Consider the following 243,793-nt stretch of genomic DNA (forward strand, 5'->3'; position numbering starts at 1 on the left):
TGGCATTGGTGGAAGCTTCCTCTTCCTCATTCTCCTCACACTTACCTAAGATGGCAGCAAACGCCGCAGCTGCAGCATCATCGAGCGTGCGTTCTTCCACGCGACCAGCGACAACCGGTGGCAAGGCTAATAGCGCAACTAACGTTACTACCACTATCATTATCAACAGCGTAACGGGTACGATCGAGTGTACCACCGGCCGTGATGGTGGCCGGTCGCCCGACACGGTAACGATCAGCACCACCGATCTGTCCCTGAACGGGCAGGGCGTACCGGAGGGTTCCGCTGCCGGACGATCGACGGTGGAACCGGTTGTGTACAAAATACTTAGCGCGATGAAATCGAATCCATTACCACCACCACCGCTACAAGGGACGGATAAAGCGAAGGCGGCTGGTGATGCTACCGGCACTGCCATCAAGATCAGGACTGATCTTTCCAATGGTGGATGTAGTAGTAGTAGTAATAGTGGTAGTAATTCGGGTGGCTCTGCTGTCGGTGACCGGGAACTGATTGTTGTAGCACCACCGTGTCCGCCCAGTGCCGGCAAGGGAGGAAGACGCGTGGATAGTGGTGATGGTGGTGAACGGACCAGTAACACTAGTGTAACGCTTTCCCGTAGTAACCTGGGTACCGTAGTTGGTCGTCGTCGGGTTTCTACTTCTTCAAAGATGAGCATCCTTCATGCCGATCCTGGTACTGTTGTTGCTGCTGGTGCTGCTGCTGGCAGCAAAGCGTTGGCTGTATCAACGCCACCGCTATGCCACAATGCAACTGCGGTCAAGATTATTACCGTCCCGGGTGGCCAGTATCGGGATGTGCTGACATCAACCAGCTACAAACCAACCACCAATGCAGCAGAACAGCAACAACAGTATCAGCGTCCTCAGCGGCCACTGCCAAAGCAGCAGCAGCAGCAGCAACATTTGCATACGTCTCCACTGCATCCAACGCCCGCTTCCTTCCCTCAGCCCATCCTAACGAACGGCGACGGAATCGCATCGGTTAGCGGTGCTGCTAGTAGTGAGCCAAGCCGCACGCTCTCCGATGGTAACTGATGACGCGTGACGCAGCGCAACGTGTGGACGCGGACGAACGGGGGGTTTTTCTTACTGTTTTCGTTGTTGAACACGGACACACACTTTAACACCATCCATCCATCCATCCTGTCCATCCTGGTCTGTCTGTCTGTGCTATCAGCTTCCGGCCAATGCTGGCAGGTAATGGAAGGGTGCCCGAAACCACCCGCATCCCTTTAAAAAGACAGCTACAGCTAACTCTATATGTCGCACAAGGTAAGTTCCGTAGGCTACGCTGCAAAGTTTAAGAAGACACACGGGAGAGACACACACACACATACATAGAATAAAGACAAATTATTTCGTCGACAAACTCATCGATTTGTATTGAAAAACGATACTCACATCATTCAGTCGGGTTGATTTTTTTGAATTGCAAATCAAATTCAGCTAGGAAAGGGGTAAAAGGTTTCGGGCAAAACAACATCAGTACAACTCATCAGTTCTAACCCATAAAAGGCATAACTGATAAGCATCTTTACATTTAACAGCAAAAAGAAGCACCGGTTTTTTTAAAATAGAATACAAAAAATCGTTAACAGATTGAGCATTGCAACACAACCAAACAATTAAATAAAACTTTGCACAAACAATACCACGAAAAAAGAAAAACGTATAAGCATCTGATTGAATGCATCTGTTCAAATGACTATTCAGCGGCATGAGAAAGGGGGGAAAAAACATACACTTTCCATCCGTTATTTACCGTTTGTGTGTTATCACTCTGTGTGGAGATCACCTTTCATCTGGTTGTGTGTTTGTTTCGTGTTTTTTTGTGTGGTGAAAGTAATAAGAAAATGGAAAAAATGATTAAAAAAAAATACACACAAAAAAGAGGTTTGATCAATTGTATATACCACACCGGTGCTAGTAGAAACTCATCATTCATTACAACAGAAACACAACAATTGCATATACATAGAACAAATAGTATACTGTGGAGAGAGAGAAAGAGAAAACCCCAAAGAGAAAATAACCATGTAGTGTACATAAAGCTAGAATAATGTAAAAAAAGTAAAAGAAAAAAATTAAAGAGCAAAAATACAATAAACAGAACTAAAACAAAAACAGTTTTTATCCATTTTAGTAGGGTGTAATATTGTTGAAATAATAACAAAATGAGTTGCTCTTGCTCTATTATTATTATTATTACTTCTATTTTCTATCATTGACATCATGGTTCATCATGTTTGGGATTTTAACTTCTTTTTGACAATCAGTTTTACCTCATTTACACTTTTTACCCTTTTTCTTTACCATGTTTTTCCTTCTTCTAAATTCATCTTTTCTAACATATAATAAACAATACAAAAAGAAGAGAAAAAAAAACAGATAAGTTGTATATAAAGAAGCTCACTGAATGAGTATGAAAAGAGAGAGAGAGAGGGAGAAAAACAAAGAAAAAGTGAGATACAAATGATACTAACAGACTAGACTAGGCGGACTCTATACTTACTCACAGTACGAAACCAACAGGAACGTAATGGCAAACTTGATAACAAATGCAACAACAGGATGGTGCGCGAGTGCGAATGAGAGTGGGGCGGCGGGTTACTAGGATGCAAATAGTACGGCTGTGTGATGCATACAGTACATTATCAACGATATAACTATAATCCTGCCATCGTAATGGTGTGCTCACATACATGTGTGCGGAACGCAGAGAGTAAAAACAAGTCCTTTCATTTCCCCTTTTCATTATTTTGCATGATCTGATAAATGTGTTCTTTTTGTTTTCCTTTGTTTTTTTTTGTTCTTCTAAACATTTTATTAAAAAAATCTCATATTTTATCTACCGTTTGTTTTTACCTTGAATCGTCCAATTGTGTTTAGTAATTGATTGTTTGTTGCAACTACAAAGATAGATAGATACTGCTTAGCCGTTGCCAAATTTACTTTAAGAAGCACACCTCGTTAGCACCAGCACACAAGCAAGCCTAGCAAGCAAGCAAGCACACAGCATTTTATTATTACATCGCACTAGCTAGTTATTTGTTTATCTAATCATTCGTTCTGTATCACCGTATATTACGATAGTTAAACACATTTTTTCTACCAAAAACGTTGTGCAGTAATAGTGTGTAATCCGAATTTGGAATATAGATATTGGTATATATTGGTTGCGGTTTTATTTAGCTGAGTGTTTATATAGTTTTAGTGTAACCATTAGTAGTCTTTAGAGTAACAACACTACTACTAGTAAGCGAAACCAGTTATTATTTCTGTGTGTTGCGATATAGTTTTGTAATCAATTTTTTTTTACTTTTCCCCGTTTTGATGTGTTTTGGGTGGTGGTGGTGGTAGTAGTTGTTTGTTGATGATTGTTGTGTTTTATGTTGTTTCATTTAGTTGTTCATTTCATTTCATTTCATTTCAAAAATTTAACATAATCGTGTATGTTTTTTTTTAAATGAAGGTCAAAAAAAAATTTAAACTTTGTTTTTGAGTATTTTACATTTCATTATATTGTTTCGATTTATTTGTTTCCGTTTGCAGTCCCTTTTACTGTTTGATAGTATTTATTTGAGGTTCATTTTAATGTTCTTTTTCTTATTCAAAGTTTTTGTTCGAATAGTTTGAATGGATAGGATGTTTTGTTTCGTTCACACCGTCAATTAAAATCACCCAACTATAAGAAAAAGATTGTCCTATGTTTCTTTGTTATTACGTTTTATAATTTTGCTTGTGTGATTGATGTGAAATAATGCTGCATACCCATTTCCCTCCCAATTGTGTCAACTGCTTTTACTAACTCCCAACAATTCTTCCCTCCCAGATGATGTGGTGATCGGTGACGATGAATCGAGCTGGCACGATCGCGTTAGCTCCGGGTTCGATCGGTTGGTAGCGTTCGCTTCGACCGAGCTGGACAAGACGCGCCGCTCGAACGAGGACGCACCGGCGTCGTCCGCCAGCTGTACCACCTCACCGGACAGTGGCATCAATCAGAGCGACCACAGCCGCACGTTCCTGTCGTCGTCGTCGTCATCGTCGCAGCTGGATGTGCCACCGGGCAGTGCCAGCGTGGGCAGCAGCAGCAGCAGCAGCATCAGTAGTAGCAGCAGCAGCAACAGCAGCACCAGCAGCATCGGTAGCGTCACCGGTGGCCACGGTGGTGGAAGCGGCGGTTCGCACGGTGTCGGAGGCCATGCAGGCGTTCCCGGCGGGCTGATGATGAAGCACATGGTACCGATCATAAAATCGTCCCCGGCCGAACCAGTGGACAGTCCGCCGCTTTCGGACGTCGGGCTACCGCGCACGCCGAGTCCTACGTCGAGCCCACCGCTGCTGTTCGGGCATCCCACCGCAAGCAGTACCGCGATCGCTGGTGGTGCTACCACTTCGGCAGTGTCGACGGTTATGCAGCCGTCCCTGTTGCATCCACCGGTCGTCGGTGGACACGCACCGGTGGCCGGTAGTGGTAATAATAACGGTGTGGTGCCGCCTGCAGCTGGCAGTGCAGCGCCCGTTAACAATTCCAACAGTGGCAACAGCAGCAGCAGCAGCAGCAGTTTGGGCATTCCACTCAAGTACCAGCGCCAGTCAAAGTCGTCCTCGTCGTCGTCGGAGAAGCATTACAAGAAGAAGTTCCGCGAACGCAACTGGGAGGAGTACGAGGAGAGTCTGAGCGGTGGACGTAACAGTGCGATAAGCGGCAGTGGCGATGTACCGATGGACCAGCAGGACTATCATCATACGGTCGCGTCCCTGAACGCTCCGCACAGCGGCAGTATGGACGTTGGCAATGCGTCTGCTCCATCATCATCCACGAGCATGTCCGCTGAGCCAATCGGGTCTGCTGTTGGGGACAAGCGTAATGATGATCACGCTGCTCAGCATCATCACCAGCAACAACAGCAACAACAGCAACAGCAGCAACAACAACACCACCACAAACATAAGTCGGCCAAATTTCGACCAAAGGGCAAGGACTGGAACTGGGACGACGAGCACTTGAATGCGTCGTCCGGTTCGGCGACATCGACGCGTGGGGCCGGCCGATCGGGAACCAACACAGCCTCGACCTGATTGATCGTGCTCGAAAATTGGCAACGGTTTGCGTAGGTTCCATCATCTACCACCACCCCACATCAACCATCTCCCGGGACGAACGCGCTCACAATGCTTAACTGCATGCGTGCGTGCGCATCGATATTAGCGTTTATTTGGCGTTAGCAAAACTACACAACTGTGCATCAATTTTTCGTTATTATCGTGCCCATTTTTACCTTGCAAAGCTGCTTCACATGCAACAATAAGCGTACGAGGATCGAGTTAGGGCCAAGCGACTGAAAGGGTCTATTTTTTACGGTTTTTTTTAATTGTTCGTAAATAGTTGTGTTCAAATTTAAGTTCCTAGTAAAGACAAACAGGGGTTCGTTTAACATTTTCCTTTTTTTCTATGGATGAAATGGGAGAGTTGCTCAACAAAATAATTTTAACCATTTAGACCAATTTCGTCCAGCAACGTTCAACTTTTTGTTTAGCGCAAAACATTTCCGCGATTTAGTATAATATAGTTCAATCGTGAAGGAGATTGTGTAGAATCTCGTTTGTTTTTGTCTCCAGATTTACCATCCTCCTCACGGCCATGTATTTTATACTTTCGTGTAACGGTGCGTTTATGTAACTGCCATTTAGTAGTGATTCATCGCCATGTATCCAGTTCGGGCGTGTGCGTGCGTGTGTGTGTGTGTGTTCACTAAACAACCTGATATACAGCCCGGTTGCTTTGATGACGTTTTTAGAACAATGTTTGGTGATTTTGATTTAATGCTCGTCCTCGTGTATAGAAAGACGATTAGTACCTAGTGTGTTGTTAGCACGCGTGATGCAGTTTGAAATGATCTATTTCGTTAGAACAAAAAAGAAAGTTGTGGAAATTCATCATCCACAGAAAGAGAGAGAGTGATAGAGTAATGATTTATGTATGCGTACGTGTGCGTCTTCTGTTTGGCGAAGATGAAAGACTGAACTTTTTTCACATTTGAACTGCCCAACCTACCTACTACTACTAATTATCGTTTAGACTTAAAAGGAAGTCGCCCTCCTCACGGTGAGGTGGCCACTCCGTTCGCCTAACTTTCGGTCCGATTAGTTTCATTATTACGCTGGTAATGGCTGTGGTTTTGTTGTTGTTTTTTTCTTTTATTTTTAGTACACGATTTGAAGTAGTTTTGCGCCACCGTATGATTGTTCTGTCGAGATGTGTACGCGTCGAATGTAAAACCTAACGACTAACGAATTAATTAATGGGGGAAAAACATTTTTCGATGCATTTTTCTTCTCCCCCTTACCCCGGAAGCAATTTATACAAACACACACACGCGCACAGTTTTACTTTCAAACCGGGGAAACAAAAAGGCTTATCCTGTACTCCTGTTGGGCTTACACTGGAATTAAAACTTCACTAATAATCTACCTTCCACAAACTTCACCAAGCAAAAGAAAACAAGAAGCAAATATTAAACCTCATGCGTGTTAGGATGAAGAGTGAGAGAGAGAGAGAGAGAAAGAGAGAGAGAGAGAGAGAGAGAGAGAGAGAGAGAGAGAGAGAGAGACAGAGAGAAAGACAGGAAGCGATTAGCTGTAGAAAAGGGTAAACAAAGGGGTAGTAGTTTTAAAGACAGTTAGTACACTAGTTGGGCGCAGCGTGTGTACATACAGCAGCACGGCAAAAGGAACGGTCCGCTTCATATGAGCTCCGGGCAAGGCGTAGTGAAATAGGGCGTGGGAAGCAAATGGAGGTATAAAGTAACAATGGAGGAGAGTTGAAACATATGCAATGGACACAGAAAAAGAAGAAGTTATATATTTCTATTATACTGAATATTAAAAACAACATACCGATGAATGCGATAAATGTGCAGAGAAATCAAGAAGAGTCAAACAAGAACTGAACGAAAGAGAGAAAGGGTTGATGGGGAAAATTACACAAACACACACACACACTATGGTGTGTAGTTTGCTAACGATGCGTACAGGCATCGTCTCCAAAACGCAGCCTCAAAGGACACCAACTTGAAAGAGGAGCTTTTGATTTATCTTTTACTTAAGTTATACTTCAGTTTATATTTATTTGTTAAAACGCCCTGTAACGTTTAAGGTTTACGCATTATTATTATTATTATTATTATTATTATTATACTATTGCAGACGTTTATTCTATTCTTTATCTATCTTTTTATCTGTTTTCCGTTGAATTGGTGTTCCGATAACCGTTTGTTTGCTTGTATCTTGAATATTTCTTTTTATTCTTTCCTTTTCTTTTCCTTTTTTTTGGTTGCCCCCATTGCCCCCAAAACAAACCGTGTAAGAGCAACCAGGCAGTGTTAGCGCATTAGCGCATAAGTAGCCAATTATATACGTATGTTTCATTGTTACACGTGCGTGGTTGGGAGCGTACGCAAACGTTTAATTTTAACCGTTCTCTTTTGCGTTGTATGCGTTTTCGTATCATTTTCCTTTGCTTTAAGCGTTAAAAAATACGAATCGTAGAAAGGGTGGGAGCGACAGTAGTGGTAATGTAATGAGTATATAAGATAGGCACAAATGAATGGGATAACGAAGCGGAGGAGGGGGGGGGGGGGAGACTGCACACAATTTTCGGATTATTTTTGAATTCAACCAAACATTACTCAAGCTGGTCCTTGCATAGGATTGGGCATTGGTGGAAACGGTTCCATTTCTTATTTTATACACTCTACATTGGAGTTAAGCTTATGAAAGAAACGGAAAAAAAACAAGTCAGTTTAGCATGGGTGGAGAAAACTATGCCAAAATTATTCTATATGAAAAAAAAAACAAAACGAATTGGAAACCCATATAATGCGACAAAAGGAGGATGAGGTGATTAATACGGAGGGAGAATACATGGAACCATAATTCTTTCCAGCTTTCTTTAGGAAGCTTTTTAAAAAAAACAATAACACAAAAGTAAACGAAAACCATACAAAATAATAATAATAAAAATATAACAAGTAAACACAAATAAACAACAAATTACAGGTAATATCAATACGCAAAAAGTAGCATATAGCAAATGGGAAAACATACACAAACAAACAAACACACACACATACCCAAAAACATACAAAACAAAGAAATGCACTTAGAAAGCGAGAGAAAGTGGGTGAAGGATACAAGCAAACAAGCAAAATAAATCTCAGGACAAAGGAAACATCCTGACTAAAGGAAGGTAAAGGCAGCAACAACAAGTAATAGTAGTTTGTTTCGATCAAAAGTGTTGTGGCATGTGTAATGTGCAAAGGGAAGTAGGAAAAGAAAAAAAACATTAAAAAAACAAACGAAACACAAAATGCAATAGTGAAACACACAAATAAATCTCACCCTATTAGCAAACGTAGTAGAGAAAAAGAGAAAGCCAACCGAATGCACTAATGCAAGAAGCGGTAGTTTGGAGGAATGTGGATAGGGCTTTTTAGCAAGGTTTAAAGAGACATGGATGGATGTGACGTGCGTGTGCGTGTATGTATGTACGTAGGCCTTTGTTTCTTCTGTTATGGAACGTAATGTGTAACAACAATGCAAGAGAGAATAATTCTGTCTCCCCCAGGAACTGTGTTACCCTTAATACCTGTCCCATGTTCTTATTGGAAAAAAAGAATGACGCCGCCACACGCTTCACGTTGAGCCCGCTCAGTATCGCGTTTTTTTCTTCTGTACAAATAGTTCAAATTTTAGTTCATTTCACACGCGTGCATGGCGCGGCTGTAAGCGCGGAGGTGTTTTAAATTGTAATGATAATTGTAAGATTTTTTGTAGAACTTGTTTCTCGCTTTTTACGCTACTTTACATGTGTAAATTAAATTATATATATATAGTATCATAATTGCACGCGCAGAGCACCGTGTTACGGAAGTTGCGCAAATGCTCTTTATCTGCTAATTAGACTTAAATTTGAGATATATTTAATGTAGAGGAGCAATGTGGTATGATGTGTTAAATTTAATTTCGAACACGACTAAAAGCTTCGAAAACGCAAATGGTGTACAAACGAATGCTATTAGAGTTTAAATTTATGATTGTGTACCCAACGATCTCTTTTGTGCACGTGCGCGCGCACATACACACCATATGTTGCACTATTTTAATGCGCAAACTGCTTACACGTGTTCGCAATAGGAGAAAAAAGAGCACTTCTCCCATTTTGTTTTTTTCTATGAACCTTGGTTGCAGGGCAATAGTGAAGAGAATTCTCCACTGCTAGCAGTAGTAGGCATTGAAGAACAGCGCAAAGCATACGAAGAAAGTCCACTTGCTCCGCTAAACAACAAGCGCCACCCGGGGAGAGAGTCGTGTGAGAACAGCTAAAGTAAAGGTAAAGCTATAGTTAAGCGTACAATGGCGGGAACGAACAGTAGTGGCTATATAGTGTGTAGCACAAAAACAAAGAGAGAAAGTGTAGCAGTAGTGGTGAAGTGTAGCGTGTAACAAGAAGATGCGTGTTTAAAAATGGCCGCATTTACAAAATACAAACAAAACAAAACAAAAAAAAACAACAACACAGAAAGCAGAAAGCAAAACCCAATCTAACATGTAAGTAATCTTATTTGGAAGGAAAAAACATAATTAATAATTACAACATTATTGAAAGCCAGACAAAATATAAATATTATACAAAACAAACAAAAAACGGTGGTTCGTTCGGTTGTTTCTTTTGTATTTCTATACTACGCCATTTTGCCATTTTGCCCGAAAGGAGGAGCTACGCGAATACGGTTTGATACCATGGCAACGAGAGCCCGCAAATGAAATATCACAAGTAGAGATGCGAGTGTGCGGTGAGTGTCCAACGATCCATACCAATGACACTGGCTCGCGCGCGTGTTTGTGTGTATGGGTAAGTATACGCAGCATCCTCCTTCGAATCATGCTACCTTGCTACACAAACGGTCAAAACGCTACACGCTAATCAGCTGGTACCGGGGCGGCTGCAGCACCAGGCAGCGAATCGGTACGCTGCTACCTCCTTCGCTGCATGCGCTCCTGTTACAAATCTGTCGTTTTGTCGCTTCGCCGTGCTCGTTGCGCCGATCACGCTCTCCTGTTCTTTGCGCTGTGCGGGCTGCGGGTACCTGTGCGTTCGCATGCTCGCCTGGTAGAATTTTGCGCTGCACAGGCGAGCGCGTTTTTTAACCGACGCGCACCGTTTCACACTCAATCGAAGCGTATTGCGTACACTTGGTACATGGTGAATAATTTGGACATTTTTTCGGATTATAATGTTCAATTTTCTTTAAAAAAAAAAAAAAAATGTAAATGCAGTAAATTAAAAACACACCTTTGTTTAATGCATAAATACAACTCTTTATTGGCTCGCGTCGCACAAATACACAACCACAATTTTGTTTTTCCCTTCGAGTTTGGTGGAATCAATTACACTTCTCAGAAGGAAAAGTTTAATCATTCGCTTCCAATCCTTCCCCCCTCCCTCCCTCTCTCTTGGCACGTTCTTTACACACCGACTCGTGTTAACATACACGATTTGTTTATTTGTTTGTTTGTTGTTGTTACACAAAGTATACTACTTTACAAATGGCATTTTGCGCGTTGCTTTCTTTCCTGTTCGGTTTCTACTTTTCTCTTTCCATTTGTTTGCTTCTTCTTCTTCTTCTCCTATGCGTTCTCACATCAACATCACATCGTTACATCTTACTACAGTGTTAAAACTTGCTACTGTACTACATTACATGTACACTTACAAAAAATAAACATAAAATACAATTTTAGAGTGATCCTCCATTTGTTTTGTTTTACGTCCTCTCGTCTTAGTTCACAACAGTTTTAAGTCTTGCAACTCCAACAGTTTTGCATAACAGTTTGCAATTGTGGCACAATTCTTTTACACAAGTACTCTACTACGATACTTTTATAGATGGAGGACATTCACACACAATTATTATTTAAAAAAAAAAAACAAGGATTACAATCACTCTCGCTTTTAGTAACTGTTCTACCGGATTACACTTTATACACATCGAATTTTGGGGGTGTTCCTTCCCTTTCCTTCCCTTCCCGCCTTATCTTATTATCTTTTTACACGTTTAATTTCTCCTCCTGTTTGTTCAAACGGTTGTTGGCGGTATTGGCGTCCTTGGAAACGGGACCGTTCGCACACGCCATGTTTCAATCATTACAGCACGATTCAGTGAGCTACACAACACACAATTTACACAGTTACACGCTTAAGGGTCGTTGTTGCAAGGGATGCAATCAAAGGGTTTTTAAGCACATTTTGCCTGCTCTCCTTGATAGATACTCCGTCCCGGCACAAAGAAAATTGAGAGCAAATTGACAATTTTCCTTGCCATTACGGTGGAAACTTAATACAATATCCCTACATGTTTTCCAGCTACGACACACACACAATACACACGCTAAATTGCATTATTTGTGTCATTTTCTCTGGTGAGAAAACAAAATAATTGCCTCCCTTACAGGATGAAAATGTACCTCCTCCTGAAGTACAAAAGAGGGGAAAAAATGGGAATAAAAATAACATCACAAATCATTAATCAGACGCTGCTCCCCCCTTGTCTCTTTCCTTCTCTCTATTTCTCTTTGCAGTCTACAGTCACGCCACGCCAGTCCGTTCGAATCGTTCAAGTAAGTAACGGTTTCGTAACGCTAGCGCCACGTAACGCCTCCACCTCGGGGAGCTTTGGTTTGGAAGCTTTCGCACTCGCAGCAGCAGCGGCAGCGGCAGCGGCACCGTTACTGTTGTTGCTACTACTGTTGCCTGGCGCTTTCGCGAAGCTGTACGACACGCTGTTGAGCTTTTTGGCCGGTGCCGACGGATTATGGCAGCTGATGGGTGAGCTGTTGCTGTGGTTGTGGTTGATGCTACAGGGTGAGTTGTTGTTATTGTTGTTGTTGTTGTTGTGGTTGTTGTTGTGGTGGTGGTTATGATGGTTGATCAGGATACCGGCCGGTGGTGAGGCGACCGTTCCGTTCACTTGACTGGCACTGGTCGCCGTTGGCAGTAGTAGTGGCTGCTGCTGAGGATCGGACGCGGGGACACTGTCGGTGGCAAGCAGTGTTGGCCCGTTACGGCTCGCCATGATCGATGCAGGGGATGTCCCCGCGGGAGACATCACTTTCAGTCCGTTCGGTAGCGGGGCGGCGGCGATCGCTTCGGTCCGCTCACCGTTCAGCCAGTAGGTCAGCATCTCGCCCTTGCCCTTCATCGGCACGAGACCCCGTTCGGTCAGGTCGAACGTGCCGAAGGTGTCGAGCAGCAGTTTGGTGGTGTGGCTGACGTGTATCTTCAGCGCCTCGCCGTTCGATTCCATCCGGCTGGCCGTGTTGACCGTGTCGCCGAACAGACAGTACCGTGGCATCTTTAAGCCGACTACACCGGCCACGCATGGTCCTGTTGGGAGTGGGGAGGAGGAAAAGGAGAGAGAGCAATTAGAACAAAATAAAGCAAGCAATTAACGGGCGTTGAAGATATGATTTTGGGAGAGAAAACTCGTCCCGATGCTGCGAGTTGGCAGGATGTGCAATTAAACTTCTGCTTTGCCATGATTTTTTGCTTTTAGACATGATGTTATTAAATGTTTTTATTTAACTTTATTTATTTAACTTAGCTTCTTCAATGTTCACCAGCACTTGCTTATGAATGATCTCTTCCCACACTTGTTAAAGGGTTTTCCAGCAGTTTTCATAGCTGTAGGACACTTTATTGGCTTTTTCCTGCTTGAAAAGAGCTTAATGTAATGGGAATTAGACTCAATAGCACTCTTGTTGGACAAATCTAACAGGATTTTCCAAAGGTGCTATAGAGTCCAATTTCCATCAAATGAAGTTCACTTCTTATAAGAAAAAGCGCCAAGAAAGTGTCCCACAACTATGAGAACCCCTAGAAACCCCTGTAGGAGCTGCTTTTGAGCGTAAACATAATTAAAGACCACCAGCCTAGCAAACAAATAAACAAAAAAAAAAACTTTCCCAACACAAAGATAATCTACCGTCACACATTAGACACGCACAGGGAGAGGACTTCTTTCCGCGCTTGCTTCAAAAGTTCTTCAATCATTTGCTCCTGCCAGGCTTGTCTGCCACCATGCTGTGTGCTGGAAGCTGACATGCCATCTGTTGCGCAGGAAGTTGGTATCCCATCAGCAGCACCACCACCACCGTCACGCCACTGCTTGAGTTGCCAACTTCACACCTACTAACTGTGACGACGGTGGCGGCTGCTGCTGTTAATTTACCATTTTGTGCGTTAAAAATAAAACACACGCCGTCATTTTGATGGTTACTGTCGGTGACAGTAAGGAATGTCCCGTCAGTGCCGGCAGGCCAGCCTGCCTTGCCGATGATTGCTGCTGGCGTGTTTCCAAAACTTCTTATCAACGCGTCACTGCACACGTCCGCGTGCCACCAGTCCGTTGCGTCACGACACCCAAAAGCGGTTAAAAGCTCGCGCGCACTTGAAAGCATGTTACTAATCGGTCTTAAGATCCCATCCACCCTCTGTGTACACTTACCGCTGTGCAGTCCTATCCGCAACCGTAGCTGCTCGTTCGGCCGATGGCGTATGGTGAACTTGTAGACGGCCGCCAGCAGCCGGAGCGCCATGCGGGAGATTTCCCGCGCGTGCAGATTACCGTTCCGCACCGGAAGCCCGGACACGACCATGTAAGCGTCACCGATGGTTTCGACCTGCGGTGGAGAAGAACGGGTGGATGGGAAGAATCAGTGAATGGGTTGTGATGAGCAGCGTTTGTTGCAACTTTATTGTGCTGTGCTATGGAAGCGCAGTGAGGGTGAAAATGAGCGATTTGTCTTGTTTTGTGGGTCTTTACCTTTCGTGGAAGTTCAATCGTGTTGTTGCAAAAATTATGTGTTTTCTATTAATTACCCCACATTCGCAAAGAAAGTAAGCATGATTTTTAAGGGTTAGGCAGCGTAAAAAGCATGTCTAAAAATCACATTGCAATCTTCATTAAAGCAGAAATGTTTTGAATTGCTTCCTTATGCATCTGCTATCTTGCTATACCAATCATTTAAGGATTGCTATCCAACTCAAAAAGCCGCTATATGTCGGGTTTCGTCGGAAGTTTAAGGTAATAGTTATAGATAATTTAACTGATTTTCGTGTAATATGCTTCTGCTGTAACTTATCATCAATAAAATGCTATCATTCATATAGTTAATTGCATACGTATTCGTTATGATAAAAATCAACTTCGACAATGTGATTCATAGGACTTATCCCAGATGATGATGATGAAGATATTCCCAACTTTTCCCTAGCTTAAGTGAACTGAGAAACTGATCCCTAATCTATAACGGTGCTAGAACATATCCTGATTCCATGTTGATCTTAGGACTGATCCTAACCTTAACTTGTACTGGAAATGATTCCGAAACCCATAATGGATCTGAAATTGATCCCGAATCTATGACGGTCCTGAAACTGCACCTGATTCCATCTCGGGTCTGGATTAGGCTTGGGCAATTCGGTTCATTTTCGTTAATGTGAACGTACTAATACATTAATCTAGCTTAATTGAACGTGAATCGCATTTTCATTGGTTCATTTCAGTTGATAAACACATGGTAAATGGTTTCATTTCACTAGAAGAATGTCATTAGTTTATTACATGTTGAAAATTATTTGGCAGAGTAGGACGATCTCTATTTTGACGGGTGGGACGTTCTTTTTGTGAACGCATGACCAGATCGGTTCACGTTTATATTTGTATTGGATGAGATGAATGACCTGATGTACAAGGACGTTCTTTATAGGACACTCGGGCATGAGAACAACTCAGCGGATTATTGTTTATTGTTTATTTATTGTTAAACTTCAACAGACCATATGTGGCCCTTGAAGTAATATTAATTTCTAGTGTTTTAAATTACTACAATCTTGTCAAGTCGATGAAGGACGCACAGAACGACATGTCAGGTTTGTAACGATCACAGATAAGCATTGAATCCACGACACATAACAAGAAAGGGATCGGAGAAGCCAAAAAACGTGAGTCGCTCCTCCACGTAAGGTAACGGTCTAACACGGAGCGATCTTGGCGGAACGTAGAGGTTGAGCCCACAAAATAGTGCCGGTGAGTCGAGTATCCCACCAACAAACAGACGCTGTGCGTTGCAGTTGCGTTGTTTGAGCGTCACTAAGCCCAGTAATGCACAGCGACAGTCGTATTCCCCCCGGAGTCCCCAAAGAAGTCCGCAGAGCAAAGCGGCTAAATTTGCGCTGAATGGACTCCACACGGGCTAAGGGCCGTGCTGTCGAAGCGCACCATACAACAGACGCGTAGCGGAACTTGGGGCAAGTGTGCCACCTTAAGCATTTCAAGTTATAACTCATTAAAACATGTTTTGCAAGAGCCGATTTAAATCTCATAACCATTTTACATCTATTTCCTCACTTATAAATGAGTTTCGCTTGAAAAAAGTGCAAACAAAACAGTTTTTGAAGCGTTTTAAAAAGGGTCAAAAAAGACGTTCTTTTTTGGGCTATGGGGCAAGAGTGCCACTCGTATGGGGCAAGACGGCCACCTGGTTAAAATAACCGTATTTTTTAGATAATTGGAAATTATTACGTTTGTACCACTAGTGTATGTATTCCTACATGTATTTAGTCAACAATGAACCCTTTTTGACCACCAACTGTACCACAATATGGTTTTTTTACTGTTCTGTTTTTCTGGCGTGGAATCCGCTCACAATAGCGCACCATTCCGCAGCACGCTACAACAATGTTTACATTTTTGACAGCTCGCGCCTATGAAAGATGGTGGCACACTTGCCCCAAACAGAGATGGAACACTTGCCCCAAAAGTTGTAACTTTTTTTAAATTGAATTTTTCAGTGACAAAAAGAAAGTTTTTTTCAACTAACCCCACAAAAAATTTCACGCTTTCTCAGCTATACGGTGGTGTAAATATTTTCTCGGTTGATTGTTCGCATGATTTTTGAGAGCTTATTTGGTTGGATTAAAAAATTATAATATTCTGCTCAATTTTGAAACTCAATATAAATCAGTTCAAAACAATGGGGAATATCGATTGGTCTATATGAAATTCGGCTCAGTATACCTAGTCATTGGAAAGGAACCAACTGTATACACAATTGATCATTAAACTAAAGTTTTTAAGGAAAAATGCTAGGTGGCACTCTTGCCCCGTATGGCACACTTGCCCCAAATTCCGCTATAGGATCAGGATCTGATTCAGAATCTATCAAGTTCTTGGTCAGATCCTAGAAAATATCCTTATTGCGTACTGATCTTCAAAAACCTATATATATCGTTCGTAGAACTGATTTTGAACCCATACCGGTCTAGGTAACACGTCAGGAATCTGGAACATATTCTGATCCCGTGGTGATCCTAAAACTTATCTAGAATTTATACCGGTTCTGGAATTGATCCTGAGCCCATACATTTCCTGGAACATCTACAGAACGGTTCTGAAGCTGATACTGGTCTCACTACAGATACTGAATTTATTTCAATTCTAGAACTGCGACTGTCCAGAACCAGTCACGGTCGCTTAACCAATATCTAGTACCTTCTTCTATTTGGCGTAACGTCCTACGCGGACATGCCGGCCTATACAGGCTTTCGAGACTTAATTCATTACTGTAGTGAGCTAACCTGGCCCGGACTCATTCACGGCGGTAACTCACGGATGACAGCAAATGGTCATCCGTCAATGTATGCGTGTGATCGATCCGGGGGTCATCGGTTGCGCGGTCACGGACCTTGACCGCCAAACACCAGCTCGCACTGAAGAACTAGCGGTCAGCAAGGAAGCGTGCTCGGAGCCAACACCAAGTGTAACAAAGAAGTTGAATATACGTTAGTAAATTTATTAGTAACGCGTGAGTTTTATTCGACCACCTCTGCGATCGAAAGAACATAAAAATTACCACGCAGGCGGATAGTCAATCCTTGGTACGGGGGGACGGTCCATTCTAGGCTTGATCCCATGACGGGCATATGATTGAGTCGTTCGAGTTGACGACTGTACCACGGGCCCTAGTACCTAGTTAGTTTAAGTAACAGACTCTATTACTGATGAACAAACCATCAATCACCAACCTCTACCAGTAGCCAAAAAGTAACAAATATCATTGATGGTGATCTATTGCTAACATTCGTTCAAACAATCCTACCGCCGGTGGGTATGCCAACAGCAAAGTTAACACATCTCACACCACACAATGAATTGTTCAAAAGTTTCCAAATTGCCATTAAAAATCCTCTCCAGATGTGTCTCGAGCAGCAGCAGCAGCAGCAACAGCTGAATCATTACTTCCAACGTCAAACCGTTCGCGACCGCGCGCTGGCAGATTTTCCAGCAATAACAACCGGAAAAACCTACACCACCATCAGCATCACCAACTCCAATGCCCCAAAAAAAAAATGCTTTCAAATCTGCATGAATACAGCTGCGATTGCTTTCGAGGGCGGCATCAATCGCGGAGATGAAAGTACGTGTGTGACGCACATGCCATCCCTGCCCTATAGCTACACGCTCAGTTAAAGTCCCCCCCCCTCGCCGTAGACAAGGACATTCGTGTTTACGAAGTGTTTCCGAGGACGTGTTGACGAAATGAAAATTAATTGCCGTTTGGCGACACTTTTCCTACGGCAAGGCCCCCCCATGGGTGGGATATGGCAAGAATGTTTTGATGCGTGCCGGGTGGCAGTAGGATGTTTTCTCTATTTCTGCTCACTTGTAATTCATTCCCTAGAATTGGTACACATTTGTCACGAGCCGTATTCTTAGGGATACGATCCTTCGTGTGTCGGGCGAGGTTTGTCAGTCAGTCGACTGGGGAATCAATCTGACAGGACAAGAGTTGTTGCAAAAAGTGCCCAAATTTGTGGAAAATCTTGCTTGTTTCTTTGCAAGCACATGTTCCTTTAACTAGAATACTGAGTTCAGACGAAACAAGAAAATAAAGTATGTTGTATGTTTAAGGCCTTCGCACCATCTATCGTTGAAATTGTACTCAAAATTGAAGGCTGAATATTGAAACAAGCTTGCCTTCTAGTAGCTACCGATTTGCCCAAATATCAATCGATATTGCTTTTGATTAGCAGTATTGGCAATATCTGTCACCTGTGTGCATTGACTATCAAGTCTGATGCTGCACACGTCACCTGCTCCCACTATGCTTTTCTCGGAAAGCAATGATTATCATGATATATTGATGAACATCAAAAGCGAGCAGGGAAAGCAGACAGAGTCATTTTATCTAGCATTGGAGCTAATCTTCACTGTTTGTAATGCTCTTCATGTACATTGCGCGCCTTTAATGATACGTGCACGGTCCCTGGCTGCAGCCTTTCATCCATGTAGACACCCGATCTCCGAAAGGTTTCGCTTCACCTGATGTCATCGAGTTCGTTGTGCTCCCCTGCGCTTTATGCCGTTCTGGGGGTCGCTGTCGAACACCTGCTTGGTGGGGCATGAGTCCGGCATCTTCATGACATGCCCCAACCATCGTATCCTGTCAGCCTTCGCCACCGTTGAAATATCACTTCATTGGTGAGGGTACTCTTAAGCCATGCTTCGCAGAAAATCAAGCCGATATCTTTAAGAATCTCGAAAAACCAAGCGTTTGAAAAAAAAAACCCAGAATTATATGAGGTCTTCAAAGAGTGGTATAGTTTTTTTCCTTAAAAAATGGCCACATAGTGTTTTTAGATACTGGCCTGTTTTTTTTCATTCGCTTAGCCGAAGAGTATTCTCATCGAAGTGTGAAGATGATATATGAGGTTTAAAGATTTTTTCAGGAATCTTTAAAGTTAGCTCATATCTGGAGCAATGTATAATAATTACAAAGCTTCCGATTTAGGACGACCACCACTGAAGATTTGAGTCAATATCATGAACTGCTTTACTTAGTCGACCACTGATCAGATCTTTACCAGATCTTGGAGATGATGGCTGAATACAGACACGACACACACCATCTCTTCATTGACTTCAAAGCCGCAGATGATAGCATAGCCAGGGTAAAACTGTACGGCGCTATGAGCTCTTTATAAATCCCGGCCAAACTGATTAGACTAGTTAGAATGACTATGATGAACGTCTCTTGCCAGGTGAAGGTGAATGGAAAACTCTCAGGGTCTTTTGCTACCACCAAGGGTCTGCGCTAGGGAGGGTCAAGGCTTGACTCAAGGCAACCACCTTCTATAAGTCAACCCAGATCCTGGCATACGCTAATGATATAGACATCATTGGTCTGCGGCTCTCCTATGTAGAAGACTGCCTACCAAGGAATCGAACAGACGGCAGAGAACCTCGGATTGCAGATAAACGAGGGAAAGACTAAACTGATGATGGCAACATCATCCTGCCAATAAATAATCAGTAGGTACGTGACGTACAGATAGGTGAACGCACCTTTGAAGTCGTCCCAGAATTCACCTATCTCGGGTCAAAGGTCAGCAACGACAATAGCATGCTATCTGAGTTGCGCGCAAGCATGCTGGTCATGTTGTACGCATGGAAATGGACGACCCAGCCCGTAAAATATTTTTAGGCCGTCCACAAGGACAGAGGAGGCGTGGTAGGGCCAAAAATGCCAAATTGAGGTGACAATATGGCGTGGAGGCGTCCGCCATTAAGGCCGGGATAACGGACTGGAAGACGAAGGCATAAGACCGTGAGCGGTTTCGGAAACACACTGAGGCAAACCAAGACCGCAAAGCGGTTGTAGCGCCGGATAAGTAAGTAAGTAAGCGTTGCTTAGTATAATTTTAATTCCATGTTCCCTTATTTCTACATATTAAACGATTCACGGGAAATTATTTGACATGAATAGATTCGGAGAATCAAAACCAAAACATGTAGCTATGATAATGTCTTTCGTGATTTTCGCTGAGGGAAAGCAATGGCCAAGGAGAAGGTACCAATTGACCAAAAATTACAACCAAAAAATTGAAAATAGCGGAAAAATTAACCCTATACCCTTTAGCTTTAGCCTGTACAGGCACATCCTTCCTGCCACCTGTTTTGTTATGTTTTTAATAAGGATAATTTTGGCATAGATTTAAAACTGAACTATTCCATCAAAACGAGTTTGACATCACTGCTCTGAATAATTCCACAAAAGTCACCAAAGTATGGTTTCGTCACAATGTCTGTATGAATATCGCATGATGTCTAAAAGCAATCATTCGAATCGTACTTACCTTGTACACGTCAAAGTTTTCCACGATCGAATCGAAGCAGGTGTAGAGATCGTTCAGCAGATCGACGACCTGCATCGGGGTGCTCTGCGCCGATATCGAGGTGAAGCCGACAATATCGCTAAAATAAATAGTTACTTGATCATACGTTTCCGCTATCACAGATTTGCCCATGATCAGCTGTGCCGCTACGGATCTGTGTGCAAGACAAAAAACATATATTGTAAAATTAAATTGCAATCGCTTACAGCTCCACGTTACCTGCCGCCACCACCAGCACTTACTTGGGCAACAGTTGGTACAACAGTTCCTCGCATTTGCGCTTCTCTTCGAAGTAGTCCTGCGTTCGCTCGTCCACCAGGGCCTCCAGATTGTTCGCATACTGCTCCATGCGTTGCAATAAATTATCTAATATGTTACCAGATTCATTTTCTCTGCAAGAGATGCCAAAGAGAAAGTGGCAACAGGGAAACATTGTAGTAAGAATGTTGTTCGACAAAATAATAACAGAGGCAAAGAGAGAAAAGAACTGCGCATTTGTTCGGCACGTGGTAGTAAAAGTATTGGCAAAAGATGGGAAACAAAAGCGCACATACACTTCGAAGACAATGTGCTATTATGGGTGGAAGGAAGCAAACTCACACAAACACATAACAAATATTGAAAACAGCAAACGCTCCAAAAGGCTGGCAGCGGCGTATGGTTTTAATTCGTGCCCAACCGAAATGGCCAGCAGGGGAAAAAGCTCCGGTTTCGCGGCGAGGGGTTTTTTTCACAGGAAAACAGCGCCAGCCAACCAGTCAGCGAGCCAGCTGCCAACAGGCAAATGGAAAAGTGGAAAATAAGCGAGGTTGTTGATGCTCTGTCGGTTGCTACTGCTGCTGCTACTACTGCTGCTGCTAATTAAACGATTGGATTCGTCGATGATGATGATGATGGTAAAAGTTTTCCTTATTTGTCGGCCGGCCCGTGCCGATTGTGCTTGAAGGAAGTTTGTGACTTTTGTTGTTGGCCTTTTTTTGGCCGCAGTTCCAAATGCAAGGCAGCGAAAATGAAGAATGGAGTTGTTTTTAAAACAATTTCTTCAATTCGTGCACTTGGGAAGGAAGAAGTTGCTCAGTCCCCACGCCATTCATTGAGTCAGTGTAACATTGGTTTGCCTTTCGTTCTGCATGTCGAACTAATAGTTCGACTGTCTGGCCATCGTTTGTGAAACCCTTTTCTCTCTCTCTCTCTGTCTCTCGCCCGGCGCACCGTTCGGTCTATTAACAGCCAATTAAGTACGGTCTTTGCTATTTTGGTCCACTCTCCATTCAGTTGAAGTATTTGATTAGGTAGAACGGTAGCAACTTGTTCCACCCATCCCGTCTGTGACAATCCGCCAATTCCACCCATCGCCTCGCCGCCCCGGGACCGGTTCGTTCCGTTCGCATTCGGACGTAAAACCAGCAGCAGCCGGGTACGTGGTACGGTTGAATAAGTTGCGGTAGGGCATTGGTGTTAATTAAAGTAACAACCCAGCAGAATCCTCGTACGTTCTACGGTTTTCGGCAATGAGAGAAGGAGAGCCATTTCCAATTCCAACTCCATCGGTAGCTCACCATTCACAGTTGCTCACAGAGGAGGCTCGTTGGGTTACTGGTTTTGCGTTGCTTTCAAATTGTAGCTACGGACGTGTTAGAATTCAATATCTAAAACTGGTGGAATTAATGGGCGAAAAGCTTTGAACAATGCTCTGTCAACGGGACGATAATTCCTTTAATTAGGTGCATGCGTAACGGATTTGATCTGGCATAATTAGTTTGTGTGGCTTTGTTTCAAAAGTTGTGCTTGTGCTTGGTTGGTTTTTGAACAGTTACTGAAACAAGGTTTCAAATTGTTTAACTGCGGTGAAACAGATGAAGGTAAAATGTTGCTTTCATACTGTCCGGGTTAACTTTACACTTCCGTTGTTTTAAATTGAACCGGAAGCCATTGAAACTGATACCGATGAATGGGAAAATTAGTTATTGCAGAGAAAAAAAAACTGCATTTTCAAGCATGGCTTGGCAATTCATTGAGATAGTCTTGTCTGTATCACTAGTGAGGTTGGCTTTCAGTGACTTATTGATTACCAATTGCAGGATAGTCAGTCCTACGTATGGAGTAACGGTTGCGAGTTGATGACCGTTCCACGGGACCGACCAATTGCTTTAGAACAAGGGACACTCGAAACTATTCAACACGCAGGTCGCATTGCTTTGCATGTAACGATGTTGAGGGCCATTTTTCCGGTGCTTGTAGCTAATGCGAACGTTTAAATCTCGTTTTTATATAAAAGCCTAACAGAGTAGACAAAATCTTTATAGCTTTGTATTATTGAAGCTTGGTCTACGTCTCAAAAAAGCAACAATTACATTTTCTATAAAAATAGTCACTATAATAAACGATTTATTTCAACTTTTATAAAATCATTGCGGGTCGCATAATAGGCTCTCGAGGGCTGTAGTTTTAGACCCCTGCGTTCAAAGCATTAGTACGTCCATCATACAGCTATAACCTATAAGCATCAAATCTATGTCAAAATCCATGATTTATTATAAGAAAAGTGGCCGTAACTTAGAAAAAAAGCGAGCAAAGCTCCAACCAGTTTCCGTGGTATAGTTTCATCAAAAGTAGTGGTATAAAAGTGACTTCTAGAACTGAATGTCCTGCTTACGGGTAAATCAATTAGTAATAAACATGAAAGCTGACTAGTGGTCAGTGGATTAGACAAGATTAGATCAGATTACGACTGTTACAAGGTAAGGAGCTACCGAGTAGTAGTATTTCGGTCGAAAAAGTTGGTAAACAAGATCAACAGTAAATGATACTTCATCTTACGCGTAAACTCGTTCTACTGAATTACAAAGTACTAATTTGAGCCTTGGGGCTTGTGAAGCAATTGCATGGGTTTGGACAACAACTTCTTATCTATAAAGAGTATGTATGACTCGTCTACCTGTAGCGGGCGTCTCGATCCCTATTTATAAACATAAGACACACACCACTATACTAGCATAAGGTTAGATGCCGAACGACGAAGGAGCACGAAGTAGGAAATAAAATATAGTTAGTAAGATCTCAACCACTAAACCATAAAGAGTTAGAGCATTACCATAATACGATCATCCGAAACCCATCGCGAAAGATTAACCTCCCAAATACCTTTAGGGCCAAAGGACAAATTATACCTGCAGTAAAATTAATCTACTTTCTGTTTGCTACATTACTTTGCATTAATTGCATTAATTGCAATGCACCAATGCAGGGCGACAGTGGGGTACATACATTTAGGCGTAAAATGTTTTAGCCATGTTAATTTTAGCTACTAAACTCAACTGTGTAGGAATGGAAATGGTTGAAAGATAAAATGGTCATTTCCACCCTCGCCTACCAATTTCATATTTAAAATGCTTTTTTGTCGGCTGCAGTAGGGCTGTCTATGTTTAATTTGATCATTTTAGCCATCCGCCCTTTTTCCCAATGTTTTGTCACTTTTTTTAGCACTCTTTGTACATATGTTTATACCGACCCTTAATTTGTAAATACCGTGGAAGCAAATGAATGATTCCAAACTGTTCCAGAGAGAGAGAGAAAGATATGACCGTTAAAGTGTACGGTCATGATTTAAAATATCCTTTCCACCCCGTACGCGGTAACCCACCGTACAAGGGAAAGCTTTTACGGTTAGCTTCTGTCTTCTGTCCCCCGCCCCTTTGCACAGCACTCATTTCCATCGATCACGAATACAACAACGTCTGCTTTCCATCGCTACTTTTATCGCTACAGGCAATCGAATTCACATCCGATCATTCGTCATTGTTGACGCCCGTCGAACGTACACTTCCGTCACACGCGTTTGCGTACCGTTACGTGAAGGCGGTACGGAATGCTGTAACACACACACACATTTGTCCCTTCAACTTCCATCGTTTCCTTAGCATATGCACTTTAAATTCTCCTAAAATGCTTGTGAAAGCGATTGTGTGCTCTTTTTTCCCGCCTTCTCAATCTCTTCTAGCTTCTGGCTACTGGCATTGAAAGAGGTGAAAGAATGGAACGAATTCGCTTTGTTATTTTTACGCAAAATTGATGTTTATAAAGCTGGTTTCGAAAAACGAGCCTGTGCCGGCGGACGGGAAATTGTTTTTCTTGCGTGATTTCCCACCATGATCCGTGTGCCGTGTGTGTGCGGTGTGTGCACAAGCGGCACCGAAACACCTTTGAAAGCTGTTTTGGTTCCCCTTTTTTCAAACTCGTTGCATGAGCGAAAGACCTCTGTGTGTGTGTGTGTGGTTGGTGAAAGCTTGATGTTTATTGCATAGTTTACGCTTTCAAGGTGATGAAATAAGGAAGCAGACGGAAGCGGTGCTCGATCAACGGAATACGCGTCGTATATCGTGTGTGGTGCTGCAGATGGTGCCGGCACTTTTTGATTGAGCTGTTCGATAGAAGGTTAAATGAGTGCAACATTATAACGTTCTTCGAGCAGGTGAGCGAAAGGTGAAAGACTGGAAGGGTTAATCGAACGATAGAAGATAGAAGATTCCACCATCCACAGCGAATGATGGATGTGTAAGAGATGCTGTGGCCAGAAACTCAAAAGTAAATAGGTGTACAACATAATAGATTTATATAAAATATATAAACAAATCTTAAGCAGCATAATCCGCAATTTTTGCAAAAATGCTGTTTCTTGGCCCACCAATTACTAAAGGTCTCGTTTTGCTTGTTATAACAATTTTATGACATTAAATTTTAAATTAGCCGGTCTCGTAGTACAGTCGTCAACTCGTACGACTTAACAACATGCCCGTCATGGGTTCAATCCCCAAATAGACCGTGCCGCCATACGTAGGATTGACTATCCTGCTATGGGGGGAAATCAATTAGTCACTGAAAGCCAAGCTCACGTCACTAGTGGGTACAGGCAGGCCTTGACCGACAACGGTTGTTGTGCCAATGAAGAAGAAGAAGAAGAAACTTTAAATACTCTGTAAGGCAGACTTGTGCAAAAGCTCTTCTGTTCTGTGTGATAGTGTAAGTAAATGAAAGTTTAATCTGCACAATGACTCCTTCCGGCAATCCTCTATTGGCTGGCTTGGCGCACTCGAATGCACTTCGCGTTCAGTTCAGTTTTAATCGCTGTCCCCCTCTGTACGGTGAATATTTATACAAACTAATAGTGAAAGTAAAGCAAACAAAAAACTCTCTCCGTTCACAGTGCTTTTGGAACAAATTCAATTTGTCGTTCCTTTGCTACTCTGGAAGGAGATGGGAACGAGTGATCCGGGCCGGACAGACAGATATGCAGACAGACAGACAGACAAACAGCCAACAGCAGCCGGTGGTAGACAAATTGGCAACGATTTGATACAATTTCCTGCCATCGGCATTTTCTTTTAACGGCTGCCCAAACGACAAGGTACAGGGACACAATGCTGAGGTTGCGCCGAGGGAGGCAGATTCTCGAAGGACGGTAATTGGAGCAAGTGTTAAAATGAAGGAACCAGATTTTTATCATCATTTTGTTGGAACTTCCGCTTAGAGGTTGAGCTGATGAATATAAAGCAAATGGGAAGAAAAAAGAAGAACTGGCACACAAACGCACGCACACACACACACATACACGGACCAATTTTATATAATTCTGTACAAACTAGAGAAAGTTAATCAGCTGCGAAACATGGTTTCAGGAGCAAGTGAAACTCTCAAGTACTAAGTTGTCGGAGTGAAGGGAAGAAAAGCACCAAAAAAGGACAACGTAGAAACCCGCGCCCCAGTGCGGCAAAAGGTGTAAAGGGAAGGATGTCTCGGGTTTTCCTTTCCAGCAGCAAGCAACTTTTCCTTCACAAGTGGCCAAATCTACCATGCGCCTCCATGCACGTTAGGCGAGCTTTTCTTCACCCTGGTGAAGCAGAAAAACGAGCACCAAAGTCTTTCTTTCTATCGCTTTTGCTGATTGGCTTCCTCTATTTCGGTCCGAAAATCACCGGCCCTGCCATGGTTCGATTCGATTCGATTCGCCAGATTGATTATCGTTCGCCGAGCATGTTCCAGCCGTCCATTCTGAATCGCGCTGAATGGTAAGCGTAAAGATGATGCGTGCTGCTCACTTTCATTAGCCGTCCCATTGAGCACTCAATTACCGTCGAGCGAGCATCGGGACTGGGTATTGGCTTGCTGCTCTTGAAGGCAACAGAAGGAAAGGCAAAGCTTTATTTTGGTACACATTTCGATGTGTTTTGATTGATGAGCGCCAGCGCTTTATGAGAAGTTTTGCTTCATATTGGTAGAAATTGTGCCTTTGAACAGGGCAAGTCTAACACGCCCAATATGATGTACTCATTAGTAATAGTATTCAAAAAGTGAATGTGCAGACTAAAGCTTATTGAATTACCAAACAACATGCGGAAACTGGTCACTTACTTGTTAATTTTTCTGATGATGGTTTTGAGCCCACTAAAGTCGGGTCGGTCTGTCGGTTCCTCTGACCAGCATTTGATCATGATGTTGTTTACATCCTCGTACGAAGACTCGTCCACCTTTGGCCGGAAGGGAGCGTCCAATATTCCCGGCCCGTCTCTGACTAGTTTAATAATTTCTGCAATTGACAATTAAAATAGCAAAATATTACCATCACATCTAGAAGGCCTTGATATTTTGGAAACGTAAACGTATACACCATCTGGAACAGTTGTTGTTCGCATCTGCTTATCGATTGTTTATTTTCTGATATGAAGGAGACAAATTTTGTGTGAAAAGCTTCGATTCCAAATTGCAAGACCGAAGTAGATAGTGTTGCCAACGGGAAAATAAAAAATGCCACCGAAAAAACCGGGCAAAAAGGTTACGATTCAATTGCGCCCGTTGCAGCGTGCACGAGGCTCCTCCTTCGAACAGGACCCTGCCGCAGGACCATCGTCTGGCGCACCCGTCAAAGCAGTTCTAAAGAAATCGCGCTACAAAATCTATGAAATACCGCGCAAGTCCGAGTTTTCCGAGTATCTCTTAAAGCTACGGCGCGAACAGGAGCGGCTAGAGCAGGATGATGCAGATCTGCGAGTTGAACCACCGGCGCACGAAGCTGCGGGCCCAAGCCGGCAGGCGGAAGCACGGCCAAAGTTGATAATGTTCGACAATCCCATCAGCCCGGTCAGGCAGGGCAGTGTCGTTGAGTATCGGCCGAAGGAGCGCCACCCGTTCAAGGAGCTCGTTAGTAACTATCTGCGACGAAGCTCGCATCCAAAGCAGCTGCTCGCTCTGTACAAAATACCGGTGGTGAAAAATTGGGAGCAAGTGATCGAAGATTCGCTGCGCAAGATGGCGGCCGAACGATCGACCCGGGGGGAACAGTGGAAGCAGCCGCGGCTGCAGTGGTTAGATGATTTGGAGGAAGCAAATCGCCAGCTACCGGAACCGACCCGCAGGCGGAGGAATATGTTTGATCCTTCCATCTGCTGCTTTCTGGCGTGGTTTGGAGGTCGTCGCCGTCGTCGACGCCGCGGTCAGCGCTGGTCGGATGCTTAAGCTGCACTGCTTACCTTTGGGAGATTTCTCCTCGGTGCCGAGATAGAACGGACCCTGGCGCGATACAATTTCCTGGATGATGATGCCGAACGAGTAGACGTCACCTTTCTGGCTGCCCGCCGGCGGACACTGGGGATCGCGCAGCAGTTCCGGAGCGGTCCACAGCAGCTCTGCAAATAGATTGTGCAACATATCGTGAGGCTTAATATTGATTTTAAGAGCGTTTTCGCAAGCAAAAAACACATACTTTGCCAGTAGGCATAGCTCTCGATGTCGGCATCGTCGGTGCTGCGGCGCAGCTGATGCAGCCCAAAGTCCGTCACCTTTAGCACGAACCTCGAATCCACCACACAGTTGGACGACTTGAGCGAACCGTGCGAGTGCAGATCGGTCGAGTGCAGGAACGCCATCCCCTTGACGATGTCGTGCATCAGCGAGATCTTAAACATCCAGTCCAGCTTGATCGTTTCGTTCTCCAGTATGTCCTGCAGCGAACCCTTCGGGCAGTACTCGGTCAGAATGAACGGTTCCGGGTGCAGATCGAGACAGGCGCCGTAGAACCGCACCAGATGGTCGTGCTGGATGTCCTTCATGCGCTTGAACTCCAGCATCAGCGACCGGGTGAGGCTGAGGTTTTGTACGTTGATCTTCTTGATCGCCACCTTGCAGCCCTTGTAGAAGCCGAAGTGGATGTAGATCTGCCGATCGCCGGGCAGCGAGTTAAGATCCTCGGAGTAGATCGTCTGCAAGGGAGTGGAAGCGACTATCGATTGGTTGTTTCTTTCGATTGCCGGGGTGCTTTCTAACGCGCGCTACTTACGGCTTGGCTGCCCCGCTTCACCATCGAGTGGAAGCTGCCGCGATGGCCGCGGCTCGGATTGCACGACAGCACATCGTTCGGGTTCACCTTCCAGGTCATGGAGTTAATTTCCGCCTCGAGCTTGTAGTGCCGATAGCCCACGATGGACGCGATGCCCATGCAGACGACACAAACCCCAAGCACGAGCGACAGTATGGCATAGCCCGGCAGTGCTGTGTGAGGATGAAGGAAAGCAGAAGGAGGATCGTTAAGTTTGTGTCGAAGAAATCCCCTGGACGGGGGGTGTGGAAGTAATGCTTACAATTATCCGGACACAGGGACCCATCGAAACCGCAGGTCGGTCGGTCTGGCGGTGCCTTTGTGCGATCGCCTGCCCAGTGGATGGCTTTACCCTCGACAAACTGCAACCCACCGCCGTAGTAATAGTTTGCCACGACCTGAAAGGAAGATGCAAGGAATATTGCGGTAAAAAACCTCCTCAACCGGAAAGGAATGACCTCCTCCTCCCGCCGGTTACTCACCTCAAACAGTCCCGTCTCGGGGTTCAGATCGAGCAGGGAATAATTCGATATACGGTCACCGTTCGAGTCTATCGTCACGTTGCCGGTAATGCCCTTAAAGCTTCGGCCCCACATCAGCTGGGCCAGGTGCGTACCGTTGATGGGCTGCCGGAGGGCACGCTCCACCCCGAGCTGCGCAATGCTGTCATTGAGGGCATACGCGTACAGCAGTACCGCATCGTAGAAGGCCGTCACAAACGTTGACACGGGCTCATCCTCGGCGTACGTGTGGTTGTACTTTGTCTTGGTCAGTTCCTTCACCTAAAACAAGACCACGCATGAGTGTGTGTGTGTGTGTGTGAAAGTCAAATAAAAAAAAACCCCAATGCAAAGCAAATCGAATCTGAAACCGCGTCTAATGCGCAGAAAGGGACACATAATCTCATTTAAGCCAAGACAAACCCACTCGGATCGCGCGCGTGGCAAGCATACTGGAACCATACTCTAACAAGAGGACGTGCATCTTCACACCGAGGGGTCAGGGAGGGAGGGCGCAGATTGGGTCTTACAATTCCCGTCACGTACCGCACGAGAGCGATTGGATTGGATATGGAGGGGATTTCCGAATGCGCCCGCCTGCAGCACGCAGACCGAAGGAGCGGAGGCAAAATCGAAGAAAATAGGATTTTAAACTGCTTCATTCCACCGGGATCGGTGGGAGATTTTCTAACCAGCGTGGAAATCGGTTCTACATTTTTGCTTCGTTTTTGCTTTTCCCTTTAATGAAAGCAAACCGGAAAAGTGGTCAAACTGGTGTGCGGTGTGGCGTGCAAATTCTGAGAACTAGTGAAGTGGTGTGAACGGCAGTGCTGCCGACACAGGAACCGACGACACTCGCCCAGTGCACTTCAGCATCAGAGGAGCTTCGGTAAAGCAAAGAGAGCCGCGCCTTTATAATGGGGAAGAGGGTTTTATTTTAACTTTAGTCTTTCTTTTTTCTTCTTTCAGCCGGTGGATTAAAACCCGTAATTGCTTTCGAAGTGGAGCTGCCGAAAGGGACTTTTTGTAAGCCGCAGTGCTAACTAAAGATTAATACGGATGGGACGCGGCTTAGGCGCTGAAGGAACTATTTTGCTGCGTTAGATTATAGCTCGACGGCCCCAAGATTTACTGTGAGAATGTGCGTTTAATAAGTTGAACGGAATATTAGAGAATTTTAAACTTATTCGTAATTTTTGGAGCAGAAAACCATAAAAAAACAATCCCATAAGCCAATACATCCCTCAGAACTGGGAAAAGAAACTCTTCAGCTGCTTCTAGCCAGAGAGTGAGTGTTCCGGGTAAACTTTTATGTATTAAAATTCCCACCGTAAAATCGATTTACGAGTCTTGCAACGCATCTTGAAATAGTTTTACAATTTATTACCAAACCCCCATTGAAAAAACTTTTTACTGGAAACACATTCTTAGTCAAATTCCGACGGGTTCGAAAAGACAACGGCTAGGAGATATCGCCCAATAAGGCAACATTTCCCCGTTCGCTTTGGGAGGGGGCTTCCTTCACTCGACAACTTTTCCTTCCACAGGCAGTTCGTCGTATTAGATGAAGATAGAGAAAGAATGTTATTACTTTCAGTATGACAGCAAAACTGGACCGTCACTGACTCACTGGGGAGGGAGCATGGCGTTTCTCTCTCTGGACGTATGGGATGGGGAAAAATTAAATCAAGTACGTCATGACAATTTCCCCGGGCAACTAAACTTGTTCCTTCACATTTGCTTGACATTTGTCATGGTTGCCCCAAGAGATGAGACACAATTGAAGGAGGGATTTAAAAAGGGTTCAGAGCAAGAGAGAGAAAGAGAGAGAGTTAAAAAGAGAGAGAATTTGACCACCAAACCAGCAGACAAACTGCTGAATGCGGGTTTCTATCACGTTGCGAAGCTCCATCGTAAACTTTTCCTACCAGCCTTAATCCCCGTGCTGCCAGCACAGGGTCAGTTCTCGTTCCCCTGCTCATGGGCGAGTTAAAGGGGTCACTTCCCGGCATACTTTCTGCTACTGCAACTCGTCAACTCTTTTTCCATGCTTCCCCTCCCTGGTGGTTGTTGTAATGCCCAGTGTGATGAGCGGTAATTGAAACAGACTTTGCCCGCCCATTCCCAACATAAACCCACTCCGTCAAAACCTTGACCACTGGGAAGCGGAAAACCACCCGCAGCACCTGCCAGCGAAAACTAGAGCGTGGAGAGAGAGAGGGGGGGAACTTACCTCCTTGGAAAACTGACGATACTCTTCGTCCTCCGGTTCGCGGGCAACCACCTGTAGCAGGGCGGTGAACGCTTCCTTCGCCTTCTGGTTGCGCTCGTCGGTGTCGTTTTTGGCGTACCAGGGTGGCTGTTTCGTGGCCGTCATGCTGTGGGTGTGTACGGTACACGGTGGTAGTGTCGCCGATTGGAAGTTGCAAAAATGAACGAGATATAAAACACGAGCGAAAAAGATGAATGAATTTGAATGCGAAACAAGACCCATCATATCTTCGGTTCGATGAAGGGGATGATGCAGGGTTGGTGGGGGAACAGTGAGAAGCATAAAACAAAACAACAAAAAAGGACAACCAACCCAACCGGGTGGGTGGGTTATTACGAAAATGAAATGGAAATTTCTCGGTCGCTCCGGTTTAACCTAATACACTGTGTCTCTCTAGTGCGGGGTGGGAGCCCGCCTTTGGGACTGTCGATGCGGTGGTTCTTCGTTCGCGAAGGAGGTTTCAAGTGGAACTTGCGAGCAGCATACGAAGAGCATGGTTAGACACAACGGTAGTCCGACTTGGGTCGGATTTAAGGTCCCTCAAGTATGCGCTAGAAGCTAGTAGTTGAGTTGGAACGATGCTGGAAAGATTTTGATAAACCGGCACTGGTTGCAGAATTTGATACGTGTTTGGGGAGGGAGGGGGGGGGGGGTTGGACCGGGATTTGCAGCATGGATGAAGAAAGGCATTGTTTTACGCTCATAGTTCATAGTAGTACGACAAAAAAGTAGTCTAAAGAAGCATGCACTAGCATCGTTTCAATATTTTTTTACATATTTAAATTTCATTTTGAAGGCGAACATTCATAGACAAGGATATAATAGGAAAATGAACCTGAATTGCAAATCCAGAAGTCCAGAAGTGGTCTGGATGAAATTGAGAATATTTTAAAAGCAGCATGAAATTTTTGATTAAATTGAAATGATAATATTTACTGTTGATATAAATTCAGACTGGTGGCGGTAGGTGTGAGATAGATCAATAAAAAAGGAAAAGGATTCAATTTAGGTATTAAGATTGATGGATTGTTGCATTATTTACACATGAAGAAGATACTCGTTTACTTTCCGCGAGAAAATCTAATAAAGCACTACCCGACCGAACACCAAAAGCTCCTTTTCCATTCAATTGAAAGCTCGCCTCCCGCACACATTACGCTAGAATGAGGGGATAATCCTCCCCCTCTACATTGTCAAACAAACAAATGGAAATAGGAAAACCGTGAGATTGATTCCCTCTTCCCCTCACCGTCCCCTCCCTTCGTTCCATAACGTACCTTCCAAAGATTTCAATGTTGAAGAACACGTACTCGCCACTGTTGACCATGTTGAGTTCGGCGGCCGCTAGCATAATTTCCCGTATTGTCGACGGGCTGGCACACATGATGACAACTGCAAGGTAAAAACAAGAGAACAAACAAACAAAAATGAAGAAGATGATAAGACGTTTGCGTAGGGTACGATAAGAAACCGTTAAGTAGCGATGCGCACAAATGGTGAAAGATTCTGGCAAACACCGAAAAGCTAGAGCAAACATGCTGCTCCTCCAACCAATCAAGGGGACCGGCGAGTTCGACGACGATTGATTTTCGCGCAATTGCGCTAAGCGTTGGCTAATGGGGGAAGAGAGGGGGTGGTGGTGGTGAGGGGGAGGGGTTCTTGTGGAATGTGTCGCAGGAGCTTGTGTTCAGGGTGGGCGAGTGGGTCGCGGCTATTTGTAGTTGCTTTAATAGCTGTTTGTAGCCGAAAAGCTTTTTCAGTGGAAGGCAAACATTCGAAAGATGGGGAATTGGGTGATTTGTAAAAGCAAACATAGGAACAAAAAAAAAAAACAAATCCTGTTTCGTAAACGTTGTTTTGCAAACAAGATTTTGCAACAAGAATGCGCCCCTCGTGAGGGAGGAAAAAGCGCGCGTACACTTGCTTCTGCGTAATGGATAATCTGTCACGCTGGTCGCGAATTTTGTCCCATCAATTAAGCTTCATATTTTTCGGACGAAAAAATGCAGCACGTGGGATACACAGACGGCTGTGTGCCCTGCCGGGGTTAAGGAATGTGCCAGTGGGTAATTTCGATGGTAGTGAGCTAACGCTGGTGCTTGAAGTTTTGCACAAAATAAAGTTCTTATTTCTATGAAACTGTGTTATATATATAATTCTCCGAAGGCAGCAAAAACTAAAAGTTTTGCAGAGAATTTCAAATTGTTATGCTTTCAGTATCATAAAATTTGTTACGTATTTTTATTCTATTTAGTACAACGTATGCACGATTTTAAGTTTTGTTGTACTTTTTGTGTGCAATTCGTGGTGCATTTTTGTAAACCTTCCGGTAAAATCCACTTGCATGGCAACAAAGCTTTTAGTTTATTTTTGAACACATAACATATAAAGCATTTTCCTACCAAGAAGGAGAGGGGGGGGGGGGGTTGGGTGAAATGCACTGAGCTTGAACTGCCCATGGAATACAAACAAGAGAAAACAACTTTGCACAACATTGACCATGACACGCTACCGTGCAACTAGACGTTCCGCCAAATGGCGTCGCGCCGTGAAAGGTTTCTTTTACGTTTTACCTCCATCGTTAGAGATCAAAGCTATTTAAAAAAATCTTTACGATGATCTGGTGCGACCAATTATTAAATATGCTAGTATTTGGGCCCTTCACGATTCTAGTCAGCTTTTTGTATGAAGTTTGACAATTGGAGGCTTAAATAATGTAAACACTCCATACAAAACCACACACAAAACTAGCCTGCGATTTTCATTCTAGTTTATTCTAGCCTTAAAGCTAGAATTAGATTCGAGTACCTGCTCGAAAAAATGGCAAAATACGGTGTTGTTTACATGTACCCCAAGGTGCATTAGAGAGATCAGGTGGTGGAATATGGAATCAAAGTATATGTAGTCCAGGTGGTCGCATAGCATGTTTTGTATAACCAAATTTGAACATCATTTTTTGACAGAACGGTTGAAAACTTTTGCTCAAACAAGCTTTCTGGAGGCTTGACGAATACATAAAACACGCTTTAAATCTTCATTCAGAAGCTGAAGCAATAAAAAACAGCCTTCTAAATTCATACACCTTGGGATAAGCCCACCTGTATATTATACTCAATTAGATAGCTGCTCGAAAACTGCTATACAATGCAAACAGCTGACAGACTGAAATTTCCACCTACGCACTTTAAACGGAAAGTGTTCTGTTATTTGAAATCTTTTTGTGCTCTATATTTTATCTTTTTAGTTGTTGGATCGAAGTTAGTTTAGTTTTATTTATTTTAAGAATTAGCTTTAAATATTCGCTATTTGGCCTTCATGACAGATATTAAAATAAAATGAAATTAAAGGAGGAAATGAAAATCGATTACATTCGATGACGTTCGATGGAAATTTGACAAAAAAAAACAATCCGTTTCATGGCGAATATTTTCACACCACATGCGGGCGCGAAAAAAATTTGGCATTTCATCGAACAATCGCAATCGCACCATACAGGGTGACAGTTGTGTACATACATCTAGGCGTGAAATGTTTCAGCCATGTTATTTGGCTATTTTTTCACGATTCACGGCGTGAAATTGCTTCGGTATGTCTGGTTGCACGGTTAGGTGGATTGTTTTGTTTCGTTTTTACTATCATTAATGCCATTAGTGTATTGTTTTTGGCGATGCTACAAAGTTGAAATGCTTTTAAGCTTTCAGGAAATATTATAAAAGAGGACTGTATCAAACTGAAACAGAAGGAGGGAAAGCTATATTTTCCCCCAGGTTTATTGCAAACTATCCTATGCACCTGCAATGCATGTTTTTTCTCGTGGCTGCATGCTTTCATCCCGTAGCTTGTGTCCGTTAGCTGCACCCATTTGTATAATAGTTTTGGGAAAAACCCCCTGCTGTGTATGCGTTAAAGTTTGTTTGGGTTAAACCAGGGGCAATGGTTTAGTCCGGCCAACACTGGTCACTGGACTGGGTGTACTTTTTTGAAACCACAAATGTTTGCTTTCCTGGGAGAAATGAATGCAATTTCCCTCCAAAAAGTCAGGCACAGTAAACTATTTGGATAGTAGGAAAAAAATAACAAAGCACTGGTGTGCTTATGGGAATATTCAGATAAAGCATATTTCGGGCAAGTTGTTTGGTGTAGAGCTGAACCAAGCTACTCATGCTAGCAATCCTTTTGCGGGAAGCAAAGTTGTGTCGTGGAATAAATTAGTAAATTGTTTGGGATGGTCATCTCATGTGTGATAGTGCGTTAAATTTAACATATTTAAAATGTCCAACAGAAATATGTGAACAAAATATAAACGCATTCTACCGGCAACCCGAATCTATCTCGGAGGATTGTAAAATGTACTTTAAATGTGCAATCAGTTCCAGAACTTCCCAACAAAAAGAAACCATTTACCAAAGCTCCCGAAAGTCGACACCCCCTTAAAATAGCTTTAAATTAAAAGCTCCCCGCTCAGTGCTTGGAAAATCTCTCCCTTCCATCGTAAATAATCATTTACCAAATTTATGTTATCCCTTTGTTTACACCCAAGCTTACGAAACTTCTTTACACTCGTTTCTGGTCCATTTTTAACTCCCCCAAACCCGAACACCAACGCAGCAAAAGTCCGGCAGCGCAAAGCTTCTCGGCTGCTAATTCAAGCGCTAAATTAATAAACGTTCAACCCAACGGTCATCACCACCGTCGGGGTGCACGAGAGCTGGTTCACGGGCGGTGGTTCCATTGAAAACCATAAGTTGTGATCAGGCTAACTCGCCCCTTGAAAACCCTTTTCTAGCTTTCCGGAAGGGGTTTTTTTCTGCTGTGTGCTTTGGTTCGTGCCGGTTATCTATTATCTGTGAGGGTGTAATCGTACACCACCGAGCGAAGCGAAATGGGTTCGTCATTCGTCCTTGCCAGGACCATTTCCCGGCTTACATAAGCCACAAAATGACGTGTGCACGTATGGCGGCTACAGGCTACGGGGGTTATGGATGATGTGACTCCGTGTTTTAGTCACAGTTCTGTCTTCTCCAATCACTGAGCGTGCCGGTTCGTGGAAATTTGAACCACCATCACCACCATCCGGTATCCGCTTGGTGAGCTTCGTAGATTATGCCATAATGCAACGAATCAAAGGTATTTCTGGAAGCTGAACTTATGCTGTTGTTTTGCAATCGGAGCTGGGGGAAAGGGATTTTCACACACAATGTGTGCACAAACAAACCGACTGCGTAGACCGCGGGCACAAATGTTTTGTTGGTGTTTGTTTTCGGGGATGGTATTGTTTTCGGTGCCCCCAAAGGAGAAGGAACCCGAGCCATACACACAAAAAAAAACCCAAACGCATAACGTACCAAGGAAAAAGGGACATGAGCAGGGTTAAGTTATGACAAGACCTTGCTTATCATCTGCGAAACAGTGGCAAAAAATACCGCCGGTAAATAGAAAAGCACACATACACACTGAAGGCGTCATAACGGAAATGATTTATGCGACGGTTTCCGAAAATATCTCCTCCTCAAGCGCTGGAAGGGGACTGGAAAGAAATGGACCATGCAGAAAGGAATGGGAGAAAAAACACTAACTCCCAGTGCTGTAAAGCTGTAGCGGGATTGGTGTTAAAATTAATGTTTTTTTTCAACACTACAACTGGGCGCTACTAGAACAAGAGGACCTTATTCTACCAACATGAAATGTGTGTTCTTCGTGTTTGAAATAGTTTCGTTTCAGATTTGCAATATTGCTTGCGCAGAATAAAGGATGTATCTAATTTCCCACAATTTAGAAAACAATTCTCTTTTCCCTTTCTTTAGAAGGGCTTTTTTGTGGTTAGCGCGTTCATTGTACCATCAAAGAGTTGAGAGTGCTTCTTCGTAACACTTCAAAAACACTTAAAAAATATTCCCTGTACCCCGGCCTTACGCCGGAAATAAAATAGAAAACTGATAAAGCTTCCTTTTCGGAGGGGGCGATCATACCATCATCATCATCGTCATCCTTTTCCTGCCCGGGATGTGGCACAGCACAGTAAGCAAAATAAGAAAATTGAACCCAAATCTATCCCAAGACTTTTCAGAAAACAGCGGAAGATCCGTACTTTCTTGGTAAATTTCCTACACGCAAAACTTTGCCGTTTCATTCCTTCGGTAACGAGCTCTTACCTCACAGGAGAGGCAATGACTACAAAATGGATTAAATCTGGGACAACTCAAACATCCAACCCGACCCCCGGGATCGGATGTATCTAGGCAGGATCAAACTGCGCTCTTTTCCAGTCCGTCATCGCACTGGAAGGATTTTCGTTTGTTTCCGGAAAATGATGATACGATGGTAGAAAATGGAGCAACATGGAACACGCGCAACCTGTTTTTTTTTTGCTGTTTCACACGAGAAAGCATCTGTTTTGTAGTTACAGAACGAAGCGTGGTGTATAGTTTAACGTTGCTTACAAATTTAATGATTACAATTCAATTGATTTATAATTTGTAATACTAATGGGTGAACCCATAACTTCACAACACTGTTTGAAGTCCAATTTAAGCAAGCAAACACAAACATCTCAAACAGGTTGTTTTATTCTTGTTTGCTCACGTTGCACCGGTTCCCCTGATTTTGGTTGGCAAGAACTCCTTTTTTTCCGGCATAATTACGTGTCCCATGGAAAAGTAATTTCCTGCTGTCTGTTACCACCCGAGACAGGTGCAACCGGGAAGAGGCCGTTTTTCCCTTATGCTCGGCTGTCGGATCTGATTCGGTGTGTTCCTCTGTATGGTTTTGTCTGCTGTTATGCTACCACCGGAATGCCGGTGGTAGTCTACGCGTTGTTCGCAATATCATCGTGATTTGCCAAATCTATTTCACTTTCATCATCGAACAATTTGCCGTTGGTGGGCTATCGGGCGAGTTCAATATTTATTGTTTCTATTTCTTCGTCGTAGTGGAGAAGAAGCTGGAACCGCGCATCGACGGGAGTACAATTTCAAAGCAGCACAGCAAGGAACGCTATCGGTAGGGGAGGAAAGGTTGATATCTTGGGAGAATGTTGGGATTGAATTTTGACAAACAAATGTGGGTTGTTATAAATTGTTGAACGAGAGCAGCTTATAGAGATGGATCGTACGCTCTGTTTTTCTGCACCTCGTTAGGGAGTGATTTGTTGTTCTGGATTGTTTGTTGTTGATAAAGTGGGTAGATTATGGAATTCAAAATAAGTGAAAGGTTACACACAGACGAATGTCGCCGTAAAGTGGGTTTGTCGCTCAAAATATTTAAAATCATAATAGTACAAAATGCGAATATTTTGAGACTTGCATAGCTGCATGAAAATAAAGATTGCGTAGTGTCTTATATTGCTTTACTGAAGTTTGAAAATTAATGTAAAAATTAAAAAAAAAATTGAGCTAAAAAATCACTCTGTCGTGCTGAGCGCCTGAAAGTATTCTACAAGATGTTTTGAATTACTTTTTTACTCCCCACAATAATATTGAGTCCGTAGGTTACAGCAAGACCATGAGCGGTTTCGGACATAAAATAAATTTGTAAAATTTAACACAAATCTTTATAAAAAAATTATTTAATTAAACTTGTTATCTACTCGTTTAAAAACAAATTAAGTCGTTATGAAGAGGTCAACAAGCACACAATGTAACCATTTTAAATTACACCCTAGAAAACCTTACAAGAACATTAGTATCCCCATCGACGGTTATGCAAAGAAGCAAAACAAAAGTACAAAAAAGTAAAACACCACGAAAGCAGAATGATAAAATTTAATTTTAAACATATTTCAAATATTCAATGACAACAACAAAAAAACAAAACACCGATAAAACAATTTCGGCTGCAGCAGCTCGAAGAAAATAAACATTGCACACTTACCACGGCACGCTTCTCAAGCTCAAACATTTAATTAAAGCCATTACTCCCATAATGGAGCCCGCTGAAGTTTAATCATTGCAGCAGAATTCTTCTCACTCCACGACGATGTGCCATGGTTGGCGGCGGGACGGTGGACCCAAGCCGACATGCCATAGAGCAACGCAAGAAAGTGGTCGAGTTTTTAAGTGCTTTAATATATGCTCGCATGTACGGACACGGCCATGGCACGGCCACTGTGGGTGCAACGGTGTCCTGCACGGAGCGACAGCAGGATGCATCGCCCGTGGGTGAAGTGAGAGCAAATCGTGCTAGAGTGCAAACTATGTTTCGCTTTGAAGCAATGACATGAAAAGTGGCAGCATCTTGTCGTTTCAGCACTGGCCGTGTTTGCCACCCAGCGTATGGGTGCTGTAGTGTGGCAACGGTTTGCTCATAAATGGGCCGTCTACCTGGGTAGGAATAGTGCGGTTCTTGTCGTTCGAATGTACCGAAGCTAAGGTAAGGTGTGCACGATCTTTCGTGTATATAATTTTGCAATGTTTGTACCACAAGACTCCCGACTCTGCAAAAAAGTTTCAAAGACACACAGTCCCAACAGAGTGACAGGTTCGATCGATACGTTGACATGGTTCATTTTGGGAAGTTTTCTTGGGAAGGGAATACGTGTTTGTTTCTGTTGCTTTTATTACACGCGATCGGTACAGCTACACTAGCTGGCGGAAGGTGGCTCGCTCTAGCGCCAAGAAGATGCGTTTATGATGATGAAGAAGATGTGTTTTCTGCGGGCAAATAATTCTGAACAGGCATCTCTATATCCATCCCGGACAGGCCGTTTCCGGATGACGGAAGGCACGTACCGAGGCAGCGGCAAAAAATAGTGTCACCGGTTCGTTGGTCCGTTCGAAATTCCGGAAGCATCCGTGAGCGTACCGTTTGCACTGGTGGCAATAATGAAAAGCTAACAATAGTGAGCGAAAACGCAAAACAAAAGAAAACACGGCTTAATGGATAAAACGAAAAGGTTGGAGGATTGGAGGAGCAAAAAAAAAAAGATCGTTCCATTTTTCTGTTAGTTGTTTTTGTATGGTTTGTTGTTTTTGCATCCGATTTGGTGTACCAGCCGTTCTCGCCGTTTGACCGGTTGTCGCTTTCGCGAAGAAGCATAGACGTGAGGAATGTTTGCCACAGTGTCTTAAAGGTTCACTTCCCCTGGAGGGGTAAATAATAGAGCCCGTCCAAGTCGTATTCATTCCCGCTCTGTCCGCAGTTTTATCGTGGTAGGAAGCATCAGAGTGCTAAAAAAGACTGCAGATTTTTCACAGTAAAGCGAACGAACGACAACCCGGAAGCGTACGTCTAGAAACTATCCCCAAGCAAAGTATGTCCTTCTTACAAAATTCTTCCCATTTGTGCGGCGTTAGTTAGTCCCTTCGACAGCCGCACTAGTTTGTTATTAATTTTCTCCGTCGGAAAAGTTGCTTGCCTAGCGACAGCTGGCGGGTAGGGTAAGGCGAGATGCTGTAAGAAATCTGCCTTTGGGAACATTCCCAAAGCTTCCATAGCTTCAACTTTTCCTCCAAATAGAGACGATAACGGGGACAACGGATAAGCCATGTACTAATCCGTAAAACAGGACGACACAACTTAACACCCAACCGGTAGTGGCAGTGAGCTGGAAGCTTCTGGACAACGAAAGTGATACGGCAAGTTTTCGTCCGGATTATAGAACACAGTATCGGAAAATGTGGAGGGGAAAATGACGACGAGGATACGTAGCTACGAAAAATTATTCCCTAAACTCTCCATGGGCTCCAGGGGTAAAGGGAGTAAGCTGTTGACTGCCCGTTTTTTGCTAAGAAACTTTGCCGGTCGGATTAAATGCCCGTTACCTGGAATCATTTTAAGGCTATCAATTTCAATTTTTCGGTAATTAAAATTTACACTTTTATCGAGCAGCTTCGAGTTGAGCAGATTCAATGGCGCACTGTTTGCAAAGTTCGTTCGCAGGATATTTAATTGAGCTGACAGTAGAGAATGTTACAAGCGACGAGGCATCGTGGAAAGTGTTTGTGTAAAGACAGATCAAAGCGGGTGACGAATCAAAGCGGGTGATTCCACGAGGTGCTTTACACTATCATTGCTCGTCTTAAACAATTACGAATTATTTAACGGGCGGTAAATATTGGTAATTAAGGATCAAAGAAGCATAAATACACATCTCACGCAAATACAATTGTTTGAGCAAGCTGATAAATAACGACATTCAATCAACAACAATCGAGCCGTGGGATGTGCTGTAACGTTCGATCATGCGTAGTGTATGTGTGCTTGAACAATCGGCTGTTTGTAGAGTGTAAGTTTCAAGAATGAGGCACGCACCTACCAAATCCCGACGATACAAATGAACTGCAATGAGAGCGTAAGCGTGGCGAAATGGGAGAAAAGTAGAAAAAAATGACTGAATCAGTGAGCATGTAGATGAGTGATAGATGATGAAGAGATAAAAATGAAAAAAAAACGGTAAAGTAAACAGAGATCAACAGAAGGAACAACAAATATTGAAAAGGGAAACATGATTACGGTTTGATTGGTAAAGTACAACGAAGTTCACTGTACTGGATAGAGATGTTTGTCATTGTTTAAAAGTGTGCCATTTTTATTCCATCCAGTTTATTGACCCATAATCGATCATAATCGAAATGGAACGTGATGAAATGTCACACCCATAAGGCAAGCAACACTTTGTTCGTGCATAAATGCAAAATCGGTGGCTCGTGTTAAGGAGCTTCCTCGCTTTCTCTCCCTCTCTTTCTCTCTCTGATCAGAAAACAATGAACGAACCATTAACAAGCCTACCAGTGCCTATAAACCACAGACAATCCATCGTAAATCCATAAATCACTAAAAGTTCCCGAACTCGAGGCTTTTCGAGCCGAGTGGTGGGGGAAGAGGATAAGTGATATGAAGCGCATGAGCGATTATCCTTTGGTGAAATTCATAATGTGTACACCACGCTCCGAGGGAAAGGAGTTTTCCCATGCGCTGAATTTTTGCCTGTGGTAGGCTTTTCCGCAACCCACTTTGCGTGCTGCTGATGTCAGCTGAAAAAGCCTACAGCTGCCGGTGGCGATGAGGATGAGGATGATGACTTTGCAAATAAAATCATTTTCACCCTTTTCCCGAGGCTTTTGACGACTGAGTGGTGGAAAGGCTCGGATTGTGAGACGACTGTAGGAAGCTCTTTGCCTTCGGACACGTTTTTCGGACCGTCCTAGTTTCTTTGTCGCTCAGCACCGGGGGAACAGCGAACCGATGTACACCGGTTGCAAATAAAACCGATCAAGCCAATCGTCCCCAAAACCCGGGTGGCCACAGAACCCGATCAGACCTTCGCATTCATGATAAATGCAAACCCCATTGACAAGTCATAAAGCGTAAAGAATGGATCTGAAATTGATATGGCACACGTTGGGACGAACGGAAGCACTTATGCGTATTGGAGAAGAGTTTCACCACAAAAAGGGGATTTTAGGAAGCACTTGGACGCTTTTAAGAGCTGGAACGGATTGAGTGATTTTGAAAAGCTTTCCTATGATAGCTATGCGCCTTTTGTACTGTAGGAGATGCCGTAGGAAGTAAGTTATGGCACATACTATGCTCTTTATGTAGCTATTAGCTGCAGTAGGTACACGCTGTACAATCATGCGAGTGTTCATGACAAGCTTGAGAAGAGATGTGACGCAAATGTAAGCGAAGAAAAATAAAACAGGAGAGATGCGGAAGTGAGTTGTCTTTTCCTCATTGAGTTGCGCGTAGACAAATTGCTTTTCAATTTAAATTGATTTTGTCAGTGTTATGCTTTTTAGTTACAGAGAGATTAACTTTGTGGTATATTGGCTATACAGATCGCGACACAAATCGGAACAGTAACAAATAACCAAAATATGTAGAAAAAGGTCTAGTGTAAACAAACAGTACGGTGCCACGCCAGTATCATAACCCAAGACAATGCAAATGCATATCAATGAAATCGCGCATATCAAAGAAAGCACCAATATCCAACAAGTGTAATAAAACGTAACTCTATACGCAGATGGAAATAACCAAAAATACTGCGTATGCGCGATTTAACCCGAAAACACTCACATGGGTTGTTTGTCGCCCGGAAAACCTGGTCTAGAAACCCGGAATGATCAATAAATAATCAACTTCATAGCAACATATTCAATCAAGACATACATAGCAAGAACCGCGTCCGGAGTTTCCTTTGATAATAAGTGTCTTCAATCCTGGGAAGTATTCTGAGATCTCCTGGATGATTATTTACTCTATCAGAAAACCGATAACATCGAAAACAGATCACCGGTAATGCAAAATTAAATTTAATTGAAATTATCCATCAGATAACGTTTGACAACACAAATATAAGTTGAGACTGAATTCCGTATAAACTGAGACAATACGCGAAATTAAATTGCATCAGAAGGATTTGATGGGCTGCATTAACGGCGTGGTAAGGTGCGGCTTGAACGAAAATTAGGCATGTTATACCATTGCTTTTATGTTTGAGTTGCCTGTTATAGTTGTTAATTTAAAGTAATATGACATGTAGATTTGTATAGTACACCACACATTTGTTTTAAAATTATATATGAAAAACTGACAAGAAAATTGGAACTATATTTAATACGATCACATCATAATCAATTAAAAGAGTCACCTGTTATGAGATATGCTCTTATTTCGTGTTTTTTTTTAGAAATATGTGTGACATACAAACTCAATGGGCATTCCGGAACAGTACGTTGAGTGTAGTGCATATGTTTCACAAGCAATTAGTCACGTTTAAATTATGCCGGAGACTTGTTTAGTGCCAGGGTTTTAGTCTATCACGTTGAGTTAACCGAAGCAGGATAATTCGGGGAGGGTGGCGCTGCCGACCAATTGGTTGCCGACTGTGTCATCCAAAACTGTGGCTAACGTTTCCAAATCGATCATCGATGTTTGGCAAGTTTGCACGTTTTTGGCAGCATGGTGCAATGAAATCCACACCCAAGGAATTACCGGAAAGACAGGCAGTGTGGAAAATTGGTACGTATATGTGTGTGTGAGAGGGGTATGCAGTACAAAATTGAGGTAAAAATACTTCTGCGTGGTAGAGTTGGACCAAACCAAACAACTGTATAACCGCAACAGCGGTTCTTCGTTCCCGCATTTAAGTTCCATTTTTAGGAACTGCAGCAGTGAGATTTAGCATTGCACGAGTGGCACGGTTTGATATTCTTGTTTTTCTCCCCAAAAGAAACTGACCCGATTCGCATTGGAACGCTTTCTTGTAGTTTATAACTTGAAAGGACCATTCAAGTTCATTCAAAGAATGCATTCCATCATGAACGTTTAGAGCGATAGAATGTGAACAATTGTCCAAAAGATCAACGATCGAATGGGATCATTTGCTGCCACTTAACGAACCTATATCACAGTTACATTTTTAAAATGCAATTACTGAAAGAGATCGTTGTTTTTTTGCAAATAGAATCAACAATGCCCCATCCAACCGTCCAACAGTGTCTACCCTTGAGACAGCTTAGGGAGCAAGGCTGTAAGAACGATGATGAAAGTGTGATAAGGTCATCTGGTCAGTGGGTGATTAATGCAAACTACAGCTCATCCACGCATAAAGGAACAAACAGCACACAAAAAACAGAACAGAAGAAAACAAAACCGAAAACAAACCAATCAAAACCAGGGCACCGGTGCACTACTACCGCGCACCTGGGCAGCGGATGTACCGAGAGCGTTTACTGCTACACGAACGAAATTGCAATACTTACTTCTTGCCCGCTTCTTGATATTACGCAGCAGTCGAAGGTAATCGGCATACTTGGCCGTCTCCTCGTCGAAGGTCCCGGACGATGTTTCGTTGCCGCCGATCGCCCGGTTGATGGAGGTGATCGCCATCGAGCAGTCGGTGAAGCCGCGCCCGGACTTTTCGTCAAACTCATGGTACAGGTACGCCTGGATCGTCCAGTTGTAGTGCCGGTGAATTTCGCGCATCATCAGCCCGAACGCGTGGTAGTTGCCCATCATGCGCGTCAGCGTCCGGTAGTGGGGCGCTTTGAGCGTGAACGCTTCGGTCAGCCCGCCGGACGTGATTAGCGGAATGCCCCAGACGGAGCTGTAGCGGGCGATCGGTGCAATCACGTAGTCGCAGATCGGACCAAAGAACACATCTGCAGGGTTGTCCGCGGGTGTTTTTCGTTTGGCAAAGCGTAAGAAAGAGCGTAGGAAGGAACAGAGGGGATTGTTGTTGAGATTTGGGAAGAAATGTTGGCTTTGAACGCTGCTGCTGTGACAGAACGGGACGGGAAGTTCTCGGAATCAAATCGATGGTAGCATAAACAACATTACCGCACCACGGTGGGAAAGGACACCTACATTATCAATAGCACCAGCACCCTTCCGCTGCACCCTCTCCCTCTTACATGTCAAGGTTAACTCTGCACACTCGTTACGTATGCAAGCGATCGCAAATTATCCTGCCGAGGTGGAATTTCATGGGCTTTCAGAAAGAGCACGCTGTCCCTCCAGTTTGGCCTAGCAGGGTTGACCCTGAGACGCGCGAGGAATGGGTCGTAAATAGGACAAAAATAGCACGATCGCGTAAATTGTGTGGGTTCACCTTCGATTTTTCATCGCGCGACAAGAATAGATCCGATTCAGTGCTAAGGGACAATTTAAAAAACAGGCCCTTAATTGAGCCGATTATTATAGAAGTTCATGGGGTTTGCTAAGCGATAGCATCACCGCTTAACTGCACAACCCAAAACGGACGAACCAAAGTGGACATGTAAATGGAAGGTCCAGCTGAAGGACACCTCCACCTGCATTTGTCGCTGTTGCCTGGCATCAGACAGTCCCGCGGGATCGTTCGTCCCAATTACCCAAAGCCCAAAGATGGCAGTCGGCAACAGACTGGACTTAAGAGAGTGTGGAATTTATGTGATGACAGCAACTAGGCGCTTAGTTGAGTAACGTAATTTATTTCAACTGCTCCAGAGAATGCTTTTTTTGTTGTGGAACGGTGTCCGTGATAAGTGAAGAGAATGCACCGCCAGTATGCCCGGTAAGGAAGTAAGTGTCTGTATCGGACGTGAAAGTGTGGAGAAAGTACGGACGTTGAGCCGATATCGAAAGCCAGGAACAACGCAATGGCACACACAAAGATGAACTCCAGAGCGTGCAATCGCATATCCTTCTCGCTTCTCGCGATAGTGTGGAAAGTAAGTAGTGTTTCTTTTGTTTTTTTGTTTGTTTGCTTATTTTTGGGAAAGGACACTCATGCGAGCTTTTAATTTACTGCCTCGTTTTCTTTCTCCATCCATTGGGTAACCAAAGGCAAACCAGAGCTAATAGCTGTGTGAAGCTGCACTCGATCTTCACCGAAATGGAGTAAAGCCGAATCGCAATCTACATCTACCACCGTTCGAAAACAGACACGGAAACACGAGCGAACCCCACAAACGATACAGTTGGTTTGGTTCTTTGCCATTACTGTCGTCGTACGAAGGGGCGAAAGGCAGAAAAAGGATCGCCCAATTAATGAACCATGCAAGAGAGTAACCTTTTAAAAAAACGTAAGCAAAGGAGGAGCAAGACGATTCGAATGGAGGAAAGAAAAAACACACACACAAAACGACACAAGTGCCACAAGCATCCTTTCTACAAAGTAACGACTTACACCACACTCAGATTCTTGCTTCTGCTGCCTGCCTGTATACATGTGTACAGTCCGTGAAGCGGTGGCTAAAAGGCCAAGGGAAGTTCACTTTCGCAAGTGGTTTCTTATCTTCTGCTCGTGCGTGTAACTGTGTCGGTGTGTGTCTGTGTGTGGGAAGAAAGTAAAAGTAAGGGCAGTTGACAATTTTTGCTACCGGAAAAAAACGGGCTGCTTGTTAGCGCGATTTGAAGCCGTTCAATTACACTGCCAATTCTGAATCTCTCTCGTGGGTAATTAAGTTGAACTATGGAGCTATTGAAATTAATGGAACCTCAGTGCGGGTTCTTTTTCTCTCTTTTGCATCGATTAAAACTACTATCGCTTCCGTGCCAGAAGATGGAGAGTTTAAGTGTAGAAAAGTAGAAAAGGAAAGATTATTAATGTTATAAAGCGTTGTATACGAAGGGCCCTTCAGAAAAGCTGGACCAAATTCCGCGTCATGGAAATGTCTTCAAATATCAACAGCCGAGCAAATGGATTTGTACGCAAGAGCAAGAAAGAGAGCAAAGGAAAGAAAGCAACAACATACCAAAAGGTTCAGATGCATGCGAGTTGGCCTTTCGTAACTTAACCTTCCGGCCGTCTGTCACCTTTCACTTTCGCCACCCTCGAGACGCAACGCTGGCAGGCAGGCAGTACACGGAGCATGACACCACCGCTAGCGCGCTCGGTGCACGACCTGTTGTGCCCGTTTTAAGAGACGGTGGTTCCTTTAACCTGACCGGTACCAGGTGAGGGGGAGAGGGAAGGGTTTTTTTTCGGTTGGAAATCTGGTTGCCAGTGTGCGGTGTTGGGGCGCATCCAAACCGTTGCGATGTTGTTTGGATGTTGCCGGCGAGGCGAACGAGGGTCACCACCACTCTGCGCAACAGCTGAGCTGTGTTGTGTGCTGTGCGCTGGCCGAGAACAGGGTCTGGCAGGTGTGTGGGTGTGTGTTTTCCGATGGGGTCGCGTGTAGGGAATAAAAATAAAACCTACGAATATCTGGCAAGAAGAGGAAGCTGGTGGAAAAGGGATATTATTATTATGACCGCGTTAACAACATATCGATACACTCCGCGAGAATGTTCAATATACTAAGGTGTCATAAATTAGGCGAACTCGAATGGGAAGTACCTTAAAACTGCGTCCTCTGCTATACGAACCACTTTTGTTAAAGAAGCAAACTAAGTTCATGGACGAGCAAATTCTACCACACTCCAACATTGGCCATAATAAATTGAACAGCCTTGGAGCAGGGAAAACGAAAATCTGCCCCCGAAATGATTGAAGGTCATTTGAGCCGCCCCTCAAGAAACGGCGAAGCTATTTGTCAGAAAGGGATTTTTGGAGGGTTTGCTGACAAATCACCGGCCATGTTGCTGCACGTGCCCCTCCTGGGGCGTGGGGAACTCGTCTGGAGCTCGCCCTTCTCCAAATCTCAAGCCAGGCAGCACCTTACGGGCATGATCCATCAAAGCGCGGTGGAAAGGGGAGAATAAAAAAACCAAACATTCGAAATGATCAGAAACAAGTCGCTGAGATCTGTCAAGCAAAGCCGAACGTTTGATTTATTGCAAATCAATTGTCAAACCGTTTGCCGAGTGAATAATATGCCTAGAAGCGGTGGCTGTCAAGTTTTGCTTCAATTTGTGCTATTTGGACGATAGATTTTTGATGTTGTAGATTAGGAGGCTTACAAGATACTGCCGCACAGAAACCAAAACAACGCGGTTGTAGCGCCGGATAAGGAAACCAAAACAACACAGTGGCAGCGGTGGACACACTGCACGGGCAGGGTCGTTATGTTTTTCGATTGATATGTTAATTTTAGAATAATGTCTGATTTAAATTATGCCGCATTAATCAACGTACAATGGCTTCCCCGTTAACGGTTGTTGACTTATTATTGCTTCTCTAGTGTGTGGCCAAGCCGTTCACAATCGGTTGGTTTGTCATGAGCAGAACACGACGACAGAGTAGGAAGTTGTTTAACAAACGTAATGCCTTTCTCTCGAATAACTCGGGTGTTTCATGTCGTCTATTAGCAGGACACGAGTAGAAATATTTGGTGTGGGCCCTATCGGAGATTTCCGAGCTGAGGTGAGATTACATGCTTAATATACAACCATTCATCTCGAGCTAGATCATTAAATTAATGCTCCAGGATAAAGAGATTACTTGAAAGGTAGAGAGCACCAATTAGACTTCCATTGTTAAGATACGGTAACATTAGAAATCATATTCCGGACGAAATCCCTTAAGGCAATTGGAAGTCATTTTAATTACTCTGAAAGGAAGCTACGATTCATAACCAAGCGTTCATCCCACTCCATTCCCATTCGATTTGATTCCTGAACTTCCGTTGCTATCATCCACGTTCCGTCAAACAATAAAGCGCCACTGGGCGCACGGGTCACAGGAAACCCTTAAAGGGACACACGTTAACATCACCTGGTTTACGCTTGAGAAATATATCGAACGCTCCCAGTGCGCCGTACGTCGACGAACACTGCGTATCCCGGTAGTCGATTTCGATGCGCAAGTTCTGTAGCAAACCACCGGGTGCCGTCACCACGCGCGTGGCCATCTCGATCACCGGCAGCACCGTGGATAGGATGCGTATGTCACGGTTTTTGCTCGGCTTTTTCGGCAGCAGTATGGCAAATTTGACGTAGTTACCCTGCGTATCATCGGCGATCCTGGGGTGTTGATTCACAACGCCAGTATTTGCTCGTACATGATCGCAGCCATCGTCGTACGGAGCCTCGCCGACAGTGTCACGTGATGATCGGTTCACAAAGTGGTTGCCATCCCTTGGTGCTGTCACGGTGACAGCTGCCAATGGTGACGGATCACTCGGGTGACTACTATTACTGCCATTATCACTAGAGAGCAGATGATAGTTGGTGCTATTGCGCGTTGCAAGCTGCGCCGCCACTGTACCGCTGTCGATCGATCCGTACACGAGCGATGTCCGTTCATGCCCCGGTACGGATGAAGCGAGTACGTAGAGCAATAGTGTCACACAACACCGCACCACAGCACGGCCCCAATCATCGTTCGCACGGGCCGACATGCTAGTGGTGAGGATACACACTACACCGCACACTACCGATTTATGCTTTGCACACACACGGTTTCACACGGCTGCACCATCCACACAGCATTGCCGGTAAAATTAACCGCACACCATCATCGTCACGGGGTTCTGGGGTGGTGGCGTAGGAACTGATTACCACCTTTTTTTCTTCTTTGCGCTCAAACACTCACACACACACTTAACCACTTTCTGGTCACACCATCCACCCAGTATCACTTACAAACACACCACAGTGACACATTGCACACACATTTATCAGAACCTCATTATTATTTACATCGATATGACCGCACCATTACGGTTGGTGGGTAAAAACTATTTTCCGCCCTTTATTTTTTTTTTACACCACTCACTGTATCGAACCAATTCGCTGCGCTCGAGAACACGGTACAACACTACCACTGTACACTCCCGGATGTTTTGCACTTGCAAGGGCGAGCTGTTTATACTGTACGCTTCACTGATTCACCACGACCAGACATCTGCTTCACGATCAATTTCAACCCTTTTCGGCGCTTGTCAGCCGGGGGTAAAGGGGGGGAAACTGTTCTGATATCACCAGCCTGTCATTAACATTTGCGTGACGTTTTCACCGCTTCTCCTCCGGTGTGATGCGCTGATGCTCGATATACTCCTATCCTGGGCAGAGAAATAATACGATTATGGAAAAGTGGTTCGCGCCCATGCCGGCGCACCGAAATGGTCTATCGAATTTTACGATCGGTTATGGTTCGGTGATGTTACGGCGGGATGTTTTGGTAGACGTGCCTTTGCTTTTTTTCATTTTAATCGACCTCGTTTTGCCATTCCCAAACTGTTGTACACGCGCGAACGTTGTCGATGAAGCTGTGTTACGCGTGGGGAAGTTGGCCGTCTGAAGCACTTATCAAACGGCACAGCGTGGGTTAGGCGCGAGGGATGTGTGAGAGAGTACCGGTGTTGACACTTTATACTAAGAGGAGGATACATTTGTGGGGGAAAGCTTTCACTTCACCCTAACAACCAACGAGAGACGGCTCTGAGCGATAATGAATATTAAAACGCAGTTGTGTTTAGTTGGAATTTGGCGGTATTTCGAGTGGTTGATTGAACACGAGCCACAAGATAAACGATCGATAAAGCTTTGGTCTTATGAGATAAATAATGACGAGACCTTCTATTGTGGTCAAGATAGGGTAAGGTTCGCTTGAAAAAATGTATTCGAAAATCCCAATTGATTTGTGGTATCATTAACTATTTCAAAACGTCATTTAAAATGCTATTAATTACAACTGAAAATGTCCAATGGTGTTGCATTATTATGCTGCTCATCTGTTTAAAATAGGTCTATTTTTGTGTGCAAATCTAAAATTGTGTACCTTAAAAAAGCCTTGTGAATTGTGTACACAATTGTGTGTACCTTAAAAAAGCCTCCGGACCAGAATAGAGCTGCCAATCGCAACGTAAGGTCTCATCACTAGATCAGCCAGAGACCAGACGCTGAGATGAAACAATCCTTCATTCACAGCGCTGCTCGTCACTTTCCCTCTTGCTTTAAACCAATTTGTGCCAAACTCCTGGCATGAATAGCCAGCCGTCTGCCTCACCATCACAATTTCATGATGAGAGGTGAAAATAATTTCGTAACACTTTGACTGATTGCCCCGCCAGCAACAGGCGATGCGAGGTCACAAAGTACGGTTTTATCATAAACTTGATCCGTTGAAAAATTGAACACACAAAAAATTGAAACCGGCGTGCGAACCACTCATTTGCAAACGACAGTTGCTTAATTGAAACCGTTCGCCAGCCAGCAGCCAGCCAGCCAACCCGCTGTTACGGCGGCTGCTGTGTCCCTTTCGCCGTGGCTAATGCTGATGGCAATTATGTGTGTGCGTGTGTGCTTTTTTATGTTTTGTTTTGAATTTCGGTTCGCTGCCGCTTCTTGTTTTTTAGATTTCACCTGAGTGCAGGTTGGAGGATTTTAAAATTTACTCGATTACTCAACCTGTTAAGTGAGTTGATTTGTATGGGAAACGATGAATATTCACAGCGGGCGGTACTTTGTTAGGAGAATTTAAAATAATGTTGAGGCTATTGTAATGCAAGGAATAATTACTAAAGACGCCAGGAAAACCGTTCCGGAAAGAATTCGATCTTTCTTTTCGAAAACAATTCCATTCCATTAAACCGATCGAAAGTATGTTCGACTATTTTAGGCATTTTTAATTAATGGTTCAAGTAAAGCGACGTCGCAACGAATTAAGTTTAAACGTTCGTCCTATAGCAGTAGCAGCAGCATCAGCAGAGGCCAAAACACGATCCAAGATTTAATCAAGCGAGAGGCTGTCAAAAGAATGTTTCAAACATTTTCATTCGACCTCATTTATCAGAAAATAGTCTTAGCAAAAGTGTTTTTTTCCACTCCATCTTTCTTCACTATTACCTCGCAAATGACCATGGCAGCAAATGGGTACCATTTTTTGCGTTCTTGTTGGAGTGTTTTTGTCATTCAATGAGTTGGTGTGCACTGAATAATGATGTCCATCAATCAGAAACACTCAATCGAATGCTGTTTTTGTGTGCTATGATTCAATCCTTTTACTTCGTAGGAATCCTTTCTTTTCTAAGTTATGGACCCTCGAAATTGCCTAAAAAGTAGTACATTTTTTGTACGACAAAACTGTTTAAAGGCATTGTTTGTGTGCAGAAAACATGCTGATTTACATTTTATTTGCGAATGTCTACTAAATTAAAAACCGAATCTTGGTTAAAAAGCGATCAGTTTTCAATATATTACTACAGCCCGGCTGGTCATATTTTAGCAAAAGTGACCCCGTATTTGGTAGTGCTTTCCGATGTCATCCAATTAAAGAAGCTTTTTGAATAAAATGCATCTCAAACATTGTCTGTTGGCACCGCGCCAACACTGCTGCCAGTAAAAAGCTAAAGGGCACCAAGGAAATTAAACAAATGGCAAATCTGGCCATTCCTATGCTGCTTATTTTTCTTGTTGCATTTTTTGTGTTATTGTTATTTAGACACAGCAACGAAAGCGTCTTTTTTCTGCACACCAAAGCGACACTTTGAAAATTCCACTCTTTATTATAGATTCGGAATGATCCAGCAGTGTGCGACTGTTTTGTGTTTTACGATCTCAAAAAGGTTAAAATGATTCGCAGGCAGCAACACGAGGTTTGTTTTTTGTCTCTGTTGAGAATTTTATATTTATTTAGAGTTTTGTTTTTCATATGCAAAAATGACCTCCAGCTCTTTATGTCTATTGCATTGGGAGAAATACAGTGTGGTTCCTGTATTATTTTTGCGTAGCTTATATTTTAATTTAAAAACAAGTTTCGGGGACAAGTCTGTTGCAGCAAACAATTAGAGTTTAACAGTATTTTTTTTCGCAGCCACAGCCGTTAAGAGGTTTAGTTTTAATCACTTTGGTTGAGGACTTTTGCTTTTTTACCCTTTGCAGTGAATATATTCAAGGAGATGCGTTTTGTTGATTAAATCTATGCTGTCTGCTTTTATTTTGCAGCGTATTCGAGTGGTTCAGCGTACCAGTGTGAATAGTGGTTAAAAGTTGTAATAAAAGTTAAATAATTTAATCTTCAATGATGTCAACTCTGATGCCTGAGCGAATAATACATTTCAGCATTTTGAACCATTTTGTCGAATCATAGCAGATTTATTTATTTTCAATTTCTTCATTAATTTGCATTTGGAGGATAAAACTCTCTTGCATCCCCACTGTTCGTTCGGTTCTTGTCCGACCGGTTCAAACAGGAATATCCTGTTGTGGCGCTATTGTGCAACCGTCTGCCGTGAATGCCGTGTTGGTCCCCGAATGGTAGCAGAGTGAGCGACACGTGCAGCCTTAAAAACCCTATAAAAAAGCACTCACTTATATTCAAACATTCTTCACATAAAAACGAAAGCGTTTGCCCTTTATGGAGCGAATCCATAATTTGACACAGAAATTTGCACAGAACGATCTTGGTTTCACTTTCGGTTGAATGTTATGGGGAAAAAAAGTCATTGAAACTTCGAGGATTCTCTGCTGTCTGTGTTTCGGCCGGGCTGGTAAGGGTGTTAGACAGACGAAATATTTGTTTTCCAAATTAATCATGGTCCAACGCGACGGGCCGAAGAGACAAAGATGACCCATCAGATAACATCGTTCGCACCGGGTCGGCTTTCGGGGGTACGAAGCTCCAAATCACCGGTACGGTTGTGTGTGTGTGTGTGTCTGTGCGACTGATCTTCCACAAAACCATATGATGGTCGTGGCAGCGAGCAAAGACAAAAGTTGTCGCACTGCTTCGCCAACAAAACTTCCACCTTCGGCCGTGCATGTCCATCCGAAAATCAGCATACTAATGACCGCGATAATCTGCGTTCACCTATGTAACGTTTGGCGTCTCTCGTCCCACCGATCGCCTTTGACACCGGTGCACGAGTAGACGTGGACGACCGATCTTATCGGAGTGGTACGAACGGACACCGCAAATGGCACCGAGGAGCCGTTTTCGCTCACCACAAACAAACGAACCACCGCCGATTTGAAGAATTGCATGCTTGGCCATATCGTCACTCTTCCGTGCGTACATGCCGGTTTCTATTGCACGGAACTGGAGCTATAAATTGGCATCTAGAGACACTATTAATAGGGAAAACAAGTTTGCAAAAACCAAAACAAAAAATAGCCCCCGATGATGGAGAGCTGATGAATAACGCATCAGCACAACCAATCCGGGCGAAGGTGTACGCTGTCGGGCGGCCACAGGACCCACACGGATGTCACCCACCCGTGAACCGCTGACATTTATCTGGTGCTTTGTTTTCGATGCTATTGTGGCATAATGGCCAGGTAGGACAAGCTGCGGTTGAAGATTCGCAAAGAAGCTGCGCGGTGGTAGGAAAGTCGCTCGGATCTTCCGGAACGGCGCGAACGGGTCCGAAGGTGAAGTAATAAAGACCATTAGGATAAATTATGTGCTCGATAATTGATTTTTTTGTTTGGCCTTTTAGAGGAAGAGTAAAATGAAGCGATTATGATGTTTAAATTCATTTATAATTTAATTGATTCGTTGAAAGCTTTAGTGGAGCACCAGCACCGACCAAGTGATTTCAACTCATTAAATTCGTTTTGTATTAGTTTTTAATAGGAGTACCTCTCATTAAATAGCAGAAAACCCTCACGGCACACACGATCATTGGTTCGGATTGGTTTTAAAATATGTTTGGCGTATTTTTGGCTATTTTTAGATCCCCTTGTTAAGTGTTGTATTAATTTGCATTGCAAGATAAGATCGTCCGTGGTTTGTGAAACCGCAGATAAAAGCTATTTTGAATAGAAACTTTAGACTTTGGTGGTTTTAAAAATACGCATCCAGTGAGACAATATTTTTAGCACAGCTCCTCACTGTAATTTGCATAAAATTTACACAAATTTGCAAAACTGGCCAAAGATGTATCATCCTGCCGGGACGTTTTGTGGAAGAATAAAGCATCCTAGTCATACCTTCTGTCCATGCAGAATAAAACAAAGACAAGGAAGGTGAAACCAACCCTTCCTCTGTCTACACTGCAACGATCAGGCCCCGCAGGGAGGTGATGATCACGATCGCTAAAAATTGACTAATTAACGCACCAGCCGTAAGTGAGCCGTGGGAAACGTTGTTTGGCTGTGATGTTATTGTATCATTTTTGGCATTTAATCCGCAAAGCCTACGGACGATTCGTTTTGTTCGCTTTCGCATAAAGTGGACAACAATTACCATCGCGAGCGTGTTCCTGGGATGGTGCTCGCGTATTTTCCTAAGCGATTTAATTAACTGTTTGCTGTTGAGTGTGTGCAAGCCGCCGTACGCCCGGCCGTCCGCCCCGTGTGGAATGTGTAAATTTAATAATCATCAGTTGCAGTTGCTTCAATCAACCGTGTCCCACGGTGGATGGGTGGGGGCACGGCCGGGCAGGTTTCATCCACCGTGGTGCATTACAAACCTGCACCCACTCGCCCCCACGTCCGGTCTCACGTGTGCCGGGGCGTTTTCGCGCGGTCCCTTCAGCACGATTGTCGCTTACGGTCTGAAATGAGTGGCACGCGTTTATGTAAATGTCGCACCAGAACATGACTGTGATCCCGCGAAATAGTATTCCGCTTCGGGGCCAGATTCCCTAACGACTCTGGATGGGGCTTTACGTGTGGCACTTTTTTTTTCTTATTTTTATTTTTGTGTGTGTGTGTGAGTGTATCTCTCTGTTAGTTACACTCGTCAGTCTTTACCATCGTCATTTCATTCCGTTCGTTAGCGTCGGCCACAATCTGCACGTTGGCAATTTGTCGGGCGCTGTAAACGCAACACTCTACATTTACAGTGGGCTGTTTGATGCCGAGGACATGAAAACCAAAAATACGGCGAAAAAGATAAGATGTCGGGTCACAAAAAGATCACTGTTTAGAGAGGTCTATAAAATTGCAGAAACGAAGATGTTAAAGATGAATTTCGTGCGTCTCTCACAGGATGAATAAATAATAGGAAAAGTAACATGAAGCACAAAACATTTGTCACAAACAGATAATATAACAACAAAAAATCAAACCACTTTCCCAAAAAGTCGTGGAATAAGTATTTTTAGAAATTGGTTAGATATCTATAAGTATCTCAACATGTGTATTGATCAAAAATGAAAAAAAAAAATTATCGAAGATAATAATCAGTTCATTGCCATCTCGAATAATGACTCATTTAGCACGAAATCTTTGGTTATGTTTCCGATACACTTAATTTAAAGCGAAATCCCTTCAGTGCACCAGACCAATCAATGCTTCGTTGGCGCGTCGTAGTGCTTTAAAATCTTCCCCAAAGTACAGGAGTAAAACAATTCCCCACCTCAACGGGATTTGCTGATGCCGTCTGTTACCGTCCTTAGTGCGCAAAGTCTTTAGTTCGTTTGAGTTGTTCGTTCGGGTGTTTTAGCAGAGCCATCGTCAGGCTGGACAGCGATACCGTCCAAGGAAATTTCCATAAACTTCCCATCGCAGTAAGACCACCTCCGCGCTAGAGACAATGTGTGTAAGCCGGGCCGGGCCGAATCCTGCCAATATGGTTTAAGCTCAGCATGATGTGTTTCGCCACTGATGACAGCCTTTTAGCGAGGGTCATAAAACTTTTGCAACCACCACCACACTACCGAGGGGTGGTAAGCTTCTCAAGGCACTGCGTCTCTTCTGGAGAACAGTTTATGAGGATTTCGTTTTGTGTACTTCTGGTCGCCGCTTGTTGATGTTGCTTCTGCTGCTTCTGATGGCTACATCTCAAAACGTCTTCGAGTGCCTATTTGCAGCGGTGCTTTTGGGTACCGGTCTTCATTCTATGCTCCCCCTGTCCCGTTCTGTGCGTACCGGTCCCGGAACTCGCGCCTTACTTTTCGCCTGCCGCGTACGTTTCCTTGGCAGTGTGCGCGAGAAAATTGAACCGCTTGGAAGCACGTGACGGACAACGTTTAAATACCGCGCACACACTGTTTAGACAGCTGCACTGTGTATACGGGTGGCATGCAAATGCTAAGCAAATGGGCGAAACCCCTTTGTGTATGTGTATGTAAGAGACGTGGGGTTGCGAAGTTTAATGATGAGCGCACATAGTCAACGCGTGAATAGTGAAAGCCCTACCAAAAGCACTCATCATCGCTCAAAATCGTTTCACAAAACCATTTATTCCGCACTTTCTGGATGTTGTCAATTAGCGTTATTCGCGTTATGTGAAGTGTGAAAAGCAGTTAGCGAATAATGAAATAATGAATAATGAATAATTGAAAATAAACGTGAATCAAACCAGTTTTAACATCTTTAATCGCACAATTTTAATGCATCGAAACTGACAACGGGACGAACATTTGTATTACACATTTCAAAACAATGCACGCACGGCGAAATGTGTCAGGCATTTTTCGCTCTGCAATAGGTGTCGTAAAGCAACATAGCTCGGCACATACAATACGTCTCTTCGGCATTATGGGATGGTGGCGAGATGAAATACACCGTCTCCACCAGATGGAACCGTCAGCACAACCAACCGTAATGCATTCCAATGCGCCCGGCGAGACGAGATTGAATGTGAAGCTCGGTGATTCGATTTTTCCGCTACGTTTACTCCGTCCTCCGTTCAAGGAAGATGCATTCCTTGAAACGTTCCGAGTGAAATCTCACCCCTTTGCATGTGCATGTGATGTGGAGAGAACATAACATGGACAGAAAGTCAATGCAAAGATGCCATTGCTCGGCACTGGACAATTGGAAAAGCATATCAATCCACATCCAGCTCAAACTAGCATTTCGATTAAATCCTTTTGAAAATGATTTCACTTTGATGGCGGGGCGTGAAAATTATGCCCAACCGGCTTGAACATCGACAGGATATTAAATAAGTAGAGAAAGGACTTCAGTGCAGCGGACAGGGGTTTGATTGAAATTGCTTTCATCTCACCTCTCGGGATGGAGCAGGGCTGCCTGTGACGGACGGTTCGATGAACTCTCACCTCCCAGTAATCGTCATTAATTATGATGTAAATTAAATAGCTAAAATTACGCCGAGAATTAGGATTGCTGTTTGGTAGGAGCGTGTTTTGCTCGACGGTTCTCAGAAAGATTTCTGCAGAAAAATGAGAAATTATTTGATGGAAGGAAATGGTAGGATTGCAAAAAAAGAAAGAAACGAACAATCTGGACGTTTCTTTTTGCACTGAAAATATAACTCAATCCCAAGGCGACGACCGCCGCTGTGAACTAATTGCACACGCCCGAAGATTCCCGGTATTATTCCTCAACATCAAAAGCGAAGGCACAGTACAACATCGCGGGCGGATCTTCTTTTTAGCAAAACGAAAAGAGTCGACCGTATCTGCGGTAAACCGCACAGCATAGGTCGGGATTTCCGCCAGCTCGGCAACATTATTTCCACTGTAAAACCGGTACCGGGAAAGAAAATTAAGCATTGTGCTAACCACAACACGACATTGCAGGCAGTGCATTAGCAGCTAGCTGTCGGGTCGGTTCGTAATGAAATGTGAGATTTCATCTTGAATTGAAAGGAGACGGTGGATTGAAATATTGCCCCGTAGTGGCATAAATCTTGCAATCTCTATTTGTCGTTGATTTGTCTACACGAACAAGCATTTAGCAGTGAATTCTTTATTCCATGTAATTAAAGTCGTGCGCGAGTTACACCACACCAACTCGCTCCCGGACTAAGTCAGCCCCGATGATGAATGGGGACAATAATCATAACCCCATGCAATCGCACAGTCGATCAAACTCAATGAACATGCATCAATCTGTCAGATGGTTCTCGCCATTTTCTCGCCTGCCTTTTTTGCAGCGCAACAATGTAGCTGGCCACCTCACATGGGCCAGGGCTTAGCTCCCGTAACGTCGATTGTGTTTACCGCAGAAGTATCTGTCAATAAATCACCAGCCGTTTTGCCCGACACGTTCCATGTTCCGGCGCATGCATTGTGGGGTGGCAAAAAAAAGAAGAAGAAACAAATGCAATTTATCGAGTCACATATCGATGCTGTCGAGAGAGAGAGAGAGAGAGAGAGAGAGAGAGGGGAGAAGCGGCTTAATGAAAGCCTTTTGCCCATACCTTTATGTGTCCGGTGAACAATTTAATTTGTTTGCACGTTGAGCATAGGGGAATCGTGACAGTAGGCGGATGAACGCTGAGCAAAAAGAAGCAATATATTGTAACAAATCGTCTATTAGTCGACACACACACACACACACTAGTCGTCGTCGTGCACCCATAGACAATGAGCATCACACATGTGTGTCCGGCATTGTGGCAGGTGCAATGGACCGGAACGAATTTGAACGTGCTGACACGTGGAAAGGGCGCAACGGTTATACGCGCAAATGCAAATGCAATGCGACGGTGTTGCCCTGTGCCTGTGGATACCGTCGGCTGCGCATCTATCTCGATGCTAATCGTGACGATGACGATGATGGTACAATGTTGTTATGGGCCGATGAAGCTTGCGTTAATTATGGACAATTAATTATGCACGATTTATGCTCGCAGATTATGTCCACCTGTCCGGATTGCGTATTGTTTGTGAACTGATTTTAATTAGCACCCATTGACGATAATTGACTGGTAGGCGCGTGAAGTAGCTAGTTAACAGATGGAGTAAGTTAGAAAGGTTGCTTATAAAAATATAAGAATAAGTACAGATAGTACAGTAAAGAATGTTTTAGAAAAGGCACATGTTAAGCGAATTTAATTAGTGAAAATAGCATGAAAACGTGGAGAATAAGGCCAAAGTTGTAATAATGTTAATTTAAATAAAGTAAATTAAAAACCAACATGAAAACGCAGCCAAAAAACGTCAATGATTGAATAAACAACTGAAATCGTCCGAGTACTAATTGATACGTCGATTCGGTCAACCAACCACATTTCCACCCATCCAGACGGGTTTACAAAAAAACCTCTCAAAATAACTCACAAAAACCAACCACCAAACCAGAACGAGACGGTTTTACTCGCAACCATCGGAATCGGTTGGAAATCGTGTGTGTTTATTTATAATCGAGCAATTTTCTCAGCCAAATATCTAATTGCCTGCACTTCATGGCAATGTGTCGATCGTCGCGTACGATCAAATTTCTATGGTCGATATTAGACCGGGAACAGTGAGGGAAGGGGGTAAGCACTAAATTGGAAGACCTGGAAGGCGTGCAGCGGTCAAGTTGAAGGGAAACTGATGTTCACAGTGCTCTATGTTTGTGTAAGCTGCATCATCGCAAGCAACTATTCGTGTGAATGAAAGAAGAAATGGAAGGAAAATCCTTTTTTTTCGCGCACACAGCATCATACATTTTTATAACGTTCCACCAATTTGTCCCACCAGATTGTAATGTTGGTCACATCCTTTCATACGAAAAGTGTAATAAATTAAAGCTCAAAGGACAAACACCACAAAATTGCCACCGGCGGTTACAAACACAAAACGTAGAACGATGAGCCTCGCAAGGAAGAATGATGAAAAATTCATTAGGAACAAATGTTAGAGACCTCGCTTCTTTCTTTTCCCCATCTACTCTCAAGGGTCTGCTTTATCTTAGCGAGCTGCCGCTGGGAAGTGAGCATGGATGGGTGGAATTCCACGGAGAATAATTAGAAGCAACTAGCAAATGGGTCGGTTGAGGGATGATATTTATTTTTGCTGGATTTTGACGTACGGATAATTAATGTATTTGGCGTGTAGGAGGGGCAGCAGAGAAGATGATAGCGAACGCGGTATATTGGACAGCAAAAATATGAATCTATTTGTTGTTACATTATTTGCCAACTTTGCCATAAATAACACAATTATCGGTAAGTTTGTGAAGTGTAACAAAAAAGTAGTCCAACCTCTTTTGACTCATTTATATGTCAGCAATATGTACACTACGCCCTCAAGCAAAAGTATGTGTTATAAAAGCGGCGACGTCTAGGTATCGAGAAAACGGTGAGATTATCTTTTAACGGTTTTGCATTATCTAAATGAACCTATAAAAACTAATAGCCCATACTCAGATGGATGTTTTAATCGGAAGAGCAGCAAACAAGTAGATAAATCAAAACACCAAGAAGTAATTAATATTCCATACTAAGAAATGAATCATACGAACAGTTCCTTGCAACTCTATCACACGCTGCGACTGCATGTTGTAAAAGGTGAGGGAACAATACATTGCTCACACAACCAGTTTCGCAACTGTCTGCCACGTGCAGGAGTGCTTCTAGTATTAGTAGTAGTAGTAGTAGTTCATAATTGATTCTTCCATAGACAGCGATGCATTTCGGTCGATGCATCTTTTCGTACCGCTTACACAGCCATACACAAACACATTAATAACGTTCCACTTCCTCTGTAGATCGAATGAAGCTGTGAAAAGGGCGAACGATCGTTCGGTGTGATGGATGACAGTATTGGATTACGTCGTTAGAGCTTCCTCCCTCCCTGGTGCATCATTTTATGGTTACTACCCTTTTCCCTAGTACTACCGATTACCATCAGAGTGTAAGCAGCGGCTCCGAAACCGCTGAAATGACTTGTCTTGGTAGATGTAGTTTTGGATGCAGAAGTGAAACAGAAAATCGCACTACAAGCTTTCCCTGACCATTCGCGTTCTCTTGGGAAAATGCAGCACCAGGGCACAGCTACCCTTTCACCAGCTTGTTTAATTTTGTTCCATAGTTATTTTGTTCGCTTGCTTTCCATTTCCACCAACTACCATTCGACGCACTGTTGTGGTGTGTGCCCGCCCATGGATGCTTTTAATTAAACCAACAAACCAAACCATCCGCTTCGGTTCTTGCTGGATCAAACATTCGGCCCACTGTCGGATTGCTTTCCACCGAGCGGGGTGTAGGGTGCATTTTACAGCGAATTGGAGCGCACGTGCTTATTTGCCTGGGGAACGGGACAGGCTAGTTGAAAATAACGCCATGAGTCAGGGCTGGCGGTGCAAGATGATGCACCTAACGATGTCGTTCAAGATCAAGGTTACAGCGGCACTAGCGTGCGAGCGTGAAATGATCGGCCACTTTAATATCAATTATCGAGCTGCTGGTATATTGCACGACGCGGAGCCGCGTCTGATGGAGGTTATGATAAATTATCTACCGATCGCGAACAGTATAGACGGGAGGAAAACAGTGGAAAAATAACCAAGTCAAGTAAAAACAAATCTAAAAAGGAAAACAAAATAGACGGCACGATACGGTCACAGAATCAAAACATGTTAAAAATTATCATTTCACCATATGATGCCACTGGGCGTTTAATATCTTTTTTTTGCTGAGCAGCAGCCACACGTTGCACACCTGGTGCGAGGAGAAGGCCAAACAAAACCCGACAAGCAGCTTTGGAGGAGCTCCTATCCTCCTATATAAACGTTTATGGTTAAACCCCTCACAGCGGGGACTTTTCTATTCTTATGCAAATCTGTCCAATTTAAACCGGCAGAAATAAAAGGTGTTGAAAATAGAATTTATAATTTTAGATCTCTGTTTATTGTTTTGGTGTATTGTTGTGCTTTTCTTCATGATCAGAAAATAATATCAATGAATGAACGGAGAAAGAAACCACTCCGTACTGCACTCCTTGTCTGATGGAAGGTTGCAAAACAGTTTATTTTTTTATGGTGCTGGTATAGTTTTTATGTGCCTAATTTGGATAAGATTGAAATGCAAACCCGAATGCCCACCTTCATTCATATTTGAATTGAATTCATTAATATTTTTCGCATGTTTTATGATTAGTGAACCAATGGAGGAAACGATGCGATGCAAAAATGAGGGGAAAAAAACTTGAAGAAAGAGGATTTTTTGCTTGGAAATAGGAGGGTATTTCACCACTTTTGAAATAAGTTTAATTTGAATGGCACTTATGCAATGCAGCCGCGTATGTAAATTTTAAAATAAAGAAATATTATTAAATACCTCACTATATTAAAAAGGATGAAATTTAAAGGATTTTGTTCATTGTGATAAATTGGGTAAAAAATATGTTTTAAATTCTGAACGAATAATTCATCCATTTATAAGAAATAAGAAAAATCCTGTCTATTCACTACTTAAACTGCTAACGATTTAATCAATTGAGCTGAAAAAAACTTCTTTATTCCAAAACACCAGCCAACACAATTCGGTGTGTAGAGCAGCGTCGATGCTACTGTGTGCACTGTAGCCATTATTTACATAACCTTTTCCCGCACACCAGACACCGCAATGCTACACATATTGCAGGCGGTGCTGGTACAAATTGCAGTGTTTTACAAATTTGCAACTGATTTTCTTTCCTCGCAGTACCACCACCACACACGTTCTCTAGGGGGGAGATGATCATCTGGTAGCTGGGGGGAGATCGTGTCAGCTGCATCATTAGTGATGTTCGGGTGTCAAAACTGGCGCGTCAAGGGCTTACTTTGTAAGCTCTGCCGCCGCTTAAGCCAGCCCCACAACCGGATGTTGTGTATTAATGCTGCTTGTCAAAACAAGACATAGAGTGAGGAGGGAATCGGTGGGCAGAGGGTAAAGATGATGGTTTCATTATTTTTACGGCCGATGCAATAGGATGCAAAAATATTCGCTTTCACTCGCTTGGGTTGCTGGTTTATTGGGAATGATAGTTGATAAGTCGCACATGACACATCAATCGGTTTGATGACGAGTAACTTTAGTTAGTGTTATGTTTTGTAAGTTGTATTAAGGTACAGTAGTATAAAATTGAACAGTTGGTCCAGACAAGCTCCATGATTCTTGTTTGTACCACTAGTATAAACTTCATTGAAGCTGAGGCATTACTTTTGCATCGAGCATGTGGTGCAATTCATGCATCTAATTCCAGCTTTTCCCTTGTCCTTGCTATACTCTTCCTACCAGGAAACGGCAGATTGGTTTATTTATGAAGTCTACGCGTGTGTATTTACGGTTCCATCCTCTACACACTGCAACCTGTGCTCGAAATTAATTTTAAGAGGCTTTACTGGTGTTGTACATTTGCACTCGAAGGAGTTTATCGGAAAGACCGACGAGCAGCTTGTTGTACAGTTTCACAAACCGTTTGCCAGACCAAGGGCTCCGATTGGCCCCAACAAAATGGTACACTGCAAACCCCGAGCCAAGCTATGAATGCAAACAAAGAGTGCAAAGCAAATACATCCACATCCACACATAAAAAAAAACACACAGACATACAACCGGAACGATCTAATACAGCTCCGTTTCATTATGATACAGCTGTGCACTTCTGGGCACATTGGCCGGATATTGAGCATCATATTGTTTCTCCTCGGGTGTGTGTGTGTGTGCGGAAAATCCGCAGCGGGACTCGAGATTGAGAAGGGATTTGCCGAGTTGCGAGTACGACAACCATCAGCTGTGTGCACACACGTGCATGCATTTATCACACCCGCTCCGGTCGATACATGGATGCATGCAACAGCAACAACCCTTCACACTCGCTGCTGCCAAACGCGCCAATCATCTCCTTTCTAGGTGTGAATATTGCGTTAAGCTTGCACCGCAGCACGTGCATTACGAGCGTACGAGTGCATCGTACGAACAGCGTTTCAGCTGTACACACGAGCGAAATTGTTTACCCTTCCGTCGGTATGCTTTCCGTGCAGTCTCAACTCCAAGGATATTGATATTGTGTTTTTTTGGAAAACACAACGAAACATTAGAACCATTAAGTTGTTTTGTAAAGGAAAAAATTTGCTACGAAAATTTGCTTGGAAAGAATTAAGCAAAAACCTGTAACATCGATCCTCAAAACCCACAGAACCACAACAACGCAAGCACATTGGTAAGTTTTACTTTCAACGAGCGAGTGAGTGGCATGTTTTGGACTGAAACATTCCCGCGTGCCATTGTTGCATGTTACAGTGGCGTGATGAAGATAATATGAGACATCTTCTTCTTTTGGAAGCGAGTTTTAGGAGCAGGGCAACAGCTAAATGATACCGCACTAATGAAGCAAATTAGCGCTCCTCCCGGTGTGGGTGGGATCCATTTTTCCACCTACTAATGGGAAGTTTTTTTTTCCCCCCTGGGGTGAAAGACTTTTCAAAAGCACGAAGATACTGCAGCAACAGGTTCGCATGCGAATAACCCAACTACGTGTAGAACGACAAGAGTTACTTATGTTCTGAACGTAAAAGTGAGACAGAGAGAGAGAGAGATGCGCTAGAATGGTTTGGTTTAAATGGGTTTTGTTGTGTTTTGATACAGTGACACAGCTTCTTCGCAAACCAAGTACTCGTGTTTTGTTATTGGATAGCTGAGTGTGCTTGCAACAGGTAACAGCTGCGTCTACAGCCCGTATACGGTTACGGATACATAAGATATAATGTTTGTGAGGTGAAAGAGTACAAAACAGATACCATTAATGTTACTCTATACTTAAATAGCTTCCATCACGTCAGATTGCGTCAACTTTTCCAAACGCAGCGTGAAAAAGGGTTTAAATTTTGCAAACAAACTTTTCACCGCCTCCCTTGTTTGCGAAGCTTTTCTCAAGAGTACCGTCAACAGTTTGCGGCGAAGCTCATCTTACAAACCATTAAGCACGGGTGCCTCGTCACGACGTTTCAATAGCTGGCTTGAGTGTGCAGGTTCCTTTCGCGGATGCACTACAAGCACTGTTTGTTGGCGTGCAATATTATCAGTTTTTTTGTGTGTGTTGCTTATACTGTAACACAACCAGCGATTGATAGTGGCAACCACAACGAGCATTTGTGTCATCGTGACAATGTACTCTGGTAAATATGCAACACTCTCGGGATAGCAAGGATACGAATCGATCCATTTTACGCCTCCTGCATCCAATGCTCGTGATCCTCACTCTACCGATTATACCGTGATGATTCCACCGTGGACAACTTGTTCACTCCCTTACAGTCATATCATTCGACTGCTGCTTTTGTAATACCCGACGGTGCCTGACGGTGGTGGAGTTGTAAATCCTTCCCCCGCCGAACATTACCGGTGTGGTCAAAATTTGAATTGGAAAGCATTCGCGGGTCCCGCGAATAAACTCGCCACGTAATGGGCCGTGCACGCACAGTGGAGTGTGGAGTGACTGTACCGTAGTACACAGCACGGCGAGCGTGTTGATTGGTGCGGTGGTGGACTCGTTAGAATACCAAACAACGCGCCTGTAAACGATGCGGCATTCCTTCAAATTAGCAAACCCAATCAGAATCTGTACCATAGGGGCGATGTTAAAACGTATAGTGCCTCGCGCAGAACATTCTTTCGACACGCTTCCTCGGTTGACCCTACGCTTCGGTTGCGGAAACAGCAGACAAGGTAGACAAAACGAGAAGTTTGCTAAAATTATCAACAGCAAAACCCAATGCAAGTATATTTTTAAGTTTCACGGGTTTTTAAAGCACGTGCCATGCCGCTGTACGATAGATTTCGCCCCGAACGACATCCAGACACGATTCCAAGTTATTGATAAAGTTTCACTTTTGTAACTCATTTTAGTTTTTTTAATGTTTTAACAGCAGCGATAGCATAAAGCATGGACCAATTTAAAACAAAATTATTTAAACAGAAAAAAGACCTTTCATTAATTAGTCTTTCATTGCCTTATCAAGCAGTTTGACTTTTAATGGAGGCCAACAACTGTCCAACAAAGTGTCGGAACAGATTCTTTGACGGACGGAAATAGATTCATATGGGCTGTGATAATTTGGGTTGTTATTCGTTATATTGTTGATTATGTCAAAAAGAGATAATTGTAGACTATGATCGTCTCAAAGGCCAATTTAGCGCAGCTAAATAAATATCTAATAGTTTGTTTATAAACAACTTTAAGATGGAACATGTTTCTGCGGAAGTTGAACCAAGGTAGAGGACAAAAAGTAATCAAAGATGTCATAAATTGTTTCACAAAACCTATTTATTTAGATGCGTGATAGGTTTTGTCTGTTATTTTTCATTAAGTGTTATTTAGGAGTCTGCAGGAAAATGCAGGAAAAAACAATACTCGTTCCAGTTCCTTTTGTGCTTGTGAAATACAAAACCATTCGTTCGGACTCTATTCAAATGTATTACACGATGTCAAATTTCTTGTCCTGCAAACAGACTGTCAAGCGCATACCCTAAAAGCATCAAATGATAACATGACCTGGTAGCAGAGACAGCAACGGTAGCTATAAAATCTCGTTACGTTTAATTAAAATCTGAAGAAGTTACTGTCTCTGCTTACAATCAGTAAAGCACGCCGGCAGTACCACTGGCTGACATTTGCATCGCTGACGATAGCGAGGCCAGTTGTTGGACCATTGTCCGCAAGTGTTGTCCAAGAAGAACAGCATGTGCCATGCTAAAAACTGTTCAAAACTGACCATACATCACACACACATTCCCGACGGGTGGAAAGGAAAAGGGTGGTCGGGTGGGGTAAAATATTACACACTGCTGTGACGGCTGTGTTCGTGAAGCGACAGAGCTCGTTTGCATCTACTGCATTTCCGTACCACTTATGAACCTTCCCAACCAATCCAGCCCCACCCACCAACCAGGCCGCACACCCATTGTGTTACTCTAAATCGCCCACGTTTTATTTTTCTTTTGGTGTACGAACACAGCCGATCGGCTATAATTACCCGACTCGCATATGCAAATCCGATCGAAGACGTGTACTTCCAGGGGTGAAGTAAAAATGGATGAGTAAGGGCACAGACACACACACAGTGCGGTACACGGTGACGTTAGTCATCAATCTGTGTCATGTTTCGGGATGACTTCCAGCCGTACCGTTGTCTCCCGGCATGGTGGTAATGAGCGTGACAAAGGGTTGAAGCAAAAGGGCGCATAGGGTTTTATTTTACAAACAACAATAAAGCTTCTTTTTTTGTTCAGAATGAAAGGAACGTCCGTATTGCTAAGAACTTAGCTTTTTATCATAATACTTCGTTTGCCTCTTCTTCATCCAAATATCAAGTCAACTTCAAATCAGAACCTTGATTGAATTTTGAATGAAATACGAGAAAGGGCACCATTCATCAAACCATGATCAACGGGGCTATCCTTTTCCAATCCTATCGAGAAGTGTATTTTATTATCCTCTCAATTTTGGGACCGGGTTTTGCTTCAATGAGCTTTCACTCGAAATGAACTGGATTCGATATCGTCTCGAAGATCAGCACCGAATCTAACCCCTACCGCATCGATACCGGGTACTGATAACGAGAACGTAAGGAACACAATTGAAATACGAGCTCACATAACTACATTTATCAGCCAGCTCGAATTCAAAGAGCGTCTACCGTCCGGGTGCTGGCTGCGGCCGTCGCTGGCAAAATCTGCTTGCAATATATATATAGGTCAAAGGCAAGGGCAATAAATTTACTGCGATAAATCCAGCACCGCCGCGCTCGCGCCCACCGAAAGTGAACGCGGTTCACTTCCATGCGTGAACGGATCGTAAAATTAAATGCCGGGCCGGGGATGCGAATTTTTGCGCCCGATCGTACGATAAATCGTGCATCCAGAACCGGCATGCTGCACACAATGGCGGGATTACGTGTGTGAAGTTAGCTTTGGCGTATTCTGGCTTTAGCGAATTGGGGAAGGTGGTTCTTGAGACACAATGCCGTCTTGTCGCAACAATTGCTTTTAGAGCTTTTTTGCTATCTTTTCTCTATCGGAAAGTCGGTCCCGGCACGCATGGAAACGAAATAGAGCGGTGAGCCGGAATGCTTCCATACTTTGCTGCCGGTCCAAGTGTTTTGCCTTTTCTAGGGCCACTTGTTGGGAGCGACGAGCGTCTTATCTAGTCGCGAGTTTTATGTCATAACCGTGCGTTTCTTCATCGTGATAGTCTGGTCGGCCCTAGAGTGCAATCAACTTTAGCTTATCTAGGGCGCACGCAGTTGGTGTGTTAGTTTAAAAAAAAATGGATTTTGGGCACTTTAGATGTGCATCCTTTTGATTGGGTAGCTTAGTTTTTGGTTTTCATTTATGAGTATGCAATAAAACTATGCAAATAAAAATATGAAAATACAACCAACACGTTTAATTAGGTCTTTCATATCTATCTATTAGAGAACAGCTTTTCTTCAATACTCTAGAAACAGGAGTCTTCAAACTTTTCCATTCGAGGGCCGCATTGGTTGGCAAAACAATTGTTGAAGGCCATTTTAACCGCTACTGTTAGTTAATGGGTGAACAGTGAAATCTCATTTTCATAAGAATAATCTATTATTTGAATTATCAATTGTTTACAGTTTTTCATTATTCATTTTACAGCTTGATTTTTGTGTTTCAAAAGCCAAAATTTAATTTTTGAATTTAGTAGTGAAAATAATAAACTATTTCTTTTAACTTTTACCACATCATCGAGGGCCGCATTATATGCTCTGGAGGGTCGCATGCGGCCCGTGGGCCGTAGTTGGGAGACCCCTTCTCTAGACGATTGAACTGATTTTATGAGCTACTACACTCACTGAAATGGCCACAAGCTGTTTCTGAGTGTAGCACTATAAAAACACTTCAAAATCGATTGATTAAATAATAAAATATTTTGCTATACAGCCTCCGATAGCAGTGAGCTCGAATTAGCTACCGTAGATTACTTTATCAGATACATGTAGAATACTGGAACAGTTACAAACAAGAAAGCAAAAACCAATTTGATGTAACATGTTTGCATTGAAAACAAAACTCGTGAACACAATCAACCACTCACAAAATACCATCAACACAAAACTGGGGTAATTGTTTAGTATTTAGGTTCGAACCAAGCAAAAACTTTCGATCATCACACGTACACACTAGTTTGTTTTCTGTTTTATGCTGTTTAAAGCGTAAGTTATAGTGAATTAATAAAAAACACACAACACTCTCTTTCTTTCACACATCTCCATCCCACTCACTGATGTGATCGAAGAAAAGTGGGACACAGCGAAAATAGTTCACTCAATCATCACTTTAACAAAAGGCACACGAGGTCAAATTGGGCTTCCTGGGCTGGCGGAACACCGGTGGTGCCGATTCGGGGTTTCGCCATTCGCCATCACTTCCACCAAAACGGTCACGACGATCGGTGTTGTGGTGTGAACTTTTGCTGATTAATTGTACAATCGCGGATCGCTCAGCTAGAAACCTTGATTGAATTGGTTTCCCTTTTCATATTGCTGTACTTTATGGACGCACACGCGTTTTTGTTATTCTTGGCCGTATCGCGACGTATTTGATTGCAACATTTGCTCAAAAAAAACACACACACTCACAACACAACACAGGGTCTGCTGGAGGCAAACACACACTCCCCGCCAAGCTCACCGAGGATGATCGGTTCGATCTCACTGCTCACTGCTGGCTCGCCAACTGGCCGCGCAATCGGCACGTGCCAGACACACACCGAGTGTCGGTCTCAGGCCCGCGATGACAAATGCCCGAGGATGTGTTCAACCTCTTGACACGGTGCGGGGTGTATTAAACGCGACGTGTCCGTCTTTGTTATCACATTTGCACAACCGTTAGCGCAGCGAGGAGTCAAGAGCACGGGGTAGCGTTAAAGGGTGGCGGAGAAGTTTGTTTAAAAAAAATCAAACAAAAAACGGGGATAGATGCAGCTACGCTTTTGTTCTACTAGCACAATTGCATTCTGGCCTCTTGCAAAATAACGTTAGCAACTCACAGTATCTGAAATTGGAACGCAACTGTGCCGATCGCTCGCGTCACTGGTATACGTTTTGGGGGTGGTAGCGATTTTGCTGCCAAAATTTCGAACCGTTTCCGTTGCCCTTTCGAACGAAACTGATTGGCTTCGGCCGGCATCTCTCTGCTACTATAGTCACCGGCTAGTGTGGTTCACGCTCGGTGTAAGGGGTGCTCAACCCGAATCAATTGTCAGTGACTTTTAGTTGTTTAAAAAAAATATATTTTTCCCTATCCCGTATTACAATCCGGTCCTGGTAATACAATGGGTCGGTCTAGCTGTCATCAGTTGTCAACTCGTACAACTTAATGACATGCCCGTCATGGGTTCAAGCCCTGAATGGACAGTGCCTCATACGTTGGACTGACTATCCTGTTGTGTGTAATCAGTAAGTCACTGAAAGTCAATTCCACTAGTGGTACAGTCAGGCCTTGACCGACAACGGTTGTTGTTCCAAAGAAGAAAAAGACAAAGTAGTACAATCACCAAGTGTACGACTTAACAACATATATAGCAAGGGTTCAACCATTGCATGGAACGAACTCCTTATTCGCCAGATTAGCAGATTTAAGACAAGCATACTACAACTAAAATTGTTGTCCTGAATAAGAGAAAGAATAAACTGACTGACTGAAAGAACAAACTCTTTCTCTTCAAAATGTTGATTAATTTTGTTGAGATCAGCTACTGCCGTACTCTTAACGACATTGACACCTTACTTTACTGATATTAACAATCTCCAACAAAATTTGATTGTTGCTTACATTTTTAATAAAAACAAAAGCTTTTGTGTAACACAAATATCGATATCAAGTTTAGCTAATCAATAAAAAATTACCGAAGTCTAAAAACATCATCCAAATAGGAATAAGACGTTAGTATGTTGTGCATATGTGTTCAAATTTATAAGCTTGTTGCAATTCTCAATCTACAAAAAAAAATCGAACAACAGATATTTAAAAAAAAACACATACAAATTATTAATAATTAAAAATAACCAAAACCATCAAACACCAAGCAAACTGCACGCTTTTTGTGTTGTAATGAAACGTTAATTATAATCTTTAAACCTCATCCGATTGAGCTTCCCTGGCTTCACGTAACGTGTTCATCGTCCGGAGATCTTCGTGCGTTCACTCGGATGAATACAATCGAATCACTAATCACACCAAGAGCAACAACAAACGCACCAATCATTGACTCTCCGTGAATCTTTGCCTCTCAGCACCGCTGGCTCGATTCATCCTTCCAGAGTTCGCGGTTCGGTTTATGTTTATGCTTTCAAGGCCAACCACGTGCGTGACGGTCGTGCAGAGCTATGGTTTTGGAGGTGGACAGACGGTTTTGTTTTTCTTCTCGTCGTCCAGCCCTCTGTGCTCTCTTCGGCTGTTGGGTTGCAGGCATATATTTTTGTGCTGGATCTCAGCGTCACACGCTGGGTATATCAGCATCGGCTGTGTTTCTTTTCCGTTTAAACTCCTACCACCGCGAGACGAGGATCGTTTTGCCGGGTGCATAACGCATTCGCTACCGTTGGCGCCCCCTACCCGAACTGTATGAGATTTGTCATCTTCGTGGAAGATAAATAGCGATCTGCGGATGTTGTTTTTTGTTAGCGATTTTATAATACCACCATTTCGGGGACGAGGAAAGATGGTTAACCGCAAACCAGGTTGACCCTAGGCGGACGATCCGGACACAATCAGACAGTAGTGGTGCGGTAACACAAGGTATTATAATAAAAATCGAAAGTTTCATCCGACCACCAAAGCCGAGGGCACCCGTCGCCGTTGGGAGGCAACTGGTTCTGGTGTGGCTCTGGTGGCTGGTGGCTTTTATGGCACCGGTTCGCGACGGTCAGATCGAAAAGGTGCTAGCCAGGGAACACCGTTATTCTTCTGCTTTGTCTTGTTAATTGTATGCAGGCGTAACGAAAACGGCGTATGCGTTGTTAGCTTTTCAAGGATCCGCGCGCAAGTACTTTTACTTGTTTCGTTTCGCGTTTCTTCGCGCTGGAAGCTTCTATAATAAGCAACTGGCGATTCCTGGTAAGCCCGTTGTGCCAAGGTAACCGCTGAGCCTGTCAATGAGCTGCTCGCGGCTAAATGCAATGTGAGTCGAATAATGATAATTCGAATGACATAATGGACAGTTGCCATGTCAAGGGGTAGCAGAATAAAGATCTCAGTTCTTGTTTGCTTGGAAAGGAAAATTATTAAGTGTGTAATTTTAAAGAAATATTTAAATATTCTGGATAACAATTTCTTTAAGAAATATGTATTGCTAACCAAATAAATTCGAACCTTTTCACCAAAACTGTTTGTATTGCTAATAGGTAACATGGAAACAATGTACAGTGTTATTTTAACGGTAACCTTAGTCGTTCAAAAAGTAATTGTTGCAATTCAGTTAGTTATAGCTCTATGCACTGTTCAATTTAAATTGAAAATATTAAATTTAATCAAGAATGAAATTGTCAAAATCGAGACTTTTAAAGCAACGTAGCAAATACCGTGATTAAGTGTTTTCATTAAATTTTAATCAATGCTTCGTCATGATCACCTTTTCCTCCCATCCTAAGGGACTGTAATATGATTCTAAGCCACGGAAACTTCAACATTGGTTCGTCATTGGCATATTCTACGTTTCTGCTTCCTTCGTGCTGACGGCGTACAATTTGCGTGTTTTTCTTTAGTTCTCCACAACGCTTGTTTACATTGTTAAAAATGTACAGCACGTGGCCAGTTTAATGTGGTTTCAGTGATAGAATTATATTCATACGATAAGAAGATTTGCTGGCCATGTCCATGCTGACCAAGCATTTACATAAAATTGCACGCAATATTTATAGCTCTACTAGTATCGTTTATGAATGGAAACTCATACAAAATATGTCCAGTTGCAGTGTCCTCGAGTGTAGATCAAGAAAATATGAATAATTTGAAAATTCAGGTTCAAGATAACATTGAGAACAATGTTGTAAACCATCCTAAGCACAGTAACGATAGCAAATTATTGCTTTAAAGAAATTTGAAATGATGAGATGAAAGAAAGGCTGTAACTTTAGCATCGTATAATGGTACGAAATTGCTTTGGCTGCCAAGAAGGTTCAGTATAATTAAAGTGCTGAAAAGCGTTGGGAACCTGTCTTTCAACATACTGTAAAAAAAACCTTACCTCATCGTTTCGTAAAAGAGGGATCCCCTTCGAACCTTCTTTTATGTTGCAAGAAGCACGTTTCAGACGACACACGAGCTCACACCCTCAAAAGTACAAATTGATCGAACAGAAACCTTACGTCCTAAAAGTTTTGCGAAGGAACTTACCTGAAACGATAGAACGGATGGAGAGAAAATAAGAATTAAAAAAAGGGCGATATCATTTTACGATCAAAATAATGGAAAATTAGCAACAAAGTGACACTTTCTTTTTTCACATTTTCCGTACCAGACCCCCTACGATACGAAAATAAGTTATTAAGATTGATAAGCGGGAAGGCTCAGTCATTGAGCCTTTCTTTCCCACGGCTTCTGTGTTCACGCTTATTAGCATGGTCGGGGCGCTGCCGCTGCTCCTCATCAATCTTAATTCGATTGATGCGAACTTTATGGTCCTTAGTGGAGTGTGTGTGTATGTGTCTGTGTGTTTGACTTGTGCGGTGAAACGAATTCGCCGATCGTAAAAATAAAATAATTTCATCGATTGCACTTTGGTGCACAACACCCGGCGACAACGACGGACGCACCGATGACCGACCATCAGTTATTCCGTGGCCGTATCGCGTCGCGTGAAGTCGTTAAAAGAAATTCGTTTCGGCATTTCGGTTGTTGCACTTTCTTCCGCACGCGGTTTATGAGGTACGAAGCAGCCACCGGTACACATCGTATGTTTACATGCGTTTTTATTTATGATTATTCCCGTTTTATGATACTGCAAGGTACTGCCAACCACCGGACGGACACCGTCGCTGGAGGCATGCGGTGTGGTGCGGGGTTTGATTTCATTTACGTGAGTATTAAATGCTCGTAAAACTCTTTTGGTGGTGGCATTTCTTTGGCACTAGATGTGTCGCACGGTAGTACGGTGAAATTTGGTAACAGTCAGATCCTCCATTCAATTACGTGTAATCTGCTACATTTGTTTTTACTACTACCATTTGCTTTGCGAACTGCTTGTTTTGTTTTTGTTTTCTGCTTCGACAGCGCTGACACTAGAAACAGACACAAACAGACTGCTGACCCTGAAATGGTGCTGGGTAGTAAAACCAAAACTATTTCAGGATATTTGTCTACCCTAAACGATGCTTGAAAGCGAGAAAAAGGAAGATGTAACAACTGTACATTTCAGGTCAAACCATTGCACAAATATGACAAGCAAACCAGTTCAGCGAAGCAAAAAACGAAAAAAGGGTTCCATAAACATTCACTGTATTCCAGCAGATGTATTACAGTGCAGCCAGTCGCTGACAGGTGACTTTGCTAACCGATAAAGGGGGTACATCTCCGCCGAGCAACAGTGTCCATGAGTAGGCAAATTACATGGCACACTCAACGCGCGAACATAGCTGGATAGCAGGAACGGATGAACTAAGCGTGATGAAAATTGTGGCCACCAAATGGTCACAGGAAACTGATAAGCAGACTGTCACCAGTTTTACGCCCGATAGGACCCAATGCGATGGAAAAGCTCGTTCGAAGTTTTATGAATACAAATAGTTGGGTGTACATGCTTGATGTGATGTTGTGTGTGATTTTTTTTTCTATTTTCCTTTTTTTCCAGCTCTATTCGCTTCCGTTGTAGGGCATCAAACTGTCTGACATCGTGTCTCGGTGTTTCGAGAGTTGTCGAGAAAACTTTCTTTCCTCTGCCAAGTGACAAGATTGAGTTGTTGAACCAAATACTTTCTAGCACTGTTTTCCTCTCACTGTGCAAGAACGTTCCGGCTTGGTTGGAGCATCCTTTTTGTGCATGAAGAGACAATAAAAAGGCAAGCTACTGAGGTTATCTTCACTGAAACATGTTTGACGTCATATTTCTTCGGTTGCACCATTGTTTTAGTTTAGTTTTTTATCTTTGGTTCATATTAACTTTGTCCTTACAGTTCTTACAGTCGTCTAGAAAAAAAAACCCATCATACTCGATTTTGCAATACTCTTTCACCCATATCGCACCGGTCCATGACTTCATGTAACAAGTTTAAAAAGCGATACAAAGCAACACATAGTAATATTTTCCCAATATGACACCGACTGAACCTCATGTCAATCGCGGGTAGCAACAATTGTTCTTGCACAATTCGAAATCGTACGTGACACATTCAATGGCAGCGGCGGCGCTACGCATGCCACAATTACGCTGCACGGTGTTCGAACCGCCTACAACAGGACTGATCGGACATTCCAAACCATCATCATCAATAAACAATTAATGATACTGGCAATGGTACTTGGCGCGGGTGGTTAGTTGGGAACTCATTGTGTTTTATGGTAAACACCTGATTTTGACCAAATTCGTTGGCGTTCGCTGGCCCGCTGTTAACGTTTGAAGGCCGGAAGGCACGAAAATGATGCATTGCATGCTTAATTTCAGGCGAACTGCGACTGCCCGTGACACGTCGGGAAGCTCAAAATGTCCAAAACAGTGTCGTGGACTTTGTATGCGGCCATCAATCAAATGCGTTTTATTAACCCACTTTAAACATAAATAAGATGGAAATATTGGGTTTGATTTATAAATGATTCATGAGATATACTTCATATTTAACAAAAAACTAGATAGCATGCATTATCAGTTGCCGTTTTCAAAACAATTTTTATGCCATCTTTTATATAACCGCCACTCACTTTGCAATATCTCACTGTGCAACGAGGTTATTATGAATGTTTTATTTTGCGGCATCAAATTTTCCGTTGTTTTGCACTGGTGCCCCCGTGACAAATGTCTCTTAATCAAATTCCATTCAGCATTCACGAACCGACAGCAAGGAACGGCATGTGGAGTGTGGTACTGCGGTCGGGGCACACTAGCGTCCCTGGAGGTTTTAGCGACGCATGTGTCTAAAATTAGATTCCAGGTTCAAGTTCAGCGCCGCACCTGAGCGGGTGCTTGCGTAGTCCATGCGCATCACATTTACGCGACTCCATAATGGAACGCGATTGCATTAGGTGGCGTAGACGAATCAAACACCCGGCCTCCCCAACCACCCCCACCCCCCAGCCTAGGGAGCAGCTGCCGAGACGGTCTAACATTTCAGCGAGCAGGCCCCGCTGCTGGACACGCTGCTGTAACGCTTCGGGTTGTGTGATTTGTCGTATTTTCAATCACACGCAACCATGATTATACTAGGAGGGTGGTCTTTACTGGGCCTCGAGGAGGAAGAGAGAGATAGAGAGAGTAAAAGATGAGGAGAAGCTATGGGAGCGTGGTGTAGCGTGACAGGCCGGACAGTCACTTATGTCGTATCGAAAGACAAATGCAAATAAATTTTAATTCCCTCCGAAATGGGTAGCTCGTGGTCGTTTTTCTTCTGCCTGAAGCTTCATCTTTATTCCACGTACGAACAGTGGTGGCACACGATGCCAGAAGGAAGCTTGCAAATGGGTGGCTTTATTTTATTTTTATTTTTCCTGTCATGCACTGAATTCATTCAACATTGAGGGAAGTTTGTACGATGGTTTCAGTGTATGGTAATCTTTGATCCCGATAGTTTCGGTGGCAAAAATTGCACAACAGATAATCGTTTCTGAGATCGTGAGTTTGAAAATTCAATAATACCCTTTACTTTCCTGTTGTTTGAGAAGATATGGCAAATATTTTTAGGTAACATAGTTAAACCATGAGCGTTTTACTGCTTCATGATTATCAAACTTGAAAAAGCTTATAAATATATTGCTGCTCATTTTGCATTTACTTTTGGTTTTTGTAGATAAACCCGTCACTTCACCACAGTCTCTTGCTTCATCAACTCACTCACTGGCTTTGCATTACAATGGCATGATGCTGACATGCGGCGTACACCACGTAGCATGCTTTCGCAAACCTTTTCGTGCTCATCGAACGGGGAGCTTAATTAGTTTTTCCCATAAATGCAGTACCGTTTGGAAAATGTAACGATATTTAACCTTTTTTGAGGAGTGATGCAGCAAGGGTAAAAGGCATGCACAGCACGATGAATATGAAAGTCACTTGCTGTCCCCAGGTATCGCAGGCAAAATCCAATATAGAAACATCGTTTTAAATTTGGTTTTACTCATGTGACTTGGGAGGTAACATTTTAGCAATGAATTTAACGTTGACACATATGGGGGATATTAATCGTTTATAGGGCAATTGTTCATCTTGGCACAGGGTGTAAACATATTGATATTATATTTTTGATTGATGTAATACAGGGCAGCTTACGGTTTGGCTTTTTTTGAATTTTACATGAAAAAAGGCAAGCAAAAGGTATAGAAGGATACTCTACTCTTTATTTGCTTACTTTTGGGCTTATCAGGGCAAATGACTACTTTGGGCTTATTAAAAGCTCTTTCATAACAAAACATTTTCCTTTTTAAAAAGTCCATAAAAAAGTAATTTTGCTTGACGTATCTTTTAGTTTCGAATTCGACGATGTACAAATTAACTACTTTTATCTCCAAAGAGTAAGAGAGCTGAGCACGCTATATTAAATCATATCCTAATACAATCACACACACACATCAAGCCATTTATTGCGAGTTAGTTTGCTTGATCGCACAAATCCATATGGTGCGAAAATATTACGCTGCTACCGACAGTATCACACCTTCAACAATGCAGGAGGAAAGAAGCGTCCGCGAAGGGAGCTGCATGAATGTTTGCGTATTCTACCGGCGTTAGCCACTTTGACATTTCATCGATCGGCTGACGGACTGCATCGCCGTTGGTGCACTGCGTCGCGATTTGATTGATACGACGAGGTGACTCGACGCCGGTGGTGGTTGTGAGAGAGGAGACGGCACGAGCCACGGCAACACAGGAAGGTTGGCTTATCGCAAATGCATTTGTCAGAAAATTAGCTACGTGCAGTGGCGGTTTAATCGTGCCGCCATCAAGTACCGTGCAGAAAGGGAGGGGGGTTTGCAAAGTGTGCTTGCCTCGAGTTAGCCCATGCAAGCTCACATTGCACATTTGCATGCGGTCTTTTTCTACTTTGCCGCACTTCTAACCGCAACAAGATTTTTATCAAGCTGTGCTTCATTTTTTCCGCTACTTGACTAGTCTTGTGAGGGGAAATGTAGACAGCGGGAAAGAAGATGTGAATAAGCGCTTTCCAGTACTGGCTCCGAACGTTGACTTTTGGAGGTTGCTTTTGTTTGGTCGTGAGTGCAGGGCTAAAAATAGACTCGACCGATACGGTACGTAATGAAAAATGACGAAAAAACAAGAGACGGAAAGAGTTGGGTGAGGAGCAATGGCTCTAGTGCAGGCGTGTTGATGCGAGTAAATATTGATTGGATTTTGCTGTCTTGGGAGGAATTGCACAGAAATGTTTCAAATTTTGCAATAAAATTTGATGCTTTGACATTCATGCATGCATTTTCCAAATAATTTCAACGGGCAGTGCATTGGGCAATTCGTTGAACGTATTGCCAAATATTGTTGCAACTGGTTGGTTGTAACACATTGTACTTACTTGCATAGCTGAGGCCGACCTTTTCCTTCAGACTCTCGGTGAGGTTTGTGCGGGCCGAGTCGGTGGAGAAGGGAGAGTAGGTAATGTTTTCGTGGCGGAAAAACTCCGCCATCGTGTTCATCAGCAAGTGGCCCGTTTGCGGTCCGGCCACGTTGTAGTAGCTCTGCCGTTCGTAGAAATAAACCACGCGGTTCCAGTTGAAGCTGCAACGGAGCAAAGAGAAGTGAGCGTTTGTTAAGTGATTAACAGTGATGCTTGACAAATTAATGAACCGTCCAGTTCATCGATACATGCTGCAAAAACTTTACCTATTAAAAGACTTGCTATATTTATTTTGTTTGAGTGTTTGTTTTTAAATTTAGTCAATCCTTTCACTTTCTACTACGGACATAATAATCATAATATTTTTGCTACAATATTAAAGCGAAAGTAATACTTACTGCCGGATTAGTTCTATCATGAAGAATGCCATCCGCTTGAAACTGACCAGCCCCGTACGAATAAGCATATGAAACTCGTTTTCACAGTGTGTCTTTGGCTCCTCGAAGTCAAATGTATATCCGGCTCCGGTGATCACCGGAATTCCGTCATTGTAGATGTATCGTGCAATTCTTGCAACAGGCGCTGTCAATATAAAAACAGTAAGCAAAATAGACAATACATGGTTAAAAGCAATATAACAATTTTTATAAACGCAATAAAAGATTCTTTCCGACACATTTGCCCATTTGCATTCATTCCGTGACGGTAAGGTTCATCGCTTTTTGCTTGTAACGTCTTGCATGGTTGTTGTCTTGGGAACGTAAGCTCTCCGCACGCAAAAGCACAACGACTGAAAGCTTTCAAGCACTCCTTAGCGCTACGTTACGTGACGCGTTACGTTTCTTTCGGGCGGCTTCTTATGGAGGCGCATGGTCGTCCGTTTGTCGCTGGCATGAGTAACGTTGTTTATTTGATTGCTTCAAATTGCTTCGAACTCGATTTTACGACCGCCAGGATTCATTCCATTACAATACGCTGCACACTTTGAAAAAAAGGAGAAACGGTTTACAGCAAGAGTGCGGTCAACGATTGAGGGTCGAATCCGGTGAATGGACCATCTGGGTGGTTTTTATTGTTGCATTAATGTTGAACAATCACGTTCAAGGGGGTATTATTGATTCCACGCAGCAGACTGTGTGGGATGGTTTATTACTGCTCTATCACAGTCAAGTAGACGAATATACTCTCGCATTATTAAAGTTAGAGTATTCAAAAACAACCAAAAACGCGTTGAAAATATTGTATTTAATTGTTGTTTTATATGCGTATGTACACTTTTTTCAAGAAAAATGATATTATTCTTACAAGAACTACAAAAAAAACCTACACTTCGTGAATAAATGAATTTACTTCCCACGAAGATTTTATCTTCCAGTGCTACCGTCACCGCTTGTCGTACGAAAATAATGATTGTATAGATAACGGACTAACAAAACCGACCCATCTAATGAGGGCAGAAAGTTAATCGATGTGCTTGCCGTCTCCTTCCCAAGCAGCAACAACAGCAGGTGTGATAGATAGCATTGTGATCCTACTTAATTTGATTTCATTTAGCAGCGCTCCAGCATTGTGGCCGGAGTTAATGATTGTCTGATGACGGTAGCAGCTTGAACAAATAAACTATAATGAACTTAATATCAGTCTGTCTCCGTATCAAGGTGGTTTATAGCATAGTGAATCGAAACGGTCTGCGGTAGTGGATATACTTTGCTCACGAAGGAAGTATTAAGACCATGTGCTTAGAGTGGAGCATAAATTTGCCGCCATTATTTAATTAGTATTCCGCAAAATATATTACTTTTCAAAACCTTTGCCGCATATTTATTCTCCGGGGCGCTTTGGTATCGGAAAGAATAATTAACAATTAAGCATAACAAAATGCGCTGGCTTACCTAAAGCGAAATCACAGCTCGGTCCCAGTATGAGATGGCCGCAGTAGTCACTGCCGGTACCGTCCATCGCCATCACCGTCGCCCGGGCCTGTTCGCACCGATCGTCGAACGGGATCCAGCGAATGGCTACGTCGGCCGGTATAATGCCCTCCCGGCGGATGTAGCCTTCCGCCTTCTCGAGCACGGGCTGCACGCGCGGCAGTGATGCTTCCACGCTCGTGTTTGCCGGCATGATCACCACGATCCGCAGCTCGCAGGTCCACCCGGTGGCGGAGGCCGTGAGTGGTAAAGACACGTTCCCCCGTTCCCCGGCGAAGCTGGTCGGATTTGTTCCGATCGGTAGCCGCCGACCAGCGTTCGGCACGTCGTCGGGCGTCCTGCGTACACAGATCGCTTCGCACGGTTTCCGCACCAGCCGCCTGCAGCCCGACTCGACTGGGGCCGGTAGCAGCACGATTCCCAGCACAATCAGCGCGTACAGGAAGCAGACGCAGCGATAGCACAGCACCCTTTTCCAGCCGGGCCCACCGAACCAGCAGCAACGCGATGTCCTTGTGCACATGTTCACTAATGCGTTTTTGTGGTAGCGGCTTCGCATTCACTATTCACACCACCTTGTTTGGCGCCGTCGGCCCCACTTGTTGTTGTGCCGCCCTGTGCTGATTCAATCACACGGAGATGGATCTGGGCGGTTGGTGGGTTTTATATCGGCTGTTGTTATTTCGTAACGACGTGGAACGATGTTTCGTCACCATTTTCTTAAAGACGATTCGGAGTGTGCAGCACCCAATAAGCCGAAAGGCTTTTGTCAGTAAAATCAACAAACCACATAGTACCACGTGCGGAACCGGGCTGCCAACTGGCCCTTTGTGTACACTAACTTTGCGATACTGTTTGCGTATGTTTTGCGCATTTATATCCTTTCACTTTCACTTTCACTTGTTGTTTGTTCGGCTTTTTCTGGGCCGCGGTACGATTGGGTCTAAGCTCATTCCCGGAACGAATGAGACGTGGGGCGTTATTCACATTCTAACGAACTGACTTGTTCTTTTTGATTGACGTGACTTGTGTGGCTTACTCTTTGTTATTTACCTTTTAAACTCATCTTTTCACCTACCGCCGTGAATGCAAGGGGAGGCAATGAAGCGAAGCGCGCGGTAAGTGATTTTTCCCCGCAAGGGATTTAGGCGAAACCGTACGCATATGAATGATATGCATATCAATCAGTCCGTGGTAGAATTGTGGTACTTTCCTAAGTTAAACACACACACGCGCGTTCTTCTTTCGCTTTCTCTTTGCACACATACACAGTAAACAAACTCACGTAACGCACGTATTCCCGCGCCATGGAATGCCGTAAGACGGTTGTGCAAATTCCACCCATTGAGGTGCATTTTTTCCGCTCGCAATCACCTTGCCAGGTGAATGGAAAAATAAATAAATAATTGGAAGGAAGGCATTCCTAGGCGCACTACGATGGCTATCGACCGGACCAGACGGATGCTCCGGTTTCCAGGTAATTAAATACTCCGGAAGACAGATTAGGCTGCCGGCACAATCTGCTCCGCTATTATAGCTGTGGAAAGCGCGAAAAGAAACACGAAACCGGTAGGAACTGTATCAAAAGAAGCCGCAGCAAACACTGGGTGGATATCACACGACTCACTTTTCGACCGTTTGGCGTTTGGATGATCCTTTCGCGGTTCGATGGGCTCTTGAAAAGCACCCCGTTAATGGAAGGAAACCGGTTGTATCTGAAATGAAACGAAGCGAAACCGGTAGCACATTTAGTTTGCTTTTTTTTTCTTCTTTCGTTTGCGTGTGTTTATCTCTAAAGAAGGAATTTTACTCTGGATGAACGTTGAATGATGATGAACCATTTATCTCTGCTTGCTTTTCCCAGCGTTATGGCGATACGCGCTTGGGCAGATCGGCTTTTAGGCAAGTGTGGAGATAGATTACGATTAATATCCTTTTGCGTGTTATTCTTTATGAATCGAGCGATAAATCTCGCAAAATGGCGATCGAATTCTTTAGCCCATCCGTACCGCAACCATCCTGGTATTGAATGTGCTGTGGTGATAAAGATGCTTCTCCCCGTCAGGTGAGCTGAAGTGAGCGAGCCCAACTCAGGCACCTGCCGAACGGGACGGAGGTCACTCCGAGCACCGGATGTGGCTGACACTTAATTTCATTGGAGAGAAAATATGCTTTCTGGATACTTCGGAAGGATATTTTGGGAGGGGGGGTTGAGATACAAACATACAAGATACAAGGATGGAGCTTTTCGAAGAAATGGTTTGCCTAAACGTACGTACGGTGAAATCGTTTATGATCCGTAGCGGATCCAATCTTGTTGCTCACCGGGAAATTGATTGCCCGTCTAACGGACATTGAGTTGGATGATTTTCTTGTTTTAGCTGTCGTGGCGTGGCCATCTCAAAAGCAGGGCTAAGGATTTTTATTTATTACAACTAGCAAACGGTAGGCACTTCTTGAAGGCTTTCAATCGAAACATCTCGAAATGTAATGATATTTTCTAGGAATCATCAGAATGTATATAATAGCCATGTTGAATATATTTTTAAATGTTACTATCACCGAACTACAGATGCTACACTCGGTGTGCTCTGCTTGTCTAGGAATTTTACCCCCAAATACCCAGGACTTATCTGTTAGTGATAGGAGCTCCAGATTGGATTCGTGAATCCACTCCGACTCCGACATTCTTAATACGGATAAGGCTCCAAAATAAATATGGCTTCGAATCCGAATGCTCTGAACGAATTCAGATCCAGATGGTACCAATTGAATCTGGATTACTCCGATCTTATCCAATTGGTTCCTATTGAATCGGTTTTATTACCGTGCTTAATTCGTAGAGCAAAATACTTGTGCTACAAAAACAATCTTGCAAGCAACCCTAGCTCATAATATTCTTCAAAGCAACACATTTTCTTTTGATGAACCTCGTGATTTATTGTTTGCTTTCCTAATATGTTTGGAATCGTTCAACGATTTACTAACAGTTTCCCGTGTATTTTTTATCCATTACCACAATTAGCTGTCATTATCCTAACATTTTTTAATCAAGTAATTCAAACAATTTTGAGCATCGTTAGATACATTGTTCAATAGTTGAAAAAATGAATCAATACATAATTTCTAACTGCAAACAATCAGTCATACCGGTGAACTCGTTCATCGAAAAACATTTGTTGCTCATAAGTAGACAGGGTTGTACCATTTGGTTGGCCAGTACAAAACCTAGATGGTTTTCTAATTTTTCATGATTTTTTATTTATGAAATGAGTGAAAATGAGCGTCGCGGCGAACGGTCTCGGGATCGAACGAGTTCACTGATCTTCTTCTTCTTCTTTTTGGCTCAACAAACGTTATCGGCTAAGGCCTGCCTGTACCACTTGTGGGCTTGCCATTCAGTGACTTTTCTAGTTCACCGATACGGATGAATAAATCGTGAGATGAGCCCTAACACAAATCGGGAAGTATTCACAAGATAACAGGAACATTATACCCCCCCCCCCCCCCTTACTGCTAACTTCGGAGTGGATCCGGATTCGAATCCGAAAGCGGTTGGATGCGAATCAATCCAAATCCGGCTGAAGCCCCATTTCGACCATCACTATTATCTATTTCATTCCATTGGTATTTATCCATTTCGTATCAAATTTGTGTAAAAATATCCATTTTCGTTTCAATTACGTTGTCATTCGTTTTTTTAATAACAGAAATCTGACAGAGCGTGATGATACCGATTTAGTAGTAAAATAGAAGCTTATATGAGAGGAAATATTAAACCCCCTGGTATTATTTTCCATACCTAGGTAACAGCTGTGTTCCGTCATAATAGATTTTGACAATTGTTTACCAATAATTCTACATTTTAAAATGGTTGGAATGTATTAGTTTGAAGATCGTTATAAAACTTGTATTATTGGTGTAATTTTTTTCTGAACTCAACAAAAGTTCTATTTGGAAAAATATTATTGAATAATATAGAAATCATCATAAATCAGTGGATTAATACATCAATTCACTTTTTCAGTATTAAATTATAACAGTGATATTCCACTAAAATAAATATCTACAGCAGTCTCGTTCGATAGCTTTCAAGCTTTTCCCACCATAAGTTAGCATCATGGTAGGATTAGCGATCCGACACGTGACCAACAGTTTATGGCGAGAATGGAATTAAATTATGCATATTGCATACTTTCCAGACCACTTGAAGCTTGCAAAGCAGACTACCAAAAGGTTCGTCTCTACCCCAAAAAGGTACTTCCATTCGAGAGCAGTCCCGGCCACCAGGTGCAAGGTGGTAAAGTGAAGTACCTAACCTTCATTTAACCCACCACCAGCCGGCTATCTAATTACAGAACTTTGGCCGTAACCCCTTACACCTTGACGAGGGTCGTTGGGTACGCAAGGTAAACATCCCAAAATCGTACAGTGTGCTGCAGCTCGAAGGTCTGGTTTGGAGCAAGCCATAATTCTTCCTTCTAAATTGACCGGTTCCAGCTCACGCGGCGAGCAAAAGCAACAACTTGCCTTTCTTCGCGTGTACCTTCCGCAGTTTGCGTTAGAAAGCGCTTGAACTGCAAGTAGCGGTTCTCGCGGTGCGTGCCACCGATTATTCCGGTACGGCTCGGCAAATATTGAGTAAACTGCGCCCGGTGTGGTTAACGATAAACACTTCATTCACGATGGTTGTTCCGTCGTAGTGGTAGCCTGTTCTTGTTAAGGTTGGTGGTCCGCGAGCAACGGGATGTTAATTAAATAGCGTCCATAGTTGAGTCGTTAGGAGAGGAGGCTGAATCTCATGAGCGTGAATTAGGAACGATTGAACGCGCTCTAAAATTAGCATGTTTGATGAAACCAATGAAGCAGTTGTATTTTCACGCTACACCTTCCCTTGATGGTCAAGTAAATAATTCGCACCCCGAACATGAAATACTAACATCCATGCCGGCTACACGCCTCAAAGGACAGGTGTTTATTTGTGTTAATTTACACCCGGCGACGATCAGGTTTGATTCAAATAAACCTGCAAAAAGAAACATACGGTACAAACGTTACCGAACGGTCGAACGATGATTGATTGCTTAGATTTCGCTGTGTTCCAATTTGCTGGTCCTGGTGCTGGTGCCAAAATAAGCCATAATAATCCTCATTGAACGGGCATGTTTTATTTTATGGCAAAAGAAACAAATAATACCAATCATCTTTTAAACACTTCTTACAAACAAATTTGCCAAATTAATGTTACGTGATAGGGTTTAGCCAATAAAACAGTGAACAATAAATATCGTAGATTGATATATATTTTAATGGCATGACATAATTGAATCATCTTTGCTTATACCTTCCAAGAGCTGTTTTGACCGAAATAATTAATTACACATAATTTTCACAACCCCGCTCAGGCTCGTCTAGACTGAGGCAAACGCCAACCTGTTCAACTTGCTGCTTTCCCTCCATCGCACGGTATATATTGCACGAAAAACAGTTCAGACTGACGGCAAAATGGACAGCTAATTTAATTTACCCGCTCATCAAAGTCTTCAATCTATTCGCCTTTAACGCCACTTCAAAATATCGTCACCTATTTTTTGTCTGGCTGTTTGTCCAGCCGTAACAGGTCGTTGTCGTGCAGCCAGCTGTCTCAAACTTTGCCGCCTTTCTCAAACTTGCTTGGAATGTTAAAACACGTGAACGAAAGGAACCGAATTAGAGCTTTTCTGCTTCTGCTCGAGGGGCATTAATTTTACTTAAGAAAGAAGTATCGCGTCACGAAATAGTGTAAGTAATTTTTGGATTTTATTTTGAAAATGGCCCGTACCCAAACAGGTTTTGGAAAAGATTATTTAGGAAGCTCTTGTTTAGGAAAGAATGTTTAGGAAGAATGTACCAGAAGTCCAGCCTGTTGCTAGATAAAAAAATAAAATGAAAATATAATCCGTTACTTATAAATAACATTATCATTTTCTCCAACATTTTTCGAACCTCAACAAGAGATTCTTTTTATTACTAAACGGCTTTATTTGCAGCCATGGAATGATTGAAATATATTCTTAATAATATATCATGCATATTGCAACGCAAATAAGCTTAATCTGATATGCAGACTAGCTGAAGGCTAAGTTTGGGAAGACGAATTTGTCCAATAAATCAATAGCAAGAGTGCCGGGCTAGAGCATCGTCATCATCTTCTTCAATATACACACATACGAAAACGCACAAAGCAAAAGGTAGATGAAAGTTTCACATATCACAATGTGTGGTTATGGTTGGGAAGGTAAGAAGCAGGATGTCTCGGATAAGAATAACTTTCCTTTCCTCCTGAAAAAAACTTTATCGGTTACAAGTTATGAAAGTGAGCTAATCCAACACCCCCGGGATTGTTCTACCGCCACGGTGCACGATCATAACTGTCACGCAATTTGGCGCAAAAATTGATCACGTTGTGGCAGGAAGTTGTTCAGCATTCTTTGCAAATGGCTGTGTACCGGAATGTGGATAACTTGCCGTTGGCAGGATGGTAACATGTTGCTGAATAAGAGTAGCAATTTAGTACGACTTTATGGGAAATCTTCCAAAACAATGTGCCAACTGAATGAGGCTGGATTCCAAGAACAACACTAATAACGACATTCATGAGTAAATAAAAATAAATCAAACAAACAACAATACAGCATCGGTAAAGACATGTGTTCGAGTGCTTCACACCCTCCCCTCTCGCAAGACTTTGCCCTTTTCCTCAAAACTTTGACCGGAACACAGTGGTCTGATATTAAATTTGCGCATTTCTCCCGTCCCTTGCTAGTCACATTTGCGTGAACCAAACATCAAACGGCCATATTGTACACCGTAGTACGGCGGCTAATTTTCTAAGAAAGCTTCAAAAGACAGACGAAAACAGACTCTCATCCCGGGTTTTTTTTACGCTTCAATGTTCAAAACATTCGGAACGATAACCCTCCCCCGTTTCGATATAAGCGCGAGCGCGCGCCACGACGCAAAATGAAAAATCGGCCCAAAAATAGTTAAACCAAGTGCAAACAGTGTAACGCGCTGTGCGTGGAGGATGGAAGCTTTCGATCGAAGCTGGTGGCGAAGTATGCTGCAAACAACATTAAAATGAGATCTTCCCACCGCTTATCATAAATCACTTTCGGCGAAGTGTAACACAACAAACAAAAAACCCAAAAAATGAATCGCGTTGAGCGCGTTCTTTACAACGATTCTTTCGATTGATATACTTGGCTGGGAGTGTGAAACAGTTAACTTTGCTCGTTTCTGCATCACGCAGACGGCGGGTAAACTTTTTGGCACACCTCTCTCCCTCCCCCCCCCCCCCCCCCCCCTTTGCCAGTGTGTGGTCTAGGAAAAGCTCTGTTCAAGGCCACACACAAAAGTAGCGCCTGAGCTCGTGTGAGGCAGAAGATTAAAAGATCGTGAGAAGTTTAGTTGGAATTAGACTTTCTGGCTGGCGGTGAACTTGAACTGCGAGCCGGTCACTTGGAAGTGAGCCCGCACAGCGAACCCGCCGGTGGCCATGAGGTTAAGTAAATGGATAAACGATAAAACGTATCACCAACATTTTTTAAAACCATGACCACACGTAAGTATTGTTAGATAGAAAATAGAAATAAATTGAAGAGCATTAAAAGTACTGCTTAAGATTATTATGTTTTATGTCAAACACTGTGAAATACTTATGAAGGGACAGATTTTACATATAAATAATTGCTACAAAATAATGAGTTAAGGTCATATACATAGATTTTTGAAAGCATGTATTTTTGTAAGTTTCAATAATAGTTGCAGTTATGTCGTTGGTTATTTTCATCCAATAAATCAAATTATTTGTTACTAATTAATCAATAAAGCAAAGCAGTTCAGCAAACTGAACAACTAAAAGGTCATTTGCCTTATATTACAATGATATTTTTTTTGACAAAACAAAGATTCATCCATACGTTTACCACTGTGCTGAGCGTACCCTTCACCCATCAGGCATCAACATCCAACATTGTAAATTCTTCACTACAATCGACTGTGAAGGTGCTCCGTATCCGAAAGTGGAATTGCCCAAATCCAACGTCAAACATCGTCAGACCTCCCTACCCCTTCAAGCAGATATTGGATAAGGTCGATTGAAAGTGTGTCTACTAGCGTGAAGATATTTTTCACGCCCTTTGCTCACCGGCGCCTTGCGTAAAACCGTGGGCTTCAGGCTAGTAAGCAGACGCAAGGGCAAACTCAGGTCTGGTGGGGGATATTATGATCCAAAGTTTTTTAATTAAAAGTATACAATTCAAAATATTTTCAAGGCAAGAAGTTTACAGATGCTTTGAACAGCAATAAGAAATTTTTGTATTTCGTGTTCAATGAAAAAATCGTGCATTTTCCGCACGATTCTTTTAAACAATTATCTAAGCCATTCATTGATGGCTTCAACCCGCACATTTCACCGTTGACGTCACAAGGAGGAGGTAGTATTTTCGTAGCCGTAGAATTCAATTTCCGGTTAAGCTTTCAAAACGCACCCAGAGCACACACGTACGCACACACGTACGCAGACTCACTTGTTGATAGGTTTCCTTCCTTTTCCAAGAAAAGAAACCCCACACCACGGAGCGGGAAAGAAAAGCCTTCCTTAGCTCTAAACCCACTTTTTAATCTTTTATTTTTGCTCACCTCGGAACGTGCCAGGATATGCCCAGGATATTTCATTCGCACCGCAGCAACAGGCAACAGTTTTACGTGGCGAAAACAATCACGTGCTTCATTTGAGCTTGAAATTACATTCCAAAGATGACACATGTAGAATGCAGCATAACCCTGCAGGATTCAACAGGTTCAACGTATTATGGGGATGCCCCCTCCCAGGGGTTGCCCAGTAGCAACCGTTCGGCATGGCTTACACGTCGATGGCAAGTGTTTACAAATGGTTGAGGTTTTTCGTAAACACCTTCAGGGCTGTGCCTTTGCCTAGTTCCAACCCCGCATACCGGCAAAACACACGTTCGTCGCAATTCGGTAAAGGACGGACGACGCTGGGCAGTTGGTAATCTCACTTCTCTGTTGGTGCTGAAACGCTCTTGATGATGATACGTGCCGAACGGACAGTTTTACCATTTACAGGACAGTGTCCCCCTTTTTGTGCATCCAACAAGTGCATCCAACGGCACAAGCGCCATCATTCGAATGCAGTTTTGGTTTGTGGTTAGTACTGTGGAAAGGTCACGGAAGGATTATTGAAATGTAAATTAAAGAGCGACGTACAGGGAGCTTTGGTTGGTCTTAGTTCACCCAAAAGGTGTGCTTGGGAAGTATCCTTAAATTCGCTCCTACAAAGTTATTTACTTATCCGGCGCTACAACCACTTTGCGGTACAAAGTAGTTTTAGATATTTTCTTCGCCAACGTACTCCGTTCAGGACGAGCCTATTAAGATGTTTATCGATTTTACCAAATTGTATGTGTCACCGTACTCTCAACGATACGAAAATAAGCTCCCGAAGTGTATTCAATGTTGGCCATTATGTTGCTGTCCCTTTCCTCGCAAAACCCAACGTGTGACAGACAGGCTCCAAACCGAAGTGCGCCCGGCGACAATTAATTCCCAAACCACTTAGGAACCCATCCATCCCATAGATCCTTTCGATTGCGATCTGTCTGTCTCGCGTGAAGGTTCTATCGTGTCGTCGTGCAAAACCTTCTTTGCCATCCGGAAGCTACTGCTACGAAGGAGAAAAAGAACACGAAACACGGTAAGAAATAGAGCCAAAGCATAGGAAACCGTCTCCAGTACGTTTGTCTACCATCAGCTACGTGTGTCCTTTGCTAGATTGACGAATGCTGGAACAAAGCGAGGCTGCCAAATGCTGCAAAAGCGCTTAGTTAGTAATCGCTTCGAAGGATAATTCACGTCCGCAACGTTGTGGGCGAGCGGTGCATTACGCCAAACGGGTAAAATCCTAAGGGAAGCATTAATTTCCGGTACGGACGTCGTACTTCGATCCCACCACCGTGGGTAAGTGAATTGAAGTGAAGGAATGAAAAGCAGGAAAAAAACAACCATTGTAATAAGCGCTCTCGAGCCAAAGAAAGCAAAAACAAAAAAAAAAACAATCATCAAGCAAACCGTCTTACTCCCTTCTAACTTATATTCTAAGTAATGGTGAGTGCTGGAAGACAAGTTGCTCTTGTTTTGATGATACCGTATCCTCAAGGTAGAGCATGAAAAATCGCCTCCAACTCGCCCAAACGCATAAAAATGGCGAGCATTGCACACCGCGACTGTAGCTGCTAAGAGCATTAAAAAGTTACATATTACTGCCCCCTACTAACGAACCCAGTACGCTGGAACTTTCCTTGAAAGGGGGGAAAGAAAAAAATATCTCAAGATAAACGAGAGGTACCGAGAAAAGTTCTGATTGCTGACTTTCTTGCCACACTTGAACGACTTCTAGCCCCTAGTGTACCACGCTGTTTGTATCAGCAATTGGAAATAATCATCATAATTTGTTACAGGAAACGTGCCTAGCTTTCGTTTGATCGTTTGAAAAATAACGAAGATCTGTTTGCACGAGCAGTTTATGGGTTGGTGCTTGCAAGGTAGGAACCTGCGAAGGATGCGGCAATTGAACTGCAAAATCAACATTGACGAGTTAAACCAAGATAGGGGGGAAAAAAGAAGCGGGTGCACACGGGCAAGGATGCCAGAACGCTATCATAGTCTCGTGTACATCCACGCGTAAACACCAACAGGATGTTGGCAGCAGTTGATAAATGGAAATCTTCTCTAAAAAGCACACGTACTTCTTGACCTTGTTTGACCGATGATTCTTCTTTCCAAGGCCGTTTAAAGGGAAACGGGGAAACAAGATTATCATTGTACGGGTCTTGTGCGTAAAACGCTTGATTGAAAATGTCTTTTGCCTCGTGCCTTGTGTATCGTAATCTTCATATTAAGGTGATTGTGACAAGTTAAACTATCTTCTTCTTCTTCTTTGGCTCAACAACCGATGTCGGTCAAGGCCTGCCTGTACCCACTTGTGGGCTTGGCTTTCAGTGACTAATTGATTCCCCCCCATAGCAGGATAGTCAGTCCTACGTATGGCGGCGCGGTCTATTTGGGGATTGAACCCTTGACGGGCATGTTTTTAAGTCGTACGAGTTGACGACTGTACTACGAGACCGGCTCAAGTTAAACTATATTGTTCGTTTTTTTTTGTTTTATTACATCAAACATAGAATGAATCAAAGGGGATAGGTTAATATCTATTTCTAAGCCCATGGAAAAAACTTTGGAAAATTCAGTGAGTTTCTTGAACAGCCATTTACGTATTTTTATTTGTTTTCTCCGGAGCTCTAACATACTCGCCTAAGTATGAGTTGCTCATCAACTGCGTTACGCTTTAAAGATTTCTTATATTTTCTATATAGTATACGAAATTTTAAACTTCAATATTTTTCACTAATACTATGAAACGTATGGCCAACTCCTTATTAAATATTAATAACTCTGCCAAAGATAAATAGCAATTTAGCCTTCGTTTTGTGTTAAAGCATTTCAACAAGAGGCTACTTTATAAGATTTTCTCAACACTCATCTTCGGAGAAACACTTCCATATCTCAGTCGAACATTTAAATTCCCTTCGTCGAACAATTACTTCTAAAACGACACTACTGCCTTTAAACTTTCACCGGAAACGTCTTCCTGCCACGCCAAAATGATGAACGACGGATAAATGATTCTAATTCAAAGCCACACTTAAATTATGCCCACAGTCGCTAATGGTCGCACACCAGTCGTGGCACGTTTTGAGGCGACAAAATCGTATGAAAGCGCAAAATTGTCCCCGAGCGGAATTGCTCTATCTCTCGCCGAACTGGCAAAATCTACGAACCGCGAACGAGGAAATAAAAATACAATTAGAGGTTAAATCTCGAAATTCCAATCCTACCCCGTCCAGTTCCTGTTTCGTGCGAAAAGAACGCCCTTGACGAGCTTTGCCTGGGAGCGGAAAGCATACTTTTTATGCGATTTTATTCCCATACCCGCAAAATACATTGCACAATACCGCGAAGGCACGTACTTAGCACATTGCCGAAGCGCGCATACCAATCTAATCACTGGATTTGACCGGAAACTCCTACCAAATTGTGCGTACCAAGCAACGAACATTTGCTGGAAGCAGAAGTAGCATCGCTGTAGACTTCCACTAGAATCGATTTAAAAGTTTGTTTAATTTTTTCCCCTAGTTTCTGTTATTGTTGACGTAATTTTGTGATAAGTTGCGCAAAGGAGGATGGTGGATTGAGTGGATTGATGGGATAGCAAGGAAGACGAACGAAATTTTAGAAGCTCGTTAGAGTCGTGTCCCCCGAGTGTTTTGCTCGGATCGGTTCGAACTAATGACAGTTGGGACGTTTTCATCGATAAAGGATCATGCTCAAGGTTGGGGAAGAGAAATTAGTACGTTGGGAGTTTACCAAGGGACGGCGCACTGTGTTGGAACTATATTGATCATAATCACTTTTTTTATGAGAAAAAAGAGTAACATAATCTTTCGTTGGTCAGTACAGTGTGTAATTCAGCACACGAAAACACACAGACGAGACAGATATGAAGGAAAATAGAAACTTCGTCTGATAAAAAAAAAAATTTCAAGACCAAGGGATAATATTCGCTACGATTTTCTTTATTCAGTATTTTAAAGCAGGTTGGTGGGGTTTTTTTAGGGTAACGGTTTTTTTTATAATTTTTTACGGTGACCTCAAAAATGACTGTGCATAATCTTGCGGTATTAAAATAAATTAAAAATCGAAAGAGAAAAGTCATACTAGGGTAGAAGAACGTTATACAGCATCTGTTGGCTGTTAGCTTTCATAAAAAGAGGCGACAATGTCAACATTCTTCGAAGCGAAATTAGATGGTTTAAGGCTTTAAGCTTTAATGCTCCATTGAAAATCATTGAAATTCAATCTTATGATAGACTAGCATCATTAACATTAAAGCTTACGTGGCTTGCAATCAGATATCACCTACATAATGTGTACTACCTTGTAATTATTAGATAAAAATCTATATTTACATCCATTTAGTGTCATTCATCCCAATACTCCGAACTGAGCGATTAAAAAGGCTATTTCAGATGGTATACCACACTTCTGCTTTTCTCAGTAGGATACCATTAGCACAAGCAATCACACACAAACGAACAATCAATCATACACTCATTATAGCCCTTTCTGTTGGACCATCGGTTGATTGAAGCCCGACTACCCACAACATTACTGTGGCGTCCACTTAAAGCCAGTGAACCATTGGACGAGCGTTGCAAAGCAAATACCTACGTACCGCCGCAACGTGTCTGGACAGCCATCCGATGATTGCGTCCTTCCAGCTAACCAAAAAATCCCCCGACAACAGAATACCTCGTTTACTCCGAAACACATCCCCCATTGAGTGACAGTTGCTCGGGCAGGATGTTAAGCCCGGAGGGTATTTTTCCACCAACTGGAACGCTGACCCACCGGTGATCGGCTGGCCCCCAAAAAAGGCCGTCCGTGGCTCAAATTACATGAAAAAGGTCACCGAAGCCGTTTCCCACGGAGGTTTGACGAAATTAAATTACCCTCCCAAAAGCAAAGGGATCGCTCGGCGGGTGTTTGTCTACGCGACCAGGGGAGTTTTGGCACATGAAGTGGTTTAGCAAATATGCTTCTCGAATGTCATATGTGGGATGGAGAGAAAAGCGCGTCATTTACATCGCGCTATAATATAAATGACGTGCGACGATGAGGCTAATGTTGGCCTAAATCTTATGCCATGATTAGCCATATTTTGCACATGTGAATCACGTACTAACGGGTGAGATTTTGTTAACAGAGAACTGGTTAAACAAATTCTTATTCAAATAAAAGCGAATAGGATTTTCTATCTACTGACATACAATTATTAAAAAACGTTCACTTTTGGTACGAAAAATAAGACTTCGGCATGTTACGCGTCGTAAAAGATTTTCATGGACGACACGGTTTACAAGGAAAAGGAAACAAACACGGTTCTGGTATTCAATAGCAATCCGTTTTCACTTCTAAAGCGCCTTTTCCCAGACGGAACACAGCATAACGTTTAATTACCACCAGATTTCTGCGCACAGACCATAACTCTCCTGCATGAAAGCAAACGTCTTATCCAAACGGTGCAGAATATACTAACTGCTTTCCGATCGAACCCACCTGGCCGACGCACGCAAAATGTGTAGACTTTTTGGTACGGGAAGAACAAAAAAAATTATCCAAACAAACTCATCTCATCGTCCGAGCGCACGTCCCACCGGTCAAATTCCAGAAGGTCACACGGTTTTCCAACCCGCTTCGCCGAGTAGTCCCCCATCCGGGACTGGTGTCTGGCAAAAGTGGCAAGCGCGAAAAACAGCCCCAATACCCAACGCCATGCCTGCCTTTCACCAATCGGTTTAGCATAAATTTTACGGCTTTCCTAAATTCCCTCCCCAGACCCGTCTTGGTTTGGTGCTGGTTTCAATCATCAGCTTGCTTCCAAAATGTGGAACCAGACTCTCTGGGGTGGTTGTGGTGGTGGTTTTAGCATTTTCTCGCACTACACCTTAAACCTTGCCGCTAACCCGGCCAGCAAACCATTACATGAAAGTATTATTGCTTTCATCCTGTGGCCCATTGTGGTACCCCTCTGCTCCATTCGGGTAGAATAGCTTCCAACCGGATTGACGGTAATTTATTTACATGCACCTTACCATCGCACCATCCAGGTGGGAGGTGTTTTGCGTAATCTGTTTTCGCGAGTCCCTACCTCCACTAAACCAACCAACCTGTGCGCAGGGGGAAAAGAAATGAGCGAGATCGCTTTTTTCATCCCCTCCAATCGCCGGTTTATGGTCGTGATGGTTAATGAATGGTGGGCCGTTTGATCGGAAATCTATTTAGCGTTCGGTGCTTTGGAAAAGGCTTCGAATTTTCTTTACCCCTCAAATGTTGTTTACAGTTGAAAAAAAAACACACACACACACACACACTGTCGGTAGCTTTAAGAAGGGTGAAAATTGGGAGCTAAATTTGTCCTTTTTTATTGGAGATGAGGTTTCAAATTCAATAAGTGCTTATCACTACCTAGGAAAAACACACTCATTCCGCATTCGTTTCGATCAGTGGCACACAATTGCAGCTTTTTGTTATCATGATGACTGTTTAAAAAACAGGGAAGTGGGGGGGAGGGGAGGCATCCTACCCCTAGCTGCATGAGCGGACAAAACAACATCCACCCGCGATTGTGTGGCCGTTGTTTTCCATCAATTATCGATACGCCGGCCATGCGCCGATACGAGCGCATTGGCGTCATGGGCAGCTGGTTTCACGACAGGCAGGCAGCAAGCCACACAGATAAGATAACCGATAAGTGCAGCGAAAAACTATTACCCGGTACGGTGCGAAGCGATTGATGGAATTCATTCCCCGGTTTATCATGCCCGCCACACTTACTGGTTGATGATGGTTTTATTGCATGTATGACAGGCCTAATTTCTGCAGGCCGATGCTTAGATCGGTGTGCGATTACGGTTCGATTCCTTTTTTTTTGTTGGTAAAACCCACGGGTCGGCACCGCTCTAGGATATTTAGTTTCGATATTTATAGCTTTATTATCAGCTTCTGGGCCAGAATGCACAACATGAACCAAAACGGCAAAAAGGAAATAGCACGCTGGACGCTGGATGTATGAAAGATAAACAGTTTCGTGTATTTTTAGAAGATCAAATATTTAATGAAATTTAAAATATCATTTTGCCATTTTGGAAAGTTTTCCTTTTCAGACTTTAAAAAAAAAGCAAAGTTTAAACCTTATTCAAATATTACAAAAAGTCCCTTAAAGCTAACCAAATTTTGGTAAAATTCATTTTAGCAGTATACGTCGATAGAAAACTTGATTTCTGGCGTATTTAAAACAATCCCAGTGTATATCAAATTTCTCACGAGAGCTAATGTACGTTTTACATTCTTATCTGCCATATCACCTCTCTTTGCCGCGGGGAAGCAGCTAAAATTAGTCGCACAGTTTGGCAACTCTAATATTTACAACATTCAAGATAACACGCTCCAGTGTGACTGCGGGACAAAGCTTATCGCATGCAAGACGTTTTTAGTAATTTTGAAACATGTTGTTTTTTACACCAGCAGGGGTTTGTTGTAGTGATGGGTAAAGTTGGCAAAAATCCGGAGTCGACTCCGATCCGACTCCGATAAATTCGGAATCGACTCCGGAAAGTAGGTCCGCGCTCCAATATCCGGAGTCGTTCGGAGTCGTCCGGAGTCGTCCGGAGTCGCCCGGAGTCGGAGTCGTCCGGAGTCGTTCGGAGTCGTTCGGAGTCGTTCGGAGTCGTCGGAGTCGTCGGAGTCGTTCGGAGCCGTCCGGAGTCGTTCGGAGTCGGAGTCGTCCGGAGTCGTTCGGAGTCGTTCGGAGTCGTCGGAGTCGTTCGGAGTCGTTCAGAGTCGTCCGGAGTTGGAGTCATCCGGAGTCGTTCGGAGTCGTTTGACTCCAGACGACTCCGGACGACTCCGGGCGACTCCGGACGACTCCGGACGACTCCGGACGACTCCGACTCCGGGCGGATCTAGTGGTTCCATTTTGCCGGAGTCGGAATCGAACTAACAATAGTCGGAGTCGGATCGGAGTCGTGGGTGCGCTCCATACAGCACATCACTAGTTTGTTGTTTTGTTTAGGCTGACTCCATCAAGCTGTGAGGCGGTGGTGAGCGAACTGAGTCACAGCTCACTGAGCGCACGACGCTCAAAACAAGAAGAAGAACCAAAATCGAACATAATAGCGAACGCTTTTCCGCTTTTTCAACATCAACACAGCTCAAGTACTCGAACATGTCCACGCTGACAAACAGTGACAGTTGTAGCACAGGAAACAGATTGGATTTGTACCATCATTACACGCCATTCCGCCGGTAATGCACCACTGCAGCAGCAGTGGCAGCAGCAAAATGATAACAAACCAGTCCAACAAATAAAGACCACGGTCCAGCCGATGGTAGTAGCCGTCGTAGGCCAGTTTCAATTCAACCTTCCCCTAGAGGGCCACTGTCGGCTATGATTAGAAACTCAAAAAAAAAAAAAAATAAAGGCACAACAATACGGTTGCTATCTTATCAACCACTTGGCCCACCGTTCCAAACGAATGCTTGCTCGGGACGCTTCGTGATGGAATTGATACGACACACCTTGCCACTCCGTTCATCTGCGTTCGTGCGTTTGTGGTGTAAAAATGGAAAGAAATATTGTGTCTTGGCTCGTGGCGCGTCTGCACGCCTGAAAATCCAACACCTCCACCCCACTCAAATTGGTGGAAAGAAATAATTTATTTTACGGTCCAACAAGATCAACCATCGTGGCATGTGAGATCGGATGTCTTGTAAAAGCACACCCCAAATATAGACCTTACATATAACCACCTGGCACGCACACACACACACACAATAAGCAATTGACAATGAAGCAAGAGCTCATCAAACATCGTCATTCGCGCGTGTGTTCCAAAAATAATGCACGATCTACGGCGGTGTTCGTTATCGCCATGGAACAAATGCAATTAAAAGAAAAAAAGAAGAAAAAGAAAAACAAAGGCCCCTTTTTCGTAACGCACCGTAACGTACGTCACGTCGCGTCGTATCTGATAGGGAGAAAAAGGAGGATTAGTCGAAACATTGACCACGCGCGGTTCTAACGTCTAACGATGTACACATTATTTTTAGCACCATACACGACGCGGTAGATATGATTCGATTCGGTGCGAAATCACCATTGCCATTTTGAGCATACGGTTGCCCGATTAATGCTTTCCGTGCATCGGCCAGCAAGCCTTTGTATGCGTCCGAAGGGGTCCGATCATGCCGAATGAATTGATTGGTCGTTTTAGTTTCTAAAATGTCGGCTGGCGGGCTGTGTGCTGTGTGAAGTTTTCCGATGGAACGTTTTATCGTTTTATCGCGTTTTTAGGAAGCACATGTCGTTAGTTGCGTTCACCTTAATTGAGCAGATCGTCACTGCCGGGACAGGTGCAAGAGCAGTGCTTGGGAACGGACATAATGGCAGTGTATAATGGACATCAACTGTCCGTTTGATGTGTAGGAAAATTGCTCCATTCAACCTTCCGGTGCAAAGTGACTTAATTGAGGTTTCAGTATCAAAATTGGACTGATAGCCAATTGTCGTTTCGTTTCAAATCTACCTGTTGATCGACACGTATAAAGTGCTGGTAGGTAAAGACGAGCAGTAAATGAAGCAATTATTCGCAGTTTGTAAAATCAGGTGGGTGGTATTTTTTAATTACTTGTTTGTCAATCTTCACATTATAATAATTCTTAATTTCGACTTTGACTCAAGGAAGCTTTGTGCACCGTATAATGAACAGATTTCTGCACCGCTGAAACCAGTTTTCGCTCAAAAGTTAATTATGCACCAGCAGTGCTTGCTACTATCCCACGCTGCGTCAAAACGCTTCGACGGAACCAATTAATTGTACGTCTTACAAGACATTACAAATTTTGCATCAACGAAAGAGTGATTAAAACTTCATTAGAATGGGTATAGCGTCGAAGCCCGGAAGCGTTCGTCGGTACAGCGCGGCTTGGCAGGGCCCACACCACACATTTTAAGTGCGTTTGTCTGGGTAAAAAGTTATGCTCGGCTGTCCAAAGGAACGAAGCAATGATCTAAAACTATCCACGAACGATTATTCAATTCTCGGTAGCGCGCCGGGGTATGGTCGGGGGCGCTGAGTTTTGAAGGTTTGTTTTCTGCTCCCCCACCGAAGAGGGAAGATGCCATGTGATTAGTTAGTAATTAGTTTTGCTGATTGTCGGAGAAATGCCGCTGTGTGTACGAGATGAATACAAATTTTGTAGGGTTTCTTTTTGGTCTGAAACTGTTCCCCAACTCGTTTGTGGCATTAAAGTTGTTTAACTTCTATATGAGAATAACTTTAATGTTATGAAAGATAAGAAACGTGGTGCCGTAGAATTGTTCAGGGAGGTTGTGATAGTGTAATTTAATTTTGTAAGCAAAAGTATGATTGAAATCCAATTAAAAAATTTAAAAAAGTTACGTTTATGATAAATTCTTCCATCTTAAAATGGTTCATTAACAAAAAGATGGTGTTATTTAAAATGATGTATTTGATGATCTTGATGATTTAAACAAATTCGAACAATACGACATACTTACAAAGGGAAGTTTGAAGATGACGTTCAGGATATAACACTGTTGGGTCATGGAAACCAGAACAATACAAAACTAAAATGCACCGCAACCGCCTCCCATCACTCAAACCCGAACGCAATCACTGTGAAGTACACTTTTCTAAATTATATTTTTCACCCACACCATCGCATTAGAGACACATTGCTTCCGCACGCCGTACGATACACACTTCACACACCCAATTACTCACGAAGGACGGAAATTGCGTCCCAAGCACGGTACACTACGAAACAGACACGGAACAAATTAATGTTTAGAGCATTAAACACCTGCATCCAGGGACCCACGTACAGAGAACGGAACTCTGTAGAAGAAAATCGGTATATTCTCTCGCCTATTCTAACAGGAAAACCACATTTGGCGCATTTATCGTACCAACGACGTTCGCAGAGCGCCCTTGATCAAGACCGAACGAAGGAAGAGGAGAGATGATACAGCAAGGAAAATCTCGCGTTTCTCCCACCCCTAGGTGGAAAATGACCACCGCTGCTCACAGTGGTGATATTTTGTTGATTTCTTCTCTGCCTGTTCCTGTTTTCGGTGTTTTGCTATTTTTGTTTACATGCATGCTCTTGCGTCTCTCACGCGCCCTTGATACTCGAATTGATTTTGTTTGAATTTGTGTCACTCCTTCACCTCCTCCTCCAAATTGCAAGCGTTCATGCTAGTCATGGGATTATTTTTCACTGCCAGGGCACTATTGCCTCAACAATAAAACTCATCGTAATAAATTGCAACAATCTTGAGCTCGATCCCGGTCGATCGACCCCGCCAAGCTGGCCGTGAAACAGAACCGAACCCGACCAGTGTGCGCGAAGGAAACAAACCACTTAGGCCAAAAACCCTTTGCTTCATTTGCCGTTCGCGCTTTTCCACATCCACACACGATCGGTATGGGCGCGTATTTTAGTGCGGTCTGATTTATTGGCGAAATTGATTCGTTACGCTCCGCTTTGCGGTCGAACGTTAAAAAAAGGTCAAATATTTGCGCACACGGCTGACCGCCTGAGCGCAAACATCCCCCGTTTTAAAACGTATCGCCTTATCGCAACCGTATCGTTTATCGATACACCAAAGCGGAGAAGGTAGGTGGTGGTGGTAAAATATTTCGTCGGGGCGCGAGATATCAATCAGACATGGCTTTTGATTGCACTTCAACCGAGGTCCGGCTGTACACGGTTCATGTGGAGTGTGTTTGCTTTTAATTTTCCTCGCGCTCGCCGCCTCCTTCCTTTCGCGCTTCATTTCGTCCCGTTTATTGCAATTGTTAATCTATTTTTGGGTTATCTAAGGTGCGGATTATTTTTAGATTTCGTAACCAACCCTCCCGCCCTTTCTGCACACACAATTATTCCACCCCGATGTGTGAAGCGAATTCAAACTGTGTGAGCGCTTATGGTGCTGCAGAATAATATTGCTCTACTTTCAAACGCTTGCCCAGAATCAAATGAAAAGATTTACAATGAAAAGGAAATGAGAACGTGCCTATTCGATGCTTCCGTAAAACTTTCGTTTGCTTAAAGAACTGCTGTGTTCAGGCGAGTTACAGGGTTTCGCAAGGTTTTTTTGGTTGAAATTTGATGGTTGCTCCCCATAGTTTATTGGATCGTTCCCATGATTTATTGGGCGTAACCCAGAATTTGTTTGGTTGAATCGTATTGATATCCATTCGGACGTACCAATAAACTATTGGGGGTACGATCTAAAAACATCAATTGCATCAAATCACACAACAAAAATGGATACTTATTGAAACTTTTGAAGAACGTGTAAAAAAACAGCCTGACAAGCCGCCAAAAGCATCACTCCACATTCGTTGGAAAGACAGAACAGCTGCCAAATTTTCAAAGCTAGTTGAAAGTGTAGCTACACACACATACGCAACTGACAAACAACACAAACATTATTCCATATTGTATGCAAGGGAAATACTGCAAACAAATGGCTGCCAGACACGAGACTGGTGATTGTTTGCCAGCGCAACACCGCACCACGGCTTCTAAGCACCGGTTGAACCGTTTCCAATAGGCTGCAAAACACAAAGTCGTGTGTCTTGCACTTTCCGGCTGATCAGTTGTCATGTCACCGCGATCGAACCGGAAGCAGTGTGTTTGTACGCCTATAGTTCAAGGGCCTTTGCCCGTCCATCAGCTGATTGTACTGCAATGTTTCGGTATCGAGTTGCACACAAAAGCAAATACGCCACACGCTGCCAGGCAAACAGATGCCCCTATGAGGCTCTAGCTGGCCTCTACAATGGACTCTTAATCGATGTCCGACAATTAATCGACAATTGTGTGTACCATTTCGTACGTAATTGATCTCAAGTGACGTCTTTTGTGTGCGATTATGTTACACAATCATACCCAGCACACCTGCAGTGGGTGGTAATCGCTACGTGGCGATCGGCATCACAAACGATGTGCCCGGCGAATCTTACTTTCTTTAAGCAGAGAATCTCAAAGAAAACCTAACATCGCGCGATGAGGCAATGCTATAATGCGAAGAATAAACATGAGCTGGATCGTGTTTCGATTGCACACGCTTTTCGATACACGGCTTCTTACAATCTCACTTATCATGCACTCACTCAGACACACCAACACAGCTCGTACGTACATTCACACACACACACACTTTGCTAACCGCACGGTCCAGCCCAGAAGTCCAAAAACCAGACGGACTGTAAACTAACAAACGGAGCGCAGGATTTTTTTTCTTCCGAAACCATTCTGCACCACTGTTTACACTCCAAAAACTTATCGCTCACTACCGCCGCATCGAGCACCTTTACCGCCTCGGCTTAACAAAACTTACACACTGAGCACTGCCCCTGGACACGCTTGAACTGAATAATCGATCTCAAACTCTTCACCTCCGAGAAAGCAATTTGGCCGAGCCAGCAAACATTGCGCCACCTGTGTATCTGCAACGATCACAAACGATTCTCTAACTGGGCCACGCGGACGCGGGAGCAATCGCGACGGAAGAAAAACACGTCACCCCACCCCGAAGATTCACGGCACGAGCACAAATGTACGCGGCCGTCCGTTGTGATGCCCGGTCGAAGAGAAACTACCGCTTATCGCGTGCACTGGCGTGGACGGACTGGCAGCAGCAAACGGCCACCGGCATCGCAGCACCGGTTCGTGCGAGTTCGGATCGGCTTCGGATCGTGCTCGGTGCCGGTGGCCTTCACGGTAAAGATTCGCTTTCGTTCATTCGCTTGACGGTGATGTTTCCGGCTTGCGATGATGGCGATGAAGCGTGCGAGGACATGGGTGATGGGGCGGCTAACACCGTTCTAGCCAGACAACGAGCGACAGCTCGAGAGCGTGTCTGGCCGGGAAGGGGGCAGAAAGGGGTAGGCGCAGCGACGGGGGACAGAATATGGGGCTGTCCCACCGCGAGGCGCTGGAACTGACAACTTGACGTTGCCCAACAACCTCGCTGAGACGGTGGGCGCGCGTTGGCTTCGTGACGTAACTGTGCAATGTTGACATGGTCCCGTGTTACCGTTTTCAACACAACCCATACCAACACACACGCACACCCAATGGCGGATGAGGTTTTTGTTGGTCTTACCGTACGGCTCGCCGCAGATGGAAGATCGTCATCGTGACGGTTAATACAAAAGCGATGAGCGAGTTGTACAGCCGTTATTAGGCGCTTTGATGAAACTATTGATGGGTTATGGAGCAGATAAACTGAACCCGTGGATCTACCTGTTGCGCGATTTGCAGACACCAACATCGTTACCGTTCGTCAGCTTTTCTTACTGAAGCTGTTGGTGTCATAGCAGCTTGGTTGAGCATTTAATTGTCAGCGAAGCTGAAACGCGACAGTTTGCAACGATGCCTGACAACGAAACAAAACACATCATACAGAATGAAATATTGATTAGCAACACAAACGCTCGCACAAAGCCGAATCATTATATTTACGGAAAGAGCTTTTGATATCGCGTTCGACCTCGCTAACCTCGCAGCACCTAGTGGAACAAACTGAGCAACAAAAACGTACGCAGCCACGTGCCTATTGTGAGCGACCATGCGCCTCCATAAATTCAACAGCACGGCACAAAAGAAGGCACTTTCCGTCGCGTTTGTCGATTGCAGGTGCAGCAGCAGCCAAATTGTATCGTTGCTAATTTTGGAAACAATAGAACGAGCTCACACCATCGAAACTATGGTGAAAATGGTTCTTACTCACTGCAAACCCATCCTACGCCGCTAATGACAAACTAACAATCGCAGTACCGTTGCGTCGGTTGGACTGTTGCAATCAAAACCCCTTCTGTGCATACCAATTGAGCAATGAAATTGTCCCATGTTACGTGTCAAACTGTTGCCAGTGTCAGTTATAATTTAAGCGAGGTGCACTGAAGGAATTGCTTTGATGTGTTAATATTTTTGTTCAATCCTTTTCCGACCAGATTGGATTCATTTTCAGCAGATAGTTAAATATCAAAGGTAATTATATGGGTACACGAAGCTGGTGCTTCCAATGTAATACATTTTGGTACGGTAGGTGTTTACAATGCTATCACGTACAGTCTGGATCGATATGGTACGATAGTAGCCATATAACAAAAGGAAAGATGTTGCGACCGGCGACACACAAGTTCTATCAGTATGTGGAAAAGAAAACTGAGAACAAATGCTGAAAACTTTCAAAACGTGCATTAAACATTACACAAACAACTATTGAAACTAGGCACCTTGATACGCTGAAACGATACGTCCATACTACCAAGAAGTATTTTTTTTAATCTAAAACCACAATTGTGAAGAGTGATGTACTACTTTCGCTATCAGGATTAGGTTTAAGAGCACATACAATTGTATGAAAAGTTGTAAACAACATCAAGAGACATCTACATTAGACGAGGAGGCTCTTGCGAATGATTAATGGTTATGATTTGGCACAATACAGTGCTGAGCAAACATCTAAACAGCATACATACGTGCATTGCACACAACATATTTGTAAATGTGTCTTTAGAGGATACGTTTTTTCTAGATTTTTTGATGATTATCTTTTCATCTTCTAGTTGGCGTAACGTCCTACATAGAAAAGAAGGCCTAACTAGGCTTTCGAGTCTTATTTCAGTACCACGCAGCAGGCTAATCAGTCCTTGTTACGGGTAGACGATCTATATGAGGTTTGAACCCACGACGGTCATGTTGTTAGGTCAAGCGAGTTGACAACTGTATCACGAGACCACCCCTTTTTGTTTGGAAGAATATGAATATTTACTGTTCAGCATTTTAAAACAAATATAAATATATAGCCATATATCGTAAAAGGAGCATTTTTGTAAAATAATATCCACCTAATCTACTGTTTCGTGAATCTTCAAACTTATAAAGTTGGTTTAACAATTTCTCACAGCTGTTGTACTATTTCTTAAATCACAATAACGTATTCAGATCATAAATTCCTAAAAAATTCGAAATTTGTAATGTGTAAGTAATTTTATTATTATGTCATGTGTTATATTGTACGATAGTGTTCAAAAGTACGAATACTCTTTATTGGGCTTTAAAGCTATACATCAAAAAGCGCCAACGATTCGAAATTGTTTTATCTATTTTTACATATGATTTGCTATAATATTATTGCTTACTCATGATAAAATTCCGAATTAGATTTAACAGAATGCATTAAATTGATCAACAGGTCCAACTGGTTTGATAATAGTCAACCATTAAATTGAAAACAATTGAACTGTAATTTCTAACTGCAATTTTAAATTTTACTCCCAAACTTATACCACTCACATCATGGACACTGTACTTAAAGACCAAACCAGTTCGTTCACGAAACATGACTCATCTATCACGGACGGCCCTACAATTATGCACATCTATTTTGTCGTGTCTTACTGCAATATTAAACCACCGCTCTGCTCTGCATGGGATGTGATAAACGGCAAGAAAAAAAACCATCAAGCGTCTGTTCGTTCAAAAACACTCGGAAGTAAACGCGTCAAAGAGCCACCCAGAGTCCACACGAGTGGATAATCGAGTGGACTATAACGTTTCAGTGTCCATCCTCAAAGCATCCATCCCGAAGGAGCGATTACAGCACGCATTACCTACATTAAAACAGCAATTACGGTTATTTCGTGTAGATTGATGTGGTGTGTCTCGGTTTCTTGGTTTCCCCTGAACGCAAGCGCTCCCGGTGCTTGAGCTAAAAGCTAGGAAGAACCCATTTCCTGCTGGTTGGTTCCGTACAACAGCAACCAAAGTGTGCCAATTTCTTGGAAGCATAGCATGGCCAGTGGCCGGCCGAGTTACGGCTCGACAATTATCTTCCGAGAATTATCGCCATCAGGCGGTGTTGTTTTGATTTTGGGAGTTGCTCTTAGGTATTGATCGATCACGGACGCGCGCCGGACAGGGTGCCGCGGTGATGAAATATTCAAGCGCTCAGAGTGCTTTTTACGATGCTTCTTCGGGCATAATAGTATGGTGAAGATACTGGTTTAATAAGGTCCGCACTTTATATGATTCCAAGTACCTTGTGATTTCGTATAAACGAATTTTTTTGGAGATAACATTTTGCCATACAACATTGAGTTCGAAAAGTCAATTTCTAATCGTATTTTGTTTCAGTTTGAACTTTTTTGTTTTTGCTATCGGTGACGAACCACTTCAAGATTTGACTAATACTAGACGTGAGACCACTACAGACATTAAGCCGAACAGCACAAAACAACTTCCCCGCTAGACGTGCCGCTGTTCGTGTGTACCATTTATCGCCTTCCAGTGAGCAACAGTAATCTTGATTGCTTAAAAAAAGACTCACACTCCACTCCTTTACTCACTTCACTTCACGTCCAGCACTGTTGCCGTACGCTGTCCTTCCCGTCGCGACAGTCGCCGCTTAACGGGTGCTAGCTATATTTAGAGACGTTGTTTTTTTTTACTCTTCATTTGCTGGATCGATAAAAGAAACCCGTTATCAAAGCAAACCAATGGGACCTTTAAAATGTTTGCTGTGTGAGAGAATCAATCGCAACTGCGACGAGGGCATTGGAACACAATGAAATAAAACCCAGACGCACTTCAGCAGAGCGATATATCGAGAGAGCGAGCGAGAGGAATAGACGAAGAAATTCCTCCCGTGAGGGCAAAAGAGAGGTCCACGTAGCGAGCAGATAGAAGGCATTATTTAAATCAGCCTAACAAACGATGCCCAAAACGATAGCTTCCCAGAGACCGGCACAGCAAAGATGTGTTGATCGTTTGACCATGAATCATATTCAATATTTACCACTCAACTCCCCCCTCCCCCTCTCTCTCTCTCTCCAAAGCCTGCTTTACTATGTGATCGAGCTTATTCGAGCTGGTTGTGCCGTTTCGGCGCGACTGGAAATATCAATATTGTTTGTTTCCCAACCGCAGCCGCTGGTAATTCCCACCCCACCCGAAGTGGCTGATGGGGCTACCATTTAATCAAAGTCGGATTCGGGTTCCCTCCCGCCCCTTTACGATGCAATGCATATGAAGGGGGAGCGACATTTCATACATACCGCATGCTCGTCCAGTGCAATAAAGATAAGTGGCTTCGTTACACAAAGTTTCGGTGTTTATCAACCGGTGTGGTCGGTGATGTTAATGGCCTTGAGGGTTGGTGGAACGAGAAGAGCAGAGTGTTAACCTTGATGTAGGTATGACGTTACCGGTCGCTTTATAGACCATGCCGCCATAAACGCCTAAAGGTATGCAATTGCAATACGTGTAACGGTAGGGTAGCATAAATCCATCAAACGAGGCGTTACGATTTAATGCTTTTTGGTTTCGCTTTCGTTTTCAAAGTATGATTTTTTCTGCCGAAAGATTTCTTTTCACGAATACGTCAATTTGATATTGATTTTGTAGGAAATTGACGGAAGCTTAGATTAAGTTACCTTATAAAAACTACACACAAAAAATCGATATTTGCCTATCAAACTCTTTTTTGTTACCAATTCCTACAACTCCGTTGCGTATAACACTCCTCAAACTGCAACTGCCATGCAATCAAAACCCAGTCGGCAAACCCCGTACAGATAAGCGGCTCCCTTCGTCTCATCGCTTATTAAATCATTAAGCATACGTACGCCAACCACCCAAATCGTCGCTTGATTTCACCTAATGTTTTGCGCCAATTTTTCATCACTTCATTCCACCACCGCCGGATCGTGTGAAGACCGGCAATTAAATGTAATACAGGCTGCAATTTTACCGCATTATCGTACCCATCCGTCTTGCCTACCCGCGCGCTAGCGAATTAAGTAAAAACAAATCACCACCGATTGACGCGCGCTTCTCGTGAACCACCGTGCCGTGCCCCCTTGCCCGTTGGTGCGAGGAAGGCATATCAACAGTTTTCGTTCCTGCTCCTTTCCCACTTGCACACTTGATTTCGTTCGGTTTCGTTCGTCTTCCTGTGCAACACAGTCACAGTTTTGTACAGTGCTTTAGTTGTTGTTCGCTCGCCGCTCGGAAATCATCACGGCACTGTGCTTTGATGCGGTCATTTATATGCTGATTATGATTTCGACTGGTGCGCCAACCAGTGAATGCTGGGGCTGGTGAATGTTTTGTGTTGCGCTTTGACCGATTTGACTCCCCGTAATGTTTCGCTCGCAGCCTACAGTCTTCGCTCCCTGCTCGTTTCCCATGTTGCATGGTGCTGTTAGCGCGGTGTGCGGATCTCCAGTGAGCTTTATTTAATTACCAAGAATGATACATTAACAAGCGTAAGCGTTTCTGCACACGCACCGGCGGAATGGTATGGTAGGGAGCACCAGAGCTCGCTTGCGCCGTGGATCGACCCAGCCACGCATTCGCAGATGATGAATAATTAAGCGTCTAAAACATGACTAATGACTTTACAGACCCACACGTACACACTGCACTTTCGAGTGTCCAACGCAATGTGCATACTAGATAGTGTTGGCCGCTCTAGGGGGTGTTGGGAGCAGCAAATCTCGCAGAAATTTGCGTACATTTTCTTTGGTGCAGTGCAGAAGGTTTGTGTGCAAAAAGAAAACGACACAAATATAGCTCGCTTGTAAAATGATACCCGTGTGCAATAACTAGGCAAGGCAAGGGATTGTTCTGAAAATAATGCAGTTGCTATAACAGCTGTAGTTGAGCAGTTGCAGTTTGAAATAGTTTCTCAAACTACTCATACCTTCACGTATACACATGGGCAAAGATTTGAGCAGTTTTATGCTTATACCATGAACTGAGAAACTATTTCTAATTGTGCTGCTCAACTACGGTTGTTATAGCAAATATATGGCTTAATGTTGTCGCGAACAACGAGGCAAAAGACAAATTTTAATGAAATGGTGCATCAAGAATGTTGCGCTAGCTGTTAAATTCACATATTTGGAAAGCTCCATGCAAGACCATTGGATTGATATCAATGAATATGATAAGAAAAACTTCTTCTAGCAAATTGTTCAAAGATTGTTGAAGCATTTCAGCAAAGATATGTGCAACACATAAACGCACCATACCAAGCGACGCCTAAATGTAATAAAAAGAGTAACCATAAAACTTTCTTTGCTCCAGAATGTCAAAGACAGGAACAAAACGAATCTTTCTTCTTATCTGAATATCTAGGTTTAGAAATGTTGGTAAAAACTGGTAGCAGGCTGTCGAAGTGTTCGTCAGGAGCTTTGAAAGGTTAGAAAAACTAACCCAACAAGCACTACCAGTAAAAGAAGTAGACAAATCATCCATCCTGGGAAATTATGCGACCCGTTTCGCTTCATTCGATCATAACCGACCCATTGGATGCTATGGTCATCCCACATTTCCAACCCCAAATTCCTTCTTCGTCACTGCAAGCAAGGCGAGCCTGCCATCCAGCTAGCGCGCGTCATCTGCCCAAGCGCACTCAAGCTCATTAGCCGCCCTCTGCGTTTGATTCCCTTTATTTAGCTATGCCTCCACACGCACGAGCACACTCCAATTCGCAATCCCGCTAGTGCACCGTACGTACTTCGTCATTCGGCACCATATAAGAGCGCCTCGGGAGGCGGTAGGTGAAAACCGGAATGCATTAAATGCGCACTGGTGCACAGCACACCGGACAGGGGGACGGAAGGTACGCTGTGCGTCGTCCTTGCCTCCAAAGTCCGCGGTTGCAAATTGTGCATGAAATTCACTATTTCGATCCGCAATCTTAACGATCTCCGACGCGGTACGAACGCGGCAGGGATGGCATCGCCAAAACATCGCCTACAGAAATCCTAGAGCAAAGGTATGCGCACCACCGGCAAGAAGCGCAGCCAACCTATCGCCGCTTCTCATCGACGCTGCACAGGAGGGGGGGGGGGGGGGGGGGGGGAGCGCAATAAACGGGAACGGGCGGGAGTGCACAGGACGGTAGAAAAATATTATTAAATTATGTAGTAATTAATCAACAAGATTCCTTCCAGGTGTATCGAGAGCTCCCCGCCTTGCGACCCACACGTCACGCCGATGGGGGAATTGGCTGCGCGAGAGGGTATGAAACGCGCCAGAATCGCACACACGCATGCAACGGGAGGGTGCATGGTGCACTTGTGCGAAATGACAAAGCGCAATGCGCGATGAGCTTATATGCTAACTTTGAGATCGTTTTTTCCCCCCCACCTGTTGCTCTTTCCCATCTTGGGATTTAGTGTGTGCTCGTTGGTTCCATTACCGGACACGGTGCAGCGAGAATGGAACGGGACGGACGGGCAGGTCACACATCTGGAATAATTATTGGTTGTACAATGACTAACCACCTAACGAGCTGCGTGTATGTGAGTGTGTGTGTGTGAAAGAGTGTTTGTTTGTGCACTAGATATTCGTGGGTCTCTTGAGGGCGTAGCACACAATTTTGCAGCTTGGTAAATTGATCAGAACGTAGAATGAAACCAGAGTTGAGAGAAAAACTAACTCGAATTGCATAAAAAAATAGTCCTATTAGAGGCACACGTTATATCTAACGTGTTCAAGTGAGAATTTCAAACAAAATAACTGAAATAATTGCTGGGAATGGTTTATTCCAAGAAATGATCACGTGATGTAGTTTTGCTTTTGAGAGAGTAGTATAGTACAACAACATAAAGGATAGTACAAGAGCAAACAAGATCTTTGCAGACACGACACAAAAACATGACAGAGATGGAAAAATTACTCTCATAAACAGGGAAAACTATGGACATTTCATGAATTAAAGGCATTGGAGCACGATAGAGGGCCTTGAATAACGTATGCAATGCAGTTAGTATTTTAGACATCCTCCACCATTTGCGGATGAAACTGTAAAGTTGGAAGTAACATACTAACGTCTAAATTGTGTTTCCAACTCTTTTGATTTATACGGAGCAATGTTTTAATAACGTTTGTCAAAATTAACCCCAGTTTACTCCAAGCTATAATTCAACTTGATTGCCATTCATTTGAAAAGAAAAAGTTCTTCTCTGGTTCCAACCCGCTCCGAGTGTGACTAACCATTCATTTCAACCATCTATTTCATATCAGTATAGAAAAACTAACGATTATCACCCTTCAAAACGCCACATAATGTTGGAATTTGATCTCGTTTCATTTCTTAAGGGCGACCGTGAGTGAGACAGCTATAAAGAAAGGGAAACAGAATACAAGACTGATGACAGTGAGGATTACAAGATCATCGGCGTTGTCGATGTACCGTCGATCTCGACATTGTCACCTAACTGGTGCCAGCGTGCCCACAACACGACAGCACCCATCACACCGTGTTCTGCACATCCTGCTCGCATGACGCTGCCTTGGCCGCACGGCAACGGTAGGTGTTTGACCCATCTGTATAAGATGTCATCGATTTACCCCGATCGGTGCTCATGTTACGGACAGCATGCATATGCACAAACACACGCACACATTCGCAGCGAGCCAACATTCCACTGCGGCGGATGGATGATTATGAGACTGGTGCAATGTCGCCCGGGTGAATACCACATCCCATCCGGTTTTTCGTTCTACCACCGATCGAGCTGATGGAATGTTTGCATGATCGCTAGAGGACGCTAGAAATCTGCACCATGAAGGCTGTCATATGTGTGCACATGTGTGAGGCTAGATTTGCAGAGTGATAAAATACCAGCTCGTTGTAAAAAGTAAAAGTTTATGAAAAGATTACAGAGACTAGATGGTTGAGAAACACGATGAAAGAAGCAGAAGCGTTCATGTTCGAAACATCTATTCATTTTACAAATCTAGCAAAATTGCTAATTGTCTCGACCCATAAAGCATCGATACAGTTTCAGCATCGCTAGAACACGGTACAAATGCTAAGCGAAGGTGAAGCGAAACGTCCCAGCACGGGGAAGTGCCTTGTTTTGCAGGTTTTACATCTTTATTGAACACCGACTGGAACTGGCAGCAGCCTTACGCGATCGCAAAGCCGGGAACGCAAGCGTAAAACCTTTGCCGAGCTGCACACCCCCTCCCCCACCATAGAGTGTGTCGCTTCGCATCGTTTGTCTATTTATTTATTTGTTTTGCCTCATTGCCGTGTCAACTGCGCGGTATTCTCCCCGGATGATGGAGGGAAAAGGAAATCAGGAGAGCGTACGAAACGTACGAACTGGTTATTGCACAGGGTACCCCTGGTGCAGCTGGGAAGGGGGGGTATTCGAGAGGGAAGAAAGCAAGCACAACACCCCGTGTTTGCTGGCAAAACCATTGGAGCCAGGTGTCAAAACAGCAACCAATTGCAAATGTGTCCAATGGTAATGGGCATAATATCGATTGCTTATGAGGTGTGCAGCAGCAGTGCCCTCCGCCTCCAGTGATGGACTCTCTTTTCGAGTGGGCTTCGAGTGGCCTTGCACAGGTAGCAAATGGGACGCAGCGCGCAGAATGAACATGGCATCGCATATTCCGATGCGTTGCGTTCGATTGCATCGCACAGACACAGACGACCGGTTTCCCGGAAGGGGTTAACATAATTATCTTCTCAATTAAAGAAAGCACTAGGCAGAGGCTGGCGCTCAAAATAACATTTGTTCTCTTGTTTTCTTTACCTGCTTGCTGCACACACACACACGGCGCGTCGAGCTTTTCCGGGGTGTGTATTGGGTGGTACATTGTAATGTTCGCATAACACATTACATTTCCCGTGAGTTTGTAGTCTACTTTGTTGATGTTTGATTGATCGTTTGCGTTCAAATGCGTTTAAATCAGAGATGTCAAACTGATGACCCGCCACAATTGGCATGAGCCAAAAATTTATTTTAATTATTTGTTGAAGCATTTCTGCTTCTATAGTACTTGTCAGTCAATTCCAGACTCCTGAAATATGAAGAGATTTTCAACTTTCCAGGTTTTTCTATGATTTGTCAGATCATGCATCATCATAAAACCTTGTCGATTTTTTTCCTACCTTCTCTCTATGCATGTATGCATAAAAAAGATAAGAATTGTAAAAACTGTTATATTCATAGAAAGAAAATCAAACATCGTCATTTTGATGAAACTGGGCTTACAATTCCGCACAATGGGAATGGGCCTTCACAATTCTAGTCAGTTTTTTGTATGGAGTTTGACAGTTGGAGGCTGAAATCATGTAAACACTCCATACAAAACCACACAAAAAACTAGCCTGCGATTTTCACTCTAGAAAATTTTAGCCTAAAAGCTAGAATTAGATTCGAGTACCTGCTCGAAAACACGGTGTTGTTTACATTTATCCCAAGGTGCATTAAAGAGATCAGGTGGTGGAATCTGGAATCAAAGTGTGTGTAGTCCAGGTGGTCTCATAGCATTTTTTCATAACCAATTTTGAACATCGCTTTTTGGCAGAACGGATGAAAACTTTTGCTCCAACAAGCTTTCTTGAGGCTTGACGAATACTCAAAACACTCTTACAATCTTCATTCAGAAGCAGAAGCGATAAAAATCAGCCTTCTAAATTCATACACCTTGGGATAAGACCACCTGTATATTATACTCTATTAGATAGCTGCTCGAAAACTGCTATACAATGCAAACAGCTGACAGGCTGAAATTTCAGCCTACGAATTTCAAACGGAAAGGGCCCCAATATTAGTAAAATGGTTAAAAATAAATAAAAATTATGTTATACCCTTTTCGATTAATTTGTTAGCAACACATATTTGATGAACAATTCTAAAAGTAAACAACTCACGGTTTAGTTTCTTCCTCATTCAAAATCGTAAATGTCTTACTCACACTCATGTGTATGTAGTTTAGTATCATTACTTTTTTTATTGTTGAGCCATCTATCAAGGCACTTGGCGACCAGTTAAGCAATTTCTATAAGAAAAAGACTTGTAAAAATAAAAAAAAAAACAGTTAGCCAACAGGAATTAAAAACGCAACGTCTCACAATTGTTTGACATATTATATGGAAAAGATCTAACCCATATTTAGCTATACTAAAGATAGAGCATTATATTTCTGCAAAACGTTTAGAAATGACATAAAATCAGACGTCAGCACAAACACGTGTTACTTTTGATAGAATGTAACAAACGATCTTCATCAGGCTTCCATCAAGGCATCCTACCAAGACCAATGTGATTAGATAAACTATTGGTAGGCGACTGATTTCAGTCGTAATAATGAATGAAGATTTCTATGGAGATTGGCAGGAAGGGAATACCGGGTACAAAGGACTTGTATGACACCTTACACTCCTCTGTAAAATGAAGATATGAACAGGACTGTTGCAATTTATGGAATTTAGGCAGCATCAAAAGTATGAATTCACTACTTTAATACTTTACTACTTTACGTGCTACAATTTCCAGTGGCATTTTGGCCCGCGGTGTCAAAAGAGTTTGACATTGCTGGTTTAAATAATTCGCTACAAATCATTCAAAATGGTAACGACATACATTACAGTATTGATCATAATACCTATTCATCGACACGAATTACAGTATAATGCAAACAGCAGCGGTATCGAAAAAGGAAACATCACAACTAAAGCCTGACCTAGTAAAATGAAATGATAAGAGGTAATACAACAAAAAAACAAAAAAAAAACATCTATTGTTTTCAAGTGAGCCAATCAACACCACCAGCTTGGCCCTCTCTGGCCCGAAATTACCAGTACCATCCAGTGGTAGGCGCAAATAACAAACATCCCGAAAACAACTCAAAACAACATGCACAACGACAACGACAGCATTAGCGTAAACAATCACCGATGTGACATCACATTCCTTTACTGACACTGGGTGAGATTACGCGGGGAAGAAGGTCTGTTAGGGGATGAATTTCCATCCGCCAGCATGGCGCGAGCGCTCGTGCGACAGGAAAAGAAGATGTTTATTAGTTTTATTGACCACCGTCGGGAGGGTACCGGCCACCTCACCTCACCTGCCCCGCGAATAGCCGGGACGGCAGGATTCCGATGTGTTCCCCCGGCCGGCCGGTCCATCGACATTATAGGAACGGGAAAAATGAATGGCAGTAAAAGAGCTAGAAAGAGAGACGAGATTAAAGCATACAAAGAGAGAGAGAGAGAGAGAGAGAGAGAGAGAGAGAGAGAGAGAGAGAGAGAGAGAGGAAGAGTGAGAGAGACCGAACAAAAATCGGACACTGGCGCAGTGATGCAGGACCGTTAGATTTTATTAGTTTGCAAATTGGAACCATCGGGACCCAGTGGCTTCGTATCAAACTGGTACAGCTGGACGGAATTGGGCATTTGTCGCGCCATTCCTGCCATCTTCCATTCTTGCCGGGTTTTGCGGTAATTTAGAAATGTGTCTGGTGGCTGTTGTTTGCGTTGTTGCTAATCTCCCCAACGCTGGGAGGTGTGAAGTGTTTCGAGTGTTGCGGGAAACATTCGAACAATGCTTTTGTTTGATGGTTCAAAAGATTGAGCAAACCTTGCCAAAGAACGGGCCTCCTCCCGTCGCGTATGTGGGTCGTTGTTGCACTTTTATTTGTGTTATTCGGGATAGTTATTTAGCACGGAATAGTAAGTAGTAAAACAGAGGTAAAGGAAGCATCGTTTCAGTAATCTTCATTGGATGAGAGTTTTGGTGCAATGAAGCTTAACGTATGTGCTCCATTGCAGAATAAACTATAATTGTTCTTTGGAAATGAGCAGTATTTCTGTGGAATTACCTTCTTCAGGATATTGGTTTTGTTTGAAGTTATAACAAATAATAACGATGAAACAAAAAAAATCTTATAAATGCTATTCATCGTCGTTTGCCGGTACGAAAATAGATTAGTAATGGGATGCTTAAAATCGATGGAAATACTTCTACAATCATAAATAGGCAAATGATGTACCATTTTAGTATTGATAAAAGAAAATTAAATTGTTATTTGGGCTAGATAAGTATAAATGAGTAAAATTATAGAAAAATGCTGATAATAGGCACAACATTTTACATTAACAGAAATTGAATCAATTGTATCTTTTATAAATCAATTTTGATTCAAAGCTGCCTTGAGCGTTAAGCAGTACAGTAATAACTACAACAAAAACCACACGAACGCCAGAATAAGTGCAATAAATCATGGAATGCCATTGCATCACCGATAATCAAGCTCCCATTCTTTTCTGCTTACCGTCCAGCGAAAGCGAGGGAGAGAGACAGAGAGAGTTTGTTCGTCCCCGGTACACTAAATCCCTTCCGCGCAATCAATTATCTATCGGGACAGATTCGATATAAACATGTCATTCGTCATCCGTGATTCGTCAGACGCGCGGCAGGCACGGCCGCTCGACCACCTGACCCCCCACCATAACCCGGTGCTGGAGTGTAGTGTTTAATTCACCGGGCAACGGGATGCACGCAACGGGCGGGATCCGTTGGACCCGTGTTTTGCTTGCCCACGTCGATGGCAGCAGGGCTAAAGAGAACCCCTTGCTGCTTGCTGATGAACGGTTATGCAAAACGAGCGGCCATCGATCGATCGATGCCATCCAACGGGAGCAAAACTACCGATCCGATCAGCTCGTAGCAAGCGGACAGGCAAGACCGAGGGTTCGGGGAGGAAGCACCAGGCAAGAAAATGTGTCCCCATCGTACTGCCACGCCGGCCATGGCTGTGGAGCGGGAAATGGTAGTTGCTGTCGTGTGAAAATAGCAACGACAACAACAACAACAAAATCATAACCCCCGCTAAGCGGTCACCTTCTTGAACGGGTGTGGAATGCCGTAGAACCGTGGTGCCTACAGAAAACCAGCGTGTGGCGGGCATGATGAAGTGGGGAAACTCTTCGCTGTGCAGTATAAACCAGAGGGATGGCAGAATCTCAACGCGCACGCACACTTCCTGGCTGTTCGATATTCTCACCGGGAAAATTCGCCTCATAATAAGAAGGAAAACATCTCTTTCGCCATGAGTAGTACTGCCCTTGGACCGTATTCGGCATCCTTCCTGCTCTTGTGCCGCCGAGAGACGCGACGCGATAAAAATGTGTTCCAAAGAGATAAAACGAAAGGGACACCATGAGGCAACGTGCCGTGCAAGCGACAGAGAGAGAGAGACACGGGTGCGTGCTGGGCAGTACAGCCTCTCCGCACATCATGCTGGCATGCTGGAAGCAGCAATAGCAGAGCATAGCACCACACAAACACCAGCACACACACACACACACCCCGTTGCACACGGAGCGCGGAGAAATCGCGAGAACGAACCGAAGCATAAACGCGAACCGCATTTAAAACCGCAAACACAAAGAACGCTGGTATGTGGCCAAGGCATCGCGCGGTGCGCAGCAGAGGTCACTCTCCTTGCCGATGTTTGGCTCGCGCGCTCCGTCGTCATCGTGCGGCGGGGCCGCGGGAAGCGGTATCGGCTGGTGAAAGGTTGGGCGAACGGTGCGGTTACGGTTACCGCGGTCACCCGCCGATCATCGCACCGTCCGAACCACCGCGGCGGACACGAAACCGTTTGTCAGGTGAGAAGAATGCTCTTTCTTTGGTGGAATATTTCCTGTTTATGGTACACATGTCGGGCGACGGAACCCGCTGCCCGAGCGCACGAATGGTCCCGTTTGGTAGGTTTAACGTACAGCTTCAAAAATTTTACGTTGAAATATATCAATTGCATGGGTAGATCATTACATCGAGAAATATGTCGCAAAAAATAAGTTTTGTAAATTACTTTAATTTTATTATCTATTTAAATTACTTCAAAACTACAACAACAATATTGTTGCATTCAAATAATACATTTTTATTTCAGATTTATTTAATTTAATTCCACGCTATTTCATCAAAAAATCTACTTCCCGGTTCCTCGCTTACCGCCGTGCCAAGTCTTTTGATTTCGCTTCGGTATCGCATCGCTCTCGGGGCTGCAAAACTAAGGTGCATGTGTGTGTGTGTGTGTGCGAATGTGTACTTCTTCAGCCATTCTTTTCCTTCCACCCCGGCCCGCAAACAGCCATGAAAACAAGTCAGAATGGGAAAAAAGGAGATTGAGCGAAAAAACGAGCCCAACCAACCAAACGGCCAAGAGTGAAAAAAAAGATCCAGAGTGATCGCAACGGTATCCCGCTGTTGCTTGCAATGCTTGTTCGCTCTTTAAGGGAAGGAAGAGCGTGCGTGCGTGCGACGTGAGAGAATTATGCTACACGCTCACCTAGAGAGCGAGAGAGTGAGAGACAGAGAGGGAGTTCAGCATAGACTCCGTGATGGGACCGTGTTCCTTCAGTCGATCGTAGAAAGCTGATCCGCGAGCTTGTTCGGGGTATGCGTACGCGCTTCGTTTTTTTTACCGTCTCGCCATACTTTTCGCCCCTAGTTTGGTTCGTATTGAAGCAAGTGAACGTACGTTGTGGAAAACGGTGGTGTTAGCGGTTTGTTCTTTTAAGATTTTATGAAACAAAAAACCTTACAGCTCCTTAGCCTAACAGACGGATGTGTGTGCCATGTGCAATCGAACAGATCGATCGAACATCAATTCATGCAGATCCAGCTGCGCAGCATCGCTGCAATGATGAACGGTTTCGTCCTGTAAGTGTATAGGCTTATGTTGGCGCGCGCGTGCGCCTGTGTGCGTGTGAGAGTAGGTTTATGTATGTCCAGTGGAACCCGACATCTCACTGCGCTTACGTATGCAAACGTGAGCGCGATCGAGTTAAAGTGCACGAGTGGGAATGTGTTCCGCGAGCCTGACATTGTACACCTTTCTCAATTATGTTTCGAAGAGCTACAGGACAAATGTACTGATGTACTTGCTTCTTAACATCAACACGCCCAACAGCTACATTGCGTAGAGTGAAGCATTTGTAACGTGTATTTGTATGTGTGTGTGTGAGCGTATATCATCAGACCGCAATAGATCGTCGTCGATCGCGAAACACGTTCTATCGACCGATCCAGCGAGAAGCTGCGCTGTAGTGTGCGTTCCATGTTCGCGGTGTTTGTGCGTGTATGCGTTTATGAATATGTTTAAGTGTGTGCGAGTCTGTGTGTGTGTGTGTGGTCGTGTGTCAGTGGGTTTATTATTTCCCTTTCCCGTCACACCTGTGCGTGCGGTGCTTGCTTTCCGTGCCGCATTCCGATCGGAATGCTTCTGCCGTCCCGCTCCAGCATAAACCTGTCACCAAAAATAAAAATGAGGCAAAATTTGATGTGCACTCATCACGGTGGCGGTTGCAGATCTCCCGCAATGCTGCGGAATGCTGCGGATGGAACCCGAGCACACCGGACCAAGCAGATAATGGACACATACACACAGTGCGCTCTGCTCTGCCCGCTTACCATCCATCCAGCCAGCGCAAATCGGGGGGAATGATGCTTCGGGGATGCAGCAGGGCTTCTACGCTTTCACAACACAGCGCCGGACACTGATCGGGGGGTTGGGAAGGCGGAAGGATGGTTTTCAGTGTGTCGTTGCCGTGTGTGCGCATTAATACCGTTTCGCCAAACGACATGTCAACCGTACCCGAACAGCAAACAACTTTCTTCGTCGCTACGCCGTTCCGTAACCAGTGCTGCCGCGAGCTTTAGCAGCCTGATAAAGAGAGTTTTTAAGTAGAGAGAGGTTTAGGAATTATTTTATGATATCGTGATGCTTTGCATAATACAATTACTATAGATGCAACACATCTTTTTCATTGAAAACCTATTCTATCAACGCTATGGGGAAAAAAGATTCCATGGACATAGCTATAAGCTATCGATATCCCAAAAAGGAAATGTGTTTATCTTTCCTGCCCGGCGCAAATAATGCAAAATTGTCTAGCGGTGTTTGATACTATGATTTTGTATGCAACGTTTTCGCTTTTTCTTTAAAGAAATACCCTTTGGCCCTTTCTTCGTACATTCGAAAGCGCTCGATTTAAAGGATGAGAAAGAAAGCGAACGATCATGGTAGAGATCAGCTCCTGCGAGATGCTGCAAACGAGCAAGCGGAGCGGTTGGAGAGATAAAGCAAGAAAGAGAACGGGCGATCGCGACACACTGACGGGAGCGGTTAAAAAGAGAGATAGAGAGAGTAGTTGTGAAAGCAATCACCTGCAGCGAGTAAGAATGAGAGAAAGCTCAACATAGAGCTCCCGCTTCGACCGGGATTGCGCGTAGAAACAGACCGTGGTGCGTACGCGCCTGCTTTTCCTCCCCGAGTGTTTGTGCGTACCTGGACGTGCGATTGTATGTGTTTGCATGAGTGCTTTTAAGGGTTGAAACATGCGTTTGCTATGTGTTTGTACCATCCAACGAGCTTACATTCGTTTGACCCTGCGTGTATGTGTGTGTTGATTGTTTTTTTCCCTTCTGCTTCTTCCGAACGCGCAAAGAATTCCATACCCTGTGCGTATTTCTTTTATAGTTTTCTTCTGACTGGTTGCTCTCATGGTCAAGAAATAAATGCTTATTTGTACACTTTAGTGGGTAACGAATTGTTTGTCTATTGTATTAGCACGTTGCAATTTAGGTTTATCTTCCATTATTAAATTCTTGTTGTAATGTGCAACCTGATTTCATTCTAATGCTACAGCAAATAGTAGTTTTTGTAATTTATCAAAAAATCCTATTCCATTCCCACTTTAGGTGATCGTGATCGGTTCTGTTAGAGCAAGCGAATATACAACCAGAAAACAGAAAATCCGCTGAAAAGTGCACCGTTTTGCAATAGTGCCACGCGTGTTTCAATTTGCATGTGAAGTTATGCAAATGTAAAAAAAAAATAGCTGTGATCGCTTGGGCCAATCGCTCGAATTGGCCTCGTTCGTGTGCATTACCGTGTGCGTGTGTTTCGTATCTTTCACCGAAGCTGGTGAGGAAAATTGATTGCCAAAAGTGTGCCCGTCGTGTTTGTATATTTAATTTTATGTATAAAAAAAATCAAATTATTCCACGTTGAAAATGAGGCTATAGTTACGTTGAATAAGTGTGTGTTTGTGTGTTAAGTGCTGCGGCAAAATTGTGTGATTGCACGTGTTTGATTCGCAGTTTTGTAGCGACGAATTCAGTGCTATAATACATTTTCAATCCCAATCCGAAAATCAACGTACACATCACAAAACTCAACGACCAAGCACAAGGCGGAGTATCGGTAAGAAGTGTTCAATTATTTTTACTTAACTTTAAACATCAACGTTGGATTATTTTGAAAATACTTTAAGAAAATCGTGCCTTCGAGCCACTTGCACAATATTCTACAAGGTATCACAACAGCCCAGCAGTATAATACTTCATCTATTATCCCTTACGTACTATTTACTATCAGCTCCAACGGTCGGTGTCCACCATCGCCTTCGCTCGCTCTCTCCTCGTGGGTGGCGACTGCTGCTGCTGCTGCACGAAGGAATTTCACCGCAAAACCAAATATATAACTGGCAATAGATGGCACACCACCCGATGAGTTTGAATAATTCCAGCCGCACTTACCCGTGGGGCGCGCGGCTTTTTTTCTTTCTCCATAAACCTGGAACCCAGCGGGAACAGAAGAACTGTGCACCTGAAATATTGCACAGTTGGGGGAAATCGGGCGTCTGTTGCCCAGCAGCTGCCCTGGGCAGCAAGGAGGTGCGCAATGTGTGTTTGTGTGTGTGAGCGCGCATTTGGATGAGCTTCTGTTGCCCACGCAGTGTGTCAAGTGTCAAATTTACAATAAATTGGTGAAGCTCTGTGGTGGCACAAATGGTAATTATACGCACCGTCGGACGTGCGGGGGGAGTTGGCGTATTAAATATGTTACGGTAGAGCTATTAAACTCCCTGCTTGAGGTGGGGCAATGGAGGGAGGATGATGATTTGTGCTGCGCAATAAAAGTGTAAAACGCACAGTTTTGTAATTTAAATTGAATTTGCGTTGATATCTCAAGTAAATCAACCATGCTATAAATACGCTGGCAAGATTGATAGTCTAAAAGTCAGTTGAAAATATCCAGGATAATCATTTGAAAAGATTCAAGCAACATTAGTGAAAGAGTAAAAGTTTTCTCTTTTCAGTTTTCTAACTTTTAAGCATTAAATCAAAGCAATTAATTTTTGAAGTGTTCTTGTTCATATCATAGACATTATTCATATTGAGTTTGACAACAAGAAACAATCTAGTTGGAAAAAAGTCTGATTAGTTTAATTTTTGCTTTCCACTTCACCACCGATGAATGCTACTCGATGCACAGTCAAAGGATTATTTGTTTTGCCTTGCCTTTCAACAGCCACCCCTTCTAGCATGGATTTATGCGCGATCGCCCGTCCCGGATGCGTGAAGAAGTGTGGCAAGAACTTTCAAGCCAGAATGCTACACGCACGCTGCCCCGGCGCGCTAAGCTCCCGCGACGCACTTCGGCGGTGTGGAACTTCCTTCCCAAAAACCCTTAATTGGGTGCGATAAAGTTAAAGGACATTGCAAACGGCAAAATCAACTGGGTAGCAAGCAGCGAACAACAAGAACAACAAAAAAGCACACTCACACGAATCGATTCGATTCGGATGTTCAGCTTTAGCGCGCCCCTGTGGGCCGCCCTAAGAAATTAATTCCCTTTTCGTATGCTAGCGAAGCAAGTGTGAAGCATGGAAGGTTCTTAATTCTTCCGCTCACTTTTGGCACTGTTTTGGGCCGTGTGGCCGCATGTGGTCGGAGGAGCGCAGCCATGGGTATCCTCGGCTAAGCCGGGAGCGATTTCCTGTGCAAACCAAACCTGCGCGAGCGTTTTATTGCGACCGTTTGACACAAGCGAACGCTCCTTGGCAATTGATTTATATTCTGCTCGTGTTCGGTGCGTTGTGTGAAGTTAGCTGTGACAAACCCTCTTCTTTCCAGCGGCACCGATTTACAATTATTATCGAAAGGGGTGACGACCACAATGGAAAGTTGAGCGCAACTTGCGACACAAAGCGACAAACCCGATTTGCACAAAAAAAAAACAAGTCAAACATATTTAATTATGAAATTATTGCCATTGTTTCAGCGTCAACCCACTACCTTGCACCGACAGCGTGTACTTGCTTACCGCCAATCGTGCGCGCGCCCCAATTGCTTACTTTCACCAGCACATTCTTGGTCCAAATCTTGACCTGCGAAAGTCATCCCCCATGCATGATGACTTGCCGCCGCACAGTTTGCCGGCTGCTTATCGATCCGGCGAAACGAAGGCCAGCCTCGTGCGCTGGTGGGAGAAATGGCCTCGCAAACAAAAGCACCAGCGGGTACACTGGCGGCGGCGGCGACGAATTGCATGATCACCAGGAGGGCGGCTTTGGGATGGGTAAACGTCCGGGAGTGCTGGTACCAGTGCGGCATGTGATGCGGTGGCCCCTGCCCCTGCCGGCTGAGTGGATGAGATTAAGTGAAACAACAACAAAAAGAAGAAGAAGACGAACCGATCACGGATTATTCTCGGTCGCCTTCGATGATCAAGCGGGATGTGCAGGGTTTTGTTAGCGTGGGGCGCGCACACACAAACGATCGCTTGCTACGGATTACGGTGAAAAGCGCTGTGACAGCGTAACAGCGGGGTTACGAGGCGGGGCAGGTTCGGTACACAGCGTGGACAGCGTGCAGCACAGGAAGCCGAATGCAGCTCACACGGCGGCATCGAACGGTTTGGCCTTTTGGGCAACATTGTTGCGCGCCCGTTTGGACGACAGGCCACGGTCAACGACGAACATGGCGTGTTCTGCATGTTGTATCTTCCCCTCCCGCGCTGTATTGTGCTTTCCTCTGTGTTCTTCGTTTTCCTCACCAAATCCAGAAGTTGCCATCCTCTTCCTCCCACTCCTGCCCTCATCCGTTCGAGCGCGCGCGCGTGTGTGTGTGTGTATTGATCGATTTTCTTGCATCGCGGTATCGGTCTTCCGCACTGCCTGTTTATCGTGGCAGAAATCGTTCTCCCCCGGGTTTGCAAGACAACATTCGTTTTTGACTATTTATGGATTATAATTTATGATCTCTCGCGAAAGTGGTGGCAAAAAAAACCGGAACGGTGGAACGGAGCGGTCGAACAGATAAGATGAACGGACCGATAAACGGATCGGAAGATGCTGTTAGCCAGGCGGAGCTCCGGATTGTTGCGCCGGTTAAGAATTGACGCTGAGAGAGGTGACGTGATAATGTAATTAGAAAATAACTCCGGAATTTCTAGTAGGATTAGTGGACTGTAGTGCTATTGGAGCGGTTTATGATCTTCATTAGCTTTTTTGGAGTTGGAAGTTTGACGTTTACGGGGAGAAATTACGTCTACACTTCATACAAACACAAACGTCAAACTATCCAAAGTTTATAACAAGTTCGCAAATACGTAGACAAAAAAAAATCATAAAAACAGAATACAAGCGTCTCGTATCATATAATCCAAAATATTACACCCACATCAAATCCAGCAAACCCAAAATGCATTAATCACACGATTATCCGATACAATGGTCGCTAGTCATCCTGCTTAATACACACAGATCGATTGCGCTTCGTCAGTTTTTTAAATTAAAGCGCTCAATAGCATCACTGAGAGGTACGACATTCATCCCGGTTGCTCAAACCGCGGACACACAATGCACCGCATTGTAACCATTTTACACCAAAGTCACCTTTCGGGCCGGAATCGGAATGACTTCATAAGCCACACGGTCGGCTGGAAGCCATACAGCGCAAAAAAAAAAACGACCCGTGTACCGGTATGAATCGCGATTCATTAGATTGCATTCAGAGTGCAACTCAGCGCGTAAGCATTGGCCACCATTAACCGAAATGCTTCATTACTTTGGGAGGCGTTGTAAGAAACCTTTTAGCCTAACCGCAACAAAAAAAGAAACTCAAACAACAGCTTCAGCTGGTCGGGAACAAGGAAACGCTTGTTTTCGGCACCGATTCAAACACACCACACACGCACCGGTGTACCGTCACCTCCCACGCCCGGTTTGGGATGGAGGTTGTCTTATTGCTTTCATTGGCTGGTACGTTTTGTTCAGCTGCGTGTTTTTTTTTTCTTCTGTTGCGCTTTAGTCCCGGCCAATCCTGACATCAATCAATCGAGCTGCACATTCGGTTTTGCATCAATCTGTTTCACGCACCTTTCGCTGGCGGGATTTTGGGCAATCGTTCATTTATCTGGGAGGATGACTCTTTGTGTGAAGCGCAAAACCGCACAGGAAGAAAGAAATAACAGTGCTGTGAGGATCGTCCTGCCGAGGATTAACGCAGCCAGTAAAACGACCAATGCCACATCCACCATGTGGACGGAATGTGGCTTTTACCTTCGTTTTTTTTTTCGCTTCTTTCCCGCGCCGCTTAATTTGCCTTCAAAATGGGTGAGAATTCCAACAGTGCAAATTTTGCAGCACTTCTTATTCATTTCATTGCCTCGCTTTTCCCACCAAATCAGTCAACTCATTCTGTGTGCGGGTTTTATTTTGCGCTATTCATTTCCTTACGGTCGGTCTCGGGTTCGTTGCTTTCGTCGAAAAATAAATGACCCGTCAAAGTGGGAGTTGTGGTGGTGCTTGCTTTCGGTGCGCAAACAGAACTGAGTCCTGCTCGCCGCCCCGGTCGAATCCATCAGCCATCAAAATCACTTCAATCACTAAAATTCAGAGCGCAAGCGTGCGTGCATCACATTGCAAGCACGCACGCGCAAAGCGAAGGGGTGAAGAGGAGGGGAGGCGGACGGCTTTTAACCTCTCTGTTATGCATTTTTGTGTCGGTGCCTATGTGTGTGTGTTTAAAGGGGTGGACAGGAAAATGCAAATGGCATTCGGTGGGTGAGAACGGCGAACTCATTACTCATAAGTCATTTGCAGCTGCATTCAAACTTTTGGGGGGTTGACCTGCTCACCATTCCGTTTCGGTTTGCGTGTCGATTGATCGAAGTTGTTGACGTGTGTGAGATAAAAAAAATAATGCTATACACATGTGCGATTGGTACGGGGATCTGGTGTGGGCCAGCTTTTTTGTTTGGTATAATCATCTTCACCATCGCTTACTTTTGCTTTGTGATAGCGATCGCGGCGCGAGTTTGCGATCGTTGCCTTTAACTTTCTTGGTGGCTTAAAATGTTGCATTGCTCATGCGATTTGAACGCCAGCAATTGAGACTGAGATTACTCATACGGGCGGGGGAAAGATCCGTTGGACAGCAGGCCATGGGGTTCGATCGTCTCTTTGGAAATTATAAAACAATGATTTTATTTAAGGACGTCCTTTCCATATTTTCTGAAAATTCGAATTCTTTTAATCTTAAATTTTACCTCTTATCTGAACGCAACCAAACATAAATCATAACGGAAGTGAGTAGAAGCCCATGCACTCAGCGAGCGCGCGCGTGCTTAATTGCCACTCATCACGGTTATCAAACCAATGCATATGCCGATGACAGCTTATTGCGATACAAGCATTTTTGCCTCATCTTTCTGTGTCCTTTCCGTCGTTCGAAATCCTCGTCTCAGCGCGGGCAGATAACACAACGCATTAAACTTGTTTTGAGAGCAGTTTTTTTTTGTTCTTCGTCCGTGCGAACATCGGCGCATCGTGGTAGGGAAGGATTGTTTTTTTTTTGCTGCTTTTGTTGCCGTTGCCACTATTGACAACCAAAAACGCATGTTTTTCACCATTATTTTATGCAGTTGCATGCAATTTTTGTTCAAAACAGGAGGGGGGTAGGTTGCGATGTACCCATGCAGCTGTGGGAACAAACAAGTTTTCTTTTGTAGCTATGTTCCCTTAGCGGTGGTATGTATTTTTTTAGGAAATTGTTGCTGCTCTACTTCGCATAAGTAAATTTAAAAAATGGGAACAAAGAGGCAAATTAAAAACATTTGCATAAAAGAAAAAAACACACACACATTTATGCTTAATGGTTTGCAAATAGTCAATGATATAGTTCTTTGTGTCCATCTACACATTCAGACTTAAAAACGAATTGGAAAGAAGATGCAATCCCAAAAGAACCAAACGGGACAAGGTTTCTTATCAGTTGCACGTACTTTTATGCATTTTTTTCTTCTCATGGTACGCATTCCAGCATATATAAGCAGCTCACGCAACACCCTTCACTTGTCCCGAAACTCCCCTCGAGGTTAGAAGGTGTTGGCCGGTGCAATCGAAACGAAACAAGCGAATGTTATAAAAAGATGCTTCTGTTTAAAGGAAAAGTGAGCAAAACAGCAATATACACCCCATTGCAACGTAGCACAGGTCAACCACATTCGAACGGCAACGGCATACGGCTAGCGGTACAAAAGGCGTGAGGCGTTGTGTAAAGTGTAACAGTTTAAAGAAGCAGCAGCACAACAAAAGGGGATGCACTTTTGCACCGACGCCCGTATACCGTATACGCCGTTAGATCGTTTCTCGTTGCTGATGGAGGTGTGCGGGATGGAGCTAAATGCGGAGCGAGAGGCGAAAAAGGAAAGCAAACATTTATATGTACGGACCCCGATCAATAATTAACAGTTATTGGGTGAGGTAATTTTAAGCAGGCTGCTAATGGGTTGTTGCAGGTTGTTTTTCCTTTCCTTTTGTTTTGCGCGCGTCGAGAAGAAGGAAGTGGGCTGCGCTCGTGTTTTTTTTTTTTTTTGTGGTACATACATGTGGCTTATGTTACCCAAAAAGTAGAACATATCAATCGAAAGCAATTATTTCTTCTCCCCGCTAGGTGTCTTTTATGCTTACTGCAAGTGATCGTGCTCGAGCGTAAAATTTGTAGCCAATTTTATATGGACCAATATCATCTAGCGGAGCTATTTGGGGGGTAAGATGTGTTGCAAAAGATATACACAGTGAACTTTGTGCCAACCTTCCCCCTATTTGCATGCGATCGTAACGTAAGTCAGTTAGTCAGCGCGCCTTCTGCATGACATCGGAAACCGTGGCGGCTTATTGCCCTGCCACAGCCGCTGCTTATGTTGCTGAAGTTGATCGTGAACATTGTATCACTCGACAACGAACAATTGAAATGTTGGCTGGCGCTTTTAATGGTGAAGGAAATGAAAGTGGTCGGAAAAAAGTAAAAGTGAAACACTGAGCCCTTCAAACGATACGCTGATTTGGGCCCGTTGAGTGGGAAACAACTGGAAGAAGTGGAATACAAAACTCTATGTTGGGACCCAATTTTGCCAGTTAGGCAATGGTGTACTAAGATTGAATTGAATTTGAATTGATTTAAACATTATAGTTCTTTTTCCTTTATAATATAAGAAATCCTTGATTTACCACTAAGCACAACAAGCATTCTACATCTATTGATTTGAATTGTTAAAGTATTTATGAAAGCCACAAACGAGATTGCCTCACATATTTGCTTATGAAACTGCATCGAGCACTCTAGTGTTTCTAATTAAACTATTTACATTCAGGACCACCTCGCTCCCATCCACACCCGTAGGCCATCCTTTACCAACAATCGTGACAATAGAAAACATAGAAAAAAACTTACCAATCCCTGCATCAGATTTCCTTCCCTCATCCGAACCCTGGCCAAACCCAGCTGCATTCTGCCTGCAGCAGAAAGGGGAAATAATATGCAATTAAGCTTGATTTTGGGTCACGAAAAAGAATAATGAAACTTGGGCGAAAACTATCGGAGAAATAGGTACAGTACCGAACGGCACTTTTGCCGTTCAATAAGCAGCAGCAGCAGCAGCAAGCCAAAGAGTACGGCATGGAAGCCCTAATGTTGCCCCAGTGTTTGCAAAGTTTCAAATTTTCTAACCCTTTCGGCTACATTTTCCCCTCTCTCTTTCTGCGCTGCATGCGTTTAAAAATCCACAGCTAATCACGAACCGACTGCACCGTGGCTGGGCTTGGAGCTTTATTCCAGCGTTAAAGTAAATACCTTGCATCACCACTCGCCCGGGCACACATTTACCATGGCGGGGTCCCCCCACCGCGCACCAACAAAAAAAGGGGCTTGGCGTCATGAATTTGTCAGCGTGTCATGTATGGTACGCTGCCTAATGCTAATTAAGAGTGGCTTCGATTTGTGCCGCTGTTCTGGCCCGTCTGTTTCTAGTCGCAGGAAGAATTTCACAAGCAACGGCCACGTTGGACGGAGCTCATGACGATCGAAACAAATTGCTTGAAGGTGCTTGAATATGATTATAATTCGAGCAATGACGAGAGAGAGAGAGTAAAAAACTCGCAACAACAACGCAAAACACGAATCGCTGTCGATGCTGTCGAATCGAATAAGGAATGAAAAATGCGAGAAAAAAGTGTTTAAATTAATATTCATTTTTTTGTGGCCTTCTCGTATTGCACCGTTTCACAAAACCGGTGAGCTGTGGCCCCAGAAAAAGCTGATTCGCGTGACCCGGTTACCTGTTCGTTTATGGGTTTTTATGGACTTCAAACAGATTGATAGAAAAAAAAACGATTAAACTGGTGCAAAAAGAAAATGTTCTTTAAATTATGTGATTATTCTCCTAATAAAACATGCTGAAAAATGTCCTCCTAGCCATTGGTTACTTGGGCCGCACTTCTAACTACGACAAAAGAGATTTGTCAATAAAAGCATTCCGGCTGGTCGTGTGCAAAAACTGTTCAAAACTTATGCAATATCCTACGGAGCGCCACCAGCCGCCTAGACAAACGTACACAAAAGATCGCGATCGTGATAGATGGGAGGCAGCCCCATTGCGATCCCTTTCCTTTTGCAGGGTACGCTGGGAGAAACTGATCCTTCGCACCAGACCGTCCAGCCACCGATCCCATGCTGCTATTGCGGCCTCTCGTTCGTCCCACCAAACCGTGCGGCGATGATCTTTTTCAGCTCGCGCTAAGGTCTCCGGGGCCGCCGGTTCAAGCAATGTTTATTTTGCCTAGTTTAATATTTATGTTGTTTGCTTTACTGTAGCGAACGTTGAGGAATTTAGGAATTTTACCACCACCATCGTTGGCGGGGCGGTTGGTACGAAAAATTGAAAACCTTTCATCCAGCGAATGCTAAAAAGCGATGATCGGGGAACGGTTTTGACGTTCGATAGAAAATACACTACAGCGGGGCTGTTTTATTCATATCGCTCTTTCTCTCTCCCTTTTTCTCTCTTGCTACAATCACCCATTTAGGGTGGCTCAATGGTACAACAGCCCTCCAATGAAATGGCAATCACTCGACTCGGTTTCCTCTTGCGCCGCAGCAAATAATGATGTTTGCTTTTAATGAAAACGAACACCATCCACCACTGATCGCCCACACACACACACAAACACTGTTACGTCTCTGGCCCGTCCCGGTCTAGCCCAGACGATCTAATGTGTCTATTTTCTGCACCCGATACGCCGTCTCTCAAAGCTGCAGCATTATGCTTTGCTCGCAAACTTTCGCTTTTCGCGGGAGTTTCGCGCAGTCCTGCTAGCGCGCGTTACTTATGCAACGAAAAGTTTGTCAGACTTTTAGCCTTTAGCCCTCCCTTCTCAATCGCCACCGAGCCGGGATACTACTGCGCGGGATTCGGCCCGGTAGCTCCTTTGCATTCTCCTCCCTCGACACACACACACACACACGATCGGCGACATCGGCGACCTCCCCGCTGTCGCCCGTTGACGTTTGCTTGTCAGGCGAGCTAATTGGACGGCATTTTCGCGTACACATATGCCTTTCAGAGCCTGTCCCCTGGGCGGTTCAATGAAATGATTATCTTAATTCGCTACATCAGCCCCGCCTTAGAAAGTAGAGAGGGTAGAGACGCAAGGAGTGTGAACAGGGTAGAGTACATTAGGGCTCTAAATGGGACCCCACAATTTCCGATGTGGCTACGGGTTTTCTATCAATTAAATTAACTCGCGAAATCAGCTGTTGTTGCCACGAAAGGGTGGGGAGCAGCTAATCAGTGGACTCGTTTTTTTTCTCTCGCACTCGTAACACATGTGAGAGGTTTAGCAGCTCGCTATCGGATATCAAAGAAATGCAATGAAAACCGCATTTGATCACAGCGACTACTTCATAGCAACGAAGCATCATTTTTGCATATAATGTATATTAAATTAAATTCTTTTTTTAGGCTAGATCTACCATTAAAGGTTAACCATTGTGTTCTGAGTCGGTTAAAATGTGTTCGAGCATTTCTGTGTAAATAAAGATCATCCAAAGAAAACAAAAAAAGAAGAAAACACCACCTTACGATAGCACATCAACTGTCCCGAGTTGAATTCCCCCATTCACTTGATGGAAGCTTTCCCAAAGGTCGGCTGCTAAGTTTTCCGACTCGTGTCTTGCTTTCCCTTGTCAAAGCGATCTCAACCAAGAAGAGAAGTTCGGGGTTGAAATTGTAACAACATCATACTACGGGCCACCCTAATCATCAGATTGTCACAGTGTGTGCGACCGCCCGGCGCACAACCTTTTCCGACCTTTTCCTGTTAGCATTAGCTTAGCCCGACCTCGTTTCCCCCACCGTGCTTCGCCTTGCCTTTTCCTGTTTCCTCCATTTCCTCATCACTCCGCTAAACCAATTCCCACCTTCCCCCGCACGTGTGGAATAACTTCATCAAATAGACTCGTAACGCTCACTTATCCGGTCAATTTTCGCTTCTTTGACGCGGAGCGTCTTCCGCCATCAGGGTTCGTTTCCCGTCCTGCTTTGGCGCCCTGGCTTTGGCATTTCAAAAGGCCACACACATACACTAGTAACCTCCACACTACCAACTGCGAATGCATTCCGGCCCGCTGGCGCGGGCGCGTTACGATCACAGCGACATTTATGTTGCCGCGTTATGCAAATAAACCGTGGGGAGGCGGCATACAAGCTCGGGGGCGCCGTGTGCGACTGGCTCGAGTGCCGCTGTACTTGGGAGCGGCGCAACATAAACGAGACGCTTCCTTTGCAAACACCATCAACCGGTCCCTTCCGGTTTCCGGTTTGCAAAAAGAAATGGAAGAGCATCGGCAGCAAACAAACAAAAAAAGCTGAAACGAAACGTAAAACGATCCCAACACCATCGGGCGCCTTTCTTCAACTTTCGCCCCTCCCGACCTGCCTCATTTTCACCTGAAGTAAAAGGTTTCCTGTACCGGGATGGTATGGCTGCAGCCGTGTGTGTGTGTGTGTGTGTGCGGCTCATCTAGGAAACCATAAAAATTTGTTCACCCTTCTGCCACTCGGCAGGTAAAGTGGAAGCGCCGGAAGAGAATGTTGTTAACTTTTATATTTGACCGATTAGGCCCCAAAAGAGTTATTTTTTTGGTTTTGCGCTTGACACAAGTAGGGAGAATGAGAGGGTGAGTTCTTTTATTTTTACCTCCTTCTTTGCTCCCCGTAGCCTTTGACGCTTGATGACGCCCGTCCAACCGAAATCGAATCAAATGCATCATGTTCGCACCGCATTAAGTGCTAATGTGTGCCGTTCCATTACACAGCGTCCGGTTTGCCGTTGTTTTTGCTCGTTGGCCGGGTTAGTTTGTTTTTAATTTCAGCACCCTAAACAGTTTGCTTTTACTTTCATTTTGCTGTTGGTGTGTTTTAGTTGTTTTTTCTCTATGTCGTCTTCAATGCGTGTACGTCAGAGATGCGTTTTTTTTGGAAGGTTGCATAGCGAAACCCCGACTTACCGCACTGAAACCGACCGCCCAAGAAGTGAGCGACTAAGACGACCGAAAACACTTTCACCCCAACCAAATCAAATGCCATCAAAAAGGGGGTAGAGTATGGCCCAGCAGATTTCCGGCCGGTGAAGAATTTTTCATTTTAAATCAACATTAGCAACAAAAAGCCAGGCAAAAAAGTGGGATAACAAAAAAATCCCTCACCCGACTAAACACACAATCGCAAGGTATAGCTTGAGATTCCCAACCCAAGTGCATCATCATCATCGCCGTCATCGGCCGGCATGGGGCCAGCGTGAGCAAATAAAGTGTGGATAGCGATAGCGCGTGAGCCTTTCTATTTTGCCACCCGTAAGCACCGCGCATCGAGGGGTGTGGCCTGGTTTGGAAAGTAAAATAAAGCATCTAAAATCACCTGTTAGGATAGGTTTTTATGTGCGCTTTTGGCCACTTATGTCAACACTGGGTTCGGGAGCCGTTTTACCGCCATCCCTAAGCAAGGGTTTTAGTTCCCGCTCCGGCTCAAAGTCTGGTGAAGTGATTTCTAGTATCTGATCGCGGCGCCTGATAGTAATGAGTGGATTTATGTAAGTAAATTATGTAAAGAATCGAAAAGGGATGGTGATGAATGATTTGATTGGTGAAAAAAGGGAGAGTGCAACTGAAAGGTATATTTTAAAATAGTAAGTGCCTTTCTAATCATAGTAAAAGAATAATTTTTATCCTTGTTTTTAGCAGGTTGTTTAGGCTATTTTAATAGCAGGGCAAAGCTACACGAGCCGTTATGGGTAACAGTGGTTTTATGCAGTCTTTTTTCTTGTTGGGTTATGGGTTACAGTGGTTTTATGCAATCTTTTTTCTTGTTGGAATACCTTTTATTTTGATACATTATTATCATTATAACCTTTTGATCGGAGAATACTGGCAATGCTTTGGACAATCGACCACAACATGCACCAGATACCCTGCGGTTATTACAAAAAAAAGATTCCAAATGTTTCTACACATTAAACCAGTACAAACTTCACACGAGTTAAGCATTTAGCACGCCGTTTTTTTAACACAAAATGATTGAGATGAAAATTAGATATGATTTGGAGATTTTTTAAGATTCACTCTCTAACGTGTAAGATCAATCGTCGTGTGCCTTTAGTCGTTGCTCTGCCCAGTTCCTTTGTAAAACAAGCGCAATCGTGTTCCCTCCTTTACAGTTACAGCATTTGTGAGCAATATTAATGTCATTTAAATCCCTGTGCATCTTGATCACTATCAGCTCGCTACAACCACGATATGTCGCTTTAATTACAACGTACGAAGCAATTCCCGCCAAGCCAAGGCCCATTCCCAGGATTCTAGCCTGCAAACTATCTGCGGAATGTTGCCGCCGCGTGCATGTGCTCTGCTCCGCTGCAACGTTGTAAATAACGTTTAAATTAGAGCGTGATAATCGTTAAAACTGAAGCTTTTGCAATGAGAAAATAAACCCCATCGAAGCCCAAAGCCGTCGGCACACCCGCAAGAGTGTGCACACGGTCGTTCCCGGGCCGACCGATATTAAAAAGCTCGCGCCAGCAAGACGAGCACTCGCACACAATCAACACAACACAACATGCATTTCTAGGCATCTTCGTCTCGCTGTATATGCACACGCATCGTTGGCAATTTTATGAGCTCATAATCCATCCCCCCGTACCCGGCCAATATCCTTCAGTCGCGGGAGAGGGTGGTAGAAGGGTGTTGCTGACGCTTTCGCAGCATTGCGACGGTTCCGTCCCATAGTGCTGATACCAATTCCTACCAGCCCACGCACAGCCTCATGCACGCTGCCGGTGTTGGTTGCTGGCCCAAGCAACGCAGCCGTTGCAACGGGTGTCGGAGAGGAAATGAATCGGGACAGGGACAAAAAAAACACACACACACACACAACCAAGCGCAAGCGAATGAAGCTGCCATTGCGAAAGAGATTTATTGTGTTGCCCCGCACAGGGAAGAAGGACGGAAATCCTAGCACTGCAGCAGTGGGCAATGTAGACGCAGAATGCGACCGACCAGATGGTCAGTTATTGAAATGTTTGCCCTACAAACTCACCCCCGTGCCCGCGGTCGGTGGTCAGCGGATGACGAAATTAAAAAGCAAGCCAGTAGTGCATGGGATTTGATAGAGTCAAGCCCACTGCGTGAACGTAACAGTGAACGTAACGAGTTCGGGATGGGCTTGAAACACTTACATTTATTAAAATTTCTGTTTGAGTTAGATGTACGCACAGCAAAGAAAACATGAGGATTAATTAAAAGATGTATTTTAAGCACAGTAAAGTCTCACATCATGGTTCAAAGCGATCTCTCACACATGCCTCGCTGGGGGATGAAACACAAAACAAAAAGTGTCATCGATAGGCAAAAACCAGCAAATAACATTCCAATGTCCCTCTGTTTCCCCGGGGCTGAAACAAACCATTTATCATGCGATCGAAACGACCGAATCGATAAGCCATTAGTCAGACGGTGCCGCGACCGCGGGGTGGTCCGGGTGTGTAGCAAACCAAATCGCCCGCCATGATGCGTAGGCCAGCGCGAATTAAGTAGTAACCAATAGACCTCACACCTTGGTCCAGTGAAGGGGCTGGCAACACCTTTACCCCGCAACAGCAGATCGTTCGCTGTTCGTGCATCACACATACATACATACACACACTCCCACCCTGTGGCGGATCTGCGCCAAGAGCAGCGCTTCATGGTTCGATTCGAAAGCGGTCCAAAAAAGAAAAACCTTCGAAACGCAAATATAAATAAATAAATAAGCTTGAGTTCGAAAATGAAATGTGCCCCTGCGCTCGATCGCCGGATCGTCGTTGAAAACGGGTCAGTCTTGGGATTACACCCACACCAGTAGGAATCTCATCGTGTGTGTATGTGTGTATATCCACATGCCTACAGCATCCAGTTCCCAAGACGCGATCGCGTTCAAACACCCAAAGCTCTTTTAATGCTTCATGAGTGGAGTTGGTCGGATTTGTGAGTTTGTTTTCTTCTTCCAAGCTTAGCGTGTCTCATTTCACTGATTGCTCAATAATGTGTGCAGTCCTCCAGCAGTGTATGACAGTACAGGGACAGATGACACTCATCACCGGCTAGGTGTGCAATTGATAACTAAATAGACGCGACTGATGGAACCTTTTAGCTCGGCTTGGCCACACCCTTGGCTATAGAACCTCTGCTCCAACCGTAGAGTAGCGGAACGACCTCCAGCGCGTTTTGCATGCCTCGCTAGCACACTGCACCCAATAATCGGCCCCCGGTTCCAATCGAACGCGAATGATTAACGGCACGGTGATTAGGGAGCAATTTTCCAAATCCTATCGAAGCTCATTGTTGACCAGTTATTACTGTTATTGACGCCCATTAGTCACAGGAAAAACGACCCTACCCCTGTCGTCCTCTGCCGTTCGATTTGCTTCTTCGCTTCTTGCCCTTATTCTCCCCCCGCAGGTGCCACATCGCAACCTGCAAACACTAGCACGAACATATTGATCGAATAACGACGATAGTCAATCGGGGTAATGAATCGATAGGCCGGCTCATCGAATGGATAGACGCACCATTCGGCAAATGGAAGGAACGGACGGCGAGGGGGTCTGTTGACTCCCGGGGACACATTCGCACGGGTGGTAAGCGAGCGAGCGTGGTCGAGGGTGGCCAGAATTGACATATGAGAAGAATTTCAATATTTCTTTTCCATGCGCATTAAAGCTCACACACAACGCAGGCAGCGACTCTCTGTCCCTTTCTGGTGGTCCCCGTAAAATATGACTTCATATCGTAGCTTGCAGACTGTAGCTTAGGGTCCCATGGGTGCGAGATAGCTAGCTCACTCCTGTCACAAGTTAATAATGCGGTTGCGGTGGTGTTGGAAAGGGTGCAACAGCAGCAGCTGTTTTGCTGTGGCTATAAGCCCGCAACCGACCCACCAGTGGGTCCGGGTTCGTTATGATTAGTTGGTGACTTCATTCGATTCGATCATCGGGAATCGATGAACGGTAGTGACATTCCAATGGGAAAGCTCCACGCCAGCGACTGAAAGCTAATGCATCGCACGATCGATTGCTAAACTGGGTTTAGAAGAAATTTATTTTAATGAGTGTGTTCATTCGTAATACAGCGACTATGTGTGTTATTAATTCCGGTAAGCGATGGACTTTTAATGCGCATTGGATATGCTGGGTTTAGAGAGATCAAATGAATATCTATGTTTACTGATTAGTTTTATTTGATCGATACAAATCTGACTTATTTAATTTGAAGTAATTTCGATTTCTGGTGTTGGTTTTTTTTCGTCAATATGCTTATTTCTCACAGGAAATGTTTCCCAAAGTTACGAGATTTAAGTAAGCGGGACATACCGCCCATAAAAAGGCCCATACAGGCGTTCAAAACCAACACGCCACAGTACGCATCCAGGAAACTGGTTAATTTATTCCCCTTTCCCACCCCTACAAGGCTCAAAACCAAACCAATGGAAAAGAAAAAAAAATCCACTAAAAAAGCGGGATGGAATCCGCGTACAATCCACTGACCATCGTGGTGAAATTTGGAAGTCATCGATAGGTTTCGATTAAAAGTGGAAGAATGTTGGTGGACAGCCATCGCGCGCTTCACTGTCCGGACTGTCCGGAGCGACGCACAGCGACGAACCTCAACGTTTGCCACAGCACAAGAAGAGCGGGTGACGAGGGGCGATCGGAATCACACGATACAACTTTAACGAAATAAAACACACTCATACAACAAATCGGATAACGGACTCGGGCAAGAAGTGCCCAAGCGATCGCTGCGGGAAATGCGGCAACACCGGCCGAGGGTAGGGGAGAGCCGAGGACCAAACTAATAAAGCCTAATAAAAAGACACCTTTCGGGAAGATTAGGTTACCCACCCGGGGACCGGTTCCGTGCGCAAACGGCGAAAGCTTCTTGATTTTCTCCCATTCTCCCCCCCCCCCCTAGCTGCTCGCACCGTACACGCTCTCTCATCTTCACTGATTGTTTGATGCGAGGGGCCTAAAGTCTGGAGAGACAAATAGGAAGGTAAAGAGCGAACGTGAGCGATCTTCACCCAAGGGATGCTGTGCTGTCGCGAACGGAAGTGCACTCTCGCGATCAGTTCGCACTCGTCACTCGGGATCGCTAGGCCGGGACGGACTCCTTGGAAGGAATGGTAAGAAAACGGGAAGCGGCGAAGAAAACTGTTTTGATCGAGTGCCAATCCGGTTCGATCGCACTGATCCGGAGCGGTCGCTCGCGTTGCTGGGGGGAGAGGGATCATGGGACATGACACTTACACACGTTTAGCACCGCCCGATCGGGAAGTCCATTTCTCAAGAGCATTCGCGTTCGTTTCGTACCGCCTGCCCCTTCTGGGACGGTTTTCTCCCAAGCGATCAGCGATTGGTGCGTCGTGTATGGTTGGGCAGCGGCACTTACAACTTGAGGTTACTGAGCTGAAATTTGGAATTGATGTTTGATGGTTCATTTATTAAAGCACAAATCCAAGAAAGCAATTAATCACAAAAATTTCACTTGAACTTTTGAAACTTAAGTAGGATAAATAAATAAAATTATTCTGTTTCCAGAATTGAGATATACATGAGTCTGCCAGTGCCTTTAATAATTTCAACTTAAATTAAAAAGATTTCAGAAATTCAATGTCCGTAACGGTTCTGCATTCCTCTACAGCACCTCAAACTACGAAGTCGTTCAATTAGAAGCAAATGAAATTCAATTGCTTATTAGTATACATATTATCACGTGGGATCGATTTTTCACGTTTCATTAGCCAACACACAACAGGCAATATAAAAAAGCTCCTAAATGATTCCCTCTGCTCACCGTCCCTCCTTCAAATGCTGCAAAACTTCGACAACGCAGCGAGAAAAAATGCAAAAGCTGGCCTACTCTGACCGATGAATTAACACATTTGCACCTTGTTCACACCTTTGGCACGATTCGGAACATGTGGCGCTAAAACTCAGTCAATAAACGCTTCATCCAACCGGGTCGTCGCGAAAGTGTTGGCACGCGATTTTGGAACACGTGTGTGTGTGTGTGATTTCCGCCTGGCTTCGAATGGCTTCTCGAAGTGTACAATATTGCCTTGATAACGATGTCAACTTTTTTGTTCAACGCGAGAAGCGGTCTTATCGATCACGTAATCAAGTACGGCCGACGTTGCACAAATGCACTCTTGTTGGCGTCATTGTAAAGCGAAAAAAAACACACACACATGCATGATAATATGATAAAAAAATGAGAAGGGAAAATCCTGTTTGCTTCCCCGCTTCCGCGACATGCCAAAACGCGTGCGATAATCGACCGGCTGCCACCAGGTTTGATCTTTTATGTTCGCTTTCGCAATTTTTCCCTCCCTAATTGACACCAAGCTTCAGTGTTAGAATTGGTGGACAGCAGCAAAAAAAAAAAGTTTGCTCTCAATCAACATGTTGTCGGGGTTGTTTTTTCTATAAGTTAACCATTAACGATCCGCCGCGCTTTGCATATATTGCCAGCGCCTTTGCTAGCTGCTAGATTGCGCCGCTTCTCTCGTAACCACATCGGTCAAAGGCAGCGCAAGCCTACACAGTACAGCTGGTAACACACCGCACACATGTCGTTGCTGCTCGCGTATCGGGCCAGTAATTTTGCCATTCCTCCCCGAGGGCAGAAAAGCATATGGATGGCAGGCAGGCAAGTCATCAATGCGGCGTCGAGCTGGATCGGTTTCTGTCTCGACCTGAACTGTCGCTCGATGCAACAATGTTGCTGTACCATCGTTGCCGGCGCAAGTGAAGAGAAGATAAGGGAAAACTGGGTACGGAAGGGAGAGAATAAAAAAATGCTCTACCGCCTTCAAACACATTCCGCCTATGCCAGGGCATACATTCGGTCTCTAATTGAAATAATATCGGTTTTGCGAACGAAGAAGCAGAGAGACGGTTACGATAGAAGAGCGTATGTTTTACGTGTGCAAAGTAAACAGAGTCAATGTCGCTTTTTTTAAACTGAAGTACACGTCAAAATACTCCCAAGTGCTTGCTGTCAGTGTTTGTGACGGACAAACATTCTCCCAATGGGAATTGGGATCCAGCACTTGGTGGGATAATTGTGCATTCCATTGGAGTTAACGCTTGGTAAGTGAAAAATGGGATTTTTCTGTAATTGTTTTTTTGCTTTATCCGCAACATGATAATCGTTGTACTATGGAAACTTGGGAGTAGCAAATGATGACAAACAAGTAAAATAAAAAAAAAATAAATACATTAACAGCAATACAAATGGCATACTGCGCTTAATTAATAGTAAATGACTTTCCCCTAAGAGCCAATAGGAATTGCTGGATTACTTAATTCGTATAAGCCAAGCCAAGTAAAGCCAAGTCCACGAGTAGTACAGGCAGGCCCTTAACCAAACAACGGTAGTTGAGCCAAAGAAGAAGAAGAAAAATGTGAGATAAAATCACAGTTTCAAATGCAGTTTTTTTGTTATTGATTATTGGTTTGCAATCAGCGATTATTATGTAATTTTTTAAGGGGTTATCTACAAAAAATGTCTGCAAGAAGCACTTACTTTTTAGCATTTTGTTCCATTCAGATTAGCAACCAGAAAAATTAACATCCCTCCGAAACCGTGAAACGTTTCTAACGCGGTACACCAATAAACATAAAGCTAGTTGACAATTGTTTAGCACCATTCTTTCTTAGTCCTCACGATAATTGAATACTCAACCGTTTCATTCGCTGGGTCTCTATCAGAGTTAATATTCAGGATCTTCTCACGCTCTCACGGCACAAACCGTTACCGCTTCCAGGAAGAGTAAAATCCAGCATGACGCTTCACACCGTGCCTACCTCACCACCCTTAACCAAACCTTGCGAAACCGTTTTCTATGTGCATTGTTGCAGCAGCACTTGTCAAGCGGTACCCCAAACACGTTGCCGGCTTGGCCGAATAATTTCGCCGAATGCGACGTGGCCGTGCATATTTTGTCTCATTAAAACGGACAGCCCCGGACCAGACGCCGCATTCGTGAGCCGGCAACCGCACGCTGAGTGACGGGAGGTGACACATTTCCTCCTGCGTCAGTACCCGTGCCCTTTAAGAAGCTGAAGCGCTTCGAGCATCAAACGTCTTTGAGCTTCACCTTTTCGGGGATGAAAAGAGAGTGTGCGTGTGACCACCCACTCCTCGTTATTTTCTTCTCGACCTTTCCCTTTCCCTTGGGTGCCGTGATGCAGGTTCATCTCTTTCGTCTTCTTTTTTTTGCGATGGAATGTGCTTTTGCGTAGGTGCGCACTCTTCCCTTGCGTATGCATATTTGTGTGAGTGTGTGTGTTGCGTCGTCAGTTCGAGGCCAACCCCGTTGGAACGGTGTAAGATTTAAACCGCCTGCCGGCGGCACATACCAAACGTTCCGTGTGTTCCACATACCCGTCGGTAGGATTTTGTTGGCCGAAGGGAACACGCTGCCATCCTGCAGTGTGAAGCTGTGCAAAGGTTTTTCTTGTACTGCTCCGCCCGGAAGTGCCCAGCGATGGGGAGGTTACGTCTGGTGGTGCACGTTTAAAGCATTAGAACCGTTCCTGCCCGCAGTACGAGGCTCTATCGCTAGCAATTACACTCCAATCGTACAGCTGATGTTTTCTGACCCCACAGCGCTGAGAAGCAATCCTTCTTTACGGGTACCTTTCACGCCGGCAAATGCACAATTCCAGCCCGCCGGCCAACGCATTGCACATGCGAACGGCACCGATCAAGAGGGTGCCCAAAACGAAGGTGGGAAACAGCAAAGCGAACCAAGTGTAAACTGCCGGTGCAATGTTAATGATTTGCTGCCGCATACAATGTTGTGACCGCAGTAGATCGATCGATCGTACCACGGGGTGTGTGGCGGTGAAGCGAACCACGACACAACGGCGAAGAAGAAACAGAACCCCAGATGGGGGAAAATAGATACTCGAATGATGGCCGCAATGGTGACTGCTGGTGCTGGTGCCGGTGAGTACTTACATTCCAATTGCAGCCATCATCACCGGGTGTGTTCTGCAATACGCAATCCCGAGAATGATCCACCATGCGGCACCGGCGGAAAACGGAAGCTGATCGTAGCCCACCTTGCCCGCCAGTTGTTGCCGGTTGTGGTTGTGGTTTGTATGTGTGTTTTTTGTCTTTACTTTGCTCTGTGTCTCACATTGTCTCTTACCATGCTGGCCTTGCAGTGTACTCCGATTGGTCAAAGTGGTGACTATTTCCCACATGTCGCTCGGAATGGCTACCGGACTGGAAATGTCGTCCACCGAGACCGAGCGCGTTGATGAGACCTCTACGCGGTCTGTTGTGTGCTCGTGTTTATGCTTTCTCAGTGGCTGCAGTTTGCGACACTGTTTACAATGTTGCTCCCGGCAAACATGTGCATCGACATGGATGTAATAATGAGCCTCATCTGGCCAGGTAGCACTGGGTTGTTCGCCGCACGAACAGGAATGGGTGTAAATTGATTCAGTTGCGATACAGTAACGATACTGGTGGCATTGGTATTACAACTCGAGCATGCTCCAGAAACGTCACTTGGGAAATCACAGATTAAATTAGCTGCACTTCTTGAAGAAGTCTGCTCAATCGCACCTGCACCGTGGCAGCATTGAATGCTGGGGTGGGCAGCTCTAATCACAGCATAAAAAGTAACATCGCCACCGGGGAATATTGAATTGTCTCTCAGCAGGTATATCAGAAGTGCGTCATAGAATCGTCTTTGATTTATACAGGTGCACCTAAGGTTACAGACTGTAAGCGTCAGACTTTACTACTGGGTGACAAGTCTGGATAGGATGTGTCTCTTGAAGTTGTGTACCAATCGTATTGGGTCTATGTTCGCTAAGAAAACTAAACTAAACAGAGATACTTTATCTTCAACTTATCAAAAGGAGGCCCTAACATCTTGATTTTAAGAATAAAAAAATATCGTATTTTAAAATAATATGTTACATAGATAATTCCAAAGCAGTGCTACTTACACGCCTTATGTTTGTACCATAAATTACCTCCTGCAAGTGCAAAGGAAGGTAACTTGCATTCCAACTGTCACACTCTACCGGCTTACTCAATGCAGAAGAATACTTTATTTCAACTGACATCATTTGCTGTCACCTGCTGCAACCTGTTCCTTGCTTCAGGGGGGAAACGAATTCGAAATGGACGGTAACTGTGCAAAGAGCTATTTAGTTGACGGAGTAAGTAAGGGTTGCAACGCGAATTGGCACCTGTGCCTACGCTATGTTCATCACTTTCTCTTAATCATAAAACCCAGCCCCACTGGGCTCGTACACAACAAACCGTGCAACTGTGCCCGATTCCCATCCCCAGAAATATCATGAGACAAAGCGGGAGAGTGTTGGTGATTCCATCTCATCTCGACCACTTTAAACACTACCTTAGAAAAGACACATTAGGAAAAATTGCGAATCGCACCGCGGTATGGCGTGGAATGCGGGGGACACATTTTCTCACCTACCTTCGATGTGAGATTGAGCATTGCAGTGCAATGATCATGCTCGGAAACGAGGTGCATAATTATTACGTTTCACTGCGCACATGTGCACATCGTACCCGTTTCCATATGCTTCGGGAAGCTGTGTGAAGTTGAGTGGTTGAGTGATTGAAGAGGTTTCATTTTCGGTTAATGGATTGATAGCAGAGAGGGAGGAATAGAGAGATAATGAAAGGGAAAATTGTGTTGGGGAATTGGATTACTATGGGATTTAATAGGTTCGTGAAGTCCGTGACGTCAATTGATGTTTAATTGACGATAATATTGATGAAAATGTCATTCCCATATGACGTTTGCCAACTCATTCCGAGAATGTGTTAGCGTCGCATAGATTTGTTTGATTGAGTTTTTCTTTTTTTTAATTTATTTAAATTTACATTATTACGGCTTAGGCCGTATTTTTATAATTTTTATTTTAAGTCACCATTAATATATTTCAGTAATTTAGTATGACACTTGCACCAAATAATAAATGAACCCGAGCCTCATTTTCATAACTCTCCAAAGCTACATTTTCTCACAGCGACCTTTCTGTTAAATTAAACATAAATGGTTATTATAGCTTAAGCTTATTTAAAGCTCATTTACCGCCGGTCGTAGCTCGTATCATTTTCCCGTTTGTTTCACATACACACACACACATACAACAAACAGAAAAACCCTTCCTTGTGAACAACCAAAACCATGCACCATGCACGACCGTAACAATATCGTTAACTGATCTGAAAAGTAACACGTTTTATTTTTCTTCCACGTCAGTCGCTCGTACCACGCTGCCTTCCATCCCAATTACGTGATCGACCGTTGGGGGCTGTGTTAATGAAATTTTACGACCCACCGGGCGGAATAACGCTTCACAGAGTTCTTTTTTGTTGTTGTTGTACTCTCCCACTCCTGCTTCCCTGATAGCTGGTGCTGGTGTCCACGTTCTCGGCCACACTTTGGTGCGGAGGATCTCTCTTCAACTCTTCAACCACCACCATCATCCATCGAAGACGTCGTGAGCAAATATTTACTTTATTACCGTCCCCACCCAACTGCCGGGGCCCGGAACACCCTTCCCGCGTGTGTCGCGTTTGCTGTTTGACTCACATCGCAGCACTTCTCACCCATTCACCCATCACCCCTCGAGAGCACGAGAAAACAATCTGAGTGGACCTTAATCATAGCACTTAAAATTAAGGCTATTTATTTAAACGACATAAGGCGTCTTTATGGAGCGACCCCGGCAGTGTGGCGAAACTTACCACACTTCATAAATTTAATATTTTTATTACACACGACTCCGGCGCTCCGGAGGCCCCGAATGGGGGGGGGGGAGTGGTTGATGATCAGCTCGTCCGCGTTCTTGGGATGCGAGCTCCTTGAGCGCACTTAGGTCATCATCGGAAAGCTCAGAAAAGCTAACGAGAAAACAAAAAGGAATGGATACACTGTGTACAGTGGTACAACCGCAGGCCCGATGTCTAGCTTTAGCGCAAGGCTTAAGTGCATCCATTTTGCCACTTTCGTTGCGACCAAACGCACTCCAACAACGGCCAAACGGGGGTTCCGCGCAGCAGAAACAGTTCCAGAAAAGGAACGGATGAATGGCGAATTATCGAGCGGATAGTCAAGTTACCAGCACCGATCAACTGCAGCCACAATTCTCACTGCACTCTTTCACAGGTTAAGTTAATGATTAAATTGAAGGCTCGCACACACACACATACCACCATCACAACCACCTCCACTGCGGCCGCTCGCAACGGGGTCCAGTGTTGCCTTTTTCGAGTGCGCCATGCGCGTTTGCAATGGTTCTTTGTTTAATTCGTGCTACATCGTGCTTCCTCATTCCTCAATGCCTCCTTTTCCTTACAACCGCCTTACGCCTTGAGTGCGAGATGATCAGAATGCACCGATTGGCCGACTGTAGTTAAGGAACCAGCACCACGATCGACAACTGTGCAGAGGACGCCGTGCGGAGGGTGAAGTGGGCAATAAGACTAATAAAATTATTTCTTGCCACCAAGCACCCCACACCAATTGGAATAAACGAGACCTGGGCAAAGCCTGCCACCGGTTTGTGTTCGATCAAGGAACGTTCCTTTTTTATTTGAAGGTTGTAAGCCACTAAAAAGGTTTGCAGCGGTAAGGGTACACAAATTATACTCTAGTTTATGCGAAATTTTATTCGCAAACAGTATAATTTAGATGTAGACACATTTCAATCAGCAAATTCAGTTTCCAAAAGCTGAAACAAATGCCCTGCAATGTTACCAAAAACGAATGAGAAACGAGGCCTCACTGCTCGCTTTATTACACATCAAGCACCCGCACATACTTTCGTTCACAGCTGGCCCAATCTTGGCCAACATTCCCGGACCACTCGTGCCTGAGCACGCATTGCCTTTTCAGTTTCACCCCATTACGGGTTAAAGCATCCCACCCGATAGAAACGAACACTGGCTCTCCATCACCTTCCAAAGCATTTCCTTCGCACGGAAATGACCACTTTGCAAACGACCGGTTCAATGGTTTTGTGGTAGTGATCGAGGCGCACCCGGAGCAGAAATTCCAGTAGCGGCAAACGCATCCTCATCGCAAGTTGTTCGCTTTTGGAGCAAACGTTTCACTTGGGTGCTTTTCTCACTCAGCATCACTTGGGTGGTTGTTTTTTTTCGTTTTTGGTTTTTGATTTCTTTCTTTTGGACCAATCTTTCAACCTCGCCTTCTTCCGCCAGTTTGACTATTTTGATTTTCCCGAGCCGTTGGAGCCCCATTGATGTGCCTCTTGTAGGATATCGTTGGTGGTAGAATCATCGGCCACAACAACAACAACAACAACAACAACAACAACAAACGCCACACATTTGCTACGCAGCTGTACCCCTCCCCAGTGTGCCGCCTTCCACCCATACTAATTGGGTTGCTAATTAACACATATTTGTTTCCTCATCGGCGGCCATCGTTTGCGCCACACCAAACCGTTCAGTCAATTCAGTTCACTCGCGTTCGAACGGGTGCAAAACTGTGCTGGCTTTTCTCGTTCACTGTGCCCTCTGCCGGTTGGTTCGATTTTTGGAACAGTGCGCATTTGTTTGGCGTGCGTTTGTTTTCGGGCCACCGCTAGGCGTAGAAAAGTGATGAAAAACAGTGCGGACGAGAGCAAGAGGGCAACATCGTACCGTCACGCAGACGCTTTGATTTGAATGCCAGTGAAACGCGATTTCGTGGCTCGTGCACACACCTAACGACCTAACGAAATGGGTAGAAAATGTTTCGAGGAAACAGCTACATTAAGCGCCAGTTTCTAACGTGCTTGATTTTGCACTAAACAAGAAGTAGAGAGAAAACACGAGATTAGTCAGCATTTGGTTCTGATTTGTAGTGCAATACTGATACATACTGGGGGCCTTTAACGATACTAGCCAGCTTTTGTACATGGAGTTTGACAGTTGGCGGCTGAAATCATGTCAACACTCCATACAAAACCACACACAGAACTAGCCAGCGATTTTTAGCCTAGATTATTTCAGCATCAAAGCTGGAATCAGATTCTCGATAACATGTCAAAACAAGATCGTGTTTTTCATTTATCTCAAGGTGCATTAAAGAGATCAGGTGGTGGAATCTAGAATCAAAGTTTAAGCTAAACTAAACTAAATATGAACGTCACTTTTTTATTAGACGGGTAAAAACTTTTGCTGAAAAAGGCTTTCTGGTAACTTCACAAATATACAAAAAACTCTTAAAATCTTCATTCGGAAGGAGAAGCGAAAAAAATCAACCTTCTAAATACATTACATTACACCAGTTCATTAAACCCACATATATAGCTGCTCGACAACTGCTATACAACCAAAAAGCTGATAAGCTGAAACTTCAGCTTAAAAGGAAAAGGGGGCCATTGCCAGTAAATCGATAATTTCATGATTTTATGAATGTTTATAGACATGATATTTATTAATTAACGATAAATCTTTAGTAGATACAATCATTTAATTCAAGCATAGCTTTAAACAGGTATGAATCCTTTGAGTCGTTTAGATTTAAGATGCATATCATGATACAAATAACTCATTTATAATGATTCATACTATACAATCTCTAAATCTACCTAAATCACAACACCATAGAATTTCTGCGTAGTACCTCCTCTCAAGTTAGTCATCTCGTACCCCGGAGGCCTTTCCTAATTGTGTGTGAAACTGCAGCCAAACTGTGCAAACCCCCCTCGTATGCAATCAAATCACACTGGTGTCTAATTTGGTTCGCCAAGATGTCCCGCGGAGACGAAAACAGAGTCAGAGTCTGTCAGTGTGGGACAGCTGTCAGGGCCTTACCAAACATACAGCCAGCTAATCAAATGACACTCTCTCTTTCTCTCTCTCTCATTGCGGCCCAAAACGATCAGGACCATTGCGGCCAAACTGAACTCCAAACAGGCACACACGGTCGAGCAAGCATAACTTCAGTCAATTACTGCCACCATATCGCTCCAATGCGCTCCAACCTCTTCAACCCAAAAAAAAAAGCGAGGAGTGCCGCCTCCTCCGTCGTACAGATCAATCACTATCACTACTGCATCGGTTGCCGATACGCCGCAGTCACCCATCTATCCTAAGCGCGTACTTGCGCTTGCGTAAGCATCGCCGCAAACGTAACCCGTGTCTGCACAGTCTTCAGGCGTTTGAAGCTTTGCTACGCACAGCCAAGTACACGAGCGATTGATTGACACGCAAGGCTTCCGTTTCTAGGTGCGCTCGGGTGGCGCGCTGCTGAGAAAATGGCCCCAAACGTCGTTCCAAAACCGTTCCAGCCGCCGGCGGCACGCCGAAACTGAATCGGTTCAGCTTTCCCTGTGCGCCCCCCGCTGCATGCGGTGCCCTACAGAACGCCGCCAACACAAACCGCTGGCCGTGTATGCGACCGAAGGGCTTCGCTTCCAAAAACTCGCCCGAACAGCTGGACTGCGTGCAGCGTACAAGCATCCTACGGCCCGACGGCGAGTTTGCGCGAGCCGCGATGAATTCATGCTGTGCAATGGTCCATAAATCTCCCGGCTTTGCCCTTTTCCCGGCCGCAGCGCTGTCGCAAAACTGCGCTCGGCCATGCGTAGGCAGGGAACGTACCCGTCTACGGCGGTGTATATCATGTTTGACACTGCATACCGGGCCCCGGTCCCGCCGTGCCGTGAAGCTGTGCCGGCTGCTCCCGCAGCGGTCGTAGCGCTGCAACGAGCACCGTACGCGGTACGAAACCCGTTGTGGTATGCGCGAACCACTTACTAGACGCTCCAAATTTAAGCAACGCTGTCATTTGCTTCTGCTGATTTTGACGATAATAAGATTTTGCATCGCTGGTACGGGACCGTAGGTAGGGAATTATAGATCGCGCTGATATGCGGTTTACACCACCGGGTGGCCCCCTCCTCTCCGACCGTCCCGAGGCCGACCCGAGCCGAAGAAACGTTCCAGTTACGGCAGCGACAATTGTACGAATTTTCATACGCGATTGCATTCGATGTGCGAAAGCGGGAAGCGTTCGCGTTTCTTCCCCGGCTAAGTCAGCAAACAGCTGCAACGCGGAACGCGGCGTTGTGTGCATTTCCTACCGTCGTCCCGAGCTGGTGACGCTTGATCACTCGATCGTTCCATTTTCGCTCGCGAGTTGACACCAATTCCACCAGTTTTCCCCCAGAGCAGCAGCAGCAGCAAGCGTGGCAGTTCGAATCGGAGTTCCGAATCTCTTGGCCATGTTTGACACTCCGTTCCCATTGTATGTGTACGGGGCCGGAGAGCTTGAAGCGAATGTGCGCATTTCAATTTCAAACCGGCGATAAAGCGCTCGAAGGTGTTGCAAGGAATGTACACCGTCACTCACATACACACACACACATACACACTGATCGCTGGTCTAGAAAGGTGCACTCGCAGTGATACGACAAAACTAGCCGCCGGGAGCTAGCCTGCAAGGCGATAGAAATTCCATTAGTTCGATTTAATGCTCTTTTCCCCTTTTTGATGGCACAACGAACAGCAAGAGCGCAGCAGCGTTACTTTCGGAAAAAAAAGTACACCAACACAGACAGCCGCATTTTACGCTCACCGTATCAGGAGACGGTATTTGCTATGCATAAACGATTGTTTACGCATTGCCATGGTTTTGTGTGTGCTTTCATTAAAGCACTGAAGAAAAATTCAATCATTGTGTGTTACATTGCGTGCTACTTTCATTGTAATACTTAAGACACTTAGGCACGCTCAAGCGCAGATTTAATGGTAATCAACATTGTGCGGGTTTAATTTTATCATGCCATATCAACACACACACACTTGTCTGGCAGGAGTAATTTAACGCGAGAGCTTTGACATCCTTTTTACATTCCATGAAATGTTTCACAGCCACCCAGGTAAATCTTTCAAAAAGCAGCTGTAGATAATGTCACTTCAACAACGCTGCTCTTCAACAAATGGTACGACAATCTGCCAAGTGTCAATTGCACCACATGTGACCTTTTTTATTCGGCACACACAGCATCAACTACTGCAATGGTGGATCTCGGTTTCGTTCGTTTGTCTGTTGTGGCTTTGCGCAGCTAGACACCATCGGACTCAGGATCTTTAATACAACCTTAACCTCCTTTTGAGCTGCGCTGTTTGTAGCCCTATTAGTAGCTTCACTGGTAATGTGCTGAAATAAAATCTAACCGCAAACCGCTAATGTGAGGGAAATGTCACTTTGCAGGCAAAAATTATACAGACTTGCAAAGTACGGTTACTGCATCGTACTGCTAGAGCTTCTGAGAGGACCCATTAGGTTATGGAGCTTTGGAATTGTAAGGAAGGTGCCACATAATTGGAGGATTGAGTTAGCGATAAAATGGGTTTCTTGGAAATATTTCTTAAGTTATAAATATATTAAATTGTTTCAGATATTTCTACAAAATAATTGTACTTTTTTGTGAAAACTTTTGCCACTTAAAATATTAATGAATTCGTGAGAACCCCTTAAGAAGAACAAGTCCAGTTTTGGCTTGTTAAAACATTTCAAAAGACAAAACAAATCTTGCGCTGCTTTTCTTTCGGTGTTGTTTGCTGTAATTCCCCCTAAAAACCGTGATGTTAATTACCCTTGCAACGGGGAAGCTTAGTCGCACGAAGAAGCGCTCTTGAACCCATCCCTCTGTTAGTTTGGGCTAATTCATTCCCGATCATTGCTAATCATACCTTATCATCCATCACACCCCCTCTGCAGGCGCTAGCGTCGAGTGTCATATCTTTGCTGTGAAATCTACGCTTTGCGCATTCATTACGGTGTAACAAAACGCCTAAACCGGGAACGGGTACAGTCCACCAAATACGCTAGCGCATTCTACTCGTTTTTGTTACCGATGGGTATACGAGAAAAAATAATGCTAGACTCAGAGCACAGCAAAGAAGGGAGTACACAACACAATTGGGTAATTAAATTAATTCAATCAAATTTTTCACCACCGTTGGTAGCTCCGCCTGGTGGTTTGCTTGACTTAGTTAGTGGCGAGAGCAAAGAGCTACACACTTTGCGGGTTTATGAGTGTCACTCCACAAACGGTGCGATGGACCATTGCGATAAGTCACACTGCTTAGCATTGAAATAGAATTTTCATTCATAGTTTGAGAATAGTTTCCTAAAAAAAAAATAAGATCATTGTTTTAGTTTTAGCAAGTTGGGCTCTAGCAAAAACTAAATAGAAAACAGTATTCTCAACTCGAAACAGTCATTTGATATTCATTTGATAACAGACTAGCAGAGCTCCCTGCTTTCGGTGGTGAGAAAAATTGCTCATTAAAACAAGAAGCTATGTCCAAGTTGGATTCCATTCCTTCCTGAACCTCGTAACAGTTCCCATGTGACTTATGAAGAGTTTAAAAAAACATCTTTTAGAAACATTTTACAAAAACACAATTCAGAGTTTTACCAGCAAAAAATCCAAAAAGCTGCCAACATAAACCAGTGACACATAATACTGGCCCGAAAATTTCACCAAACGAAAAGCACCACCAGTGTGTTGCTGTTGGTAATTCATTTCATTAGCACTCCCACCAGCAATGATTTATCGCGTATTTACGCCAAACGCAAATGACACCGGCAACTCCGCGCGGCAAATCCAACATTCCTTTCGGTTGGTAAGATCTTGGGAATCTTGAGCATACGCTGCACCCGTCTGATCGCTATCACGTTAAACGCGGATCCAACTCTAAACAGTGACCTGAAGAAAATCGTCGGATTGTTGCGTTGGACTGACCCAACAATCAAACCGATGGGCACAGCGCTTACACTCATGAATGATACCCCAGCGTTTGGGGTGTGAGAGCCTTCAAGTATCATTTTGAGCCTTTTGAGCGCTTAATGTGTGCAAGATTTCTCAACTGGCCTACCAACTTCAATGGATCGAGCAGATAAGCAGCAGAGCGGTTTAAAGAAGGTCGGGATGGGATAAAAAAAATGTCACCAAATATATGGAGAGGGGTGGCAGTGGAGCCTTCAAATTTGATATCCATGGCCACCGCGAACGGCGAAACAGGCACTGTTGCCAGAACCATACAGCGCCAGCGGCGGTCTTGACAGCGATGACAGTGACGTTTTGAGTTATGGCGCACTTTTCAACTTCCATTACGCGCACCGCCTCGCCTCGGATAACGCTCGGAGCGACCCTGGTAGGTTGGTTTCCATCGCTTACCCAATGCGCACCCATACCGCGTAGAAAGAATGCGACTGCGTCGCTTTAAATAAAACATTCGGTCGCAGAAAAAAGAGCATCCAACATTAACCAGAAAACAAATAACAACGCAAAGTGTCACACATATTTTACCCCAACCGTGCCAGTAGTCCTCTCCTTTCGAACAACAAAAAAACCCCAGTAACGGGTAAGCGAAGACATTAGGATTGCGTTAATGCTGAAAAGAAACGCTTTCGTTCCATTCCGTTTGCTGGTGCTGCTGTGCTCTCTTTGTACGATACCAACGGTTTCATCGTGCTGTGGTATCTTTATTTCATGCATTTAATGTGATGTGCCCTGTACATCTCCCCTCCCGCAAGTGCAGTTCTCAAGAGCAGCCCCACACCAAAAAAAAACATAAAAAACCGAAAACTCAAGCCAAAATTGCTTACTTAATGCAAATGATTCACCGATAATAAATTGTCGACCATAAATTAACAACCAAGGGTCCGGAGGGGAGGTCGGAAGGCAACATTGCGACGGGGCAGAATACAAGCGTTGCAAAACACAACACACACACACAAACACAAGGGGAAACAAAAATGTAAAACCAAACCTACGGCACAAAAATATTAGGGAGAAACCGGAAGCAACCCGAATGAAGACATGAAAGTTTTTCCTAAGGTGTTTGTGGTTGTTATTGTTAAAGGTGGTCTCGCCCTCCCTCCCGTCTCGTGGGGGACACGATTCCTTCAAACAGATTTTGCTACCGCTTATCGTGATCGAAAGCTGGGAATGAAATCTCCCTTTGGCTACCCATGGCTTGACCACAGCCAACCGTTCTGGGTCGTTTTGCAGAAGTTTTTTTTTGTTGTCGTTTCGCGTAGTGCAAGTGGCCTGAAAAAGTCCCATGGCTTGTCCGATATCTGTATTATTCACTCGCCGCCGCCTAAACGCCTCCCAAACGGAACGTCATTTTCGGGGAGCTGTCAAAATGGTTTATTTATTTGAGATAATTGGATTAATTTCGTGGTCAAAGTCAACTGTATGATCGGACCGTCGCTATCTGCTCGATGGCAATGGTGTGGCAGTGGTCAACAAACGTGGGCTGTAACAATAATACTTTTTATTAAATGTTTCTATCTTGCACGTTGGGCGTAAAAGGCATATTTTGCTGATGGTTTGTATTTTCCTTTTCCTTAAAATGCTTGCAGAATTTTAAACCGCAATAATGTAAAGAGCTGGGATTAAAAAAAACCTTAGTTGTGTTTGAGCTGCAATGGTCGATGTTGAGGACTTGAATGATATTCCCTGCTTCCGGGGATTAATTCAGGAGAAACGCACCCGATGCACAGATGAAAAATAAACTGTTTTAAAAACAAATTAGCATTGTACATGGGGGAGGATTAACATTTAAATAAGTAACACGTTAACGCGGCAATTCAAAAACTGACCCCGCATGCTTTACATAATTTGAAGCAAAAAAATAATTAATTACCAACAGAACGGTTTCCACTTTCGATCCGCGCTTATCAAACGAAATGTATGCAAAACCTGCCTCTAAAGGACACCCTTCCCCTCTTTCACCTCCTTGCCCCACCACATTGGCGCAAATGGGAAACATTCCATTCCCGTACGAAGGTGGCTGAGTTGCTATTATGCCGGCCAACCGAGCGGCCAGCGCCCGAGTGCGAAGACACCGAAAGAATGTTGATGAGCACTATAAAAGGATAATGACAGTAGCGTGACATTTTCAAATCGCAAACGCATAATTATGTTGCCAGGTGGGGTGGATATACCTTCTTTTTTTTGTATCTCCCTATCTCCCTGCTGGTCCTACCACGCGCAGTGCATCGGGACGATCGCCGGGACGCGGATTGGCAAGTGTACCTGAGTTGTCACGAAGATGGGACTTTTTCCCAGGTTGTGTTCGATTATTTTCGTCCTCTTTGCGGACAGGAGGGTGAGCTGACCCGGTCGGGAACTTTTGAGCAGGAGCCGGGATGAGCCTCCGCGTGCCATTCGCACGCAGAGACAATTCATTTTTCACCCATTTTCAACGGCGACATTCGTCCACCCGGGAGCTGCCGGGCCAGCTCCTTCCACTCACCAATGCGATTATGATCACAGATCGTCAGACATATCGCTGTAGCTGGAGAGCCGGGGAGGAAATCGACTACATCAACCCGCGCGGACCATTTGCCAACACATTACGCCTAAGCTGATCGTACTTGTCGGTGGCAGCCACACACGGAGAGAGAGAGCGAGAGACAACCCCGGCAGCACTGCGACAAAACAAACAAAAAGCACGAAACCGCGGGAGTACTAGCAAGCCCGGTCGGAAAACAAAAGCATTGTGCATCAATTCACTATCGCGCCCGGCCCGTTTCCCCACAAACGAGAGCCGCCAAACGCACCACCGGCGTTGCGGCCGGGAAACAAAAACCCGCGATACCGTGTGCGCCCGCGTCCTGGAGCTTCCTTTGAAGCGCCCGTGAAACGCGAACCGCGTGCGAAAGCGACGATGCAACGATCCGAACTAAAAAGCCGCCACATGCCGCCCAACTGCGGCGCGGTGAATCTGTCAACCCGACAGGGTGCGCGCGCGCGCGAGCGCAAGCGCACGCCCTTTCATGATCGGTGTGTTTCGCCTTTGCGCGATCCTTTGCCTGGTTTGACGGACGAAACGGAAAGCAAACGGAGCCAAACACAACGGGCGTACGCGCGTGAGCGCTCGCGTAAAACAGACAAACAAACAAAAAAAAACGACCGACGAGAGCAGCCCCGGGTGCGCGCTGCAACGCCCTGGGACGAACTGCATTCAACCTTCACGATCATTTGTCAAATTGTCAATTTGATAGGATAATTTACGATCGAGTCCGGTAGGGCCGATGGGACGACGACCACAACGCCCTGGCCACAGACGCAGTGTGTGCGTGTGTGAGTGTGTGCGTTCAAGGGTCCAAACTTGGGGACGTGCACATTTCGGTACTGCGATCGATTGTGGCATGTTTGCAGCGGAAGTTTTCCACCCGCTTCCAACGGGAGAGCTTTATGTCTAAAGGCTCCCAGCATTTTAAATGAATGACACAGCCAACCAGGCAGCGCACTTTTCCAGCAAACTGAAAGCCTAAAGATCGTGCGCTTGTAATTAAGCTGGAGATCGCTGGTTCGTTTCGAACGCCACGCTGGAGCAGAGTAAATAAATCCCTTGTTTTTTTTTTTGTTTTTTGATGCGTTTCCTTTTCTAAGCACCCATCATGAATAGACGCGAGTGCGAGCAATTCAATTTCCGATGCCGACGTGTGTCCGCGCGTACGCTGGCTGATGGTCCCGTACGTCGGCACTGTTTGCTTGTTTGGTGACGAAAGCTTCTTTATAGTTGACCGCATCGTTAAGTGCAGTTCCTTATTCGGAAACCTTTTGCCGCTGAGGAGAGTTCTTTATTCTACGTTTTTCACGTTGTCGCGTTGACATTGGGGTTCTATCGGTAGTAAAGCGGGAAGTTTCTGTTGTGCCCCTTCCTTACTTTGAGGGAAAAGGATAGCAGAATAAATAGATAAATATTTTGCACGTTACTAACCCCGGCAGGAAGGAAGCGAAAGATGTGGCTCAAAATTTGCCCATCTTTTGGGTTTTTAGCTTTAAGGTACCAATGTCGCTTTTTGTATAATTTGAACGAAGGTCTCTTGAAATCATAATAAACCTACGAGAACTCGAACTCGACTTCAGAACGTTTATCAATAGCAGCTTAAGGAAATAGCTTAAAGATGCCCAGCAGTGAGACACTGCTTGTGTGTTTTATTCCTATAGACTCATTAATGATTCGTAGCGACATTAATCATGATTTGCTACCAGGAAAACAACCACACACAACCATAAGTCTAATTTTCGAATAAACCACACGCCCGCGCACATCTAATTTATGTAGATTTCCACCCCAAAAAGTAATAAAGTAGTTTTCTTGCATAATATAGCTCCAATTCCACCACTCCAATCGAAACGCAATAAATCAGCCCAAAATCCATAACGGAAAGTCGCGAGGGGACACCGCGACAAGAGCATTATGTTTCACCTCGGCACAATAAACTAAACAGTCCTCAGTTTGGAGGGCCAAACATCTTGTCCACAACTAAATCATTCGCCCCAATTCTTCACATCTAATTCTCACTATCTTAATACTGCCCGGACTGCCATTTATTTTCCCATTTCCTTTCTTCCACAGACACACGCCTGCATCGATCCGCAGCTCCCGGAACAAGCGCCCAAACGATCACGATGATGTTCAACTGCTATCGGTAAGTTTTCAATTCCGCCGCCATCACCGCTGCGCTAGCGGAAAACGGTGCCAAGATTTAAATGATTTAATCCTTGTTTTTGGCGTTCCAAAAAGGGAAACGTAACAACCAAAACATTCACCTCCCCTATTGTGAGCATCAAATTGTTGCAAATCCTTACCAACATGGACAACAAGAGCAGAACGCACCCATCTTTTCACATCCGTTACACTGTCAGTGAACTGCACGAATATGTTGCTGTTTTCAAACATTTGCCACCGTTAAGATTAGGGGCAATTAATGCATACAGAAGCAGCAGCTTCCACGAACCTTTAATCGAGCAAAAGGTTACGCTTCCGGGGTCAAACGGTAGCCAAGCAGAAAAAAAGCAAAAAAAGGTTAAGATAATTGTTCTTACGCTCAACCTGCCACTGAACTTTCGATTCAGCAAAATATCAAAATTCCCGTTACGAGCTAGTGTTTTTGTTTGTCCGAATTGATCAAACGCTAAGGCTACTTGTCGAATTCTCTCGATCACATCGTTTAAATCAGCTCTTAATGCTCGCTAATAGGGCTTTAATCCGATTTAATGACTCGCAAGCTTGTGGCAGCATGGGAGTGGAATTACTAATTTTGCGTACCGGTCCGCATTCGCGCCAATGCTTTGCAGCGCGTGCGTTATTATCGGTACGGTGGGGGGTTCGTAAGGGTTAAGTACGATTTTCCGGGGACTGTAAATGCGTTTCCGTCTTTGGGCGTACCTCGATTGAACGATTCGAAATTGTGAAACGCTGTGCAAAATGAATGAATCAAAAAAAGGAACATCACAAATAACGTTTTCAGTTTGTTGTCTCGCGTCCAAAATGGTAATAGGGAGGTTCGATGTGATGCTTTTACACGATCACACGAACTGTGTTTTGAAAACATCTGCATCGGAGATCCGTGCAAATTGCAGCGGCATTTTATCATGCTTTCGTAATTGTTCAATGACCAATTCAACCGTTGTAATAAGAGGTGATCATCATTTTCTTAAACCTGGACTGGAAAGCACAAGCTTCACAGGGCCGCCCCGTTCCGTCTGCATTAGTTGTGCTTGCGTTTTGTGGAGATATAATTGCAAATCAATCCAACCAGAAGAAGGAGTACGGAGTTTGGGGGCGCTTCCTGTTGGGTCCAATCGGTTGCTGCCTGTGCCGAAGACAAATGTGTAGTAAACTACTCGTGGTAATTAAGTTCAATGTACGCTTGAACGTTTGATTGGTAATTGGTTAAGATTGGTAACGTACAACATGTGTAGTTGCGTAACTGAAGAAACCAGTTGATTTTGATTTCATATTGCATTGCATTCAGCAACACAGAATATGAATAATTCATGTTTTCATGAGTGAGTAGTAATAGAAAACAACAAATGCATCTCTTAAAACACCACCAGTTCATCCAGTGTATGGGTTCTTCTCTAAATGGTTTATTTTCTGTACAGCAGATTTAAATTATTATGCGCCACCAGGTGGCAAAAATAATACCTTCTCCTGTCGTTTAGCTGTTTTGAGCAAATCGGAAAACATAATCATTCTATCGTCAGCTTCTTTCCCCTGTCAAACCATCACACTAAACATCTTCGTTGCGTGAGTTACACAAAGAGCGTTAGCAAATCAATTTCAATCGCACACAACGATCACCATCTGTCTCGTGAGTAGAGAGCAAAACAAAGAGCACAGTAAAAAGCACATCGCAACCCTAAAAAGCATAAACACATTACGCGGCAAACACACACACACACACACAATCGACAGTTCGAGGGCTGCGATGATAATTGCAATGACCCAAATGGGATGTGCTTTGCGTTTGAGGCTTTTGTGCCCCAGCCAGCTCATCTTAATTCTCCGCACCCGATAAGCATCAAGCACTGTGACTGCGACTAATGCTATCATATTTCGATTGTGTCCCATTCTGCGACCCACAATGCTATATATTTATAGATGGGGGAACAATAATGGGGATGCAATAAAAAGAAAACGATGAGTAATTTCATCAAATTGCCATTCAGAGGAAGTAATTCCTCCCGGTTGAATTGGGAGAGGGTAGTGGTGAAGAATAAACATACCAACAAAAAAGCTGTAAAAGCACACTCTCCTGCTCTCATTGGATGGTTCCACTGGTATTGACAAATCCTAAATCGATTAAAAAACGGCACCTTACCTTCCCATTTTCCTTCCTATTTCTGGAAGCTTTGCCAAGTGGAGGCAATTGGCGAAGGTAACGAGTCACGACTGTTTGTGTGTGTGTGAGAGAGAGGCTTTAGGAGAGAGGCGTGATTGAACTTATCGGTCAAATCAAGATGTAATTGTTCATCAAGATAAAACCCTGTCCTTTTTTTTGTTTTCTTGCGCAGAAGAGTGTTTTTTGTTTCTGCAGTGAACCAAAGAAGTCTGCAAAACAAAAACAAAACATAATAACGAGGTTAAGATGATTATCGTCCCCGCTTACAGTTATGTGTCCTCTCGATGGTTGCGCGCTTTGTTCAGAGAACAGTACGAACAGTACAGCCCCCGTTGTGAGCCGTTATGAGATGGTGAGCACCGTTTATCCCCTGCTTTATTATTACAATCCGCTAATCGTATGAACCACCAGCGGATGCGTTTATTTGGATGTCGGAGAGCTCATTTTCCAAACGACATTTTCAACCCCCGTTGTTTTTTTGCTTGATTTAAATCACTCTGCGCTGTTTCGCCATAAAAACTACAACCATAACTCTCATGCATCTTTACAACGGCCGTCTCAGCGGTTCCCGAAAACGAAATAAAGCTAGTCGGACAAACAAACGTCCGTGCATCATCATCGCACCGGTGAAAGTGAATCATTTCCATTGCACGGTCGTTATGGTTGTGGTGAAAACTGTGCTGCTTGAAGCAAACCAGCATGTGCGAGTAGTTTTACGCGTAGAGTTGGGTATGCTGCACCAAAATGAGCCGTACCGTTCGCCATAAGTTCCCACGATTATAACTTAGTGGTTTCGCCTGGTTGTTTGCCATTCGTATACGGTAGGTACGGTTTTGTTTATTACTTGCATTTTTGTTTGCAGTCCATTTGAAAGTAAAATGACCGTACTACCGATTCCGATGTGGTGTGTGAAATGACGCCATTGCTGAGAAAAACTTTCATTTCAGCTTCTGTTGTCAAGGTCAACTTTGGGATGCAAACACATGAACGGTATATCAATAAAAAGAGAGATTATTTATGTGGAGTTTTTTATTCGGTTTAGACAAATAACGCTTTATTTAGATTTCAGTTCACAACATGTTATTCGCTTCGCGGTCCGAATTCAACTCCTCGCGCTTAACCCGCGCTCCCGATTTTAAAGCTGCGCGTTCTCTCTCTCGCTACTCGTTCCTAGTTCGCTCTCGTTCTCCTGATCTCGCTATCGTTATTTCTCTCTCTCACTACCACTAGCGCTTTTCCTTTCTTACATTCGGCCGTCCTACCCTATCTTCAGCCCCTGAAGTTTTTCTTCCAATTCATTTTATTCATTTTCCGATTCTGCTTCATCTTCCGAAAATACTTTGTCGTTACTGATGGCAAACGACCATAACTTCATGTTGTCGCAACTTGTTGTTGTTATGTTCGGTCCCTCGCAATTGGCTGCCCTTTTAACCTTGTATCGTCCGTTACGATTAATTTTAATAACTTCATACGGTCCCAAAAATTCGCTAGCAAGCTTTCTTCCGGCTACAAATTGTGTTCTTTTGATGGCTACCAAATCTCCTACCACGTACGCATATTCCGGCTTTCGTGATAAATCATAATGTTTCTTATATACATTTTGCGCATTACAAATGTCATTCTTCGCCTCTTTTCGCATTTCCTGCCGTTCACAATCAAAACGATCATACGCTTCCTCCTCCAGTAACCGCGACAAGTCTTCCACCTCCGACGTCCTCATCTTTGTCCCGAACATCAACTCGAATGGCGACTTTCCAGCTGCTACGTGAATATGAGAGTTAATCGCTCGCTGCACAGAAGGCACCACCTTGAACCACTTTCCAGGATCTTCCGATGACAACTTCGTCAAAACCGATAACATGGTGCGGTTCACTCTCTCCGCTTGACCGTTGCCCCTCGGCACTCCTGTTGTACAAACGACGTGCTGTATACCATGGCGATTAGCGTACTCACCAAATGCGTTGGCTGTGAAAGCTGAGCCCCTGTCGGTTACGATACGAGCCGGATAGCCAAAAATTGTCGACCAGCATTCCAGCTTCCTCAACGTTTCCTCCGCTCCAGTCGTTTTTTGTCGGGTACAACCAGACGAACTTGGAAAAACCATCCACTACAGTCAAAACGTATTTGTACTGCTTTCCCGTGGCGTCCATCGGCCCTACATGATCGAGGTGAAGGGTTTGCAGTGGCTGATCTCCCTTGTCAATGGGGTGCAGGAACCCTTCCTTTCGTCCTAACTTCTTATTGTGGATGATACACTTCACACAGCTGTTGAGAATCAGTTTCACTTTTCGCTCTAAATGCGGTATAAAATACCGTTGTTTTATGGCGTGCATGGTTTTGCATAGTCCAAAATGACCCTCACTATGAATGTCCGAAATTATTTGTTTTTCCATATCACGCGGAATCACTAAAAGGTCTTGTCCTTCGACACACTTGTATAAAAGTTCTCCTTTTATTTTGTAATCTTCGTACGGTTTGGTGTTAAGAATTTCAACTATCGCTTTTATTGAATCGTCCCTTTGTTGACTTCTTTTAACACGAGCCGTCACTTCACATGTCACCATCATTGTTAACTGTGGATATCGACTGAGACAATCGACGTGTTTCAATCGGTCTCCGGCACGATGTTCCACCTCAAAACTAAACTCCTCCAAGCAAATAACCCACTGCACCACCTCTCGCGGAACGTCTGCTTTCTTCAATGTTTGTTTGAATGCATTACAGTCGGTCACAAGCTTGAACTTTATCCCCAGGAGATAATGCCTGAATTTTTTCAACGCAAGATAAATAGCCTTTGCTTCCAACACATAGCTGTGATGTTTGGCCTCTGCATCGGTTGCCTTCTTGCTCCAAAAATATACGGGATGCAGCTCTCCATCAAACCATTGCAACATTGTTGCCCCAAACCCTTTGATGGAAGCATCCGTGTGCACTTCTGTTTTAGCATTTCGATCGTATATTTTGAGCACCGGTTCTTTCACTAACGCACTTTTCAAATCATTAAAGGCTTCGATCTCTATACTACCCATTTTAAAATCTACCTCCTTCCGCAACAAGTCAGTAAGAGGCTTGGCCATAATAGAATATCCTTTTATAAATTTCCTAAAAAATCCCGTCAAACCCAAAAACGCTTGCACTGCTCTTATGTTTTTCGGTATAGGGAAATTTTTCACCGCACTAACTTTTTCTTGTCCAGGCCAAATCGATCCGTTTTCAATATGATGTCCCAAAAACTCAATCGATGTTTGAAGGAAACGACACTTTTTCCACTTTATTTTTAATCCATTTTGGGCTGCTACTTCAAACACTTTCCCCATTTTTTCTAAACACTCCTCAGCCGTACTACCACAAACCACAATATCGTCCATGTAAATATGCAACACATTCTCTCTTAACAAATTTTGAAAAACATAATTCACAAACCTTATGAACACCGCTGGCGAGTTGCATAGTCCAAATGGCACACGATTAAATTCAAATAATCCCGATTTTGTAACGAATGCGGTATACTTGCGGCTAGCTTCTTCTATCGGCACATGAAAAAACCCGTTTTCCAAATCCATAACAGTAAACACCTTTGCACTCTGAAGCTGCTCCAAAACTTCTTCTAACAATGGAACTGGAAACCCATCCTTTAGAACCATTGTATTCAGTTTCCGAAAGTCGATACAAATCCGACTAGTGCCGTCTTTCTTTTTCACTACCACAACGCGACTTGCAAAGTCTGACGTCGATGGACGAACAATTCCCTTCCTCAACCATTCCCCTACATGGTTTTCGACTGCTTCTTCCTCCATTAAAGGCAAGCGACGGGGCGTATGCCGAAAAGGTGACGCGTTTTCTTCCAACACTATCTTCATTTGTATGGGACAATTGTCTTCGTAATTATCCACCACTGAAGCTTCGTATTGACTTTTCAGTGCTTGTACCTTGTCTCGAAACTTCTCCGGCACTTCCAGTTCTTGGATTTGTTCAAAATCAATCTTATACACAGCACTTTCGTGATCGCTACCCGATTCCTCGTTGTCACTTTTTTTCTTAAAAATCTGCACTCCATCGTTGGTTATAGCGTAACAAACACTTCGAAGAAAATTCATGCCTACCAGCATTGGAACCTTCATCGAATTTGGAGAGACCACCAGCAAACCGATTTCGTATTCAACTTCATCGATGCCAATGTTTGTTACCAATTCGCCTATCGGCTTTTGTATGATTCCACCAAAACCACGCAATTGTTGTATGGATTGTTCCATCCTTTGCTGTACACACCCTAAATCTTGCAATGTGTCTTGACGGACAATCGACACTTCGCTGCCTGTGTCAATAACCGCTTTTATATTTTTTCCCCCCAACTGGACCATTTTTGTCGGTAGCTCAGCTTGGACATGGTTTATCAGGTTTGCGCTTGTACCCGGTTGTTGTTTATTCCTTTGCCCACACTGATTCGCACGATGCCCAAACTCGTTGCACTGAAAACACCGTGGTCCACTTCTTTGTTCTGGACAATTCCGTACCATATGTCCCATCACACCACAATTAAGACAACGTGCTTTTGTTGCATTTTTCACAGGAATTGTGTCTTGAACCGGCAAACTTTTGTTCTCTTTCTGCCCCGCGCGCTCGTGCCATGCAGATCTCACCGCACGTGTTTGTTTCTGCGCTGCACGCTCTTGCCAGGCAATTTTTTCTTTCAACTCTCTCACCGTGCGTGCTTCGTACAATGTGGCGCGTTGCGCTTCGCTCTCCGCGATACCATCAACAATGTACTCACACACACTTTCTTCGTCAAGGTCAATCTGTTTGGCAATTCGCTGCATAGAGTAAATGAAATCCAAAGCAGATTCCCCTTTTTTCCGTCGTCGTGATGCAAGTTGACGATGAATGTCCATCGGACGCACTTTTTCTCCGAATTCTGCTACTAGCGCCTTGCGAAGAGCCCCGAACGATGAGACCCCACGCATCGTTAGCAAAAAACTTCTCGCTGTGCCCACCAACTTTTTTCGACACATCACATATTTTTGCTCATCTGACCATCCCGCCATGGTCGCAACATCCTCAAAATCAGTCAGCCACGCAGCAAAATTCACCGAGCCATCTGCACAAAACGCCTCAATTCCCTCTTCCACGTCCCTAAAGGAGTAGGGCTGCTGTACTATGCTCGGCTCCACTTTCGCTGCTGCACTGCTAGCTGCCGCTTCAGATTTTTCATAAACGTCATGATACTGATCCATGGTAGAAACATCCGCGCTGGACATTTCTTCACTTTCCACTAGTGATCTAGCCATCTCTTCTTTGGTTCCCGTTGAGGGCAACCCTTTTTGCTGGCACCTTTTCGCTAGGCCAGTCTTCGTCAATTCTTCACACAGATCAAGAATGCGCTGCTCCAGCTCATCCATTTTTGATCAGTCAACTTTTTTGGCGAAAATCAATCGGTCACAGGAACGAACACTTTCCTTCACTTTGACTGACTTTCACTCCACAGAAATTTGAGTCTTACTCTGATCACCTCAAATCAATTAGTCACGGGATCACTTTTCCCTCACTTCAATTGATTTTCTTAGATCAAGCTACTCAATGTTCTAATCACTCTTGTTCATTCCACAAGCTACACGTAAAATCACTGTTTGCTGGATTTTCATCCCACTTCTGACACCAAATGTGGAGTTTTTTATTCGGTTTAGACAAATAACGCTTTATTTAGATTTCAGTTCACAACATGTTATTCGCTTCGCGGTCCGAATTCAACTCCTCGCGCTTAACCCGCGCTCCCGATTTTAAAGCTGCGCGTTCTCTCTCTCGCTACTCGTTCCTAGTTCGCTCTCGTTCTCCTGATCTCGCTATCGTTATTTCTCTCTCTCACTACCACTAGCGCTTTTCCTTTCTTACATTTAAATCCAGTTTAATAGCAATTGTTTCCGCATGTCGCATTCTTTGTTAAAATTCGTTTATTTATTTTGACTGGTCTGTTTATTCGGGTTCGTCGCTTACTGTCACTTCCAAAGAATTTTTCTCACTACACCACATCGTTCAAATCTAAGGTTTTTTTTTAAATACAAATTTAAATAAAATCTGTGTCTACATCATGTCACACACAGCACGACACACAAAAGGCAAACATTACTGGGCCGAGACCCGGAGAAAGCGTGCAAGAAACAACACATTGTTGAACCATCTAGCAAATGGTTCACGATTTGCGGGAGGAGAACAGAAAAAAAGCCCACGGTGTCTTCCGCTTCTACGGTCCCGATAAATTACCAACCGTTCGCGCTCGAATAGGCCATTTGAAGATAGCTGGGTCACCGTAAAATAAGACCTTACCTGTAGGTGCGCGAGCCTCCTACCCAAAGCCCGACAGAGCGCGATAGGCCGCCGCGCACAGCTAAACTATTAAGTGCAATTATCGGGGAATAAAAATCGGTTAGAAAATTGCGCGCGACCAGCACACCAACGGCACCCTTCTTGGAAGGCATTAGTGGCATTGGCTGAGGAAGTAGGTAACAAAAAAGCACACACACACACACACACACACAAATCGAAGCCAAATTGATAGAATCAAAATGGCTTCACATCACGAACTTCACGCGACGCGCCATATTGCAACGAAAGTGCTGATAATTTCGGAAGGACTGAAGCAGCGAACCACTGAGAACCAGCGTACCTGGGGAACGTTTCGGTTCGAAAAGTTTCGAACACGCAACCACACCGCTTGACCGTGCGATGGGGCAAATGTTGTGCACAAAACCGTTCAAAGGCTATCTATCGCGCGTGGTGATTTACTTCTAATCGAGGTTGGAGTGGAAAGTTGTTCGAGGGTTCGAGTTTATTGCCGAAAAGGATGGTAGAAACAATCGAAAAGATAATAAGCTGCATTTCGATGTTGCTAGCATGGGGTGTAGTGTAGCGTGCTTGATTGATAAAAAAGAAACGATTGACAACTTCCTGGAGAAAACGGCTTTGAGACATTTAGTATTTCCTTTTTCAATTTTACTATGCGATTATGGCGCTCAGTCACGACAAGGGGAGCTGCATTGCTGTTTTTGTTGAGTACCACTCATACAACAGAACAAAAATCAGCTAGGACTACCAATTATAGTTTTGCCTTCAATCGCACCGTGAAAAATAAATTAACAATTTATTGTTGCCAAAAGAAAGTCCCTGACTTATGTAAAAAAACACACAAAACCAACCCACACGACCACTGGCCATGATACCATGACATTTCTTGGTAAACTTTCACAGCAATTGCTTTCTTCTGCAGGAGATTAGCGTCGGCCGCTGGTTGTTAATCCGCCGCGGTGCATTACTGATATCCAGCTCGCCCTTGACTACAGCACTACACCTTTCTCCATCGCTGTAGTCGACTGCGTATGAGAGATGATGTCATATCTCGTGGCAAATAATCCCTATTTTCAGTACCGGATTGTATCCCTACGCACGAATGGTTACCGAATCGCGAGCCAGTTCCATCAGACTCACAGCGATTGCACCTGTGTAAGGATTTATCAATGCCCTAAGAAGGACCGGACTGCGTATGCGGTAACACTCGCAGCACACCGGCACAGAATACTGCCAACAATAATAACAACAGACGACGGCACCAACTGACAAACACAAAGAGCAAAGCGAAGGAACCCGTACAAAAACGGCACAAAAAAGATCCCCTGCTAAATCACTGTCATAAAGGATCCTTCCCCTCGTGCACGATCCTCGAGGAACGTCAGAATTGGAGTGGCGTTCGCAGAGGAGACGGCAAAAAAACACGGGGCGCGATACAGCGAAGGACAGCGAAAAATATACCACCCGGTTCGAAAGCGTACCGAACCACACCGATCGCTTGTTTGTTGGCGTTACTCCTTTTGTTCCCTTGCTTCTTTTGCTCTTCCTCTTTATCGCTCGCATACGAAACATTTCTACCAACTTGTCACAAAATATTTTGCATTTTCCTTCGTTTTTAATCCTCTTATATAATGCCATCAATGCCGATAGGTATGTTTTTCGGCATGCCTGGTGCAGAGGAAACGAAAGCTATTACGAAGCAATTTGCAAGAATCGGTCAGCCAACAGTAGAGGCGGCAGAGGGGGGTGACCTTCACCAAAAAAGGGTTGGAAAACTGAAGAACAAATACTGCGAAACTACAAAATTCCCTCCGGTATGATGCCTAGGCATGGACCAATGTTCTCCCATGTGCCGCCGCCCAACAGAAAACAATCGGGGACAATTCGGAACAGTCAATCTCCGCATAGCTTCTACTTCCCACTGGGAGATACGCGACATATTTCGGCGAGCAGTAAATTATCGACCTAACAACAAAGGACAATCAACAGGCCATCAACCGAAAACTACAAATATTTGAACAGTCGCGTTCCTTATGGAGAGTACCATCAGTGGTCCTACGAGGACACACCAACCTGCAGTCAGCACACTCCCGGAGCATGCGGTAATTATACCAGCGCTTCCGTGGAACATCGTCGACGCAGTTGCTTCTAATTACATTGACTCAATCAAACGGCTGTCCACCCGTCCACAGACACTACCTCATGCTCTTGTTCAATAATTGGACAAAACTCTCCATTTTCCGGCGAACAAGCAGAAACTCAACATGATTGATTCGCATGAATTCATTAAAACGCTCAAACCCCGGTGCACTTCTGGATGCTTTTACTTTACAACATGTCATGGCCATGCTTCATGCTTGGCGATTGTGCGAAGCTGAAAAGCGTTTCGTCAAGCGATACTGCTTTTGGATTCCACGGGCGTGGTTTGCAGCACAGCACACCCCAGCGCAAGGAATCGCAATGGGAGCAAGTGAACATGGAAGCACCCGCCGACTGCAATGTCAAAAGTGCGTCCACCGTGGGTTAAGCAACAACTTAATTAGTTCCAAATAGTTTGTACACGAGATGGTAGCATTGTATGATTGGCCCATTGCAACGAACCAATCGGGAAGGGCTACGACAACATTCAGCAGGGATGTACCAGAAGGATCGACCGATCGCGAGTGTCATTCCTGGTAAATGCGCATCCCGCATCCGTCTGGTGTTGCGACCGGTCCGAGTGGTAATGTGGAGCAATTATTGTGGCACACTGGGAACAGGCTGACAAACTGATCCACCATTTAGCAAGTGGGAACGGTGCAATGATGCCAAAAAATTCGGCAAGATCCCGAATTGACAACATTCCTACCGCTGGGGTTTCGATCAACCTGATCAACCGCCTCCTTGAGGGTTGAGACCATGGAGGATCTCCTAATTAACGATCGTATCTCAATTACTCATCATGGATCAAGTCTGGTGGCGACGAACTTATAGAAAGCTGGAACTTAAAGTAAACTGCGCCACATAAACGGTCGCCTCAAATTCATCATATGCCAGTGATCATTACATTGCCCATGGCGTCCTGATCCAGATACCATGGCAAGGAAGGGAACATGAGATTTACGGTAGTTTGTGTGCGCATATCTCAACATAACTCTTTTGCCGCTCTCACGTCCGAACAAGCTGAAACAAGCTTCCTGGGAACATATCGATCATCTCGAGTTAAGACTCCCGAAACAACCAGTTTTGAATTTTTCCCTAGCAGAAGCCTCTTAACTGGAGCAGCATACACACACACACGAGCGCGCGCGTTGAAATGGAGCTACCATTTCCCGTCCCCCCAAAACAAAGCAGAAAACGATCGTAATTATTCATGGCAAATGAGAATTAACGAGAATTAAAATATTTCAGATACTCACCCTCTCTCTCGCCGTAGCGTTCAGAAATTTATTAAATTTCCATTTAGTAAGAGGGAACGCACTATAGTGAGCTCTGCCGGTAACATTTCTCCTACATTTCTTGCCCGCTACAAAAGGGCCCGTTTGAATATTATTGGTTCGCCGAAAACGATACCACGTGAAGTACAGCATTCATCCGTATTGCATATTGACTACCGGTCCATTCCAGCACAATACAGAAAGAAACTGGGAGCCCTTGTTGCATGCACACACTTACAGGCATACGTGCGCGAAACAGATGGCCACATGTCAATCTGTCAGATTATGTTACCCCCGATTTGTTTCTCGGTAGAAGGCCCCGGCTGTCGGATAAGGCTCGCTGCAAGAGAGTCCGCGGCAATGATCGATTCACAGACCGCGCACGGGAGGAAAGGATGTGAAGTGTTTTGCGCGCGCGCGCGTCCACGTTCGGGAGCCTTTCGGTTCGTAGTTTGTGCTGTGCAGGGGTCGCCATGGCAAGCTCCCTTCGAGCCGCACTCTTTCCGTCGGTCCAAATTTTGACAGCCGGGACACCCAATTGGGATGTGAACGCGGGTGGAATGTGGCTTTACAACTCCACTCCAACGGTTTCGACTGCCGGATGTTTTCGTGGTCTGCATGTTGTTCTCTTCGCTTACCGACGCTTATAACCGGTACTTCAAGCCAGTGCTGCTGTTGCTGATGTTGGTGGAGTGTAAGATTTCATCCGGCTTCAAGATAACAATCAAAAACGTTTGTTTGATCTGTTAATTATTGATTCGGTACAAACTTGCAAACCAGGTCCTGTGTTTGTGTGGAATTGGGATAGGAGACGTGGATACTATAGACGGGTTAGACGTTGTTTGCCAATTCGGATTAGCTCTAAGATACTTCAAAGGAAAGATTAGAGTAGATAGCTTCGTTTTCAAGACACATCTAGATTTGTACCCACTTGTTACTTCACACAACTGACAAAACCCAAACTTTTGAGACTCAAAGACTAACGGATATCTTCTTGTAAGTTCAACCAAACATTGAATTTGATCTCTCGTTCGCCAACTGCATCGATCGTCGAATGCATCACATACCTTCACACATACACACACACACACGGTTCATCATACAATGACTTCCACTACTTTTTCTTCTTCCTATTTTCCCCATTGATGTGACGGACCGAGAGAGAGTCCTCTCGGGTACCTGTTTTCTGAATTCGGATTCGGGTCCAAATTTCTGCGCTTGAGGCATGCGGGGAAGCAAGGAAACTGGAACGGTTCTACCTCACGCTTTTTTGGTCACGTTTGTCAAATCGTTTCCAGTGAGCAGCAGCAACAGCAGGGCCAACCGGGGATAATGCAGAATGTGGTGTGGCCTTCCATTCCTACGCTACCGTGAGCGCAACGCAACTGATTGAGTTTGTCATCTTGACTCATATCTCATATCGAAGATTTTGATTGCCAATCTGATTGTTCGGTTTGCTGGCTGCCATTTCTTCCACCGGGCGAACCGGTTCGGCTTTGGACTGCGGCTTTTGGGGGGGGGGGGGGGGGGGCTGTGGTTGCCCCTTTTTTGATTCGCGTCTTATTCACACACACACATCAGTACTGCAGTACAGACATTCTGAACCGGCTTCGCATTTGCGGTGATTGAGGGTTATGTTACGGTTTGTGCGGTTGCTATTTTGGTGACATTCCCCCATCCTCCCCCCAAGTCCATTGTGTTGCTTCGTTTGGAACTGTTACCTGTAACTGACTGGCCTTTTCGGGAGCACCCCAGAGAGGGACGGTACAAACACATTCTTCCCTCAAGTTGATGGATAAAGAAACTAACTTTCTTGCTTATCCTTTGATTAACAAACATCGCGTCATTCACTGTGCGGGCTGTCGTTTATCCGTTTCTTCCGGTGTGTCGTTCACCGTTTCATCAGCAGCACATACACATTTTCCCCGTTCGAGTTGCTCTTCTCACTCTATAGGGAATTAGGTGAAACTTCTTGGGGACGGAAAACAAACTTTTAGCATTGGAAGTTGCGATTGATTTACTCTCCCAATGCTATTGCATCATATATACGCTTCTTAAGTCATAAGTCATGACTACGATGTTGCATGTTGAATACTAATATCAATTTAAGCTTTGTATTTTAATACAAAAGATAGATATCAATGTGTTTGTTTCATCATTCGTATCCTGATTTAGTAAGAGTAAGAGATAATATTGACGTTCTGCTTTAGTATAACTTCAAACAGTTATAATATCGAAAGATCAAACGTAAAATTTTCATTTTATCCCCACAACTGAATGAAGAAGCCGACGGTTTCCTTTTAACTTCGCAAAGAACCTTCAAACACCCCTCAGACACCTTGACAAAGATAAATAATACCATCGATGTAAGACTGCACACTGCTCGGCCGATAAGTATAGGATAAACATTAGAGGATCATCCCTCGGGCAGCATGTGTAAACACACTTTTCGCTCGTAGTATGCAAATTGTGCACGGCCGAACAAAACGGCACGGCTCATCAGGCGTTTGGGGCGTTTGGGGCGTTTCAACCCACTCCGGATGCTAAGCAGTGGCTTTCCCGCCCAAGATGGCGGCCGTGCCTGATACGGCCTTATGATGCCCTAGGACAAAAGCTTTCCCGAGAAACACTCCTCTCCCGATCCCGACCATGGCGAAGATGACGGACCGAGGGCAGCGGAACCGCATTCCATCACAATCCAAACCGAACGGAACGGAGCGGAGCGGCTGCAAGTAGTAACAAGTGTACAGCCCGACGAATGGAGCAGGACACCACATACCATAGGCACGGGAAGGACCGGCAGGAAAGAAGGAGGAAATAGCCCTGCCGCTGTGTTCCGTATGCAGGACGCATATTAGCACCGCGAGCTAATGTGGGTTTTTATTAATGAATTTTTGATATCCATGCAAGGTTCCCGGCCGACCGATGCGACCGTGCGCGGCCATGATGGTTGTTGTTCTATTTTCTCTCTTCTCCTTGACAGTCTTTTTGTTGTGCCCCCAGGGCAGACACATTTGTTCGATCGCGAAATAGCGAAATAGCTTCGGTGTGCAAAACCGTTCATGATCGGTCAATCGATCTTCCTAGAGAGAGCCGGAAATGTACAGGAATCGAGGTACTGATATAATTACTGTATACATTATATCTGTACCGAATGGGGCACATTACATTATTCGTAAATTATTTAGTGTAATTGCTTGATGGTTATGTAAAAAAAACACAACAACAACTTCAGAATTCATAAAGCAGCCTTTATGTCTGTAGGATCTTCCTTGCGAAAGAGACGAATTATTCTCTAAATAAAATTGATGCAATGAAAAGTACATACACATACACACACACCCAGTTGCGAATTAATTTCAGTTTTGTACAATTACACATTTTTACCCCGTTCCGCAAAGGTTCTTAATAAAGATCGCATCATACGCGGTGCGCGGCATTACCATTCCCGGAGCGAGTGGAAAATAAAGCCCACAACACACCAAGCGCACCCGGGAAAGCACTGGGCGAATTGCAGCAGCACAGCGCTCCGAGCGCACTCACGATCGTGGTCGACGACGACGGACCTTGGACAAACCGTCCGGCCGTCCCTTCCCCCGCGTATGCCAACTATGGGTTCCCAGCCTTGCCCATGTCGCCGTCCCTATAGCGACTGCATTCCTGTACGTCCCGCGTGCAGACAATGGACACCCCGAGAGCCCTTCCCGGACGGCAGCGAACGAGTGAGAGCGGGCTTGGCAAGATCTCGCGCGAATCTCGCACGCTAACTGTTCCATTTGTTAGCCCAGCCATGTATGAGTTTTTATGTGCGTGCTTTGTCAACCGCCAGCGGGCTGAGAGGCGTAAATGGCCTCCTTTTTTTTTGCTTGTGCAAGTGGTTTACGTGCATTCCGCGTGCTGCCGTGCACTCTCCACGCTGGGTAATGGCGTTGTCTCGGTACTAGCAGGATAGGTGATATCGCGGGAGGAGGAGAAGGAGGAGGAGGCTGCTGATGGAACAATAATTTCATATCAATTATCAGTCGATGGCAGAAAAGCGGGGCTGTGAGGAGGAGGTAGCTGCTATTGCACCTCACCACGATTGCTGAAGGGCAATCCTAGTTGGGTGGAGGGGAGGCTAAGGCTAATTAGTAGAGCGCGTTGCGTACCGCGAGGGGTTCGAAGCAGAACTGGCCACGCCAAGAATTGAGACGGATCGGTCTCGGTAAGGAAGCGGCCGTAGAAGCAGCATTCCAGCGCACGCGTCATCTTCTCGACTTCCGCCAGTGCCAGGGCCGGATGTCCATTTTGGGCCCGGAGAGTTCCTGTCGTCAGGGGGCTCTCGGTTGATGGTCCACTAAAAATGAAGACCTTCTCTCAGCCCGTTGATGCCATTAGGAAGACGTCGGAGCGTCGGAGCACATTGTTGTTACGAGCCTTTATTTGGAACTCAATAGAATTGTGCCCGGACGAGCGAAACTGTGCGCGCTGTGGAGGGAAAGAATTGAATGCCTTTGTCCACAGCTGTTATAATTAGAAACGAATCATTACGGTAATTGGCTTTGATTGGTCCAGATGCTAGTTAATTAAATCTAATTCATTATCAGATGGCAAAATATTACCAAAGAATGTGGTTTGCCATTGAAGATCTTCAGGTCCAAAGTAGCAGAGCTAAGCTGTCTTCTATAGAATTGGTTGGAATTTTGCACTTCGTAGAGTGTTGTCATCTTATTCCATTAAATACACGACCTTAAAGACAACTCGTCCCCCAAACACCATAAACTTTGATCAGTACTTTACTAGCTGAAGCATAGGTTAGATACAAGAGGTACAACATACCATCTAACAATGTCAGACATCGCGTGCCTGGGAAAGCGAGCGTCATAAAACCATCCTGCTGAAAGGTTCTGATGCCCTCGGGGAACGGGGGAATACGATGCAGCCAATCCAGCATCATACTCCAAGCCACGCCAACTCCCATACAAAATCCATAAGTTACCTACATTCTGCGGGCATCTGTGGTCACACTCCCGCTGGTCCATGCTGGCGAAAGCATCGAAGACACCTCCGGGCGGTATGATATACGTGTATGGATGTGTTTTTGTGTGCAGATATATCCACCTCAACACATCACGTTATCCACCGTGACATTCCCCACCCGGGTGCGGTGCACCGGTGTGTAGAGAGGTAAGTTTCGATAAGTAATAATTTCCCACCAGACCCTTACCGCCATGCGACAATGCCATGCGGTGGGAAGAGGGCGACCACGGGGACAACCTTTCACCGAACCACCGGCATTTCGATCGAGATCGGTTGATGCGTTACGGCGGCGAGATGATCATGCCCCGAGATCGTTCGCGGGATCTCTCCTGACACGAGTTTCGGCGGGATTTGGATTTCGGGGAGTTTGTTCGTTTCTCTCATCCGACCCCCATTCACCGTATCAAAAAAAAAAAAGGCACACTGGGAGACAGCAATTCCGCCCCGGAGCTATGTAGCGAGAGTCCATTCGGATCGAGCGTCTTAATCTTCCACCGGCATCGGGGCGCGCACACGATCTTGGACGCATTTCTTTGTTTTCCTTTCCTTCCCGAGCGACTGCACCACCACAACACGCGGGCAGGGAGAAAGCCCTGCCCGCGGGACGGGGTTAAAGGAATTCCCGCGAAAGCGAACCGAAAGCGGAGGAAATATTTGTTCACCCGTAGCCTGCTTTTTGGGGTTTGTTTGTCGCTGCGCCTTTGCCTTTCCAACGAGATCTGTTTAGAGTGAAGAGACGGTGGGTTTTGTTTTTAGATCATTCTAAGGTGCAACTACATCACAAACACAACTGGCAGCAGGTTTCTTGCTGGCTCAAGACGGCGAACGCATCCTCCCTCCGATGAGCAATGGGTTCGTGCAATTCCCAGAACCTGGAGGATGTTCTTTCCCATCTCCAAACTAACATCCGGACCACGAGACCACGGCATCGTACTGGCGCGCCGAAAAGGAACGCGCAGAGAAGCAATAAAACGCTCACAAAATTTGTCAAAACAATTTCAAACACCGCCCCCAGAGCGAGAGAGCTCGGTTGGAAGACACCGCGGAACAGGTGAAACCCTTGTTGTTGCCTCTCTACCGCCAGCGTCATTCTAACAAGCACAGAAAGAACGAACAACAACAAAAAACACGCAAAGCAAACCAAAGCGCACAATCCTTTGTCGATCGTCGTCGACGTGCGCAGGAAAGGATCTCGGCAAGCGAAAGGTGTTTCCCCCGACGGGGAGAAGCAATGGAGAACAAACACAACACAAGGTAAGGTAAGGTATAACAACAACAAAAAACCTTCAAGAACGTGGTATTTTAATATCCGCCCTAAAACCGTACAACCAAACCGTTCTTGTTTCAGAATGAAGGAACGGCACGGTGAAGGTGGAAATCGCGGGCTGTGTGGTTTGATGATAGTTGGCGTTTCCGTTGTTTTGCACCGAACCTGCCCGCGACACAGGGTGGATTATTGTTTTGTGCCTCTTTTGTGATGCTGGTCGGCCTTTTCTGTTGTTGTTGGTATTGCTTCCTCGCGCAAACGTGTCATTTTTGCATCAAAAATCAACATCTCAACCTTTATCATGAGAGCCTACCTGGTGCAAAGGCGAAGAAGCGTTGCCCTTCTTCTTCGTGTCCGTGCATCAAAGCTGCTGCTGCTGCTACACCGTCTCCTGTCAGATGAGAACTACGTCCAGCTGTCATTCTGTGGCGGACTTAGTGCAAACCCGAACAGCGCAAAAGAGCAGAACAATGACACACCGTCACCGGCAGCGTGTGTGATGACTGCGCAGCAGCACGGTACCATCGACGCTGACGGTGATGATGATGACGATGATGGCTGCCGTCGTTCTCTCGGTACGAGTCGAAACCCGTTCAAATGACATCTGATCCGAATCTTTGCGAAATATCGTTCGCAGCAAGGCATAAACAACAACCGGGCAAACAAGTAATGGCCCCTTTGGACCACGGCGTTGCAAGCCGTCTACAGGCAAGGCGAGGATGAAAAGCCACAGAATGGGAGATGCAATTTACCATACGCAACCAGCAGTACCACAGTAACCACCGCACACAGATTTCGCTTTGGATGGCCTGGAAGAGGGGACGGACCACCACAATGGACACAGTTTGTAGGCAAACGAGAAACAAGTAAGCAACTGAGCGCAATATCTTTGGGCGTCCTTTTTGTAGACGGTCCTTACGAATATCGGATTTGTCCAAAGTGTGTGGAATTCGGCGCACGCTCTTGACAGACACGGGAAGCGACGAACTTCCCACACCTTTCGCCCAACGGGCGCGCAAACGAAACTCGCTCAGTATGGAGGAAATGTCATTGGATGTCAAGGCGGATCCAATTTGTCTCTCCTGCTACGAAAAGCTTGCGCCAAAGATGTGTTGATGATCGTCACATCATCCACCTGGAAACTTGCGCTATAACATGCAGTATAAGGATTTTTTGGACACCGAACGGGGCTGGTAGTGCTGCTGACAAGCAGGGTGACAGCTTGTTCCATGAGATGGGTTGGGGGATTAACACTAAGCGTGTTGGCTTCTTTTTCTTTTGAATGGTACAACAATTGCAACGAGTTTATAGTCTATTTTTGTACTTGACACAACTATACAACACTCACAAAAAAAAACTCCCAAAAAATCACACCAGAGGGGCTATGCTGGCGGTTGGGTTTTTGCGTGTCTCACTAATTTCCTGCGATTTGCAGCCATTTTTCTTGCGCGCGTTTATGTCGTTAACTTTAATGCCAGTCCGGTGATACTGGCCCCGTTGTGGGCATGTGTTTTTGGTTCCGTTTATGCTTTTTTGCGCATTAAAAAAAAAGCTGAACATGATCCGTGCGATGATTCGGCGGCTAAGAACGATACGGACGGCTCTCCTCTGTGGTGTCCCGCGCCAAAAGGAAATGTTTATGGTAGGCAAAACTCAGCAGTCCCGGGCCGTAACGACCGCGTGTATCGTCGGTGCAACAAGCAGCAGCCAACCGGGCACAACAATCACACCCGGAGGGCGATCACGATGATGCTGCTGCTGCTGCTAGTGCCCTTGCTGCTACGAAACGAAAATCGGACAAATCACATCGATGCGGCAGATAAATCGCTCACCGTGTTTCACGTTTGTGTGCACGCGGGGTTTTGCATGCGCGCGGAGATTTTGCCAGGAGACGCACACCGAAAAAGGAAAACAATATTTTAACTCCCAAAAAAACGAAGCAAAACACCTTGAAATGACCCGTTCATCATGGAAGCATCGCAGAGCACTGGTGTCCACAAATGGTGGACGCATGAATGAATGAATGATGAAAGCGATCGACTGAACGAACATCTCCTTCGCCCTGCTACCTTCCCCCCAAAATTCCACTGCATTCGGTTTTGGTGGATAGCTTAAGGCAAACTCCCAGCATTCGCTTGGGTTTACGGAGGGAAAAGAGTAGTAAGGGATGTACGATGGGAAAATAATAATGTTCCTGTTCCGAACTTATCGGCAGCCATCGTACCGGTCGTGCGATAGAGAAGACCTGGTCCTGGTCGACATGCAAGCATTATTCCTACAAAAGGCCGTCTCGCTCGTCAGCTTCGCAATGACTGAGTTTTAGCTTCAAATCGAGGCCGTGGACGTCCTTCGGGATGATGGGATATTTCAACGGCAGCGCCATTCATCATCAGCAGTGCACGTCCCTCACCAACACGCTTGACTGCGGACGTAATCGCAACGGCAGCGGCAGATGGCATCGATGCACGTAAATCGCTCAATGCGTACAAGCAACACAAGTGGTACTGCAAAACTTATCCCATCCAAGAAGCCGGAACATACAGGTACATCCATCAGGGCACGCGTATCGCGCTCACTTAATCTACATACATTCCGTATCCGCCGAGTGCGCCACCAAAGCTGGCCAGCTTCCCGTGGCTCTAAACCTTTCACAGCTCGCGTTCACAAACATTCCGATCCACGGGGAACGGACGAACCCTACAAGCGTAAACGCATAAAGCAGCGTATATTATTATAATTATTCTACCATATTATACGATTATTACCAATGTGACAACGCGTCGCTTTCGGTTGTCCATCGGCACCCACGTGGAAGATGAATGGGTGTGTCCGACCACGACCAGCGTTCTCCAATTTCCGTGTGTGTGTCTGTGTATGTTTGTCGCTGCTAGCACCGCACCACACCACGCAGGATGTGCGAAAACCGATCCCACTTGCTCGCGCCAGCAAGGGGTAGCCCATAAACTATGCGCCTTAAGCGTGCTGGCGCGCCGATCTTAGATTAGGTATCGCATTCTATCGCACCAACCATCCGACCGACCGTAGCAAGAGGCAAGGCCAGCGTCAGTTTGGAAACTATCAATCGACAAACTCCGCTTTGCTACATTTAGCACACACACACAGCCCGTCGAGGAGGTAATTTTGTTTTGCAAAATATTGCAACGGTACGATCACCGGTAAGTGTGTTTGACGGAGTTCTCTCGGAACAAAAAACGATCGGAAGAGATCAAGTTGTACCGTGGGCCGGCACTGGATGATTAGCATCGCACGTCAACGCAGCTTGTTGACATCCAGCTGCTGACATTTAGTGGATGGGCCCCACGTTTGCCTAGTCTGTCCTAAATAGCCGCTGCTGCATCGGACCTTGCTATAAAGTAGCAGACGAATGGTCGTAATCAAAAGATTTCCATCTGAAAAACATTCCTTTCAAATTGCATCAGCGACACGCACGATAACTAACGAAAATTAACACCACACACACACGCGCGTACGTCGAAGAACGGACTCGGGTAGGATGCCATTCCTTCTGCGCTTTCTTCTAAGACTTCAGCAACGAACAAAAAAAACAAAAACTTTCTCGCCTCTCGCGGAAGCTAACGCATCGTTTAGCCATCTCTATCGCAGATTAGTGCCATCAGTCACAATTTCGTTCCGCAAGAAAGCCCGCTGACGAAGGTGGAAGAAACCCTTTCCGGAGAGCCCCCACTCTGTGGGCGATGTTGGTGGTGCGCAAGAAGAAAAAAAAAGGCCCCGAGGTCAGTTACGGTCTCAATTTTTATCGTAATCACAGTATGGAGGTCCCCGCACGACCGCACTCGCGCTACACTCTCTGTTACCTCTTGCCATTACAGCAACGCACACAGCACAACACGCTCGGTGTCTCGATCCCTTTCCCTTGCACCATGGTCTGCACAAGGGTGTGCGGGATTCTAGTTCGTCCTGCTCCCTGCCCCCGCTCGAGAACATCGGCCACTTACAAGTGGTTTCGCGCGTTTCCCATTGAATTCGTGCGAAAAATGGAGCCCTCGGCCGGTCGACCGTGTAGTGCGCCGTCGTTGTGCCTCGTCGCAATTGGCATCCGCGGTGTAATGCACCAACAACACGGGTCGTCCCCGGCCTCGGTGCACTGGGTAGCTTCGCCTTGCACATCCCGGCTCAGCTCTATTACCTCACCGGGATGGGGCAGGAATCGAGGAGCATAATGCGGGCTTTTGCAACGGCAAACGTGCTGCGCAGCTGCGAACATACAGCAAGAGCATAAACACACACATACACACGGACTGGTGGCTTCTCGATCGGGCGAAAGATGGCCACAGTGCCCCCGGGCGGGCTCGTTCGAATCGTTCAAACGTTTCAACGTCCAACGCGTATCTGCTGCCTCGGTCGCAACTACACCCTTTTGCCTGTACGTCCGAGTTGATGTTTGTGCGGGTCCGGGAATCAACCGAAGTGTAGGGGGCAAGGATGGGCAAGGGGAGGAGGGCAAAAGCAACGCGATGCGAGAGAAATGAGGTCGTATGCATGTGCATGCAAGTTCGCGTTGAGCACGAGAAAAACCGCTCGCTCGCTCGCTCGATCGCTCGCGGATGCGTAAGCGTTTTCTTCAACAATATTTGACGCCAGTATCCACTGTACCCATCTTAGTTCATCCGCAGGGTACGGAGGGGAGAAATAAAGAGAGAGGGAGAGGGGTCATGTATCGATGATCTTGCCCTGCAAATGCAAAGTGTTCGTTCTGTTCGACAGCGAGCTCCTATGTAAGCGATCTTCCATTGCCGATTACCGACAGTAGCTGGCAAGGCACAAGAGCGGAGGGCCGGCCCTAATGATGGAACAGGAACACAATTATCAGGTGGATGTAGTTTCTTGTGCTGCGACATAAAGGGAAGCGGCAAGCGAGGAAGCCTCATTTGATGGGGTGAAAGGCTTTCTAAAGTTGAATGGTTTATGATTTTAGCTATTTTATGTGAAATAACGCATCGGACACTTCGAGCACTCTGGTCCACTTTCAGTTCAATTAAAGATGCATCCGAGACCAAAGCACGGACCGAAATGCAGTAAACCTGTGAAGTGAATCTAAGTGACAGAAGAAGCAAAGGGATATGTCGTACAAGAGGTCTAAATGAACATTGAAAAGGATATGATTATGTTCAAGACAGCTCAGGATCAGTATAAAAATGTCAGTTCGTCACAAACCCCAATACGAATCAATTTCAAATAAATCAATCCAAAGTCCTTATCTCCCAGAAAACCATCCTGCCATCACACACCTTGGAATCTCTTGGAAACGATTACTCGTTAATTCGATTACAACTTCAAAGTATTATCAAACATTATTCTCACAATCATTCTGCAGAACTACATGCTGGCTTTTTCAGAAACGAAATGGCAAATTCTTGCTCTGCACAACAAGATCACCTTAATTGAGCGATATTGGTAATGATCGTATTGTACAATCACTAGCCACACCCAAGCCTTCAGTCGGCTTTTTCAAGAATGGAAATCCTACTTAGACATCAATTCCATAACCTTTTGACCCTCCCTGTGCTGCCGCTGCTAGGAGGAGTGGTTGCGCTACAATTTTGGTGCGGCCGGTGTTCTTCACATCTTCAAACGCCCGAGTCCCGATGCTTATCCGTCGCTCCAAGCCTCCAGAAATTCCACCTTCAGCAAAGGGCCCGTGGCGCAACCAGCACACCAGCAAAGCTCTCAACTAGGACAAATAGTAGTAATGCACCAGCCGAGCGCGTACCAATTCCTCAGTTGTTTTTTGCAATTTGCTAGCCACCATACCGTCAGCGATCGGCACGATCTCACCAACCGACCGATCCACCTGGCATGGCTGCTGGCAGGCAGGCAGGTAGTGTGAGTGGCGACCAGAATTGTTGGACATAAATCAAAAATTTGTTACACAAACTGCCCTGTTCCACATGAAACGGACGTGCGGCGGCCAGTTAGGATAGCTCAAGGGGAAAAGGGCAATTGCAGCGAGCGCACACAAACAGTGGAACTAGCGACAGGCAGCGGCACTGGCAACTAAAAACAACAACAAAATAACCCAGAACGAGAGCACCAGCCACTGCTGCTAGGGTGTACATCACATTTTTCACGCGCACCTTTGATCTGCTGCTGCTGCTGCAGTTTGCTGCCCTGGTACAGTTGCGCCGCCATATTGGGACGGTAGTGCTCTCTAGACTCTCCTCCCTAGGATCCCATTTTGGTTCGTCGCACCGATACCGGTACCGGAGCAATGTATATCGTGTGTGATTAGTACGATGGGGCTAGTCAGGCGGGAAGTGGATTATGAAGGAGTTGCCCGCCCGCCCGTTGCGCAATTGCCAATGCTCATTTGCATAAAATATTGAGCGAGACAAGTGGCGGCCAGGTTGGCAGCAGGATGGCATGCGCCTTCGGCACAATGGTGTGTTCGGTGGCTGGGCGTGAGTGATAAAGGAGATAGCGAGTTGGTACACTGAAACCAAACACTTCGACTTACGTCCACTCTGGGCAGTATAAAATGTTTCATTTTTGCTGCCCCCAATTTATCAGGTGATACTAATAGATGAGATATATTCTGCGACCTGTTTTTGTGTGTTCAACTTTTACGTACACCTTGCGATACATTTCTTGATGTAGTCTATCATGAGTACTGACCGAAAATGGCGATCGTTGCTTGACACAATACATAATCTCAGTGGTTATGCGTAGCAGCGACATGTTAGGTCACAAACACAATCTCACTTTTTGAGTAGCTCATATACAGTTATATCCACACTAAGAATCTTACAAACTAAAAGCCTTAAAAGAACCTGAACCACGTTAAAAGTCTGATTGCATTATCTTTAGAACAGAACGTTGCAAACAACGAGCACTGTTTTGCAATCACTTTTCACTAGCTATCATCAGCAACTTCCGCTATTGGCTGCCGGTAACTGAATACTCATTACACTCTCTTCGAATCTCAAAACAAATCAGATTCTCCACTACTACATCGACATTAGCTTAGAACACGTGTAGCCAAAGTAGTAGGGCATAGCACGATCACAATAATACAAACTACGAGCGAATATTCCTTCGGGCCATTTTAGGGAAGGATCTCAAGCAATCGATCGGTCTCCGATACAGATCACACACATTTGATACGACAAAGTTCTAATCTGCTTTAACTTTATCTCAGTCTGATGTGCTCATTCACATGCTCGCAGGATCTTCTTCTTCTGCTTTGGCACAACAACCGATATCGGTCAAGGCATGCCTGTATCCAACTAGTGAAGTGAGCTTGGCTTTCAGTGACTTATTGTTACCATAGCAGGATAATCAGTCCTACATATGGGGCACAGTCTATTCAGGGCTTGAGCCCATGATGGGCATGTTAAGTCACACGAGTTGTCGACGGTACCACCAGACCAACCCGAACTATGCTCGCAGGATAGTAGATTTTATTATTCTTAAGATATCGCAAACACATGTTATTTGTATAGTTATCAATTCGCATATAAAGGACCACTTTTTCACAAAAATTGTAATCTTCTAATAGAACCTGCTGTCACTTGTAATGCATCAAATAATGCTATAGATAGGCGATACATCACATACATACAAATTCACATCGCCAAGTCATCAAATGGAAATCATAGGATAGGATGCTTGATGCTATCACCAAATCTCTAAAATCAAACAAATATATTCTTGATTTTGGTGGCTTCTGTTATCTTCAATAAGAATGAATATTATTATTTGACACAAAAACCGCGTTTTTTGCAAAATAAGATAAGGCTATGATGATCTTACTAATAGTAGGATTCAAAGACAGTTCGTTGTGAAGTCTCGATTATAGTAAGATTTGATCCATGAAAATAGAAAAGTTCTTTCAGGTAAACATAGGCAAACAAATATCGAAGCATACAAGTTTTCCAATATTCAAAGGCATTGAACTTCACCACGAAACCGTAACTGTGTACATTAAGTTGGATTAAAAAAAACACAAACCACATCCGGAGAATCATTTCATCGACATTAATTGAACGTTTTCAGCGAGTCGGTACTTTCAAGCAGTTCTCGGTATTCATTATCATGATTAAAATTTTAATTAACCCACCCTAGAAGTAATTGTACATCGAGGCAAAGAAAAACAAAAGCCAACCAACTCTATTGCCGTTCACTATTTCTGCCACACTAATTAGGCACACATCAAGAAGACCGATGTTTCATAGACACATTCTTAATGCGAGGGTAAATACGCATAAGCGCCTCGAGCACTAAAGGCACTGGAAAAGGAAAAACCTCCATTTCACTTTAATCCACCTGACTATTTCGCTGGCAGAAAAAAGAAGGAATGAAACGCATCTTACCACCGGAACACCCCAATAATCCCGAGGGAAGATGCATTTAAATTCACATCTGCTGCCTCGTCCTCGTCGACCCTCCGCAGCCCTATAATAGTGCAATTGCTACAGCTACCTTGGCACTACTTTTCCATTGTATTTCGTTCGGTTTCCCTGCCACACGCCGCAGGACAAGCGGCAAAACCGGCGGCCATCGGTCCGATCTGCCAAATCACCCCACTCGATGGTATCCGGATCCGCCATTCGGATAACCGTTTGCCAGTTTCCTATCATCAGCCCGGTAGCGATAGTATCAACGGCCTTTCAGCGTATGATTACCCGATCGCTGTGTGATTCCTCCGGAATATTACTCAGCTCGGATAGCGTGATGGGTTTGCCTGGAAGGGTCGCTCGACTGCTAAGATCGCTTCATGTTCACTCCAGCACCATACGCTTTTGACGAACGATCGCGAGCGAAGGTGGAATTTAATGTACACTACTACTGCAACCTCGCCACAGCATATCTACGATCCGGGATACGATCAATCAATCCATACGGTGTTGGATGTTGGAAAATAAAAATAAATGGCCTATTCGGGCCCACGCGGGCATCACACACCGCACAGAAAGGCGGGGGATCAGGGATGAGCCCTTTATTCTGCTACCGCAGCTGCTACCGGTGATGTGATCGAGCGGACGGTAATTCAAGCCCGGAAGGTCCGAGCAACCACATTCCTTCGGCTGCGGACGATGATGATGATGATCCATCCGTATGATAAATTGTGCCCATCGAACGGCCTAATAAAAGGGGCATTAATCAGTGCACCATCCCCGGTTCTTCCATCCAGCAGCATGTTTGCTATGTTTGCAGTACGTATTCGCGTCAAAAGGGGGATTTATCGGCTGGCGGATTTGCTGTTCAATGTTCAGGACCGGTAGCAACAGTGCCGCAGCGTTTGTCTACGATTGTACTTCCCCTTTAACGGCGGAATCAACTCCCGCTCCGTGTAACCTTTCGCTACCTGATCGATTGCAAAGCGGATTTCGGTGCCGCTGGCAGACGGCCTTGCCCTGTGTCCCTATCAATGTCGGATCCGGTCCAGTGGATGAGCCCAGCTCAGCGACCCGTTGAAAACATTGTTGTCCCCTTAGGGGGCTCCCGATTCATCGTTGTTACCTGGCTGTAACTGTCCAGCGCGATCAGCGATCAACACGACGGCGAGCCAATGCAAATCCCTTCCAGGCGCCTTCTTAGCTGCACAGCTTTAGCAATTCAATTCTGGCGTTGTTTGTGCTGCATTGCGTGCAGGGACGTGCGTCCGCCGCATTCTATTATTGCACCTCTGATGCAATCCGCAACAAAGGAAAATCGATGTGCTCTCGCTCACAGCAGCGCTCAGTGCGAGCCCGCACCTTCACGCGGCTTGATGAATTATGAGACTGTTGGGTGGGTGTGAGTGGGTGAGAAAGGGGTAAGAAAGCTCCTTAATCCTTCCGCCCGGGGATGCGCTTGAACGCTCCCATCTGCCATTGCTACAATGTAGCGCGCAGCCAATGTGCTACAGCAAACGGCGGGATACAAGCTTCCTTCCCGTTTCTTAAGAGTCACCCACCCAAACCTCCCCGCCTCCCACCCCGCCCCCTTCCAGACCGCCTGACGTGTTTATATCAAACTGACAACAGCCTACGCCAACGCACCCGCGCGCTGATTTGCGGCACGTAAAAATGCACATCGGAATGCACTACCGCCGGCCGGATCGATGGCTGCATCGCAAACCTCCTCCCGTTTTCCTTTCTTCCCCTACGGGCACCAACGAATCGATTCACGCCACGGCCATTTGTCGTTTGAATATTCATGCGAACCGATGGGGCAAAAGGGGAAGGAGCTCTGCAGAAGGAGCACGCGCGTGGTCTCCTGGTTCTTGTTTTTGTTTTTGTTTTTTTTTTCTTATCTTGTGCACCATTGCATTCAACCGTTACATACGCCTCCTCTTACACTGCCTTCCAGCGAGATTACAATCTACACACTGTCAAACGTTGTGCAATGGGCGGGCGGTGGCGGCGACGGCCTTCGCTGCGGGAATGCACTAATAAAGTGCTTCGAAATCACAAATCTGCAGAAGGAGAGGGGAGAGAGCGCGAGAGGAGCAGGGTAAAAAAGGAGGTTACGTCGAAGGCGTCTTCCCTTTGGGATCGCAAACACGTGGTATTTATGTGAAAATGGATACACTTTACATATTCAATGATCTTTGAGCTGGCGGGGTCGATTCGCGTGACGAATGAGTTAAAATCGATACACCATTTTCTAATTGCATTGAAAGCTTGGGATTAGCAAAAAATCGATAAAGATCGAAGCTTCTTGCTTATTGATACATTGTACATCACTTGTCATAAGTTTTCTATGGTGATTGAACCGACAATGAGATAATACAATGATATTCCCTTAATAAATAAAAAATATAAAAAATATAATTCTACTAAGTATAGTATTAGTATTAGTATTAATAAAAAAAACAACGACAAGTCATTTATAGTTTTACCGACGGCTGTTGTAAATCAAAAGCTTGCATTTAAAATTGGCGATTTTTTCATGTTCCACGAACATCGTTTGAAAAGTAAGTGTTTAAGCTTACTTGTAAAAATAAATCTACAACGGAATTTTAAAAAGAAATACGGAATTTTCGTCACGTTAGACGAACACATTCGTTCTGGCACGATTTTTACGATCTACCTTCGATTTATATCAATCACTCCTCATTTTTCGCGACAAAATTATTGGAGTAGAGCTTGTAGATCATGTTCGTTCGAGGAAAATTCGAAAATCCTCCGAAATTCATCTAAAATGATCGCATTGAGTTTTGGCGCCATAACTTACCTGCGAAGCCAATGGACGCGATTTCTACATCCTGATATGTTTTTTCATGTTTCGTAGGTACTATTTTACTTTTTAGCCGGTTGCATCGTCTTCCCGGCCAAGCCAACGCAGCAATGTAGCGACTTAGGATTTTCGGACTTAGGACTTTAGGATTGATTTTGGATTTCCATTTTCTGAATTCTTTGGAGCTTGTGGTCGCTCATAGATGTCGACCATTCGGAACTGGGCTTTCTTTCGAAGCTCTGATTGTTGCCGAATAGTGCCAAAATGTTGTAGAAGCCACAAATAGGCTTATGCGACGTCCACAAACTAACGCACGGAGTCGGGTTTAGACGCTACGGGGTGCCGTTCTTTGATCGCGTACGCTTTATAACGAAGTTTCTTCAATTTCATGGCATCACGGTTAGAGTTCGACTGATACAAATACCAAATTTTTGTCTGATGACTCATGGGATACTATTATTGAAAGTTCATTAAACGTTTCGTTAGTGTGGGTGAAGATAAACCCATGAAAAATCGACCATTTTTGTCCATTTTTTGTGTGCAATCGTTAATATGAAAAATCAACATTGGCGATCTTATCAGGTCTTTTTGTAAAAGACGGTTGTTTCTAAGAAATCTTTTTAAAAAATGTCCTAGCTAGAGTCAATTCTATGCCACTCATATTATAATTCAACTTTCTAACAGTATTCTCTCAGATATGTAAGTCACTTTATAGGTTTCGCTATAGTAATAATTTGTATGTTATGGGATGCAACAGGGATTCTGATAGTAACGTTTACTTCCAATGAGAATAGGATTCTTAAGAGAATTCGATCCTCAATTCCCTAAAATGCTAGTTATGTTTGCATAGTTCATATCTGCATTTGTTTAACATGTGGTTCTTTTTGATAACTGATTTTCAATCTGTGAAGTTGTTTTAAACATTTTTTAAACATCAATGTCTATTTAATAATATAAAACGCTCACTTACCTATTTACTGGACCAGACTCCGCCGCAGTGCTTCAAAAGATATCAAAAACATCATTTTCGTCGCGATCTTTGACCATTTTGACAAATCTCCCCATCAAACGCTGCCCAATGCTAAGGCAAATAATGTGTTGCATTGTTGAGGGATGGAGATATTCTGTAAAAAAAAATAGCGAAGACCTGATAATTAGAGATTTTCTTTGAATGTGGTTCGCTGGCAACAATTTTATAAATAAAACAAAAAACATAGTCTATAGTACATCGAAAGCCAACTCTTGATCTATCCATTGATTCATTACAATTATTTGTCATGATTTTGTGCAATCATTACCAACCCCAAACGATAGTTCTGCGCAACTATCCACATACCATGCTGGTTGCAACAATTCACATGGAAAAAATTCAATTAAACGCACAATGCAATCGCTACTCATCTGAAATAGATCTCTTTTCGCCTTTGAATCAGACCATGTGCTGGAAGCAGAACAAATTTCCACCACTACCACGTCTACGTCTCCCCTTAGTACTGGGACCCGTTTTCTGCACTCGAACAGGTGAGCGGTGGCCAATGCACACCAAGATCGAGACCACTACCTGTCCGATCGTTAGTAGTAGTTAGATCGATAGATTGGATTAAAACGCAACAAAAAAATGTAATGTACGATCAGCGCTCGATTGCACCTTGCAGCATGGGAATGCAAAATAATACACCTTACACCATTCGGCTCGGCACTTCGTCCAGCAAACCGTTGCATCCGTTCATCATCATCATCATCATCATCATCATCATCATCATCATCATCATCATCATCATCATCCTGTTCCAAAATGGCATGAAATGGTGCAACACCGCAGCAGCGTGTAGCATATCCGCCCGAGGGTAGAGATACGGACCGGGAGATACCGAACCCGCTCCGACCATCCGTCCATTCTGTCCGAAGAGGAAGCCAGCACTTATCGAAATCGGATCCGTTCGCCTGTTACCGACGGTCGGCGAAACGCTTAGAATGGCACAGCCCTCCCGGACGATGTGGTGTGCCGCCTTATTTCGGACGGCAAACTGCCCGCGAAGTTTGATCGATCGTCCGATGATGGACGGCGACACATCGTAAACGGTTTCGCGGTACCGAGCGGGGCTGAAATATCAAAGATCAGACCATCGGGCGAATCGGGCAACAATCGGTGTGCGTTTCCGCCCTGACAGGCGTACCACCCGCTCCGGGCGTCGTTGCACAGGCCGTCGATGCTGCGCTGGCTGCAGTGCAATTGCAGTTTGTCGCACCGGCTGTGACCGTGAGTGACTGTCCGCGATGATTTACGATCGTGAGAGAGTTCTCGGATCACTCGGAGCCGCAGCGGGAACTAAACTTACGCAGCGAAATGTCAAGACGCGTTGCACGGTGAAGGAGGCAATTCCTTCCAGCACAGCAGAGCTTCACAGCTCTCGTGCGATCTGTGCAATGTTTTGCGCAGTTTACACGAACCCCCTCGATGGCTCGAATGGCCCCTGCCGTACAGTTGACACACTGGATCGGCGGGGGAGGCGGCGCCGCCGTGCTACCCTACCGGTAGGCATTGCAGATCTTGGTCCGCTGATTGCACCCTCCATTAATTCGTGAACTTAACGCGCGCAACACCAATTGCTGCAGAAGAAAAGGGAAAGACAACAACCGAGGGTGATGGAGGAGCTAGTTAAGACCGGGGCGTAATTTTCGTCCTCGTTAGTGTCGGACCATTTGACGCGCTACGCGGTACGGGAAGTTATATAAAAATTAAACGTAATTTCGGTTTGATGCTCACTCATTTTCAACCCATTTGTCTTCCTGGAAGCATTGCTTGATGAACGGTGGGTGCGTGTGTGTGCGTTGCATACAGGAATGTTTTAATTTTTATATCAGACCAACATCAGAGCAAGAGGGAAGCAATGTAGCACACACTAAGCGCACTTGCAATGTGCTGCACGCACCCGGAGGATGATCATGATCCAGTCCAGCGAGCGTTACATTACATCCCGACATCCCTGCGAGCGTTGGGCGGGTAGGTGATGATGTGTTGGCGATTGCTGAAAGATAATTTGAATTTAATTAGCATTGTTTGCGAAAGTGCCGACCATTAATCGTGCGTTCTCGGGAACATTTATGAATGATCATGCGTCTGACTAACTGCAGTGTTTGAGAATTAAAGGCAGTAAACGATTTGCGCTTGGTGAGCAATTCATCATCCCATTGATTATGGTAGAAAAGTCCTCACTAAACTGCGCCATTTAACTTAATAAATGCAAAAAACCTTTCCAAAACCATAAACCATTTCTTACCCTATTTTATTTCTTTTTTGTCTTTCTCCACCGTAGATAAGTATCATCCGCGTTCGGATGTTCCTATTCCCGGCCACGCGGAACACTAGCCAGTGCCGGCACGAATAGCGACACGCATCCAATCGGAGACGGGAACCACGGAGCAACCACAGCAACACAGCAATGACGCACCAGCAGCGACGAGTTGCACCGGTCGAGTGTCCGCTCGCATCGCTCGGGCGCAACACACCCTCGATGGACACCCGCCAGTACCATCATCCGCTCAGCTCGAGCCCGCTCGACCCGCAAGCCTACCAGATGTCCCGCAGCTCGCCCATCCTAACGCTGGACTCCGATCTGTACCCGTCCGATTGCGGCAAGCCCGACCAAGGCCCGCCGGACGGCCTCGTGCCAGACGGTGGCGGCGGTGGCAGTGGAGGCGGCGCTAACGGCAACGGATCGCTACTCTCCCGCAGCTCATCCTCGTCGCTCGATCAAACCGGTTCCTTTCTGCGGCAGGCACTGCCATTACCCCTACACCCACCGCCCACCAACGGGCATCACGGGCACCGGCGGGACTATCGGCCGGTGCGGCCCCGCACCTACACCCCGATCGACGCACTGCTTACCAACACCTACCAGCAGCACCACCAGCGCCTCTCGCCGGTGCTGCGCGGTCCACCGGGAGGCAGCGGCGGTGGTGGTGGTGGTGGCGGAGGAGGCGGCGGCGGAGGCTACCACCATCCGGACGAGCCACAGTCCGCGCTCGGCGGACTGTCCGAAGCGGACCGGTACTTTCTCGAGGAGAAGATGGACGCGCTCTACATTCAAGGTGCCATCCGACGCAATGCCAACGCGACCCCGTCCAGCCTGACGCGCAACCAGTCGAGCAGCAGCAACAACACCGAGCGGTACTACCTCGAGAACGAAAACATTGACGCAATCTACAACTTCTGCCGGCGCAACGGTGGTGGTGGTGGCGGTGGCGGCATCGGACCACCGCCCGGTACGGTGGCGGCGCACAACGCACACAACGCCGCGTCCAAAGCGTCCTCCGCGGCACAGTCGCAGGTGGACTGTCTTGACTCGAGCTCGCCGCACCTGCTGCGCCGTGCATCCAGCCCGGAAACGAGCGGCTCGGACCGGTACCTGCTCGATCGGATACGCGGCTCGCCGGCGTTCCAGAGCCCCCGGGGGACCCACCTCAAAGCGGTCGGGTCGGCAGATTTCATCGACGGACGGTAAGTAGCGGCCGTGTGCGAGTGGCCGACCGACGGTACGCCATTACTCAGCCACTCAATTTTCTTCCGTTTTTCTTTTTCCCTAGAATTCCACTCACCAAATCGCAACACTACACCGACGGGCTGTCGCGCTATGGACGCTTCTCGCCCAACCTGGACCAGGGCTACCACACGCTCGTGTCGCCGTCCCCGTCCGGCCAGCAGCAGTCGACGATACCGGCCTCGTGGACCACGGGCGGCACGCACGGGTCGGGCGGTGGTGGCACCAACTCCACCTCGTCCAGCCACGGCAGTCCGGCACAAACGAACACACCCGTCGGGGGGAACGGCAGCGCGAACGGCAATGGACCGTGCGGGCGCTCCATCGATGGGGCCACCATCCTGACCAGCCTGGGGAACGGGCACGGCACCAGCCTGTACCGGGCGGGACCACTGTTCGATCGAATGCCGGACGAGCTGATGGTGCGCATCTTCGAATGGCTGGACAGCAGCGAACTGTGCAATATTGCTCGCGTCTGCCGACGGTTCGAGTCCGTTATCTGGAATCCGGCGCTGTGGAAGATCATCAAGATCAAGGGTACGGCGAGTCAGCGAAGGCACTCTTCCCCACCCACTGTCGACTAATGCAAGCCGTTCTTACTTACAGGAGAGGAAAACAGTGGCGATCGTGCCATCAAAACCATCCTCCGAAGGCTCTGCGGTCAAACGCGCAACGGTGCCTGTCCGGGGGTGGAGCGTGTGCTGCTGGCCGACGGCTGCCGGCTGACGGACCGGGGGCTGCAGCTACTGTCGAGGCGCTGTCCGGAGATCACCCACCTGCAGATCCAGAACAGCGTTACCATCACGAACCAGGCCCTGTCGGATCTGGTGACCAAGTGTACAAACCTGCAACATCTAGACATTACAGGTACGTATTGCCACACGGTCGATTGTAACGCTTCCAGCCAGTTCCGATGCTTACGAGCTATCATCCACCTTTTGCAGGTTGTGCCCAAATAACGTGCATTAACATCAATCCGGGTCTCGAGCCGCCACGAAGGCTACTGCTGCAGTATCTCGACCTCACCGACTGTGCATCGATCTGTGACGCTGGCATCAAAGTGATCGCGCGCAACTGCCCCCTGCTGGTCTATCTGTACCTGCGACGGTGCATACAAGTAACAGGTATGGCGGCGCGGAAGCACCCGTTCAACCGCAAGTGGCCCGTTTTGCTAACTCTCCCAACTCTCGCTCTTCTCTCCAACTTCCAGATGCCGGCCTTAAATTTATTCCAAATTTCTGCATCGCGCTGCGCGAGCTCAGCGTCTCGGACTGCACCAGCGTGACGGACTTTGGGCTGTACGAGCTGGCGAAGCTCGGTGCGACCCTGCGCTACCTCTCGGTGGCCAAGTGTGATCAGGTCTCGGACGCGGGGCTGAAGGTGATCGCCCGACGGTGCTACAAGCTGCGCTACCTGAACGCACGCGGCTGCGAAGCGGTCAGCGACGATTCGATCAACGTGCTGGCCCGCTCCTGTCCCCGGCTGCGGGCGCTCGACATCGGCAAGTGTGACGTGAGCGATGCGGGCCTGCGAGCGCTCGCCGAAAGCTGCCCGAACCTGAAGAAGCTAAGCCTGCGCAACTGCGACATGATCACGGACCGGGGGATCCAGTGCATCGCCTACTACTGCCGCGGGCTGCAGCAGCTCAACATCCAGGACTGTCAGATCTCGATCGAGGGCTACCGGGCGGTCAAGAAGTACTGCAAGCGGTGCATCATCGAGCACACCAATCCTGGGTTCTGCTAGCACGTTTGTGCGGGCCACGTTTTTAGTGCGACAAGTCGTTAGTTAATTGTTTTTTATTTGTTTTACTGCTGATGTGAGTTGCGAAGAAGAAGAAAAGCATTTTAACAAACCGTTAGAGCTAGTTAGGAAGTGAGATAAGGGGGAAAAGAAACGAGTCCGTTTGCTTCACGTGCGCATACCCGAACGTTAGATGTTGATAGCTAATCTGATCCGTGTTGCAAAAAAAAAATATTAACGGACAAAACCAGCAATTACTGAGATTGACCATAGGCCGCCAATTCCCCTGGTGCGGACAGTCTGTCATGGGACTAGGTGAGCGAATGAGTTGCGGTTTGCGGGTTTGCACAAGACGTTAGTTACACATTTAGGCAAAGCTATTTTTTTAATTGACACCTGGTACAGGAAGAAACATCGCACAGGTGTGATTGTGTGTTGCTGAGCTAGGCGTATACTGTACATGATCGAAATTCGGTTTATTTTATTGTTTTATATGGAAGAAATTTAGCAATCCGTTTAGAGCCTTTTTTTATTTATGTAAAAAATAAATGAATATACGATATTTATTAAATAAATTCAACCTGTGAAAATATTCTCGATGGTATTTGTTTTCTTCAAGTGGATAGTTTATAATCGGCCATTTTTTCGATATAAAGAGCCATTTTTTCCAAATTTTGCAAAAAAAAATCAAACAAACACACACATATTTAGACAAAAAAAATGCATTCGAATTAAGAACCATACTTTGCCGGTCACTAGAGTTCACTAGGGCAATTTACATTGGCATTTTCCTAGCTGCTGCGCTACTCAATGCGCATCAATTATGTTTGGTGTTGTTCCTTGCGATTGACTTCGTTGCTTGTTCATATTTAATCCAGTTTTCAAACATGTTCCATCCAATGAATTCTTTACATACTCCCCCATTGTTGTATAATTATTTTAAAATTAGTGTGATACAGACACAGTTAATGACATTTAGTCACGTGGTCACGTATTTACTAGATCGTATCTACTGAACTACAAACTTTACGCAGTCAAGAGATATATTGTTTGAAATGTCTCAAAGAACATTTGCTAGATGGAAATTTTGCTTAACACATTCAACCCGGTGCTGATTTTCATCAACTTTCCGTTCCGCTGGCATCACCAACGCAAGCAGTTGAATTTGAACCAAATATGTATCCAGCAAAATAGAGTTTTTTTTAATACAATTTCATCGATGTTGTTGGGTGTGCGATGAAATGTTTGTCAACCACAATAATTCAAATAATGCAATTATTTTACCTGCGCACCGCTGCTATACATATGGGTAGCGTAAATTTGTTCGCAATATTTTCTGTATCCCTAGCATAAGACAAATGATGATGATGATAAGTGCCACCTCTTACCCCAACACAGGTTTGAGAAGGACGGAAGTATCTTTAAGATGATATTACTCTGATAGAAATGAAGAAATAAAATGTACAAGCAAGTGGTGGCATCGGAAAATCATCGAGTCATACACACACCCAAGACGTCCAATATAGTTTAATCGAGAAATAAAAGGCCCCAGGTCCTGCCACCGGCATACAGGAAAGTTTACTGCCATCGGACTGGTCAATTTGGTCAATTCCTTTGTCGAGAGCAGTTTGAAATATAATGTCACCTTACTTATTGGACACAGCAGTTATTTAAAATAGACGCGTATTTCTAGTACCCCTAAAGAAAATTACATTTTTTGAGGATATATCAAAAAACGGGTAGCTATCATTATGTAGTCAAGATACAGATTTTAATACTGTAAAAATTAGCCAAAAATGGATAGAACACGAGTGTATTTTTTTTTATTTCGACTCAGTGTTTATCGAAATAATACAACATTTCGTTTAAAAATTTGAATCTCAAGGCACCAATTTTAGTTATACTGTTCCTAACAATTCGCCATAGCTGTACCAATTGAGGCTGTAAGCCAAAACACATGAATAGTACGCAACTTTTTATAGAGAAAATATTGTTCACACTTACCTTAGTTCAGTTTGAAAATTTAAATCATACACGGGTATCCGGTCGCAGGATTAAAGGTTAATTGCACCGTTGATTTGTCTGGCATTTGGCTATAGCAAAAAGAAGACAACATAAATAATTAATAAAATAAATAATTATAAAATAATTAATAAAATAAAAAGCTGTCACTGCTCATTTCACGGATAGTTGCAAATATTTGAATTAAAAGTGTCATACCAAGCGAAAATTGTATGCTTTTGAACTTGATGTTATTCTTTCTGTTGTTCTTGTAAACAAAACAGTGACTGCTTGTATAGGAAATTCAAAGAGCTGGTACTAGCTTAGTGTGGCCCAAAAATGTTCGAACGATTGCTTATTGAGTATTATGCACTGGATTTTATAGCATAAATCATAAACATTTCATGCTAAACGCACTAAAACACATTTTCTCCACGACTTTGGTGCACAATTCGAAAACATACATTTCCCGCAAACTGTTGTCAACAAGCTCTTTGACAATTCAAGATCCCAAGCAACACATTCCATCGCTTCCCAACGAACAAATTGACAATTACCGGTTCAACATCAAATAAAGATCATATAAGCGTCAAACCGGTTCTGATTTTCCAAACATTTCAATTATAGGGTAACTGTACCAGTTTTCGGCAGGCTAGTGCAGCAGTTTCACAAAAACTCCTCATATACCTAATTTTTTTTCATGAGAGTGATGTTAAATTGGTTGATAAACTATCGTAATATATTATGCTATTTTTGGCAGTTGGTTCCTATTTTCGCCAAGCTGTGTTCCTATTTTCGGCAACCAGAATATGGGTCAAAAATCAATTTTTTATCAATTTTCGGCAGTATTTAAAGTGAAACATAACTTGTTTATCGTGATCTTAACATGCCGAACAAGTTAGGATAAATTAAACAAGCACAAAATCTTTAATATACACCAAACAAACTTTCAACTTCCGGTTTTAGTTTTCTGGTTCTCTTAATCACAAAACATGCCGAACTATTGGCAGACAGCAAATCTGCCGAAAAATGCACAATTTATTTGATATCTTGGAAAATACGTAAGGAAATGGTGTGAAACGTCGTATTTCAATAACGAATGAGTATACTTTTATTACAAAATTGTGTTTTGTGACATTGTTTACCACTTTTGTGCTGAATTTCACGTTTTTAGCTACCCTTCCCAAAATAGGTACACTGCCGAAAACTGGTACTGTTACCATACTTGATGTTTTAAATTCGATGTACAGGCGGTCCCCGAGATACACGGTACCTCTTATACGCAGATTCGTAGATACGCGGATTTCTAAATTTGACAGTTTTTTGAGCAATTTATACTGATTTCACACATCCATTGTCAAATACCAAATAATTTCCCTATTGATCGAATGTTAAAAACCATTTGAAAAGGTTAAAAATTGTTAAATTCAGTCCGAATCATATCAAATAATTAATTTGGTGGCTTAATCCACCCTTTATTTGCAAAATTACACGAAGATTAGTGATATTTTGTGGCCGTTTTTGGTCTCCATTTACCGTTAAAATAGATATAGAGCAACAACGTCGCCCGCGACAAAAAAAGTAGCTCATAATTTCACTCCGCGTAGATCAAAGTAGCTCATTTGGCCCAGTCAAGCTACACGCTTTTTGTTTAAGAACATAAAAAATTACTTATCAGAAATGTCGCGCGAGACGAGTAGCTCTGTTTGCAAAATTGAGCTACTTTTTTTTTGTTGTCGCTCTGTGTCTATTTGAACGGTAACCGTGTATCTTGGGGACCGCCTGTACAAAAGAGGGGTAGGAATATTTTATATTCTGTCAATAGGGTCATAGCTGTCAGAAAAAGAGCGGTCGAATAGTGCAATCGCTGTACACATCCAAAACAACACAAGCACAAAGCCGATAAAAAGTTATTTTTTGCAGGAAAACTAGGTAGGATGAGCCCGCAACCGTCTCTGCATTTGCGATGGAACAATTACAAAGCCTTCGTGACGGGAGCACTCGATTCGTTTCATCAACAAGATAACAAGATGCTGGATATAACGCTGTTTTGTGAGGGGCGCAAGATTCGCGCCCACAAGCTGCTGCTCGCCGCCTGTAGTGCCTACTTCAAGGAGCTGTTCGAGCTAGTTCCTTTGCAGCACAATCACATGATAATATGCTCAAACATTTCGCACGATGTCATGATGTCGCTGGTACAGTTTATGTACCTGGGCGAGGTGAACGTGCCCCAGGAGCATCTTGCAGAGTTTTTCCGTACCGCCGATAAGCTGTCCATCTGGGGACTGACATACGACCCGTCGGACCAGCCGGCGGCGACTGCGAGCGTCCAGCAGACATCTCAATGCGTTGCGGTGCAGGATCAAGCTAACACCACAACAAACAAGGTCGAACCTCCGAATCTTGTTGAGGCTGTACCGCTAATACAAACGCCTTTGGATACTAATATCGCCACGCAAATAACCGAATCGCGTCTATCAACCGTTTCAACTAGCAACCAACAAAAAGAGGATCGCTCACCTCAACCAGCTGACGATGGGCAACGTGAACACACGCCCAGCTATGCTCCGGTAAAGATCGAATCGTATTCGTCCGAAACAGATACTCCCAATGAGGACACTGAACCGCAGAAGGTTGTTGAGATACGCAAGAGGCGTACTTCCCGCAGGTCAACCTCTGTACCGCGGATGTCTAGCGTGTTACGTGCCGTACGAAAACCGCAGCTTTGTCGCGAATGCGGACGCAGATTCGGGTCCGTGTTTGCAATGAGACAACATTGGTATGCAAGGCATTTTCACTCATGGTGCCCTTATGAGTGTCCCGTGTGTATGGCTAGGTTTACGACCATACGGACGTTGTCACTGCATATCCTTCGATGCCATCTGTCTGCGCAGTAAGACACTGAAAGTTCTTTTTGCTTGGTTTGCTATATTTTTTATGGATTTTTTTTCATTTTTAAATGAATGTGCTGCACTATGATATGAAATTACTCACAATACACATCAAATGTGTACATTCCTTGAAGGAACTACAAAATGTTTGAATACGTTGATCGAAACATTGTTTAATAAACTGCAATATTTGTAATTTAATTCTCTACTTACTTAATTCCCCACCAGCTTCCGTGTATTGCGACAGGAACCACTCACTGTCTAGTTTATCTCCTGCAGACTGAACGTCTCCTCCACGAAGGCTTACTTTGCCTTGGTAGCTTCCATAGCAACGACATTCAAACGACGGGTTCTTTCACCTCACACACATCTTCCAGCCTCGATTAAATGTATTCTCTTTATTTTCCCTATTTCAAACTAGATCGGTGTGTTTCTATACAAAAAACGAGGATCGTTAGAGTGCACGATAAGTAAGAGGGCATTAAAATCATCTGTCCTTGCCCTCTCTACATCTCGACGGGGAGATATACAACTCCAGCTCCTTCTTCTATTGTCCCGTATCCGTAAAGCCTAGTTATTGGTCATACCCACCGCCGCCGCTGCTGCTGTGCAATGCGAAATCTGCCTTCTTAACTTCTTAACTAGTACCTGAAGCCACCCTCCTTTCCGTCCGTTCGCGGAAAGAAGAATAATAAATAAAACGTGTTAATTTAGTTCCTACATCTCATCTCTACTAAACGTACACACAAGGAAGGGATCTATACTATGTACACACGCTTGCTTGCGGAACCCCTCGAAGGAAGAGCTATTTGCATCCTTTTCCCGCCGTTTACTTTTACGCGTTTTTACAACCCCGGGCTCTCGATGCAGTCCGGAACGTTCACCGGAACACACCCCCTCTACGGCACGGTGACCGGTAGGAAGCGGCTAGGATCTCCCGCCCGTGGGTTGTACCGAATGATGACCTTGTTCGGCTCTTCGCCCACCTCCAGGAACGTGTTCCAGTCGTACAGGAAGTAGAACCCATTGCGGCGCGGTGGCGGCAGCGGTTCCTCATTCACGGGATCACCGGCCAGATCGGACGAGGGGAACGAGTCCTCCAGGGCAGCACTGCGGGCACTTTCCGTCGTCGTGCTGGTGCTGGTCGTGGTAGTGGGCTCGTTCGTTGTCGTCGTGTCTACCACCTCTGTGGCTTCCGTTGTCGCCGTTGGCTGCACCACCTGTTCGGTGTCATCGCTACCGCCTGCGTTCGTGTTAAGCTGCAAGCTAAACCGGGTCGGACTGTCGCTTTCCGTGACCGATGTTTCATCGTCCTTCGGTTGTACCTCTGCGGTAACCGTACTGGTGGTGGCCGGTTCCTGGCGCTTCTTGATCTCGTTCAGCCGTTCCCGTGCGTCCAAGCCTTCGAGCAGCGGATCCGGACCCTGGGCAAGCAGCGACGGGCTGAGATCGTAGTGCTTCGGGTTAAGCACGTCGAGCGAATCGTCCGTCAGCGTTGCATTCAGCTGCTCGAGCTGCTTCACCGTCTGCCACAGCTGCTCCAGCTTGCGGTAGTCTTCGTTGCTGACACGGAAATTGGCGGCCGATGGCGTTTGGTCGGCGGGTGGGTCCAGTTTGCGGGGTGTTTTCTCACGCCGTCGAACCAATGGCGCTGGGGTGGTCGTTCCCGTCGATGCGGGTAAGCCCCCGGAGGGCTTCATCTGTATGCCGAGCGTGTCCAGCACCGACATTAGCTGGGGTGCAACCAGGTCGGCATCGATGGACGGGACCGAGTTCATTACCATCGGTGGTTTTTGCGTTGGTTCCGGATGCATTGACTTTTTGTTACGAGCGCCCGGGCCTAGCAGACCGAAAGACTTGAGCAGTGCGTCCAGCTCTTCGTCTATTGGCTTAGCATCGTCACCATCGTCCGTGGAAGATCCGATCGATAGAGGCTTAAAGGCGACGTAGTCATCCGGCTTTACGTTCGCCTGTGTTAGTCCTCCCGTTTTAATCTCGATAGCGGGTTGTTTCGATTCCTCGACCGTAAAAGGTGTAGATTCTTCCACCTTCAACGGTTCGTGCAGGACCAGCGCCGATGGCTGAATGTCCACCAGACGTTCCGCGTGTGGCTGTGGACTATTCGCACTGGCATCGCTGTCCGCTTCCTTTAGCAAACCGAACGAACGCAGCAGCTCCTTCAGTTCCTGTGCCACCTTCGGATCATCCACATTGATCGCATTGTTCAGGGTGTCGTCAGCGGTTGCCGGTACGGCTGGAAGGGAAGGCGGTATCGTCGTCATCGTGGCGGGCAGTGGACGGAACGTTGGCGGCGTCGAAAGTTCCTCCGAGCTTTGGGTCAGTCCGATCGATGCAAGAAGATCGTTCACATTCTCCTTCCGGAAGGAGGCATCACGCATCCGCTCCGGGAGTGTCGGATGGAAGGTGGTTGGACGAGGAGTTGTAAATCGGATCGTCGTTACCGGGATGGCAGCGGTCGTGGTAATACGCGGTGGTACCGTTGGTGCCGTCGTGGTGGTGGTCGCTACAGATCTTGCCGGCGTCACCGGGAACGTATCGGTGGCGCCCGTTTTCATGTCTGGGGAAGCAGCCCCAACGATGCGCGTCACCGGTGGCCGGGTGTAGATTTTTTGCATATTTTCCGGCGACATATTGTTGGTGTGGTAGGGTAGCACCAACATAAGGGCACGCATGTGCTGGGCCCGATTATGGTCGCCGGCGCGGAGCGATTTGGCAAACTCTTCTCGTGTCACATTTTCAAACAGTTCCTCGATTTCTCCCCTAAAAGCAAAACAAAAGAAAAGGGCGTTAATGAAGCGTCACGGAAGAAAGTATCCCGCCTGCCACCTTGTAGAAGCCTTACCTTGTTAGCCTGGGAAGCGAAGGATCGAGGGCCAAAAGTCGTTGCACTTCGGCGATCGTTTCGTGCACATCGTGCATGGCCTTCCGTGCCTGGTCGACGTCCAGATCGTTAACGTCCCGCGGGCGTATGACGCGGTGCAAATTGTAGGCAACGAAGTCGTTCCGCCTCGGCAGTCGGCGTAGGTTCTGTGGCAGGGGTCGCGGGTACGGCCATCCATCGGCCAGGGCTGCCAGCAGCAGTAGCAGCAACACTGGCAGCAGCGATGCAATCCGAGCGGACTGCATTTTCAGTGGATCCGTTCCTGTGAAGGAGTGGCGTAGAGACGAAGAGTGTAAGTAATGTATCAAAATACACTAAATAAACTAAATAATTTCCAACAGGATATTAATGGATTACGGCATACATTCTTTTTGGGATAAAAGAATATCAACAAAGGTAACATGAATTTGCATTTCTAATCCATCGAGAAACTCAAAAGACATTTAAGAGACTAAACGAACTTGAAAAGACCATTGTACGAGATTTACAATGTTGTATCCGTCAAAACATCTTCACACGTAAAGTAGGGTGTAGTCGCATAGATGTTGTCAGTAATATCGTATAGGATTACTCTAGCCACCAATAACTTAAAATTTTACGAATTACCAGAATCTCAAATATCAGATCTACTCTTGTGCCTTTCATCCATTCATCATGGTGAAAGAACTATGAGACATACATAACACCTGACTATTGGTATTGTATGCATGATCCAGTATCCGTGAGGATCATCTCTTTTCATAATTAGTCCTAAAGGGAGATTGAAACACCACAGCGGATATCCTACTGCTGAACTGAACTTTTACGAGCAACAAATCTTTAAAATAGTGACGAATGGTTTAAATAACTGCAGAATGAGGAAAGCTTGTATCACACCGTAGACTCTACACGCCGATGTGTCAATAAATGGTACCGATGGGTACCGAGATCTGTCGGCTATTGACAAATAATTTAGAACCCATATGCCATTAGTCCAAACAAATTCGACATACACTTATCTGATATAAATATCACTATAATGTGGCTTTCCTATCATGTAGTAGCCTAATGATCTTTCAAATAAATATCAAGTTTATGAGACCAAGATCAAGCATATCAATTTATCGCTCAATGATTTAGTGAACTGCATTCTTTCAAGAAATATACACTAACCAGCTTCAATAAGCATGTGTGCCGAATACTAATACCCTCACATTGAAATCAGAAAACGATGTGCCCTTAAATAGCTGACATGAAAATGATCTCTTCGCCACGGATCATTCTGGACAAAAAACCGAACAGTGAAGGAAATGCACCCTCTCTAACGACTGCATAGACGAAGATAGCGCCTTTAGACATAAATGATCGCGAACTTCGCGAATATAATAAAGCCCAGCGGTCTATTTGCTTAGATAATAATAGCTGTGGTTGATATTTGATTTTTATTTATTAAAATTCAACAGATCGTAGACAGCCCCCGGGATACTGATACTGAATACTGATTCAGCAATCAATATAATTATTATAAGCTTTTTTGGGGGGTTTTCTAACAATAAAAAAATGTATCACAATATGTATCCTATACCATACAATTTGGAGCTTTAAATTTTACATTACGTGGGGTGCTTTTTTTGTCAACTCACAGTGAGTATGGAGAAATGGCGAATTACGCAAACCAAACTGTCTGTCTGTCCTCTTGCATTAGCTGCACAAACACAAATTCCATTCCTTAATGAGCCCCGTCGTATGCGTCGCGGGTGGGCGACATTTGATGGCAAAGTACCGTCCCCAACGACCAGGGGGGCTCTTGACACAATGCTTTCCCACATACTGTGGTCACCGAGGTTTTCGTGTCCAAGACCTCCGAGACAACATAAACCCATTGTGTGGGGGGTAACAAAACAAAACAAAAGTGAAATTGTAACTCAAAACCTAACACTTCAACACTGCCCGATGATGTTGGAATTCGAAATTCGTGTGTTTCTCACCGTAGATTGCTCGTTTGAGCAAAAGATAGCGACACCCCCAGCAACGGATGAAACCAGCTGAAGAACTGAGAGGACGTTTTCGGGTGCTAGATTATTAAGGCCCCATTTGTTTCGCAATCTATATTGTATACAATTTGCACCGGCGAACCATAAAACGGCACTCACAAAAAAAAGCTGGCTCTCCTTACGTCAAAAGTGACGCAACACGGGGAACATCATCACACACAATCTACCGGAGGTTACCATCTTCCAAAAACACGTGCGGCCTCAAAACAGCAGCCTCGGTATAATATATCTTGCAAATAAATAACATCTTCCGGAACGTTGATAACCAACAAACACCCCCAATGTCGCTCGTCTTCCGTGCACACTGTTGCAATAAATGCAGGTAATAAAATGAACAAACCATCCGGCTCGCCGTTATTTAATCTACATAAATTATGATCCATTTTTACTTTCTAGCAACACTTGCTTCGGTGGCAACGGTGTGAAAGAGGTGGCAGCAGAGGCGGATTGGACCCGTCCACGATGGGTGTTTTCAATTTCTTCGGCCTATATCCTCCGCTCCCAAACTTATCCTACCGGGTGTATAAAAGAACTGAAACAAAGTCACCCTCTCTTCTGCCCACCGTTCCATTCCTCACCAATGCCTATTCTCTTCTGGTGTACATACAAACACACAATCGACACAAAAACTGTTACTTTTGCTTGTGCAGTCAAACGTGGTGCCCGTTGCTTTTCTATGTCTGGCCGAAGGAGACTCGATGCAACTGCAACGAAACAACATAAAACAACACCATTGCGCAATGCACAAATCGCAACACATTTCCCACCCGTCGGATCGATCCCCACCCGAGCGAGCGGCTTGGGGCGCGGCTGAACACGTGAAGGCGTTGCTGCCGAAGGTTACCCACCAGCCGTTTGTAAAAGTAGTTCACCAAAAAAAAAAAAACACACATGTGCTCGCCGGATCGTATCCAGCCCAAATCAAGGTGAATCGAAACGTTTCGGGCATGGGTGTAGAGAGTTCGATCGTCAAAGGCTGCAGCAGTTTGGTGTGATCGACATTTTTGAAGGAGATGAAACAAACGCCTATCAAACCGGGTTTCTAATTTGATTTAGCAAAACTGAATTCGCCGAAGAAGGTTGCCAGGGGTAACGGCTGCTTTGAAGGCTAAAGCTTCATTCAAAAGAACGAAGATCACAGCTCGGATCATGGTAAGTCTGATTGATTCTCGAACTAATGAAGTGCGATCGTGTATCGTGGTGTTAAGAATAGAACGTTGCAAATGTTTTAAGCTAACGCAGTATAACAAGCAACCTCTTCTCTTTCTTTACATCAGCAATCATAATCGACCTACATCACCTGCTTCCTATCGGTAATAGGTGTTAACTGTACAGGCAAAGCAAATTATTTCGCAGCGCAGGATATGCAAAAAGCCTCCAATCACGAGTTTGCATTCTGCAAATCGCTACACCACTTAGACCGTTATTTAATTTTAGCGCCACCTCCCCTTCACCGGAACCATTCCGTATCAATTCAATTCCGTTGTATCATTCGAAACGGATTGAGCGATCAATAAGGTATGAGGGAGCCAAGCCAAGGAAGCATGGTTGAAATATTGTAGGAAATTTTACATTTAAAATATGTGGACTGTTCGTTTCCAAATTCCAAATTGTGAGTAAGTTTAATAAAGTGTCTTTAGGATCTCTATTATAAAATTCTAGTAAAGGCTGATCAGCGTTACTTTCCAGCGGATGCTTGGATGTTTTTTGCTTAGTTTATATCCATACAATGGCAACCACATCGACTGTAGAAAACACAACGCCGACTTAGTTTTTAGTGTTTTGAAAGGTATGGAGAAGAATGATACATGTTACAGGCAGTATTTAATAATTGAACGTTTTTCCGTGGTCTTTCGAGATTTTGTTATATATGGGCTTAATTTTTGGTCTAAGCATAAAGAATGTCTTCAACGACGTGTAAGTTAAGTTTTTCAAAAAGTGGCCCAAAGAAAAGTCCAGCAAGCCTCAACGTCAAAATATAGGTGGCATACTTTAGGTGGCCGCCACTGTAAATCCGGATGCATGAAAACGTAGCGAGAACATTCACACAAAAAAGTAGCTGAAACAAATAACCTTGTTTAAGGAGTAACGGGTCATGCCGGCCTATACAGACTTTTGATACTTATTACCATTTAGCCGGATAGTCAATCCTTGCTTAGGGCGATGGTCCATGTTCCATGGATGGGTCCCATGGATGAGCATGTTGTTAAGACGACCGAGTTGACGATAGTACCGCGGAACCCCTCAATCCAACAAGAAATAAAAATAGGAAAACTGGACTGGATGGTTCCATTAGTGAGTCAGATTCAGGTACTATTCAGGTCTCGAAATATAAAAGGAAGCAGCATCAGGGCCCGGAATCAGGATCTGTTCCATGACTGATATGGAATCTTAATCAATTAAAGGATCAGTATATAGTTCACTTCCAGAACCGGAAGGTATATGTTGCAGGATCTGCATGGGGTCAGGATCAGTTTCAGGACCGTTATGGGTTCAGTGTAAGTTCTGGTGTGGGTTCGCGATCAAATCCAAGGCCGGTACGGTTTTTAGAGCCATTATACCGGTATATATATACAATTTCAGTACCGGTTGGGTAAATGTATCGATAGTAGAGCATTGTGTTGGGGTACAGAAGTGCTTTAATAGATTTAAAGTGTCATGAAGTGAAAAATTTACCATCAAATTAAACAAATTTACAAAAAAAGCATGTTTTGTGACGACTTCGTGGTACAATTATAAATGGTGGTATGCTTCCTAAAGTCGTAGTATTGTGTTACTATAGTGTTGGTAAACAAAGATATCTCAAAAACTCTGTATAATATATATAGAACTTAGTTTTGAAGTTGTTCTCATATAAATAGCAAGAATCACATTCATGATATTGAATTTTTACATAATTTGACCGTAAAAAATATATAAATTTGAGTGATGAAAATATTGACTGTATAGCGATGGTAGACTCAGTTGGATATGCAAATGTTGGCCTTTTTGGTAGATTACTTAAAGCAAAATCATTTCTGTTGCTTATTTTTCTGAAAACAACACGAAATGTTAACAATATCCCGGAAAAAATCTGCAGTGTCCTGTTTTTATTCTTTTCATAACTATAACCACTTTTGGAACATGCCTATTACGTGTCCCTATAATGGTACTATGATTGCACTTAAATTTTTAAGCCTTTTTAAAAGGGATTTCACCACCATATTTAAAAGACCAGATTTCACAATGACATAAATATACTTAATTACTCTTAAATCATCGTATGGAGCACATTTTTGAGCCGTACCACTCTCAAGATATATTTCAGATCCGATATGGGAATGGCATCAACTTCACAACCGGTATGGTATCAGGATCTGTTAGAGAACCTAATTCTTCAGGTTCACGATTAATTCTAACACCTATACGGGAATGGAATCAGTTCCAGCACCAGAATAAGTTCTATAAAATTTTAATGGGTTCGGGATTAGTCCCATATGAAATATAAATAATTTTATCTTTAAAAAACAAAATGGAATTTGCGTTGCCTTTTAAAAAATCTGTTGCACGCATTTTTACTATACCCCATAACCTTATTATATACCCAGAAATTATCTTGCATAACCCTGTAACCGGGCCAAATTAACTAGTTGAAACAAAATGTGGAATAATAAATCACCGTAAATTTTCAATTTAATGAAAAATTCTCTTAATTCCAATGCAACTTAAAATCATTTTTATTAAAATGTACTCACTTTTTGAGAATGTACAATCAAATTCCAAATTCTTGATTTCGCTTTAAATACAACATTTGTCAGTGTCATTTCACATAAATGCGAGAAATTCCTTCAAAATTCTTACTTGAAGTAATAATTCATATTAAAGTTATTAAACAACATTGATATTACATGGCAATGATTAAACGTTGCACATTCACCTCTTGGAGTTAAGAAGATTTTGTCTTTATCAATCACCTCGCCAATTGATAAAGACAAAATCTTCTTAACTCCTTTTTAAATTAATTATAATCATTAGAGCAGTAAATTGATCATGATCATAAACCAGTGCATATTTTGCGTTGAAAATGATGAATTCTATTTTAATCCGCTGTAATTTAACCACCAGTCCTCATTTTGCTCCCATTTCCCCTACATGTATTTGCAAACAGCAAAATATCGCATTATGCACTCACAAAAACTGTAATGTCCATTGCTTTTCGCACACTACACTACAGAGCTCCAAATCAATTCCATTTCACACGTGGGGAGGCATTTAGACAACAAATTGAGCACACAAACGCACACACACACACATACATCCACTCACACACGAACATCCTGCTCACGGAACGGCTTTTAGAGCAGCAAAAAATGGTTCAATTATGGGTTCGAGGGATGTGTTTTGTACAGTTTGATGCAGTCAAAAACTTACTTTCCCTTCCTGTAAGTGTTTTTTTGGGTAATGCTCGCTGCACAAATTGCGCTTAGTGAATCTTCGTCTTTATCAGTTAACGGGGGTTTTGTTGATGTTGTTATTGTACACGTGTGTTTACGGTGCTATCATTGAAATGCAACCAAAATAATCTGATCTGATGATTGCGACTCTTCAATCTACGCAAGTACTACTCTTGGCAAGTAATAACAACTTCACCTCTTTGTACCAATTTCTCTTGTTACTTCTTCAGAAATCAACACGAGAATGGCTCTTGAACACATATCCGATCTTTCACTCGCGATCACTCATGATCGGTACACCTTGATAAGCTTGCGTTGCAATAAAAGATACACAGGTTATTGACAGGGCGGGCGTGCTAAACTTGTCCTGTCCTGGGCATCCGGAACGCAGCATACGCAGGTTCAATCGCTTTCCTTCCATAACGCTTTCTTCCCTATCACTACACCTTGACTACCTGTTGATAGCACGCGATCTTCCTGCAACGACCAACAACTCCACCGTACTGTTATCAATCACCACAACTCGCTCTGCTCGCCACCATGGTCTGCGCCGCGCTGAGTCTTACGCTTCTATTACGTTAGGATCTTCCGCAACAACCGGCTTCGCCTGATGGCGTAATAGAGAAATTTCCCTCTCCCGTGGCAGCTTGCCGCCTTTTTTGCCAATAAAAAAACCTGTTCCAAACGGCGCTTGCCCATGAGCGAGCCATGAGTCAGGGGGATCTTCCACAGCCCAGCCTTGTACGACCGGTGTGTGAGTGAGTGTATGGATCCGGCACTGTTGCTACTCTTGCGTGTTGTTCAGGTGCTCTTAGTGGTTCTATTCCGGTTTTTTTTTTTTTGCACAAACAGGCCACCACTCTTTCATCAACACAGCTGTGATGAGGTTGTAGCCTTCCGCGTGACTTTGAAGACTCAGTGTCACCAGCCACCAGTGTTTTTGATAGGGTCGCAAAGATCGTGTGGACATCTATTCCACGCATAATGGTCAATGTCTGCTACTTATGTGCCGTCACGGTAGGAGATAGATGATCGTTTCCAATTCCACGAATAGCCCATCGAATGAAAACATTAGCCGCGATCGCCGCGACCATTTCGAATTGCCGTGAAAGCCATGAATGGCTCGTGAACCATTTTGCCCGATATTTGCTTGCGTGCTTTCAAGGGTGAATTGGATTTGGCACGGATCTATTTTTTTGTTTTGCCTGTGCTGAATGACCAATACACACATTTCGTTACACTAATAATACTAGTCTCAGTGCCACCGGGATTAGCTTTATGCACACTTTCCCGAAGGCACCACACAACATCGGAAGCTTTGGTATACAAAGGTCATATTTGAACGGATATTCTACGGTAAATTGAGCATTTGTGGGGCGGATTTTGTTGTAAGTCTGCCACCTTTCTACATTTATCACACATAGAAGATCTACGTCTATCACATTTATTCACCTAAAATCTTTGACTGACAACCGTTTAAGACTCCCCTTAATTTAATATTTTGAATGGTCTTCAGTATTAGAGTAGTAGAATAGTAACTTCTATGAATTATTTGCCGAATGTTAGTACCTTTGGAGGTTGCTTATGTTCTTAATTGACTCTGCGAATCTTATATTTCATGGTGCTGAATGATCAATAATCAGTCAAAAATTCCAGATATCATCAAAATTTGGAAAAATGCATTTGGAATTTGGAAGGATACATAACATAACGGAACAGAAGGATATAGGCAAGTTTAATACATTCCAGTGAAACACTTCTACTACAAAAACTCATCAAACAGGAGGCTTTTTATTCCTCGAAACATTTGTAGTAAAAGCAAAATAATTAGTTCCGGAGTCGGCATAAATCTAATACAAAAGCAAAAAAGTGAAAACACAGAAAAATTGCAGAAATGTCTATAAATCACTCAACAATCAAATATCATAAATCATTATGTACACACACAAGCTATACCAATAACATTGTACTCCATTTACTCATTTTCCTATGTTTTACTGTTTCTGATAGTTGAAATAAAAGAATTTTCAATGTTTTTATTGCCTTCAATAGCTGTTTCCTTTCGTATGTTATCAAATTTAAAACTAATATTCTATGCAGTAACGAAGAATAGCGACATTTTTACTGATTGTTCACGTGCAAACCAAAGAAGAACCTATTTGTTTGCCCATAAGTTCTCCAAAAGGCCCCAAAGTTCGCAAGGTGTCTTTCTCATTGTTTAACGATGGCACATTAAAGTCGTATTTGCGCTTTAGCTTTTCAGCTAGTCCACACGATCCATACACGTAAGACAAAATGATATTTAAACCAAGTACTAAGATCATTCTTGCGCATGGAAATCATTCTCTACACGAGATAAGAACCCACGTACGAATGCACAACACAAGGCAGCACCGTAAACAAGTTAAACTCATCTTAACATTCATTAGCCCTAATTTCCTACCATTTCCATTAAGAGACGATTGAACAATGGTCTGTGATTGTGATTTGCAACGGTTTCCACAGCGGAAAACATTACTCTCTACACTCCTTTGCCAAAGCAAACCCACTTCGACCACTCTATGTGTGCAAGGTAGTGGTCGAATGCATTTATTAGCAAAAAGCACATACAAACCATGGCTCAAAATTGAACATGTTTGATGAAAGCGACAGCAAAAAGAGAAATGCAACATCCCCAAATCTGTGTCACTCGAATCAACCGTATCCTCACACTCCACACGACGCTAAGTTTCCGAGATCCAAGCGATGATCCGCAATATTGTCTTCCGCCAGCCATACAGCCCGTCATGTGCGCCACATATCTATCGCAAAATGATGCTAATCTGTTCGTCGCAGTTCATTGCCATCGTTGTCCCATCGGTGTGCAACGGGGAGATGCATCGTGCTGGAGTGCATCCCACATTATCACCGGTGCATTACCGTGCGGAGGCCACGGTCACGTGAGAAGACAATGGAGCAGTGTGTGTGTACCATTGTGCCGCCGTATGGCCGTTGTGACCGATAGGGCAGCCACGCCGCTGGCGGTTGCGTGAAGTATGCAATTAGGCAGCTTTCACTCGCGCCCTTACTTAACCCCGACCCCGGCACGTGAAGGGCATGGACACACGCAGCCATGTGTGGCGTGCTGCTGCTGCTGCTGCTGCTACTAATAACAATAATAGTGACGAAGCCATCCAGTCATGCCGGCAGAGGAAAGTTCAAACAGTCCACTATGCCGCCACACCGCAAGAGGGCGTTGAGATTGTTCGTTGCTCGCTGTTTGGTGGGCACTTTTTCAACCCGATACTGAAGGCAGCCGGTCGCCCCCCTCCCCTAATCATTGCAGTGCGTAAGCAACCGTGACCGCTTAAGATAAAAGCATTGACCAACGCACAGAAATCGGTGAACCGAACCAGGAGAGCTCTGCCGAACGGACAACCACCAGATGCCCGTCGTAGTGATGGCCCCTATCGTACGAGCCAAAACTTTCCCCTCCAAGTGGCTATCACCGGGGGATGCGTTTTCTTTGTTGTGCTTTGCGAAATTTGACACTTTTTTCCCACTTTGGGTTGCTGATAGTGGCAGGCAGGTGAAACTCAGTACTCGGTGTTTCTTGTGAAGTTGCAAGCAAATTTTTAAATCTCTCAAACGGACGTCTCATGTGCCGCAGAAATCTATTACAGCCAAATTGATCTAAGCAACTGCATTGGATCAAACTGAGGATCACCAATAGGCACAAAGACGCTCAAAACAACAAAGGCGCCACTTGCTCAGAGCTGTAGTACTAACCAACAAGACTCTAATAGCATCCTCACGAACTGGGGGTGAATATATCATCAACAAAATATGTTGTTTTGTACCAATTTTTTTAAGTCTCGTGACATGCTCTCAGTTTGGATCATGTCTATCGATCTACTTGTTGTGTGCAGTGATCGAAACAAGCGCCTTTCGAACAAAAACACATTTAAAAAATGGATAGGAAATTGTAACAACAAAACGCTGGTGAGTTGTGGAAGATGCCCAAGCCAACCAAGTTGACCTAAGGGGTGCTCTGCACGTGTTACGATCCCGGTCAAGAGGAACGCGTCACGATTTCGCACCATTCCATCTGCCCTGCTCACAGTGATGCAGGCTTGAAGTGATGGGCGGACGTTCCATAATTTTTCCATAACCAATAAACATAAACGGTCATGATCATACTGTTCTCAGCGAGTTTCTTAAAGTAAGACAGATGGCGCCACTATACAATGTGTATAGATGGCGCTATTGTTTATATTTGCTAACCTTATATCTGGTTTCCCAGTTACTATTGGCTATAGAGTACTGAGAAAGCAGATAGTATGGTTTAACTTAAAAATATTATTGATTCGAAAAAGGACACATCTAGGAGAAATTTACTAAAAAACTCTTATAAATCTTACTACATGTTTTGATTAATGAATGTTTTATGATTATCCGAAAAGTCACAATATACATAAAACATCTGTATGCACAGTATTCATCAAATGAGCTGTTGTACAATTACTCGGCTGTCAAATTCTGACTAGAATTTGAGAAGCAATGCAATGCAATGGACATGTCCACCCATTGACCCATCGTGAGGAACCAGCCGGGGAACGATCGGAAAAGGGGAGTTTCAGCTCAACCTACACCCTTCACTGTGTCTTCTTACCCCGGCCACGACACACGCAAACACTTGAAGGTGTAAATGAGGAAGTGCCAAATCATTATCACATGTGCTGTTTCGCTCCAGTATGAGTACATTGGGCGTTTTTTGGTTGGTGTTAGTGTTTTAACTTTCGAGAACTTTCAAACCATATTTCCAGACTTTATTCGAAAATTGAAGGCACAAAGCCATATATACTTCAGAAAAATTGAAGTTTGTATCGGATACGATTTGCTTTGGGAAGTGCCAGCAGTCTTAAATGTTTCTTCCCGGTAACCTATACTTCCCTCCATGCTCTCTTCACCACGTGAGCCATTTTTGTGACGTTGTTGGCCGTGTTGTGTAGTAGTGCAGGTGTTGGTTCTTATCCGTGAACCGTTAATTTTACGGTAATGCTTTTACCAAACATAACGCACCGGCTCTCCATCTGAAGACGCTTTTTTAACCGCCAAATTCAATCACAAATTGCGGCAAACGATCATCACTGTTCTCGTTTTCGCACCGTGCTCCACATCTAAATACGAGGGCGTGAAATGGGTCGCATGGACCGACCGAGCCGAAGCGAAGCTTTTAATGCCATTATCGGTGCTAATCGGTAGCAACGAGCCGCGATCGGCGCTGTTTAATATCTGCTGCTGTTTCTGCTACTTCCAGGATCGGATTCCAGAAGCCCGGCTCGCTTGTTCTGATTTCCCGCGCCGGAAGTGGATGCAGGTTCCTCTCTCCATGCCTCCAAAAAACGCGTTAGAAGTAAGGCGATTGAGCGAACTACTTCACTGATAGGTTTGCTGAACGAGCCGATAACGCACCAATTAGCCTATATTTATAGCTCGATAATCGTGTGCGCGTGTTCCGTTGCTGCACCGAAATGCGTCAAAAACGGAAGGTGGAAATGGGGGTATAAACTGTTTAAATATTTCACCTTAAAATCTCGATCGCGTGTGTGTTTGTTTTGATGGTTTGGATTCTATGCGTTGTCCCGGTTCCGTTTTGTGGGTTCCGGCTACTTTGGCAGCCACCTTCTTTTTTAAGACCAATTTAAAACTACGCAATCCAGCACAGACACATTTGCGTTAAGTAGCCTGCGTAGATGAAGTAGATACGGATGGCTTTGGTGCGGCTGATCATTCGCACAAGTATGCGCCGGTAAAGCACTTGTAACTATAATCAAATTAAAGCCATGGTTTGAGTGAGCTACTGCTACTGCTGCTGCCGGTTATCTGTGTAGGGCCGGCGACCCGAACAAGCAGCTCCCGCTCCCTCATTCCACACACGTTCGGTAGTAAAGTTGTGATTTTTATGTCAGCATATTTCAACGAAAGTACACCCTCCAATCAGCATAATAATGAACGATCTCTACCTCGATCGCTGTACACACCGGGACCTGGGGAGGCCAATAATACATAGCGCGGGAGGCGTAGCGGAAGAGAAACAGTAACTAGGATTGGTGCTGGTGGCGTGCGTCTTGTGATGGCGCCTGCTATCCCCACTACTTCGGATCGAATCCGTCGAATCTGTCTATTCAAATTAGCGCTCGGTAAGCTCAATTTGCCCATTTTATAAGGCGTGTATACCGTACACAAAACGGTCCTAGAATCGATAAAATATGTTAGTGGGTATCGGCGGCCCGTCCATCACGAAGATGCAATGTAAATTACAGCCGTAATCATGGAAATATTTTACACCGCACTCAAGAGCCCTCTGGTTCCCTTGGCCGTATCTCGCGAATGTCTAGAGGCTCTCCAATATGGCACGAAACAAAAAGAAAAGAGAATGTATCGAGGGCTATACGCGGTTGAGGGAAAATCCCTACATAGCGGGAAGTTCACTCGGAGGAGCTCATTTTCTTCGGAAATGAACGTTACCTTTAATGACCTTGGCAACAAGGGAAGTGGAGATCATACCCCACCAACACTACTAACTTCCTTGCTTCAATGATGCTCGGGTATATCACCTGACGGAGACATTTTACAGCTGTCTACACTACACAACACCAACGAGACAACCTGTGTGTGTGTGTGTGGGGGGGAATTTAGATCGTGCTGGAAAATAATGAAAACAGTGTGACGGTGAAACGAGGTGAAAAAGCTTCGACGACGACTTCCTCGGTGGCGAGTGTCGCGATTTCAATGATCGGGTAATTTACACCTATACCTTATGCCGTCGCAAAGCCATGTTTGTCCCTCTCCCGGCCGCCCTTGGTAGATTGACTTCGTGAGCGGCACTTAATAACCCAGCAGCATCTGTAGTCGACAAACCAGTAGCTGTTAGAATAACCCTCGCGTTGATTTTGTATGATGGTTGTTGAGTACTAAGCGGTACAAAACATCCAAAATTTAAGATTCTGAATGAAAAATTGGTCCCGTTAACACGATCCTACACATATTCTGCAATCACTGATCAGTTCAATTGAATGATCATGATTGCTCGCCATTGAAGACTAGGATCTGCCTTCAGGAAGGACAACATTCTTCTGGAGATCGAATTCTTCCTTTCAGCTTCCGTATCTTTCCATACTTAATAACGATGTTATGTTATAATTCATCAATATCATATTATTTTTAGGGTCTAGTAGTCACACAACTAATTCTGACTCCGGATATTGGTAGTGAAATTCATAGCAATAGTGATCGTGCTAGACCGCCCCACACGATGTTTCAGATCGCTAACATATCTTGTCTACTATTAATTGATTTCTAAACACAAGCATTGGGGCTTGTAGCATGTCAATGTAAAATCTGGTTCAAAATCCTATCAAATAAAAGCACCATTTTAACGCCATTACAAATTCAACCTTTCTGCCCCAGATCGTTCGCTGCCTTATCACGTTCAAACTCCCATCAAGGGCTTCGGAAAGCAACCGAATTAGGTATGCTTCTTCCGCATCTGCGCAGGAGAGGATGACAGTGTCGCAACTCCCTCACTAAATGTCTCTTAAACAAAAGATAAGACGCACATTGATTTATGTCCATCCATCCATCGCTATCCTCCCTTCCTCAAAACCTAACACTCCCCCCCCCCCCCCCGCAAAAGGCACGCAACTCCAACCACAGGAGGTAATTAAAATTTGCCCATCGACACTCCACCGTTCCCCCACTCCTCCCGTTGCTCCCATCCCAATCAGCCTCGTTGAGATTCACACCGTCCTCAGGGCACATCGTACACGGGGTCCACCGCGCTAAACACGTTGCGCCGAGGCGCCGCACGTTTTCGAGCAATTAATGGTCAAAAATTCGCCCAAATCCGCCTATGGTAAGTAAGTCTGAGCTGGCCATCTTGGTACGGAATAATTCTTTACTTGCCCGCTGCCCACTGGCGTGGCATTCTAAAACCGTGGTGGCAAAATTTTAATGTCCATTCCGAAGACGTCCAACAAGGAAAAAGGGATAAAACCCAAGCGTACACGCATACACGCAAGGGAGCGCTCGCGCGCTCGCTTTAACACCTCCCCCATTATGGTGAGTGTCGGTTTGTGTCCACCCAGGTATTCTGCACGCATCGAGGCGAGCTGCTGCTCTTCTATGCACACAATTCTATAAAACACTATCAGTGGCGCGCCGAAGGTACCAGTTTGCGGTCGGGAATCGGTCGAGACAGACGCCGCCGGTACAGAGCGCTGTAGGATCGTGCACATTACAACAGACAGTCTGCTGCTGCTACTGCTGCTCTCTGTCATCTGTCGTCGAAGGTGCAATTGCGCTTTTCTGTGTGGGATTTTCGATAGTGTCGGGTGGTGGTCATCCCTTCCCATCGGTGCTCGCAGTATCGCCACGTGTGCTGCAGCCGCAATCGCAAACGCAATCCAGACTCGCGCAAAAGGAAGAAAAGCACGTTCCCGTTGCGTCCGAAGCTCAGTTGCGCGCGAACAGTTCTGTTGCAGTCCCACTCCAAACCGGTCGTTAAAAGCATCCTTTTTGTGAACTCTGAAATCGAAATCGTGCCTGCAAATAACGATCAGTGAGAGCTCGGCGCTAAGTGATACTGAGGTTGGAAAGTGAAACATTACCATCGCTAAAAAGGTGTTCATCATGCAGTTGTCGATTGGATCGAGGTGCTGCCGGTCTGTTTCCTCACTGCTGTTCGCGCTGCTGCTAATCGGCGGTAAGCTGTGATTCTAGATTAATTGCTAAAACATCGATAAGAAGCACACGTTCGATGGGAAGAGTGCACACTTGAGAGAGTGAAAGATTGCGGGACAACCTCTCGCCAGCGTGCGATTGTGTAAACGCACCTTCCCTCCTGCTAAATGTGAATAGGTGCTCTAATGCCGGGAGGATTACTAGAGCACTGCACTGGCTCTGGTTGGTTTTGGAGGGGCGTTTAACAGAAGGGTTTGCCCAACGGCCAGTAGTGCTCACATGCGCGCTCATCCACCGAAAGTCAGGCGTATCTGTTTTGCTGCTGCTGCTGCTCACCGCAGAAGCAGTGACCTCTCGGCACACTTACACCAGGAGAGCCGCGGCCGCACAATTGCACCCATAGGTGTAGCAAAATAACACCGTAAACCAACCCCCCCCCCCCGCCACAGGCGGCAGCCGAGTTTATCTAACTGCAAGCGAGCGGAGCACGTGGCCCGTGTTTTATGAGCGGTGATTCTCGGGTGCATCTCGAGAGGGGCAATCGTTTGCGGGCTGGCCGTTGTAAATGGTCACAGACTTTGCTAGAGGCCCGTATCATATCGTACTTGCGAGCTAAAACAGCAATAAGCACTCTTTTCGCTTTTGGTTGGAGGTGTGCTGTAACGCTAATGGCTACTCATATTTGCACATTACTATGTGACATCGTTTGAAATTGTTATCGTTCGTTTAATTTCCTCTAGTTTCACGAGTAGCTAAGTTAAAGTTGATTTGCTAACAAATAATCTGTTTCAAGTTGGTTCCTTTTGTACAAATGGTGTGGTTGTACATGATTGTTTAAACATGCTATCATCGTACAAGGTTTACGGAGGCAAAAGAGGGTAAAGTACACGATCACGATGGCGTGGTTTGCCAATTTTGAATTTACAGCATCCCTCTATCTCTCTCTCTCTCTCTCTCCATTCACATTTAACATACATGAGTTCCGACACGCTAAGTGCCACAACCAATAACATTTCGCTATCGTTCGATGAACGTTTTCCTGCCCCACAGGCCGGTACGACGGTGCGGATGGGCATCGGTTCGGCTACTCGAAACCGGACCAGCGGCGTTGGTCCAAAGCGCACCAAAGCTGCGCCGGCGCGCATCAGTCACCGATTGCGATTCATAGCCATCGGGCCGTCCCGCTGTACATGCCGGCGATCGAGCTGGTCGGATACAACAATCTCCTTCCGGGCCCGATGACCATCCACAACAATGGCCATTCCGGTAAGTGTGCTGGCTGGGCGGAGGGCGCGCAAGTTCTTTCACTTACAACCCCTTTACCTTTCTGTTTTCGCGCTCTGTCCCTTTTTCCGTCCCGCAGTGTCCCTCTCGATTCCGAAAACGGACCCAACGAGCGGCAAGCATCCGTACATCTTTGGCGGCAAGCTGGAGAACGAGTACGAGCTCGAAGGGCTGCACTTTCACTGGGGCGACAAAAACAACCGTGGCGCAGAGCACGTACTCAACGATATCAGGTAGGTGTGCGCGAGTGTTTGTGCGAACCTTGTGCGCAAAAAGGCGCTCTTGCACCATCGCCTTCACCAACAGCACCAGACACTGCAGGCCGGAGGGATTTATTATGCATTTGTCCTTGTGCGACCATTCGCTAGGTATCCGCTCGAGATGCACATCATACATCGGAACAAAAAGTACAAATCCGTCGGCGAAGCGCTGGGCTATTCCGACGGTCTTACGGTGCTGGGCTTTTTCTACCAGGTCACCGAGCAGGACGCACCCAGCATCAACACACTGGTGCGCTCGTTCGGCCAGATCGTCGACTACGACCAGACGCTCCAGCTGAACCACACCTTCACCCTGCAGTCGCTGATCGACGGGATCGATCTGACGCGCTTCTACACGTACAAGGGTTCGCTCACGACGCCGCCCTGCTCCGAGGCGGTCACGTGGGTCGTCTTTCCCGATCTGCTTGAGCTTTCCGTCAACCAGATGAAGCGGTTTCGTACGGTGAGTGTTTCGCGGGCTGCAGTTTAAAAAAAGGAATCAAATTAAATCCATTTCATTTCGTTTCTTTCTTTTAGCTCGACACTGGCATTCACGGTTCGCCCATGGTTGATAACTATCGGGCGCTGCAACCGATCGGCAATCGGCGCGTTTTCGTGCGCAAGGTAAACTCACGCTACACCGGGCTGGACGTGTTCGAAGGCAGACACCACAGCAAATGGGACTGGGTGTACTAGGGCGGGTGATTGCTACCGCCCGGTGCCCGAACTTTTGGGTCGATTTCGCGATGACCTATTCGTTCGTGGCTGAAAAATACCCGCAAATCCATTACACAACACCCCATGTGCCATCGTCCGGACTTTCGTTGAGAAGGGGACATCGCGAAAATAAAACCACGCGCTAAGAAACTACACTACTAGCCGGCTTCAACCTCGGTTTACAGCAGAAAATACTTTATGACTACTACACGAGAAGCATATGTTTGAAAAACGGGTTTAAAACAAGGCTGCAAACAAAACGCGAGCATAAATTATTCATTCCAAAATCATAATCGTCAACACTTATTATTAGTAGGCTCACCAGTGCCGCATAAAGTATTTACAATCGATTTTAAGTTAACTGATTTATCGTTTCATGCCGTTCGTTCGCTCTCTAGTGTGGCCTACTGTTTTCTGATTAATGGTTGATTTTCGCAAAATTCGCTTGGAAACGTTTTTACGAGTATTCCGACTATCTTTGACCCCCGCTTGGCAGACGTTTGCGTTTTCATCATTGTACAGTGCGGAAGTATCTGCACTAAGGACTACCCTCCGATCGCCTGTCAAATCCTTCACGGTGGACATTCTTCTCTGTTTCACTGGCGTAGGTGCAGTGATGGAAGAAGGTGCACCTAGCTGCTGTTTCCGGCGCATTTTAACGCCTATATTTGGCCCACTGTTGCTTCTCAGTACTGGAACGCCAACGTTAGATAGTTTGTTAAAATGTTGCATAAGTTTGTCCGATAGCAGGGTAACGTTTTCATTCAACCCTATGCTTAACAAGGCTTCTCGCGTTGACCTGACAACCGGAACATTGCCTTGAGTATGGCTAGCCGGCACAGCTTTTGGGGGTATAGCGATATGCTGCTTGATATTCTTCCCTAAACCTTCGTTCGATTTGGCGACACGGTTCTCCTTACCATTCTCACGGGACACTTTCGGCTCGCCTACGCCCATGAGCATCAGGTCAAGCCGTTTTCCGGTACCGTCTAGTGCTTCCATATTGTAAAGTTTCTGACGATCCGTTCCAACTAACCACTCCGGTAGCTTGGCAGCTGATGCTGGCTTTGGGTCTAGCTTCGTACCCAGTGAAATGCGCCACGAAGGACGTCCAGCGATGGTGCGCGTTTTGCACACCGTTTGCTCCTTGGCTTTGGTGACTACAGCTGGCTCTGACAGACTGAACTTATTGAGGCCGCCACCGAGCAAATGGGTGGAAAATTTCGTTCCAAAAATGCAATTTAACAGTTGCTTGTCTATCACCTGGAACTCATCCAAGCTGCAGTTTAAACTGTGCAATGCACACACTTCGTAAATATCGTCCAACGTTTCACATCCAGCGCTGCAAAGGGGTAGAAAGAATGTTGCACAATCTCGCCATCTTTTCTTGTTCTCAGTTTAGCACTTACAGTTCATTGTCCTGCGTGGGCATTAGAAGGCTGAACTGATTCGCCGGTACAGGCACGCTGAGGAACGCTTCGCGGAGGGAAATATAACTCGAAGAAATAAACGTTATATCTTTCATAATGGAAACTTTTGATCGACACCTAGCACTCTCGAAACATTTAATGGGGTGCGATTTCTGGTACCTGTGCCGTTCGGCGGTTTTTTAAACCAAAGTGTATGAATATCAGGTGGTCTTGTCCCATACAAATTGACAACTAATTTCGAAATCAAAAAAATCTCCTTTTGACAGAATGGGTGAAGTGAATTTCCATAGGAACCGTTCGCTTTGTTTTTAGCAACACATACGTAGTACACATTGGTGTCCTCATCGACGGCATTATTTTGATCCAAAAATGGATTTTAATTAGTTCAGATTTGGTTTAGCCTACAGTAACATATATTTTGAGTGCTTTTTAAGGTATTTCAGTGCAAATAACGAAGATTCTAAGATTGTTTGTGTGTAAGGCAAGTCGTCAGAAAGCTTGTTTGGGGAAATGTTTTCACCCATGCTGTCAAAAAGTGACGTTCAACTTTTGCTATAAAAAACAGGCTATGAGACCACCTGATATTCATACACTTTGCATTAGGCGGTGGTCTATCAATGTATCGCATGCATGCTTGCTGTATGTCGATACATCAAAACAAGCAAATCTGATCTAATCGGTGGTACAGGGCTGCTCAAATGATGTCGCCAAATTTAATAACGAATGCAAGTTATTAATGCAAACAAATACGTCATACAAATTATTTGTGTGGATTTAAACATTTGTTTTAAATATGTAAATAAAATGACTGGTATTTTTCATTGAATTTTGGTCATTTAATTCAATCCAATATTTTTCCAATAACAAAATGATGAAACGTATTATTATGTCTCCAAAAACACATTTAGAAAGACTTCAAAATATTGTACATGAATACTGACTCGGGATCTTAACGCAAAAATGGAATATTATTATTTTACAATTATTATAATGAATTAACAGATGAGTCGATATGAGATTACCCTTCCGACCGTAGTATAGTTTTGGTTTTGCTAAACAAAATTATAGTTTCTTTACTTTATTCCACATTCGATGCGAAACTCATCCAACTTTTTTTCTTAAGCCAACTACTCTCTTTTTCTTGCAAGCCAACTACATTCAGCGTAAGACATACCCTTACGCCTCCTCTTTCCTCTTCAATCTGATCGCATCACTAAACGTATTGCATATCCAAGGCCTCTTGTGTCATGATCGTCAACAATGCGGCCGGCTTTTTTTGTTTGTCTCTGTACACCTAAAAGAGCTTCTTGCGCACGATTGCGTCATAGTGGTAAACGTCCGAACGGCGGTATCATCTCAACTTTTACGACGACTCCTTCAAACGAAAGCGTACCGAGGCGTCCAGCAATGCTTCATCTAATAGCAACCATTACGTCCCCCACCGCACTATTCATTTTGTGCCCTTTCTTGAACCATCCACATCTCGGAAGATTTTATGTAATTTTTATCAAAAAGAGAGAAACAGTCTTCCACAAGCTTTTCAGATGTATAATGGATAAAAAATGAGGCTCGTACAGCTCGAATGACCACTAGCGGTGATTAGAGGGATGAATTATGTTAACGAGTTGTCAAGATGGTAGATTTATGGCTAGATTTAAGTTACTCAACATCTCTTTAACATTATCATTTAACGACGGCTCAAAGGTGCAGAAATAACAAAAAACTCGTATCTACTAAAATACTATTTACAAAATTAGACCACATTCAGCCTTAAATAGTGTTTGATTGAGTGGGACCAACCTCTTTTTTGCACACCAACAAAAAATAATAACTATTTTGAAGCAAACTAATTAAAACCTTCACATAGTTAGCAAACAGCCGATTAACGTTAATGATGCTGAGGCACGAAGCCTTTATCCGAATTCTTTTCTTTTCACTTTCAGAACCGCACGATCGCTTTGTATGCTAACACATATCCAATTCTAATTGACATAGTTCCCACCCGGCCATAGACAATCTTGACCACAGACAACCACAACAGCAGCAGCATCAACGTTCTTCGCTCATTAACAATTCATCGCGTTCTAAAACACTACACCAAACCGCTAAGAACAAGATTCTCACTGCTCCTCCGGTTGCTTGTTGTCGATCGTCGAAAATATTTTGCGTGCGAATGGCTCATTTTTATGGCGAGCGGCAATTATGAAGACGTGTGATGAATTTGCATTACCACTACATTAAGGCGTGCGTACGAATTCTTTTCATCACATTCTTGACCCACATCAACCTTAACCTCAGCGGTAACCGAGATCGGTAGATGTTTTCGCACCGAAGCTAGGTGTGATCAAGCGGTTGCTGCTCGATCGAGACTCGGTAGTGAAAACCATCATCCATAACATCGTTACCCTCTCTTCTATCGTTTCGAGGCGTACAAGACTGACCTTCTTTTTCGTTATTCAACTCCGGTCCATACCATGGTCCTGTGCGCGCGTTCGAGAGCTCCACGCGTTGCAAAAGTGGCAAACGCGCGGTGCGCATTCGCGATTAAAGCAACGAAACAATAAAGTATCATCATTTCACCTCCTTTTACGGTAGTTGAGGTGGAGGTGAAGGAGTTACTAGCCAAGTACGTAATAAGTTTGCTTGTGTAGGGTATGCGCGTGTGTGTATGTTTGTGTTTAATAAAGTAACCCTCACACTGTGTAAAACGGTGTACTTTGAACGCCAAACCAATCCCATAGCTTCGTTTGCTTCCTTTTAATATGCATTAAGTAGACACATTAGCGTTTGATTAAATTTTAAAGATTTTTTCCTCCTACAAACAACCAGTTAGCAAACAGATTGTGTTCAGTTTTAAATGCGTTCAGTTTTAAATTGTGTTCAGTTTTAAACCGCCACTGAGCCTTAGTCCTTCGGACAAGTCAAGGTAATTTACTTTCAACGACGGCCCCTCACCCGCCATCCCGCGGTCGGAATGAGACAGTTTCTTAGAGTGGTTCTTGTATAGGTGGTGGAACTCGAACGAACAAGGGTAACATTAGCAACCTTCCAGCGCCATCCGGGAGGACAACCGGTTGCTTAATAGTAGCTGCTTGCTACTAAGAGCTTGTACACATTTAAGCTGTTTACGGTGAAGCCTGGCAATAAATGCGCAATCGACCAACGACACCTCGGCTCGCTCGTATAACATCTGACAAATTACAGTTTTAATTTAAAACTTCATATGCTAGACACTAGGTTCAGCTCATCACCAATGACACAGGCAACAGAAAAACACACTCCAATACATGGGGCTTGCAAAAACTTTCATTGGTGCTAGCCGAAGAATGCCGTTGTTCCGTGGTGAGAGGTGTTATTTTGCGTCTGTGCATATTCATCGCACAATTTGCAACGGTGAAATTTGGGACAAGCGCAGCGTGCTTAAGTGGTTTTGTTTATCTTGCTGCGATGATCCGAAAGAAACCGAAATCTACCACAATCGGGTTTTTTCCTTTTGCCCAATGGGTTTTTTGGGAAGCGATTTTTTATAATTTATTTTATTTTATTTTCTGGTTTCTATTTAAATTATTTCTACTTAAGCCGTAATTATCATGTCTAGTTTAATCTGCGATACTTTCTGCCAACTTTAAAAACATTGTTGACAAACTTTTTTCCTCCAATACTCGGGAGATGGATTAAATTGAAAACAAAAATAAATCCCTTTTAAGTGTCTTTCTCTTTTTCTTAACAAACCAGCTCCATACACCACACACTCCAGTGCAACACGAAATATCACCAAAAACATGGATCAAATTTGCTCCTACGAAAGTTTAGCGGAAAATAGACATAATTTGTTCGTTTTTTTTTATTCGGAGCTGACCGAAGATGTGTGTTTTGTATGACAACATAGACAGAAAAAGAGTACAGAAGCTGATACACGGTTAGGCGTTAGGCATTAGCGCCTGCATGAAGGTGCTACAATCACCGAAACAATCTATTTTCTGATCTGAGATCGGTACTGTCTAATACTTGATCGTTTGATGCCAGAGATTGACCTGACACGACCAAACGACATAAAAAAGTTGTGTAGGAATTGTAGAACACCAATTCAAACCACATCTTTGGTTTGTTTTTAGAAACTCGAAGGGTATTAAGCTAACTTTAAATGACAACAAATATAATAAAAATCACGTGATACTAAAACATGTTTTTTTATAAAAAGGCTTGAATTTCGCGCTGAAATGCTGCTGCTTCTTATCACATCTACTCAGGTTAACTATTACAAGCTAACTTTAAATTAAATTAAATTAAATTAAGAATAATGCTCCTACCTACCTTTGTAGTGTTGTTGTTCCAATGATCCCGTTTTCTCAACCACGATCTTCCAGTTCACTTGCGCACAATGATTGAAAATTTCATGTGCTTTCAATTTCTGCACTGGATCGAGATGAAGTGGTCAGCAACAAAATCAAAGCAAAAAAATAGAACAGCTCGAAGCAAGAAAACAGCAACGGAAAAAATAAACACACACAAACAATCACGCAGTAAATTTACCACTAAAAATAACTACCACTGCCACTGGAGAAGGGAAAATTGAAGAAAAAATATATGATTGATTAGCACCCTTTTGTCACTAGCCACTGGAGGAAATGCACGGTCGAAAGCAAAGCACGGTGCTTTGCAGATGAGGACGAAATGCACACATACACACACGATACACTTTGGAAGGAACGAAAGTTGTTCGAAAAAATTATCGCTTCACTTTCACAAAAAAGACACAACAGACACACCGGCGAGAAGCACACTCGACGCATTGGTTCGCTGATCACCGGCTGTGACCATTGGTGGACAGATACTTCGAACGCATTACTTTTGGGGTCATCCACAAGTAATGTCGATGAAATCCTTGTGGAAAGATAATCCGTTTTTACACTTTAAAAACATCGAAAAATTGCATCCGGCAACGGGTGAACGGAATGGCGTAAGCGCAAATATGCGCAATGTTCGCGTAATCGATTGGCAAATGCACGTCGTCACATCGATGAAGTAACACGCCCCGGACCCCCACACACCACTGGTTACAGGTTTTTTACTGGGTCTTGCTGTACGCTACTCACTGCCTCGCCAGTCAATGGGCCAGCCAACGATCGGTGGGGACAAACTGAGCAACGACGCAGCAGGATCTTCATTCACTGACACATGAACCCTCGGGAAGGGCTACCGCAAACCACTTTATCTTTTCACTTTCAGTCTACCCCGGGACCTTTCGAGAAGCGGTGTCTGCCCATGCACACTGTTATTCACCGCGATCCTCGGGATTCCAGCGACCAAAAGGTAAACAACGCCCCAGCGACAACTTTCTCCGGCGTGGATAACTTGCTCGCGGATGCTCGACGCGGGAGCGGGAGCGGTACAGTCCGAGAAGAGGGGACAGATTAACGTACAAACCTGTGCCGCTGCTGGTGGATAAATGTTTGGTTTATCGCGCTTGACACCTCAAGGCTGTGCGTGCGAACTGCACGAAAGTCTAACACGAACAAAGTCGGAGTTGGTTGTGCGCGGCCGGTCCAAACTTCGTGCCGGTGCGGTGGCCGATCTCCTCGGTGGCCGCGCAATAATCCACCTCATCGTGCCGTTTCACTCCGTTCGCTGCACTGGGCGCACCTCTTTCACCGTCATTCGTCTACCATTCCTTTCACTCACGTTTCCGGAATGCAGTGCTCGATCTCCCCACCCGCCGTGGAGCATAAGATCACCTGTGGGGGGCTCCAGGGTAGCATAGGCTTATGCTAGTTATGTGAACACCGTGGGAGGGAATGGAAGGCCAGAAACACAGGTGCAATTAGCTGTAAGTGTGAGTGGGTATGGTGTGATAGACAAGGTAAAGTAGATGCATCCGGGACTTGAATGTGGTAAAGCATCGAACGAAACAGCTGACGAAAGGCAGTTGGATTGGAAACAGTCAATGTGATCTAAAGCCGCAATTGCATGCAAGCTTTATGCAAGTTCAGTTTTTCAAAACGGAGTTTTAAGTTAAGTTTTGTAAGATAAAAATCAATGGGACTAGAGTAAAATTTTGGATAACTGAAAGCAAGATAAATGAGAAAACTATTTAGCAAAAAACCCAGTGTATTACGAAACATTTCTTTTTTGGGCATCCTCACTTACACACATTCCTCATTTCACACATTGAAAACGCAATTAACTATGATTTTCTGGCCAAAAGAACTTATAAACCAGGTTGGACGCAAGTCTTTAAATTGCATGCAAAAGTACTGAAAATTTTGCCCTGATTGATAAATAGAGCACGATGAAATGAAGTTGGTTTTAAATTTTAATGATTTAACATAAAATACGTTTAACGTAATCCGTGCTCCAATCCTGATGGTATTTTATTCATTTTGCATGCAATTTTAAGTCATGCGTGCAACCTGGGTTATACGTTATTTTTGGTATAAGTTCTTTTTTACCGATTTTCATGACTATATTTAATATTCTTATTCTACGAGTTGTCCTCTCCTGCACCTTCGATTTATTTACTGTTCATAAGAATCAGAGCAAATTTCTGAAACATTGTCCAATATTCGATTACAAGAACATTTATCTGTTCGCTTATTAACATTTCGCGTCTACATCATAAAAGCTGCATAAAAACCTAAACTGAATTGGCAGCTTGTATGAACGTAGTTTCTTACTTCCCTTTTATACAGAACTGACTTCTATATAATAAGCTATCAATTTAAATGTACATTACTATTAGCTACCACATAATTGTTGTTAAAATTTAGGAATAAGTAAAACAGTACAGAAAATGGTGTAATGGTCAAACATTGACGAATGTTGCTGTTGTTATTGTTGAAATTTCATTTTATTTTTCACTTTAGTACATAAACATAGGATTTACGAGATTTAGCAGTAGCTTTTCAACGCGGTCATTGAAAATAGTGCCTTGAGGCAGTTTAAATCGTTTTATAAATGAGTGTTTGGAGAAGAATGCTCTATAAAAATACGTAAACATCGACGAATGGAAAATGGATAATTTCAAGTTAAATTCAAGTTTCAAATTAAAAATATAAACTCAATTTGTTCAAGTAATACATTAGTCACACCCAAACTTTTGAAATTTAATTTATTTATTATTACAAAATCTAAAACCTTCTTTTACAACAAGGATTAATAAATAAGTGTACGATCCTGCCTTCCATTCTCTGCACCATAGTGCATCGCGATACCGTATTGCATACATTTAGGCGCTAAGCTCCGTAACGGCCATTTGCATTCGGATTGCGTAGTGTTAGTGGCCAATGCCTTTTATTCACTCTCGCCAGTTCACCTAGCTCAGTATTCATAAGCATTCGGCCAAGTACACCTTCACCAGCAGATTCTGAGGCTATTTCCTCTTCCAGTATCGTCGTGTGCACATTATCGTATCGTCATCCCACAGTTAAAGTTTTATCGTAATCATGGTGCCATCGGTTTAAGTGCGTTCGGTTCAAACATTTTAATTCGTATCCTACAAACACATGTTTTATGCTAAACCATGCCTATCATGCAGTGTAGCTCGTATCTAGTGCTTTTCTTTGTGCTCTCTATTGAGCTGGTGGTAATAACCTTTAACAAAGCCCCCTGCAATCCCGTACCGCTTCCTAACCACGTGTTCTCACTTTCCCCGCTTTACTAGCTTGTAGTGCATAGTGATGGGGAAAAAAATCCGCTCGATCCACAGGGCCACATGCGAGGGCCGGCCACCTTTCCGAAACAGGAACCTCACAACACAACGCACGATTCCGCGACGGAATCAGCTACCCCTTCCGCGTACGAACTAAAGCGCCAACAGTTGCTAGAACATCCGGACGGGTTCGACGAGGCGGAGCTGAAACCGCTGCGCGAAACACACATCAACGTGCTGCACGAAGCGATCGATGCGAAGCTGATCGATCCAAGCTTCATCCGTACGCTGGGCGCCGTATCGGAACCGCCGAAGGTGCACGATACCACCCGGGATACGCTTTCGATACGGTCCATCGAGGAGGACGTTAACTTTACGCTCGGCGAGCGGGTAGTGCGCTGGAAGACGATGAGTGCGATCAACGTCGATCGGCACGTGGTCGTGGGGCTAACGGCGGCCAGTGCGGTGGTGCTGCTGGAGCGCGACGGCCAGTACGTCCTGAGCCAGGAGCTGCTGCTCGAGTCGGCCCCGATTGCCTTCGAGGTGTTAAGCTTCTGGGACACGGAGCATGCGTCAGCGGTCGGGTGTGTGGTCATATCGATGGGCAACTTTCTCGTCTGGTACACGCTGCGCGAACAGTCGGAGTACAAGCTGGAGGAGGAATGGCGCTGGCCGCTGCACAAAACAATTACGCAAATTAAATTCTTTCGCCAGAAGGAGGTTGATGCGCTGCTGCTGATAGGTCGGCATCCGAATCGGCACGAGTCGGTGTCGGCCACCGTGTACGAGTTTTCCTTCAACGATCGACAGTTTTGGTTGATGCAGAAGCTCGGCCTAAAGCATCCCTGCCCATCGGTAGGGCTAGTGGCCGCCGGGGAAGAGTATTTGGTTGCGTTTCCGCAGAATACGACCGTAGAGCTGTACACGTTCCGTGTCGGCGATCAGAACCGTAGGAAGTTTAAAGCCGTAGGTAACTACAGCTCGGAAGCGCTCCGCTCGGTGTACGCCTTTCAAATAGGACGCTACGCGTACGTTGCTATCAGCGGCAAAACGCCGGCCGTTTTGCGCTACAAGCGGGGTAAGTTTTACGAGCAGAAGATCCCCACCGAGGCGCTGGAGATAGTGGAAGCGTTCTTTGAGATACCGGCCCGAACGTACCGGGACGATATGGTGCTGCTGGTGCAGCATCGTATGATTTTTGCCACGCACGAAATACAGCGCCTGGAAGCGCTCGTGTGGAACGGTGTGTCGTTCGACCTGGCCACCAACATACCGTGCATGGTAGGGAACGAGGTGATCGACAACGAGGTCAGCTGCATGCTGGATCTCGACCGCACGGACGGGTTGTTCGGTGCGACGATAGCGCAGCGCGGCAAATCCATATCGATCATTGTGCCGCGCCACGAGGCACACTCCAGTCTGTACCGCATGTCGATCGAGCTGCTGTCCGGGGAGCATCCGATTTTGATGAAAATTCAAGAAATCCAGGAAACGATGGACGCGTTCACGAAGATAATCGACTACCAGAATGCGGTAATTGAGCAGGCGCAGTCGTACGTTGAGCTGATGGAAAGCGATCCGGTAGTGTTGAAGCGCCAGAACCTTAGCTCGGTCAATACGCCGCTGGTGCGCTTTGCGGAGGATTTCGATCTGGCCGGGGTGAAAATGACGATCGGACAAAACAGCTGGCGCGAGGCAGACTTGCAGGCCGATCTGACCGCCACTGTTAAAACGGTGCAGGACGTCGAGCTGAGTGTGGATGCAATGCTGTCCGAGTTGCAGTACAGCGTGCGACGGGATGCCCGCTCGCACGATCTTCAAATCAACGGTACGGTACAGGTGACGGGACGGCTGTATATCGACGGGGCGCTGCACGCGGACGATATGTACATACAGCGCTTTGAACAGCCACGCATGGACCATCTCGTACGGTTCGGTCGCGATGTGCACGGCCAGGAGGTACCGACGATGCAAGAGCTACACCTGAAGGAGTTGAACGTGGAGCAGCTTCAGTTCGATCGTTTCAATGGCATACCGGCGGAAGAGCTACTGTACGACGTAGACGGCAAGGTGGTGCTCGATGGGGAGCTGGTCCTCGGCGGTGATCTCTACACAAACACCGTGCTGCTCCCCGAGGGGGGCACAGTGAATGGGATCGATCTAAGCGAGGCGTTGATTTACTTCAACTGCAAAAATAGACGCTGGCGGAACCTGACGCTCGATTCGCTGGAAGTCATCGACGATGTGCAGGTGGCGAACAAAGTCAACGGGGCCCGCATCAATCTGCAGGAAGCGGAAAGCTCGCTGCGCAATGCAATCGATGAGCATGGGCGTGTGCTGCGGTCAAAGGCTTTGCACATCGAGGGTGATCTAAGCTTCGAGCGCATCAACGGTGTCCCTTGGAAAACGTTTTACGATGGGCTCGTTTTTAAGGATCAACCGATGCGGCTTGGAATTCTTAATGTGGAAGGGGTGAGTTGGATTGAAATCATGTTCATTTCAATAGTGAGATGCATTTTTCTTACCTTCTCTTTACAGAATGTGACGTTTGCTAGCCAAACAACGGTACAGTTCTTGAACAGATTACGCTTCCCGGAGGATTATGTGCTACGATCAGGACCGCGTGAATCGATCATTACTGGCCAGAAGTATTTCAAGGACTCGTTAAGTAAGTAATAGTGCAATTTTTCCTATATACGCTAATTTAACTTTTCTTCCAGCAATGGATGCGCTCGACATTGACGGTTTTGTGAACGGTATCAATCCGTTCGATTTCATCACACTACACGACGATCAGTATATCCCGGGCAATGTGACATTCGACTCACTCGAGATTGAAGAATCTCTCGATGTTCGCGGTGCCGTCCATGGCAAGCATATGGATAAATTTCTCGACAATCCATCCCTTCTCCAAACAAAGCTGCTGGAAGCGGCCTGCGAGTTTAACGAGGTAGTCGTTAACGGACCAATCTACGTCGATCAGCTCGATGGTTACGATCTGGACCACTTCCTGCAGAGCGTTGTGTACGTAGACGAACCGTACGTGGAAATTAACGCATCGAAACACTATCGCAGTCTACACTTTTACGAACCGATCCGGATCGAGTCGAACATGATCGGCGAGATACATCTGGACGAGCTGCTGACCAAGAGCACGGATCAGACGATCAACGTGAGCATGGTGCTGGGCAACGTGTTTTTCAACCGCGTACAGGTGCACGGCCTGTTCGGTGGCATCAACGTGACGGAGTGGGATACGAATTCGATCAAAATATTCGGCGACCAGCACACGCAGGCGACGCTAGAGTTCTGCCCTCAGTATTCCTTGCTGTACGCAAAGAACCTTGAGATAGTGGGAACCCTCAATGGTCAACCGCGGGCCGCGTTCTACGACATGGAGGAGGAAATCGTCTTCCGCGATCAATCCATCTACATGAGCGAACTGTACGCGAGCTACCTATCGCTTGCGGGCAGCGAGATCGATGGTCCAACGAACATGTTGAACGACGTCCATCTGCCCACGTTTGATGCGTACCGGTTCAGCTTAAGCCAACCGCAAACGATACAGCACGATGTGCTCGTCGACGCACTGTACGTTAGTAACGCGTTTGCTGCACGTTACCTTAACGGCTTGGATGTAGTACGGCTCCAGGAGAATGTGGAGACGTACCTGAACGATGATTACATGCTCAGCGGTAGGCATGTGCTCGATACGCTGCATATCGATGGAAGCGTCGAGATCGGTACCCTGAATGGAGTTGATTTGACGCAGTTTCTGAACAACGTCATATGGTTGGACCGACCGAATGCTGTCCAGAGTGCATTGCACTTTTTGCATCCCTTGCACGTAGACGGAGATGTGTCGGTCGATGGAGCCTTGAATGAGATACCTTTTGTCAGCTTCTTGAGAAACGTGGTTTACAGAACGGATGGGGCGGCGGTGGAGTTCACCGGATCAAAGCTGTTCACACAAGGGTTCGATGTGGTGGGCGATCTGCACACACCAACCATCAACAATGTGCCGGTAAAGGATCTGGTGCTCAAAAATGAATCGATCACTTTTCCCGGCCGCGTGCTAACGACGGGCAGAGTGTACGTGAAAGAGATGATTGTCAGTGGCACCATCAACGGGAAGTCGTTCAAACCAATCGAAGCGTACTACGCGTACGATAACGCTACCGACACGCACATCATCAAGGGTGATCTGCGTCTGCAAGGACAGCAGACCATTCACAGCCTAGAGGCGTACGGTGGCTGGAATGAGCTGATGAATGTGACGCACAAGCTTGCATCGCTCATCCGCACGAACCAGGACTACTACTTCAAGGGGCATTACGTCCTACAGGAGGAGGTTCATTTCAAGCATGGTTTTACGGTTGATTTCGTAAACGGGTACAATGTGTCGAACGTGCAGAACGAGATCGTATACTACGATCAGCAGGAACTGATCGTTTTTAGCGAACCAGTAGAATTCTATGGAAATGTGTGGGGAGGACCATTGCATATTGCGGGTGATATGATTGGGAAAAATTTGATGGGCATCGATCCGGACACGCTGTTGCAGCAAACATTGCTGATAAACAAGGATTATGAGATTGTGGGTAAGTGTGAAGGAAGCATACATTTTGAACGACTAATTAATCTATTTTTTATTTTTCCTTTATAAAATCGTACAGATAAGATAGTGTTCCTTCCGGGAGCCTTCAAATGTGACCATCTAGTGGCTGCTTCTATCAATGGCCTACCGACGAGCGGACTAATTACCCTGCACACGGAACAAACGATCGACCAGCCAGTTTATGTGAAGCAAATCGTCATTCACCATCCTCTACAAGTGGAAGGTCTTGTAAATGGGCGAGATCTTCGCGTGGAACGAGCAAATACCGTCATGGTAATAGGAAGTTGCTTTCTTCCTCATCCAATCAATGAACAACATTGACCTTATCTCTCTCTCCCTCTCTTCAATTACAGCGTTACGGCGAACAAACGATCGACGCACCGTCAGTGTTCAACTCCATACGCGTGCTGAACAGTGCCACGCTGCCCAAGATTCTGAACGGTGTGCCGTTTGGCGAACCGGTACAGCTGACCGACGACATGACCATCTCGTCACCGTTAACGTTCTACAAAATTGCCGCCAACGATGTGTACACTAACGACACGATCGGGGGGATCGATTTCGATCACTGGTACGAGCGCGCCCTCTGGACCGATGGGCGTGAGCATCAAGCGTACTGGGGTAGGCTACGCTCTCGTAAATTCGTCTTCCGTGACAGCATCCACGGCAATGGTACGATCAACGGGTTGCCCATTAACGAGATCGTACGCAAGCTCCACTCCGAGAAACAGTTCGTCGAGGGTGAGCTGGCTAAACGTCGCGCCAACTATCGCGCCTCTTGTCGCGAAACGCAAGCCCTCATCAATGGTACGCAGAAGGGTGTGTACTTCTTTAACTACTTCGTGCAGCGGCAAACTATTCGCGTGCAGCAACCCATCCAGTCGTTCTGGACGTTCCAGCACCAGGGCAACCATTTCCTTGCGCTCAACTACGGCTGCGGTAGTAAGTTCTTCCAGTGGAACCCACAGGACCGAGTGTTCGTGGGACTGTTCAAGGCGCACACGGGATACGTTTTTGAGTGGCAAACTGTGGCTGCGCAGGATGAGAAGCTTTATCTAGTAACGCGATCGGCACCGACGGATGAGCAGTGCAATGTGACGGGGCTGGCGATATGGGAGTTCCAGGGACTTTCGCTGGAGCTGGTGAAGGCCATGCCGGATAAGGATACCGATAGCTTGTTTGTAGATCCTTCCACCAGTGGACGGTTCTACGTCTTGGAGCGCACGACCGTGCTCGAGTATGATGTGACTGGTAAGGTGCAGGAAGAATGGGACCTGTCACGCATCTTTGAAGCAGCAAGCTTTGTACCGAGCTCACTTGGTGTTGGACTGGCTTTGGCCGATGGGAAACGAATTGCGGTTCTGTCTAGAGCCGAAGGCACCATCAAACCCTCACGCTCCAAGCGCTCACACGATGATCCACTCGTAAATCTGGCCCTGTTCGCCTCCCCCATAACGGTGTACAATCAAATGCAAAGGAACAGCTCGTACTACCGCACGGATGATACTCCGGACGAATACACGCAGGAGGTGTCGCTACTCACCCAACCCGATCCGCTGAACGAAATCGGAACGATACAGGAAAGCAACGATACCGTCATAATAACGCGTCAAACACAAACGGACCTGATGGAACCTCTCGAACCACTACCCGAACCACGGATAGCCAAGGTAGTACCGCTCGGACGCATCAGCACCACGGAAAACAGCCACTTCCCTGATCCTGCCACCGGCGAACTGCTTACCTTCCACGTTGGTCTGCGGGGTGAAGCGCGCCGGCTACTAGTGGCAGTCACCGACACGGTCAACACGATCATCCAGGGCAACCACGACACGGTCCGCATCTACAGCGACATACTGCAGGGTCACCTGTTCCAGATCATATCCTGCCACCGGCCGGCACAGCTTGCGGTGCTAGAGGTTCGGGACGAAACGATACTGGCATTTGTGGAAAATCACCGCAAGGTACAACTCTACACGTACCGCGGCCGCAAAGGGTTCGTACTCTGGAACAGCTTCAATCTGGCCTCGCCCGGTGTGCAGATGGCGAGTGTGCAGCTACCGCAAGCACCCTTTTTCAAATGCAACCTGCACTATCTAGCAATAGCGCTGAGCAGCAAGGAGCTAACGTTTCTCAAAGCCAAAACGCAGGGCGACTGTGGCATCAATCTGCAGCTGGATTGCGGTACGGTGTAGCGTAGGTGGTGATTATGTTGATGATGATTATTTTGTTTTAGCTGTCAGTTTTGTTCTGTTCTGTACAACGAAGCGGAAGTTGTATTAGTAGATCTTGTGATTGTAAATGTAGTTTTTTTTTGTGCACGATAATAAACAGTATTTTTGTTATATATTTTTTGCGATTTTTTCCCGATCCGATTGACGAGGGAATCTGAATAAAACACATGAGATTGTCTGTCCTTTTGACGATTTGAACCCATGGTCAGTATTAAGCAAATCCGTGCTCTGGTTTTGCCTCAAGAATGGATCAAAATACCGAATTTAAAAACAAATTTATATAACTAAAAAATACAACTTAACGGTTTGATTTTATAAATGTTATCAAACAATTTTGATAAGAATATATATTTATAAGTAAACGTTAATGAACGTTTATTGACCTTGCTGTGAATGTATTTACATTTAATGCAAAGAACACTATACACAGTGTGCCCGTTTGTATCATTTCCTCTTACAAGGCTGTACACTCCAATCAGCTCGGTTTTTAATAGAAGCAAAAACAAACCTTACAAATTGCAGCTACTTCAAGGGCACATCCCGTTCCGCTAAACACAATCAAAGATTACACCATTTGCCTCTTAACGTATGCTCATACATACGAATCTTGAGATGATGCGATGAAGCCGACAAACAAAGCCGACTCCGCATTCGATTTCCTCTAACGTCACTATCATCCGGAATGGCCATACGGAGCAATTGGGTGGGTAACGTCATCCATCCATGCCCCGGGATTGTCTCGTCCTGTCCGTCCGTACGCCACTATCTGAAGGCCTGCAGCTCTTATCAGGGCGATTGTCATTCAAACGGTATTGCCTGCCGGCGATAAGCGTACCGCCCTATGCACACATACGCAGACACAGACACACACACATATGCTGATAATACGGTGTGTGGTCTCCCGGTTCGCAGACGGAGCCGAAGAGCGAATCTCAATCCCTGCCGGGAGATTGCTTGCCCAGCCAGTCTGGCGCTCATGGTGCAAAGTGTTTCGGCATTGTGAGAACAGAACACCAAAGTCGGCCAACGGCTCACCATTCTCCTGAACTTTCCGAAAGGCCTGACAGTTCTCTCGCGCTTACCGTCAGGATCGGGGGCACGAGCTTTCCCCGTGTTGTGTGTGCGTTGTTTCTGTCTGTTGTGATGTAAATCGCCGTGTGCGTGTGCAAAGGTGTGAAAAGATGCCTTGAGATAGCAAAGGCATTGTGACAATTGTTGTATGTAATATTTTCTACTATTCTGCTGTGTATGTGTTGTGGATATTGTGGAATCGTTTGCAAAGCTGCAAGGTTAGTACGGCAAAGTGATAAAGGTGATTTACCCCAAAGGATACAAGAGTAAACATTCATCCTGTATTCTGAAGTACCCAACGGGATGGGAGTTTTCTCCTGGATTGCACTCCCTGCATGCTTGCCGTATTATAGTTCAAGTGGCCACTCCGCATACAGATTCCACTTTATCGCCAGCTTCGTGGCCCATCCTTCATGACAAGCTTCGACTTCCGTCCCGCAAACAAGCAAAGCAAACACGGGCCCCAACAATGATAAGCTAATGCTGAAGAGGCCGGATGCCCTCTCCAACCTCCAACGAAAACCCCAAAAAAAAAGCCCACCTTGTACTCATTAGTTCCAGACGGAAAGCGATCGATATGAGAAGAGGTGTGTGTATGTTGTTTCTCCCTTTTTTTCTTTTTTGAAGGGGCTTTTGGCGAGCAACCATGACTTCATCATTGTCAAGGCTGTCTAGCTGGCCTATGGGAGACGCAATTTGTGGTTGGCAAAAGTTTGCACGCCACACGATAACGTTTGGGACCCACCCAACAATTAAGCAAACGAAGAAGAAAAATAAACTAAAAACATTTATAGACACTTCTTCATGGGTGAAGTATAGCAAAATACAGCTGTTTTCAACACTCAGTTTGGGTATGCTTGGATCGACTATCCCTTCGGGGTCCTGTGTTTGACCATCAGTGGGGCGTGGTAACCTACCAAATAGGTTACTTCTCACCCCGAATTCCCTGTAGCATTCCTGCATAGCGTGGACACAACGTTTTTGACAGCTTTCAGTTCCACAGTTGACAGTGCCTTTGTAATGCCCGATGGCGGTTAGTGCGCATGTCGCTGTATAAGCCACGGATTTACGGAGCGGAACGTACCTTGAGTGTTATCCTTTGATAGCTCTACTCACCGTACCCGATACTCCTGCTCCTGAAATGAAATCAAGCGATGGAAGAGAGAAAGCGAAATTTAGTGCTTGTATTGGTGTGCGTGGTGTGATAGATTAGAATTAGTATGACTTTTCGGGGGTTTGTTTTGGAAGAAGAGCGGTCTAAAAAAAAGAAATTCCATTTGCTTTGTTTACAACCGTGTTGGTGGCAATTGTCAGGGCATATTATGAACATACTTTGCTATGTCCACAAACAGCTGACCTTTTGGCTGAACGATTACCATTGTGTGGATCGAACATAACTGCACATTGTACCTCATTACATCAGAATAATAGTGTCCTCTCTACGCTCCAATAATTTCCATAAACCCCTCCAGGCATTCACCTCTACCAAAGCAATAGAACAGCTGACCGGTTAACTTTCCCCCTTTTCGGTAATGCACCACACCACGGCTACCCATTTAACCCCGCGTCCCGATAGAACCGTTACCAAAACAGACCAAGCAAGCGACCGTTTTCCACCCGAACACCTTCAGTGTCCTGTAGCAGCAGCAGCAGCACCACAGCACGGCGACGTCGGTGGCGGCGGCACTTCCCAAATTCACCCCTATAATGGTTTTTGGGCATGAGGACACGTTCCCTAATTTTTGTTGCCCTTGTCTAACGTTAACCCTCCACACATCCGGTGCGTTATCCTTTTCGTTGGTCCCTTCTCTTTGACGCTTTTGCTGCTTCCTTTGCTACTCTTGGTTGATCTCGACATACACAAACAAAAAACAAGGCAGGAGAGTGTGTAGGGCTTTGAAAAGAGCACGTTTCCAATTTTCCAAGTTGCCGAGTGGATGCAATGCAACGCACGCACATGTAGTTCAGAGAATGGCCACGGATAGAGCACGTTTTTGCTGAGAGCCTCACTGCACGCACTGAAGCGATAGGATGCAGGGTTTGCTAGGCACGTTTCTGAGGAAATTTAAGGGATATAATTAAGTAATTTAAAACCATTCTAAATCTTTTGTTTGTCTATCATTCGTTTGTTTCTCAAGCTATAAAGTTTATCAATTTTAATTTCAAATTTAATGGAAACGAAACTGTAACATACTCAATGTTCGTTCTGCACCACAGCCAACCCCTCACAGCGCGAGTGCACAGATGGGCGATACAGCTGAGTCTTACCGCAATAATCTCACTTGCTGAAAGGGAGAAAAGAGAGTGAGAAAACACACACACAGCACACTGGGAGAGAACACACGATTTCTACGCATCCATGGCGCATGCAACCGGCTGCGAATGAGGGAAAAAGACTAGATTTTCCTCGGACCTCGCGCGACGCGGACGCGAGTCGGCATTTTGTCGGGTGCCGAAAATCCTACAATCGCGGCAATCGATACAGTTTGTGGCATAGTTTGCCGGTAGTTGTGCATATGGTTTCGTTATTTTTTTTTTGTGCAATGTGCAACTATAGGTTAGTGGTAAGAGAATTTCCTGAATGTGATTTTACCATATTCAGAATGGAATAAATCATTTTAAAGTTGAACAGATGTTTGTGGATTAGTTGAAGAAATTGTACTTCATTTTGCATGTGGTCTCTATCCGGAGTTGGGCATTATAAATTAGTCAGTGATTCCTTTGTATTGTGTATGGAATTATTAAAATGTTCTAGTTAGTTAGTGGCGATGTGAACAGAGGAGAAAATGTGTATTGAAAATTGAACCAACTCCATCCACTATCGAGAACCAAACACCCATAACGAGAAGGTGAGCATAGTGTGAGCGTTATAAATCTTCTCCAAGGGGAAAACATTGAACACGGTTGAGCAGCATATGAGCAGCAGCGCAGCAGCGAAGGTTGCACACACCCAGCTCGCCATAGCAGTCGGGAAACGGCCGTTTACCTTAGCGGAACTATGGCTATCTTCCTTTCTGGTACGTTTCTTTGCCGAACCATCCGTACGAGATGCATGCGTAGTACGCATGCGATACCAGAACGCCGCCACTCCTCCTTCGCTGTCACATGCTACATGCACAGTTTAGCAAATGCATCCAAACCCGAGAACGCTTGGGCGACAAGCGATACTTGAAGCTCAGCAGAAGAAGAACGAAAAAAAAACAAACCAACCTCCCCCATATTCAATGCAATACCACTCAACTGTGGCCAAGTACATCGCGGAAGCGTTCTCAGTTCTATTGGGAACTTCCCGGCAGTTCCGGGGCTAGTCATCGAAACGAAATAGGAAACATTGATTGGAAACGAAAATGTCACACTCGCCGGCAGGCTCGAAGGGCGAGCCACACCGCGTGCGTAGCGTTAAGCTGATTATCAAGCCGTTCCACCAGATGGTCAGAGACCGGCGCATGAACGCACACACACACAGACATAAGCACTGTTTTATGTGAAATTTGAAGCCAGACCGGCGGGATTAGGTTCAACATTAGAAGGGTCAGGATTGCAGGAGCGAAATGGTCACAGCGAACTGTTCGGATAGCCTCTTAGAACGTGCTAGAATGATGGCCAATATATGAATGCGGGTGTTGGAATTGGATGGGCTGTACCATATTTGTTGCCATCACGCACACCCGAATGGATGAGAGGGTGGCGCACCCATTAACACAACACGAGCTAATACGATTCTTTACAAGCCACATCACTTTCTTATTGCCACCGCACCAATAAGGACATTGCTAATTCCCCCGTGTGGTCTGGGTTTCGGGCTATAAAATCTATGCTGAACGTAATCTGTAAACCCCCGGCGACATACGTTTTTCGGTGTGGTTTTGGTGATTTTGAGTTGATAGTTTAAGTAATCAAAAGACAAAAGGGTTTATGGTATTGTGGGAGTTGTAATTTCCAGGGCATGAAACACGAACATACCTCATATAGGATTTATAGTCCCTGTGTTATAGGCGAGTTCATAGGTTTATAAGGAATAAATCACTAGGGTTTCTTGAGGATATTTTATTGTCTGCTTGAACACTTGATTTAGAGCATCATGTCCGTCACACCCATGCAGGGCGTGTGTGATAATGACCACCCAGCCTAATGATATCATCGGGTGTGTAAACCGGACACAAACCTCCCACGAAGATGAAGAGCAGGCTCTTCAAGCTCTAGTTTACAATGTACTAGAAGTTGTAATTTGTTCAGAGCCCGGTAGGATGACTTCCGAGTGGAGTAACTGCAGTACGCTCTAATTTATTCATCTGTCGGTATTTTATTTCTAATTTTCTCATCCTCCAACGGTGACACTGCGCGTCATGGGACCACATTCTGCTGCAATTCCTTAAATTGTGCAGCGGTAAACATTCCCTTCGCTACGCAACGCAACCCATGCCGGCCGGTTTGGTCGGTCATTGGCCGCTCCGAAACTCCCGCTGTGTCCGTGTGTCTGCATTTCATTTCCTTTGCCCACTTCTGCACATTGTAATTTATGGCAAATATCAAGGGAAAAACATCCACCCCGAATGGCGAAACAGGGTGTATTAATTACTCCTCGTTGCAGTAACGTGGACACACACACAAACAAACACACCGTCTTAGAGCGAGCGGATACTAAAGGGATGAAAATATCCTCGGACGTCCTCCCTTTCAGTGTCTACCCTCCTTTGCGGTGTTCCCCAAAAACGCCAGGGTACCATTTAACGCCACTGATCGATACGAGCAGAGCATAATTTGTTCAAACTTCGCGGTGCATTAGTTTCGCAATATTTAATGCCCCACGGCAAACCCCACCACATAACACCGTGGTCAACCGTTTCGGACGATCGATCGATCGGAGCGTATTTGTACAGCATGAGGGGCCACGAGACGTGAAACGAGAACAGAACCGTTCCGTTACCATCTCTGCCCAGAAATCCCAGGTGGTCGATTCCGGTACCGGACACGGGTTGAGAAACGTGAAATTCTTAATACGTTCGTGTTTTGATACTCTCTCTCCCTTCGTCTCATACTCGCTTGCATTCTAGGGAGCTGCTTTTTGTTTTCTTCTGTTTCTTTCCCCCCTTCATATCTTTCTATCCCCGGAGGGACGTACGTTTCGGTTTATTTATTTATTTACCTTTCCGAAATCGTTCCTCGATTGCTTCACGACGACGTGTGGCCTGCCTGTATGCTACGAATGGGCGAGAGAGATATATGCTGTGGCACGATCCGGTCACAGCTGAAGCGCCCACAATCCATCTCAATTAGTCCGGAGCGCGAAACAGCGACCGACAGTCCAATATCTACCACACGTTGCGTTGGGATATAGGGAATCAATGTGAAAGAGCGCTTTAGAATGGTTTGTGTTTCGATAGGTAGCTTGTAGTAGAAGGAAACGTCTTTTAATGATATAATTATCAAGAAGAAATTGGCGATATAAATATTTATTAGGGTGTGCTTGAAGTAAGTATATTGATATAAGATTCATGCAGTTCACGCAGATATACCCAGAGAGCACCCAATCTTTTGGATTGAGAAGTTTTTGGAGAAAAAAGCAGTTTTTGTAAAATATGGTTGGTTATTTTTAAAAGTAATTAAGTATTCCTAATTCAAACATCCTTAAAAGCAAAAATTCAAACAGCAAAAACTTGTATCGTTTGATCGGTTCTGTATCTGTTCATCGATAATTGTTTTCACACGTTGTATAGTTACTGTATCTCACAACTACGTCCTCCCACTGATCTTCCACAAAACCTTCGAGAGCGATCGCTCTAGAACTTCGTTTATTCCGGATTCAACATCTGTCAGCAGACGGAATAACGTCGCGGGGAATGGTAGTTTTAGTATAAACATTTCGCCACGTTCTGCCCGTCCTACCGGTACCGGTACCCGGAAAAAGCAATCCACCTTGGGCGAACTATCATTCCCAGCGAATGTACACATTCGGCGGATGAAATGTTATTCTTTATGCAATTAATTCTACGTGTTAATGGCTCTTATAAGAGATGTGCCCAATGCCAAATTACCCATTAGTAGTGATCTCACGTTTACTACAACGAATCGTGATAATGGTACTGACCAAAGCAAATAAAAGCGTTTGTATCGTTTGCAACTCTCAAAGCCCTTAAAAAAACCCATCCGTCCAATGCACTTCTTCCTTTTGTTGCATTTCAAACCGTTTGCCATTCGAATTTATGACCTTAGTTTAATGGCACATTTTATTTGTCTGGCAGAAAGTGCACGGTTTTGCATTTCATTTCTACAAACCAACCGGCAACCAAGGTCCAGACCGAATCCACTAGGGTCCTCCAAACCCAATGTCCGCACGTAAAAAAAAAGTGCAGCCAGAAACGTAACGTAAAGACGCGGCTTGATGAACACGATACCATTCTTATGCTAATCGTTCCGGCGCAAGTCACCCGAGAGTATGCCGCGTCCGATGATGCGTAGGAGCGTCCCCCAGACGCTTTCCGGTCAGACGCGCATCCCGCCAGACGCCATTTAAAGGAGCGCCAGTTCTCGCGCTCCAAGCCTACCTAGTGGTGCCGCACGAAAGACGCTTCTCCAGTCCAGCCGATCGGTCCAGGGAAATGGGGCTGAACCGGAGAAGAACCGGACCTCCGAGTACACACACACACATAACTGGACCAGCCCACATGTTCCACGCGGGCTCGGCTGGCTCGTCCTATCGTTCATTCCCTGGACGACGGTACAGAATGATGTCCCCCCACACGATGCTCTAGGCCCACGTATCACGATGTGCTACCTTTTGGACAGTGTTCGTGGAGAAGAATAAAAAAAACACCCGGCAATGGCACGAAAAAACGTGTTGACCGGGTGATAGCAAGCATGCTCTCGGGATGTAGCTGCCACAAGTCGGCAGTCGGCTTTCGTGACTCGTGACGGTTCGGCCACAATCTACGTACCGTGACTACTGCTCCCGTTCTATTCCCGTGATTGGAGATCTCTACCGTTTGTTAAACCAATCTCTGCCACCCGTCCCGAGAACATTGCACTCGTGATAGTTTCATCAGTCAATTGACGGCAATTGAAAGTGCGCGGTTCGGTGCCACGGTACTCGTGAAGCGGTGTCCCCAGCCAACCATTTATGCCTCGGCTCGTCGATTCCACAGTTTCCGTCCTGTCCATGGGTGTGCATATATAGTTCGGTTTCCAGAAGCGCCATCATTCCGGCCAAACAGATCCGACGTGACTGATGCCTTCCAGTGTGACCTTGTATGACGAGGGGGGGGGGGGGGGGGGAGGAGGGCCTGCATACATATATGCATACGACCAATGCCGCTGCACAGTTAATATTAATACTTTCTTTGCTTTATTTTCACACTCTCGTTCACAGCCTGCCGCGACCGAGTGTGTCTGCGACGTACATACCGGGAAGCGTCGATTAAGATCAGGATCGGAGGCAAAGGAATCCGTCTCGGTACGTCTGCGTGCACAGCAGTCAGATCTCTCACACTTCGAAGTGATTGGTTAGCTGGCGCCTTCTTAACCCAATTGCTGCAGCAATACAGCATTCCGTGCAAGTGCGTAACGTGATCTTCAGTAAAGATTCTCACCGGGCTTCGCCCTTGCTCCAGTACGTACGAAGCCACGTAGCAAAGAGCAGCGAAAGTATGTAGCCGCTTCTCGAAACCGGGCAAAGTGTGTAGTAAAGTGTGCCAAAGTGGAAGATGCTAAAATAAGCCTAATTGATTATCCGCGGCACAGAATGCACCGTGGGAGTGGAGCCGCCAGTGGAGCGGCTGCGTGCCGGATCGTGCGCTATTTGTGTGCCCGTGTAGAGTGCTGGTGTTCAGTGAGCTGGGAGATATGCGCACCATGATCTTCCGCAAAAATTTACCATATTTAGTCTGTTACGCAAAGCGCCGATTGTGTGTGTGTGTTAAAGTGTGTGCCATATTGCCGTAAAGCCTGCCCAATGCAGAGTG

General features: G+C 44.7%; 8 protein-coding genes across 27 annotated transcripts in view; 5 read left to right on the top strand and 3 right to left on the bottom strand.

Annotated features, from left to right (window-relative positions):
• The window catches only part of LOC1269184 (histone-lysine N-methyltransferase, H3 lysine-79 specific), a 42,167-nt gene extending 34,009 nt beyond the window's left edge, over nt 1–8,158 (top strand). For 5 of the 8 annotated variants that reach the window (XM_061663538.1, XM_061663536.1, XM_061663537.1 and 2 more), the window contains one exon: nt 1–1,206. This exon is cut by the window's left edge. In XM_061663538.1, coding sequence (XP_061519522.1) covers nt 1–1,058 — 1,058 coding nt within the window. In that variant the 3' untranslated portion in view covers nt 1,059–1,206. Of the gene's footprint in view, nt 1,207–3,855 lie in introns of those variants that run through there. The other 3 variants (XR_009767177.1, XM_003436386.2, XM_061663539.1) reach the window with 3 other exon arrangements.
• Nucleotides 8,159–10,384: 2,226 nt separating this feature from the next.
• Nucleotides 10,385–50,216, bottom strand: LOC1269185 (atrial natriuretic peptide receptor 1). Of its 3 annotated transcripts, XM_061641723.1 has the most exons (15): nt 49,548–50,216; nt 45,169–45,567; nt 41,714–41,740; nt 32,743–32,857; nt 31,427–31,571; nt 29,176–29,475; nt 28,956–29,091; nt 28,655–28,866; nt 28,082–28,577; nt 27,849–28,004; nt 26,734–26,908; nt 20,568–20,717; nt 20,287–20,479; nt 13,595–13,769; nt 10,385–12,474 (listed from the first exon to the last, which is right to left on the bottom strand). In XM_061641723.1, exons 1-15 carry the CDS (start codon nt 50,170–50,172, stop codon nt 11,705–11,707), a joined length of 4,074 nt encoding a protein of 1,357 aa, XP_061497707.1. In that variant the 5' UTR covers nt 50,173–50,216; the 3' UTR covers nt 10,385–11,704. The 3 variants fall into 3 exon arrangements, with proteins under 3 accessions (XP_061497707.1, XP_307791.5, XP_061497708.1); XM_307791.6 differs by lacking the exon at nt 41,714–41,740; XM_061641724.1 differs by lacking the exons at nt 41,714–41,740; nt 45,169–45,567; nt 49,548–50,216 and adding an exon at nt 38,764–38,768.
• LOC133391105 (uncharacterized) lies at nt 26,918–27,841 on the top strand. Its single transcript, XM_061641726.1, has one exon. It carries the CDS (start codon nt 27,127–27,129, stop codon nt 27,832–27,834), a length of 708 nt encoding a protein of 235 aa, XP_061497710.1. The 5' UTR covers nt 26,918–27,126; the 3' UTR covers nt 27,835–27,841.
• Nucleotides 50,217–50,698: 482 nt separating the features above from the next.
• LOC1269186 (atrial natriuretic peptide receptor 3) lies at nt 50,699–104,425 on the bottom strand. 2 transcript variants are annotated; one of them, XM_061641725.1, is made up of 6 exons: nt 104,159–104,425; nt 101,306–101,564; nt 82,006–83,759; nt 80,512–80,695; nt 80,072–80,274; nt 50,699–50,835 (listed from the first exon to the last, which is right to left on the bottom strand). In XM_061641725.1, the coding sequence occupies exons 3-6, from the start codon at nt 82,601–82,603 to the stop codon at nt 50,831–50,833; spliced, it is 990 nt and encodes a 329-aa protein (XP_061497709.1). In that variant the 5' UTR covers nt 82,604–83,759; nt 101,306–101,564; nt 104,159–104,425; the 3' UTR covers nt 50,699–50,830. The 2 variants fall into 2 exon arrangements, with proteins under 2 accessions (XP_061497709.1, XP_307792.5); XM_307792.5 differs by lacking the exon at nt 50,699–50,835 and adding an exon at nt 73,957–74,741.
• A 15,593-nt stretch (nt 104,426–120,018) lies between these two features.
• LOC1267513 (F-box/LRR-repeat protein 7) lies at nt 120,019–194,181 on the top strand. Of its 4 annotated transcripts, none has more exons than XM_061644399.1 (8): nt 120,019–120,163; nt 122,361–122,865; nt 157,794–157,866; nt 190,623–191,806; nt 191,893–192,383; nt 192,453–192,713; nt 192,791–192,970; nt 193,057–194,181. In XM_061644399.1, exons 4-8 carry the CDS (start codon nt 190,749–190,751, stop codon nt 193,590–193,592), a joined length of 2,526 nt encoding a protein of 841 aa, XP_061500383.1. In that variant the 5' UTR covers nt 120,019–120,163; nt 122,361–122,865; nt 157,794–157,866; nt 190,623–190,748; the 3' UTR covers nt 193,593–194,181. The 4 variants fall into 4 exon arrangements, with proteins under 4 accessions (XP_061500383.1, XP_061500386.1, XP_061500385.1 ...); XM_061644402.1 differs by having other exon boundaries at nt 120,050–120,112; XM_061644401.1 differs by having other exon boundaries at nt 120,091–120,372.
• Nucleotides 194,182–198,864: 4,683 nt separating this feature from the next.
• On the bottom strand, nt 198,865–225,809 carry LOC5667425 (uncharacterized). Of its 7 annotated transcripts, none has more exons than XM_061643697.1 (4): nt 225,688–225,809; nt 224,579–224,821; nt 201,345–201,645; nt 198,865–201,262 (listed from the first exon to the last, which is right to left on the bottom strand). In XM_061643697.1, exons 3-4 carry the CDS (start codon nt 201,626–201,628, stop codon nt 199,381–199,383), a joined length of 2,166 nt encoding a protein of 721 aa, XP_061499681.1. In that variant the 5' UTR covers nt 201,629–201,645; nt 224,579–224,821; nt 225,688–225,809; the 3' UTR covers nt 198,865–199,380. The 7 variants fall into 7 exon arrangements, with proteins under 7 accessions (XP_061499681.1, XP_061499680.1, XP_061499682.1 ...); XM_061643696.1 differs by having other exon boundaries at nt 225,692–225,804; XM_061643698.1 differs by having other exon boundaries at nt 224,575–224,821; nt 225,692–225,804.
• On the top strand, nt 216,064–219,121 carry LOC1269189 (carbonic anhydrase 7). The gene is made up of 5 exons (XM_307795.6): nt 216,064–216,595; nt 217,624–217,839; nt 217,937–218,090; nt 218,226–218,580; nt 218,655–219,121. Exons 1-5 carry the CDS (start codon nt 216,523–216,525, stop codon nt 218,811–218,813), a joined length of 957 nt encoding a protein of 318 aa, XP_307795.3. The 5' UTR covers nt 216,064–216,522; the 3' UTR covers nt 218,814–219,121.
• A 1,755-nt stretch (nt 225,810–227,564) lies between the features above and the next one.
• LOC1269190 (uncharacterized) lies at nt 227,565–234,879 on the top strand. Its single transcript, XM_307796.6, has 6 exons — nt 227,565–227,846; nt 227,925–230,384; nt 230,451–230,580; nt 230,633–232,513; nt 232,589–232,803; nt 232,884–234,879. Exons 1-6 carry the CDS (start codon nt 227,784–227,786, stop codon nt 234,723–234,725), a joined length of 6,591 nt encoding a protein of 2,196 aa, XP_307796.6. The 5' UTR covers nt 227,565–227,783; the 3' UTR covers nt 234,726–234,879.
• Nucleotides 234,880–243,793: the final 8,914 nt, after the last annotated feature.

The sequence above is a fragment of the Anopheles gambiae genome, chromosome 2, assembly GCF_943734735.2.
Source record: "Anopheles gambiae chromosome 2, idAnoGambNW_F1_1, whole genome shotgun sequence".
Taxonomy (NCBI): Eukaryota; Metazoa; Arthropoda; class Insecta; order Diptera; family Culicidae; genus Anopheles; species Anopheles gambiae.

What these genes read in the sequence shown, in the direction of transcription:
- LOC1269186 (XM_307792.5), bottom strand. Translation starts at nt 82,603, where the DNA reads ATGCGAAGCCGCTACCACAAAAACGCATTAGTGAACATGTGCACAAGG. An exon ending in ATGATAGAACTAATCCGGCA is followed by an intron (nt 80,275 to 80,511) that starts GTAAGTATTACT and finishes GCTCCGTTGCAG; the next exon opens with CTTCAACTGGAACCGCGTGG. An exon ending in GGTCGGCCTCAGCTATGCAA is followed by an intron (nt 74,742 to 80,071) that starts GTAAGTACAATG and finishes CTATCGTTTCAG; the next exon opens with GTAAGTTCCTTCGCAAAACT.
- LOC1269189 (XM_307795.6), top strand. Translation starts at nt 216,523, where the DNA reads ATGCAGTTGTCGATTGGATCGAGGTGCTGCCGGTCTGTTTCCTCACTG. An exon ending in CCACAACAATGGCCATTCCG is followed by an intron (nt 217,840 to 217,936) that starts GTAAGTGTGCTG and finishes TCCGTCCCGCAG; the next exon opens with TGTCCCTCTCGATTCCGAAA. An exon ending in CACGTACTCAACGATATCAG is followed by an intron (nt 218,091 to 218,225) that starts GTAGGTGTGCGC and finishes ACCATTCGCTAG; the next exon opens with GTATCCGCTCGAGATGCACA.
- LOC1267513 (XM_061644399.1), top strand. Translation starts at nt 190,749, where the DNA reads ATGACGCACCAGCAGCGACGAGTTGCACCGGTCGAGTGTCCGCTCGCA. An exon ending in GAAGATCATCAAGATCAAGG is followed by an intron (nt 192,384 to 192,452) that starts GTACGGCGAGTC and finishes TCTTACTTACAG; the next exon opens with GAGAGGAAAACAGTGGCGAT. An exon ending in ACGGTGCATACAAGTAACAG is followed by an intron (nt 192,971 to 193,056) that starts GTATGGCGGCGC and finishes TCCAACTTCCAG; the next exon opens with ATGCCGGCCTTAAATTTATT.
- LOC5667425 (XM_061643695.1), bottom strand. Translation starts at nt 220,359, where the DNA reads ATGAAAGATATAACGTTTATTTCTTCGAGTTATATTTCCCTCCGCGAA. An exon ending in CCCACGCAGGACAATGAACT is followed by an intron (nt 220,177 to 220,243) that starts GTAAGTGCTAAA and finishes ACCCCTTTGCAG; the next exon opens with CGCTGGATGTGAAACGTTGG. An exon ending in GAAAGTGTCCCGTGAGAATG is followed by an intron (nt 201,646 to 219,754) that starts GTAAGGAGAACC and finishes ACTCCTTCACAG; the next exon opens with GAACGGATCCACTGAAAATG.
- LOC133391105 (XM_061641726.1), top strand. Translation starts at nt 27,127, where the DNA reads ATGCCACCGAAAAAACCGGGCAAAAAGGTTACGATTCAATTGCGCCCG.
- LOC1269185 (XM_061641723.1), bottom strand. Translation starts at nt 50,172, where the DNA reads ATGTCGGCCCGTGCGAACGATGATTGGGGCCGTGCTGTGGTGCGGTGT. An exon ending in TATCAAGAAGCGGGCAAGAA is followed by an intron (nt 41,741 to 45,168) that starts GTAAGTATTGCA and finishes CTCTCATTGCAG; the next exon opens with TTCATTTGTATCGTCGGGAT. An exon ending in CCGAGACGGGACTGTTTGAG is followed by an intron (nt 29,092 to 29,175) that starts GTGAGTAACCGG and finishes TCTTCCTTTCAG; the next exon opens with GTCGTGGCAAACTATTACTA.
- LOC1269190 (XM_307796.6), top strand. Translation starts at nt 227,784, where the DNA reads ATGCCTATCATGCAGTGTAGCTCGTATCTAGTGCTTTTCTTTGTGCTC. An exon ending in TGCTCTCTATTGAGCTGGTG is followed by an intron (nt 227,847 to 227,924) that starts GTAATAACCTTT and finishes CCGCTTTACTAG; the next exon opens with CTTGTAGTGCATAGTGATGG. An exon ending in AACGAGCAAATACCGTCATG is followed by an intron (nt 232,804 to 232,883) that starts GTAATAGGAAGT and finishes CTTCAATTACAG; the next exon opens with CGTTACGGCGAACAAACGAT.